Genomic DNA, 243793 nt, shown 5'->3' with positions numbered 1-243793 from the left:
TCATTTGGAGTTTTCTTGGGAAAGATATTGGAGTGGTTTGCCATTTTCTTCTACAGCTCATTTTATAGATGAAGAAACTGAGGCAAATAGGGTTAAGTGACTTGCCCAGAGTCACACAGCTAATAAGTGTCTGAGGCCAGATTTGAACTCATGAGGATGAGTCTTCTTGACTCTTGACCTGGCACTCTATCGACTATGCCCCCAATTCTCTAGCCTGTTAGTGTCCTTTTTGGATCCTGATTCTGTCACCTAGTGTGCCTTTCCCATAGTTCTTTAGGATAGTACTATCTATCTTATTCACAGCCCTCTGTAGTCATCAAAATCCCTGGAAGAACAATAAAATAAGAGATGCCTGGAATCCTAATTCTACCTGTTGTCACCAAGGATATTAATGACTACTTCTTAACTCTAATGACATTCATCCCACCTACTATACACACTAATACCCTCGAGTGTAACTGCTAAGCTCTTATTGACTCAGAAGATTGACTGCCTCTCTACCCTTCGCTCTACCACTCAATAAGCTTGGTAGCCTATGGACTCCAGAACTCTGTGATGATGCTGTTGATTAACAGGTCCATTAGATGGTTTCTGTGGTCTTTTATCTCATTGAGGGTAATCTGAATAGTTGGTAGTTATTGAGATGTCTTCTGTCCATTGCTTCTTGAAAACACTCCCCTCCTGTATTACAACATGCCAATTATAACACGGGATTTCTTCATGAAATGATCCTTGGATTCTTCAGGGACTAGAAAGTCCCTGAAGGTCATCTCCCATGCCTAGAATACACTCTCTCTTCACCTCTGCTTTGAAGCTCACTAGCTGCCTTCAGTGCTCAACTCATGAGCTACTAACTAAGGGAAGCCTTCCCTCCTTCCCATGGTTGCCATTCCTTGCTCCCTCTTCCTTAAACTATCATTATATACTTATCTCTTTATCCCCTAAATAGAATGTAAGCTCCTTGAGGACTGCGATGATTTTTTGTCTTGTCTCTACCCCTAGATCTTTACACAGTGCCTTACAAATAGTGTGTATTTAATAAATCTTCCAAATGTACCGGAAGCCTTCTTTTAGGTCTTGAAATATTTTGTGAACATCAGTGCCACACTCAGGTTCCTAAGAGAAGAAATTGTCTTGCTTTTGTTTTTCTATCCCTGGCTCCTAGCAACAATGCTTCACATACATAATAGGTACTTTATAAATGCTTACTGATTGACTGATTTGTCAGTTATTCCTTATTCTTGTTGTATATGACTAGTCTTTTTCTCTTATATGATCAATATTTTTCTACTATTCCCTTACAATGCATCTTCATTTCTAGCCAAACTGATGTCCTTATCATTTTCTGAATAAACCAAATATGGGGGGCAGCTGGGTGGCACAGTGAATAAAGCACCGGCCCTGGATTCAGTAGGACCTGAGTTCAAATCCAGCCTCAGACACTTGACACTAGTTGTGTGACCTTGGGCAAGTCACTTAACCCTCATTGCCAGACAATCAATCAATCAATCAATAAACAAATAAACAAACGAACGAATGAATGAATGAATGAATAAATAAATAAATAGCAATAACAATAACAACAAACCAAGGACCACACTGATTCACAAGTGAATTCTATCTGAGTAAACCATATGTGTTCCCATCTTTATGTCATAGACTGACTCAGAAGAATTCATATGCCCTAAACTGTAGTGCCCTACCCACCCCTAATGTGGTCTTCTTACACCATGGATATCAATGGAGCCCTTGCCAAGAGTGAACAATACAGCTTTATCTGCACAGGAATTCACTAACATCACATGATCAATGTATCTTCTTTTCCAATTATATATCTTTCTTATGTCCATAATGTCACCTATGCCATTTCTTGCAGATAGAGGGCAGCTAGGTGGTACAGTGGATAGAGTGCCAGGCCTGGAGTCAGGAAGACTCATCTTCCTGAATTCAAATCTGGCCTCATGACACTTACTAGCTGTATGACCCTGGGCAAGTCACTTAACCCTGTTTGCCTCAATTTCCTCATTGTAAAGTGAGCTAGAGAAGGAAATTACAATCAATAGCAGTATCTTGGCCAAGAAAACCCCAAAAGGGGTCATGAAAAAGTCAGACAACACTGAACTTAGGACCACATATGATCCTAAGTATGTTTCAGCATACTTAATATGCCCCTCCCCCACAACATATTTCTCTATTGCCTTTTGGTTTACTTGAAACCTTGATTCTTTAGCGATTAGGGTGTTCTAAGATTTGCATTGATAAAGCATCACTGGAGAGTATTTATGTTTGAAAGATGACTTTTGGTGCTTAGAATCATTGAAAGCACTTCCCAGTTTTCCAAATATGATCCAGGTGGCTCTTTTCCTCCTATTCAATTCTGGACCCAATGCATTGTCTATATGCAGAGCCTGTCACAGTTATCTATACTGCTGGGCTAACTCAATGGACTAGCCATTCAACTACATGACATAGTCAGACCATTCATGGTTTCCTGACTATATTATTCTTTTTTGAATAATCACTGATGCCTTTGAGGAGCTGGAATAATATATCTGATTCAATCAGCACAATTGCACTTGCTTAAAGCATCACTTGGAAAGAATTCCTCTTAGATTTAGACCTCACACATGACATTCTCCTTGACAGTGCAGAACATTGTTAGCAAATATACCTCTCCCTGCTTTCAGTCTTGCTTACTATTGATAATCAGTGTCATTAAACAGCCATTTCTGTGGTTGCATTAATAAAGAAATATTTTATGATCCTAAACAATGCATGAGATTCCTCATTGGAAAAGAGCCTTTGAGACTATTTTGCTTTAAGGTTTGCAAAATACTTTACAAATATCTCATTTTATCCTCACAACAACACTAAGAGGTATGTTATATCATTATCCCTGTTTTCCAGATGAGGAAACTAAGGCAGACAGAAATTTAAGGACTAAATGTCTGAGGCTGGATTTGACCTCAAGTAGGAAGACTCCAGGTCCAGTACTCTATCCATGATGGTTGGCACCTAGCTGTGCCAAACCCCAAATAAGGTCAGGAAGAGTCAGACAGGACAGAAAAATGACTGAAGGGCAACAAGATACAAGGACTATGAGGAATTTGGAAAAGCACGAGAAGACTTATGGACTGAGACAGAGTGAAGGAAGGAAGCAGAAACAGGAAAGCAATAGACACAATAACTGCAGAAATACAGACAAAACATTAAAATCGAGTCAAGTCTGTATAACTGTAATGATAAATATTGGCCAGTGTTAGAAGGTAAAGTTCTTGAGAGCAGGGATTATTTCATTCTTTCTTTGTACTGGCATGCCCAGAATTTAGCATACAACTCAACACATAGAAAGTACTTAATACAGTCAGTTTTGCTGTAATGGACATGTGTGTTTCCCCAAAAGCACTTCATTATGCAAAATCTGGTGATAAAAACCATAGGGCTTATGGGGAAAATAGGGTTAAAGGCAAAACACTCAAAAATGTTGTCATTGACAAAAAAATTTTAAAAAGAGATAGGTACCTAATAAAAATGGCAGCCAGTTCTATTTATGTTAAATTGTATCTAGAAAATGTGCTCCTTGAGGACATGAATCTGCTTCCCTTGAATTTTAAAGTACAGCACCGTATGGAACTACTCAAAGAATCCTGACTAGATATTCCAGTTTAACCAAGATATCTATTCCTCTGTGGCTGAGTATTCTCATTTGTATCACCTGCAAAATAGGGCCAAAGGTGATCATTTATCTGTTGACTCTGTGGTGGGGAAAGAGAGAGATGCCACTTTGACAAATAATAGCTAGGTATGTATTCTGGAAAGCTCATCTGGTCCTGCCTCTGAAACAAACTGGCTGAGGCAAATCACTGAATGTCTCAGTATACCTAGGCACGTTTCTAAGACTGTGAGTTTCAGAACAGGTGCTGATCTGTTTTGGCAAAGGGTTCTCATCAGGAGCTCCTTGTTAGGAATGAAATTACAGCTCAGTCTGATCAAGCAAACCCCCCCCCTTCCCCAAAAGTCTCATACAGTTAACTGTGCTCTGTTGTGAGGGGGACAGTATCAGCAGTGTGCCTGCTATGTCTGTTATTCATAGCTCCGATTTATTGATACATTTCCTGGAAGCCATAGAAAAGTGCTGGTAAACATTAGTCTTTCGTCCTTTCTTTAAGGGAGCAGTAACAGGAAGCACCACATGATATTAAACTTCTTCCAAGATATATAGATCTTTACGTATCCACTTTGGCAATGTTTGCCTTGCTTAAGAGGCCAATAAAGTTAATGAAACAGAAACTTTAAAAAAATTGAAATAGAAGTGGGATTGCATTTTGTAGTGCTTCAGCCCTCCTCCACCCCCACCCCCCTTACACACATGCTTTCAGCTAGACTTATAATATGGGAGAAGAGGGGAAGGAAGAAAGAGAAATCTATCTATCTATCAATCTCATGCATTGTTTAGGATCATAATATATATATATATGTGTGTGTGTGTGTGTATATGAATATCTGTGTATGTGTATATAAATGAATATATATATAATATATATGTGTGTATGTATATGAATATCTGTGTACGTGTATATAAATGTATATATGTGTGTGTATGTATATGAATATCTGTGTATGTGTGTATATATATATATGTATATATATATGTGTGTGAGTGTGTGTGTGTGTTACATATAAATACTCTGTGCCTTCTGTAAGAGGGAAGAAGGTGCCTAGTGGAAAAAGAGACAGTTTCATTATGGCCTTTACATTTACGACTAGCAGGATAATGAAGGAAGGTAATTCTGAAAGCTTTATTGCAGTTATAACATTTCCCTCAAGCACAGAGAAAGATAATAGTTAATGGATGATGTCCACAAGGATTTCTCCCCCTCCCTTGGCAGTCGTTGAAATCACTATCATTCTTCCTTTGCAACTTTGCTTTTTCAGAAGAATGGAGACAAGGAGCTATAAAGCAATGGGGACAGGGACTGGCTTCCACCGAGAGAAAGGGGATCCCTCTAGGGTGCTATCATCGCCATTGTAATATATAATGGTCATTACATTTTTATTTTGTTTTATGTAAAGATTTTCCTTTGAGGGGCTTAAGGCTATGAGGTAGGGATTATATAAAACCCAACTAGTATCAAATCACACTTAGGATACTGTTTACAACCTAGCAAGATTATGTCATGAAATTGAAAAAGAACAAATTCAATGCATATTTTTAAAAAATGACTAATTCATGCTTGATTCCATAGGGAGGGTTGAGGAGGGAGTGAGGAAGAAAATTTAGAACACAAAGTTTTAAAAAAAATCAATGTGAAGAAACGATGAGCAGGTGGATTTCAGAGAAACCTGGAAGGACTTACATGAATTGATGCTGAGTGAGATGAGCAGAACCAGGATAATATTGTACACAGTATCAACAACATTATGTGTTGATCAGCTGTGATAGACTTGACTCTTCTCAGCAACAGAATGGTCCGAGATAGTTTCAAAGGACTCATGATGGAAAATGGTCTCCAAATCCAGAAAAAAAAAAAAAAAAGAACTGTGGAATCTAGATGCAGATTATACCATACTATTTTTACTTTTTTTTGTTTTCCTTTTATGAGGTTTTCCCCTTTTGCTCTGATCCTTCTTTCACAGCATGACTAATGCAGAAATATGTTTAATGTGATTGTACATATACAACCTAAAAAAAGAAAGTTAAAAAAAAGAGTAAAGGATTCATGGATGAGATCATTTAAAACATGACTAATTCAAGTCACTTGGTCAATGCCATTATTTAGAATATACTAAAGAGAGAATTCTTTTGGCCACTGGCAATTTTTCCCCCTTAAAAGTCTGGCTTACCAAATCTGAAAAAATGAAAATTAATTGTAAAATGATTCACCAAGTGTTGCTCCATCAATAAACATTTATTAAGCACCTACTTTGCTAAGTCCTGGGGATACAAAAAGAGGCAAAGGACAGTTCCTACCCTCAATGAGCTCACAATCTAAGTGGCAAGATGGAGACAAGCTAACAAATACATACAGGATAAAAAGGAAATATTTTTTAAAAGGAGGTAGCTAGATGGCTCAGGGATTAAGCACTCAGCCTGGAAGACCTTAGTTTAAATCCATCCTCAGATACTTACCAATTGTGTGACCCTGGGCAAGTCACTTAACCTCTTTTTGCCCTAATCTTCTGGAGAAGGAAATGGCAAACCACTCCAATATCTTTGCCAAGAAAACCTCATGGAGAGTATGGTCCATGGGCTTATGAAGAGTTGGGTATGATTGAACAACAACCACCACAAATTTTTTTAAAATAAGCATTTTTATTTAAAGTTTTGGGTTCCAAATTCTATCCTGCTCTCCTTTCCTCCCCTCCCCCCCCCACCTGAGGTGGTAAGGAATCGGACTTAGGTTATATACATGTGCAATTATGTTACTGAGAATTGCTAAGTCATTCATAATCCTTCATCAAACAATTTTGTTACTACATATAATGTTCTCCTGGTTCTGTTCACTTTACATCAGTTCATGTAAGTTTTTCCAGGTTTTCCTGAAATCATCCTGCTTGTCATTTCTTATAGCAAAATAATATTCCATTATAATCATATACCACAGATTGTTTAGCCATTCCACAATTGATGGGCATTCATTCGATTTCCAATTCTTAGCCACCACAAAAAGAGTTGCTGTAAATATTTTTTCTGCATTAGTCATCTTGTGAAAGAAGAATCAGAACACAAGGCAAAAACCTCAAAAAAGAAAGAAAAAAAACCAGCCAAAAAGTAGAAACAGTATGGTTCAATCTGCATTCAAAACCCACAGTTCATTTTTCTGGATGTGGAGAACATTTTCTATCATGAGTTCTTTGTAATTGTCTTGGATCATTGCATTGCTGAGAAGAGCCAAGTATATCACAGTTGATCATCACACAATGTTGCTGTTACTATGTAGAATGTTCTGCTGGTTCTGCTCACTTCACCCAGCATCAGTCCACTCAAGTCTTTCCAGGTTTTTCTGAAATCTGCCTGCTTATCATTTCTTACAGCACAATAGTATTCCAATATATATTCATATGCCACAACTTGTTCAGCCATTCCCCAATTGATGGATATTCCCTCGATTTCCAATTCTTTGCCGCCACAAAGAGAGCTGCTACAAATATGTTTGTACATGTGGTTCCTTTTCTCTTTTCTACGATCTCTCTAGGATGCTGTAAATATTTTTGTACAAATAGATCCTTTCCCCTTTTTATGGATGTCTTTCGGGCATAAACCTAACAGTGTATTGCTGTATCAAAGGGCATGCACAGTTTGATAGCCCTTTGGGCATAGTTCCAAATTGCTCTCCAGAATGGTTGGCTCAGTTCATGATTCCACCAACAGTGGATGAGTGTCCCAGTTTTCCCACATCCCCTCCAACATCCAACATTTTCCATTTTTGTCGTATTAGCCATTCTGATATGTGTGAGGTTAAAACCATAAAATTTAAAAAGGAAAGCCACTAGAATTTGCAGTGGATTAGATTTTTGTTGGGATTTTAAGGAAGCCAGGAAAGCCAGTAGGCATAGATGAGAAGAAAGGTCATTCCAGGTATAGAAGACAGCCAGGGAACATGCCCAGAGCCAAGAGATGGATTATTTTGTTTATGGAATAGTCAGGAGGCCAGTGCCACTGAATTGAAAAGTACATGTCAGGGAATAAGATATAAGAAAACTGGAAAGGTAGTGTAAAGAATTAATTTTTATTTGAGCTTTTTAAGCCTTGATGAACACTGGCCTGGGGCTCAGCAAACTGCACGGTGCTCCACCCACTGGTTGTAGCCATTGCCGGGACTCCGACACCTTACATCATCACCACTCGCCAATGCCTACAGGGGCCTGGCAAAATTATAACAATTGGAAGCCTAGTGAGGGCAGTCATGTGACTGTCAGAGCGGCCATCCCATTGGCTGGGACTGTGTGGGGTGTTTCTAGGTTTGGGGGAGGAGAATTGGGCATTCTAGGTGGAAGCTGGAGAGAGACAGGCGTTCTGCTGCGTATTTTCAGCTGATTCCTGGGCGGTGGTATTTTTCAGGTATTATAATTTCCCTTTCCCCATTTTTATTTCCTTTCCCTTGATCCTACTGATCCTGTTTGTATTTTTTTTTAAGTTCGTTCTTGTTAAAATAAATCTTGTTCTGTTTTGAGGGAGCCTGCTGGTTTCCTTCCTTGCCCCAATATTGCGGTGAGCCGCTTAGCTAGCACTCCCCAATTAAAAATTGGTCCCCATAGTAGGAGAATGTCTTTGAATGCTAAACAAAGGATTTCTTATTTGATTTTAAAGGTGATAGGGAGTCACTGGAGTTTACTGGGCAATGAAATGAGAACTACACTTTAGGAAAATCACTTTGGTGGCTGAATGGATTGAGTGGGCAGAGACTCTTCTCACCTGAGGCATTTATTAATTGCTTACCATGTGCCAAGCACTTAGCTAAGTAAGGGGGATACACATGTAGCAAGTATCTCTCTAGATTTTTTATCCTACAGCCTGGGATGGTGACACCTCTTCAGAGTTCTAGGGGTACCCCCTTGGGCTTGGGGTATTTTTTCTTTAATGCCATTAGTTCTACCCTCCAAAAGTTTTGCTCCACCCTCTACTGACACCAAGGACTAGAACCCCAGTTCCATTTAACATTTTAACATCATTTCATTTTTATACTGTCCCCATTCTACCTTGGTCTTTGGGGAAAACAGGCTCAGGTTTAGCATAGTTTCTTTCTTTCTTTTTTTTAGTGAGGCAATTGGGCTTAAGTGACTTGCCCAGGGTCACACAGCTAGTAAGTGTTAAGTGTCTGAGGTCAGATTTGAACTCAGGTACTCCTGACTCCAGGGCCGGTGCTCTATCTACTGCGCCATCTAGCTGCCCCTTAGCATAGTTTCTACACAGCATTGGTCCCATCAAACTTATATCCAAATACAGCATTGCTTTTGGATACATCTTCATCACAGATTAGATAGGTATAGGATAAAGCATTTATTAAGGGCACTTATTATATGCAGCTACATGTAACCACAGTGGATTGAGCTCCTGGCCTGAAGTCAGGAAGAACTGAGTTTAAATCTGGCTTCAGACACTTAGGGGACCCTAAGCTGTGGGACCCTAGACAAGTCACAACCTCTGCCTTAATCCACTGGGGAAGGAAATGGTAAACCATTCCACTACCTTTGCTAAGAAAATCCCATGCACAGTATGGTCCATGGGGTCATGAAGAGTCAGACACAATTGAATAACAGCAACAACAATAATATGCTAAATAGTAGGAACTTAAATACCAGCCAAAAAAATATTTCCTACCCTAAGGGAGCTTCTGTCCTCTTCTCCTTGATACTCTCTTCCCTCTAGGATTTTGTGACACTACTCTCTCCTGGTTATTCTCCTACCTGTCTGACCACTTCTTCTCAATCTCCTTTGCTGGATCTTCATCCAGATTGTGCCAACTGACTTTGTTGATGTCCCCTGAAGTTCTTTGGTGGCCTTTCTTCTCTTCTTCCTCTGTACTATTTCATTTGATGATCCCATCAGATATCATGGATCCAATTATCATCTCTGTGCAGATGACACTCAGATCTGATTATCTAGCACTTAACTTTCTGTTGACATCTAGTTTCACATCTCTAACTGTCTTCTGTATAGCTTGAACTGGATGGTCTATACATATCTTAAACCCAAAATGTCTAAAACCAAACTCAGTGTCTTTCCCAAAAACCCTTCCCTATTTCTAACTTTCTTTTTACTGTCAAGGGTACCAGCATCCTCCTAGTCACCCAGGCTCACAACCTAGGTATCCTCCTTGACTCCTCACCCTTACCACCATTCTCATATCCAATCAGTTGTCAAATTCTGTGAGTTCTACCTTAATAAAATCTCTCAGATCATCTCTCTTCTCTCCTCTGACTTTGCTACCATCCTGGTGCATGTCCTCATTACCTCAAGCCTGTACAACTGAAATAGCCTGCTGGTTAGTCTCCCCACCCCAATCCATCCTCCATTCAACTCAACCATCAAACTGTCAGACCTAAAGCTTAGGTCTGACAATGTCACTCCCTTCCCCATTCAAAAAACTCCATGGACTTTCTATAAGCTCCAGAACCAAATATAAAACAACCCGTTTAGCTTTTCAAGCCCATTAAAACCTGGTTCCATCCTACCTCTCCAGCCTTCTTACACCTTACTACCCCTTTCCTCACATACTCTGTGATCCAGTGATTCAGGCTTCCTCACTGTTTCTCAGATAAGATGCTCCATCTCTTTCCTGACTATTTTCACTGTCTGTCCTCATGCCTGGAACTCTTTCCCCCATCCCAACCATTCATCCTAGCTTCCTTGTTTTCCTTCAAGTCTCAGCTAAACTTTCTGGAAGAAATCTTCCCCAGTCCTTCTTACCCTTACTGCTTTCACTCTGATACTATCTCCAATTTATCTTGTATATATCTTATTTGTAGTTATTTGTATATTTATTGTCTCTCTCATTAGGCTGTGAGCTCCTTGAGAGCAGGGACTACTTTTGCCTGGAAAGTGGAAGTGTGGAGCAAACATATTAAGGAAGGATTTGGAAAATTCTGGAGAGAAGTTGGGAGAGAAGTGAGCATGCGTGGCATGGACACTTCTTGGCCATAGCTCTACGTGGGATGAATTTCATAAGGAGTTGCCAGTCTCTAGGAATCCCAGATTATTTAGGAGCCTCATATATATAATTTTCTTGGAGCAGGTGATAAACTTGTGCCTCACAAAGTCACTCAGGATTGAGTAAGTATCTCTGATAATACGGTGTTTCCTCAACACGTGAGGACATGGAGACAGTGGTGTGATTTCAAGGGGAATGATGTGTAGTTTTCCATTCTTGATCTTCCCAGGATTCCCCTCAAACCCAATAATCCCCCCTACCCCACATCAAAGCTTGCTACTTATATGAAAAACATTTTATTTTGATTTATAATTCTTTTTTTTTTTTTTTCAGGGCAATGGGGGTTAAGTGACTTGCCCAGGGTCACACAGCTAGTAAGTGTCAAGTGTGTGAGGCCGGATTTGAACTCAGGTACTCCTGACTCCAGGACCAGTGCTTTATCCACTGTGCCACCTAGCCGCCCCCTGATTTATAATTCTTGAATGTGTAACTTCATGCACTTGAAGCTTGATGTACTCTCCTCAAATATCATAAAAGATGAGCTTTCCTCAGCAGACTGTTTTGCGTGGAAATGATCCCATCTTTCCAAGCAGGAACTCATCAGTTAGAGGAAAGGGCTGCAGGTGTGGAGACACTTTCCAAGGTGAGGAGGCTGCTGGCAAGGAGGTCTCAGGTACTAGCATCTCACAGTCACTCTTCATTCCTCAAGGCATTGATGCTGGGCTGGTTGTGAAATCCAGAAAACTTCTTGACCTCCTGATTGGAGGATGGATTGGAGTAAGGAGAGACTTGAGGCTGTTAGACCAATTAGAAGGTTATTGAAATAGTCCAGGCATGAAGTATTGCATACTTGCACCAATGTAATATCTGTGCGAATGGAGAAAGACTTACAGGGGAGATGCTATGAACACAGAATTGATAATACCTGACAATAGATTGTATATGTGGGTGTCTAATTTAAAGCAATTTGCTTGCCTTCTCAAGGAGAGAAGAAGGAAGGGAGAGGAGGGAGAGATTTGGAACTTAATTTAAAAAATAAATGTTAAAAATTGTTTTTACATATAATTGAGAAAACTTAAAAAAAAAAGATTGTATATGTGGGGCATGAATGAGAAATTGAGGGTGACATCATACTATTTTTTCCAATTTTTAAACATTTTTATTTAAAGTTTTGAGTCCCACAGTAGTAAATGACACTAGTAATGTAGTGTTTGATAAACCCAAAGACTTCAGCTTCTGGGATAGGAACTCAGTATTTGACAAAAACTGCTGGGAAAACTGGAAGACAGCATGGCAGAAATTAGGCATAGACCAACATCTTACACCTTATACTAAAATAAGGTCAAAATGGATACATGATTTAGACATGAGGTGATACCATAGGAAAATTAGGAGAGAAAGGAATAGTCTACCTTTCAGGTCTTTGGAAAGGAGAACAGTTTATGACCAAACAAGAGATAGAGAATATTATGAAATGCAAAATGGATGATTTTGATTACATTAAATTAAAAAGGTTTTGTACAAACAGAAGCAATGCATCCAAAATTAGAAGGGAGGCAGATAGCTGGGAAACAATTTTTATGGCCAGTACTTCTGATAAGGCCTCATTTCTAAAATATATAGGGAACTAAATCGAATTATAAGAATCCAAGTCATTCCCCAATTGAGAAATGGCCAAAGGATATGAACAGGCAGTTTTCTGATGAAGAAATCAAAGCTATCTATTCCCATATGAAAAAATGCTCTAAATCACTAATGATTAGAGAGATGCAAATTAAAACAACTCTGAGGTACCACCTGACAGCTATCAGATTGACTAAAATGACAAAAAAGGAAAATAATAAATGTTGGATAAGCTGTGGAAAAGTTGGAACACTAATGCATTGTTGGTGGAGCTGTGAACTGATCCAACCATTCTGGAGAGCAATTTGGAATCATGCCCAAAGGGCTATAAAGCTGTGCATACCCTTTGACCCAGCAATACCATTTTTGGGGTCTTTTTCCCAAAGAGATCATGGAAAAGGGAAAAGGACCCACATGTACAAAAATATTTATAGCTGCTCTTTATGTGGTGGCAAGGAATTGGAAGTTGAGGGGATGCCCATCAATTGGGGAATGGCTGGACAAGTTGTGGTATATGAATGTAATAGAATACTATTGTGCTATAAGAAACAATGAGCAGGAGGAGTTCAGAGAAACCTGGAGGTTCTTGCGTGGGCTGATGATGAGTGAGATGAGCAGAACCAGGAGAACATTGTACACAGTATCATCAACATTGTGTGTTGATCTGCTGTGATGGACTATATTCATCTCACCAATGCAATGGTACAGAAGAGTTCCAGGGGACTCATGATGGAAGAGGATCTCCAAATCCAGGAAAAAAAAAAAAAAGAACTGTGTAGTATGGATGCTGATTGAACCATGCTATTTCTTTTGTTTTTGGTGCTGTTGTTTTTCTATTTTGAGGTTTTTCCTCATTGCTCTGATTTTTCTCTTATAGCATGACTAATGCAGAAACATGTTTAATGTTATTATATATATGTGTGTATATATATATATATATATGTATATATCCTATATCAGATCACCTGCTGTCTAGGGGAGGGTGGAGGGAGGGAGAAAAATCTGAAATTGGGAAGCTTGTATAAACAAAAGTTGAGAACTATCTTTACATGTAACTGGAAAAAAATAAAATACTTTATTAAAAAAAAAAGTTTTGAGTTCCAAATTCTACCCTCTTCTCCCTTCTCCCCAAGATGGTAAGCAATCAGATATGAGTTATACAACATCATACTATTTTTATTATCCCCGATTTGATTGTAAGAATTGAAACCCTTTTATTTCCTTTTTGTTTGTTTGTTTGTTTGGGGGGGGGCAATAAGGGTTAAGTGACTTGCCCAAGGTCGCACAGCTAGTGTCAATTATCTGAGGCTGGATTTGAACTCAGGTCTTCCTGAATCCAGGGCCCGTGCTTTATTCCACTGTGCCACCTAGCTGCCCCCCTTTATTTCTTTAATAGCTACTGACAGCACAGGACAGAATGGTCATAGAAATTAGAGTTGGGGAGGATCTTGAAGATAATTTTTATCCAACTCAGTTTCTTTATTTTACAGGATGATTTACCCAAGGTCACACAGGTAGAAAATAATGAGGCCAGGATTTTAAACCGAGCCTTCTGCCTAAATCCAGGGCTCTTTTCCACTATACAGTGCCAAGCTTGGGTCTTTAACTGGGCTGGAGAGTTGAGAAGAGTATACCTAAGTACTAGGCTCTGAGGATAGGCAAAAATGTTGAAGAGAGGGGGAAGATAATAAAAGGGAAAGAAAAGTAGGGAGGACAATAAGTGGGAGGAGAAAAACAGTGGAAGGGAAAGATACACAGAAAGAAAAAAACATAGAGAAGGCACAGAATAATGGAAAGAAATGAGAATAATTTAAATTTTATATCACTTTAAGATATACAAAGTGCTTTCCCTCAAAACAACTTTGTGAGTTTGGTGGTGCAAGTATCATTACTTCCATTTTAAAGGCCAGGAAATTGAAGTTCTGATAGGTTAAGAGATTTGCCCAGAATCTCATTGGCAGTCAGTATGGGAGCCAGGTTTTGAGAATTAAACACAGAACTTTTGACTCTAAAATTAGTGTTCTTTTTCACTACATCATGCTGGCTTTTTTTTTTTTTGAGAGACAAACTGAGGGAGTTAAGGAAATGGACAGAGAGACAGAGACCGACAGACAGAAATCAAAAGGCCAAGACAAAAGCGCAGGTACAAAAAGACAGAGACAAAAATTTAATGAGATAGAGAAAGAAGCAAAAAGTGGGATGGAAAGAAAAGTCAAGGGGAGGAGAGAGAGAGAGATAGAAAAGGGAGGATGGAAATTGATCGAGGAGACTGAAACTACAACCCCCATAATCCCTTGCGGCTCCCCCCACCCCCGCACTCCATCGTGGTCTCCAAGGCAACCGGTCCTAAACAAGATGGCCGCCTCCGGGACTGTATCCCGGTGACACGTTTCTCCATCTCTGGGACTCTCCTTGGGGAGCCTTTCTCGCCAACCGAGTCATGTCGTCCCCCGAGCTGAGATATAATCGCTCTTCGATGACTACCAATTTCCCTTTGGGGCAAAAGCTGCCAAGCGGCTTCTCCAGCGTCTCCTTCTTCCTCCAGCAGCTCTTCCACAATGATCCTTCGCTGCGTTTAGGCTTCGACGACGAGGACGAAGCCGAGGAGGAAGAGGACAACTTGGAGGCTGAGGAGGAATCATCCGAGTCTGAAGAGGAGATGCCCGTGGTGGAGGTGAGCGCTCTTCCTCCACAGCCCGTCCGGGCCGCTCCCCCGAAGCCCTGCCAAAGTCCCCGAAGTCCAGTCGGATGTGCCTCCTCGCTTGCCCTCTCCCCGTGCCCTCTCCGTACAGATGCGCCCCGTGGTCCCTCCCCCCCCCACTCTGTGGCCAGATGCGCCCCTCTGCACCTCCATCCGACATGTCCTCTCCGTTGCCACATACACCTCTCCCCAGCGTCACTCCTCTAGATGTCCCCTTCATAACCAAATGCACTCCTCTGGTTCCTCCCTCCCACCTTCCCTCTCTACGGACAGTTGTGTCCGCTCCTCCCCACATAACTTCTCGGAGTCAGATGTGCTCCCCTTCTGCTGTCCCCACCACCACCACAGCCCATCCAAGACCAGATGCGTCCCCACTCCTATGTAGGTATGATTCCCCCCCCCCTCCCGCCCCTATCAAATACGTCCCTCTGTTTCCCCTTCACCTCTCTAGAGCCAGAGGTACTCCCACATAATACTTCCTTGGCCAGATGTGCCCTTCTGCTCCACACCCCCCCACACCCCCGCCAGCTCCCCTTCCCATAGTGCCACCCCCTAGGGAACCTGAGTCTTAGGTCGCCTCTTCTGGTTTGTAGGGTTACTTCTGTGGCACCTGCCAACAGCAAGGCATTCTATGTTTCTCCATTCTCCTTATTCATGACTACTATTCTCTCCTGCCTTATTGCTTTCACCTAGGCCAACCAGAAGCAAAACTGGATGCCTTTGACATCCCTACTGCTCCACCCTTACCTTCCCCTTCAAATACTACCTGAACTCATAGTGGTTTGGCAGCTCTTTTTCTTGCTCTGTTATATATTAAAAAACAAAACACAACAAACCTCTGCTCTCTGGGAAAACCGGGATAGGGCCATTTACACTAGTGTAAATGACTGATAAGGCTTAAGGTATCACTCTTACATTTTAACTAATCCAGTGATGAGGTATTCTGTAGGTCTTTAAGGGAATTAATCACACTGCTGCTTACTGTAAGGCTGCTAAAAGCCAGGCCCTACTTTCCACATTCTTTCAATCCTCCGTTTTAAGCATCACCCATTTCCCATGCTTCTCCATTTCTCTTCCTAAATGTCAATCCCTTTTAAAATTGTCACCTTGTCTTTAGCTCTCTATCACAAAATTTTCACAGAATCTGGGGGGTTGTATCTGAACAGGTATTTCCCTACAATATTCCCAACCAGTGGTTCTTCATCTTATTTCCCCTACCCCCATTACTTCATTCCCTTTTCTTTAGTTTTCCCTCTCTGTACCCCTTTAACAAGTGCATTATTTCTTCTCTATCACAAACCCCCAAGAAATCTCATTCTCTTAATCCCGTCCCTACTCTCATGAAACTTTTTGTTGCCTTCCGCTTCATTACTTTTCTTTATTTTGCTTTTCTATTTCTTTCTCCATTCTCACTAACACCCCTGCTTTCATCATCCCCTTTTGCCATCACCTCATTTTACTCCCATTACCTAAACCTTAGTCACTCCCTTTACTGTTTTCAGCTCATTTGCACAGTTCCCTTTATGTCCATTTAAGGATAACCCCCCCCCCCAATTTTCTCTGTCTTCCTCCCTTTCTATTCGCCACTATGTATTTTAAGTCAGTACTATAGACTAGTAACTTTTTCCCATCTTTGTGATACCCACTGCTGTTCTTAAATGTGATATCTGCAAAACTGCCACATTGTTTTGCAGGTTTAAGGTGTTTGTGTGGTTTCCATCGGGGTCTGCCCCAGAGGAATTCACAATGAATCACCAGTTTACTTTATTATTCTTCTAATTAACATCTGCTTTTCCTCTATGGGGTTCATTAGAACCATTGTTAATCTGTCTTCTGCATGCTATTAACAAAACAGTAGAGTTTGACTTTCACTTGATAGTCATTTTTGAATCATTTGGTTTGTGTGTAGAGATTCTTTTTGCTATTCTGATTCTGATATAAAACTGACCAAGTTATAAATATTCTGTAATTTTTATTTTTATTTCGACTTTCTTCCAAAGCTGAAGGAGCAATACATTTACCTTTCGAAATAAAAAATTTTAAAGGAGAAGCCCTGTGGGCTTGTTGGTCAATTTCCCTCCAAACTTTAGCCTCATGATTGAGAGTAATGGGATGATGAAGGTGATGGTAATTCTGTAATAGTTCTATTCCTAGGGTCTAGAAAGCATTAGAATACTTTTTGGGTTTTATTAAGCATTTTCCTTTCTATTAACCATGGCACTTAACCCTCAGTGCCTACCACAGGTTACTCTCCATTTAGTAGAAACTTAATAAAGTTTTGCTAAATTGAATTGAATTTAATATTGTGTTGGATTAATTTATTTCTCCCATCCCTTCCCCAATCTTTGCTTCCTCATCCACTCATGGACTCAAAAACATATACATATAGATTGTACATCCTATAAGTTAGGTGGTATGGGTGGGGAATAATAAAAGCATGAAATTTTTAGGTCCTGATAGAAGATTCTTTGGTTAGTCTTTGTGGAAAAGGGAAATCTTGCAGGAGCATAAGCCTATGACTCCAGGACTGGAGCAAATAACTTGGTCAGCAGGGGATTACTAGGTTAAGTGGAAAAGATTTTTCTAGGTTTTAGTCAATAAGCTACAGAGAGGTAGTGGTTTTGGTCCCAGTGAATTGTAAGGGGTGTATACAATATAAGGTTCTGAAATCTTACTAGATACTACATTGCTACAGGTTAGGCTTAACTGGTCAACCACGGGACCCAGGGGTTAGGTAATAGCTGGCAAATGCTAGTCCATGACACTCTAGGGTCACTACACTGTTTTCTGATTGAAACATGTGCCAGTCTAATAATATTTTTGGAATTGAGCACAAAACATTTGATTCTAGAGGAAGAATCCAATGAAATGTGTACATTAGAACCTCTTCAGCAAAAACACCAGAGGATATATGTCCTTAGATGTAACTATACATTCATGTTTGAATTTTGTAAATTCTGTGACAATCAAGATAGTCATTTCATTGGTTTATAAGAACTACATATGTCATTTACACACCTTCAAGTAAGAGTGAAATGACAAAATGTCTTATGGGCTGATATGATTTTGGTACTAACTACTGGAAATATAACGTAGGTGCTAGGCATGACTGTCTGAATGCTGTTTCCTTTCATAATAAACTTTATTTTTCTGGCTTCCTTATTATTTTTCTTTTCAGAATGAGTTCGATGGAGTACTCAGAGAAGAAGCAGTGGCTGAAGCACTCTGTAAACTTGGGCCGCTCAGGTCCTGGTACTGAGCAAAGTCTACCTCAAACCTAGCATTACCAGTGAGTATAACAGAATGCCAGTGATTGTGAGTGTTTGTACATCTGGGACATGAAACGTATTGGTTTCTTAATTTTTCTCCAATGTTCATTGATTTGGGGATGACTAGGAACCATCCCAAATCCAAACCATTTCATATTGGTGGAAATTGATGTTAACAGCTACTCATATAGATGCCAAACTTCAGGGAATCCCTACCATGTTTGGATTACCAGGCCCCAAGATCCTTGACTAATTATTGCTCTCAACACTTCCGTCTTTTCATGATAAGTATTAATACAAGCCTAACACCTCTGGAGCACCCTTCTTCAGGGCAGGAAACTGAAAGAAGCCTCAGCTGATACAATTCAGTTAGGCGGTATTTGATATCATATTACTTGCTCCATACTGGTACCTGCTGTTTGTTGGTTTAGCAACATGGGGATCACTTAAACCAACAGTAACAGACCAGAGCAGTTTGACATAATTACAACTCAAAAATACTACCGTTCTACGTCCAAAATTCTCTCTGAATCCAAATTAAAGTAAGTGGTTTTGTATTGAGTTGATTTATTTCTATGTGTGTCAAGGTCAGCCACCCTTCCAAAGAAAATGTTTCAAAGATACAGGTTTTGTAAAGAATTTTTTTGTTATTCAGTAAATATTTGCCTTTAAATGTCATTCATTGAAGAGCAATAGCACAGAATTTGATCTATTCATATAAAATGATAAATGAAGAATAATCAGAGTACTTCAAGTGTTAGTTTTGTTTCAAATTATATTAATTGCTGGAAAAATATTTTATGTTTTTGTTTCAGAATGTTATAAAATGTTTTTTTTTTTAAAACACTTTAAAATGGAACAGTACGGCTTAGTAAGGAAAAAGCACTGGATTTAGTGAGCAATTTGAGTTCAAATCCTAGCTCTGCTAAGTGGGGTGGGATTACACCTGCAGTCCCTATTACTGGGGAGGCTGAGGTTGTTAGTTTCCTTGAGTCCAGAGTTTCAAGCCGCAGTGAGGCTAAAGTTGATTGGGTGTCTGTACTGTCTGGTGTCAATATATAAAATAACCCCCAGAATCAAGATGCCACCAGATGATGTAAGAAGGGGCTACTAACTGGGCCAGGTCAGGGAAAAAAAGGAAAAAGTTAAAGCCTTCTATGCCAATCCATCTTGGTATTGGTGACTGCATTTCCAGACTAGGAAGATAGGGTGACCAGTCTCAAAAAAAATCCCACTTCTGACTCTCTGCCTGCCCCAAGATTTCTCCGGGTTTCTGGGTCTTAGTCACCAACCTGAAAAATAAAGGAATTGAGGCATCTGATCTCTAAAGGTTCCTTATAGTCCTAAATCCCAGGATGCCTTTGGTTTTCTGAAGTGTATTTGTGCAAAGCATGCTGGAATGTTAACCGGTACACTATGACTGTTACCCAGTAGTTCTCATTGTGATATTTCTCCACCTTTGACCTCATTTTAGGAGACTAAGTACAAGCATTCAAAGGCAGATACACCCACAAGTCAATCTCACAGGTCGGGTCTTTTGATGACAGCATTATACCAAGACTTGCATATATTATAATTATTACTTTAAAATATTATTCAAAATGAATCAATCAATAACATGTAATGATCTGCTGTGTGCTTATAGCACTCGATATAGGTTGTGGGATGATAAAGAATTTTAGAAGCTATTATATTCTCACTTAACCCCCTTTCAATCAATATTCTACTTCTGTGTACAGTGCTCTATCTTAAATTAGTCTGGTAAAAAAACCCTAATCCATTCTATCTTATTTTAGCTAGATGAAACTTATTTTGCCACTAAATTTCTTTAGAGCACTACCTAACTTATTTTGTCTTAGTATTCTCTCTTTTCATGGCTGGCTTCTTTAATGGATCTCATTTTCAGCAGTTCTATCCTCATTTTTTTTTTTCTTTTTGGGGCAATGGGGGTTAAGTGAATTGCCCAAGGTCACACAGCTAGTAAGTGTCAAGTGTCTTGAGGCCGGATTTGAACTCAGGAACTCCTGAATCCAGGGCCCGGTTGCTTATATCCACTGCGCCCCACCTAGCCGCCCCTCTATCCTCTTTTAATAAATATTCTTTTTTAAAATAAATTTTTATCAATGTCTTTTTTAACATCAGCAAAATTTCTTCCTCCCCCCAGAGAGCCATCCCATATAAAACAATATTTTTCAAGGTCAAAAAAAAGAGAGAGAAATAAGCCAAACTGACCAACACATCACAAAAGTATTTGCCTACTATGTGCCAGTCACTATGCTAAGTGCTGGGGATACCAAAAAAAAAAAAAGCAAAAGACAGTCCCTGCCCTCAGAGAGCTTACAATACACTCACAGACCTCCCCATCTCTGCTAAGGAGTGGGGAGAGTTGAGTAGGGAGGTATCTTCTCAGCATTCTTATATTTGAGCATTCTGGTTAATGACCCCTAGCTGGTTTATTTCTCTGGCCACATCTGCCATCCTTTGAGGAACTCCCAGATTCCCATGTCTTTTCTGAGTAGTCTGTTCAAAGGAACTAAATTCTCCCCTTATCCCTCTTGGAATTAAGAAAGTTGTTGATCAGAGGGTCTTACAATGGGAAGACAGCTTTGAGTTTAGGTTCTCTCCTTTTTTAGATGAAGAAGCTGAGGCCCAGTGAGACCACCCAACATCACACGATGAGTTTGTGGCACAGATAGAGTCAGAACCCAAGTCTCCAGCCTGGGTCAGGGCTCTTTCTTCTACACCATACTCTCAAAGGGAAAGTAATGCCTGTGCCTTGCTAGCTTATAGAATAATAGTATGCATGAAAGTGTTTCAAAAGTTACACTATTAAATGTCATGCCTTGTTATTAAATGCTTCTATTTCACATGCCCATCCTACTATGTGCCTGGCAATATGCTAGTGCTGGGGATATAAGTAGTAAACATGAAGCATCCTCACCCCTCCTGAGCTTACATTCTAATGGGGAATTCAAACAAGCACATTAAAAAATATATATAAAGATAATATATATATATTACACAGGAGCAGCTAGGTGGTGCAGTAGATAAAGCACCAGCCCTGGATTCAGGAGGACCCGAGTTCAAATCTGGCTTCAGACACTTGACACTAGTTGTGTGACCCTGACCAAGTCACTTAACCTTCACTGCACCGCAAAAAAAAATATCTTATCTATATCTGTATATGTATACATATATACATACATATACATATGTATATATATATATATGCAGCATAGCATGATGGTAATAAAATACAATATAAACAAAGTAGTTATATACACAAGAGTTTAGGAGGGAACTAGTATTTGCAGGGGTAGGAGAGGGGGATCAGGAGAGACTTTTTATGGCAGAAAGAAGATGGTGCCTGAGTTGCATATTAAAGGAAGAGAAGGGCCTCTGAGGTCAAGAGTGAGTGCATTCTAGGCATGGGGACAGCCAGTGAACTCTGGGATACAGGAGGTGGAGTCTCATGAGCAGAAACAATGAAAACTAGATTAGGGTAGGGTGCGTAGGACTTTGTGTTTTTATAATTTTCAGTACCCTAATTTCTGGTTTCTTATTTATGATTATTCTGTCTTATTTCTTACATTTGTTTTATGTGAAGAATTGGCCTAATAGGCAAGTTGTTTTAGCAGTCTTTTTTTTTTTTTTTAGTGAGGCAATTGGGGTTAAGTGACTTGCCCAAGGTCACACAGCTAGTAAGTGTTAAGTGTCTGAGGCTGGATTTGAACTCAGTTACTCCTGACTCCAGGGCCGGTGCTCTATCCACTTGCGCCACCTAGCTGCCCCCTTAGCAGTCTTTACTAGAAAATAAGTGACTTCTTTGCCCACAACCCTTTCACCATTTTTATTCTAGTTAAATTAGCACTCATTTTCTTCACATGGTTATTTGAATGTTGCTTCTCTTCTTTTGAGGGTCTCTTATTAGTAGGATCTTGAATATACATTTTATTTCTTGTTAGAGTTTGGTGGCTAACTTTCAATATCCACCTGAAAGGCATGCCTGATTGCTTTGTGTCATCTCTTCTTCCCTTGTATTCTAAGGAGACTACCTTACTGAAATGATATTAAAGTCTTTTTTACTTTTTTCCCTCAGAACTCTGATTTAATAGATGTTTCCATTCTTTGTGGATATGTTCACCTAGAGAACTTGGAACTGTCACACAATAAAATTAATGGTATGTAACAATTATTTTAGTAAATTCCTGCCTAGGCCACTGAGCTACAGAACATTAAAATGGTCTGATGTGATATGTAGTAATACCATAAAAGTTCATTTGAGGGGGCAGCTAGGTGGCGAAGTGGATAAGGTACCAGCCCTGGATTCAGGAGGACCTGAGTTCAGATCTGACCTCAGACACTTGACACTTACTAGCTGTGTGACCCTGGGCAAGTCACTTAACCCCCATTGCCCCACAAAAACAAAAAACAAACAAAACAAAACAAAAGTTCATTTGAGTGATGGTATGAATCAATTTCCATATGATTTCTCTGCTCTCAAACCAAAGAAAAAATGCCCAAATCTACAAAAAGGATAATGCAATAATGCGTGGTATATTGTGATATTGCAGAATTGTGTTTATTCAATTATCAGATTCAGGTGAACTTTTTGAAGCATTAACTCCTTTTGTGAAGTTGATTATGCCCTAGGGTTTAAGTATTCTGTTTTCTTTTCCTACTTTTCTCTAATCTTCAATAAAGATTCTATGTTCCTTTATGTTTGCCTTTATTCTTAATGGGTCTCTATCTTAATTTGTTCTTTTTTCATAGCTCTATCTTCTCCTGGATGGCTGTGTCTAATCTTATTATTTGAATATTAGAAACTCAATTTTTTGTACATATGTTGTAAATTACTCCCTTCTTGTTCACTGTTATTTTTTCAACTCCATCTTGAACTTTTCTTTTTCTTTTGTCTTTCATGTATGTATGTTATATGTGTATATTTATAAAAAGCATATTGCGCTACTCTTTTCCATTTTATTAAAGTGATCTTTAAGTGCTTCTTCCTCCTCCCCTCTTCCTCCTCACCCTTTTTCTTTCTTCTTTTCCCCCCCTAACCTAAGCCCTTTCTTATTTTTTGTAAATTTGATGGGGTTTTTTTTTGGTGAGGCAATTGAGTTTAAGTGACTTGCTCAGGGGTCGCCAGCAGCTAGTAAGTATCAAGTGTCTGAGGCCAGATTTGAACTCAGGGTCCTCCTGAATCCAGGGGCCGGTGCTCTATCCACTGCACCACCTAGCTGCCCCTTTCTTATTTTTTAATAAACATTTTTTATTTAGAGTGTTGAGTTCCAAATTCTGTCCTTTTTTCCTCCCTCTCCTCCCTCCTTCCTGAGGTGGTAAGCAATCAAATGCAGGTTATACAAGTGCAATTATGTGAAACATTTTCATATTAGTCATTTTATATAAGAAGACTTGAATAAAAGAAAAAAAGAAAGAAAGTGAAAAATAGCATGCTTTAAGTCTGTGTTCAGTCAATATTAGTTCTTTCTCTGAAGGTGGATAGTATGCTTCATCATTAGGACCTTTGGGATTGTTTTGGATCATTGTATTGCTGAGAGTAGTTTAAGTCATTCACTGTTCTTCATCAAACAATATTGCTGTCACTGTGCTCAATGTTCTTCTGGTTCTGCTCACTTTACTATACATCAGTTCATATAAATCTTTCCAGGCCTTTCTGAAATCATCCTATTTGTCATTATTATAGCACAATAATATTCAGTTACCAATCATGTGCCACAGTTTGTTTAGCCATTCCCCAATTGGATGGCATCACTTTGATTTTAGCCACTACAAAAAAGAGTTGCTATAAATATTTTGTATAAATAGGTCTTTTTCTCTTTTTTGAGATGTCTTTGGGACATAAACATAGCAGTGAAATTGCTGGATTCAAAGGGTATGCACAGCTTTATAGCCCATTTGGGCATAGTTCCAAATTGGTTTTCAGAATGGTTGATCAGTTCACAATTCTACCAGAGTGGGTTAGTGTCCCAGATTTTCCCCATCCCCTCCAACTTCCACCATTTTCCTTTTTTGTCATATTAACCACTCTGATAGGTGTGAAGTGGCACCTCAGAGTTGTTTTAATTTACATTTCTCTGATCAAGGTGATTTAGAGCTTTTTTTTTTCGTGCGATTATAGATAGCTTTATTTTCTTTATCTGAAAACTGCCTGTTCATATCCTTTGACCAATTATCAATTGGGGAATGACTTAAGCCCCTACTTGACCTTGTTTGCTAACCCTGCTGTCCTGTACATTCTATACATTACTTGTCTTCCCCCAGGAGATAAAGCATTATTTTTTCTTTCATATATATATGGTTTGGGCTGGATGGACCCTGAAGTGTCCTTTCCACTCTCAAATTCTGCAGTTGTATGATCCGTCAATGCCACACCATTGATGACTACTTTTTAGCAGACTCTCTTCTTGGGTTGCCATCCACCAGCCTGGAAAGAGCTTCTGAGACGTTAGCAAGGCTAGTCTTTGGATGAAAGATGTACATCCCTTCCCTGGGCCATACCTGAAGTCCTTCTAGCTTTGTGAGATCATTAGAGGTTGCACTCTGATGATAGAACCTTCAAGGACTCCTTGAGGTACGGTATAGGACTTCAGCAGAGGACTTTCTCTCCAGTAGCTCTAAAATAGATACCATTCATCCCTATCTAGACCTATGATTTCATTGCAGTGAGGTAGTCTTGGAATAGAACTCAGTTCGTGGGATGCAAATCACAACTCTTCTGTAATGTATAATTTTATAGGATACTAGGTTAAATAGACTATACATGGTCAGGTCTTCTTGTTTGTGGGTGCTATCTACTAATAGCTTTTTCTTTATAAGGAACAACAACCTGATTCCCTCACTAACCATTTCTTACTTTGATGGTGGAAAACTTGGCTTCTTTCCTCCTTTTTTGGCATCTTCGTTTCCTCAGGTTCTTTGCCTGACTTGTAGTTGTTTTCCTAGAATTGAAACAAGCTCTTTTTTCCCCCCTTGATTAAGAATATCACTGACTGGGGCAGCTAGGTGGCACAGTGGATAGAGCACCCCACCCTGGAGTCAGGACTACCTGAGTTCAAATCCGGCCTCAGACACTTAATACTTACTAGCTGTGTGACCCTGGGCAAGTCACTTAACCCCAATATTGCCTCACCTAAAAAAAAAAAAAAAAAAAAAAAAAGAATATCACTGACTTCTTTTGGATTTTTCCTTAAGGTTTACTTTGCTTGAAACATTTTAATGTATTATAGATTACCTCACCTTTGTATGTTTTGTTCCACAATAACTTGTGAAGGAACTAACAAAATCTGGCATATAACCAATCCGCACTCTAAAAACCCCAAGGCCTTTCTAGCTAACTTGCAATTGTAAACTTCCATATATGTTGTCTTCCCCCATTAGAATGTTGAGAGTAGCGACTGCCTCATTTTTATATTTGTATCCCAGTGCCTAAGCACAATACCTTGCCACAATGAGTACTTAATAAACACTACATTTGTTCATTCATTCATTCATTTCATATTACTAAGGAATAGCAAAGGTGGACTTCAGGTATTATTTATAGTTCAGTCTACCATTTTGAAACAAAATACATAGCCATATAAGTCTTTAGATGGGCATATCTCATCTTCTTTAAAAGCATTGAAGGGAGTTTGATGACATATGCCCTATTATTAGAGAGTTAGGAGATCCCTTTACATTGGTGCTTAAGGTTTCGGTTTTAAAACCATGAAACAAAATAATGATAAATGTTTTTCAAGTAGTCATAGCTTCTTAAATTTTTATGTACAAAGAGGCAAGAAATATGTATTTGCCCTCAGTGAAGTAATAGAATAGATAGATTTAGAACTAGAAGGAACCTTAGGAAGTATGTAGTCCAATCTTTTCATTTTATAGATGGAGAAACAGTATTGTAGAAGTTTAGTAACTTGCCCATATCATAGAACCACCATAGAAGCATTCTCCTTTGCCAAATTTTCTACATCAGAACTGGTTTATATCATTTGGTCTGAGAACCATTGAGATTCATAGAACTTAGAACTTATAGCGATATAGTAATCATCAAAATCCTAAACCTTGAATTTTACAGTTTATAAAACTAAGAGAGATCAAGTGATTTGCCCATGGTTACTCCATGGTTATTCCATAGCCATGGAATGGTAGAACTGGGCCTAGAGACCAGATCTCCTTCTAAATGCTATCATAAATAATAATAAGTGCTTGTGGACTGACTGATTGACCATTGAACTTGTCCGTCTGAGAAAATTAGAGCATAAAATCATGCCTGGTTGAGGCAGGACCTAGGATACAGTTCATTTGACTTCCACTGTTTCTTTTCACTAAATCACGTTGCCATTGATGTTGAATCCATTTAAGTTTTGTGTTATATATAAAGATGAGAATGTTCTCATGAGCAACTTTTATACTTTTTACTTTATTTTAAAAATTAATGTGACTCTAGTGAATGAAAATTGTCTTTCTCCCTTTGGAATAAGGTACAAAATGCTGGCTTGCAACCAATATTAACAGTTTAGATAAATATTTGAACAAAATAGAAACTAAGGTAGAAATATAGAATTTATTAAGGTGACCCTTGTAAAAATTAATTAAGATTTAGGATTTAATGATTAATTCTCAGGTATTTGTTAACAAAATTTATTTCAAAATGCGAGAGGTAGATTAATTTCCATTCTTTCTATGGTTACCTAACTCAGTTGCTTAAAGTCTGGTTATTGATAAGTTATCCAAGAATGTTGCTCTATACATCTTCCTCTTCCTGCTCTTTCTTGAAGTATTTTCACTGCTTGTTAGCACTTCTGTGCATTATTAAATGTGTTTAGGAGAGAAAGTAAACCTAAAGCAATCCATTGCTATTTTTAGTTGTTCTGGTCAAAGGCTGGGTGACCAGAGAGGCTGAGTATTGGCTTGTATGAAATGTTGACGTTTTTAAACAATATATTTCGTTATTCATATTTTGGAGGGGCCAGAGCATCAGAGACGAAAGTCTGGTTGCTTACAATTAAATTATTTTAAAATATTTTAGTTGTAACGTATACCTGTTGTTCATTGCTTTTACCTAATTTTACTAATTTCATTGGGTCAGCTTATTCTGTGTTCTTTCTTCCCTTCCCTAGATTTGAGCTGCGTAGTTAGTTACATGCCTTATCCTCATAGAACTCAATGCTTCTCACAATGAGTTGACCTACATTCTTCGTTTTCAAGCCACCTAAGAATCTTAAGGTAGAATTTATAATTGTGCTAAATAAATGTATTAAATAACCTAGCAGATTTATATGGCAAACTAAACAGGTAAAACAATGCTGGAGAGACATGAGAAATTTACTTTGAGAGCTTCAGATTTTAGTGGAGAGCAAATGAAAGTTTTTTGGAGTGACTAATCACATTCAACCTTTACATATCTGTAAGTATGCAGCTAGGCGGCGCAGTGGCTAGAGCACTGGCCCTGGATTCAGGAGGACTTGAGTTCAAATCCATCCTCAGACACTTAACACTTACTAGCTATGTGACTCTGAGCCAAGTCACTTAACCCCAATTGCCTCAAAAGAAAAAAAAAAGAGTAAGTCAAGGTGGATAGTATGGCTATTTAAAATAAGTATGGCCTTTAAAATAAGAGAAAGCAGGATATTATGTATTTAATTTAAGAAATAAAGATAGAGGCTAGCCTGCTGACTGACAGTCTTTTTAGAAAAGTCTACTAAAAGATAACAGAGTGGTTTAAGGTACTCCCGGAAAGAAAAAGTTCCTCCTTTCCCTGAAATTCAGGAATTATTATTATATATATTTTAAACAGAGCAGAAGCAGAACAATTGCATATCAACATCAAGTTCTGCAAATTCGATTTAGCATAGAAAATTTCCCCATTGTTCCAAACTTACTCTCTTTATGTAAGTCAATTTTTAAAATTAGCATTGACTATTATTTTTACATAAATTTTCATATAAATTGATGTAAATAAATGAGATAATAGATGTAAAGTGATTTATAAAGTGTTATATAGGTATTAAATATTATAATTACATAAAATTTCAAATCTGTCCATAGCTCTAAGTGTACTTTTGCATCCCTAAAGCATAAAACTGTACTAGGCATTTTATAAAGCTACTCGATATACCAGAGATTGTATGATTAGCATTCTGTCACATGACTCCATTTCTTAATGAAAATGCTTCTATGCTTTTAAACTTTGTATGGTTAATCATTTATGTGAATTCATGTGTGTGTGGCGTGGATATAACCTGTTACTATTCCCGGAGATATATTTTATTTGTAAAACAAATTAAATCTAAGTTTTAGATCTAAAGTTCTCTAATAAGACTTGCAGAAAACATGGAAATCTATTTCCAATTCATCCTACTACAGCATTCATTCATTCATATTATAGTATCATGGCAGAATAGCGCTCTTATTGATTTCTTCCTTCTTACTTACTAATCACTCAGTTATTATCAGTCTTGTTATTTTTCCTTTTAAAATAATGTTTATTTTTTGTACAACGAAGGCATCAGAGTGCTATTCCCCTATGCCCATAAGGCACATTATGATCCATTATGGAACCATTAGGCACTCTGGGGAGGCCTCTCAGTAGTCACACGGATTAGGCAGTTTGCAGCCTCCGTTGTTCACACCATGGTCAGTTCTCCCAGACCCGGGCAGAGTTTTTTTTCATCCTAAAATATGTCCTTCAGCACTTGGGAAGCCACCTGAAACTCACATACCATTGGAGGTAGCCACTCTTCCCAAAAAACATTCGGTCCCTTTCCTACCACCACAAAGTCCCTAAATCTTAGGGAAATTATCAATATTAAAAACATGGGGCCCTACAGAATGGGTAGACCATTACCCATATAGTCTTCATATGGTGAATGAGGCTGGTGATTTTCCCCCGTAGTTCCACCTACCTGCTATACCTTCTTTTCTTCATATTTAACTTTTTCAGATGTTTATACATTTTCTACTCAACTATATGTTTCTTGAGATTAGAAACTGTATCTTACACTTCTTTGTACCCTGCAAAGTGCCTAGCATGGTGTCTTGCATGTACTTAGTAGGTACTCGGTAAATACTTGTTGATTTATATTTGATGAATTACTTTCTTCCGGCCCCTTTCTTTCTTGAGGATTCCAGCTAGGGCTCTAAAGCATATCAAAGTGCTTTAGTTTTTCCCTTTAAAAATTTCTGTACCAGATATTCTTGAGGATATAAACTTAGCCATGATCTTTGACTAAGGTATATCTAATACACATGCTAAATAAACACATAGAAAATAAAAGATAAAAGAATCAAAGATAGAAATTAGGGGTAAATAAAGTCTCTGAGCACTAGATAGTGTCTTCTAGTCATCATTCACCATTTAGTTGGGAATAAATACATAGTCTAGAAAAGACTTTTCTTGAAATGGTTATGAGGGGGGCAGCTAGGGGGCACAGTAGGTAAAGCACAGGTCCTGGATTCAGGAGGACCTGAGTTCAAATCCATCCTCAGACACTTAACATCTAATAGCTGTGTGACCCTGGGCAAGTCACTTCACCCTCTGTTGTCCTGAAGAAAGAAAGAAAGAAAGAAAGAAAGAAAGAAAGAAAGAAAGAAAGAAAGAAAGAAAGAAAGAAAGAAAGAAAGAAAGAAAGAGAAAGAAATAGTTATGAGAAAGGTCATAAAGTGGAAGAGTGGAAGGGATGTAGCTTAAGGAATGGATAAAGCCAGATTCTTCTCATCTTTAATATATGGGCAAGTTAATTAAGTCAGGGATAGAAAGGGAAAACGAAAAATATAATCAAGATATTCATATAAATTAAAAGAATAGAATTTAGGGACATGCAGAGAAAATTATGCTAAATAGGAACAGAATGAAAGAGAATCCTGAAGGATGAATTAAAAAAAAATTAATATGAATTTCAAATACTCAGGTGGCGAGTGGAGGGATTTGATTTGGTTGTGTGTATGTTTTAAGATTGCCTATATCATTGGTCAAAACTCCATAGAAATTACATGTTCCTTGGACTAGTCAAAAGATAAAAGGGACAAGGGGTCATTTAAGAGATGCTTACAAAGTTTTTAGTATTGAAGATGTATTCATGAATTAATAAAATTTATGTTTAATTTATCTTTTAACATTAATAACCACTAATAAAATTTCTATTTGTAATATCATTAAACCTAAATAAAATAATTCTTATCCATTCTTTATATAATCATATTTTTCTTATGCTCTGCTATTGTAAAAATATGAAAGGGGTAATCAACCTATGACAAATTGATCTTTTTTTTTTTTAGAAGGTGGATTTTTCATACAACAAAATCCCGGAAATGGATGATTTGCATGCATACACAGGGCTCAGTAAACTGATACTGGATAGTATCCTTTGGAATGGTTAAAGGGAATATTTTTTATAAGAGATTTATCAAAGTTGCTCATTTTTTACACATCTTGTGATATGTGCACATTTTTTGCTAAAGATATTGGCATAACATTTTAGCTTATTAAAACATTTAAAAATAAAATGTTGGAAAAAGTTATATTTTTAAAGAATAAAAGTTTTGAGTAGAGATTTATGAAAATAATATTATTAGGAAAGCTATGAATCATAGTTCTGATGTTTACTTATTTATTTTTGTTTCAGCTATAGGATTGGAAGCTGTGTTTTGAACTAATTGTGATACCATGGTTTCTAGAGTACAAATTCATCTATACACATGCTAGTTTTTAGTTAATCTTATATGTGAAAATATGGATTCAAACAATTCTATTGTGGTAGTACCTTTTGTCACCAAACTAGTATAGTCTCTAGTCACTACATGCTTAAACTAATAATGTGAAATCCTTTTAACTATGGTAAATTGTATAGAATGCTGGGCCCCGGAGTTCAAATCTGGCCTCAGACACTTACTAGCCCTGTGACCTTGGGCAAGTCACTTAACCTTGTTTCCCTCACTTTCCTCATTTGTAAAATGAGCTGAAGGCAACGGGAAAGCACTTCAGTATCTTTTCCAAGAAAACCTCAAATGGGGTCACAAAGAGTGAGACGTGACTGAAATGACTCAACAACAGCCTAATACTACTTCACACCCCTGTAATCAATCCTTTATATCACTATCAGGCTAGTTTTTCATATGCATAGGTCACTCCTTTGCTCAAATTCTTAAGTGGTTCCTAATTTCTCCCCAAGTTCAGCCTCCCTTACCCTTTACAATCTTGTGTGCCTTACCTTTCCAGCCTTATCCCACATTAGCCCTCTTCCTTCTTTCTAGTCTATACTCCAAGTAAACTGGATTACTTTATGTTTTGTATCTCTCTAATGAACTTATCATGCAATACTGTTATGGTAACCTATGTTTGCGACATGCTGTAATTTTTATGAAATCAAGGACTGTGTCTTATCTAAAATTTGTACCTGGTCTAGAGCCCAACAAATTAGTCTGCATATAGAAGGTATTTGTTAAATGTTTAATGAACTTGAGGCCAGCCTGGCAGGAATAGAAAAGATGTCTTTTTAAAAATATTTATTTTTTTAATATTCATTTTTAAAAATTTTGAGTTCCAAATTCTTTCCCTCCCTCCAGCCCTTCCCCCACCCATTGAGAAGGGTAAACAATATGATATCAATTATATATATTATATATATATATAAATGTCATACAAAACATATTTTACATGTAAAAAAAACAAGAAAAATTTTAAAAGTGAAAAAAGTATGTTTCAATTTACATTCAGAGTTCATTAGTTCTTTCTCTAAAAGGTGGATAGCAATTTCATCATGAGTCCTTCAGAATTGTCTCATTGTATTGATCAGAGTACGGAAGTCTTTCTCAGTTGATCATCATTACAATATTGCTGTTCTTATGTACAATGATCTCCTGGTTCTGATCACTTCACTTTGCCACAGTTATAAACCATCCCATTCATAATTTCTTTCTTTCTTTTCTTTTTTTTTTTTTTTTTGGCAGGGCAATGAGGGTTAAATGACTTGCCCAGGGTCACATAGCTAGTAAGTGTCAAGTGTCTGAGGCTGTATTTGAACTTAGGTCCTCCTGAATCCAGGGCTGGTGCTTTATCCACTGTGCCACCTAGCTGCCCCCCATTCATAATTTCTTATAGCACAGTGGTATTCCATCACATTTATATATAGCATAACTTGTTTGAACCTTCCCCAATTGATATATATCCCCTCAGTTCTTTGCCGTAAGAAAAGAGCTGCTACAAATATTTGTTGTACATATAAGTCCTTTTCCTTTTCCTTTGATCTTTTTGGGATAGAGATCTAGGAGTAATATTGCTGGATCAAAGGGTATGCACAGTTTTATAGCTCTTTGGGCTTAATTCTGAATTGTTTTTCCAGAATGGTTGGACCCATTCACGATAGTGTACCTGTTTAGGGAATGGAAAATTTCTGTTGTGGAGTAATGTGATGGAGCAGAATGTAGAATACCTTCCTTGCCAGGCTAAGAAGATAAGACCTCAAATGCTAAAAGGCACTGGAGTTTTGGGAGTAACTTAAGCTAAGTGGTGTTTTAGGGAGGTACAGATGGTGGTGAGGTATAGTGTGGATTAAAGGCAGGAAAGCAGTCAGGAGGATAACACTTCCAGTTAGAGGGCAGATGGAGAAAGAAGATGCAGCCAAGAAGACACAAGAGCTCTTAGAGAGGTAAGGGACTAATAAGGAAAGTACAAGGCCAGAAGATGGAATTTTAAAAAATCTTTAAAAAAAAAATAAACATTTTAATTTAAAATTTTGCATTCCAAATTCTATCCCTCCTTCCTTTCCCTTCCCTCTCCTCTCCCTGAGGCAATCAGATATAACTTATACATGTACAATTATACAAAAGATGAACATATTAGTCATTTTGTATAAGAAGACTCGAATAAAAGAAAAAGAAAGTGAAAAATATTATGCTTCGGTCTGTGTTCAGTCAACATCAGTTCCTTCTTTGGAGGTGGATAGTATGCTTTATCATTAGTCCTTTGGGATTGTCTTGTAGCATTGTATTGCTGAGATTAGCTAAGTTATTCACAGTTGTTCAACATATTGCTGTTACTGTGTACAACATTCTCCTGGTTCTATTCACTTCACTATGCATCAGTTCATGTAAGTCTTTCCTGGTTTTTCTGAAATCAGGATGGAAAATTTTAAGGCATGGAGCAGCTAGGTGGCGCAATGGATAAAGCACTGGCCCTGGATTCAGGAGGACCTGAGTTCAAATCCAGTCTCAGACACTTGACACTAGCTGTGTGACCCTGGGCAAGTCACTTAACCCTCATTGCCCCACCCAAAAAAAAAAAAAAGAAAAGAAAAGTTTAAGACATGGATAGTTAAAGGTGAAATGTGCTAAAGAGAGGTCAAGGACAAAGAGAAAACACAATTAAACTTCTAGTGAGCAAAGGAGAAGTTGGATTGTTCCTTAATGAAAGGTTGGCCTTTGGATGATCTATTATCATAAACCTTTTAATACTTCTTCAGAGGATACAAAAGCAGGGAAAATTCTTACTGTCCCATCAAGAAGACTGAGAAATTACCTTCTGTGCCAGTTATAACTAAACTAATCTAGGTGTAAACTGAACTAAGAGGTTCTGTAGGAAAGCACATAACATCCCTAAATAGATTATTAAATTAACCAAAGGAAAATCCATTACTAGAAGGCACCAATGTGGTATTGTGATTTTTTTCCCCTTCCCTTTCCCTTCTGATTAAACAAATCACATTCTAATGTAAATGTAGCTGAGTACTCAAAATCTGCATTCTACTAAATGCTAGTACTATTTATTCACTGTTTAAAATATACTTAGCATAGAATCCATCCACTCTCTGTTGTCTCTCACTTTATTTAAAAATTTAAAAATAGTAAATGGTTCCTATGATGGTGACTTAACATTGAGTTTCTTTTCTAAAAATATATGGCTTTAAAAAATATTTTCCTTAAATATAGCCCCTGGTGTATAGATAATGAAATAAAGGATATCAAAGGACTAGAAAATTGTATAAGTCTAAGTCATCTTAGCTTAGCAAACAACACAATCACTAAAATGGATGGCTTATGCAAGTTACCAATCAAAATACTCTGTCTGGTGAGTCTAACAAAATTCTTGTTCTTCCTAAAAATATTAAAATATTTTCAAAATTAGCGCATAAATATTGATTTCTTAGGATTAAAAAAATTTGTTAATATCTTAATTGGTTCACAAAATGGGAAAACATTAATGTTTCATTTTGCTCTTTTAAATAATGTGCCCTTTTGCATAGGTGGTATCTCTTTTGCATATTGTTATATGGCAAATAAAGATTAGCTGGTTTGATATCTGAATATTTTAAATTAATTTTTTAAAACATGTTGGGCATTTCTGTATTGGAAAAACGGCATTTACAATGGAAGGTTATTCATAATAACTTCCAAAATATTTTAAAGAATTGAATAATGTATAGACACAAGTAATGCTTACAAAATAAATATTAGAATTTAGAAGAAGCAATGAAAAAACTATTAAGATTTTTAATCCATAATTTTCTATGTATTTCAGGTAACTGGCACATTTTATATTTTATTCTCCCAGTGTAGAATCAGTAAGAAGTTATGAGAGGGAATTATTAAACTTAATCAGTAATATTTCTTTTTTGGTAAATAAAGTGACATGTAGTGAGAAATTTCATATTATCATAGATTTCATGAGGTATAAAATAATTTCGGTCACCTCCTTCATTTTACAGATGTGGCTGAGAGAGGGTAAGTGTTTTGGCCCAACATAAATAAAAATTCATTTATGGGGAAAAAAATCTGCAAGATTATATCCACTCAATACACAGATAGTGTTTCTGAAAGAAATTCTACAATTATTTGGGGAATGGTGGTATAGTTTGTGGATTATTCAAGTCCCTGATTTCTCCTCATTCCTATTGCTTGCCTTTGTTTTCACTATTCTTTACTACAGCAACCACAGGAAGGGCAGCAAGGTAGTACATTTCAAGCTAGCTATATTTACTTTCTGTTCATATCTTAGGTGAATATTTTGGTGAGGAAGGAGATTAATTGAAATTGGTCTTTTAAGTGATATTTTGTATTCTTTGAATGTTTTTAATTTTGTGGAATTTTATGTTCTTACCCTCTTTAATATAGAGAATTTAATGTTGACTTTACTCTTCTTTCGAAGAGTTTAAAGTGCATTTTTAAAATTCACCATACTATACAATGAGGAAGGCTGATGCAAGGTACTGGAATAAAATTATAGATGGTGCAATTGAAGCAGAAAGAGAGAGACAGAGAGACAGAGACAGAGACAGGACAGAGACTGACAGACCGAAAACACACGGAGACACAGAGAGAGTAATTTGCCTGAAGCTACATAGTAAGTTGATTAAAGGGATCAAGATCCAATTCACCTGACTTTAGGTGGTATATCCTGTCTGCTCCACCATGTTAATGAATTCACCTAGTTAAGTGATAAATAGAACTGATATATCTAGAAAGACAATAATTTGGAGTGCTATTGGTAGCATTTACAATGGTTTTTTTTATTACTTGGGGGATCATAGCCTTGCTACAGGGGCACATATGCTTGCAATGCCCATTAACTTCAAGTGGCATGATTCTAGGATGATATATGGGAGTACTAAAGGGGATAAGAATTACATCCATTATTAAGAATAATACTCATGGCACTATCTTATTTACAGTGTGTTTCAATACACTAAATATCCATAGTGACAATTTTTAAAAAATACCCTTTAGAAAAAGCGATATATCCATTCTATCTTTTCTCAAGAAGAAATGAGGTGAATTGCCCTTCATACCACAAAGATGAGTTTGTGAAAAACATGGAGTATAGTATCTTTCAGTTTCTTTTAATCATTTGAGAATAAATTTTCTTTTCTGTTTTTTCATTGTCATACCGAAATGAAATTACACACATATTCTAGACTTTATGTTTGCTTAATTTCCTTACCAATTTAAACACAACCAATTACTTCATCTTAACCCCATTAAAAAGGATTTTATTTTTATGATTAATAGGAAGGATAAAGAAAAACATTCATTATCAAAAGCAATTATTAATTCTCTGGCACCAGCTTTCACTGTAAACTGAAATATAAATTTATCTCAAGAAATGACCAACGAATTCCAAACTTTAAAATTCAGTTTCCCTGAAGTAAAACCTGTTTTTCTTATTCAGATAATAGAGTTTATGTGTATTTCTGGCTTCATTACTTTTAGGAAATGGTTTATCTCTTTTGAGTTTATGTCTTGATGTATTGTTTCTTAAAAATTTCTTCTTATAACTAGTAGAAACCAAGTAGGAAGTGCAGGAGAGATGGAGCATTTTCTTATTTGTTCTGTGACTTTCGACTGTCCAATTATATGCATAGCCCAGGTACCATCTTTAATTGGTTCCACTATGCTAGGTGAAAAGAGATCATAAGTTCAGTTAACTAAAATTAATGCAGACCCTTTGATTTGCAGTAGCATTATAACAGAGTTTGTGACATTATCCCAGGGTTTGGTAATACTATAATAATGGCCTTGTTGTGAAATTATGCTAGTTGGGGATTTGTTTTGTAGTATGTGCCTGCAAACCTCTGTATGCCTCAATCTCACTATTTGTAAAATCCTTAACAGAGCTATTGTAATTATAAATTCATTGGAAGGAAGCTTGGCATAATAGGTTTAATGTTGCCTTAACTTGGGGGGCAGCTAGGTGGCACAGTGGATAGAGCACTGGCCCTGGAGTCAGGAGTACCTGAGTTCAAATCGAGCCTCAACACTTAACACTTACTAGCTGTGTGACCCTGGGCAAGTCACTTAACCCCAATTGCCTTACTAAAAAAAAACAACAAAACAAACAAAAACAAACAAACAAACAAAAAATGTTGCCTTAACTTTAAGTTTGAATTCTGCCTCTGATACTTACTAGTCAGCTGTATGACCCTGGGCAAGACACTTAACCTCTCTCAGCCTCAGTTTCCTTGTCTATAAAATGGAAATGATAATAATAGGACATACCTTACAGGGTTGTTATAAGGATCTATTGAAATAACTTATATAAAGGACCTTGTAAATCTTAAAGTGCCAAATGAATATTCGTTAGCCTTTATTATGAATTATTTAAACATCTAAAGCATTTTAAACCTCACTGGAAAAAGTAGCTGCAAAATTGTTAAATTGCATGGTTTTTTACTATAGGGATGTCAATTTTTGAATTTTATTTATATGAATATTTGTGGTAAATATGCATATTAAATATGTTCAATTTTGTTCTTCCTCCATGGTTTACCTTTTATCTCTATTCCTGTTACACCTTTTACTTTGTCCAAGTTCTTAAGCTCTGAGGAGTGATAAATTTGGTTTTAACTATGTAAAAGGAATGTAGGTTATATTTTTAAAATGTCTTCTTCTTGACTTAAAAATAAATAATGAGTTCTGCTTAATGAAGAGAACTCTTAGGGACTTTATACCTTCAAAGTGGCATTTTTTTTGTTTCCAAGATTTAAAAGATCAGCAATTTTAGAACTTTTTTTTTCTTTTGCTATACTCTATTAAAATAAAGCCTTATGAGAAATAGTAGGCAAATTTTGCTATGATAGACTAATTAAAAATGTATAAGTCAGGTAAAGTGTTAGAGATGCTTGGGCAGGTCAGCACCATAATGTTTACTTCTTGAGTTTTCAAGTGTTTATTAAAAGGATAGAAAAATGTTAAATAATTATACACAAAATGACATTAATGGCAATGATGCTGAGATGACAGTTTTAGTTTACCAATTTAAACTGAAAATATAATTTTTTAGTGGGAGTCATAGAACTCAAAGTTAACTCAAGAAGCAATAGAGATAATTGCATTGGCAACCACCTCTCTTCCTGGGGAGTGTGGTAAAACTATTATAAAATCCAAGGTATTGCTATTATTATTGTGATTATGTGTGCAGAGAAAAGTGAGGATTAGTCAAGAGGGCGAAATTTGCCTTGTATGCTTTCTTTTCTATCTTCATTGTCAGAAAGTATATTTATACATGAGTAACTGAGCTTCTAATAAAAGGAAATTCTTATTTTTGAGCAAGTTGCTAAGAATAGGGAAATTGTGTAAAGTTGCTGACATTCAAGAGAGTAAGGAATTGCATCAAATTTATATTTCTAATGATGAGCTTAGAATGATGCTGCCATTTATTTAATCTTTCAGCTTTGCAGTACTAGAATTTTACTTTTCCAATCAATTAAAGAAAGGAATGACATTCATTTTTCCTTAATGGGAATGAAGATGGCATATATTGGAGCTTACACCCAATTGGGTTGATTCATCCATTTTTTTTCCCCAACACATTGAGTAGATAGAACCATTATGACCAGCTTATGGAGAGATATGGGCAAGAATCACCTCAGATGGTATATTTTTGATCTATATCATTGAAGGAAACTCCCAAAATTGATGAGATCCATTTGAGTATTGAGTATTTGATTATTTATTTATTCATTCAATTTATGAAAGAATGAAGAAGCCAAGGAAGAGAATGCTTTGCTACTTCTTACCAGATTTTGAACAGTTTTAAAAATGAAAAAAAGAGTCACTTAGGAGCAATAATAATATTCGTTGTTAATAGCTTGCAACAAAATTAAAAGTATGTTTGGTTTATTTTAGAGCAATAACCAGATTGAGGAAATAACTTGTTTGGAAAACCTGAAAGTACTACAGAACCTGGACTTATCTGGTAATAAAATCAGTAGCTTACAAGGCCTAGAAAATCATGACCTTCTGGAATTGATCAACCTAGAGGATAATAAGGTAACATTATATTTAATACAATTCTTGTTTTCAGCTTTTTTCTTAAGATGATTGTGAGCTCACTGATGATCATTAGCTCCTTGAGGGCAAGGATTTTCTTTTACCTTCCTTTGTATCCTTAGTGTCTAGCCCAGTGCCTGTGCTTAATAAATGTTTATTGACTGCCTGCCTGACTTCTCACAATATTCTTTTAAAAAATTATTTATAGGGGCAGCTAGGTGGCGCAGTGGATAGAGCACCGGCCTGGGATTCAGGAGTACCTGAGTTCAAACACTTACTAGCTGTGTGACCCTGAGCAAGTCACTTAACCCCAATTGCCCTGCAAAAAAAATAAATAAATAAAATAATTATTTTTCCAATTCCATGTAAAGGTATTTTTTTGAGTTCCAGTTTTTCTCTCACCTTCCCTTCCCTTTCCCCTCCCAAGGCCAGCAAGCAATTTGATATAGGTTATACATTACAATTATGTTAAAGATACTTCCACACTAGTCATGTTGTAAGAGAAGAATCAGAACAAAAGGGAAAAAACCACAAGGATAAACCAGAATAACAAAAAAGCAACAACAAAAGTGAAAATAGTATGCTTCAGTGTGCATTCAGACTACATAGACCTTTTTCTGAATGTGGAGAGCATTTTCCACCATAAGTCTTTTGGCATTGTCTTGGATCTTTGGCATTGATGAGGACCCTTAAGTCTATCACAGTTGATCATCACATAATATTGTTGATACTGTGTATGATGTTTCTCTTGGTTCTGCTCATTTCACTCATCATCAATTCATGTAAGTCTTTCCAGTTTCTCTGAACTCCGCTGTGCTCATCGTTTCTTACAGCACAATAGTATTCCATGACATCACATACCACAACTTGTTCAGCCGTTGCCCAATGGATGGGCATCCCCTCCATTTCCAGTTGTTTGCTAACACAGAAAGAGTGCTATAAATATTTTTGTACGTGTGTGGGTCCTTTTCCCCTTTTTTATGATCTCTTTGGGATACAGACCCCCACAATATTCTTCATAATAGTTTCTCAAAAGTTGTCAATGACATCACATTTTTCTCTTAAGACTGCGTCCAGAATTTTTGATCCAGTTGTTTAGAGATCTGCTGCCTCCACATTTTGGTAGAAGGATAAGTGTATTGCAGGTGGTAGTTCTGAGATGTTGACTCTAGGAAAATAAGGGTGTCCTCTATAACTTCAAAGGAAGCTGTCATCGATAGTATTTAAAAGGAAGAATGCAGAGTCTGAAAAGTGAAGTGTTTCAGTTTGTTTTAAATACAATAGCACAGAGCAGCTAGGTGGCACAGTGGATAAAACAATGGCCCTAGATTCAGGAGGACCTGAGTTCAAATCTGGCCTCAGACACTTGACACTTACTAGCTGTGTGACCTTGGGCAAGTCACTTAACCCTCATTGCCCTGCAAAAAAACAAAGCAAACAAAAAAACTAAAACTAAATACAATAGCACACACTTCTAGATTGATTCAAAGAAGATGGAAAGATAACATACTCCAAGTTTTCACAAGCTTGTCTTTGAGGTATGAAAGGGCCAATCCCTTTTCTTGAGAAAAGATAGAATGGATGTACTGCTTTTCCTAAAGGACACTTAAGAAAAAATTGTCAATATGGTAAATGTACTCAGAATGTAGGTTGAGACTTTTTTTTTGGATATGGCTAATGTAGGAATTGTTTTGCTTAACTCTACATATCTGTAACAGTTTTTGTTTTTCTTGTTTTCTAAATTGGGGGGGAGCTATGTGGGAGGGAAAGAATGCAGACTTGTAAATTGAATACATTTTCATTTAAAAATTTAATGCAATAGGACGTTCTAACTCTGCATAATGAAAAACTAATTACATTTATTCAAATCCCTACATCACACTTAATTCCCATTACTTCACAAAAGACACAAATTGTTTTCTGCTTTTAATGACACTTTATTTTTAATAAAACATGTTTCAAAGCAAAATTTATTAAGTTGGTAGACTTGGCTGACTCATTCTGTAGTATGGCTTAAAAATAATTTTGTTCATGTTGGGGACTCTGCCACATTTTGGGAAAGGTTTTTTTCTTTTTCTTTCTTTTTTTTTTTTTGGCAGGGCAATGAGGATTAAGTGACTTGCCCAGGGTCACACAGCTAGTAAGTGTCAAGTGTTTGAGGCCGAATTTGAACTCAGGTCCTCCTGAATCCAGGGCCGGTGTTTTTATCCACTGCACCACCTAGCTGCCCCCTAAGGTTTTTTTTATTCTTGAGAGAAGCTCGAGGCTTCCTCCCCATGTAAGTTAAGGACTTGGTTGGTCTTGGTAGAGAGCGTAAGGGCTGTGTAGAGCCAGATGCAGTGGTAGGTAAACATTTCCCCATTCAGGAATGATATTGCCCCCTCACTTCTTTTTTTTTTTTTTTTTTTGCCTGGGGCAGTGAGGGTTAAGTGACTTGCCCAAAGTCACACAGCTAAGTCAAGTGTCTGAAACCTTATTTGAACTCGGGTCCTCCTGATTCCAGGGCCTGTCCTTTATCCACCTAGCTGCCCCTGCCCCTCACTTCTAATCTATGACTCTTTGTTATTCAGGGATTTAGAGGAAGCCAAAGTTTCAGTGGTGGAAAAAGAACATTTTCTATCTTAGATGAAACTATAGAGACTAAAAACTTTTTTATTTGCACATTGACCTGAATTGTTGCTTCCAAAAGAAAGGAATTCTTAGCCACAGTCCAGTTTGAAAGCTTTATGTTCTTTAGGCAGTAATACTCCCTACCTGCATTTAGAGACTTCTTAGAAAGCTGTCCTTGTCCACTCTTCAAAGGGCGATGGATAAGAACACAGCTTGTTTTTACCTTGCATCAGAATAAATTTTCAAATCAAGTTTGCTATTCAGGAATTGAAAGGAAAAGAATCACTGTTAAACAGATGCAGGTATTGATGATTTTCAGAGATGTCATCATGACCTCTTTGAAAACTAATGTTGGGGGGCAGCTAGGTGACGCAGTGGATAGAGCACCGGCCCTGGATTCAGGAGTACCTGAGTTCAAATCCGGCCTTAGACACTTAACACTTACTAGCTGTGTGACCCTGGGCAAGTCACTTAACCCCCATTGCCTCGCAAAAAAACCAACCAACCAAACAAACAAACAAAACTAATGTTATCTTTTTCCTCCCCCTTATCTTTATTGCAGAGGTGCAAGACTGTGGTTTTGGAATGCTGGGTAGAATGTCAAACTTTTCCCAATACATTTGTTAATTTTGTGGAATAGCATTCTTCTGTTATTCTTTGTTAAAAAGGATGGCTTTCTGGAAAGGAGAGGAAGAGGAGTACACTGGGAAATGTGGGTTACAAAGAAACAAAAGATAGCAATAAAATTTATTTTTTTAAAAAAATCAAAGAGTAACAATACCAGTAGAGTCCCTTTGTTAACAGCTGGATCTGGGATGTGTTGTCTCCTGTCCTTGGGACAGCACTTCTGGATTTAAAGGGCCCCCTCTGATCTGTAACCAAGTTCTTTCACTCTCAATATCCTCTGGCAGGACTGCTTTATTTAGATGGACAGGGAAACCAGAGGAAGTCCATTCCAAATGAACCAGTATCTCAGAGCCTGGACCTCCACGTCCAGCCTGGTCGCTCTCATGGATCCTCAGCACCGTGGCTGGGAACACATATTTGTTAATGAATTCCAAATATCCCACGGACCTTTTTCTTACTTTCATTGTCGGTTCACAGGTGTTCCTTCAGGAATTAGATTCCATCTTCCCACAAGCAAGGGAGTATCCAGCCCAAGGTCTAATTTTATGTTTTAGTGATCCATAGTCCATCACCACCAGATAAATAGCGCAGGTGAGCTGGTGAACCACTTTGCCTCACACACTTCCAGGTTAACGTCTGGGTGGTTTTCTTGCTAGATCAAACTTCCTTCACATATAATAATACCTCCCATACTTGGATGCAACTTACTCTTGCTTAAAGTCCCATTGGACACTCCTTGCCAGCTCTGACCTTGAACACTGGGACAATGATATGTATGTGATCAGTGATAGCCTCCTGATCTGGAAGCTCAAAGAAGCAGATCTACCTTACTAACACTGTTGAGCTGGTCTCCCATTTTCCACACTGTCTGGCCACTAGATTGATTGTCCCGCCTCAAACGCTGATCAGAAATATGACCCCATTCTACAGTAGATTTATCCTTAGGGTTGTAGGTTTTTCTTTTCTTTTCTTTTCTTTTTTTTTTTTTAGTGAGGCAATTGGGGTTAAGTGACTTGCCCAGGGTCACTGTAAGTGTTAGTAAGTGTTAAGTGTCTGAGGCCGGATTTGAACTCAGGTAGTCCTGACTCCAGGGTGGGTGCTCTATCCACTGTGCCATCTAGCTGCCCCTAGGGTTGTAGGTTTTATGAGAGGGAAGGAAAGATTAGACCTAGGAACTGAGAGATTATTTGGTCTAACCCTCTGACTTCCTAGATGAGGTAACTGAAGCCCCAAAAAGATCAGCACTTTGTTCAAAATCTTATAAGTAATAAATAGAAGACCTAGAATTTGAACCAAGGTCCTTTGACTCCAAATGTAGTCTTCTCTCCCCTGTACCACACTGTTGCTTTCAGGCTTGTACTCCTATATCCAACCTACATTTATTTGGTATTTCAAGATTTATCAAGATTTTTATCTGGTATTCCGTGCTGACCTCCTGAAATCCTTCTCAATAACCTCTCTTTTTTCCATATCATCACTTTTCTTTCTATAGTGACTGATCAAGGACAGGAAGAATTCTTCAGTTCGAGGTGACATATGGAAAATTTGTTATCTAGGCCGTTAGGTAGTGCAGTGGTTAGAAGTAAAGACCTGGAGCGAGGAAGCTCTGAGTTCAAATTCTGCCCCAGATACTTATTAGGTGTGTGACCCTGGGCAAGTGACTTAATTTTTGTCTGCCTCAGTTTCCTCATCTGTAAAATGGAGATAATAGTAGTAACTACCACCCAGGTCTGTTATGGGGATCAAATGAGATAATATTTGTAAAGCATTTTGCAAACCTCAAAACACTATGTAAATGCTAGCTGTCGTTATTATTTTCTGATAAAATGGGTAGTGTATGTTTTGAAAGAATGAGGTAGGGAGTCTGTAGAACAAGTTTATTCTTCTATAAAAGTCCATCATAGCTGTCTTGAAACATCAAGGCCTTAAAGAAAGGTGAGAATACTCAACTGGGAGGAGGGATGACAATATGAGTTAGTACTCAAATTTTTGTTTAGTCCCCTCCATCTCCAGGTCTCTGATATCCTAATGGATACAATCAACACTTGGTAAGTATAGGCCTGCTTATAAAACAGTGCAGAAAATAAATGACCTCTGTCCTTGGTTTAGGATGGAATGCCACTCTCTAACTCTAACTCTGACTTTTTGAATTCTGGACAATGCTATCCTGCTTCCTTGTAATATGGCCGACCTCTTTGGATTTGACCTCTGGTTTGTCTGTGGCATCTGCCTGAGCTACATTTTTATGGTGGTCCATTCTCCATCCTTATTTTTCCTGGCTAACCCTGTCCGATCACAGTTCATACTCAGCCATGTCGCTAATTTTGACTGTTTTAGTCATCTTTTTTTCTCCTGATTCTTTCCTTCCAGCCAAACTTAGCCTTAATGTTTTTGTTTTATGATTGTAACCTTCCTTGTTTTGGGAGAGCTTTGGGGACTTCAGATGAGTATCAAATGTCTTTACTAGCTGCATGCATGGTGATTACTAAATGCTTGTTGATGGATTAATTAGCAGCTTTCTTTCACCATTTGGTTTTTTGTCTCAGCCAGTCAGTTGAACTGTCATGTAAGGAAAAGGAAATGGTCTTATTTTGCCTTTCCAAAATTGTTAGCTCTCTCCCTTCTTTCTCCTCATTATCTCAGTTCTCTTGGAAGAACTCAACATTATGGGTACCTGAGGAAATGTCATATACTCCTAGGCATTTTCCACAAATCCCTTTAGGGACCTGCCCTCTTTTCCTTGGCCCATTACACATCAGTGATCTGACCCCCAATTGGCATATGATCTTTTTCCTTTTGCGTATGTATAATTAACCAGTAGCTTTTATATAATCCTCTTTTTAGGCATGGAAATCCCTCTTTTGGGCAGCTTTTAAAATGTCCTTCCATTTTGTACCTATATGGTCTTTTTGCTCTTTTTGCCTAACTAGTGTTTAGGCAGACCCACTGCCTCCTACTGTGATCTTAAGGTACAACTCTTGCAAAAATGGTGTTTCCAGTTAATCAGTGAACCTGACCCATCCATATAGACTTTAAGATTAAGTTGCTATAAACAGGCTTTCTCAGAAAACTCAGCAAATACTTCTCATTTATCTATTATCTTTGTTTACCAGGTTGTCCTTTGTTTTGTTTTTGTTTTGTTTTGTTTTTGTTTTTGCTGGGCAATTGGGGTTAAGTGACTTGCCCAGGGTCACACAGCTAGTAAGTGTCAAGTGTCTGAGGCCAGATTTGAACTCAGGTCCTCCTGACTCTAGGGCCAGTGCTCTATCCACTGTGCCACCTAGCTGCCCCTTGTTTTTTTGGGTTTTGTTTGTTTGTTTGTTTTTGCAGGTTGTCCTTTGAAGATCTCTCAATCCCTTGTACCCATTGAGCCTTAAGATCTCATTCCCTCTCCAGCTCTGTGTCTTAAGAGGCCATCATCACCCAATGCTAACAGCCAGTTTCCTTGCCAGCAAGCTTCTAAATATTAACCTATTTTCTTTTTTCTATTTGAAAAATTCATCATCTTCCTCCTTAGTGATAAACATCTTACATCTACTTGCAACTCTTAAAATTTACTTATTAAGCTTCGGGTGATTAATCACTGGTAATCTTTACAGTTTGACTTTTGACCCAAACATTCTCTGTTAAAAAGCACCATGTCGGGGCAGCTAGATGGAGCAGTGGATAGAGCACCGGCCCTGTAGTCAGGAGTACCTGAGTTCAAATCTGGCCTCAAATACTTAACACTTACTAGCTGTGTGACCCTGGGCAAGTCACTTAACCCCAATTGCCTCACTAAAGAAAAAAAAATAAAAGCACCATGTCCCTTTCCATAGATCACAGTGTTTTTAAAACAAGGTTTATAGAGTCATATAGGGTGATTTATGCACGGTAATCATATTTTACAGCAAGATTCTAAAGCACAGTAAATGGAATCCTGACATCATGGAATTTTAGAATTATAAGTGATCTTAGTGGTCATCTAATTGACCTTTCTTTAACAGATGAAGGAACTAAGGCTAAAAGTGAAATGATTTGCCTGAGATCACATAGATAATTAGTGGCAGAAGCTGGACCAGAATTCTGTTCTTTCCTTCTCACATATAGTAGGATGAAAGGGGTCAGGTCAGGGAAAGCCTATACTTGGAGTCAGAGAAGTGGAATTTGGAGCTTGGATCTACTGCTTGTCAATTGTGCACATTTGGGTCTCAGTTTCCGGATCTGTAAAACAAACCTGACAGTGTTCAAAAGCCCTTCTAGATCTGAATCTGTGACCTGTGATACGGATGACCTGAACAGTAATGGACTGCGTAGAAACAGAAACTCTACAGCAGAGCCCCAAGAAACAAAAGATTTTCTTTGTGTTGGAGCATTGCTGGAGAGGTATCTATTAGCTGGTATATCCTTTACATTTTTATATAAAGAGTCGATTCTAAAGGCCTGGGAGCTTTCCTCAGAAGTTGACATTTCCCTTCTCTTAACTTCGTGTGCTGACCAAAAACTGCTGAGCTTCTTAGAATTTTTATTAAGAATTCTAGATACCCTAGTAAAAAAAAAAAAAAGCAGTAATTTCCAGATACTGCAGCCTCTGCTAACAAGTCCCTCAGGGTATGTGGCTCTTTTTTTTTTTTTTTAATTACAATAAAAAACTCTTTATTCAAATTGACTTGCTCGGAATGAGAGACAACAGTCCATTTTCCGTGTTTGGGCTCAGGAAGCCTGAACGTTATGAATCTCATGTTCTTACCCAGTAGAATGCTACAATATAAAAAAAAGAAGGGGAGTTTAACCCTTTTCTTATAGACTGGCCAAATGGAAGTCCAAGTGGTACTTCTTCCTTCCAACTCAGTGAGATACATAGTGAAGTATAACATATCTGAACACGTTCCACCCCTTTAGGGGGTTTAGAAATATTTTGGATTTGGGTTATTTTGCTGCTGGTAAGCAGCAGAGATTTTGTCTCGGCAGCATTGTGATGCAGTTTTCCTTTATGGCACTATCGGAGAGCGCCTGTCACATTTGGAAAAGTGCCTGTGGGAAAAATAAGAAAAAAAGGAAAGGCAGTTATGGGCTTTGGGGAAGCCTCACTAACCATACGTAAAAGAAAAATCATAGCAGTGTTAATTACAGGCAATGGAAATGAAATCTCTTTGTACTCAGTTGCTGAAAGAGTATGTATGGATGGAGAGAACTGATGACACCTGTTGACTAAGCAGCCTTTCTTCACTACACCTGAATTTTTGTATGAGAAGCATTTTCTAGTAACATAACATTTCTGTTGTCTCCTGAGATCTTAAAAAAGAATGTGAAAGATTTGGCTAGGAGACTCTGCATATTATCAAAATTATGTAATCTTTGATTTTGATTTTTAAAATGCTCTCTTGGTAACACACACGCACACACACAAACATATCTATAACTATCTGATAGAGTTGTGTTGTGGGTGAGTAAATTGCAACTAACATAGAGTGTCATGGCCCAAGAAGCCCTAAATTGTTCACTCTCTTTGATTTCAGACTTAAAATAAACATGAATAAGGTGCAGACTATCAGAACCATAATGGGCCATTCATTGCACAAAAGAAGTAAAAAGCAAGTGTACTTCTGGGTGAGAGTTCCCATTTTGTAGAAGCTAATGCATCTTTTCCAGTCCTGCAGAGCTCAAAGAAACAACAAAATAATCTTTGTAGCAGGCTGAATTGGAAAGACCCCAGTGACTCCTTCAGTTTTTTTTTTGTTTCTGTTATTTAATTTTGTGTTAATATTGTGTTTCTGTGATTAAACAGATTGCAGAGTTGAGTGAAATAAAACACATTGAAAATCTGCCACTTCTCCGGGTGCTCAATCTTTTAAAAAACCCTCTTCAGGTAAGACACAACAGATACTGGAAAGAAATGAAATGGACTTTCATTGAATTGATTATCTCTAAGCAGAACTTTTGGTAAAGAGTATAGAGGACCATAAATTTTTATCACCTCATCTCAAGAATATTTAGGAAGATTAAGTGAAAATCACTCTCAAACTACTTGCTATTAAAATCAGAAGTACTCTGTATTCAATTATCTTTTTCTTGTCATGTTGTTTTTCAGTTATTTGTCAGTTGTTTTTTAGTCATTTCAGATTCTTTGTGATCCCATTTGGGGTTTTCTCATCAGAGATACTGGAATAGTTTTCCTTTTCTTTCTCCAGCTCATTTTACAGATGAGGAAACTGAGGCAAACAGGGTTAAGTGACTTGCCTAGGGTGACACAGCTGGTGAGGCTGGATTTGAACTCACAAAGATGAGTCTTCCTGATTCCAGGCCTGGCACTCTATCCACTGTGCCTCCTCACTGCCCCTCTTTTTTTCTTAGTCTAGATAATTTCATCCCCCCAAAATCTTTGCTGACTAACAAGCTTAAGGTCATACAACTTCCACTGAAAGCAGAGCCCAGACTGAATATTGAACTTGACTGATTTGTGGTCATTTGTCACTCGCTCTGAGTGACGTTAAAGATTTACTAGAAAAGCTATTGATGTTGTAGATTAATGTTTCTTTGGATTGACCAAGACACCAGTGGTCTAGACAGAAAATATTGTGTAATAACAGGAAGAAAAACCTATGAAAATAGGCCTCTGCGCTGGTTTTCTGGGAAAGAGCATTTTATCTGCCATGAAATTACTATAAAATAAATCATGTATTTCCCCCCATTCCCTCATCCTTTTTTCTCAGTCACTTAATGTTTGCCCAGTTGCTCAGCTTCTTACTTCTGTGAATCTATTTATTCACCCATTTTCTGACTCCCCTACCTAGCTGTAGTCTCATTTATTCTTTACCAATGTTTCATAAAATGTCTATGTTTTTTCTACAAATATCTCTTTAAAAAGGAAAGAGAACCCCAAATCATTGGCATAATCCCCCTTACATGAGGATAGTGTCAGCTACTATGCTTTTCCTATGGGAGAGATATTAACAGGGTTTGAGGCTTAAGTTTCACTAAGAACTTAATACGCACTCCTGTAAATCTTACCATACATTCCCTCAGACAGCCACTTGTGCAGACACCCACATACACATAGTAACCCTCTCTTTATTAAGTTTACACCCACACATTAACATTCTGAGATGGGTATTTTCACATGCCAATTTAAATAGTCAGTTGCCCAAACAATTGGGTTTCTCCCATCATGCCCCAGTACAGAGACATGCTCCTTCACCAGCTTGTATATATCAGTCGTGTGTAGCTAAGGGAGAGCCCAGAAGGTACTTGATTCAGTGGGGTAGAAGACAGAGGGGAGAGTGGATTGATAACATGAGTGAGTGACTTTAGGTGGGTGGAGGAAAGGTTGGAGGATCAGAAAGGATCCTGGAGGATCCTAGGGTTTGTTTATATGGGAAAGTAACTGAGAACTCTGCCTGATCTTGACAGGAGAAATCTGACTATTGGCTCTTTGTCCTTTACACGTTACCTCGGCTAACGGAATTAGATCGGAAGAAGATTAAAGTGGAAGAAAAGGTACTGTCCTTAAGGTCTGATATAATTCATAGAATTTCAGAATTTGAGTATGGGGAGGGAGCTCAGCAGCCATAGAATACCTATTCATGCATGAGAGGGATCCTGGCCATAACATGCCTGACATGGAGTTATTCAGCCTCTGCGTAAAGACCTCTAAGAAGGGGCAGCTAGGTGGCTCAGCGGATAGAGCACTGGCCCTGGAGTCAGGAGGACCTGAGTTCAAATCTGGCTTCAGACACTTTACACTTACTAGCTGTGTGACCCTGGGCAAGTCACTTAACCTCAATTGCCTCACAAAAAAAAAAAAAAAGACCTCTAAAAGGGGAGAACCCAGCCTCTTAATGCAGCCCATACCATTTTAAGACAGCTTTAGTTCTTAGGAAATTCCACCCTTCATCCCTCCCCTGTCCCATTTTATATTTGTGAAGTTGATTTTTGGTGCCTAAGTGCAAGAATTTACATTTATTCCAATTGAATTTCATCTTATTAGATTCAGCCTAATGATCCAGCCTTTTAAGATCCTTTTGCATTCTATCATTCCCTGTGTTAACAATCCCTCCTGGTTTTATGTCATTTGTAGGTATGATTTGTATGCCATTTATGTCTTTATCTGAATCACTGATATAAATGTTAAACAAAGCAAGGCCAAGTACAAATCCCAGGATTTGTCTCCTTTTTGTGCCTTTTTTTTTTTTCTTCTCACTCTTTTATCTTGGTCCTCTACTTGTTTGTGACACTTTCGTGGTCTCCTTTTCAAGTTCACCTTCTTCCTCTTGCCCTCTAGGTGTGGAGGTTCCCTCAAGGCCCTAGTCTTGGCTCTCTTCTCATTCGTCTCTCTTCTCTCATAGTGAGCTCATTTACTCCCATAGTTTTCATTTTTAGCCTCTATATTTTTAGCTCCCTAATCTCTCTGTCTTCCCAAAGCTCCAAGGTCACATTTTAAATACCTACTGAACATCACCATCTGAATTTCCTTCCTCAGCCTCCACTTCAATGTATCCCAAAGTTGGCTTATTTTTCCCGAAAAAAACTGTCCACACTTTCAAATTCTCAGTTTGGCTCTACCATCTTCTCAGTCACCAGCACTAAGAGCTATGGACTCATCTTTGACTTTTCCATCCTGTCCAATCCAACAAGGATTTTAAAATTTCCTAACATATATGCAAGATACTATGCCAGATGCTGGTGATGTAAAGACAAAATGAAAAACGTCCTTTGCCTTCAAGAAGCTTGCCTTTTCTTCAAGGGATACAACATACAAATGGATAAGTTTCTCCATGATAATATGAGGAGAGAGAAAGCACTAACAACTGTGAAGATAAGGAAGATGGTGCATGAGATGAATCTGGAAGGAGGAGACGGAGGTGAGGGGAGAAAGCATTCCAGGCACCAGGGGTAGCCCGTCCAAAGTCATGGAGGGAGAAGTGGAAATGTTGGGTTTGGAGAACCAGGAGGCCATCTTGTCTGGAACACAGAGTGTGTGAAGGGGGGCAAGATGAAATATTCAACAAGCATCTACTAAGTACCTCCTATGTGCCAGACGTTATGCTATGAGCTAGGGACGCATGCACAGAGAGTGAGACCCTCTCTGCCTTTGAGGAGCATGTGTTCCAATCTTGGAAAAGTGGTGGAGCCAGATTATCAAGGCCAAGTTGAGGCATTTTTATTTTAACATGGAGGGATACACACCTAAACAAATTAAGCAGACACAGACAACCCTCTCTTTCTTGCTACTAATGGTCTAAGCCAGACAATTATGGTAATGTACTCAGACTGTAGGTTGAGATTTTTTACTGGACATGGCTAATGTAGGAATTGTTTTGCTTAACTCTAAATATCTGTAACAATTTTTGTTTTTCTTGTTTTCTAAGTTTAAAATTTTAAAAAAATCATTAAGCAATTGAACAAAATTAAATGATTTTGCCTTAAACCAGGGGTCTATCACTTTACTGCTTCACTACCAAGAATGACAGAACATCAAGAAATCAAAAGATTTTAGGGTTGTAACTAGAATCTAGTCATCCTAGAATCCCTTTAATCTTTAGCTCCCTATAATTCTCTCTTTTTTGGGGGGGGGGGGCGGACAATGAGGGCTAAGTGATTTGCCCAGGGTCACACAGCCAGTAAGTGTTAAGTGTCTGAGGCCGGATTTGAATTCAGGTCCTCCTGAATTCAGGGCTGGTGATTTATCCACTGTGCCACCTAGCTTCCCTCCCCCTGTAAGTCTTTATTTGTGAAACATTGCTCCTAGTCAATCCCCATAGTCCCATTCCTCTATTTTTGCTTCAGGAGCTATTGAGTGTTGGGGGAGAAAGTCACAAATTCAAACTGATTCTACCTAATATTTCACTGATATTTTTGGCACATAATGTTAGCTGGATTCTTGCTGTACCCCACAGTCCTTCAACTCTACCTTTATTGATGATCTATTTCATTCCTTACTCTCATCCTATATTTTTCTTTATCTCCTCTATATCCCCTTCCTTCCAAATTATAGGAGATCACCTACCTTCTTATTTCAGAGAATACTGAGGCCATCTGATGTGAGCTCCCTTTTCTTTATTATCTCCTCTCCTCCATTTCTCATAACTCCCTGACATCATTACCTTTCCTTCCTTTTGGTCACATAAGAAGAGGTATACCTGCTCCCTACTAAGACCAATATCTTTGTTTTGCTAATCCTATTCCCTCTTGTCTCCTCCAATACTTTGCTCCAGATCCAGAAACATCTTCAGCAAAAACTTCTCTTTTTCATTTTTCTTCAGTGTTCCCCTTCATACTTACTTACAAACATGTAGATTACTCTAGTCCTAAAAAAAGCCTTTCTTTGACCCTTGTAATCCATCATCTCCCATCCTATCTCTCTACTGTTAATCTCCTAGAAAACTTTTCTATACTCAGTGTTTCCATTCTCTCACTCCCTTCTCCTCTTCTCTTGTGATACGGCACCCACCTTCACCACTCTACTGGAACTTCTCTACCATAAGTCAGTGACCTCCTAATTGACAAATCCAGTGGCCTTTTATAAAGCTCTCATCTTCTCTGATCTCTCTGCAGCTTCATCACTGTTGACCATGCCTTTTTACTTAACATTCTTCTTCTTTGCTTTGAGAGACACCACAGTTTTCCTCTCACAGTAAATACTCTTATGAGGGTTCATCCTTAGCCTTCTTCTTGCTCTAGATTGGCATTCTCATTTTCTCCCTGTGACCTCTATGCAGGTGATTTTCGAATCTACATTTCTAGTTCTAGGCCCCATCTCCAACAGCTTTAGAGGACCCCCTTCCTAGGTGTCCTAGTGAAACTTCACACTCAACATGTCCCAAACTGAACTTGTTATAAAATCATGGAATTATTTTTCATTCTTTCTCTTGCCTCTCATATGAGATCAGTTATCAAGTCCTATAAGTCCCACTTTTGCAATATCTTATGCACCCTGCCCCCTTCTTTGTTTTCACTGCCATCTCCTTAGTGCAGACTCTTGCAAGTCCCAATTGCTCTTCCCACCTCTAGTGAATTCACTTTTTTTTTTTGGTGGGGCAATGAGGGTTAAGTGACTTGCCCAGGGTCACACAGCTAGTAAATGTCAAGTGTTTGAGGCCAGATTTGAACTCAGATCCTCCTGAATCTAGGGCTGGTGCTTTATCTACTGTGCCACCTAGCCATCCCCCCAATTAGTTTTGGTGTATTTTATAGCCATAATAGACTGTAGGGTAGGACTTATTTTTTAATCTAAGATCTATGTCTTTGCCACAAATTATCAGATAAATTGTAATATCCCTCCCGACTCTAACATTGTGATTACTATTTTAAAAGGGCTATTTTGAACTTTTTAAAATAATATTTTGCATGTTGAGTAATAAAAAGGCAGTTTAAAGGGAACATTATCAAAAGCCTCTATTACTCTTCCTTCCTATGGCTGGATTAAAAAACCAGTCTATATTGATAGTTAGAACTATGAATTTAACCTGTTTCCTCCTTTTGTGATAAAGATTGGATTTTTAAGTCGATCACATATAATAATGACTTTAGAGCTTTGTTTACTTCATCCTCTCCCCAACCACAAGTTGTAAATGAGTAAATAAAGAACAACTCAATTTCCACTTATTTTCTATTCATTTATCTCAGGTGTTTGTTCGCTTATTCTCAGGAGTTGAATTGGGTGAGCAGTCTTTAATAAGCTAAACATGAGAATTGTGACTTTGAATTAAGAAACAACTTTCTCCTCTTTATATAGAGTTTTGCTCTGGGTAATATCTGCTTTTCTTCCCCTACCCCCTTCCATTTTTACTTCTAATTCTGGAAACAGGTTGAAGCACTGAATAAGTATAACCCTCCCCCTGAAGTAGTCGCTGCTCAAGATCACTTGACCCACATTGTATACAGCATGATGCAGCCTCAGAGGATCTTTGACAGGTAGGTGCATTTAGCCATGGTCCCCACTTGGGCCCATGGGTGGTGCTTGAGCTCGGCAAAGCAGCCCGAATTATTTTTTGGTAACTGCCTTGCAGGATGTTGTTCTCCGTGGTAATGTCACTTTTCCTGCATGAGAGAATGGTCCAGTCTTTGTTCATTTGTACAAGACTCTGTTCTGTTCCCTAATCTCCTGTCTTTTGTAGTTGAAAAGGATGATGCTCTACTTTTCCAATGGCTATCATCCTGGGCATCCTCAGGCCTTCAAAGTGGCTTCTAATTTTGGAAACAGAGCTTGTGTGTGGCTATTGCTATGAAGTAGTCAAGTGGACTGTACTGGGCAGGGTAACAACTTGTGGCCTTGGCCTCATTGGGAGAATTGAGTTAGTTGATAATACCATTGAGAATTGTTCATTAACGTTTGAGTAAACACCTAAATACCCCTGTCAAAAATTTTTAAACTAGTAAAGATCTTCGGGATAGCCCTCTGGTAGCAATAATAACTCGCATTTTTATATTCTTTAGGCTTACTTAGCCTAAGGGAAAAGCTAACATTTTTATTACACACAGCTTAGAAATGAGCTTAGAAATCCAACTTAGTTGAATTGAAAAATGAATTTGGTCTGCCACCTCTAAGCTTTGAGACAGGTTTGTAATAGTTTCTCTACTTCTTTATAAACAGTCTGTTGGGGCAAATGGCCACTTGTGCCACAAGTTTAGGATGAAGAAATTCTATCAGTATCCAAAGGAATTTTTTTTTATCCAAAGGAATTTTTTAAAATACTTGTAAAACCTCTGGGAGTAAATGGTTCTAAAATTTCTGATCTTCATATAGAATTTTCTCCATTATTTTGCATTCTTGGGAACCTAGGAAGAGTAAAATGTTTTTGTTTTAAACTAAGGACATAATTTTCTTACAATTTGGTAACCCAAGCATTGAATATTTTTAAAATGTTTATTATATTCCTTTATGCAAAGTATTTTATTACTTATTTGAGTATTTCTGGAAAAGTATGTTTGACTTAACATTTCTAGTTTCATTATTTGGAGGGTTTCCCCCATTAAGGTATACTAGTTATCTCATGCTTCTGGGTATATTCATATAAAATATGTCTAAAACAAAATTGGGCTGCATCAGTTGGATAATCAAGTGACTGATCATTTCTATCTACCCTTGGACAAAGACTGATGTTATTTTGTAACAGAAATGGCTGTTTTGCCTTCAGGTTTGGCATGGATAGAAAATAGGAACATCACCAAATGGTCAGCAATGGGTAAAGGGTAGAAAAATCATCTGGTCTTTGATTACTACACCTCTAGGTCATAGCTAGCTTTCCTTTTGTTTCAATCCCTTTGAATATTTCCTGTTCTAAAAGTCGTGCCCATTTATATCTGTTAGTGAAAGAGTATCTTTCAAGCAAGCCTTTTAATTTTCTTTGGAACTAATATATTTTCAAATAGATGAACATATGGTTTAGTACTTAAGGTAACAACCAATTTTGTTAATTACATTTCTCAGCATGCCAGTGTTCAATTAGGAAAGCACACATTATATCCATTAACAAAAATCTATCTAATTCTTTTTTATTCTCTGATTGATGAATTTAATGTTTATAAACTTTCGTTTTCTGGTAGTTTATCATGTTAAATCAAAGTTAGTAATTAATTTTAATTTATTAAACTTTACTTTCATACCAGCAAAATGCAAATAAAACACTTGGTAGGTCATTATTGGAAAGAAAAGGTGCAGGTCATTGGGGATTCCATTTAGAAGCCAGTGAGGGACAGCATGCACAGTGGGTAGAGAGATGGCCGTGGAGCCTGGAAGACTTGAAGTCAAGCCCCACTTGAGATACATAGAGGCTCTAGACAGCTCTCTAAGATTATAAGGTACAGAGGAGATCCCGACTTGCATTGTTGCAGGGTCTAGTCCCAAGCTATATCACTAAAGTCCCCAAATAAACTAACGTTCAACATTTTCTTTAAAACAACAACATACATTTGGATTTCTACTTTATGAGTATCTTTGATCTGAACATTATATATGGTGATCCTTTAGTTTTTTGAAAGGATCACTGTAGTTAATACATTTTTTTGTTTGTAAAAATAATCATCACAGAGGCAGCTGGTAGCACAATGAATGGAGTGCTGTGCCTGGGGTCAGGAAGATTTGAGTTCAAATCTAGTCTCAGACACTTAATTAGTTGTACGAATCTAGGCAAGTCACTTAATCTCTGCTTACCTCAGTTTCCTCAACTGTAAAATGGGGATAATGATAATCTCTACTTTGCAAGAATGTTGTGAGGATCAAATAAAATATTATTTGTAAAAAGTGCCTGGCACATAGTAGGTGTTTTGAAGTGCTTTTTCTCTCCCCATCCCTATTTTACTAGTAATTGTAGTATTAAGCCTTGCAAAAGGAGTTAATACGGTTTCCACCTAGATATCATATAACTGAGCATAAATGTGTTTGGTTTTGTGTTGCTACAGCACCTTGCCTAGCCTCGATGCTCCTTATCCCATGTTGGTATTAGTTGGTCCACAAGCCGGGGGGAAACGTGAACTTGCTCACCGACTCTGCAGGCAGTTCAGTACTTTCTTCAGATATGGGTAAGTCTGTTCATCGACTTGTGAGACTAGGAAGACTTGACAACTGTTGAGTCTGTCTCTTGTTTTAAAGAAGCTGTGACATTTTGCAGAATATATTCTGTTTTCAGAAGTAGTAATTATATAAGTGGTCAATAACTATTAATTGGCGGTTATAATAAGGGAAGACACTGAAGCCTTGGTCCTGATGAGTAAATTGTTAATATTATGAGTTGGATGCAGGTTGGGTGATCCTTACATAAATTATCTTGGAATGGCTGGGTATCTAATCACCACTCTTTTTGTTTTTTAACTTTTTTTTTTTAGTGAGGCAGTTGGGGTTAAGTGACTTGCCCAGGGTCACACAGCTAGTAAGTGTTAAGTGACGAAGGCCGGATTTGAACTCAGGTACTCCTGAGTCCAGGGCCAGTGCTCTATCCACTGCGCCATCTAGCTGCCCCTAATCACCACTCTTGTACATCCCACGTGGAAGCAGGGATGATTGTCAAATTGTCGTCAATATGAGAAGCACCCAACAAACAGCAAGAAGCCAAATATTTCCCTCCACAATAAACCTCACAGTCACCCCTCACAGTCATCCGTTCCATGTTGTTTGGTGACATGCAGCTGTTAAGTAGCAGGCTCTCTGTAGAGTTTTCTTTACACAGCGACAGAGCATTTCTTGGCAGCAACTTTTTAGATGCATGACTTAATTCAGAGCCAGCCCAGAATAATTCTCCAGAGTCTGAAAACGCTTCTCTTTTTCATGCAACATAGTGTTTGAAAGCAGCCTCATCCTGTTACAACACAGTATGTCAGTATTAATCACAATGTTGTGATTTTCAGGTTTGCTCTACTGGATAAACTCGCACTAGTGACAGCCCTCTATTAGTCTCTGCTCTTCACATACACGGAACAGCATGTCTCTTTCTGTCCTTGATCTTCACTTGTGTCTTTTCTCTGAGTGGTGGGTTTCATAAGGAAGGAAAAAGAAAGGATGGTGGGCTTTTTTTTTCTCCCTCACATCAATGTTGTGATTTTCTGAAGCTGATACTTTGCCTGATGACAGAACGAAATAAAAGCTGAGGAAAATTACAGGAAGCCAGAGCCAACCTGAATGTCCTCCAAGTGATGACATGCTCTCTTCAAAGGCTATGAGAGTAAGACATCAGACTGGGATTGTGGTTCATGTTCCTTTGAAATATTCCCTTTATTTGCATGGATGAGAAAAGGATTGATTTTAGACTAGCAGTCTATAGCAACAAATTGGAAATGTGACTCAACAAAAGATAAGCAGAGAAAAGCAAAATGCAAGTGGTTTTCTAATTCTATTTTTCAGTCTTTTTTTTCCTTAAACTAATCATGTCCAGACAATGAAAATAGTATTTTGAATAGACCCATTTTATGTAGACTTTTAAAATTATATTTCTCACTTCACCTCATGACACAAATACTGTGAAATATACTGATGAGGAAAATATTTCAGATAGCCAGAAGCAACTAATAAATTAACTAAGATATTCTAATAAATTAGATTAGAATGTGAGAATAAAACCCTTACTGGGATCCCCACACCAGTTTAAAAGAATGTTTGGCATCATCCCAGAGAGAAAATGGCAAAGATGTCCAATTTTCAGGGTTTATTCTGCCTTTATGATCCTATACTCCAAATACAAGAACTTTCCAGTGAAGGGCAATAACTAGATGTGAACCAGACACCAACCAGAAACTTCTCCTTTCTTGAGGAACCCCTCCTTTCTTTTGGCCCTTGGGCTTACCGTCCTGGGCCTAATAAGATACCATCCAATATTCATTCATTCATCCATAGAACTGTTAGTGATCGCCTGCCTGTGTGGGCCATTGTGCTGGCTGCTAAGGCTATGACAATAAACAAGACAGCTTCTCCACTTACAGTGTCCAGTCTCCTGAGAGGAGTGAAGACATGATGATGTTCCCCCTCCACTTTCGGTAGGGCATGCAATGGCAGAGAAAGCATCATGTTATGGAAAAAAGGACAGAGCCAGGTTCAAGTTCTAGGCCTGACCTTTACCACAAAGAACCACTTTATCACCCCAAGCTTCTCTTTCCCCATCCATTCCCCACTCAACTGTCAAAGTGATGTTGCTAAAGAACAGGTCGGCCACATCCCTGCCTCCCCTGCCCCAACCCTCTAAACCTCAGTGGCTCCCTAGGACCTCTGTTTAGATGGTCAAGTCCTTCCCAACTTGGCCCCTCCCTTCCTTCCTTCCCAGTCTTCCCAGTTCTGTTCTTTGCATACTCTACAATCCATCACTCCTTCACACACGGCACTCCAACTTCCCGACGCCATATGTCTGCCTCCCGGCTTCCTTGACAATCCAGCTCAACCCCATCTTCTTTAGGAGGCTTTTCCTCATTTCCCCATAATCTCACTGCCTTCCCTCTGAGATGATCTTTTATAGACATTGTATATATCCTGTGTTACAGTCATTTGTATTCTGTCTTCCCCAGTAGAATGTTGGCTCCATGAGGGCAAAGACCCTATTTTTACCTTTCTCTATATCCTGGTGCTTAACATAGTACCTGACACATAGTAAATGCTTAATTAGTGATTGTTAACTGTCTGCCTGCTTGACTAAAATCACAGATGAGCAACTTGTTAATTAACACCTGGCAGCTCAGTGGCACAGTGGAAAAAGTACCAGCTCTGAAATCAGAAAGACCTGAGTTCGAATTCAACCTCAGACATTTGCTATCCCTGTGACCCTGGGCAAGTCATTTAACTCTGTTTGACTCAGTTTCCTCATCTGTAAAAATGATCTGGAGAAGAAAATGGCAAACTACTCCAGTACTGCCGCCACGAAATCCCAAATGGGGCCATGACGGGTTAGACATGACTAAACAACAACAAACTTGGTGGCATAAGTAGCTTTGGGGTCAGTATAACCTGAGTTCAAATCCTGTCTCAGATACTTACTAGCTATGTGACCTGAGCAAGCCACTTAACCTCACCCATCCTCAGTTTCTTCATCTGTGAAAGGGAGATTAATAATAGCACCTAATTCATAGGGTTGTTGGAAGGATGGAATGAGAGTGCTTTGTAAACCATAAAGAGGTATATAAATACTAGCTATTCATATTTGCTTTTCAGTACAAATGAAATCCCAGTTTAATTTTGTATAACCTAATAGTTTACCATTTAAAAAATGCTTAACTTCTTACCTCTATTCAAAGCACAGCATTAATTTTAATGACCTGCTGTCTTAATTGGTTTGTCTCTGGTGATGTTCTGCAACAGCAGAATTCTCTGCTGCCATCATTTTCACAGCACTGAAGAGTTTTTACCCTCGAGTGCAAAAATCCCTTAATATTTGACACCCCACTTACATTTTGTTCTAGGCCCTCTCATGGCAGTCACTGAAAGTATTTAAAGTAATCACTTCCCAAATATATAGACCAGGAACAAAAGCCTATCTTCTCTGCCAGTGGAATGTTTGGGAAATAGCCAGTTCTTTGTAAAAACTAAATATGATTTGATTAATCAGCTAAACATCTTTAGTCCCTGTAACCTCACCAAGGTTTCAAAGTCCCTTACCATCCTCTTCTATCCCGTCTGGACACCCATAAGTTTGTTAGCATCCTTTAGATATGATAGAATGCTTCCTCTCACCTTTGGATAAGACTAGTGTTGTAGCAGTCCGAATTTAACATTTGTCTTTGTTTCTCTATCTGCCAAATGAAACTAATAGAATTGGACCCATTTCATAGAAATTTACTATGGGGGGCAGCTAGATGGCGCAGTGGATAGAGCACCGGCCCTGGATTCAGGAGGACCTGAGTTCAAATCTGGCCTCAGACACTTAACACTTACTAGCTGTGTGACCCTGGGCAAGTCACTTAACCCCAATTGCTTCACCAAAAAAAAAAAAAAAAAGAAATTTACTGTGACTTGACAAATTACTGAATAAAGAACATGAGAAAAACTGTGTAATATGTTATATTTCTCTTTAGAGGGAAAATATATGTATTAAAACTCATTTTAAAAAAATTCCATGGGGGACAGCTAGGTGGTGCAGTGGATAAAGCATTGGCCCTGGACTCAGGAGGAGTGAGTTCAAATTTGGCCTCAGACACTTGACACTTACTGGGCAAGTCACTTAACCCTCATTACCTTCCCCCCCCCCCCAAAAAAAAACCCAAATCCAACAACAAATTTTTAAAAAATCATCTGTGTAAATGTTTGGTACCACGACTTAAAGTTTTGGCAACATTTCAGTGTTTTCTCTATTGTACATTTATTTTCTTAGGTGTTTACATTTAGGTTTACCCAGAAGCATCTAGGTGGTGTAGTGGATAGAGAGCTGGGCCTGGAGTCAAGAAGACATGAGTTAAAATCCAGCCTCAGCAACTTATAAGCTGTATGACCTGGTCAAGTCACTTAGGCTCTACTTGTCTCAGTGTCCTCATTTATAAAATAAGAGTGATTAATAATAGCACTTGCTTTCCAGGGTTGTTGTGAGGATCAAATGAGATAATATTTGTGAAGCACTTAGCAGTGCCTGGCACGCAAAAGACACTTAATAAATGCTTGTTTCTGTCCTATCTAGGACAGCCTGTTATATAATGTTTATACAAATGACAACTGGGAAAAGCTTCAGATATTTACCAATGGGATTGGGTCCTGTCCTTTTTCATGAACCAAGAGTAGAGTTCATAAGGTGTCATGTCAGTAAATGCAGGTGTTATCAATTATGACTGTGCTAATGAGACCATTGTTTTCTTTGCCTGGGTACAAGCTATAAATCATAATAAAATCAATGAACATTTCCCAAGCAGGTTCTTGGCTATGCAAGGCGCTGCTAATTCAAATTATGTTTTCTCTGTAAGAAATTCTATAAAATTTCCTGTCCCATAAGTTCTTCTGGCAGTGTGGAAGGGTCACAGTAGAGCAGGTCAAGAATGTGATTCCTGCTCCACTGATTCAGATGCCCCTATTGACCTGGGAAAGAATTAGCACCTAGAACAATGCCTGACACACAGCATTGTAGATGGTTAGTAAATTCTTGTCAACTGATTGACTGAGGTCCTTTTCGTAAGGTCTATTAGTGTCTTCACATAGCAAAACTAATTTCAAGGTATTGTGACAAGCTCTATTTAGAATTTCCTTGCTGTCCTGGGTTTATAATCCAACTGTAATATTAAATATTAAAATATTAAATATTAAAAACAATTTCTATAGTCTCTTGATTACCTGCACTAATGGAGGGGAACAGCATGGTTAATAATGGAAAATATTTGGATTTGGAATGTATTTTGTAGGTTGTTTTTCCACCTAGATTTGCCTTTTAAATTGTCTTTTTTGTGTAGCATGATATCAGAATTAGTTGGTGATCCCCAGAGCACACAGCAACAAAAGAAGCAGTAGAATAGGGGGTAGCTAGGTGGCACAATGGATAAAGCACGGGCCCTGGATTCAGGAGGACCTGAGTTCAAATTCGACCTCAGACACTTGACACTTACTAGCTGTGTGACCCTGGGCAAGTCACTTAACTCTCACTGCCCTGCAAAAACAAAACAAAACAAAACAAAAAAGAAGCAGTAAAGTAGAAGGAGAAGACTATCAATTGAGTCATGAGATCTGAATTCTAGGCCTGGGTTTGACACTGACTAGTTATGGGGCAAGTTATATTTAAGTTTCATCATAGAGAAGATAGGAATGCTTTGTGCCTTGTCTCCTTGAGAAGTTTGGAATGAGGATTCAAGAAGAGTGTATTTGAAATGTTTTGAAAAAGCGTAAGGCACTATTCAATTAATATTAGTGGAGCAGCTAGGTGGCGCAGTAGATAAAGCACCAGCCCTGGATCCAGGAGGACCTGAGTTCAAATCTGGATTCAAACACTTGACACTTACTAGCTGTGTGGCCCTGGGGAAGACACTTAACCCTCACTGCCCGGCAAAAATACAAAACAAAACAAAAACAAAAACAAAACCCAAATAAATGAATATTAGTGTTGTTAACAACCGGTAGCAAGAGGTCATTTATGGGACAAGAGAAAGATAAAGAACCATCCAAGGAAACCAAGTAGGCACAGTGAGAGAGGTAGGAGGGGAACCACGTGAGCCCTATGTCAAGGATGCCAACAAAGGAGAATCAAGGAGAAAGAGGAGCTGAGGGGTGAGGGTGGGGGGACAGGGTTGTCAACAGTGCCAAATACTGGAGACATGAAAAGAGGCTGGGGGCGGGAGTGAAAAAAGCCTTGTCTTTTGTGACAAAGATGTCATTAGGACCTTGGAGGAAAAGCTTTGGTGGCATAGCTGGGCCTGGTAGGAGGATTGGGAACAGGTGGGTAGTGAGGAAATGGAAGCAGTGTATATAAATGGTTCTTTCTAGAAGTTGGGCATTAAAATGAATGTAATGCACAGGACAAGTAGCTGGAGAAAAGTAGCAAGGTCAGGGGCAAGTTTTTGCAGGAAGGGGAGATGCTTCTTGTATGAGCTTTTTCCTTATCTAATATGAAGGAATTTGACTAAATGACCTTCCAGCTCAAAAATCTTGTGGTCCTAAAAACTAAGCATAGCCCCAGAGAACTGGGGTCCGAAAAATGTCAGCTGACTGAGAAGTGTACAGAATATAAGCATTATAACCTTCTAAGGTAGATAAAGTACATGTAGCTTGCCCAAGATTCCAAAATCTTTAAGCAAGGGCTGCACGTATCATAAATGTATAGAGAAGATTCCTATTTATGGTGGAGGTTGGATAAAATAACCTCTAAGGTCCCTCTGTGAGGAAGGCCTCTCATGTCTTGTGATTTTATGATTCTGTAGTGTTGGCCCTTAAGGTATGATGATAACAAGAACCAAGAGTAATCTGCTTATATAGAATTACAGAGAGTTGAAATCTTAATCATTAAAAAAAAATGAAAACTTTGATTTTCCAAAAAAAAAAAATGCTGTGAACCATTTGTTTTTCATCACATTTTAATTTAATGGAAACAAGTTGAATTATTTATTTTATATCTTTCAGTGCCTGCCATACCACAAGACTTCCCTACTTTGGGGAAGGGGACCGAGTTGATTATCATTTCATTTCTCAGGAAGTTTTTGACGAAATGCTATGCTTGGTAAGAATGTTGGATATTTCAAGAGCAAAGTAATCTTGTTTGTACTGCTGTCTTGCAATGATGAATGTATTATTATTATTTGTATGTTTCTTGTGTTTTAGGAAAATTGATTCTTAATACATTAAGAAAATATTCCTATAGTTTCTCTGCAGGTGATATACCTGATACTAGTTGGGCTTTATGCCTTCAATGTATATAAATTCTACCAGACATAATTTAGTACTTATGGATTAATGCACAAGGCTTTGGTTATATGTTCAGAGACGGGGGTCTTTACATTCTGTATTAACAGTCCCTTCTAAATCTCCCAGGCCTATGGAAGCTTTTAGACAGAAGTCAGTCGGCTTTATCTGTACACTCATATCCTCACATTTCCAGAAATGCAGGTCTTAGTAAGATAGCTTAAATGTTGAGGAGTTGACCTATGGGGAGAGAAGCCCTTAGATGGACACATTTAAAATATATTTGACTCTTTGTGTGACCTAAATTCCCAACCAGGTGAAAGCCGTCCCTCATAAAACTGCTTCAGGTAGACTCAGTGAAATCTCGCTCACATAAGATGTCCTCTCTATGTTAGCAATTCTCTCATTCCAGCCATCAATGACTACACACAATACACTTTTCTCTGAGAGCATGACTTTGTATCCATGTGTATACACTCTTTTTTTTTTGGTAACCTACAACATTATTATTAATATTCATGCAATATTGCATGATCAAAACTATACTTACAATTAATTACTATAAGTCAATCTAATTTGCTTCAAATATGTATTTATAGTAAATATAGATTGCCACAAATACATTTGTCATATAAACATATCTAAATATAGATTATAGAAATATATAGCTTCTACAGATGCTCTTTGCTTTCACACTCCTCCAAAGTAACTATGCTGTCTTGAAGTTGTCCCAAGAGCAAGGATAAAGGAATCGTGTGTCTCAGAAAAGGTGACTATGAGACTAGAAGAAACCATTCCCCACCTTGCACTGCACTTTTTAAAAAAAAATCACTTACCTTTTTTTCTACCAAACACTATTCTTGAGTCACAACTGGAGTGTGTAGCCATGGGAAACAAGGCCATGTTCCATACAACTCTGAAGCTGCAAAGACAATTGCTATTATTGAGGTGATTTTATCTAATGATCCACTGAATGTTGCCTTCAAGTGAGCCACAAGATAGAGAAATGTGTGCTCATGCAGGGTCTTTGCCAGCCTCATGGAGATGTCCCACACAGATTCCAAAAGGAAAAAGGGTTCTCTATGTCATGAAGTTCTTCAGATTCATGGATGACATTTTCATAATTATGTTGATCCTCAGAACACACTACAGATTTTCTTCAGTTGAATTAATAATAATTCAGGAAAGATCAGTTTAACCACTCACACTGTTAAAAAACAAAGTGGGGGGCAGCTAGGTGGTGCAGTGGATAGAGCACCAGCCCTGGATTCAGGAGGACCTGAGTTCAAATCCAGCTTCAGACACTTAGCAATTTACTAGCTGTGTGGGCAAGTCACTTAACCCCAATTGCCTCACCAAAAAAACAAGAAAAACCAAAGTGGGATTAAAAAAATCATATTACCTAGTTTTTGGACTATAAATTGACAGATATCTGAATAGGTTAGTAAACACACACTTATGTGTATATGTATTCTTGTGGTTCAGTCATTTCAGTCATGTCCAATTCTTTGGGACCTCATTTAGAGTTTTCTTGGCAAAGATACTAGAGTAGTTTGCCATTTCTTTTTCCAGCTCATTTTACAGATGAGGAAACTGAGGCAAAAATAGGGTTACGTGATTTGCCCAGGGTCACACAGCTTGTAAGTGTCTGAGACTGGATCTGAACTCAGGTCTTCCTGACTGCAAGACCAGTGCTCTATCCACTGTGTCACCTAGCTGCCCCCACAAAGATGCCCTCTGTATTTACACACACATGTACACATACATGCACATGCATATTTGTATATATGTATATGCACATAGGTATATGTCTATATAGGACATCCCAAGAGTCTTGGTGAATTTATAAGCTTGAATAGCATATACATATGTATACATGTATTTGTACATACACATATATATGTATGTATACATACCATATATACATGTATCTATATGATATGTATATATATCTTTATCTATATCCTAGACAAGTGCCAAAAATAAACAGTGAGCAAGACATACTCATGGTGGTTAGGGTTAGATTACATTAAGGAAATTGTACAGTGCTTTCAGTTATTTTGAGCCGCTTGCCGCTGTACTTAAACAGCCATATCCTCCCAATGATATTGTGAATGATGGAACATCATGCTCTTGGAAGAGTAAAAATTACAAGTGATACAAAGGGCAATGATCTACATTGTAGATATAAATGGGCCGTAAGGTATTAACAAACAATAACTTGTGTGTAAGAAGTGGCATGGAAGACATCATCAGGGACCGGAAACAGCAGCAGGCCAATCATCGGGTAAGAATGAGAGACAATAGGGAGAGCATCTCTGGATGCTATCCTGCTGCCTTTAAGCTATGAGAAGAAGCAGATAATGATTTCCAGGTCAGTGGGTGGATCTTCCATGGAAGATTTCTAGAAAGTCATGGAGAAGAATGAGGCAGGGTGTGGAGATAATCAGTGCTAATGGGCAGAGCATCCACACTCTATCAGATCTATCAGATTCATACAAGTATCCATGAAGATTTACGTTTAACATAAAAAAACCCTCAGTGGTGTAGGTGTGGCATGAAGGATATGGGGCTAGACAGCAATACACATGCTAAACACCCAGAGATTTTAGTAGCCCATAAGCACAACGTGAGTCACCTGTGCAACATGGCAGCTGAAAAGACTCACAGCCCAATTTTGCTTTAGAGAGCGCTTCACTTCTACTTCTTCCCATCAGGTAAAGGCAAACTCTCTAAGTTGCTTCCCTGACTAATATAATTTCATGATGTCAGTAACATATAATGACTCAACTCCACTATAATATCAAGATGCTCTTCTGTATTATTGTCTGGTATTAAAGAATGTCATTGGAGGGCCAGTCACTTGGCAAGAGCGAGAGATAACTGTTAAACAGCTTGTGTGCTCTCTCGGTATTCTCACAATGTCAGAAGAAAGTGAGAAAGGACATTGGCACATTTGGTGAACCCGCTGTGGCGAGCTCCCGAGAGGACAGAGACAAGAGTTAAACAGTATGGGCAGGCGTGGGTGGGTTGAGCTTGCATCTCTGGAGGGAACATTCACACAGATGATATCACAGATCTCTCTGAATATTTGACCGTCTTTTGTCCTAGGCAGAATACTTCTGAACATTGTAGTCAGTTCTGGGCACCATATCAATAGACATTCTAGTGAATTCAGAGAAAGGTAACCAAAATAGTCAAGGCTCATAAAGCTGGACCAGAGGAGGATGAGTTGAAAAAAAAAATTAAGAATATTTGTCCAAAGAGAGAAAGATGAGAGGGATATAAATGCTATCCTTAAGTATTTGCTTTTTTTATGGAAGAAATGAAAATATTTTTTTCTTTTTAAAAATAGTATTTTTTTCCCAATTACATGTAAAAACAACTTTAAACATTCATTTAAAAAATTGGGTTTTGAATTTTCTCCCTTTCTTCCTCCTCTCTCCCCCTCCCTAAAAAGTTAAGAATTTTAAATAGGTTATATATGTGCAATTACATAAAACATATTTCCATATTAGTCATGTTGTGAAAGAAGAAACAGATCAAAAGGAAAAAACCATGAAGAAGATAAAGAAAGTAAAAATAGTATCCTTTGGTATGCATTCAGACTTCATCATTTCTATCCTTAAGTATTTGAAGGACTTACTTATAAAAAGTAATTTAGACATGTTTTGCTTTATTCCAAAGACCCAAAACAGGACTCGTGAATGAAATTGCAGAGAAGCATATTTTAACTTTATATAAAGAGATATATAGATACAGATATGGATTTTTTAAAAACCTTATTAACTCTTGCTGGGAAGGTTGGAAAGTGTGGATTCATGCTTAAAATAAATGACATTTAAGATTACTATGGTTCGATGATATGGGTTTTTAAAAGCCCTATTGTTTTTAGTTCAACAGAATTGTTAATTTCTGAAATGCTTATGGGGTCTGATAATCAGAAATTAGAGGTACCAGGGCATTGAGTTTATATTAGAATTCTTCATAGAAAAAAGTTCCACCCCCAAAATAACTTATTTTTTTAATTTCAGGGAAAATTTATCTTGACATATCAATATAACAAACATAATTATGGATTAAGTAGGGATACTGTAGAAGGCATTGCAAGAGATGGCCTGGCAAGCTGTGTTCACTTGGAAATTGAGGTAAGGACTTTTCTTCCTTTGTTGGGTTTTTTTTTTTTTCAAATTCAATTAAGCAACAAATACTTATTGATTACCCCCTCATCAGGCCATCATGGAAGCTATAAGAAAGTATAAAATATAATCTCTTCTCTCAAGGAGTGTGTATTCTAGTGAAATAACAATATGCCAATATAATAACAATTTAACAATCCCAGAGTTGTCTTTCCCCAATATGAATGTTTCCCTGACAGCTTCTTTCCTTTTCTTTATGTCTACTACGTGTTTTCTTTTTTTATTTGTTTCATTTTGTTTGGGGAAAGCTCATTCCTATTCCCTCACATCAAATAAAGGCACACATCACATCACATTTCCATGACCAATGTAATTTCACAACAATATTCTTGGTATAAACAAACCCCGTTTTACTATCCAGACACCTGACCGCAATGTCATTTGGCTTACGGACTTCTGATGCATTTTCTGAGCCACGATCTGAGCTAGTACCTGAGCCCCAGTGGCTTCAAATCCTAATGGAATTAACTGTTCCCTATTTTGTCTAATTTCATGTTTTATTGGGATCCATGAACGTTGGGAGGGTTTAGGGATGTCTGTCTGTGACTTGACTGTATACAGGGACTTCTCTTTAATAGCAGGATATTTTGCAAACTGCTTCTGGTATAAATCTTTAAGCATCTGGGTGGTTTGTTTTGTTGTTGGGTTTTTTTTTTTTTTAGTATTTTATTTTATCTTTTTCCTTGGCATAAAATATAATTTTTGAACATGTTTTTGAACTAGAGAATTTTATAACTAGAAGGGACTTTTGAATTCATCTAGAAGCAGTCCAGTTTTGTAAATAGTAGAGCAGATGAATAAAAATCCATAGTTGTATGGGCCAAATGAATTTAAAAAAATTTTTAAAATATGGATTTTTGGCCGTAATGCAGAAGCACTAAAAATGGTTTAGTCAACTTGAATAGTATAACATGTGGGTTTAGGAATAATGAAACTCACTGAATAATTTTGATCAAGTGAGTAAAAATACCGTTAAATTTAACAGACTGAACTATTCTTTTAATTTAGCATATTATGACTTTTATTGACAAGTACAAATATTCAAATATATAAACAAGAAGAAAAAAGAAAAGAACACAATATGACAGAATAACGTGATAGCACATATAACTATAACCTTCTGTTATTTACAAATTGTTTAAAACAAACACCAAAAAAATGCATATACTAACTTTAACTGAGAGATAATTAGATCCCCATTTGTTTTCATGATCCCTTCTGAAATTCTTTCCCATACTTCTATCTGAATTTTGTTTTGGTTATTGCTGAGTTTATTTATATAATTATAGTTAGAGGGTATCTTTTTCTTTTAGTTATGCTTTCTTCACCCATCACTCTATCACTCAATAAGAATATAGAACCATAGTGATCAAGCTGAAAATCAGATTAAAAGCTGTTGAGTCCAACCCCCCTCATCTTACAGCTAAGGAAACTGAGTCAGCCCAGAGAACTTAAATGACTGGTCCAGGCTCAAATACCTATTACCTGACATGGGATTTGAACCCAGATCTTCCTGATTTTATGTCCAGTGCCTTTTTAAAAATAGTCTTCATAATCCTTTTAATGATGTGATGATATTCAAATACATCCATATATTATAATTTCCTCAGTCATTCCCCAATTGTTTCACACAGAACTTGTTTTCAAATGTTTTTATTATTATAAATAATGCTCCTAGGAATATTTTTGTATATACATATCTTTTTTCCTCTGTCTACAACCATAGTAATTCCATGATAATGGTTTTGAATTTGTCATTTCAGTGTAGATCTTGGATATCCAGAGATGCTTTTTACAAGTTTTCCCTAGTTTGTTTCTTTTGTATTCCAAATGTGTAGATAGATGGATAGATAGATAGATAGATAGATAGATAGATAGATAGATAGATAGATAGATAGATAGATAGATATAGAGCTATCTACACACACACACACACACACACACACACACACACATAATTAAATTCACCTATTTGGACCCTTGTCTTTTCTAACAAGACATGAATGGCTAAGAATTTTTCACCCAACCATAGTTGAGAAATCAATGACCTTCCATTATCCTCCACCTTTTTACAATTATACAGCTATATATATTTTGAATTTATTGAGCTGTATGATGTGACTATGAAGGTACTACTTGACTGCCTCACGGGTGTGTGGTAGTGATCTTGGGTTATCAAAGGTTTTGCCAGTCCTACCAAGCTAGAAATGTTTTGATTACAGGGACAGTAGTAATCTGTGTTTGGAGTGTAAGCACTGACCAGCCTCATTTTAGAGAGGCTCATCATCAGATTTGCCAGGGTGATAAATGTCACATCAGTACTAAAAAAAACCCAAAAAACATTTCAGTAATCTCTAGTTGAAGGAACTGATAAAGTCATGGATCCTTGACGTGTTAAAGTAATAATGATATGAGTTGGTGGTCATTTATGTTTTGCCAAAATATTAGCCAATTTCCCCAACAGTTTTTGTTGATTAATTTCTTCCTCAGTTACAGTATTTTATGAGTTTATCAAATAATATTCTACTATGTGTTTGGTTATATATCTTCATTATCTAATCTACTCTACTGAATCTTTTCCCTAATTTTTTTATATCTTACCAGTTTTTTTTAAATTAATAAAGTATTTTATTTTTTTCCCATTACATGTAAAGATAGTTCTCAACTTTTGTTTATACAGGCTTTCCAATTTCAGATTTTTCTCCCTCCCTCCCCTCCCTTCCCCCTCCCTTAGACAGCAGGTAATCTGATATAGGTTTTATATATATATACATAATAACATTAATCCTATTTCTGCATTAGTCATGTTATAAGAGAAGAATCAGAGCAATGATGAAAAACCTCAAAATAGAAAAAAAACAACAGCACCAAAAACAAAAGAAATAGTATGGTTCATTCAGCATCTATACTCCGCAGTTCTTTTTTTTTTTTTTTCCTGGATTTGGAGATCCTCTTCTATCATGAGTTCCCTGGAACTCTTCTGTACCATTGCATTGGTGAGAAGAATATAGTCCATCACAGTAGATCAACACTCAATGTTGATGATACTGTGTACAATGTTCTTCTGGTTCTGCTCTATCTTACCAGTTTTAATAATGCTATAGAGTATAATCTGAGTTCTGGCAGTACAAGTCCCCCTTACCCCTTAATTTGCCATTTCCCCCCTCTTTAATATTTATTGCTTCTGCCACCCTTTACCCTTCCCCCCTCCCCCTGAAATCCTGCCCAGGATTAAAAATAACATGTGGGAAACCAAGATTAATTTTAATATTTTATTGGCCCATATCATTGGCTCACAGCTTTGGGAACAAGCTCACAATGTACAGTATAATAAATCTTCCCTGCCTCCCAACACTGCTACCAGAAAGAAAGGACTTCATATTCATCAAGGCATGTTCCTCTCCCCACCCCCTGACATTCACAAGCACCATTACTCCTCTCAACATGCCATTCAAACAAGAGTCCAGGATACCTCAAGACTGTTGTTGTTTATCTCTATTATAATGCCTGGCATATATTGACAGAGTTCTGCGCATTCCCAGTGCAAGCTTTGGAGAGCAAGTTCAGTCATCCTGACAATGATTTAACTGTATGTCTGTGTGTGGAGCACGCTCAGGTTGTCTTGTCTGGTTCACCATTGTTTGATAGGTCCCAGGAGGGACCACTCATTTCATGCTGGTAATATAAAATGAAATAAAAACTATTTTAATGTACTATCTGAAGACAGTTCCAGTAGTTATCTCAGGTGAATTGTCTATCATTGTCTTCAATTTCATTTATTTTCCCTTTCATCTCAAAGGGTGTGAGAAGTTTGAAACATTCCTACTTTGAGCCTCGATATATCCTGCTAGTGCCAATGAACAAAGAAAAATATGAGGGGAGTTTGCGGAGAATGGGCCTCTTCAGTCGTTCAGAGATTGAATTTTCTGTCTCAAGAGTTGATTATTATGTTGAAATAAATCAAGATTATCCAGGTTACTTTGATGCATTAATCAATACAGGTAAGTAACTTTCATGGAAAAAGTTGTAACTTTTATTTTGGAATTGAGAAGCTACTGAGTTAAAAGTTTTATGTCAGGAAAATCCTTAGACAAAACCATAAATATTCCTTGTTACGTTGAATAATAGTGAAGCAATCTAGCCCTGTTAACATTTAGTGACTAGTTTCTATACTCCTCACTTACTGTGAGTTCCATATGTCTCTGTGCCTTACAATCCTAGATTGTAAAATGGGGGTGGGGGGGAGTAGGTGATACTATTCACTTCGTATCACCATTGAGATGCTTTGAGATCAACAAATTCAGATTAGTACATGGGAAAGTGTGAAACCTGCAGAAAAGTCTTGTTCTGCTGCCTCATTCTGGCATGAACTTGTCCCTGGACTCTCAAAGATTATACCCAAACAAGTGTAATTTCTGGCTGTTTCTAACAAGCAAGAAAAAGCTTTAAATACAGTTCTGACAACAAGACTATGAACTAAGACAACAGTCCATGCACTGGTCTCGCTAAGTATGGAGAAATACATTACCAATTAGGTGACCACAAGGTGATGAATTTGGGGGCCATATCCATGAAGCAGATTTAATCTATGAAGTGATGCTCTTTTGTCCTTATAATGAACACTCTCATTGCCCTGGGGAGAAAAAAAAGGAGACCAGAAGACATTGTTCTAGTTAACTGAAAGGACAGACTACAGATTCTCCTCATGGAGGCAGTTTGGTGTCTTCACACTCAACAGCATTAAGAATCATTTCATAGGACTTTTGGTTATCCTATAGTATTTGTGATTCACACACACACACACACACACACACACACACACACACACAAATCCAGCCCTGAAAATAACTGCATCTTTCCCACCAACATTTGTTGCAGAGGATGAAATAGCAAAGCAAATCTTTGAAGACCTTCACAGGGTCCCACAAACAAGTCCACATGTATCTTGAGTGATGAAAAAATATTTTGCATAATATTGTTAGGAATGAAGAAGTGAAAGAGGTCAAAGACACAGATCTATTGAAATATTAAAGTGTGTGCAAAAATACATCACTTTAAAGCCTTTCACTTATATATAATGAATGCTTCTTTTAAGAAGAGAGGGCCCTAAATATGGTGAAACACCGAACAACATTACAAAAAATGAAGCTAATCTTATCCTAAAAGTTAGGAAATGACTGATTACTGACTTGCAAGTCATTTTAGAATTGTCTGTGTAAAGTCAGATCATCAAATGATTAGTACGAAGGTCAAAAGGTCAATTTCGTAAAGAATAAAAACGAGAAGATTCTGCACATAAGTAAAATAGTTCTATTTGGCTTGCTTTGAATCTCTACTGAATCTTAAAAATAAAAGTAGAGGGAAGTAGGGCGGGAAGATGGCTCAGTAGATAGAGTGCAGGGCCTGAAGTCGGGATTTGAACACAACTTTTCCTAACTCCAAACAGAGAGACATGACAGCTAAGAGCATCATCAGTTTGGAATACAAGCCAATTTGAAAAATACAGAGGAGAAAGCCAGAATGCTAACAGAATCTCCATACCAAAAAAAAAAAAAATAGAGAACCAAACAAATATGGGGGAAAAAATTGGCTTCACATTAGATCAAACTAAATCAGATCATCCTGTTAAGGTTTTATAGATGAAATTGAAAGGAGGACTATAGCTTAATATGAAATGGAACATTTTTTCCATAATTTCTATAGAAATAAATTCTCTTCATTGATGACAATGGAACTACCTCCCTTCCTTAAAATGGAAGTGGAAATAACAGTCAAGAGAATGAAATCAGGAAGAGTGCCTCTGCTTGACTATGTGTGTATATTATGCATAGGAAATCCATGCTAAAGATGACACAGTTTTAAAGACTCTACAGAAATGATTTTTAAGATCCATCAGGGAGGAAAAAAACTCCTCTTTTGAGTTTTTCAAACTCAAGAATAGAAATTCTCAGGAATTGCAATGTCAAAGAAGTTGCAATAGAATAGAAGAAATTACAAATAGCAAAAATAGTCAACCAAGAAGAAATCAGTCACCTATATGCTTTATTTCTATAAAAATCTTCATGTTCTATTCATGCATTGAGTTTATCCTTAATGAGAAATATGAGAAAGGAACAGCAGATCTTGATAGACCATTCTCTAAAGCAGTCTGTGTCTTCACAATTGTGCCATTGACTAAGAGTTATAGAGAATAAACTCCCACTGTTTATTGTTTGTTGATGTTAAGAAAGTGACATAATAGAGCAAAATGCAGCCATAAAGGCTGGTTTCCTCTAAGATGTGTCCTATACAGATATTTACATTATATGTGATTCATTGGGGGCAGCTAGGTGGCGCAGTGGATAAAGCACCAGCCCTGGATTCAGGAGGACCTGAGTTCAAATCCAGCCTCAGACACTTGACCATGGGGGCCATGGCCCCCAAATTCATCATCCCACTGCCAACCTGGAACTTTAGGAACTTAGACTAATCCTCAGATAATAATAGATTTTCCTCACAAAAAGTAGACTATTAACTAATATTAATCATTACTTAGTAATAGCTCAGATGGAGACTTGGTAGGAGAATAGACTGAAATTTGTGAAATATATTCATGTTACTTATCCATTACCATTAATAATTGAGAATTTGCTGTTTTTATATGCCTTTTGCCTTAAAAAATGTTTTCTCTTTTACCGGTAGATGATATGAACCTTGCATACCAGAAACTGTGTAAGCTCATTAGAGAATACCTTGGTTTGTCTGACCAACTTGACAAGACTATACCTGGCATTGCAGGTACTATTAATATCATCTAAAAACTGTGTTACTTAGGTGGCAATACTAATTTCTTTTCAAACAAATGTAAATTCATCGTATCTATTTGGTTCTCTAAGAAAAGTATCTTGGTCAAAGGCAGTTTCTGTAATTTCAGGACTGTAACATGGAAGCTGCATGACCCCCATGACCCCGGGAAGTTTACTTAACTTCTGGAAAGTTAGTTGCCCTTCCCAGTTTCTAGACTGCTTCTTGGGTTGTGGTCATGTTTTCCCAACTTCTTTGCTATTTGAGTCATCAATTCTGAGGAAATTTGACTTTAACTCTGGTCTACCTCACTGTTATAATGGAACTCTAGTGAAACTCACTAAGGATTATGCTGAGGGGCAGCTAGGTGGCTCAGTGGATAGAGCACCAGCCCAGGATTCAGGAGGACCTGAGTTCAAATCCAGCCTCAGACACCTGACACTTACTAGCTGTGTGACCCTGGGCAAGTCACTTAACCCTCATTGCCTGGTCAAGAAAAAAAAAAGCATTATGCTGAAAAATGCAACAGAAGGTAGGTGGATCGTTGCCCAATCAGGTAAGCCCTTTCTTTAGAAGTGACCTTCAAAGGGAATCAGCTTTCTTGGCCATATAGGTATTTCCCTGCATGACATCTTTGCATTTCTCAGTAATCTGGTCATATCTACTTCCCTTTCTATCACCCCCTTCTTCTTGATCTGCCACATCTGACCTGTCTAAAAACACAGGCAATTTCAGGGGTTAGTGGAAAGTAGCCTTCACATGTTACTTAATAAAATTATTTGCAAAATATTATCAGGGACTATTAAGATTCTTTAAAATATTTATACTTAATGTGGTGTGGGAGAAAGAGGACTGGATCAGGAGTCAGAAGATATGGGTTCACATTTCAATTTCCCCACTAAGGGAGTAAATCATTTCACATCTATGGGCATCAGTTTCCCTATTCGTAAAATGAAGGATAATCTTTAAATCCCTTACATTTCTAAAATCGTGTGGTCCTATGATTCTTGTGTTGACTTTCACTAAACCTTCTAAATTTGTATAACTGCTTAGCTTGTTAAGGATTAATTGGTCAGGTGGCTCTGATCTATTTGAAAATTGTGTAAAGAGTGACAGAGAAAAAGTTGGAGTTAGAGGCATGAGGTACCCCAGGCCAGCTGTTTTCTTCTTATTTCTCCTTAGGTGTAAATACTAAGTAGCCCTTATGGTTCAGAGAACCTCATAAAGGAGACACCCTTTCAACTGGTATTTTTGTATCTTTCAGTTAACAAAGGGTAAAGGGCCCCTGCCTATGTTTTTTGCTTGGAGGCCCAGAATGTCAACCCTATGCCACTGTCATGCACTGAAAATGAAGACAAAGTTAACCTAATGGACAAATTATAGCTGTGTGACCTATTGTCACTCCCTTAACCTCCCTGGCCCCCAGATTCCTCTTCTTAAAAAGAAAAAGTGATTGGACAAGATGATCATTAAGACCCAATTTCCTTCTCTGTAAAATGAAGTTAATTATACTTGTACTACCTACCTCACAGGGGTGTTGTGAGAATCAATTGAGATAATTGCATGTAAAATACTTTGTAAACTGTAAGGCATTATAAATGTCAGCAATAATTATTTAATATCAGTAACTTACGATGAAGAATGAATCTAATTCCTGTTTTTTGTTGTTGTCTTTTTAAAATCAGTGGTAGTAGTTAGAACGTTTCTGAGGTTTTTTTAAACCATGTAAGTCAACCTGATCTAAGTGGAGAAAGCTCAGATTTTGGTCAAATACCATTGGTCATGGATAAAATGATAATTGAAAATAGAGTAGAATGACAAACTTTCAGATCTTCTGAAGAATTACATCATTTAAAAACAGATTTTTCTTTCTTTTTCTGCTCAACTGGTCCAGGAAATCCTTGAACCAACCAAAGTTTCCATAGCACAAAGGCCTAAAAATATGTGTTATGAAAATAACTAAAGTAAGCTAAATATGTGCTTCCTGATGCTGCATATACTAATTTTAATGTATTCAGAACCCTTTCATCATCTCTATATATTTCCATATTTCTTCTTACCTGGCCTGGCAGAATCCATGGTTCCCAATGAGCCTTTGAACAACTTGACTTGGATCCTCAATATGAGGATAATATACTTCTAAATAAAATTATCAATGTGAGAATTCAAAACCAACCAAAAAGTTGATTTGCTGTTGCTATTTTATTACAAACTAGTAAGCCAGAGAATGGAGATGGGACAGCTGAAGGCTTTGAACGAGGTCAGAAAGTGGCACATCATGAATTGCATGTTCTTAGTGTATAGCTTGAGCTCTTTGGGCCACAATAGAAGAATGAGTCTGAAGACTCATCTCATTGAGGCATGTTAAGTGCTATAAATAATGAATACTTAGCTCAGGAGATAAATGATGTTCAGACTGAAAACCCTTTCCTCTACTAAAGTACAGAGGTCCCCCTTAGACCTACCCTTCTTAGCCATTATCCATCCACATTTGGCCAATTCTCCTTTGACCAAGAACTTGCTGCTACCATACCTCCTCTTGTCTTCCTCTCTCCTATCTCATACATCAGGAGCAAGTTTTCCCTGCCTTCCAAGGCAACAATTAGCTCATCTGATAAATTCATTGGACTGATGTGCTTAGGGGAGAAGGCTAATTAATGGCAGCTCCTCAAGGCTTTCCTAGCCTAGGTCACACATGTGCATGATAGCAAGGGCCTTCAGAAGATAATAAACAATGATTATTTGGTCTTTCTATTGTGTTGTATTGTACTGATTTTGTATTCATTAAATAAACAAATAAAATATATAAAGCAATACAGATGAGGTTGGTGTAAAATCTCTGACATCAATTGAAGAAATGTATTATTATATAATATAATGTGACTTCTTGAAATGATATACTCTTAGAATTTTGGGGGGGAGGTCTAGACCTGTGATTTAAATGGTGTCGAGAACTCCCAATGTGGAATCTCCCTCAAACAATGTAGATGATTATTTTGCCTTTAACATATAGTTTTAAGTAATTGCTTAGAAACAATATTCTTAAGAATATTACAAAAAGAATTTCTCTCTTAAAAAATTGTCAACTCACCAATGAGATGATTTCCAGGGTTTATTTTTTTTAATCTCTAATTTCTTTAATCTTTTTTTTAATCTCTAAGACATTATGCTAGGAAGCTAATGAGACATTATCTACAATTTAAGGGGGTACCCAGTTTATCTTAATGCATAATAAAGGATCAGATCAGGTGGACTTAGGGGTTCTTCTTAGGCCCATAGTGGTCTGAGAATTTAAGAACTCAGAGAAATGTCAGAGACCCTCTAGTCTAATCTCTGCCTGAATATCAGTCATATTTATAATACCCCAAATATCTAGCCACTGATGACAGATTTCTAGACTGCAAACCCACTCCCCCAAAGCAGCCAATTCCACTTGTGGGCAGCTTTTGTTAGAAAGTTTATCTTTCAATTAAGCCAAAATCTGCCCTGGAGCAATTTCCTACCCCTCCCCAATTACATCTAGTTTTACCCTCTGGTCCAAATCAAAGTAAATTTAATCCCATTTATGTATTAAGATATTTGAAGACAATTATCTTGTCTCCCAATCCTCCCCTCCCCAACTACTTATCTACAGTTCTTTCAATTGATCCTGGTATGGTGTAGTCTCCAGTCCCCTAACTATCCTGGCTAGCTTCTTCTGAATTCTCCTTAGCTTATCAATGTACTTTCTAAAATGTAGCATCCAGAAGGGAATACATTAACGCAGAGATGGTGTGCCCAAATGACAGTACAGTTGGATTGTTGTTTCACTCACTATAGATGCTACAACTTTCTTAATGCAGTTGAAGAGAACATTGGGGCTTTCATATCGTTTTAATTTATAGCTGACTCATATTGAGTTGGCAGTTTCTGCACACAAACTGTTGTCTAACTTGCTGCTTCTATTGTTTACTTGAAAAATTGATTTTAGGAACCCAAGCATAGAAACGTATCTTTATTGCATCTTATTTCGTTAAATTTGGCCCATTTTTCTAGCCTGTTGAGATATTTTCGGAGCCTGACGATATTTTTCATTGTGTTAGCCTGTCTCTCAGCTTTATGTCATCTACAAAATTGCTATGCTGGCCATTGATGGCTGAATCTAAACCACTGGCAAAAATGTTAGTAAATACAGTGCCAAGGGCAGATCCCTGAGTCTCTCCACTATAGTGAAAGCTCTCTTCAAGTCAAATTTGACCCGTTAATGGCTACATGTTTCCTTCCTTCCTCTCTCCTTCCCTCTTCCCTTCTTTCTTTCCTTCCTCCTTTCTGTTCTTCCTTTCTCTTCCTTTGTTCCTTCCTTCCTCGCTTCCTCCTTCTTTCCTTTCCTTCCTCTCTTCCAATCCTTCCTTCCTTGCTTCCTTCCTTCTTTCAGGCTACTTATGGGTGGGATCCTACTACTTATTGACATAGGAGCTTTGACCTGCACTGTTTCTGACTTGGGACAGTTCATACCTCCTTAAGCAATTTGGTGCCTCCCTCACTCCTAAGGATTCACTATTTTGATGCCAGATTTATTTAAGAACACCTGGTTGACTTAGCTTACTATAGCTCAAAAGATCCACCAGTCTAGTCTCTCGAGGAGTTGGGATTATAGGCCTGCACCACCACAACCAGGCAATGCCTATATTCTGTGAATGTAGTCATTCAAATAGTTCAAAATCCACATATTCTATTCTATATCTCTGTAAGTTCCCCAAAAGCATAGCACAAGAAACTTTGTCAAATTCTATCTACTTCATCACCTTGATCCACCAGTCTAGTTTCCAAGTAAGAAAGGAAATGAACTTAGCCTGACATCACTTGTTATTGATGAATCCATGCTGGCTTTTGGAGATCATTGCTTTCTTTTCTAAATGCTCCCTAGGCATTCCTGGAATACATCCTGGAATTTTGGCAGAAATCAAAATAAACTTCATTAGCTTAGAGTTTTAGACTCCACCTTCTTCTTTTTATTGAAAGTCAAGGGGCAGCTAGTTGGCTCAGTGGATAGAGCACCAGCCCTGGAGGCAGGAGGACCTGAGTTCAAATTTGACCCCAGACTCTTAACACTTATTAGCTGTGTGACCCTGAGCAAGTCACTTAATCCTCATTACCCCACAAAACAAACAAACAAAAACCACATTGAATATCAATAGGAGCACTGGAAGCTCTGTATCTGAGGTTGAAACATTTTGGGCTTGAACGCCTATGCTTTCTATTATAAGACTTCTTCTAAGTCACATATACATCCTATGGTACCTGCAAGTCAACAGATTAAGTGGTGACTTCTTCTCCCTCCTTTAAAGGTGGTGAAATCTCATCCTTTTATTATGATCCCTAGAAAAATGTTCTTAATCACTTCAGAAATTATAGACCACATTTTGGCATGTAAATAAGCATCTTCATTTTCCTACAGTCAATGTCAATTTTCTCAGTTAAAATTGATTTTTATACAATTTCTCAGAAGAGGGAGGTCTAGATTGTGAGTATTTTCAAGAAGTGAAGGCTGGCTCTGCCTAAGTTTCTAATTTTAGCTTGGTTCTATTTTTTGAAGACCCCAAGTATATTAGATGTAAGAATGGCTCTCTCTACTATTTGAATTTCTATAATTATGGTGCATTTCTATGACTTTGTTTTTAGCTAACTTCTGTTTATATTAAAGCAGGACCTCCCGCCAGCAATAAGACTCTCAATGGGATGCCACCATACCTAATTCCATCCCCAAGGCGTTTGGAAAAACTGGAAGCAGAAGGTGTTTTAACAGAGTTTCCCTTTGGGGTTCAGAATCAGGAAAAGGTTTCTGTGAACCAGGACTTAACTCCTTCCCAGAACCATCAGATGACTCAGGAGGGAGAAACCCATAGACTAAAAGTCCCTTCCAACAATCAAAATGCTTCACAACATTCCAGCCCAGATTTATCTCATATTCCCCAGCCAGCCCAAGACAAGGAAACTGATAACCATCCTAAGCCCACAGATCTCCAAGACTTACCCCCAAATCAGAAACATACTAATGGAGCAGGACTAGAAAACCCAGATATCAATTCTAACAGAAATAGTCCTGATAAGAAACCATTAGTCCATACAGAAGGCTCCTCTGAAAGCCAGGTCATGCCAATCCAGGATGAAGCAAAAAACGGTGGCCTATCTGCCACCAATGAGTCTCACCAAGAGATTTCACAACGCTCAGACACACCTCCATCTCACAGCCCTCATAAAGACCAGGATGAGGAATCTGGTGAGGCCAAAGTTCCTTCTGCTCATCCTGAGCCTCCACAGAAATCTGACCCATCTCCCTCCAGCTCTCAGACCACTCAGAATAAGGAAGTCAAGGAAGATGAGCTTTCTTCCAACTCTAAACTTCCAAAAGAGCCTGAACCAAATCTACCACCCAGCACACAAACTGTCCAAAATGAGGAACTGAGTGAAGCAGTACTCCCTCATGCCAATCCTTCCCACTCTGACTCAACACAGAACCTTGGCTCATCTCCCAAAGAGCCTCAGATGCCTTCAGAGGAAGAAACCCCAAAACCAGAAGTCATTCGAGTGGATACTCCTTACCCTGAAGATCCACCAAGAAGTCAAAAACAGACTCAAGAAAAGGATGCCCCAATCTCATTGCTCCCTCCAAACAGGTGGGCTCCTACCAGGCTGCCACAACCCCGAATGCTAGCTCCTCTCCAAAGCAGGAGGCCATCTCCCAGGTTGGAAGCTCCCAGCAAATCCCATTCACCAAACAGGGAATCTGCCTTAGAACAAATGGTAGACCAAAACATAACTCCTTCTCCCAGGCCCCAGCCATCCCAGGAAGGAGAAATCAAACTTCCTCCCATTAGTCCTCTCAATTCCAATCCTCCACAGAACACGCATTTAACTCCCTCTGATAATTCCCTGAAAACTCAAGAAGAGAAAGACAGTGAAATAAAGCTCCCTCTCATCAGTCCTCCCCAACCTGAACCACAATTGCACCACAGTTCCAGTTTGACCCAAGAAGAAGAGGCTCATCAAATTAAACTCCCTCACCTCCCTACTCCCTTCTCAGAAGTCCAGCAGAATCAAGGTCTAGATCAGCCTCAAGCCCACAGACAGAAAAAAGAAAAGAAAACTCAACAAAGAGAGTTGACCTCCAACAGGAAGATTACAGACAAGGTGCCAAATCAGGAGTCAGTTCAGGTGAGAGCCAAAAAACCCTCTTCTCTCAAAAGAGAGACAGCTAAAGGGCCAGCACAGATTAAAAAGACAAGTTTGGAATCAGGAGCCCATAATAAGCAGAATCCTACAAAACTACCAGAACCTACCAACCCAAGCCCACCTGAAGGCTCCAAAGTGAATCAGGATGGAGAAACCCCTCCATCAGAACTTCCTGAACCATCCCAAGCTGAACCACTTATAGGAAATGACAATCAGCCACAGGAAGATAGAACTCAAAAAGTTCATTCAAGCAAAAAGGTTCCTGCTAAGCTCGCCAAAAATGAGCTGATTCCAAAGGTAAGAGTGCCTAAAAAGGCGGCCATCCCCAAAGACAGGGAATCTTGAAAGCTTTTCCCACAATGTCAGTGAGGTTCCAATGATCAACCACCAATCAGCTCAGGAGGGACAAGTCCATAAAAACAGATTCCTCTAGAGCAAAAAATTTTTCATCAGCACAGGAGGACAGTTTAGTTACAGAGGAAAAAACAATGAAAAGAAGGCAGATTTATACAAAGGGGAACTCTGAGACGAAAGAGACCTTGTCAGAACCCCCAAAGAATGAGCCCTTGCCCCCAACTAAGCAATCAGCCAAAGAAGCACAAGCTAATAAAAGGGGGACCAGCCAGAACAAGGAGAGCTCCACAACATTATCTCATAAATACAGTGCATCTTCTGCTAATCAACAAACCAAAGAGAAAAGAACTCCAAAAAAATGGGATGACCCAGAGCCAAGAAACTTCTGCAGGTTCATCACAGGATGAGAGCACTATTCCTCACTAAACCAGCCATCAGCCCAAGTAGAGAGACCCCAAAAAGGAGGGCTTTATGTTAGGAGCACTCAACACCAAGATATAACTCAACCCTGTAGCTTCCAGATAATTAAAGAAGAGGCACCTCCCAGACCAGGGGTGCCACAGAGTGAAAAGATGTGGGCAGGGTCAATGCAGAACTATAAACTCATTCTTTTCTGTAGGCATGAAACAGTATAGTTGGAGGGACGCTAAGGATCCAAGCCTCCCTAGACATCAGGATGCTACAATAATGCTTACTTCATCACCCTAGGCTTCAGTTTTCCTCATCCATAAAATTGAAGGGTTGGGGGGACAGCTAGGTGGCACAGTGGATAGAGCACCGGCCCTGGAGTCAGGAGGACCTGAGTTCAAATCCAGCCTCAGACACTTAACACTTACTAGCCGTGTGACCCTGGGCAAGTCACTTCACCCCAATTGCCTCACCAAAAATACAAACAAACAAAACAAAATTGAAGGTTTGGGTTCAATAGCCTCTGTGAAGTCTCTCTCCAGCTCTGGATCTGTGATCCCATCACAGATTTATCATGGCTGATCATCTTATGGTAGAAAAACAACTGCAACAGATGAGCTCAGTTATACTAATCTGGTCTGCCATGCTTCACAACAAACAGGACTAATCTGGGAGTCACTGAAAGCAGACACGAGCAGGAAGAACTTCTATTAGCTCCCTGAAATACTTCCTTCTGTTCATAAGGGGGAAATGATTATGGAAATCCTCTTCTGAATTTGGATCAGAGACCTGTCTCAGGCAACAATTGGGGGACCCTTCTATGATTGAAGTTGTCAGAGAGTCAGAAAGGTCCCAAGGCTGAATGGTCCTTCCCCAAGAACCATTATATCTTTAAATGAAAGAAACTGGAATTAAGCTGAAATGTGTAGACCACAAGTTAAGCAAACATTTTTTGAGGGTTTTTTTTTTCTTTTACTTATGTTCCAAGGGTATTGTATGATCAAACACCTCACTATTATGCCTCCCTTCTCACTTTAGTTAGAGATCTGAGGTAGATTAGGTCATGTCTACATGATGCCAAAAAAAGTATCAACACATATACCAGCCAATTTGACGAGGAAAACATCAATCAAACCGGTTGTTAAATTTATTCAGCAAATATTTGTTGAACACAGGACATGGTAACATGCTAGGAGATATTTGGTATCATGCAGATAAAGATCACTGGGTGGTTGAGTGAATTTTGCCCTTGGCAGCTGGTTGTGCTGGTATGCCAACATAGTCTTTTAGTCAATTAGAAGCTGCCAAGTTCATATATGTCACTTGTGAGAGAGTGAGTTCAAGGGAGAATATTTTCTTTTAAAAGTCCCTTGTCTAAGGTGTACCATATTAGTCAGTTGGTCAGTCAACAAGCATTTGTTAAGTGCTAACTTCGTGCCAGGCACTGTACCAAACAATGAGAATGCAAGCTGAAAAAAACCAAAACTTCTTGACTGACTATAGTAATGTATGCATAAATAAAATCTTTAGCTTGGTGATGCTACTGATAGGCTGTACACCATGCCCTGAAAGACTTTCTAGAATTGCCCAAGTTTATGTAGCAGATAATGTTACTGACAATTTGCATGTAAATCAAACCATTTTAAATATACTAGAAGATTTTACTATTAAAAATATTTCCTGCTGTGAGTCATTTTGTGATGCAAATAAGTACTCTATTTTATCTCTTCCATCTTTGAAAAAAGCAGTCCTTTTTATACCTCCCTAATCGATTTGCTGTTTCAAATACCATAGCAGCTATTCCAAACCTTTTCATCCCTTCCTCAACAGGATGATACCTCCTCCCCCAACTCTCTCTTCTGATCTTGCTGAGACGAAAAATGAGGCTATTCACCTAGCGCTCCCTCTTCTCTCCTCCTTATATCACATCACTCTGATGTCTTCTTGCACTAGCTCACCCGCGTCTGTCTCATATGAGTACATGTCCCTTCTCCTTGCCAAGGCAAACCCTTCTACGTGCACTCTTGATTCCGTTCCATCCTCTTCCAGCAAACTGCTTCCTCTATCATAACTGCACTCTTCAATGTCTGCCCATCACTGGCTGATTTGTTGCTGCCTACAAACACCCATGTCTCTGTCTCTGTCTCTGTCTGTCTGTCTCTCAATCTCTCTCTCTCTCTCATTTGATTCATCCATTCCCAATAGCTCTTTCGCTCTTATCCCATATCTCTCCTCCCTTTTGTGCCTAAACTCCTTGAGAAGGCCATGTACAATCGATGCCTCCACTTCCTGTCCCCTCATTCTTTCCACTCTCCACAATCTGGCTTCTGACATCATTCAACCAAAACTGCTCTCTCCACAGTTACTAACCTCTTAATTGCTTTTAAAGTCCTTCACAATCTGACTCCTTCCTACCTTTCCAATCATCTTACAGTTACTCCCCTCGAATCACTCTACAATCCAGTGATACTGACTTTATTGATATTCCTCCCACATGACACACACTTCACTTCTCTGTGTCTTTGCATCATCTACCTCTCCATGCACAAAATACTCTCCTTTCTCACCTCCACCGGCTTCACTGGCTTCCTTCAAGAATCAGTTCAAATCCCACTTTCTGCAGGAGTTCCTTCCTGTTCCCAACTACTACTAGGTGCTTCCTTTCTGAAATAACTTTCCATTTTATATACAAATACACACACATATACACACATATGTATATGTATGCACATATATCTTTTATATATATCTAGTTAGGTACGTGTGGTCTCTCCCACCAAAATAAGCTCTTTGAGCATAGGGTCAATGTTTTTGCCTTTCTTTGTACTTCCAATGCTAATAAGTGCTTAATAAATGCTTGTTAACTGACAGATTTGATCAAAGGTATAAAATAATGAGACTGACATTTTAAAACAAATTTACATATCCAAATATCAGAACTTATGTATCAAAATGACTGGTCCCTTTCAAAACAGTGACCTTAAGAATCTACACATTTACTGTAACCATTCAAGTCATTTCTTGAAAGCATTTTTGGAACTATGGTTTTGAAATTGCCTTCAGAACCATTGCTTATGAACTACAAAAGAAAACCAATATTATTCCTTTATAGTCACACCTTGTTTTTGATTAAAAACCAAACCAAACCTGATCGCTCACTTCATTTGTTCAAACTTGGCTCCAAATGACTTTGTTTCCCAAAATTAAATCTTTTTGCTACTGGTCCCATTCAAAACTCCAATCTTATTTAAGGCCCTCATAGCCTTGTTGCTTCTCTGATACTGAAAGGTACTGCAAGGTAACTATAAATTGCCCACAAAGGTCCACTACAAATTTGTTGTCCTATCTTAACTCTGCCCTCATTTCTGCCCACCAATCCCTTTACTCTTACCTGATTAGCTCTCCTAATCCCCTTAACATCTATATCCCAGAACTTATGTTCTCAAACCAGCTACACCATTCCTTTCCCTTTCATTCTCAGGAGAGGAACTTGATTCAGACATTTTTTAATTTAAATTTTATTTTTTAAATTATCAAGCATTTATTTTTTCTTCCTCTCATCTCTCACCTTTGGAAAGAAAAACAGAATTTTTAAAAATGATAGCAATTATTAACAAGCAAAATGAATTCCCATACTGGCTGGGGCTATTGTTGTTCATCCTTCATTTTTGAAGAGGATCAATGACCTCATGGGGTAATGTCTTGACACATACATGAGTTGGCTTTAAGTGAGACAGAGTTGCACAAAGTACTCAGCCTCATTCTCTCTTCCTGAGTCATTGAAGTCCAGTGGCAGGACAAAAGTCAAGACAACTGTCAGTGGCCCAGGATGCAATGGATAACCTTGGTGACTTTGGTGTCTAACCAAGTTCTAAGAGCTCCACAGCACTGACTTCAGCTGCTTTCATGGCCATTGGACCAAATTGTTCTCATCTGCCCATTCCACCAGGGAAAATCTTCACATGCTTAGGATAAAGATCACCTTAACTCCCTGACAGGTTTGAGACCTGTGAGTTACTGATGAAATGGTTTACCAGGCTATGGCCACTGTTCATGCTACAGCTTCTTGGAGCCACAGGTGAGAATTTGGTGAAGGTGAACACCAAAGGTGGATGAGCAGCCCTGAAAAGAGTTCAGCAAGTCTTCACACCAGAGGTACTAGTCCTCCTAGACACCCAGTACACCCCGCTGGCCATGTCTAAAGTCTTCATCTCATTTTATAACTATATTAATGCATCACCTCTTTTTGAGGAGATCAGTAGCATTCTTCATCATTGGTCCTCTGGAATCATGATTGATCATTCATTGTATCAATAAGAGTTCTTCAGCCTTTCAAAATTGTTTATTTTTATAATGTCGTTGCATATTGTTCCCCTAGTTCTGCCCACATTACCCTGAATTAATCTATACAAGTCTTCTCAGGTTTCTCTGAAACTATCCCATTTTTCATTTCTTACAACAAGAGTATTCCATTACATTCATATATCATAATTTGTTCAGTCCATTCCCCAACTGATGGCACCCCTTAGTTTCCGGTTCTTTGCCCCCACAAAAAGAACTATAAATATTTTTGTACTTATAAGACTTTTTTTCTCAGAGTCATGGCTAGGTCAAGGGTATGTATATTTTAGTTACATTTGGGGCATAGCTTCAAAGTGCTTTTCAATATGGTTGTACCAATTCACAGTTCTATCATCAGCAGTGCATCAGTGTGCCTATTTTCCCACAGCCCCTTCAACATTTGTCATTTTCCTTTTTGGTCAACTTTGCCAATCTGTTGGGTATGAGATGAAATTCTATAGTTGCTTTATTTTATATTTTTCTAATTATTACTTATTTGGAACAATTTTTCTTATGGCCATAGATAGTTTGAGTTTTTCCCTTGAGAACTTCCTGTTTGTATCCTTTGACCATTTATCATTTGGGAAATCAGTGAGTCAATAAATATTTTTTAAGTGGTTAGTATGTGCCAGGTGGGGTAGCTAGGTGGCACAGTGGATGGAGCACTAGGCCTGAAGTCAGGAAGACTCATTTTCATAAGTTCAAATCTGATCTCACACTTACTAGTTGTGTGACCCTGGGCAAATCACTTAATGCTGTTTGCCTCAGTTCCCCATCTGTAAAATGAGCTAGAGAAGGAAATGACAACCAACTCCAATATCTTTGCCAAGAAAACTCCAGAAAGGGTCATGAAAAGTTAGACTTGACTGGAGACAACTAAACAACACCAATAGCAATATGCCAGGCACTGTGCAAAGCACTGGGAATACAACTAAAGACAAAAGACAGTCTCTGCTCTCAAGGAGTTCACAGTCTAATGGGGAGACAACATGTAAACAACTATGTACAGTCAAGCTCTATACCAGATAATTTGGAGATAACAGAGGAAAGGCACTAGCAGTAAGGGGAAAATGAGGAAAGCTTCTAGTGGAATATGGGATTTTACCTGGGACTTAAAGGAAGAAGCCAGGGAAGCTAGGAGAAGATGAAAAGGGAGAGAATTCCATGCATGGAAGATAGCCTGTGAAAAATGAGCAGGGAGTTGGGGTGAGGGAGAGGGTGGTGTACAGATCATTAAGGGCTTTGAATGCCCAACAGAGGATTTTATATTTGATCCTGAAGATGATAGGGAACCACTAGAATTTATTGAATTGGGAGGCCATAGTCAGACATGCACTTTAAGATCACTGACAGCTGAATGGAGGATGGAATATAATTGGGAAATATTTGAGGCTACCCATTAGGCAGGTGATGATGTGAGATTGGAAGTCAGGGGAGAGATAGGGTTGGATCTGGAGATTTGGAAGTCATCAACATAGAGATGATCATTGAATATATAGGAGCTGATGCGTTCACCAAGGGAGAAATGTAAAGGGAAAATTTAGAACATAGATGGTGATAGGTAGCCTAAGAAGTGGTCAGAAAGTAGGAGGCAAATTGGGTATCACAAAAACAGTAAAGGGGGGGGCGGGGAGGGAGGGGCAGGATCTTTGCAACAAATTTCTCTAATAAAAGTATCATTTGCAAGCTATATAAGGGATCTATTCAAAGTTATAAAAATAAAAACCTGCTAGTTGCTTTTTTCCCTTTTGTGGTTAGACTCCTGGAGAAGACCATTTACTGTTGATGTCTCCACTTTCTTTCCTCTCAATCTCTTAACTCTCAACAGGATGGATTCCAACCTCAATGAATCCTTTAAGGTAGATGGTATTGTCATCCCCATTTTATATTTTAGGAAACTGAGACAAACATATTAAGTGACTTGCCTAGGGTCACACAGCTAGTGTCTGAGGCTGTATTTGAACTCAGGCCTTCCTGACTTCAAGCCCAGGACTCTGTGCCACTTAGGGCTGGGGAAGGCTTCTTGTAAAAGATAGGATTTCAGTTGGGATTTAAAGAATGCTAGGAAAGCCAGTAGGAAGGGTTAAGGAGGGAGAGCATTCCAGGCATGGGGGACAGCCAGAGAAAATGCCATGCAGAGAGAGATGGTGGATTGTGTTCCCACAACTGCCAGAAGGACAGTGTCACTCGATTGAAGAATATGTGTTAGAAAGTCTTAGCCACATGGTCACATTCCAGCAGCACAGCCCTTGGATAGTTACCACACTCAATGGGATTTAATACAATGGAGATAATTTGTAAAATGGGGGCAATTTTAGCACCTACCTCTCAGGATTGTTGTGAGGGTAAAATGAGCAATTTGCAAGCCTTAAAACATGCTATAAATGCTAGTTACATTTTTATTTATTATTATTATTTTATTATATTTTATTATAATGGCCATCATCATCATCATTGTTATTACCTAGTCTTACAAGGGAGCACTGGTACTACAGATAAATCATTTACATGATCCCTTTGTATATAGTGAAGAGACTAGTTCTGTTCTTTAAATAGGAAACATCTACTTGTCATTTATGTATATAGGACAGAAGTAAAAAGGAAAAAAAATTATTTTCTTCCAGGTTCTCACAAAGTACTTGCTTTGCTGCCAAGGATGTTTTAAGATTGATGCTTCCCTAGTAGACATACTTCCCTTGATGCCTACTGTCTCTGTGACCTTGGGCAAGTCACTAACCTCTATGGGTCTCCATTATGAAGAAGTTGGAATAGGTGGCCTTTAAAATGCCTTCTAGCTCTAAGTCTACAGTCCTTTGATTTAGAGTCAGAAGTGAAACTGCCATCTGGTTCACTCCTCCCCAGCCCCAATTATACGACTGAGGAAACTGAGACCCAGAGAGATTAAGTGATTTCTCAAGGTCACAAAGGAAGTAGGTAATCAGGAGCCCTTTTCATTTCCTTCTAGGTTACCTGTTATTTCTAAGATCCCTTTTTATAGCATATGAGGTTTAGTCAATAGCTGATAAATGGTGAGTTTGTGTGAGAATTGGGCATCCCTTACCAATTGATCATCCAGGACCCAGCTATTTTAATCCTTAGCATAGGATTGTGGTGGTAGCTCTTCATGAATATCTGTAGCTGTGTTACCATATGGGAAGTCCTGAGAAACTCTTCATGTGTTCAAAGGATGCAGGGCCAAACACTATAGTAACCTAAGGGAGCCATAGCTATAAGAGATGGATCTCTTTCCAGGATGATTGCCCCTCTGAGATACTCCTAAAAATATTTAGTCTTAGGTTTTGGCAGAGATGATTCTCTCTCTCTCTCTCTCTCTCTCTCTCTCTCTCTCTCTCTCTCTCTCTCTTCCTTCCTTCCTTTTTTTTTTTTTTGCAAGACAATGAGGGTTAAGTGACTTCCCTAGGGTCACACAACTAGTAAGTGTCAAGTGTCAGAAGCTGGATTTGAACTCAGGTCCTTCTGAATCGAGGGCTGGTGCTTTATCCACTGTGCCACCTAGCTGCACTCCAGAGATGACTCTATGAGCATTCACTGTATTATTCTCAGAGATAAACCAGAGTTTCTTTATGTAATTTCTCTATGTACTTTAAAAAAATTGTTTATTTTAAACATGCTTTTCTTTTAAAATTTTGAGCTCCTAATTCTTTTCCTCCCTCTCACCCCTCCCCAACTCACTGAAAAGGCAAGAAATATATCCATTATACATGGGAAATCATGCAAAACGTATTTCCATATTAGCCATATTTTTTTTTAAAAGCAAGAAAAGTAAGGGTGAGAAAATTATACTTAAATTTACACTCAGAGTCCATCTCTATGAAGGTGGATAGCATTTTTTCATCATGAGTATTTTGAAACTGTCTTGTATCATTATATTGATCAGAGTAGCCAAGTCTTTTACACTTGAATCATCATTATAAATTGCTGTTACTGTGCAGTGATGTCCCAGTTCTTCTCCTTTTACTTTGTATCCATTCATACGAGTCTTACCACGTCTTTCTGAAACCACCCCCTCATCATTTCCCATAGCATAATAGTACTCCATCACACTAATATGCCTCAACTTGTTCAGCCATTCCCCAGTTGATGAAAATCCCCTTGATTTCCAATTCTTTGCCACCTCAGAAAAAGCTGCTATAAATATTTTTGTATATATAGGTCCTTTCCTTTTTTCTTTGATCTCTTTGGGATACAGAACTAATAGTGGTATTGCCAGGTCAAAGAGTATGCAGTTTTATAGCCAAATTATTCTCCAAAATGGTTTAACCGGTTCACAACTCCACCAAGAGGGCATTAGTGTTCCTATTTAGGAATGGTAATTTTCTGTTGCGAAGTAATGGGATGGGAGCAGGTTGTAGAGTACCTTCACGGTCAGGCTAAGAAGCTGGGACCTTAAATATTGAAAAGCTATAAACATGTCTCACCCTAACCTTTTGTTGGCTCTGTCCATCTAAAATTTTATTTTTAGTGTTATCTTAAAGCTGTTTGGAGGGTAATGTTGAGAGAGTTCAGCTGGGTTGCCTCTAATTCACCATCTTGGCTCTGCCCCAATATACTGGGTTTTAAAAACTTGAATCATGGGGCAGCTAGGTGGTGCAGTGGATAGAGCACTGGCCCTGGATTCAGGAGGACCTGAGTTCAAATCCAGCCTTAGACACTTAACACTTACTAGCTGTGTGACCTTGGGCAAGTCACTTAACCCCAATTGCCTCACCAAAAAAAAACCCCCAACAACAATTTGAATCATGTAATGTTGTTATTATTTTTTTTACTAATACAATAAGATATTCTGTACTCATATGGCATGATCAAATGTTCCAATCTTATCAGAAAATCAGTGAGTTATATCTAGCTGATTGATCAATTGTCTCAACAATATTTTTTTGTTTGGATTCTTTAAAATTTCACTTGTTTCTACCTTCAGTGAATACTTTTGAATCTATTATTTCTTTTAAGTATTTTGTGTTTCATTTTCATTAAAATACCAATGGGAAATAATTCAAAATATTTTTCTTAATTTGACTCAAAGGTCAGTTTATAACAACATATATGGATGGTAGTTATAGCCTTTCTGCTATTACTCATTACAGTAGCATGGAGGAGAGAATAAGTTGATCAAGATTCAATCCTGATAAGAATGAACTTTTAATTCATTTCAACCAACATTTACCCCACTACTGCTTTCTCTAGACTTACCACTAATCTCTGGATTGCTGAATCCAATGGCCTTTTCTCAGGCCTCATTCTATTTAACCTCTCTAGCTTTTGATGCTGTCAAACTGTCACCCACACCCCTCTCCTGGATCCCTCTTTTCCTTGACTTCTATGATCCTGCTTTATCTTGGTTCTCCCCCTTCCTACCTAACCATTTTTAGCCTCCTTTCCTGGATCATACTCTTCCTCCCACCAAGTATGGATTTACCCCACGAGTCTATCCTGGACTCTCTTCTTTCCTGGATTTCCTTCTTTCCAGTTTCCTTGGTGGTCTCATCAGTTCCCAAAGGTTCAATTCGCATTTCCAAGCAGATGACTTCTGGTTCTATATATGTAGCTACCATTTGGCTTTTATATCCCTGGTGCCTAGCACAATGCCTTATACAATAGGAGGCAGTTATAAATGTTTACTAATTGAAGATTCCTGCTATGTGCTATAAGGCTCTGTGCTAGGTGTCAGAGATGAAAAGATAGATGACAGAGACCCTGCTCCCAAGAATCCTATGATGTAACATGTACGCATAACTTTAATATCAGGGAGAGTACGATAAGTATAAAGAAGAAGGTCCAAGTAAAGATGTGTGGGAAATTTAAGGTTGGAGAATCACTAGAAAAATGAGAGGATGAGGTGGGAGAAGATTCAAGAAATGTCACTTGAATTGGGATTTGCAGAGGGACTTCAAAAGACAGAGATGGCAGATGACAGAGAAGTTCACTGTGGACAAAGGCATGGAGAGAAGAAAGGGCAAGTCCAGATCAGGACCATAGAACAATCCTGTTTATTTGAACCATAAGCTACACAAAGGGAATTTATTTGAGATGAGTCTAGAAGTATAGGTTGGAGCCAGCCTAGGAAGGACCTGAAATGCTAGAATCAGGAATCTGTCCATTGTTTACTTGTCGGGGTCTCGGGCCAATGCCCTAACAATGGGGGTTAAGGATCCGAGACGGTTAATCATTGATACATCAGCACCACATTATGTGTGATAAACTGTGTGCACTTTATTATCCAGGATAGCTCAGTATTTATAGCAGAAAACCACAAAGTTAATCAAATAAAAACTCTGCAAGAATAATTCTAAGAGAATAGGAATAATTTTTCAATCTTTCAGCCTTGACCTGGCAGAACCTGTTTGTACAGCTGAGTCTTCGGACTCCTGGGAGGCCAGCTAAGCATTGTCTCAGGAATTCAGGCCTTGACCACAAAGTTTCCTAGGAGACTTGCTGCCTCAGTGACCACGGCCCAAGCCTGGGGAGGGAGAACTCAATCAGAGGGGCGAAAGAGAGCCTTCTGGGTTCGCCACATTTAATAGGCAGTGGGGAGCCACCTAAGACTTTTGACATGATCAGAATGGTATATTAGGAATATTGTTTGAGAAGGATGGATTGGAGAGAGGATTGCCTAGAGGCAGGAAGACCAGTTAGGATCAATCCATACTTTGTTGCATCTCAGCCTCAGAGATTGCACTGAGTGCATAATCATCTGCAAAAGTTGTACACCAACTCTCTACTTTAGTCTTAGCTTGTAGCCTTTTCAAGTTAAATAATTTACCATCATTGTGGTAGCTGACCTTGATACCATTTTCTTCCTCATCGAAGGCATCTGAAAACATCACAGAAAACATCATGCTAAAAAGCATGAGAGCAAGCACACAGCTCTGCTTCACTCCATTGTGACCAGGGAAGTGCAAGAACATTGTCCATTATCCAAAACCTAGTCAAGAGTGCCATCATAAAACTGCTGTACAATACTGATGAACTTCTCCTAGCAACCAAATTTTGCCATGATTTTCCACAAGCCCTCATGACTGACAGTGTCAAAGGCTTTCATTACATCAACATATGTTGTGTACAGATCTCTGTTCTGCTCTTGGCATTTCTCCTGGAGTTGTCAAGCAGCAAATACTAAATTGACCATTACTTGGCCTTTCTGAAGCCAAGCTGGCTCTCGGATAGGTGACCATCTTCCAGGTCATCAGCCTATTAAGGAGGACTCTGGCAAGAATCTTGCCATCAATGACTAGGAGAAAGTGACTGCCACAGGGCAACCCATTTCCCTTTCCTTTATAGAGATGGACAATAAAGGCATCCTTGAACTTCTGGGAGATAAGTTCCTTTTGCTATATAACCCAGAAATTTTCTGTTAGCTTTTGTTTGAGCAGTGGACCCCTTGCCTTGTAAATCTTAGCTGGCATAGAATCACAACCATGTGCTTTGCCACATGAGAGGCATTCAAAACCTCTTCTTCAATGAGAAATTTGGCTAAAGAGGGATTGATTTCAGCCTGAGCTATACAGTCAATGGCTTTAGCATTGATTTATGATGGTGTGTTGAGAACACTATGGAAGTCTTCAGCCCATCTCTCTAGGATCATGTATCTTTATCACTAATCAGTGTGGTTTCATCAGCACTGAGTAGTTGAAATGTATCATAGATCTTTGGTCCATAAATAAGCTTCAGGGGATCTTAAAAAGCACTTTGGATCATTATTATCAGCATTAAACTGAATTTCATCTGCCTTCTTACTGAGCCACAAATCCTGAATCTCTCTAAGTTTCACTTTACTTTTGATGGAGTTAAATACTTCCTTCTTAGAGATGGATGAACTATCCTGCTGGTAAACCCTGAAGAGTTCTTGTTTTTCATCGAGCAGCTTCTGAATTTCCCCATCATTTTTATCAAACCTATTTTGATATTTGTGCATGTTCTGGCCCAGATGAGTAAATGCAGTGCTGTACACCAAATCTCTGAAACCTGCTCACTCTTTTTTCTGCTCCACTGTTGCCTTTCCTCTCAACCCCTTTCCTATTTTATTTGTTTCTCTTCCTTTGAAATTAACTGCCCTTCAAAATTCAAAGTGTCAATTAGTTAATGAAAGCAAAAATAATCAATTCTATTATATAATTGAAATGTTATGTTTTGTATATTTTAAGTCATTTAAGTCTAACAAATGAATAACTTTAAGAGGAGAAATTTCTGGACATAGTGTTCTAGTGAGAGAGAGAGCTGATGGAAAGGGGGTCTTTTGGCTCCTCTGAAACCCCAGTGCATAGCCCTGTGTGTATGTAATGCATATTTACACATTTCATCATGTTTCCTGTCATGGAATGCATCTGTTATGAGAGTTAATCTTCTGAATATGATACTCAAAGATGTAGAATTATTATTTGAAAATAGTTTTTGAAGTGTCTTTATTTTTGCCATATAATGTGATTACAACTATCTAGATCAAAGCTTCTTAAACTGTGGGTTGAGACCCTATATGAGGGCACATAACTGAATGTGAGAGTTCAGAAAAATTTGACAACAGTTAAAGGTTATGTATTGTAGGGACCAATTTTTAGTTGGGGAGTGCTAGCTAAACGGCTTGCTGCAATATTGGGGCAAGGAAGGAGACCAGCAGCCTCCCTCAAAACAGAGCAGGATTTATTTAACAAGAATGAACTTTAAAACACACACACACACACAAACAGTATCAGTAGGATCAAGGGAAAGGAAATAAAATGGGGAAACAGGAAATTATACAACCTGAATAACACCACCACCCAGGAATCAGCTGAGAACACACAGCAGCATCCTGTCACCTTCCAGCTTCCAGCTAGAATGGCGAATCTCTTCCCTTCTTCCCAGCAGACCCCAGACAGCCCCCAGCCAATTGGCTGGCCACTCTGACAGTCACATGACTGCCCTCACATTATCATTTTACCAGGCCCACGTAGGCATCAGCGAATGGTGATAACCAGAGGCCATTTAATTCTAGCCAAAAGATGAGGTCATAAAAACCTCAAATAACAATTAATTCTTTACAGTATACCTATTTTATATAACTATATACCAGGGGATGTGTAAAAATTTCTTGGTCACAAGAAAAGGGGTCACAAGTGGAAAAAGTTTAAGAAGCCCTGATCGAGATTATATTGTATATGTATACATGTATACAAATACACATATTAATCTGTATGTATATCTATGTGTGTATACTTTCATGTGTATTTGTAAATGCTTACATACACTTTGTATCACTGCAGTAGATCAATGTGATTGCTGTGTGAACTGGTTATTTTACTGGTTCTAGTAATTTTAAACTTAGAATTACAAGATGAAAAACACCCATGATGGCTGCTCCTGTCCATGGAAGAACTGCTGCCTATAATCCTTTTCCGGTGATTAGCCCTCAGTGAGTTAGGAGTAACACTTGATAAATTTCATTTTTTCTTTCTCACTCCCTAATAGCAAGCAAGTTCTCTAAACTTTCTGTTTAAAAAAATGATTGGAGATTTGGTATTTTTGCATTTTAGTCTCATAGAGTTAAGCTTTTTTTCATTGTTATCCACACATATGTTTTTGAAATTTTTATTTTATTATTAACACCAAAAGTATATACAAAGTAAAATGGGAAACGATGATTAAGCCAAATCCGTGAATTTCTAGTGTGTATAGCTTCCTTTTCTTAAAAGGATACAATTGGGGGGCAGCTAGGTGGCACAGTGGATAAAGCACCACCCTGGATTCAGGAGGACCTGAGTTCAAATCTGGCCTCAGACACTTGACACTTACTAGCTGTGTGACCTTAGGAAAGTCACTTAACCTTCATTGCCTCGCAAAAAAAAAAAGGATATAATAAATTCAACATGTTACTTTCAAAGCCATCCTGCTGTATATGTTTCCCTCTGCATTTCCTTTGATTCTCCTCTGTACATTTTCTTTTAAACACTTCAGTGACTCTTCTTGGGGGAGGGAGGGTAGCATTATTACTAGTCTGCCTCTCTCCCCAAATCCCCCTTCATTTGAATAAAAGAGAAACAAAACTTTTGTAATGGTAACTTATAATCACACAAAACTAATCTACACACTGGCCATGTCTGAAAATGTGTCTCATTTTGCATGTTTAATCCATCACTATTGTTTCAGGAGTTGGGTAGCTTGCTACATCATTGATCCCACAAATTGTGGTAGGTCATTGCATTGATTGGAGTTCTTAAATCTTATGAAATTGTTTCCTTTACATTGTTGTAGTTATTGCATAAATTGTTTGTACTCTGTATCAGTTTGCATAAGGTTTCTTTGAAACTGTCCTAGCTCAGGGGCAGCAAGGTGGCGCAGTGGACAAAGCACTGGCCTTGGATTCAGGAGTACCTGAGTTCAAATCCGGCCTCAGACACTTGATACTTACTAGCTGTGTGACCCTGGGCAAATCACTTAACCCCCATTGCCCCGCAAAAAAAAAAAAAAAGAAAAAGAAAAGAAACTGTCCCAGCCCAAACCTCATTTGTTCATTGTGTGGATTTTGATGGATTTTGATGGCTCAGAGTGAGTGTAAATAGTGATTGTTTCTGTACTGGTCAGAAATTCTGAGGGTCTTTCCCTCCCTGATTTATTCTTTTATGAAAGTAAACTAGAACATCTTTTGCTTCAATTCTTGCCTAGCCTTTACTTACTGAATGGTACTTGCCTCAGATAACCTGACACCTGGGAAAGATCTTAGGTTAAAAAGGCCAAGGTCCTCCACTGCATCCAGAGCCATCACCAGTCATCTTGGCCTTTATCTTGCCACTGGACTCCCATGATTCTGGAGGACAGAGTGAGGCTGATGACTTTGAACAGCTCGGGCTCACTTAAATCCAAGTCAATTGCAAGTCAAAATATAGCCCTGATGTCATCGGTCCTCTTCAAGAATGAAAACTGAACAACATAAACAATCTCCAAAACTATCCCTTTTGTAATTTCTTATGGCTCGGTGATGTTCCATTAAACTCACAGACCACTTTTTGTTCAGCCATTCTTCCACTGATTGGTGTTCCCTTTTGTTTCTAGTTTGTTGCCACAACAAAACAAAAAGAGCTGTTATAAATAGTCTTGTCACCATGGGTCCTTTTCCTCTTTCATTGATCTCTTTGGACTATAAACATAGTAGTTACCCATGCATATCTCAGTCTTAGTATCTGATCCTCTCTGCATAACATCTATGTATGATGCATATTTTGTGCTATCCTTATATTTCTTTGATAACTCAAGTTTTCAAAGAAAAAAGGATTAATAAAAGCAAAGGGTCAAGTCAATAGGCAGGCACTATGCTAAGTGTTGGGAATACAAAGAAAGGCAAAAACAGTGTCTGTCCTCAGAGAACTCCCATTTCTTGCAAAAGGTAGAATTTTAGCTGAGACTGGAAGGAAGGAGGCTGAAACAAAGAGGGAGAGAAATCCAGGCATAGGAGACAGATGGTGAAAATGCACAGATTCAGGGGCAGCTAGATGGCTCACTGGATAAAGCATCAGCCCTGGATTCAGGAGGACCTGAGTTCAAAATCTGACCTCAGACACTTGACACTTAGTAGCTGTGTGACCCTGGGCAAGTCACTTAACCCTCATTGCCCCACCCCCCAAAAATGCACAGATTCAGGAAAAAGACTGTCTTGTGTGAAGAATGGTAAAGAGTCTAATTTTATTAGATCATAGAATACATGGAGGGAAGAAAATAAGAAGAGGTGAAAATTAGGAATGGGACAGTTTAAAAAGAAAAAAAACTCTCTGTTGTGACTGAAAAATGATTCTGTGACCACCTGGGTACCACTACCTGTAAAGGAAAACATATCAAATTTACCTTGTTTCAGAGCAGGTCATTAAAACATCAAACATAGATAGGATCCAGGTTTGATTTTTTAAAACCTTTCTCCAAGACTATCTTTAAATGATGAAAAATACCATATTGAAAAAATAACCGGGCAGTTTCATGTTTTGGGTCAGCTTAATGACTCAATTGTATTAGTTATATAATTGATACAATTAGCTATACCAAAACCTGGTTATTTAAAAGCCTATATATTGTGATGTTTAAAATATAAATATGTGGTTGCCTTAAATTAGAAACTTTAGCACCAGTCTCTGGGCATTAAGCATTTATTAAAGCATACCAGGTATTAGTAAAAAGAAAATATGTGGAGTTAAGAGATCTGTCTACTCTGCCTGCTCCTGCTGCCACAAGCCAGTTCCCGAATGAAAAGGTGGATACTCCGTACATTCTAGTGGAAGTTTCCTGTGGGACCAGAAGAGAGGCAGTCCCCACACACAGCTCCAAGTTAATTGGCTGGTCCATTGATGGACATGAATTACAGGCAGTTTATGAATAGATGTAACTTCTGGATGCCAGGCAGCTTCTGGAAGCTAGTCACATGCTTTCTTTTCAGGGGGGCATCAGCCTGGTTCTCACAATGTCTTCCTCAGCAGGGGGTGGCACCCTGATTCTCACAATATATAACCAGGGTCTCCTTTTAGATGTAGCTTCATTTATATCTATAAATATGCCCATCTTTACATAGCATGTGAATATAGAACTTCTGAGATTTTTTATTTCTTCTGTCCTACAATGCAATGAGATACTTGTTATATTTGGGGGACAAAAAATGGTATGAAAAAGAAATATGAAATGTTTTATCTTTTGTTTGTTGTATAATCTAAGCTTTTGTTTATTCTGTTAAAATGTGTAATACAAATATCATAGGAAAGAAAGACAAAACTTTTTTTCTTGTTATGCTAATACACTTGGCTTTGAAACAACCTGAACTTAAATATTTCAGCACTTTAGAATTCAATTGAATTGTGGTTTTCAGTACCCCCAGGGACTTCATTAATATTTGGCATTTGGCAATGATATTAATCCATGAAACAACTTTAAAATCTACTATGCGTCATTAAATCCACTTAATGCTTCATAATAGGTGTTTAAATAAGTTTAACTACCCCATATTTTCTAGAGAACTTGGTTCTTCTTATGAACTGCAAAGCAATTTATTTTTAAAATGTTGCCTCAAGGTTGATTTTAATTCAGACACTTTTACTGGAATTGTATCAGGAAGCTCCGTCACTGAACACTATTTGTTCAGTTTTTTGAAAGCTGGATCTTTTAGTTCATTGTGATACTGAGAAGCTGGGAAATGTTTTGAGAATTATATGGCACGCATACCAAAGGACATCTTTTAGTCAATACGGTCAACATTGTATTAATATTCTCAAAGCTGCTAATGGACCAAACATATAATTTTCACTGAAAATGTTTTAATCACTGGTGAACTATTAAAAGAGAAGTCGTTCTTTGACTCACACCAATCTCACTACTGTGTCATGTCACCGTAGCAGGGATTCGAATGGAGTGTGCCCCATGGAGCATACAAGGGATAGGTCTACATAGCTGTTCCATACAAGGGATACTGAGCTTCCCTTGGAAACTTCCAGGGACAAATGTGACTCAGTGCTGAAGGGTGATCCTTGGTCTTCCACTCCGGGGTGGCTGAAAGCAAACTTTTTGTGTTGTGGGGAGAGAAAGTGGTCAAACTGTATCAGGGAGGATTGGCCGCTGAAAGAGCCTCCCACTTTGTAGACTTTAAAGGGAGTGGATCTTCCATCTGACTCTCTTCCATCTTCTCTTCAGAATGAGTGTTGAGTAAGATTCCCTTTCTGAGTTTTCTGTGAGGGGCAGAGAGAGGAATGGGAGCCCTCTTACCCCAGCAGAAATGAGACCAAGTAACAGTGGACACGTGTGCCTGTTCCTGGATATTAGGCCTTTCCCTGAACATGAGTAACTGAACTTCAAACCTATGATGGGCATTTCCAGTCTTGGAGGTAACCATATAATTATCGAGTAGGAAGGGACCTCAGACGTCATCTACTCCAACCACCTCATTTCACAGAGAGGCTAATACTTCCCCAAGGTCATATGTAGGATTTGATCTCATGTCTTCTCACTCCGGGGTCAGTGTTTTTTCCACTGTACCACAGAAGTTAAGTGCTCCTAGGCACTTAATTGGTACTGGCTATACTTTGGGAATTGCCTCTAGTAACTGCCATTGTTCTTTTTTTTAAAGTAATAAATATTTTTATTTATGGTTTTGAGTTTCAATTTTTATACCTCCTTCTCTCCTTCCCCTCCCCCTTCCCTGAGGTGGTAAGCAATCAAATAAATATAAGTTGTAACGATTGGAATAACGCCACCTGCTGGATACTAACTGTAGAAGAGTTCTGCCCATGAAGCGAAGGTCTTTGAGGGCAAGACCAGGAGTCTTTTCTTTGGCGTCACTTCCTGACGCGGGCTAGTGGGAGGAGGAAGGAAGAGACTGGCACTCAGTCTCACGCTCTTTCCTTTGGACTCTGGTGGAGAGCGGAGCTAGAAATGTGCTCTCCCTTTAATAGATAGAAATCTCGGCCTTTCTCTCTCTCTTTACCAAATTCTTATTCTCCTTAATAAATGCTTAAAAGTCTAACTCTTGCTGAAGCTTATAATTTATTGGCGACCACTCATTAGATATTTTAGACAGACTAGCTAGAATTTTAGCCCTTAACAAAGTTATACATGTGCAATCATGTAAAACATTACCATATTGGTTATTTTGTACAAGAAAACTTGAGTAAAAAAAAAATGAAAATAAAAAATAGCATGCTTCAGCCTGTGTTCCATCAATATCAGTTCTTTCTTTGGAAGTGGATAGTATGCTTCATCATGAGTCCTTTGGGGTTGTCTTGGATCATGTGTTATTGAGAATAGTTGTCATTTATAGTTCTTCCTCATACAATATTGCTGTCTCTGTGCACAATGTTCTCTTGGTTCTGCTCACTTCACTATATCAGTTCATACAAGTCTTTCCAGGCCTTTCTGAAATCATCCTGCTTGTCATTTCTTATAGCACAATAATATTCCATCACCATCATATACCACAGTTTGTTCATCCATGATGGGCATTCCTTTGATTTCCAATTCTTATCTGCCACAAAAAGAGCTTCTATAAATATATTGTACAAATAGGTCTTTTTCTCTTTTTGGGGATGTCTTTGGGATATAAGCCTAGCCGTGGTATTGCTGGATCAAAGGGTATGCACACTTCTGTAGCCCTCAGGGCATAGTTCCATATTGCTCTCCAGAATGGCTGGATTGGTTCACAACTCCAACAACAGTGGATTAGCATCCCAGCTTTCCCACATCTCCTCCAACATCCAGTATTTTCCATTTTTGTTATATTTAACTGCCGTAGTTCTTTTTTTTTGGGGGGGGGGGTGCCATAGTTCTTAAAGATGACCACCAGCATGCTAGGTCTGACTTGCCAGAAGACATAGTCATAGAGGAAACCATCTAAATAGTACAGAACTAAAGTGAAAGTTAACTCACTGCTGATTGAGCAGTTCCACAACCTGCCTCATGTTTTGATGTTTTAAATATCAGCCTCCAGGGAGGTTATAACTGCAGTCATATAATGCTGCTGCTGCCTCTTTAAAGTCTTTGTCAGGGCAGCTAGGTGGCACAGTGGATAGAGCAGTGGCCCTGGATTCAGGAGGACCTGAGTTCAAATCTGGCCTCAGACACTTGACCCTTACTAGCTATGTGACCCTGGGTGAGTCACTTAACCCTCATTGCCCTGCCCCAAAAAAACTATTTTAAAAAATAATAAAAAATAAAGTCTTTGTCACTGGGCACATACAATTCTTTTGTCTTAAACAATTATCTTGTGTAGAGAAAATAGCTAGGGGCAGCTAGATGGTGCAGTGGATAGAGCACTGGCTCTGGATTCAGGAGGACCAGAGTTCAAATCTGGCCTCAGATACTTAACAATTACTAGCTGTGAGACCCTAGGCAAGTCACTTAACCCCAATTGCCCCACCAAAAAAAAAAAAAAAGGAAAAAAAATAGGTATCCCATACCTGATTTGTTGCTGCACCCTAAAGGGTCTGCTGAGTCATTCTATCTGACTTGAAGTTAAAAGTTCCTAGATGAGTTTCCTCCCCTGTAAGAATGTTAGCTCTTTGAACTGTCTTGATTTTCTATTTCTGTTCTCCAGTGCTTCCCATCATACTTTACACATAGCAAACATTCAATTAATGCTTTTTGTTCATTTTTTGGGGGGGGGTCTATATTGTACACGAAGTGCCATTCTAGTTCCTTTAGGGAGGAGCCTGAACATGAGCCAAACCTAAGCTTCAAGTGGTTCCCACTGGGGCTTGTGATCAAGGGGTTACATTGCCGGTTTTGTAGGGGAGCATTGGGGGAAGCTTGAATTCTCTTTAGACAACGTGGTTTCCCTCAGGACTGAACCTAATCTGAGTATGAGGGATCAGATTTGACAGGGTCCTCCCTGCCACTGAAAGAGGGAGAGGACAAGCATCTCAGCCTCCCTGGGCCAAGCAGCAGCCACACTTTGCTTGCATCATCCTCATTGTTTACATTATAATGGAGATGGTTGATGACAGAAAGCCAGCAAAAGAAACATTGGAACAAAACTATATTTTATGTAGGTTTTGGCTCAAATAGGATCTATTAAGTACAAAGGGTTTCCTTTCCTATGTTCTCATGATTATTCTAGAAGTTTTGATGTGCTCTTATATTGGTCTTCATGAATATTCATAATGTAGAAGAGCTACCCATCTGATTCAAACAGTTTAAAGGTATTTAAATTGCCCCTCAGCAGTTTGATAATAATGATAATTTAAATTCTGGATACTCCAGATCTCTGGGGACCCCAGCCTTAGAGAGGAAATTAGCATATTGTTCAATAAATTTGTTTAACAATAACTCATCCTTCCTTTTTACTTTAGATATTATTCTTAACATTGTGCATATTACTTTCATTTTCAGTTTTCCAAAGGAAGCATTTTTTTTCCAAAAGAGAAATAGTAATGACTGTTTTTTTTTTTCAATTAGATCAAGAGGGTTTCTATTTCAGCTAATATTTTGGAATATTTTAATTCAATTTATATATATATAATTCAATTTATATATATATATTTTTTAAATTCAATTATATATATATATATATTTAGTGAGTGCCTCTGTTTAGCCAGAACTGTATTATGCTTTGAAGAAAATATATTATTAATTTTATCCTTTCCCTACCAGATACTAACAAGGAGATGCTTGACAGTAGATCACCAGAAAATGAAGAATATTTTTGGCACCTTTCTTCGAATGCTCTTTTCAGTGAATTTCTGGACTCCACAGACAGAAATTATGTTATTAGCTTATCAGCCAAACTTTCAGCAGAAGAAATACCAGCGGTAAGAGTAGCAAAGATGGGGTAAAGGTGAAATTGAACATTGTAATATGTTATATTAAAAAGAGATGTAATGCTCTGAAAAGGTAACAGATTTCCCTAAAGGCTGTCCTTGTCCATGCGAGCTGAGGGCATGTCCCTTCCTTTTCTCTTTTGGTACCCAATTAGATTTGTAGGCTGTTAGAGAGAAAAAGGACCTTACAGATGACTTTATTCACTCTCATTTCATAGATGAGGAAACTGAGGTAGTAACTTGCCTAAGGTTGCAAAGCTAGTTAGTGGTGGAGCCAAGATACAAACCAAGGTCAGCTACTTCTAATCCAGGGATTGTTCATCTGTATCAAATCAGATCCCTCAATAGTACAGGGTCTAGGAAAAGGCTGTGTAGACTTAAATCTTATCACACTTGATATTATGTATGCCATGTTATCAGAGCATATATATAATGTATGACATGTATGTCATATGTATATAATATGATTATGACATGGCAGATATACCATATGTGGTATATATGATTGCTAGAACATTATACATTATGTGTATACTATGTCATTATATGTATGGTATTTTGGGCCTTCGGGGCAAATTAACACATCACTTATTATCCTGGATCAGGTAATTTGGCAATAGATCCAGAATGTATTCATCAAGGATTTTTTAGAAGTTACAATAAGATAAATGCTGTCAAAATAGTGTTCTGAGAAAAGTTACTTTTTTATTTAGTGAAAATTTACTATACTCTCCCAGTGCAGTGTATGGTTTTGCTATGTAGTGGGGGGGGGGGGGAGGACGGAGGAGGGGGTGGGAGAGAGAAGCATTGACCTAGATGTTAGGAAACATGAGTCCTAGCTCCACAATTAAGTAGCTCTGTGACTTTGGCCAGCTCATTTAACTTGAACTTCAGTTTCCCCATCTCTAAAATAGGATAATAATAGTTGTATTACTTCACAGGGTAGTTGGGAGAACCAGATACAATCTTGTATGTAAAGCAGTTCATTAAACATTATTAAATAGAGTCGCAGAATCTCAAAGTTGTAAGGAACCCTAGAGACTTATTAAGTTCAACTCATCTAATGACAAGAATCCATTCTATAAAATCCCTGAGAGGTGACCATCAACCATTTCTGGAATATTTCCAGTAAAGGGGAAACTCCCCATCTCCCAAGTCAGCTCATTTCACTGTTGGATAGCTCTGAGAGTTATTACTTTTTCTTCCTTCTATCAAGCCTACATTTATTTCTTTGCAATTTCCACCCCTGGTTCTACCCTCTGCCTCCAGAAGAATACCTCTAATCCCTCTTCATAATTTCAGCTCCTCAATTACCCATTTTCATGGGGCATGATCTTGAGAACATTTACCATCCTCATTGCCTTATTTTAGATGCTTTCCTACTGGTTATTATCCTTCTTAAAACGGGGTACCCCAAATGAACATAATACTATAAGTGTGATTTGACCAGGGCAAAGTACAGTGGAACTGTCATCTGTGCCCCTGGTTCTGGCACTATGCCTCTCTTGATGCTAGTTCTTGGTTACCATTTCACACTGTTGACCAACATGGAACTTTCAGTCCATTAAAACCCACAAAATTTTTTAGATGAACTTGTTTCCCTATTTTATACATATAATGTTGATTTTTTTTTTCATTTTGAATCCAAGTGTAAGGATTTACTTTTTGATTCAAATAATGTAAGTTATTATCATGGTAATAATCTATGAATTTGAAAAGAAAATTGCCCGAGGTTCTGACCTATTTCATGTGGTCATAAATTGGTTAGCCAATATGAGTTAGTATTAAATGCCAGCCTTGACTGAGAGTTAAAATTATAGGGTGTTCACTTTCCTTCTTCAAATGCATTTTTGGTAATTATTGTAGAATGCTCCTCCACTAATATCCTGCCCTAATACCTCATCATGGAATAAAGGTGACACTCACAGGCTAGACCAGGGAATCCCAAGTTCTAGCAGACAGGCTCTACCAATCAGGCTGGAAAACCTTTGGTGCTGGGCCAGGCACAATCTAAATGAATGACTGTCATCCATGATCAGAAGACTAACAATGAAGTAATGAAAAAAAAAATGGGTCACATCCACAAAGACAATCTGTTAAAGATAAAGGAGACTTGTTTGCCTCATTGGTGAAAGAGAGTACCCACTCTGATGAAACCATGATCTTTGGAAGTTTGTTGTATTGTAGAATGCCAGGGGCTTATAAAAGGCTAAATTTGGCTGGTGTATGAGAGCATGGTGTCACAAGAGCCTGTGATGACAGTTTCTACAGACTGTTTAGTCTTCACTAAACACCCCCTTCCTCTGTGTTCACTGGTTCTGAGAGTCATAGCACTCTACACTCATATTTGAAGTCTTGCCAACTTGTATAGAGCCTGTCAGGGTTTGCATTTTTCACTGGTATGTTTGAAGATTTCTCAGTCTCACCCATTCTAGGCTGAAGCATTAGATTTTTAGTGTAGCATTATCTGTTCCTTCAAACCAACTAAAGACAACTCTTCTTCAATGCATAAAGCATTGGTATCTGGTTAATTTCTGGGGGGAGAATGGAGCCCTGATCCTGCTCCCCTCCTAACATTGTCACATAGGAGAAATCAGATTAATATAAACATTAAGGGCAGCCTTGAATGGGAAAGGCTGTCACATCCTATAGGGTATTTATGTGGAAGGGCTAAAGGCTGTTCTAAGGTTTTCCTCGATATAGGGTAGAAGTAGAACATCAAAGAACATGGTTGAGTTCTGCATTCATGTGCCCACGTTCCCCTCCCCTTTCCTCCCTCTCCCCCGTTTCCTGAATGCACTTTTCCATATCATGAAGGTATTAGATGTTACCATTTGCAAAAACGAAGATATTCACTGCACACAGATTTCATGTGCTTTCAAGAGGCAACTCCAGAGAGTGGTCTCTTCTGTTCCTTGACATGCCTATGAACAACTACTAGCTGGCAGCCAGCAAGTGAGCATCACTATCTTGTCGACTTCTGGGAAGACTTGGACTTGACATGTGATGGAAATGGAGAGTTTCCCATGTACCAGCACAATCTTTCTCCGGATTCATGTAAGGGGGTCCAGTAATAACCTCTCTTAGAAAACATTTGAGGACAGCCAAAATTCAAGTATATGGTGACACAATCTTGGGCCAGGAGAATAAGTAGTCTTGATGAACACCTTTGAGCCACTGGCACAGAACTAAACAATGAAAGGGCAATACTAAGTGCAGACATCACAGTACAAATTCTTTTGTTAGTTGCCACTGCAATCAAAAATGTCAGTTTGTAACATTGGGGTGTACCACAACTGACCTCCATGTTGACAGTTCACCACTCTCAAAGCTACCTGTATCTCCAAAGGGGGCAACTCTATAATGTGCCCAAGCAAGTAATGGCTCCAGAGCTCAATTCCCTGTAGCTTTGGCATCTTGCTAAGACCATTGGTGGGAGGAGGGAACAAGGGGTCTGCACCCTAACTTTGGTCCCCAAGACTCTTTGGCCCTTATCTTGGTCTTTGGGTCTATCTCTAACCACACCCCTGATGGTAGCCCAATGGTCCTTGCTGAAGTCAGGGCCATGGCTCATAGTGTGAAAGACTGCTTATTAAGCAATGAAACTAAATCTTACAACCTAATTCTCTGATTCTGTGAAGGGGTTTTGTTGTTGTTGCATTTGGTGGGGGTGTAAAATATGATCTGTATATGGTAGCACTATAACCTAGGGCACTGGGCTATGACTGGGGGAAAGGATGTGATAGACATGAACCCATGGATTTGTTTAGTAAAAATTAAAGAAAATGTAGTATTAGTAGAGTCTCCTTCCATCTGCTGAAGTTATCCTGAAAGAATATCCTGTATGACCCACACCTGCCAGGGGGACATCCTGGACTTTGCTGTTGCCTTATTTTCTCCTTGCCTTGTTTGTTCTTTTTAAACTCACAGATTCAATAGTGTTATAAAACTGCAGGTCTTCATGGGGGCATTTTCACATTTCATAGCTTGTCCCTAAAGAGAGAGAGATTTTTATTCATCTAAGATCTGAGAGGTGGTATGCAGATGGTGCTACAAAACAACAGAGCTAACATCCTTTGTTAGGAGCTGCCCAAGAACAGCTTTTAAAAAGACCAGAGAGGAAATACTGATGTTCTAGCGATGCTCTGAATTACAACTTTTCTGACATAACTGGTGGCACATATTTTGGGCACAGATTGTGGGTTCTAACAAATCACTGATGCTACTTCTATTGAAAACCAGCGTTTTAAATGGTGTAGGAAGATAAGCACTTGACTGTTTTTGTTACACTTTGATTGCCTGAAAGTTTTCCTTCCAACAGGGACAGAAATGGATTTAAATAAATGATAAAAAAAAAAGACCCAACACTTTGGTAATTGTTTTTAGAGACAAAGAGCAAAGTCAGTTAATGTACCTCGTCACATGCTGTTCTCCTTTCCTGAGGTACCTTTCTCCTAAAAGGAGTATGTTTCCTTTTCAAATGATCCTTTTTCAAATCATTTCCCTCCCTCCCTTCCTTCCTTCACAATTGCTCCAAACTCACCTCCTCAATGCCTTTCTAGATCGAGGTTAAATCCTATCATACCACCACCATCTTTTGTTCTTTGCATTTCCATTATTAGTTAATACCTAAGTTTTCCCTGACCCCGCCTCTCCTTCCTCTCCAATTCCTCTCAACCAAAAATAATATTTCCTTCCTCAAATGTGTTTTTAGTACCATCTGGATATAGCAAATGTCCATATCGCATTCTACATTGTATCATACTTATGCATGAATTCACCTAATCCCCTACTGGATTGTACATTTGGGGAGGATTGAGACTTTGTTCCTTTTCATATTTTCTATCCCCAGTTCTTCACACATACTCCACACTTGTAAATGCTTTTGGAATGGAATTGAGACAATTTTTCCCTGGGACTTATGGGAATCATTTAATATATTATAATCATATCTCGTATACTATATTTATTTAATACCTACTACAGGCAGAATATTGCACTGAAGGACATTTAAAGGAAGTTCTCAGGGAGCTTACAATATAACAAGGGAAGTGACATGTACTGATAACAATAAATTATAAATGGGAATAGAACATAAGTGCATTAGAGAAGGCTACAATGCAAATTCCCAGGAGGAAGAGATAAGTCTTTACTAAGGAGATTAGGGAAGGCTTCAAAAAGAGAGTAGCATTTGAGGAGGATTTGGGAGGATGGGTAGAATTTCAACATGAGAAAATGAGGTTTAGGCCATTATGGACAAAGGAAACTTTGGGAGGAGCATGCCTGTTGTTGTGAGTATATATTTCTCATTTTGATCCACCTCCTCTATTATATATTCCTTGGCACATCTTGGCGCAAAGATCCATATTATGAACTTTGAGGACTTCTCTTATTACTTTATTTTTCCTTCCCATTCTTTTCTCATTATTCTTGTTCCTCCTCTGATGGCCTGCTCTCCCTCCACTCATTCACTTTATGTCTATAAGATGTTCTTTTAGGAGCACCAGGAAGAACTCCATGCTTGCCCAGTAGTGGTTCTTTCATGTTCCATAGCTCTTTGAATGAAGTAGACCCCAAGGTGAAATGTCATTCATCATCCAGTAGAGGATGGATGGGGTTTGTTAGAGGAGGGGGGAGGAGATGATGGCTTTCTTGGACCTGTTAGAATGGACCCCAGAGGTCATCTAGTACAACATGTACTTGAAGAAGGATTTCCTTTATAGTATCCCCAGCAATTGCTCATTCCACTCTTTTTGGAAAGCTTCCAGAGAGTCAGTGTAGCATAGTAGATAGGGTGCTAGACCTGAAGTCTGAAAGATCTGGGTTCAAATCCTGAATCTTATAATTACTACCTGCATGGCCATGGGCAACAAATTTAACTCCTCAATGCATCACCTTTTTGCATCTGTAAAATAAGAGGGTCAGACTTAACAGCCTCCATGGTCCTTTGAACTGATGATGACTGTGTCAGGATCAAATGATCAAATGATATCATGTAAATAAATTGTTTCTATTATTTTTATTCTTTAAAATCCCTGATGTCTGCCTTTAGTTGTTTTGGGGGGTGGGGGTGGGGGGATGCCTTTAGTTTTTAAAATTATTTTTCATTTAACAAAATTTATTTCTTTTCTCTTTGACCTCACCTCTCCCAGTTGAAAAAGAAAAAGAAAGAAAGAAAGAAAGAAAGAAAGAAAGAAAGAAAGAAAGAAAGAAAGAAAGAAAGAAAGAAAGAAAGAAAGAAAGAAAGAAAGAAAGAAGGAAGGAAGGAAGGAAGGAAGGAAGGAAGGAAGGAAGGAAGGAAGGAAGGAAGGAAGGAAGGAAGGAAGGAAGGAAGGAAGGAAGAGCAAAGCAAAGAAAATCCTTGAAATAAATAGGCAAAATTAAACAAAACAAATTCTCCCATTTGCCATGTTCAAAAAATATGTTTCAGGCTGTACCCTAGGTCCATCACCTCTGTCAAATGGGTAGCATTTTTTCATCATGGTATCCTCTGGATTTGTGGCTGGTCACGTGTGGTTCAAAGTTCTTAAGTCTTTCAAAGTTGGTTTATCTTTAAGCTGTTGCTGTTAGTATGTAAATTGTTCACCTTGTTCTTCTCACTTAACTCTTTATCAGTTTCATACACATCTTCCCAGGTGGGTTTCTCAGAAATCAATCCTCTTCATCAATTCTTATAGCAAAATAATAGTTTCCTACATTCATACACCATAGTGTGTTTAGCTTTTCCCCAGTGATGAGTTTTCAGTTCCTTGATCCCACAAAAAGAATTGCTATAAATATTCTTGTACATCTGGATATTTTTCTTCTTTCTTTGAGTTGTTTGGGGTATAGTCCTAGTAGAGGTATTACTGGGTCAAAGGGTATATATGAGCTCTTTTTAATATGAATATAATTGGTGACCATATTTCTTGCCTAGGAAATAGTTTCTATGCAGAAACGGCGTGAGGCAGCTCGGCAGGCCCTAATGGGAAAGGTTCCCGCAGATTACACTATCCTGTTTCAAAGGTAAAGTATAATATTATATCAAGTCAGTTTTCAACCCATATATTTTTATAATTTTTTAAAAATTTCCAGTGTTCATATGTACCATTCATATCCTAAATTATCAATGAAAATGAGAAATTCCCCTAGAAAACATTATATTGTCAAATTGGGCCAATCTTAATATAACTATATTTATTTTTCAATTTCTCACTATTCTGTAATAAATATAATAAATACACTTTTATAGAAGAATGATAGAGAAAGATATAATAGATTGCAATTAAATATTGATTTGGTATATGGACCTCTGTAAAGGCAGCAAAATATAGTGGGTAGTATATGGTCCTTGCAGTCAAGAAGACCTGGGCTCAAATCCATGCTCAGATATATTCCAGCTATATGACCCTGGATGAATCATTTCACTTCTCTGTGTTTCAGTTTCCTCATTTGTAAAAAACAGCATAATGGTACAGTGGCTAGAGCACTAGCCCTGGAGTCAGGAGGGCCTGAGTTCAAATGTGGCCTCAGATACTTAATACCATGTGACCCTGGGCAAGTCACTTAACCCTGATTACCTAAACAAAACAAAAAAACCAACCCATGGGATTGTAGTTGATGATCTTTTGAAGTATCTTCCAGTTTTAAGCCTATGACCTCAGGTTATTTTGAAACATACAATAAAAGATTTACCTGAATAGTTAGTATTTGAATACATATATCCCATACTCCCAACTTTTGTCATGAAGGTTAGTTTAATCTTAACAAGCTCTATTATTCCTTAAATTATAGAGGAGAGTCTTTTTCAGGTAAGGGGAAAACCAACTTCCCACATATATTCTTCTTTATTCTCTGTTCCAACCTGGTTTTCCAGAATTGGAAAATCACTGAATTAGATTTAGTTGCCTATACAGTTCAATCAAGTATATTACTTCTAGTCACACTTCTGAAAGGCAAATATACAAGTAATACAGCTATAAGTTAGGGACAGACACTCCTTCTAAGCTTGAATGCTTCTGTGAGCTATGTATGCTACAAGGACGGACTCTTCGGTCATGTTCCCACACAGACTTCTGGCTGTCTCTTTGTATAGAGTAGGATGGCAAAGGGAACCTTTTGTCATTTCTCCTTAGATTTCTTGATCATTATTTCATTTGGTGTTTTTGTTTTTCATTCTTGCTGAAGTAGTTATGAGAAAACTAAGTTTTACTTCTGCTTACCACATGACCTTGAGAAAAATTGTAGCATCTGTCCAATGCTGCTGCATATGTAATAAGAAATAGAGTGAGTGATATAATAGAGTAAATTTGTGGTGGGAAAAGCAGGTGAATTGGACATGTAGTTAGAATAAAGAATACCAGATGCACAGTTCAATTACTATTCAGGTAATAATTATGGCTGACATATCTATTAGGCAGCTAGGTGGTGCAATAATTAAGAGCACTGAACTTGAAGTAAGGAAGAGTTGAGTTCAAATCCTACTTCGGGGGCAGCCAGCCCTGGATTCAGGAGGATCTGAGTTCAAATCTAGTCTCAGATATTTGACACTTACTAGCGGTGTGACCCTGAGCAAGTCACTTAACCCTCATTGCCTTGACAAAAAAAAAAAAAAAGACAAATCCTACTTCAAACACTACCTGTGTAACCTTGGGCAGGTCACCTGTCAGCCTCAGTTTCCTCATTTGTAAAATGGGACTAGTAATAGCCTCTAACTCCCAGAGCTGCACAGTGCCTAACATACAGTAGGCACCTTATAAATGCTAGCTGTGAATATCATTCCCTCCTTGGCATCATGTCTACAGCTTGAGTAGCTGCTACTCAATGAACAGTGACTATATGGGGCAAATAGACTCACTCTGAGTATTAACAACTGAGAGAGCAATTGGTAGGCATTGCTTCATCCTCCTCTAATCCCTTTTATTTTTAGGAGAAATATTTGCTTTTACTCTTCTGGTGTCCAGACACTTCAGGTTTCAAGTCTGTTCTGCATAATTGTAACCTGTTCTGCCCTGCTCTGACTTTTGACATCAAAACGCTGCTAAATTCCTATGCCCGCTGTTTCAACCTATTGAAAGGAAAGTATTCGTTTGACTATCTAGTTCATTTTCTGTCTCCCCTTTTGCTTTAGAGTGGCATGGACTTTCTGATACCCACGGCTTTTAGAACCAGCTCTAAAATGCTTTTTCAGCCTTGCTTACTTATTCTCCGTCTAATGGAAAAAAATAGAAAGGGAAGAAAAAAATTCCACTGTGATTCCCTGAGTTAGTATCAAACCCCTTGGTAATCTCCTTGAATCAAGAAAAGGTTTCCTTGGCAACCACAATTCTATTCAAGTCTCTCACCTATACAGAATCACAGAATGCTACGTCTTCTCTCTATATCAATGCTGATAGGTTTTTTTTTTTCCTTTTTTTTTTGTCTGATGAATTGTTCAGCTTCTATAAATTTTTTTAAACCTGGCTTTCGGCTAGAGGTTTCATAACAAGGCCAAACTCTTTTTCTTCATGAACATTTTAAAATCCATTTAATACAACAGAACTATTTAAAGAGAGATGCGGTTATTTCCTCATGTGGTATCAATGATTAATAAGAATAGATTGTAGCAGGGGAACAGATGAAAATGTACAAGCGAGGGAAGAAATATTAATTTTCCTTGCAATTCAAAATAAGCAGAAGCAGCAAAGTAGATTATATAGTTATAGGATTAGAGCTATATCCACAATACCCGTGGATCTAAGATTGTCCCTTTAACCTCAGGCCTTGAAGAAGGAAATGTCTTGCCTGAAATGTACACTCTCCTCGCCTCTGCAAATTCACACAATCCCTCGCTTTCTTTCAAAGCTCAGCTCAAGCATTATTCCTCATTCAGGAGGCCGGTCATGATCACCCTACCCCAAGTTGCTGCCAGCACCTTCTGTCCAGAGACACACACATGTGTGTGTGCACACAAGTGTGTGTGTAGAGAGATGTGTATGTATGTATATACATATGTGCATATACACATACATGTATACATGTATAAACATGCGAAATATATACCCATATGATATTACACATATCAGGACAGAAGGCACCAGCAACTTAGGGTAGGATATGTATTTATACACACACACAAATATATGTATATATATATGCATACACATATATGTACCTGTGTGTATATTTATTGTAATGCATATAAGCACGCGTGTGTATATGCTTATCTGTGTTCATTTTCTTTCACCCCAAAAGAATATATAAACTCCTTGAGCCAAGGACAATTTCATTTTTGTCTTTCTGTCCCTAGCACTTAGCATGGTCTGGCACATAGTAGGCATTAATAAATTCTTGTTGAATGTTTGAATGAATACATGGTATAGCAGAATGTATATACTAGGCTGGGACTCAGGAGACAGTGACATACTCCTGACTTTGCCATCAATTTGCTGTGTGGCCTTTGGTAACTTTATCACTCTGGGACTCAGTTTCTTCCATAAAATAGGGAGATAACACTTAGGTCCCTTCCAGTTTTAACATCCTATATCTTGGGGGGCCTAGGTGGCGAAGTGGATAGAGCACCGGCCCTGGAGTCAGGAGGACCTGAGTTCAAATCCGGCCTCAGACACTTAACACTTACTAGTGGTGTGACCCTGGGCAAGTCACTTAACCCCAATTGCCTCACTAAAACAAACAAACAAACAACATCCTATATCTTATAATATTCTAATGTAAAGGAATACCCCTTTCAGATTTTGAAAGGTTTGCTGATTGCAAGGGACAAAAGACAAAGATAAAAGTGAGACTTGCATATTTGAAAGGGAAAAAAAGCCACCCAAAAAGCAGCCCCCAGAGACTAGGCACTTCCTCAGTGCAAAGGCGACCACAGTGTACCATTTCTTAGCATCTAATCTGCATCCAACCAGGAGGCAAACTCTGGAATTGCAAGCTGGGGAACAATGAACCCCAGGAAAATTCTCAGATTATTGGACAAAGGACATTGCTTAGCTGGCAGAAATAAGGGCTTGGTGAATCTCCATGAGTTAGAGGACATGGCTGTGACTAAAAAGGTCCCTGCTTTGGACCAGGAAGGTTGGTCTAAGAAAGCCCCCAGAGGTGGTGGAAGGAAGGCTTTTTCCTAACCTGTATTGTCACCTGTTTCCTAGAAGAGTCAGTTGATGGAAGAGAGGCTATGAAGTTATACCTCTGTCTCTGTCTCTGTCTCTGTCTCTCTCTGAAACGGTGTGCATTAGTGGGAGAGTGTGCCCCAAGCTTATGGATAGTTTATATTATAGTTATTTTTGTTTTGTCTTTTGTTTAATTGATGTTTTAAAAGTTAATGAAAGAATTTGTTGTTATATGTGTATACAGATATAAATATATAATTATAATTATAATATAATTATGAAATTATAATTTATAATATTAATATATAATAGCTCTCTTGGAGTATGGAAAGGGAAGGAGGAGGAAATATAAGTGATTAAAAAAACCTGAAAGACCAATAAAAAGCTAGTGGAGTCAGCTGTAGGTGATTTACAGAAGGCATTTACAGAAGGCATACCAGCTGGGGCTCAGGAACTAGAGTATAAAGTAATAGGAGAGGAGCCACCCCACAGGTTTATCCCTAGAACCTTGAGAGAGTTAGTTGTAGCAGTTACTGCTCCTCTAAGGAACCTCCAGTCCACCAGTATGGCTGCCAGTTGGGTGAGTGAATTAACTAACAGAGGGTAAGGGGAACCTGCTACATTAATATTCAACTGAAAATAGAATTTAAAAAAATATTTGGAAAAGCGACTGCATCGAGGTAACTTTAAGCTCACAGAAATTTACCTTAACTTTCAGTTTCTTTTCTTTTTGACTTGGCTCTCACCTTTTATGTCCCCATAATTTAGTCAAGCAACAGGTCACCGCACTGTTGTATGTATTCACGTGGTGATAAAACAGATTGGGCAAAACTGGTCCCATTACATAATCATGCTTCACTGGGCTGATTTGGGGGAATTAATCAGATAGAATGCTTTAATTCTGGCACTGTTAGCCAAAAGGTCATTGAATAATTGCTGAAGACCAGAGAGCTCGATGTACCTCCCTGTTTTGGTCATGCACTCAGTGTAGAGCAGTAGAGGTAAGTGCTGGCCACCATTCTCTGAGGTACCCAAAGTAGAAGGGTCTTACTTACTGCCTTGACAGTCTTACCAACAAACGCAGTGATAAGAGCACTGGACTTGGAATCAAAAGGTCAAATATAGAACCTAAGTTTGACATCTACTAGCTATGTGACTACAGACAATTCGGTTAACCTTTCTATATGCCTTTTTTTTCCATCTATAAATAGGAATAGTAATATACCTACTATCTTACCTCTCAAGGTTGTTGAGAAGGAAATACTTTGTGAACCTTAAAATACCATATTTGAATGACTCTCTTTTTTGTGATGAACAATTGAAGGAACTGGATGTGTTTTGTCTGAATAAGAGAAGGAAGAGAGGAAGGAGGGAAATTGGGAAGATGGGAAGAAGGGGGAAAGGAAGAAAGAAGGAAGAAGAGAAAAAAGAAAGAATAAATGAAAAAGCATTTAGCAAGTGCTCACTATGTGCCAAACACTGTACTAAGTGATGGAAATACAAATAGAAAAATAAGACAATCCTTGCTCTCAAGGAACTCATACTCTTAACTGAAGGATATAATAGATGAACTTTTTTTTTCCTGCATTGCTACAGCAAGCAGAAATAAGAAGCTGTAAAGAGATTTCAATTTACTATAAAGAAGGATTTTCTATTTATTAGAACTAATTATGGAAAGGCCCAGGTGGCTAGGTGGTGCCGTGGAGAGAGGGCTAGTCCAGGAGTCAGGAAGACTCATCTTCCAGAGCTCAATCTGGCCTTAGACACTAAATAACTGCATGACCCTGGGCAAGTAGCCTTGTTTGCTTGTTTCCTTATCTGTAAAATGAGCTGGAGAAAGAAATGGCAAGCTACTCTACTATCTTTGCCAAGAAAACCCAGATGGGGTCATGAAGAGTCAGACGTGACTAAAAAGAACGACTGGACAACAACAATGGGAAGGCCATTTAACGGAGTAGGTCAGTTCTTATTTCTCCAGAAACAGAATGACTACCTGTCAGGGAAGTTGTAGAAGGGGTTTCTGCAGAGACAAGAAGCTAAATGATGTCATAGCCTCATAACATCTTAGTTTTAGAGTCTAAAGGGACTTGGAGTTCATCTAGTCCAATGACACCAAGACTCAACACGTGGAAGTAACCCAAGATCATACAACTAATAACTGACAGAACCAGGATTTCAGTCCAGGTCATCTGACTCCAAAACCAGTGCTCTTTTAATGATGCCATGCTGATGATCTCTAATGCGCCTAATGTGGGTGGGGGTGGGATGGAGTGGGATGTGTGTTTGGAAAGACATTCCTACTAGTTATCAGAGTAGTTCTTGAACCCCCCAGGTATGTTTTACAATTGCATAAAGCAGACACAAGGGTACCAATGACTCTTAAACATGAAACATTTATTAAATGAGAAGGTAATGACAATGATATTATAACATATAGTCAATAGAAGACAAAATCAAGAATAACAAAAATATAACCATCCACCCGTAAACCTGGGTGACACTTTTCTGTCCATACACAAATTGTTTATGGGAGAGCGTAGGTACACGCAGAAATCTAGCAATGAGGAATGGGATTAAGGCAACTCATTTGCCTAGGGCAAGGCACAACTGTCCTACAAGTCCTTTTTAGGGAACAGTCTGTACTACTCATCCCCCGCTCCACTTCTGAGCTATTCCAATCTCCAGCTGCACGAAGTCACTTCTCAGCCACTCTGGGGTTCCTCAAGTATTGTTAAGCTCAAAGTACTTTCCTTAAGTCCGAAATCTGCCAACTGAATCCTGTCTTTTCTCTATGGACCGACCCGTAAGGGGGTTTCCCCTTTTCAAGAGGACAGTAAATGATAATGAAGACAAAACCCTGAGGGATTTCCCCTCTCTTGGTGACTGTAGTGCTATGAGCAATGTAGCCCCTCCCTGGCCTGCTCTCTTTTCTCCATTCATTTCTTAGCAAAACTGTTCATCAAGTATAGCTTCTGGTAAAGCAGATGCAAAGTCTTTCATTCCCCACATTTTCTTCCTCAAGTTATAGAGCACCCAGCAGGCAAGCCCCTGAGAACTATTCTCTCCCCCCCCCCCAGGGTGCCAGTGGGCAGTAAACTTCACACAGGAAGATTTCGCTTTCTTCCAATCAGTTTCTAGCCGGTACAGAGCCCTCCTCCCAGCCCCCAGTACCTGCTTGACTTTATTCAGCTCCATCAGTGGGCGCTGTCCAAAGCAGCTCTTCTTAGCTTCTGATTCTTCATTCTTCTTTCAAACAACATGGGGTGTGATGTTTAAAATCTAACTGTTGTGACTAAAATCTAATGTGTGGTCGCCTTAAATTGGAAGCTTATAGCACCAGTCTTTGGGCATTAAGCATTTATTAAAGTATATGAGAAGTTAGCAAAAGAGAGAGGAAGAACACGTGAAATTCAGAAAGAAAAAGCCTAGCTACCCTGGCTCTGTAGCTGGCACTACCACGACCTCCAACCGAAAGAAAATCCCCCGTTCTTCTTGAGTGGAAGCTCCCTGTGGGACCGCCACAGGGGCGGTCCCCACACACAGCTCCAAGCTAATTGGCTGGTAGCATTGATTGACATGACTTACAGGCAGTTCTATGAATAGAAGTAACTTCTGGACACTAGTCAACTGCTTTCTCCTCAGGGTGGCCCTGCCCTGGTTCTCACAATGTCTTTCTCAGTAGGGGGGTGGCACCCTGATTCTCACAGGGGGTAGGGGCTGGGGTGGGGGGAGTGTCTCTGCCATCAGTTTCTCTCTTCGGGCTTCTGTTTCGACTGCGCTTCTCATCTCCTGCAGCTTCTAATGCTTCAAATTGGGGTTTCCTCATGAGTACTGACCCTTCTCTAACTCAGGCTGGAAAAAAAAAAAGAACAAAATCCATGGTTCAATCAGGCATAACACAAACAAATTATATATAATTTTCTCATTATCCCCAAACAGTTTTATGATTTAGTTTCTCAGCTATATCCCTCACTGAAAAGAGCAATACGTGAGCTGATGGACAACAGTATGCCAAAGCAGTCCTGCCTCCCCTCCATTGTATGGTAGTTATGTCTTTGAGCTGCTTTCAAATAGGTCCTCTTGGTACATTTATCTGAGGGACAGTTTTCTCAGCTCCTCAGAAGGGTCTCGAGCTACTTTTCTAAAATGCATGTCCTTTTTCTGCCCCCTTTCAGCAACTAAAATGGCCATAAGTGAAAGGGGGCAGCACTTTACATGGGAGTAATCTGAGTTGGCTGAAATGAAAAGGCCATGAGAGAAGAGGGAAGCCATGGAAGGTGACCTAAAGTAGATGAAGTACCTGGAGATAAAGACCTGATGAAAGAATATGGAATGCTGTAGAGGGAAGCCTAGCATTTTGGGCAATCTTGGGGGAGTGCTAATTGGGAGAAAGGAGTAGATGATGGTGTATCATGCAAGGAAAATAAAAATCAATGGTAGATGAAAGGTTACTATAGTCTAAGGAGAAATGTAATTTTCATGTTCTGCTACCACTAACTCATCAAAGGAATCCTCAAAGACTGTCAGTCAGATTGGCATCTGCTGATCTCACTGCTGGTGTTATGATATATAAAGAAAGTGCGTTTTTTGGACTAGCAAGCGAGAGTCCTTAAGATAAGTGAGTGGTTCTCTTCCTTTGAATTTAAAGATGAAAGTCTAGGCTTTAAATTGCATCCAATATTTATAACTAGGGTGGAAGATGGATTTGAAATATTTGTATTTTTCTTTTCTTTATACTATTTTGACTAAAAGAAGTCCTGGGAAATCTTGAAGGGCAAAAATGGTGGTCGCTATTCTGGAGGTATGAAAACGAGGGAAAGACTTTAACCAACATATATGCTGCCTTCATTAGCTGCTCAAACAACACAATGGTCTGAGGAAGGATAAAGAAAGCAATTTACCTTAAGTTTGAAGCATATGAATGCATGGATAAATGAACAAAAGAATGCAATGAATGAAAATGCATTTAATCAAGTACTTGCTATGTGCAAAGCACTGAAGGTAGAAGTAGAAAAGCAAGACTATTGTTTGTTGTTCAGTTGTTTCAGTCGTGTCTGACTCTTCATGACCCCATTTGGGTTTTCTTGGCAAAGATACTGGAGTGGTTTGCCATTCCCTTCCCCAGCTCATTTTACAGATGAGGAAACTGAGGCAAAGAGGGTTAAGTAACTTGCCCAGAATCACACAGCTAGTAAGTGTCTGAGGCCAGTGCTCTATCCATTGTGCCACCTAGCTGCTCTACTTTTTGGGGTGCTCAAATTCTACTAGCAGAAGAAAACACACATAGAAAACTTTAGTTATTCAGTCAGATGGAAAGGACCACCAGGCCTTAGGATGCACTAGCAAAGCAGACAGCAGTGCATCTTCTTTAGTGTTATTTCTATTGATAAAACCATATTCAGTTCTCATGTTGAACCATTTGATGGTGCCAAGGACTTTGGTGAAGAGAACTTCTTTTTCAGGTGTTCAGTAGTTGGATTTGCTTTAGGTGAGGGGTGTGTGTGTGTGTGTGTGTGTGTGTGTGTTTGGAGTGGAGGGTGGAGATGATGCTTTTAACAAGTTTCACATCATAAAAGCCACCACAATACCTTTGGGTATTAGGGAATAAATTCAACATGAAATCTATGTTTTTGCAAGCACAGAGAGCCATCTAATTTGCCTGCACTTCCTATGTTTTTATGTATAAGGTATTCATGGACTTATCCGACTTATGAATGTTTTATGTGCTTTTTTCCATGACTTCTCAGAGAGTGAGAAGCATTCCTCAAGCCCACTCTGCTCTTGTTGCTGGTTAATGCCAAGAACAACCAACTGGGAATCAAAAGAATTGCTTTCTGGTGACAGCTCTGTGATTGTGTTGTTTGAGCAGATTTTTAAAATGAATTTGACCACAGACTTGAGGGCATGTTTGAGGACCTATGACACAAACTAATTGGCTTAATAGAATTTGTCCCTGGATCACTGTAATGGGGGAAATGGGGTACGGGTTGGGTTAGGGGTTGGGGTTCTTAGGAATTCCTCTTTAAAGAATTATACCCTCTTGCACACAAAAGTAGTTAGAATAAGGTGGTAGTTTATTTAGGGGCAAGGGAAGGGAAGGGGGGGAAGGGAAACCATGAAAGAAATCCTTGGACTTCTCAAGGGGAGATAGGCACAAAGCTAGTGGCTCAGAGGTACCAATTTCCTTGAGCAGGAGACTGGAAGTTACTTTTATAGAGGACTGATGGGGGTGGACCATCTGCCTGTGGAAAGTTTCTTTAGTGAGGGATGACCATCCCCCACTGGCAGTAACTGGAGGAATTGGGTGAGGGGTGACTACAGATCTCTCTTCAGGACACAAAGGCCACAGCCACACCCAAATTTATCTCCCCAGGGTAAGGGAGACCAGAATGAAGGGTGGGAATCCGAAGCTAGCTCAGTCCAATTTGGTTCTGCTTATCTCTTTAGGCAAGTGCTGTCCTCTGGTTTAGCCTCAAGGACAAGATTCCTCAGTGTGCCCCAGAGAAATCCTGGGGTGCTCTGCACCCCATGACAATCACATATAGAAAATAGTTATGCAGAAGAGAGTTGAATGTAATAAGAATTCAGAGATGGTTTGAAGACCAGAAAAGAGAATCAATCATTCTTCTAAAATTAAAAAAAAAATTGTGATTAAGAACTACTTATCTAACATCTTCCAGGACTACTAATTTATAAATTAAGGGAATTTTCATTACTTGAGAAAATTGCATAGTCATAGCTCTCTGAAAATATCTACATTGTGGGGGCAGCTGGGTGGCACAGTGGATAATGCACTAGCCCTGGATTTAGGAGGACCTGACTTCAAATCCAGCCTCAGACATTTGACACTCACTAGCTGTGTGACCCTGGACAAGTCACTTAACCCTCATTGTCCTGCACCAAAAAAAAAATCTACATTAAGTACCATTTTTGTACTATTAGATTTTAGGCCAGTTGGACTATCACTTTTCCTATTCATTTAGGAGTTAACCCAATGGACCTTGTACATGTTGCCTATTTCATTATTATTATTGTTGTTGTTATTATTATTGATAATAATCCTATCAAATAGCAAAAATGCTGCTAGTCTTGCCTTGGTATTCAAGCCCTTCTCCAACCTTGTTTGTCTCTACCTTCCCAGCCTTATTTTGCACTATTTCCTTTTATGAACACTGTGTCTCTGCCAAACTGGATTACAAATTACTCCCTTGAGTGGACACTCTGTATTCTGACTCTTTCCATTGAAGCACACCATTCCCATACCTGGAATGCTGCCACCTCTTTACTACCTCTCAGAAACTTTATATTGTTTTGAAAGGTCAGTGTGGTGCTACTTCCTATGTAAAGCCTCCCCTGATTCCTCTGTTAGTGTTCTGACCTTCTTCAGTTTTCCTAGTACTGTACAACTTGCCCTGTGTGACTCTGAGCAAGTCATTTGCCCTCTGCCCCCCTCAGTTTGTTCATTTGTAAAACGGGGAAAATAGCTACCACCTCCCAGAGGTTGCTGTGAAAATAAAATGAGATATTTGTTAAAGCATCTCACAAACCTTAAAGCACTATAGAAATGCTACTTGTTTTTGTTATCTCTATTTATGTTGTACCTCCACTTCCCCTATCACCAGTATAGGCTTGAGGACAGGGAGTGCTTTGTTTTTGTTTTTCCATTGCACAGCACAGTGTTTTGGGAGCAGTTAGGTGGCAAAGTGGACCTGGAGTCGGGAGGACTTGAGTTCAAATCTCACCTCAGACACTAGCTGTGTGACCCTGGGCAAGTCACTTAACCCCAACTGCCTTAAAACATTCAGAACCATCTCCAGTCATCCTGATATATATGTTGCCACTGGGCCCCGATGGCTTGTGGAGGAGAGAGTGAAGTTGGTGACCTTGCACAGCCCTCCCTCACTTAAATCCAATTTGCTGCAAGTCATGACATCATTCCAATGTCATGGTTCTCTTCAAGAATGAAAGACAAATAACAGTGCCTCAGATTCAGTAGGTGCTTAATAAGGGTTAGACAAAAGACATTATCTAGGGGGTAGCTAGGTGTCACAGTGGGTAAAACACTGGCCCTGGATTCAGGAGCACCTGAGTTCAAATCTGGCCTCAAACACTTGACACTTACTAGCTATGTAACCCTGGGCAATTCACTTAACCCTCACTGCCCCACAAAATAATCAAAAAACCAAAAACAAACATTATCTGTGTTTAGTGAATATTCAAAGAATCACTATAAAGTACATACTGATCTGTGTTAACCTGGAAATTAAGGAAACAATCAATATAGGAGAAAATAAGATCTTTATTTGGGGCAGAGGAACTATATATAGCTCGTGGTATCACAAAGCTCAGAAACTAGGAATACCAAGATGGGAACAGAGAACAGGGTTTTTATGGGGTAACAGAACAGAGTGACGTACAACTACTTAATGTAAATGAACCTTTAACAAAAGAAACGATAGAACAGCTCCTAAGTATAGACCTACTAACTCTGAATAGAAACTACTTAATGTAGGTGGACCCTTTTTACATAATAACATAAAGTCCGGGGAGTAAGGTGGGGAAACATTGGGAGGAAATAAGTTGCTTGGGGGGAGGGTCCATAAATCCATAAAGAATCTGGAAATGACAGTCAGCCCCAAGCAATTCATTTGTCTGGTGAAGAGGGGACTGGGTGGGGAATCAGTTCTCAGTAAATCTTGTAGTTATCTTTTGGAAGCAAAAGTTTAACAGATGAGAAAGATTTGCTTAGTGTTGGAAACTTGCTTAATCAACTAATTGTTGTATGTATAAAGACACTAGTCCAAGATGAACTCTAAAGGACATTTTCACAAGTGAGTGCACAGCACTATACTTGAAAGTTTTTCTTATTGTTTTCTTGGGTATATAATAGTGTTTCTTTTTGCATGTGCTTCATTTTATTGTGACCTTTAATCTTTTCTTATCCTTTTAATCTTTTTTTTTTTTTTTAGATTTAACATGAATCAAAATTTAGAGTTCTGGCAAATTAGAATTTTTCTAATTTCTCTGCTTACTCTTTCAGGGGTCCAGTACCAACCCCATTATCAGCCATCGCTCATCTAGACCGAACCTCACCTACGAGGCTATGGGCTAAAAATAAGTTTACTGATGACTTCAGCCTTACTCCTCCGCCATGCTTTTCTGAAGGAGTCAGGTGAGCATAAATCTTTTCTTGAAAGAAATAAGATGCTTCTGCATGCTATTAATAATGATTATACTTTTGACTATTTGGAGATGTAACATGATTAAGTCATATGAGAGGCAGCCTGGCATACTAAGAAGAGAACTTTTTTGGAGTCAAAAGACATGAATACATTCAATGTTTGTATTTTTCCTTTGCCTACCCTTTTATTTATGTTATTCACATGTGTGTACAATGAAGAGAACCAGAAAAATCCATGTCTTCAAGTGTCTATAAACAAATGTACTAAGTATGTGTAACAAACAGGGTGAACTAGATGGAAATCCTAAAGCAAGGGAGTATATTTGACTTCCTCATTATCACTGAAACTTGGTGGGATATGGGACTTGTGACTAATTTGGCTGGAGGAGCTATATTTTATTTAACAGGAACAGAATAAAAGGGAGGGAGGGAAATAGTGTTATATGTTAAGAATATGTGCTTATAAAAGGAAACCTAGTAACCTGATAGGAAAAACCCATTGGGGAACATTTAGGTTAGAGTTGAATGGATGTGGAAGAAGTAGACCGCTTGTACAGAAGGAGAAATCCATGAAGAGTTAGGGTAACAAGTCTGGTAAGGAAACAGGATATCACAGTGATGTAGGCTTAACTGTCCAGACATCTATTTGCTGGAGTGTTTTCTCTGCCAAAAGCAGGACAGCTGATATATTTATGACTTAACTCAATGATGTTTTCATCCTTTGCAAAATGGAAGAACTGACTAGGAAAACTACTACCCTAGAGTGGATTCAGACAAGCAGGAAGGAATTGGCAGAAACAACAGGAACCTTGGGAGAAGTAGTTTGTAGCATATATTTTCTCTCTCTCTCAGTAGATTTCCAAGTGTTCAGAGGAAGGAAAGGTAGGGCATCAATGGCTTATTATTTTGCAGGGGAAGTCATTCAGAAAGGAATAAGAAGCTCTCAAGAATGAATTTTAGAAGACATAAGTAGAAATTATTAAGAAGAAGAAGAAAAAAAGAAGCTGCCTAAAGAGAACAGTATTCATACACAGGAAATTAATTGATGAATTCAGATGTCTAAAAGACATAGCTAAATGATACTGCTAGGTCTCTATTCCTGCCCCCCCCCCAAATTTTTTTAAAGAATAAGGACTTGTGTGTACAACACTATAGCAGCTCTTTTTTTTTTTTTTTGTGGTGGCAAATAATTAGAAATTGAGAGGATACCCATCAAGTGGGGAGTGGCTGAACAATTTGTAGTATATGATTGTGATGGAATAATATTGTGCTATTACAAAATGACCACTTGGATGCTTTTAGAAAAGCCTGGGAAGACTTACATGAACTGATAAAAATGAAGTGAGCAGAACCAGGAGAATATTGTACACAATAACAATGTTGTAAGGATGACCAACTATGAATGACTTAGCTATTCTCAGCAATACAATGACCCAAGACAATTCCAAAGGACTTATGATGAAAAATGCTTATCCACCTACAGAGAAAAGAAAAATGTAGCTTGAATGCAGTTGAAGTATGTATTTTTTTTCTTTTTCTTGTTTTTTCTTATTTTTGGTCTGTGCTTTTTCATTCATAACATGGCTAAAACAGAACTGTTTTACGTGACTGCACATATATAACATATATCAAAATGCTTGCCTTCTCAAGGAGGATAGAAGAATGTGTAACTCAAAATTTTAAAAAGTAAATTAAAAAATAATTTTTACATGTAATTGGCAAAAACAAAACATTTTTTAAAAATTAAATAAAAAAAATAAAAGACATGAATAAAACAGAAGCAAAAACAAGTCCTGGAGGATGGATACACAAGCATATCACTGTCTTATAAGAATTGTGAGGGGCAGCTAGGTGGCGCAGTGGATGGAGCACCAGCCTTGGATTCTGGAGGACCTGAGTTCAAATCTGGCCTCAGACACTTCACACTTACTAGCTGTGTGACCCTGGCAAGTCACGTAACCCCAGTTGCCTCATGAAAAAAAAAAAGAAAAGAAAAGAAAAAAAAGAATTGTGTGAGGAATGCTAAAGCCCAGAATGATCCAGGGTTGGTAATGGACAAGGACAATAAAAAGGGGTTCTCTTTAACCATGTTGAGGCAAAAAGAAGATGAAAAAAAGGTTAGGACCAATGTTTGACATGGATAGGATGATGATGGATGACTATAAGAAAGCTAAACTGGCTTGGAATTTGGGGTCAGAGGACTTGGGTTTGAATTCTGGTTCTACCACTTATTGCTAATGTGATCATCAATCGGTCATGTAACCTCTTAGAGCCTCAGTTCTTATCTATAAAATGAAAAGGTTGGATTAGATGACCTCTTCCAGCTCTAAATATATCTTACTATAGTAATTCTAGTGAATCTTTATTTTACTTGTGTTTCATCTTCCAAAAAAAAATTTTTTTTTTGTACTGGGAAGGAGTAAACAAAACTGGTTAGCAATTCTGGAAACCCAAGATAAAGGAGAAGATGGTCAGGCAAAAACAAGCTGCCCTTACTGAGTTCAAGTCATAGAATCACAAACTCTTCTTAGGTTATGGTGGGGAAACAAAGGCTGGATCTGGAGGTCAGAGGACCAGAGTTTAAGTCTTGGCCTCCCAGGTAAAGGGATTAACCATCCCTGGGCCCAAATTAACTGATCCAGAAAATTGAGGTAGTTGAACTGGTTGACTTTCAGCTCTAGATATAAATCCCAAAAGGACCTCAGAGATCATTCAACCCAGTGTCTTCATTTTACAGATGAAGAAATTGAGGCCTATAGCAATTTAAAGCTTTGACCAAAGCTCATAAAGCTAGTAAAAAGCAGAGCCAGGCCAGGGTTCGAATCCCATTTTCTGACTCCAAATCTTGGTGCTCTTTAGTGCATGAAGCTGAATCTCACCAGGCCTAGATAAACTACCCCCTAGAGGCAGCTGTGATTACTGAACCACAGTTGAAGGATCCTGATAAATGGGGAAATTGCCAAAGGACTGGAGAAAGGCAAGTGTCCCAATCTTCCAAAAGGTGTAGCGGAGAAAGGCCATAAACCATAGGCTGGTGAATTTGCTGTCCATTTCTGGGAAAATATCTTATTTTATTTCTTACATTATTAAAGGGACAGTTCATGAGCTCTTAGAAAGAGAAGCCATGAGTAATAAAAGCCAACATAGCTTGTTCAAAACCAAAGCATGCCAAGCTTAACCCCATATCCTTATAGTGTAACTAGACAGGCAGATCAGGGAAATGGTGTAGACTGTTATCTGCTTAGACCATCAAAACATTTGACAAAATCTATCACACCATGCTTGTGGATAACTTGGAAAGAGATGGGAATAAGTACACATAGGTAAATTCAGGGCTGGTTGAATGACTAGAAAAGGCAATGATGGAGGTCAGCTAGGTGGCACAGTGGGTAAAGCACTGGCCCTGGATTCAGGAGAACCTGAGTTCAAATCTGGCCTCGGACACTTGCCATTTACTAGCTGTGTGACTCTGGGCAAGTCACTTAAGCCTCATTGCCCCGCAAAAAACCCCAAACCAAACCAAAACAAAAAAGCAAGAACAAAAACAAACAAAAGCAATGGTACATTGCAAAGGGTAGTGGATTTGGAATCAAAAGATCTGGTTGAAATGGCACCTTTGTGACTACAAACTTATATGACCTTGGGCAAGTTAGAGGCCTTAGTTTCCTCATTTATAAAATAAGGAGGTGGCACTAGCTAGCAAGTAACGTCTCCTCTAGCTTTCTACTTATGATACTATGGCTTAAAGAGTAATGTCAACTTGGCAAAAAAGAGGGTGACTTGGATATTCTTCCCTGGCTTTGTAAAGTTCAACATCTTTATTAATAACTTGGACTAAGGCAGTTAGGTGGCACAATGGATAAAGCACTGGCCCTGGATTCAGGAGGACCTGAGTTCAAATCCAGCCTCAGGCACTTGACACTTACTAGCTGTGTGACCCTGGGCAAGTCACTTAACCATTGCCCCGCAAAAAAAAAAAAATTATTATTATTATTATTATTATAACTTGGATTAAGCCACAGATGGCATATTTGTCAGATTTGTATATAATATGAAGTTGGAAGGATATTAAATGCTTGGATTAGATAGTCCAAATGCAAAAAGTTCCTAATGGGAAGGAAGGCAGCAAGCATCTATTAAGCATTTACTTTGTGCCAGGCACTGTGCTAAGCAAATATTTTTCCATCTTATCCTCATGACAGCCCTGCTAGGTAGATGTTATTGTTATCCCCATTTTGTAGTCAAGGAAATTAAAACATTTAAGTGACTTGCCTAAGTCATACAATTAGCAAGTGTCAGATGCTGAATTTGAGCTCTTATCAGTGCTTTTAATCTGAATTAAAGAGGAATGAAGTTACTAGGAATAAACAAAGTTCTATACTTGGGATCTAAAAATTGACTAGTGAACAATTCATTTAAAAATATATTTTTTAAAAAATTATTTTTGTTTCGTTAAATATTTTCAATCATATACCACAAATTGTTCAGTCATTCCTCACTTGATGGGCATCCTCCTCAATTTCTAATTCTTTGCCACTGCAAAAAAAAAAAAAAAAAGAGCTGCTGTAAATATTTTTGTACAAATAAGTCCTTTTCCCCTTTTCTTTGATCTCTTTGAGATGCAGACTTAGTAATGGTATCACAGGCACAAAGGGTGTGTACAGTTTTATAGTCCTTTGGGTATAGTTCCAAATTGTTTTCCAGAATGATTGCACTAATTCATAACCCCACCAACAGTTCATTACTGTCCCAATTTTTTTACATCCCCTCCAGCATTTATTTTCCTTTCTGTCATGTTAACCTACTGATAGGTGTGAGGTGGTATCTCAGAGTTGTTTTAATTTGCATTTCTCTAATCAGTAGTGACTTAGAATATTTTTTCATGTGACTTTGATAGTTTTGATTTCTTCTGAAAACTGCCTGTTCATATCCTTCAATGATTTATCAACTGGGGAATGGCTCTTATTTTTGTAATAGCTCGGTTCCCTACATATCTGAGAAATGAGACATTTATCAAAGAAACTTGCTGCAAAACTTCCCCCAGTTCCATTTTTGGCTGCATTAGTTTTGTCTATGCAAAAGCTTTTTAATTTCATGTAATCAAAATTATCTATATTACTTCCCATAATTCCCTCTATTTCTTGTTTGGTTATAAATTTTTCCCATCTCCCCTAACTTATGATATCATTCTTATGCCAAAATAATTTATCCATTTTGATGTGAGGTGTTGGTTTATGCCTAGTTTCTGCCAAACTATTTTCCAGATTTTCCCAGAAATTTTTGTCAGTTGCTGAGTTCTTACCCCAAAAGTTGGACCTTTAGGTTTATCAAACATTAGATTACTGTGGTCATTTACTACTGTGTATTGTGTACCTAATCTGTTCTGCCAATCTACAACTTGTTTCTTAGATAATGCCAGATTGTTTTGATGCTTACCACTTTGTAAGGTAGTTTGAAATCTATAACTGCTGGTCTGCCTTCCTTAAAATTTTTTCACTGATTTCCTTGATATTCTTGACCTATTGTTCTTCCAGATGAATTGTTACTATTTTTTTTCTAGCTCTATAAAAGGATTATTTGGTAGTTTGATTGGTCTGGTACTGAATAAATAAATTAACTTTGGTAGAATTATTGTTTTTATTCTATAGCCTTGGCCTACCTATGAGCAACTAATATTTCTCCAGTTGTTTAGATGTGTCTTTATTTGTGTGAAAAGGGTTTTGTTTTATAATCCCTGGGTTTGTCTTGGCAAGTAGACTCCCAAGTATTTTATATAGTCTGCAGTTATTTTGAATGGAATTTCTCTTTGTCTCTTGCTTCTGGGTTTTGTTGGTAGTATAGAGAAATTCTGTTGATTTATGTGGTTTTGTTTTATATCCTGCAATCTTACTGAAGTTGTTAATTATTTCAGCCAGCCTTTTGGTTGATTCTTTAGGGTTCTCTAAGTATACCATCATGTCATCTGCAAAGAGTTTTCTTTCTTCATTGCCTATTTTTGTTCCTTCAACTTCTTTTTCTTGTCTTTTTGCTATAGCTAGCATTTCTATATTGAATAATGGTGGTGACAATGGACATCTTTGCTTCATTCTTGATCTTACTGGGAAGGGTTTAAGTTTATCCCTGTTACAAATAATGCTTGTTCTTGGTTTTAGATACATACTATTTATCATCTTAATACTCCATTGATTCCTCTGCTTTCTAGAGTTTTTAATAGAAGTAGGTATTTTGTCAAAGGCTTTTTCTGCATCTGTTAATATAATCATATGGCTTTTGTTGTTATTGTTATCGATACAGTCAATTAGGCTGATAGTTTTCCTAATATTGGTCCAGCCCTTGCATAAATCCCACCTGGTCATAGTGTATGATCTTCATGATATATTGTTATAATATCCTTGCTAGTATTTTATTTAAAAATTTTGCATAGATATTCATTAAGAAAATTGGTCTACAGTTTTCTTTCTCTGTTTTTACTTTTCCTAGTTGATATAGCAAAAACATTTTTGTCATAAAAAGAATTTTGTAAGATTCCTTTATCTATTTTTTCAAATAGTTTAGGATTAATTTTTCCTTAAATGTTTAGTATAATTCACTTGTGAAGTGATCTGATCCTGCAGATTTTTTTGAGGGAGTTCATTGATGGATTGTTCAATTTTTTTTTTCTGATATGGGGTTATTTAAGCATTCTATTTTCTGTTTATCTAGGCAGTTTATATTTTTATAAATATTCACCAATTTCACTTGAATAATCAATTTTATTGGCATATATTGGACAGAATAACTTCTAATAATTGCTTTAACTTCATGTTCTTCAATGGGTACACTCACTCTTTTCATTTTTGATACCAGTAATTTGATTTTCTTCTTTCTTTTAAAATTTTTTTATTAAATCAGCCAGTTTTACCTATTTTTTTCCATAAAAGCAGCTCTTAGCTTTATTTATCCAATTTTCAAACTTAAAATTTTATTAATCTCTCCCTTGATTTTTAGGTTTTCCATTTTGGTATTTAATTGAGGATTGCTATTAGGGTTTTTAGTTGACTCCAAGCTCAATTTGAGTCAACAATGTGACTGAACAACCAATAAATAAATGAATGAATGTGAATGAATGAATAAATAAGTGTTAGCCTTACTATATGAAGAGAGACATCCAGAAAGGGGAAGATAATAGTTCTCCAGGTCTGCTATACTCTATGTTCAATTCTGGGAACCACATTTTAGAAATCACAAAGACATAGATCAACTATGAAGCATGTCAAAAAGACAATGGCCATTATGGTGAGAGAACTTCAAATGTATAGCCAGAAAAAGAAAAGATTTAGAGGGAACATCATTTTTATCTGCATATATTTGAAAGACCATAATGGAGAAAAGAGATTGGACTTGTTTTGCTTTGTTCTAAAGTTGCAGGACCAGGAATAATGGGTAAAGATTGGAGCGAGGGAGATTTAATTTTAATGTAAAAAAAAAAAAATCTTCCCAGCAATTAGAGCCATCTAAAAATGGGGCAGGATGCCTCAAGAGGTAGTGTATTGCTCCACATTGGAAGTCTTCATTCAGAGTTTGGACAACCATTTATTGAAAATGGCATAAAATTAATTCTTGTTCGGGTACACATTGAATTAGAAGGTCTCTGAGGTGCCATACTTCTCTTACATTCTGAGATGGATGTCTTAAGGCCCTGCTAACTTACTTTGTGACTCTAGTCAGTTCATCTCTGGGCCTTCTTTCTCTTTTATGTAAAGTGAGTTGTGTGAAAGTCTCTTCCAGTTCTAATATCCTATGTAGGAAACTTTACTACCTGTAGAGTGAGTGTGTGTGTATATATATATATGTGTGTGTGTGTGTGTGTGTGTGTACACACACACACACACACAAATAGATATTCATAATATATCTTTGTATGTATTCGTATTCTATTTATGTAAAATAGGCATGTACATGTTGTAGACACTGCACATATATTTAGATATACATATGGATTTAATGATGCATTAGTATGTTAGCTTTAGGTTTAAAAATAAAAGGAAAAACATTTAACAAAAATAAGGAGCCCATCTGATGCAAAAAAGGGAAGAAAAGAATGATTTTAGAAATTGACAATGGCCATTCGCTTCTAAGTTATAAGCTTCCAATTTTGACAAAGAATTGAATCCCAGAAATTCCTATATCCCATTAAAACAACAGGCCAAAGTAGTAGGGAACAAGGCTGTGGTTGCCAATCCTGCACTGCCCCCTGGAGGTTAGATGAGTGACCTACACCTTCTCTGCTCTGGGCATGTCAGAAGTATCCATTTTTAATTGTTTGAAGAGACCAAAACACGAAAACTGAAATTCATTCTGCATTAGTAAACCAAACAGATAACCTAAAAGTTAGAAATAAGAATCATTTCTGCCACTGCTTAAAATTAATTTTGCCGAACATGTTTTTAAAATGCTAAACTTAAGGGATGTTTTACATGTAAAGTGTGTCTCTGAATATAATGCGCTTTATTTCACATCTTGTTCTTGTGACACTTTAGTTTTGCCTTTCACAAATCTGACGATGAAAAAGGTCTGTCCCCTTTAAATTCTAAAAACTCTGCACATTTACTAGACAAGGTAGAACCTGCCACGGTAATTAGTTAATTAGCATGCTGTAACAATGTTGAAACTGTAGGCCCCTGTGGATTTGTTAGTGATCTGTATTTGTACTGCAGTGGAGTAAACTGAAGGGAATAGAGTGAGAGAGTGAGAGAATAAGAATACATAATAGGTTGCATTGGGAGTCTCCATCCTCTGTCCCAACTGGTAAAGAAGTAAGGCATATAACTCGAGTAACTATGGAGCTGTGATGAGTTGTAAAGGTCTGACCCTGTACATGTGGCAATAAATGTGCCTTTCCACTCCACCGCATTTTTGTGTTGGACTTTTATAGCATTTTCATTTAACATTGTCAGTAATATAGTGAGAAAATAACTATAGGGAGGGAAAAAAATAGCTTGTTAATGTGATCCATTTTCTGTGCTTCAGACCATGGCCCATCTTTTTATAAAAACGAAGGACCAAAACATCTATTTCAAAGATCCAGTGGAAATGTTCTTCTCACTTGCCCATTGTTCTGCCTTCAGTATACCAAATTTATAAAACATCACTTCAGAGATGTGACCATGAAATCTGTGAATTTTTATGTGTGGTCGAATAAGAAAGTTCATCTTTGATGAACAATTTCATGCTTCAAAACATATAGAATGAAAGACTGTGTAAAGCTGAAATATAATTGACATCATCCCTGGGGGAGGAATGGTCGTTGACTAAGCAAGAGTAAGTGTCTTCATGGAGTTGGAGTTTCAGCCTAGAAGGGCGTTCAAAGTCTAGTCTAGTGAAGCGCTTTTCGACCAATTTGTGTACTCCTGTGGTGGGTGGTGACATCTCTAATCTAAACCTTTGAGGCTAGACAATGGAGCCTTCAATAGCTGGGTATGATAGATTACTTGCATTGCAGTTTCTAGATATTCCACTAGTTATGAAGCAAATTTCCCTGCTTTGGGAAGTGGGTTGTTAGTCCCACAGTCTAGGTTATTCATTGATTTCAAGTGTTCATACTGATGAGTACTTACTTGAAAATTTGTAACCATTTCCTTAAGGAGAAGCACATGTTCAGTCCTGGTAATATCAGTTTAAAAATCACTCGTATTCTTCTCCCACTCCTATGAGGAAAATCTGAACTCGAGGGAGTGAATAATGTTTTATGGAGATGTAGAAGTGTATAGAGTTTTAACAAGTCACTGATGCCCATATGTATCTGCTCTGCTCTCCAGATAAAAAACCCTACTCCTTTTTGTGCTCCCCACCCCAATACATCTTCTGGGCTAGGGAGGGCAGTACCCATACCTTCAAGGAGAGATGTATTCCTGGAATCCCAAGTTGGAACTAGAAATTAATTTTCTCTTAGAAACAATGTTGTAAATGTTCGTTCATTATAACCTAGGGTCCATGAACTTTTATTTAAAAATATTTTGATAACCATATTTCATTAAAATTGATTTCCTTTTGTCATCCTATATTTTTATGTATTTAAAATCATTATTCTGAGAAGGGACCCATACACCTTAACCATATTGAAAAAGGGGCCCATATATTAAAAAAGGTTTAAAAAACCCTCTATTTATGACATTTGTCTCTGGGAAAATATATTACAAATTTTCCATCTTTCATTAAAACTTTATTTCATATTATTGTACTATAAGAAGTGACAAGTAGGATGATTTCAGACAGGCCTGGAAAGATGTGTATGAACTGATGTATAGTGAAGTGAGCAGAACCATAGTGCACAGAGACAGCAATATTGTTTAATGTAGAACTGTGAATGACTTACCTATTCTCAGAAATACGATGATCTAAGACAATCCCAAAGGACTAATAACGAAACATACTATCCACCTCCAAAGAAAGAACTGATATTGATTGAACACAGACTGAAGCATGCTATTTTTCACTCTTTCATTTTTTACTTTGATTCAAGTTTTCTTATACTAAATGGCTAATATGGTAAAGTTCTACATAATTGCACACATGTAACCCACATCTGATTGCTTATCACCTCAGGGAGCGGAGCAGGGAGGGATAAAATTTGGAACTCAAAACTATAAATAAAAATGTTTATTATTTTTAAAAATATTGAAACTTCCATCCTCAAGAAAAAACACATACCTCTATTCCATCTCCATAGTTGATATCTCCTATCTGCCTTGGAAGCTGCTCGTTAACATTTCTTCATCAGTTGTTGGGGCAATTATGTACTTGCCATAGCTGCTGCTTCTGGTAGAGGAAGGAAGTATTTACTTTGAGATCCCCATGTCAAGAACTTGTGCTAGTGTAGTTTGAAAGGAGCTTTCTTGGAAGCCTACCAATTCATTTTCTTATCAGGAGATGAAACACTTCTGTAGATATAACCCCAGGCCATAGGTTTCTCTTTCAAGTTTGATTTTTAACTGAATTCTAGCACTGGTCAGTCTCATACTTTAGTGATGCAATAGCTGGCTCTGAAAGTCTATTCTATATAGATCCAGACTTCTATTAGAGCCAGATACTTGTGACCTTGGGCAAGTCACTTAACCCTGTTTGCTTCAGTTTCCTCATCTGTAAAATGAGATGGAAAAGGAAAGGGCAAACCCCTCCAGTATCTTTGCCAAGACAACCCCAAATGGGGTTATGAAGAGTTGAACACAACTGAAAAATGACATGAACAACATCACGCTGGGTATTCCCCAGCCCTTGGTGATGCATAAAACTAGGGAAGCACTAATGATACCTGGGTCTGGACACATTACCACAAATATATTACTAATAAATTTTAATAATAATAATCGATATTTACATAAGGGTGGGGCCTTGAATCTGGAAGAGCTGAGTTCCGATCCAACCTCAGACACTTCCTAGCCATGTGACCATGGATAAGTCACTTTTCCTCCATTTGCTTCAGTTTCCTCATCTGTAAAATGGCAATGACGATGATAAACCTACCTGCTAGGGTTGTTGTGAAAATCAAATGAACAGTAATTGTAAAGCATTTAGCACAATGCTTGGTACACAGTATTACTCCATAGATGTTAGCTATTGTTGCCGCTGTTGACAAGAAAACTAAGATTTAGAGAGGTGAAATGATTTACTGGTTGTCATATCTCCCCTGATTCTGAGCCCATATTCTTTGTACAACTTCAAGCTGATCCTTTGTTCTCTGTGCTTCAGAAGAAATGGCAAGGCTATGAATGATGCTTTATTATCATGAAACTAGTTTCATAAGGTGGTTAGCATCTATTTATGATTTAACAACTCTCATGAAGTACAAAGACTCAAACTAGACCTCAAGGCTGAGCTAGTGTTCCATATCATAGATTTTGAAGGGGAAGAGACTTTAGAAGGCATCTGAGTGGGGTAGCTAGGTGGTGCAGCAGAGAAAGTACTGGCTCTGGAGTCAGGAAGACCTGAGTTCCAATCCAGCCTCAGACACTTGACACTTACGAGCTATGTGACCCTGGACAAGTCACCTCACCAAAAAAATTAAGTAATGGGTTTTTTTAAAGTGTCTGAGCCTCCAACCCCACCAATTGCACCACCACCACTACCATTTTACTGATAAGATAATAGTCCCAGAGAAGTTATAGAACTCATCCACCCTCACTTGAATACTGAGGGACTTATAACAGGATTAAGGCCTGGGTCCTCTGCCCCTTAATCCAATGTTCTTTTTACTTTACCAACCTGCCTCTCAAAGTGAAATATTGACTGTCCAGTGGGAGATGGTTAAATGTGTTAGTGTCACTGTGAAATGAAATCTTGTTTCTCTTAGTAAAGTTGTATTATCTCCTACATAAAGCTCTCTTATAGCTTCCCATTATTCTATCCAGTATTAAACCCCAAAGCTTCACCAGGAGGCTCCTGGGATACCATATTCTCTCATTTCCCTCTCCATACCAAAGCTTCTAAACTGTGGGTTGCAATTCCATATGGAGTCACGTAACTGAATGTGGGGGTTGTGAAAAATTTGGCAACAGTAAAAGGTTATGTATACCTATTTTATATATTTATATGCCCAGAGTCACAAAAATTTCTTAGGTAAAAAGGGGTCATGAGTAGAAAAATTTTAAGAAGCTCTGATCTAGGCAAGTCTCTCTGAACGTAAGTTTGCAGAGAAAGTACTGACCTGCATTGATAGAATTATCATCTTCAACTGGAAGTTCCTTATACCAATGAAATCTCAAGTCTAGTCCCTATTCCTTATATATGGAAATATTGCTTTTCCACAATAAGAATGTGGTCATTTCTCTTTGGCCATTTCAGTGTTGTCTCTGTATAGCCAAAGATGAACATATGGCATGTAATAGGTGTTTAATAAGTGCTTATCGAATGAATAAATTAATTCAATATAAGGGCGTTAATTTTTCTTTTTCTTTTTTCAGTTACAGAGAATCATTTATCATGTCTAAGGCTCCTACATTATCATTGGCTCATTTTCCTAAAGAGGCATCTTATATAACTATAGACTCTCAAAGTCCTATAAAATCGGACATATCAAAAGGTTATCTTGCAGACATATCAAAAGGTTATCTTGCAGTAGAAACAACAAAAGGTATGAATTACATCTCACAATTATTTTTCCTTCAGTCTTTTAAAATTCATAAGTATGTTTTATTTCAGAAAGCCAAAAGGATAAAAAATAAGGGGCCTAATTGTGCTGATAATGATTAAGTCAGTAAGTTAATAGACATTTATTAAGCATCTACTGTGTGCTAGGCACTATGGTAAGTGATAGAATAAATAATCAAAGAATACTTACTTATTTTGGAGGTATTATTTGATAGGCCTATGTTCAGCAAAGACTCGAGACCAAGTAGATCAATCTTCCCAAGGCATAGCTCAGCTTGTGTCACTACATGATGCAATGTCTCCTGTGGCTCTCCATTGTTGAGGAAATAAAACCCAAACATTTTAGCCTGGCATTCAAGGCCTTCCACCACTTAGCTACAGCCCACCTTTCCAACATTATCCTTTATTCCCCTTCATGTATACTACCCTCCAGTCCATCTGGGTATGTCACCATCCCTGGCTTCCATGTTTCTGATACCCTCTTGTATCTTGTCCTACCCATCCTTTCATACCTTTCTCAAATATCATCTCTTCCTTGAAGACCTCCCTGATCCCATTGGTCAAATAGTGGTCTGTCCTTCATCCGATCTCATAATCCTTTGTGCTCTAATGATTACTTATGTTTATATAGTGCCTTTATAGTTAAAAAGCATTTTACATGCATTTTTATTTGACATCCTTATGTTCAGATCTATATTATATTTATTTTTATATATCTTTTCACTCTTATTAGATTTTAAGTTCCTTGAGAAAAGATGCTATCTTATCTTTGTATTTTCCCCAGAATATAGTCTGGTGTAGTTCAATACATAAAAAGCATTGGACAACTATTTGTTAAAAAACTGAATAAGTGCTCCCACATTAGTTGTCTTTCTGTTATTCATCATGGCATGGAAGTAATCTTGAGTCCTTGAAGTCCGTGCCCTTGGAATGCAAGCTTGAGAAGTTTTCAAACTTGTCCTTTTACAACATTTTTTGTTTTTGTTTTTGTTTGGTTTTTTGGTGAGGCAATTGGGGTTAAGTGACTTGCCCAGGGTCACACAGCTAGTAAATGTTAAGTGTCTGAGGTTGGATTTGAACTCAGGTCCTCCTGAATCCAGGGCCAGTGCTCTATCCACCGCGCCACCTAGCAGCCCCAAGCTCGAGAAGTTTTAACCATTCTGGAAAAGCTTAGAGTACAGACCTGGTAAGACACACCATGTTTCCTCTCTGAAAACCAGCCTAGCTCAATATTTTGGCAGAGGAAATTCTAAATAGAAAAAAAAAAGTGGCAGAGGAATGAAAAAGAAGGAAGAAGGTACTAAGAATCACACAGGCTTTAGACCATCTTGAGACATTAACGACAGTACAATGACTGAGTTGATACTCTGCTGTAAGGTCTCAATCGTGTTGCTATTGGAATTCTCAGTATGAAGGAAATAAAAAGAAAAAATGGAATAAACACTCCTTGAGGGAAGAAAATTTTTTGTCTTTCTATGCCTGAAATCTAGCACACTGGCTTGAACATAGTGGGTACAAACAAGCATTTATTGAATTGAGTAGAATTGAATCAAGAAGTCATGGATAAATGGAAAGATGGGTCACAAGTTCTCCTTGTAGTGGCAAATAAGACTTCCTTGAGTTGGTTTTATCATGTATACTCAAAGGCAACCAGAAGCATCCTATCATGGGACAAACTGGGTCACTTTGCCTTGCAGTACTCATGATGGGCATAAATGAAAGGATTGCCATGAAAATGATTACAGTTTAAGCGTCAGCATCCATCTGTTTTTGGAGGAACCAGAGGTAGCTAAATTCCGTGAAGAACTTTACAAAATCCTCTCAAACAATTCAACATACACATTGATAATCAGAAACTCTAATACAAAGATGGACATGGGATGGATGACATTTAGGATTAAGAAATGGAAGAAGCCAAAGACTTACATTCAGAATTCGGGTCAGATTGCTACTGATAACACTCCCAGTATTGCCCAAACCAGATTAAAATGTAATTTAGAAATATTTTACAAAATATTTAACAAAATACAAGAGAACATAGTTAATATGTGACTTCCTAAATGAATATGTGGCCTGCAGAGATCTTTATTTAGTGGCCCCATTTCTACTTGAGTTCGATACCATTGTTGTGGACTACTGAATGCTTTCTTCAAGAAGATAGAAGGCCATTGAGCACTGAAGAACATTAGAAAAAATTAAATTATTATCTTTTTTTTTTTTGAGGGTAGGAAGGTCTGAGCCTATGATTTGGCTAACTTACTGTTGTGGAATGAAAGTACTTGGCAACCCTTTCCAGGGTGCAAAGAATAGCAATTACAGTTGGTGTTTGTATAGTCCTTTAAGATTCACAAAGCATTTATCTATATTGTCTCATTAAATGTCCTAACCACTGTGGGATCCAGGTACTGAAGATATTATCTCCATTTTAAGGATATGGAAAATGATGTTCAGAGAAGTTTTGTTACTTACTGATTATCACACAGATAAGTATTAGAGGAAGGATGCAATTCAACAAATATTCATTAAACTTCTACTATGTTCAAGGAATGATGCAAAGTGTTGGGAGTGGAAAACCCTAAATGACAGTCCCTGACCACAAGGACTTGATATTTGAATGGTGGTAGCACCAGCTACTAAAGGGACAAGTAAAGACTTTATACAGAAGGTGCCTGAGCTGAGTCTTGAAGGAAGATGAAGATTCTGAGAGGCAGGGATAAGGAAGTAGGGTAATCTAGGCACTAAGAAGTACAATCCAGGCAGGATGATGTGAGAATATACAAAGGCAGGAGATGCGCCATCGAGTGCAAGAACAGTATCGTCCACGGGCTTCAATTCTCTAAGCTAAACATCATCTGTCCCTCTAACTATGTGCTGATCTTCTAACAATCTTAGTTGCCTCATTTGGACACGCTCTCCATATCCTGTCAATGTCCTGAAAATGTAATTCTTGGTGAAAAACATAATACTCCAATTGTAGTCTGACCAATCCAGTAAGACTGTTGTTCTATTTGGTCCAAACACTATGACTCTCAAGACAGATTGAAATTGAATTAGCTTTTGCAGCTGCCATATTGCCCTGAGATTGAGATTGAATTTGTAGTTCAATAAAAAGCCTACATTGACTGTTAGGAAGCCGTTTCCCTCCATCTCATATTGGGGAACTTTATTATCTGAAATACATAACTTTACCTTTACCCTCATTAAATTTAATTTTATTAGATTTGGTCCATTATTTTAATGTTTTAAAATCTCTTGGGACCAGAAGTTGTCTCATCCAGCATTTTAGCTCCTCTTCCCAATTTGATGTCACTTGCAAATCTGACAAGTGACATATGCTTTCATCCATGCCATTGATAAAAATGTTGAGAAACACAGGACCAAAGACAGATCTGTTGATTGAGTAATTCATTCTAAGTGTCTAAGCTGTCATTAATTCATCAATTACTGATCTCTTTGGATCCAACCATTCAACCCATGCTGAATCCATTGTAATATAGCTTATTTAACTCTACTTGTAACTCTACACCATTTTGTTTGTAAGGATAGTATGAGATATTTTGTCAAAGCTGTTCCTGAAATACAGGTATATTGTGTACACATCATTCCTCTGATTTATCAAAATTTATACATATTCAGTGTAAGTAATCTAGTTAATTGGTCAAAAAAAGGAAGAAAGAAAAGAGAGGGTTGGTCTGCATTCTCTGATCTCTCTCTCTCTCTCTCTCTCTCTCTCTCTCTCTCTCTCTCTCTCTCTGCCACTTTTCTTAGTATTCTAGGATGTTGTCCATCTCAGCCTAGTGGCTTTTACTCATCAGTATATCACTGGGGCAGCTAGGTGGAGCAGTGGATAAAGCACCAGCCCTGGATTCAGGAGGACCTGAGTTCAAATCCAGCCTCAGACACTTGACACTTATTAGCTATGCGACCTTGAGCAAGTCACTTAACCCTCATTGCCCTGCAAAAAAATAAAATTAAAAATTAAAAAAATCAGTATATCACTGATAACAACTGTCACCATTTTTCCCAAATAGTTCAGGTTTCTACTCCTTGTTGACCACTTTTGTTCTTTCTTTCCCAGTCCAAAGTTCACTTTGGTGAGAACATAAGATAAAAACAGATAGTTCTGCTTTCTTGAAGCCATTCATTGTCCCCATTCACCTTGATCCATGTTTCTTTCCCCTCCTAGATCTTCATCTCACCTCCAACATCTTACTTGCTTTTTTTGGAGCCCTTTTTCCTAGTATCTTGAGCATTTATCACCAACCTCCTGATAATATCCTTATAGGACTATGCCACTTTCATATTCAAGTCTTGTTACCTACCTTTGCTTCCATTGTTTTAAAATTTTGAGTTGGTCAATGAGCTCCAATTAGTCACTTTAAATAATTTCCCCCTTTTTCTTCTCCATTAATTTTTTTTTTGATCCTTCAGAATTTTACTCTAGAGAGATTCCCACTCCAGCTACCTGTTCACATCCTCATTCTGATTTTCTCTTCTAAATCCCTTTCCTTAAATTTAGGTGACAGTCATGAGGACACCACCCATGTGCCAGGACTTTGCAGTCCATAGCAATGCTTTCTGGGTATCCCTTGGTGGGATCATTTGCCTGCACGTGAATTACAAGATGAATAGGTGGTGGTATTTGCCATACTCACCCCAGGGACACTGCGGACATCTTTCTTTATTTCTGTCAAGTTTACAAAGAATGTCAGCATTTACAATGTCAGCTCTAGCAGTCACAAATCACTGCTTGTTTCATCATTTGCTAACTTTTACTGAGAGCACTCATGGATCGCCATCAACAACCCTTAAAGGCCAAGAAGCTACATCCTCTTGGAAGGCTTCAGTCCTGCCCTCTCAGGAAGAGCCTTGTTCTTGTTACTGTGACTTAGCTTTGAATGCCCTGTAAGTGATCCTTCCTTTGCTTCATTTTATTATACTCTCCTACCCTCTGGTCTTCTAACACAGCTTATGCTTCTCCTTTTCCTTCTGAAACTTTTTTTTCTTTTCTCCCTAAAATACTTCCTTTTTTTTTTTTTTTTAAAGACTTAATTCTTCCATTATAACTTGAAGAGTAGAGACAGGTGAAGAATGCTCTCTTCTTTACATAAGTAGCTGGGGGGGGTGACATATTGCATAGAGCACTGGGCCTGGAGTCAGGAAGACCCAAGTTCAAATCCAGCCACAGACACTTCCTAGCTGTGTGACCGTGAGCAAGTCACTTAACCCCAGTTTCCTCAACTGTAAACTGAAGATGATGAGGATGATACCACCTACTTCTCAGGATGATTGTGAGGATGAAATAACATATTTCTAAAGCACTTAGCATAGTTCCTGGCACATGCCATTTCTTTCCCCCCTTACACATTCCTGGTTACTTTCTGGTAGTTTACAGGAACTTCCTGAGGGGTCACTAGATGATGTCCCTTGCCCACCATATTTGCTAGAAGTAGGTTCTTCAGTCTTTTATCATTTTTTGCTGACAGTCCTTATGGCTAAATATGGGGGCAAACTGCCACATCTGACCTTTTCTCACAGTATCTTCATCACTTGCCTTTGATTAGCAATTTGTACTTTTTGGCCACACCCTTATGGAAGAAAGTTACTCTGGTCTGTTCCCTGGGCCAGGGTCTAAAGCAAGAATTCAATTACCAGCAAGGTGCTATCACAACCAGCCTAGATATTCTTCTTTTCCCAGTGAAACTCTAGTACTTCTTTAAAGGCTCCCCTGCTTTCAGCTTCTCACCTGAGATACTCTTAATTCCTTCAGAACTCACACCTTCATGAACAGACCTAGGAACAAGAAGGTAAAGGTACAGTGAAGCAGGTTCCAGATTGACATTAGGAGAAGCCTCCTTGCAGTTATAGCTTCCAGAAGTGGAAATGGGAGGTTGCCCTGGGAGTTGATACATTCACTCTCCTGGAGAGTTCCAGGTAGAGGCTTGGATGAGCATCACCTTGCCAAGGATGTTACAAAGAGGATTCTTGTCCAGGTATAGGTGGGACTAGAATGGCCTGGAGGGCTGCTTCCTCCTCTAAGATCCTGTGGTCTTCCCCCGGCCTGTACAAAATGTCCCTGGTCATTATATCACTGGGCTAGTGCTTTTCCAAGCAAAGGTTTCAAGGTATGTTTCTGGATGAGTTTTTAGAGGGAGGGAGAGAGGTGTTGAAGGAAAGAAAAGGGATTTGGGCATTGACATGCTCCACTGGATGCCACTAGGATACAGAACCAATGGTTGTGAAGAATTGGAGCTTACCAACTCCTTTCTGAAGGAGAGTGACCCGTTAGCCTATCTCTGAGCTAATGCCTGAATATCGTGTGGAATGATCCATCCCTATGTGTGATGACTTCTGCATGTGTTCATTGCTATTTCCCTCAGTTTTTATTTATGCTTTGAAAAAATCTAGAATTCCTTCCAACTCGGAAAACCCTCATTTCCCTCATCCTATGTACTGATGGGGGTTAAATATATGTTTGTTTTTTCATTTTACAGAACAGTTAACTAAATCTTCATTTGAATCACCCGATAAAAAGCTCAGAGTAAGATCCTCTGCATACCAACCCACCATCCAGCCCGGTTCCAACACCAAAGTTGTCCTCCCTCCTATACCACAATGCCGAAAATAGGCCAGTGCCTAACGTCTGCCTTCAAGAGGAAAAAAACCTTGATTTGCTCATGCTCAAGCTCTCCGTCTAACCTGGCTACTGATTCTAACTTTATCTTCCCCAAGCAGATGCCTACAAAAGAATGCTCCATGTGCCTTTAGTACTCTCAATCAGTCTCTTTATAACTCTCTGAATAGCTTCTGTCTTTTCAAAAGAAAAATGTGATTTATTTTTAGCTTCAAAAAAATGACATTTCAGTTTTCAACATAGCTATAAATGATTTTCCCAGCTGTTTCTTGCTTTGAAATGTCACAGAGAGCAGAAATCTCCGAAGATCCATGTGATGATATGTTCATAGTGATTTAAAAATATTTTTAGGACCAAACTTGGGACCAGCCTTAAAGTTTTCCACGAGCCCTTTTGTAATATTGGTAGATATTCTATAATGAATTATTATGGTATTTAGATTAGGAAAGGATTGGGGAATTATACATTATTTGTGGCTAACAGGCATGAACTATTTCTTGCAAAGGGAAAACACCTTTGCATAAGAAGTCTACATTTAAAATTATTAATGCAAATTTCTTCAATCTGGTTTTTATTTTAAGTTTTATCCATTGTTCCCTTGAATCCCTTCAACAACATTAGGAAATAAAGAAAATGATGTTACTCTCTTCTGTTTCAAGTTAGGTGCCTCTTGTCATTAGCTAAATATTGTGGTCTAGTAGAAATGGTTTTCCGACCCATGTTAATATTCATGGCTGTTAGAAGCAGGGCAAAACGTTATCTTTACAGAAAAATCTAAGTCATTACCGAGAGATTCTGTTGGCTTTTGTTTTTCTGTATATCTTAAAAACAACTTTTACAAGTCACAACCACTTGTTCCTTTCCTGTTCTTGATTGGAGACCATTTAGCAGTTAGTTTCACTTTTCACTTGGATTTGCAACTCAATGGCATGGATCCTTCTGAGCCTTGTAAAACAGATTATGCTGTCAGTAGCACATAAATTTTCATAACATTTTAACTTTCCCCCACTTTGATTAAATTTTGAGTCCAGACCAAACTTCTCAAAAGGATCCATTATTTTAACTTAGCTCATCGTTATTAAATCAAATTATTAGTAATGGCTAGAGAAAGCATGGTATAATAGATACAGCGCTGGCCTTCAGCCAGGAAGACCTATGTTCAAGTTCAATTTAGGAAGCAGACTAGCTCTGTGATCCTGGACTGGCAAATCATTTGCTCTGTGTCCCAGGCAGTGCATTAAAAGTTGCAGAATTCTTGGTAATAGCTTCAGTTGCCAATCTGAAGTAGTAGAGAAAATTTCCCTCTCTTAACAAAACCATAGGACCATCCCCATAGGTCCAAATTACACTAATGCTAGCTTAATTTAATATGTCATGCTTGGTTACATTTTCCTATTGATGCAAGAGGTGCCAAATATGAAAGAATTTCAAGAATTCAGCTTCTGGATGCTTGCTTCAATTAAAATAAAATTGGCTTATATGACATTCTATCAATTGAAAATCTATTAAGCCGCATTTCCCATATTTCACCAACAATAAAAAAACGGATGTTCATGATGATGTCCCCAAGGCACAGTAAGCTTCTGAACGACTTTTACAAAGCAGATTTGGGCTGAATATAAAGAAAACACTTCCTAGCAATTATAGCTGTCTCAAAATGGAATGATTTACCTTGTAAAGTAGTGTTGTGGTTTGTCCTTTGTTCTTGAAGAGGACCATGACATTGGTGATGTAATGACTTGCACTGAATTGGATTTAAGTGCAAGGTCACCAACCTCACTCTTTCCTCTAGGGCCATCTGGGTCCAGTGGCAAGATATACATCAGAACAACTGGAGATGGCCCCAAAGCAGTGACCTCCCTTTCACAGGAGGTTTTCAAGTTAGGGCTGAATGACCACTTATAGGAGACATTATAGATGGGTAGAGGTTAGACTTTTAATTTCCCACAATTCTGTATTTCTTAATAATCAAAAAGAAATGACAACATTGTGTTCGATATAGTTTCATTATTAAATGGATCTTCTGGTATCCTACTTCTTTGAAAATTAAGCATGTGGTAATTCACCAAACCATATTTAACAAACATTCATTAAGTACTTACTTTGTATGAGGCACTATGCTATGTAGTAGGCATACAAAGATGTGATACAGACCTTGCCCTCAGGAAACTTCCAACATATGAAGGGAAGGATGTACACAATAACTGTGAGAGAAGGGGAAAGGACATAAGTGCAATGGAACAATCTAAGAACTTGGAGAGATTGAAGGATCACCTTCATTTGGGGATTTCATGAAGAAGATAGTTGTAGAAACTTGAAGGGGGGGGAGGGGGAGACTCTAATGGACTAAAATGAGAACAAAATCTGTTCCAGGTTCTGATGATGGCAAATAGAGAGATGAGAGAAGGTTTCATGAGAATGGGGGAAAGAGAGGAGTCTAGAGGAAGAAGGCAAAGGAGAAATGTGCTGGAGAAGGAAATGGCAAACTGCTCCAGGACTTTGGCCAAGAAAGCCCCAAACAGGGTCATGAAGAGTTAGAAATGACTGAACAACTACTATAACCAGTAGGGGTCATTGTAGAGCAAACTTGGCTGGCTGGCTGGCTCTCCTTTTCTTCCTCCCACCTCCCTTCTAGAAAAAGGAGGAGTTGTGCCCAGACCACACCCCTACCTTCTTTCCCACTGGGCTAGTACAGGGAATAATATTCCCATTGGTCCCTGCCCTCTCCATCTTCCCAGTTGAGTTTTCGTGGTTCCCTGGGGCTCGCATATTTGAAATGACTCAGCCTTGGCTGGGCTTGCATTTTTTAGCCAAATTGGCAAATTGGCTCAAATCCAGGCCGTCTCTTTCCTTTGATATTTTAAAGAAAGCTTATTAATGCAGGTTATCAATGAAATCATAACAGCCTCCAGAATGAATTCTCCATCAGGACAGTATATGTACATGGGGGCAGCAATGGCCTGAGATCAGGAAGATCTGAGTTCAAATGTGGCCTCAGACCTATTCTAGCCACATGACCCTGGGCTAGTAACCTAACTGTTTGCCTCAGTTTCTTGTTCTATCAAATGAGGTAGAGAAGGAAATGGCAAACCAATCTGGTATCTCTGCCAAGAGAACCCAAAATGGGGTCATGAAGAGTGACACGAGGGGCAGCTAGGTGGTGCAGTGGATAAAGCACTGCTCCTAAATTGCTCCTAAATTCAGGACCTGAGTTCAAATCCGGCCTCAGACACTTGATACTTATTAGCTGTGTGACCCTGGGCAAGTCACTTAACCCCAATTGCCTTGCCCTAAAAAAAGTGACATGACTAAACAACATACATACATGTATACATATATAAAGACATGCATACATATATATTGTTGTTGAGGCATTCCTGTTGTGTCCCACTCTCTGTGTTTCAAGGGGGTAGGGTGGGAATCTCGGCAAAGACACTGGAGTAGTTTGCCATTTCCTTCTTTCTTTGTTGTTTTGTTTTGGGGGGGGAGGGGGGCAATGGGGTTAAGTGACTTACCCAGGGTCACTAGACACTAGCTAGTATCTAAAGCTGAAAATTTGACCTTAGGAAGATGTCTTCCTGACTCAAAGCCCAATGCTCTATCCTCTTCTAGATCTAGATTCTTCTCTTTCTCTGTGTGTGTATATGAGCATGTGTATATGCACGAATATATATATGTGTGTGTGCATACATATGTATATATAGGTGGATATATGCATGTATGCACACACACCCCTGTTGCACCTGTCAGTGTACGCAGACATAGAGAAATTGGAGAGGTATTCTCAAACTTTCCAAACTCTTTCTCTGGGGCCATTATTCAATAAGCTCTGTGTGACTTCTTTTATTCCACTGGGAGGTTGCCCCAGCTTAGCCTGAAAGTCCTTAGTCCCAGCACACACACTCCAAGAGGTCCTCAGGGACATAATCGCCTTGGCCACGACATGTTTTTTTTCTTCTTTGTTGCAGCTCAGCTCCCAGCTTGTCTCCTCTCTTTCTACATTTCGTCAATCCCTACTTCAAAAGGTCCCACTACAGTGGAAAACCCCAGCCTCCAGTTTAGGGTCCATGATATATTCCTAGTCTCTTGCTGGGTCAGGAAGACTTTGAATGCCAAAATCCCCAGCTAGCTGTGCACACTTCCTCTTCCACTTGCAGGAGTTAGCTTCTCTCCAAGGCACTGTTGCACTGCCTACTGTGCACATGGTGCTCCCATCCCCAACTCTCCCCTCAAATTTCCTGTTCCCACCAGACACCTTGTTTTCATCCTTATAGCACAGAGCAAAGACTAAACCCAGTAGCAAAGAATTGGAAATTGAGGGGATGCCCATCGATTGGGGAATGGCTAAACAAGTTGTGGTGTATGAATATAATGAAATACTAATGTGCTGTAAGAAATGATAAGCAGATAGATTTCAGAATATGGAAAGACTTACATGAATTGATGCTGAATGAAATGAACAGAACCAAGAGAACATTGTACACAGTATCAACACTGTGTGATGATCAACTGTGATAGACTTAACTCTTCTCAGCAACACAATGATCCAAGACAATGCCAAAAGACATGGTGGAAAATGCTATCCACACTCAGAAAAAGAACTATGGAGTCTGAATGCAGACTGAAGCATACTATTTTCACTTTTATTTTGTTCTTGTTTATTCTTTCTTGCATTCTTTTCCTTTTGTTCTGATTAATGTGAAAATATGTTTAACATGATAGCTAAGTATAACCTATCTACAATTGCTTACTGGCCTTGGGAGAGGGGAGAGAAGGGAGGGTGGGAGAAAAATTTGGAACTCAAAAAATATCTTTACATATAATTGAGAAAAATAAAAATAAACAAAAAGACCAAACCTGGATGCAACCTTGAGAGGCTCATCACTTTCTGACAGCTCATTTGATTTGCCCAAACCTTTTTCCTGTTTGATCATTTGCTCACAACAATGAACTGAAGCAGTTTTGTGTGTGTGTGTGTGTGTGTGTGTGTGTGTGTGTGAGAGAGAGAGAGAGAGAGAGAGAGAGAGAGAGAGAGAGAGAGAGAGAGAGAGAGTTTATTAGCAGAGATACAGTATAAAAAGAAAACACAAACAATTCTTTTCCTTTCCTTCTATGTGGTAGAAGGAGGCTAGAAGTATTCCCCAACATCACCATCCTTTTTTCCCCTCTGGTAAGAGGGGGAGGGGGGCAGCTAGGTGGTTCGGTGGAGAATGCTGGGTTTGATATCAAGAAAACTCATTTTCCTGAGTTCAAATCTGGCCTCAGACACTTACTAGCTATGGGCAAGTCACAACTCCATTTGCCTCAGTTTCCTCATCTCTAAAATGAGCTGGAGAAGGAGATGGCAAACTATTATCTTCACCAAGAAAACCCCAAATGGGGTCGTGGAGAGTTGGACACAACTGAAACAACAACCACAATACTGATCTACAATGGTGAACTTCATCACAATTATGAAATCCAAAGTCTAGATGACTTCCCCACTCCAAATATGATAACATTTATATGAGACTTTGCATCTCTTCTGATGTTTGCAACACTGTTGTCAATCATCAATGAGACAGGTCCTTAAGACTGCTGGGCATCCCACAGATCTGTAACCTTTCCAATATGGTACCACTGGTAACAACCAACTTCAGGCATTCCATCTGCTCTAACACCAAGTCTTTTCACACATTTCCCCCATTCTCTACTTGGGAAGATGCCCTTTTGAAACCAAATGTAGTTTTTTTCACTTTTCAATTTCATCTTAGAAGATTTGGACAATCATTCTTATTCTTTAAGAATTGGGGGAACATTCTGATTCTATCATCCAGTGTTAATTGACCCTCCCAGTTCTATGTCATGTACACATTTCATAAGTATGTGATCTATTAATTTGTCATCTAAGGTAATGATAAAAATGATGAATAGGTCAGAGTCAAGGACAGACTTTTCTAACATTCTTTATTAATCATCCTTGGTGGCAACTGCCCTTGCTTCCTTCTGTTAGAATAATATCCAACATTTATATAAGGCTTTAAAATTTACAAAGCCCTTTATATGTGTTATTTCATTCTCACAAAAATCCTGTGAGGCAGGTGCTATCATAAACTGAAGCTGAAAGAGATTAGGGGACTTGCCCAAGGTGGAATAGCTAAGTAAGTATCTGAGGCAGGATTTGAATGCAACTCTTCCTAAGTCTAAGTCCAGTACTCTCTCCACAATGCCACTTAGTTGTCTTTAGAAATGTGGCCCAGTGAATAGAGCACAGGACCTGGAGGTAGGAAGACCTAAGGTCAAATTCAGCCTCAGATATTTCCTAGTTGTAGAACCTTGGGCAAGTGCTTTGCCTCAGTTTTCTCTTGTGTGAAATGTATCTACCTCTCAGGGTTGTTGTGAGGATCAAATGAAATAATTATTGTAAAGTGTTTAGCACAGTGACTGGCACATAGTAGGTACTGTTTAAATGTTACTAGTTATTACTATTAAAATCTGAGTTGTTTCATGGCTTCCCTGTGTAACCCACATCAGTCTTTTTAGAGAGCTCAACTTTTACAATCCCTGTCAGAGTGTTTCATGATGGTGGCATGATCTGATCAGGATTTAATTCTTGAGAGCATCTCATGCTTCTTGAGTAATTATTTCTAAATTTCTCTTTTGTAAAATGAAGGGGTTGGACTAAATGATTGCTAAACCAGAAACATAATTAGGACTGGGTGATTGGGGCTTTAGAGTTCTAGAATACTGTTTTCTTTTTTGTTGTTGTTGTTCGCTTAATAGTATTTTATTTTTTCCCAATTACATGTAAAGATACTTTTCAATATTCATTTTGTAAGATTTTGAGTTCCAAATTTTTCTGTCTCCCTTCCCTCCCCAAGATGGCAAGCAATCTGATATAGGTTATACATGTACAATCATGTTAAACATATTTCCAGGGGGGCAGATAGGTAGCACAGAGGATAAAGCACCAACCCTGGATTCAGGAGGACCTGAGTTCAAATCCAGCCTCAGACACTTGACACTAGCTGTGTGACCCTGGATAAGTCACTTAACCCTCATTGCACCGTAAAAAAAAAAAATCCACATTAATCATGTAGTGAAAGAAAATCAGTACAAAAGGAGAAAACCACTAGAAAGAAAAAACAAAAAAGAAACAAAGTGAAAATAGTATGCTTCAGTCTGCATTCAGACTCCATACTTATTTTTCTTCTTCTTCTTCTTCTTCTTTTTTTTTTGGTGAGGCATTTGGGGTTAAGTGACTTGCCCAGGGTCACACAGCTAGTAAGTGTTAAGTGTCTGAGTCTGGATTTGAACTCAGGTCCTCCTGACTCCAGGCCCAGTGCTCTATCCACTGCACCACCTAGCTGCCCCTCCACAGTTCTTTTTTTGGATGTGAATAGCATTTTCCATCATGAGTCTTTTGGAATTGCCTTAGATCATTGCATTGCTGAGGACTAACTCTGTCGCAGTTGATCATCACACAATGTTGCTGTTACTGTGTATAATGTTCTCTTGGTTCTGCTCACTTCACTCAGCATTAGTTCATGTAAGTCTTTCCAGGTTTTTCTGAAATCTGCCTGCTCATCATTTCTTACAGCCCAATAGTATTTCATTACATTCACATACCACAACTTGTTCAGCCATTCCCCAACTGATGGGCATCCCCTCAATTTCCAATTCTTTGCCACCACTGTACATGTGGGTCCTTTTCCCTTTTGTATGATCTCTTTAAGATACAGACCTAGTATTGCTGGGTCAAACAGCATGCACAGTTTTATAGCCATTTGGACATAATAGAACGTTGAATTTTCAAGGGTATAGCATTTAAAATCGTGACTTTTAAATTTTTTTTGTTTATTCACTTATTTATTTTAAGTAATGAACATTTTTAGTTATAATTTTGGGTTCCAATTTTTATCCCTCTCTCCCCTTTCCCCTCTCTTAGGCGGTAAAATCATGATTTTTAAAAGGTTAGTCACTTTAAAAAAAACAACCTTTTTACATTCATATGTTGCTAATACAAACATTCCTTCATTAATGAAGAAACTGAGCTTTTAGGGACTAGCTAGCAAGAATTTGGCTGTCTTCAAGATGGCACAGGGAAAGGAAGCAGCAAAGCCCAGTTCTCTCTCAAGTACTCTGGCAAGGATAAAACAAGGAACACTAGACGTAGAAATGATCGAAAAATCCAAAGAGCAACTATAGAAAGCAGATTTTGCCAGTCCAGGTCCAGACAAAGAGACAGTCAGAAATCTGTGGGCACAAAGAAAATAGTAGGGGATACAAAGGCAAAATGGGAAACAATCTCTGTCTTTAAGCTTACATACTACTTCCTACATCCTATTAGACTGAAGTGAAAGTCAAATGTGACCATGTATATAAAGTGCTTGGTAACCCATAAGTCACTATGTAAATGCCCGAAATAAACAAGGAAGTACCAGAGGCATCAGGGAGAAATCCAACATCGCATTAAATTATTTAGATCCTTCCCCATGGAAAAAATATTTACAGAGAAACAAAGAAGAAACTTTTCCAGCTCCATCAAGAAAATGATGCTCTTAACAGTGGAGAACATGGCAATTGTCAGCCGCTTCCACATTTAATCACCCACAAATGCCATTTGCTGCTTTCTTTACTCGACTAAGAATATTATCTCTTTAAATAATTAACAGGACTTTGCATCTGGGTTAATGGAGTAGGAGAAAGCCCTTAAGGGAGTTTATCTTAATAATATATCCCTTGTATCCAGGAGGGAGAGAGGAGCTATACAGCCCAGGGTAGGCAAGAAGTAGGGAAAGTTAGAGTTATTTAAAGGCAAATTGCTGTAAACAGTTGGAAAGTAGTGATCACAAATTTAAGGGAGAGGGAGTCAATTACTATTCTTGGCAGTCCAAAAGTTCCCTTCCTTGATAAACATTTGTGTTATTACACTTTGGTTGCTGACAGGTTGTAATTGGACATTGACACTGATTGAAGGGGGGAAAAAGAGGTGACTTTTAAAGAGAATTAATTAGCCTAATGAAGAAGGTAACAAAATTCAAATTTTAGGCTCTGGCAGCTGCTGAAGCAAATTGTCAGTGTTTGAATCTCTCTCTTCTCCTCACTTATTTTTTTCCTTTTGATGACTTTTCTCCTCTTCTGTTTAAAGCAATTAAAATGTGTCACCCACCCCTTCCCCACACCTAAAAAGGGGGAGGGTGTTTAAAAAAAATTCACAGCTTTTGCACTAGAAAACTGATTACTGTTGCTTCTGGTAATTATAAGTGTAGGCTTTGCACCTATTTATACATAAGCTAAGTGTTTAAGAATTGGGGCAGCTAGGTGGTGAAGTGTATAGAGCACTGAGCTTGGAATCAGGAAGACTCATCTTCATAGTTCAAATCCAGCCTCAGACACTTACTAGCTGTGTGACCCTGGGCAAGTCACTTAACCCTATTTGCCTCAGTTCCTCATCTGTAAAATGAACTGGAGAAGGAAGTAAATGGTAAACCACTCCGCTGTCTTTGCCAAGAAAACCTCATGGGGGTGTCATGAAGAGTTAGACATGACTGAACAACAAGCTAAGAAGAATGCCATGGAGAGCTTGGCCTGGCTACATTTCCATGTACCATGTCAAGTGTTCACATAGAAGTTTTTCTTCAAAAGATTTTGGCTGGGGCAGCTAGGTGGTGCAGAGGATAGAGAACTGGCCCTGGAGTCAGGAGTACCTGAGTTCAAATCCGCGCTCAGACACTTAACACTTACTAGCTGTGTGACCCTGGGCAAGTCACTTAACCCCAATTGCCTCACTAAAAAACAAAACAAAACAAAACAAACAAACAAAAAAAACAACAAAAGATTTTGGCCAATCCAATAAACAATTATTAAGTGCCTACTATGTGTCAGTCACTTTTAATCAAAACACAGTTCCTGCCCTCAAGAAGCTTACAGTCTACTGGGGAAGACCACACAAAATGAGGCAGGAAAGTGGGGCAGGGAGACATCCAGGGGGTACTCAGCACAGGGGCATCTTGTTCCATGGAGTTGAAACCAGGGAGAAAAACAGACATAGACTGGAGGAAGTAAAGAAAGTCCAGTTTCTGCCCTTTATTTTTATTTATTTTTTTTTGCGGGGCAATGGGGGTTGTGACTTGCCCAGGGTCACACAGCTAGTAAGTGTCAAGCGTCTGAGGCCGGATTTGAACTCGGGTCCTCCTAAATCCAGGGCTGGTGCTTTATCCACTGTGCCACCTAGCTGCCCCCTCTGCCCTTTATAAAAGAAGGCATTGGGAGGATTTTGGCATGCCACCCTCTAGCCCTCCAATCAGAGGGGAGAGGAGGCTGAGGGAGGTGATGAGTTTAACCTTGGCAGGGGCATCTTGATCCCTAGAACTGAAACCAAGCAGGGCAGCAGATGCAGAATGGGAGTGGCCACTTGAGGTTGTTTTTTGAGGGGTTTGGGGGGGCACTGCAGCAACTCTAGAAGACTGAAAGCTAAAGTATGGAGGGGTTGTTATATGCACTAGTGGAGGGTCTACCCAAAGGGATGAAATTCACCAATCACTGAAGTAAATGCAAACACCACAGGTTCCTGATAAACTGATTGGCAGCACACTGACATAAGTCTCACCCCAAAGACTTGGCAATAGTCCTATTGCCAAGTCATTCTATTTTTTTCTCTTTCTTTCTTTCTTTCTTTCTTTCTTTCTTTCTTTCTTTCTTTCTTTCTTTCTTTCTTTCTTTCTTTCTTTCTTTCTTTCTTTCTTTCTTTCTTTCTTTCTTTCTTTCTTTCTTTCTTTCTTTCTTTCTTTCTTTCTTTCTTTCTTGTGAGGCAATTGGGGTTAAGTAACTTGCCCAGGGTCACACAGCCAGTAAGTGTTAAGTGTCTGAGGCCGGATTTGAACTCAGGTCTTTCTGACTCCAGGGCCGGTGCTCTATCCACTGTGCCATCTAGCTGCCCCCTTGCCAAGTCATTTTATCCCTAGCTTCTTACCTTTGAAACTTGAAGGCTTTTCTGGTCTTCTGAAGCTCACTTTTAAGATGTAGATGGGGGGGGGCAGCTAGGTGATACAGTGGATAAAGCATTGGCTCCTGGATTCAGGAGGACCTGAGTTCAAATCTGGCCTCAAACACTTGAAAAGTACTAGCTGTGTAACCTTGGGCAAGTCACTTAACCCTCATTGCCCCCCCCCAAAAGATGCAGATGTCCCTAGAGATTGGGGTGGTATGCCACACTTTAAACTCTTTATTGGCTGACCCCTTAGCAAAGCCCAATTTCTTAAAGCTATGATCTGCCAGTTTTCCAGATGTGAGGGATTTTAGTGGTTTACAAGGTTAACATAACTTGAATGGGTTTGGGCTACATTGAGAGAAGCAGAGTGAGGAGGGGACAATCCTGCTGTATTCTCCTATCCTTTTTTGGCTACATCTGGAGGACTGGGTTCAGCAGTGGAGAAAGGGGTGCCACATCTCTGAACAAACATTGAAACCTGGAGCCTATCCAGAAGCCTTGGATCATGATGAAGGAACTACAAATTTTTCCCTATGAGGATTAATGGGAGGAACTAGAAATAACTTAACTTGGAGACTTAAAGATGTGTATGATGGCTGGTGAAAGTATGTGAAGGGATGATTCAACAGGCAGCATGGTATAGAGGCCCATGCTTGGAGTTGGGAGGACTGGGGTTCTGGTATGTCAGAGTTGATTGTTAGCTATTCAGTATGAGCATTTGCTTGGCAACCTGCCACGAATCAGGTTTTGATTTATTGCCTTGTTGAGGAGAAAATGTTAATAATGCAGATTAAACTCAAAAGGGTGATCTTGGGAACATCTTTCCCCTTCCCCTGCCAAGAGCCAGTTGTTAAACATTTACTAGCACATCTGTCAAGGTTCAATCTCACTTCAGACATTTTGTAGGTGCACAACACTGGACAAATCCCTTTAAGTTTTTTTCCAAGCTCAAAATCTTTGTCTTGGGGAAAGGGGATTTATATTTGTGTTGTTTGGCCCCAGAGGACAGAACTAAGAACAGAGTGGAAATTGTAGAGGCAGCTCACACTCATAAGACTCATTCATTAGAAACATTGAAGGACTTGCATGGACTGATGCTGAGTGGAATGGGCAGAGCTCAGAGAACATTGTGCACAGTACCAACAACATTGTGTTTTGATCAACTGTGATGGACTTGACTCTTCTCAGCAAGGGGACTCATGATATAAAATGCTCTCCAAATCCAGAAAAAAGAACTGTGGAATGTGGATGCAGATTGGACCATACTATTTCTACTTTTTTTGTTTTTCTTTTTTGAGGTTTTTTCCCTTTTGTTCTGATTCTTCTTTCACAGCATGGCTGATGCAGAAATATGTTTAATGTGATTGTACATATATAACGTATATTAGATTGCTTGCTGTCTTGGGGAAGGGTGAGGGAGGGAGAAAATTTTGGAACTAGAAATCTTATAAAAACAAATGTTGAAAACTATCTCCACATGTAGTTAGAAAATAATAAAATACTTTTATGATTTAAAAAACAGACTCACTAAGTTAAAAAAATTCCTAATGTTAGAGCTAAGAGATGCTTCTGGTAAGAGTAAGAGGCACTTAATAAATGTTAACAAAAGCATGAAATAGTGACATTTAGTGCTGGTCTAGCACACCACGACATGTTGTGTCCAAACTTTAAGGATAACTTGAATCCCAAACTCATTTGTGGCCCCACAAATCAACCCGGAGCTTAGCAGATGACACAAAACTGGATGGCTAACACTAGCAGAATCAGGATCTAGAATAGATCTCAACTGGTTAGAAAGATGGGCTAAAACAAATACAAATGGAATTCAGTCTTTGAACTTTTAAAATAAAAAATATAAAATTATTTTGCATTTAAAAAATTAGTTCCATAAGTAGAAGATTGGGGTTGGGGGTGTGGGGGGACAGAAACAAATGTGAGAAAAATATTTGAATATCTGAATCCTCCAAGAATTCATGGTTTTGTTGATGTCAGTATTCACTCCATCCACACAGTCTGTGATCCTTCCAGACCTTATCAGAGCATTTGGAGACCATCTTTATGTTGAGGAAGGAGGCAGCAAAATAAAATTCATCATTCTGTGGTCAAACGAGTTTTTCCAAATGTAGCTTAGCTGCTCTTCAGTCCATTAATAGGGCATATCTGAAGCCTTTCCAACTTGGTTGGACCCACCAAAGCTTGGGCTTTGTCAACATAACCATGTGAAAATTCAGGGTCTCTTCTATGCCACATAGGTAGGGGAGCAGGCTTTTGACAAGGAAAAGGGGGTGGGTATAGTGTGCATTAATGGAAATGGTGTGGAGGTGGTATCCTTTTGCATTCTTCTCTGATCAGGCTAACATCTGGGGTATTGTGTTCAGCTCTGGACATCATACTGTATGTAGGAAGGACATTAAAAAGCTTCGGAGCATTCAGGGATGGATGACACATGAGAATTGGCTGAATGCTTTGGAGTTGTCTTCAAGTATCAGAAGGGCTGAGATAGTGAAAGAAGGATTAGACTAAATTTGTTTAGCTCCTAGTGAACTTGACTAGAGGAAGGCATATTTTGGCCGGTCTAAAGAAGAGAGATTCAATCACAACTATCCAAAAGTATGATGGCTGCCTTAGGTCGGTCATGAATTTGTGATTTTCGGAGTCTTTAAGTAGAAGCCAAATGACCACTGTCAGAAATACTACTACAAAGAGGTTTCCTGTTCCTTTAGGGGTTGAACTAAATGAATTCTTAGATCTCTTCTGATTCTGAGATTCTGTTAACAATATGCTAAATTGATCAAATGTGGATTAAGAAACAATAAGGTGACTAATGTGGAAATATGTTTAACATGATTGAAATGTATAACTTATATCAGATTGCTTGCTGGCTTTGGGAGGGGGCAGGGAAGGGAGAAAAATTTGGAACTCAAAAAATATCTTTTACATGTCATTGGAAAACAAATTTTAAAAAATCAAATCAAATTAAATAATAAAAAAAAATAATGCTTACTAGCTGGGTGATCCTGGGCAAGTCACTTAACCCTCATTGCCCCCCCACCCAAAGAATCAAAATAATTCAAATGTAAAAATGGTGCAATGGTAGGTTTTTAAGTCTTTTTACATCATAATCCTAGTTACATAACAAGTTTGAAGTTAAAACTTAGTATGCTTCATTGGAAAGAACACTGGACATAGAAAACATAACCTGATGTGTTCATTCTGCTACTGACTGCAGCAGCTATGGATCTGATGATGAACAAATCATATAACATTTCAATTTCTTCAGAGAGAATTCTGGTGCTACTTACCTCCTCTGAATTTTAAAAGCATCCTAGGGGGCAGCTAGGTGGCACAGTGGATAAAGCACTGGCCCTGGATTCAGGAGGACCTGAGTTCAAATCTGGCCTCAGACACTTGACACTTACTAGCTTTGTGACCATGGGCAAGTCACTTAACCCTCATTGCCCCGCCCCCCCCCAAAAAAAAAAAGAAAAAAGAAAGAAAGGATCTTTGCTCTGTTCATTGCCTTCTATCACAAATCTCCTATTGCTTTTAGTGGTCAGAGAAATTCGAAGTTTAAACTTGTTTTTGAAAAACATATCAATATGAGCAGGCAGATTTCAGAGAAAACTGGAAGGACTTGCATGAACTGATGATGAGTGAGATGAGCAGAACCAGAACATTGTACACAGTATCAACAGCATTATGTGTTGATCAACTGTGATAGACTTGATTCTTCTCAGCAATACAATGGTCCAAGATAGTTTCAAAGGACTCATGATGGAAAATGCTCTCCAAATCCAGGAAAAAAACCAACTGTTGAATTTGGTTGCAGATTGAACCATACTATTTCCATTGTTTTTGTTGTTGTTTTTCTTTTTTGAGGTTTTTCCTTTTTGCTCTGATTCTTCTCTCATAACGTGACTAATGCAGAAATATGTTTAATGTGATTGTACATATGTAACCTATATCAGATTGCTTGCTGTCTTGGGGAGGGGGGGAGGAGAAAAATACTAGAAATCTTATAAAAACAAATGTTGAAAACAATCTCTAAATGTAACTGGAAAATAATTAAATATTTTTATGAAAAAGACAACAACATACCAATACATTTAAACACATCAAATGCTTCCCAAACAAAGCCCCCGAGTAAGTTGTCTTCAAAAAAGTTCACAGAAAAGAGGGATGTCTAACTTTTAATGGATGGTAATGACATTGACCATTGATCTTAACTAGTGTCGTTGCCTGGCCCAGTGGTTACCACTGCTGTGTCCTGCCATGTGCCAAGTTATTTACAACATACGGAGTATAGTGAAGTTTGATGAGACAATCTGCTAAAAGCTCTCAGAACTGAACTATAATTTCTCCTCCTCAAGGGTCATTTTTACTTTTTGCTCTGCAATTTCCAACCCTGAATGTAACACTCCTCGGTGGTTGGCAAATCCCATCACTACCAAGATACTATGCTTCCAAAGACTGCTGAATCTCCAGAGGCAGCCCCAAACTGCACCTGTTAGTAATTACAAACTCAGGACTGTTTGAGTATGTCATACCCTTTCCTTCTGACAAAGTTACTCTGTGATTTTAGAGATGAATTTTAATTATGCTACATTAAGTGCCAAATCGCTCATCTGCTTTTTCTTTTAATTTGCTGTATTTGTGGCTGGTGCACCTGACAGAGCATACTGGCTGAGGTTAACCTTAGAGAGAACTGCCTTCTCATCAGATTTACCTGAAAGCAACAGGTGGCAGATTAAGATAGTCTCAAGGGTCTGGCTTTGCAGAGATGATACCAAGGTCGCTAAAGTTTCAGTGATGATTATAGTGAGCCAAGAAAACCTTCAAAAGGTCAGACTGATCCTTTAAACATTCTGGGGCATAAATAAATAGCCTTGAGTAGTGCTCAGTGATTGATCCAGCTGGTAAGCATTACAAAGAGGTTGCTTACAAATGTTTGTAGTAAAAAATTAATAGCCCACCCCCACTCTTGACACCCCCTCCCCCCCCCCGTGAAAAATTTTAAAGTTGTATACAGATTCTTGAAAAGCAATAATAAACACCTGTAAGTTTTTCCCATAAAAACAATGGCTACACAATTCAAAGATGTTACGTGTCTGCTGAGTTGTTCCAGAAGGTAAGAACTTGAGTTACATAGTGACATTTGGCAAAATGTTTTTATTCACAAAATATCCCTTCACCCTTAATCCACTTTTCAAAACGTTGGTAAGACTGAGTTGATGTTTCATGGTAGAGTTCACAAAATGACTATACACTCTGGCTGCTATTATCTGACTTCTGAACAGACCTCAGACTGCCCCAAACTCAACTTCTTCCACCTATCTCCACCTCCCACTATTGTTCAGTCGTGTTCAACTCTTAGTGACCCCAATTGGGGTTTTCTTGGCAGAGATAATGGAGTGGTTTGCCATTTCCTTCTCCGGCTCATTTTACAGATGAGAAACTGAGACTAATTGGGTTAAGTGACATGTGCAGGGTCACACAGCTAATAAGTGTCTGAAGCCAGATTTGTTCACAGGGAGAGAAGTCTGTCTTGACTTCAGGCCCAGCACTCCACGCACCATGGCGCCTCCCACAGATTGTCCATAAATGTCCTTTCCAGCCTGCTCCTCTTGGTTCAGGAATGAAGAGGACCACACATAAAAGGGCTGTTCTATCACTATTTACTAAAACTTCTTTGCACCTTTTAACAACCATCATTCCTTTTCTTTGGTTTGTAGGGGTCACCCATTGTCCCTTGAATTCAGTATTGGTCAGGTAAGATTAGTCCAAATTGGTCTTCGGTGCTGAAGGCCTCATGCTTTGTTGGCAGCTGACAGGTATTGTCATTGTACCTATGATGTTCCTTGGCAGAGTGCCTCATTTTACCAACAATTTGGGTGATGAAAGTTTAAAAAACTCAAAACACATTTCTGGAGAAATGATAGAAAGCCAAGCACTTCAGTGTGCTCTGTAAGCGCAGAATGCTCAAGCAGTTACTTTATTCTTCCTCCACTCTCCCTTGGAAGTAACAGGGACACTCTCTTTGGATTACAGATGGAACCATGACTAGAACCTCAATTTCTACTAGGGTCTTGAAGGTTGCCTTTGTAGGACACTCAAGTGGCTTGGTGGGGGTAGGTGAGAGAATGAGGTGAAATGGACAAATGAATGAACTGCTCATTAAAAGAATATCTATTTGGAGTAGAATTTAAATGAACAGCTCTCAGAAAATGGCAAACAGCTTGATGTTATATAAAATGTAGGTTAGATTCTTCATTTCCATTTTTGAAATTTCAAAGGAAATCGTGTAAACCATTAAGAAGTAAAAGCATAAAGTGAATAGCAACGTAACAACTGAGGATGGTTTTTTGCTCAGCAGTCTCAGGAATCAACCGCTTCATACAAACCAAGTGGAATAGACCATGGGTATGTGACATTAGAAAGGCAATTTCCTTAAATGACATTAATGAAGCTTCAGTGCTGCTCTGATGGACATCCAAGTTATCAGAACAGCAAAAAGCCTGGTAGCTGACAGATTCAGTGATAGCGAACCTCAGTTCTATATTAATGAGTATCTTGCTATTCCCCTCCTCCTATTGGCTTTCCATCTCTTTTGCCTATTGGAAGATCAGCAAATGTGGGAATGGGATGGGAAAGTCAAGAACATGGATATGACTGATGTTCTGGGCATTAAGAGCCATTAGAACAGCTCTGGAAAACCATGGCAAGATGCCAGTCTTGGCAAAGAGAATGCACAACTTCTCTACCATACTGGCCTGTGATGTCATGTGAAGAAACTGCCAAATGAATGTTAATGTACTAATTACAAAGCTAACTGTGGCACAGTGGATAAAGCACCAGCCTTGGATTCAGGAGGACCTGAGTTCAAATCTGGCCTAGACACTTGACACTTACCAGCTGTGTGACCCTGGGCAAGTCACTTAACCCTCATTGCCCTGAAAACAAAAACAAAAACAAAAACAAAAAAACCCAAAACTAACTGTGCTGGCAAAGAAAATGAATATCAAGACCCTTAGTTCTAGCTTGTTATTCTGCCAATGTAATCACCAAATGTGGGAAAATGCTGAATGTATCATACATATACATAATACCCTCACATCTACACATAGATACATATCATCCCTAACATCTGTCAAGTCAGGAGATTCAGTTTAGATTTCCACTAAAATGTCTGTTCTCAGTCTAATGATGGGTTACCATTAAGGAGCAATTATCTTCTTTAGGATTTAAAAAAAATATGCTTGAATTTATTTCAAATAAATGAAAAAAATCTAAATTCAGAATCTTGACTTCAGATCTTTCTTATATGATTCTAAAAATGTGCATATGCACATCTGGTCAAGTTTTAACTAGAGTTCTTTAACAAATCAAATTGCTCTTCCGTGAATATACAATATTAATAGATACATATTGGTCTAGGGCCAGTTCATTGGTTCAGAAGTTAAACCTGAACTAATGAATTCTGTCTCTGATCCTGGTGCCCAGTGGACATTGTTGGGGAGATAGAAGTAGGTAATTAAATATGGAGTGGTTAGGTAGGAATAGGGGAACCACTGCTTCACAAACTGAAAACAGTATTGGAGAACTTCTAAGTAGTTCTGGAAGGGAAGGGAAGAGAGCTTACAGTTGTGCTCATCCCCAATTTTGGACCCAATGACAGAATACATCCACATGTATACAGTGACACTTTTCTTCTTATTAACTCTTCCCATGTATATTCTCACTCAATATATATATCCATACATCCCTGATCTCCACTTTCACTGATATGGTTACATCCAACTCAAATGTAATACATAGGTACACAAAGATAGAACATCCAATGAAAACACACACATACACAAACTCAATGAATAGTTGGGTCAACTGTTGATAGATTATGTGCATTATTAGGTGAAAAGGACACATGAACAAATCAGTAGCAGAAAAGTGGAAGTTGGTCGTGGCAGAGGGAGACCAGGCCCGCAGGTAGAGAAAAGAAATATTGTAGATGGGTAAGAGAGCAGAGACAATTTTGAAGTGACCAAAGGATGCTACTGGAGTCCTAAAAAATAAAAAACAAAAACAAAACTATAAGGGATTTGTCATGCAAAATCCTGGAAAGATCAGTTTAATTCTTAATTTTCAGTACTGATCAAATTGAAGCATTGTAGCATTATTTAAAAAAATTATTGGGTAAAATGAAGGAAAACACACACACACACACACACACATACATGCAACCTTTCAGATCAGTGCTACTTGTTATTGATCTTTGCTCTAGCTTCAGAGTTTTAAACGCTTTTTGGAACCGAAGTCCTTCTTGTAAACAGCAATCCCCTACATCTGAAGCACAACTGAGGTCAAGACAATATTACATGAAGAAAAAGAACAACCCTGGTTCCAGTGGGTGGAGTAGTCACTCACTAAATATTTGCTGAACTGAATTCATTAAATTAAATTGAACTGATGTTTGCCATACTAGTTCCTGGGCCTTTCTAATAAAGGTTAAAAATAACCAAGAGTGGGTTACAAAACCAGAGAGGATAAGTGAGTAATAAAACGGTATGAGAGGATATTAGAACTGCTTGCTTGATCGATTTCTTACTCTAAATGACCAAAGAGCAGGAATCTAATGTGCTAGCTCTCTTATTCTGCTGCTTAGGCAGTTTGTTTCACTGTCTTCCTAAGTTCCAGTCTATCTACTATACATATGTAGCATCCTTATCATCATAAATAGATGTTGTAAGCAGATTGGAGGAAACACAAAAAGCATCAAAAATGGAATCTAATGCCCATCACTAGGATTTAATTCCTTTTAAAAAGAAATATACCTTATGCCTGTCTAAAGGAGGCTTGATACAAGCCCTTCTTTTTTTGGTGGGGCAACAAGGGTTAAGTGACTTGTCCAGGGTTACAAAGCTAGTAAGTGTCAAGTTTCTGAGGTCGGATTTCAACTCAGGTCCTCCTGAATCCAGGGCTGGTGCTTTATGCAAGCCCCGCCCCCCTTTTTAAACCTTCATAAGCCTAAAAGCACCCTCCGGGTGGGAAAAGAATCAGTGGAGGTCCTATTAAAGAGGCTTAACAATTGTTTTTTGTTTCTAGTTTTCCTTTAAGTGAAAGTTTGGTAATAAATAGCATGTTCCCTTCACATTATAGATAGTGCTTTTCAAACTCTTTGAGCTGGATTCATATCCAATTTTGTGTCCTTTGGAATCAAACGCTATTGGCATTTGGTATTAATACTAGCATATTAATTTCAACACCAGAGATTTAGATGAGCAAACAAATATCTTCACTTTACATGAAAGTGAGACGGGTCAAATGTCTTCCTGAAAGTGACCATGAAGTTTCTGAGCACAAAAAACACACACTATTGTTACTAGGCTCCATTTTATACACACAGGACAGCACAGCTAACCTATACTCTGGGAAAAAGTTTAGAAAACTCACTTTTTGTTGTTTCAGTTCCGTCCAAACTCTGTGACCCCATTTGGGTTGGCTTTTTTTTTTTTGGCAAAATACTGGAGTGGTTTGCCATTTCCTTCTCCAGCTTGTTTTACAGATGAGGAAACTGAGGCATACAGGGTTAAGTGACTTGCGCACGGTCATGCAGCTCATAAGTATCTGAGGCTGAATTTGAATTCTGGTCCTCCTGACTCCAGGGCTGGTGCTCTATCCACTGTGCCACCTAGTGGCCCAGAAATTCACACTGGCTTTTTTATGAAAAGGAACATTCCACTCTGCATGGGTAATAGAGAGTTTGTTTTTCTACAAGTGAAAAGAAGAAAGGCAAGGGAAGCAGTGTCCTGCCTTGTCCTCTATTAAAGGGCCTCAGGGCCTTGGCCCCTGCTTGGAATGTTTTCTGTCCTTCCTCCCCTCTGCTCTCTTCAAGGCTCACCTCAGCCCCTCCCTCCATCCCTGCCTGACCCACCTGGTGGTCAGCGTGCTCTACCTAGGAAGGTTTTCTTGAGCTGTGAGTGCCAGGATTGTTCGTTCCCTGAGGGCAGGGATTGCTCTTCCTTTTTGTATCTCCTGAGCCTAGTGTAGCTCTTTGCACAGAGAAGGCCCTTCCAAAATGTCTGAATTGAATAGCACTGTTTGAGGGGACACTTTTAGCCGGAAAATGCGACCTGTGCTGAGAAAGATTTAAGGAATACTGGCTTCTGTAAATCTCCTATTTCACCTCCAAAGAAACCAAATCATTTATCAAACCGCAAATGATATTCTATTAATTTTCTTTTCTTTTCTTTTTTTTTTTAGTGAGGCAATTGGGGTTAAGTGACTTGCCCAGAGTCACACAGCTAGTAAGTGTGTGTTAAGTGTCTGAGGCCGGATTTGAACTCAGGTACTCCTGAATCCAAGGCCAGTGCTCTATCCACTGGGCCACCTAGCTGCCCCTCTATTGATTTTCAGAAGGAAACTACTTACGAAATGATCCAAAGAGTCAAATACCATCTTTAATTGTCTAACAAGAGACAACTGATACAGATACATCATAAAATGAACAGAATAGCATTTGCCATGTTCAGCTGATAGTTTGTGATAAAATTTTGGTTTTAATACAATCATGATTTGACCTGATGTAACTTGATGTAGCCTGACAGGCTTTGATTTTCATGTACTTCACCAAAGTTCCTGGGCAGAGCTGAAAGTCCCTGGGCCCGAAGGTCTTCTGACACCTCCTTATAACAGACTCAATACCAATGTCCTGGTCCCAAGGGACTGACCTCAGCTTGCAGGTTCTTGTCAGGGCCAGCCAGCATGAAGCAAGCTTGTTCAGGGTTGCCCTGAAGATGCCATTTCAGCCTTCACCAGACTTATTCAGTCCATGACCTTTCCACAAAGGCTAATAGTGGACTGTGGTAGGTCCAGATACAACTGTGCTTATAATTGGACTGTTTCAGGGCCACTGTAATCAGGATATCCAGTGAATGTGTCATAATCATTTTGCATCTGGACGGATGGAGGAGACAATAAGAACAAATGAAACCAGGTGCTACCACCTGACCTGCCCCAGTTTCACGGAGGCCACCAGCCCCATGTTACCATTCCTCAGTTAATTAACCACCTGACTGTTTTGTTGATTATGTCAGGTGGCTCTGAGTGGTTCAAGGTTGCTGGTGATAGAGTGGGTGGGATTGGGACTACTGGCTGCTGTGAAAAGGGTATTCCTGGCTGAGAACCACTGGTCCAAAATTAGGTCCTTCACATCCTTGGAATTTAATAAATACATATCTTTAACACTTTAATAAAAATACAAATGGATACTCTGCTCAAGAGATCAGAACTACTCCTTTTCTACTTCAGAGTTGGGGGATAGATGCTCGGTCCAGCAGCTGCAAATATCAGTCAGCACAGACATCAGGAATACTAAAGTTCCCCTCTACAGGGGGACTCCCTGATATGTATTTGGGTCTATGCTGGGGTGTGTAAGCTTTAAAGAAAGTGGGATGGTAGCCAGACTCTCACTGCATCACCACCCTCCTAAATCCAGGAGAGTCTATGTCAGATGAAGCTCAGTCCTTCTTGTCCTCTTTCTGGGGCTGCCTCCTGGGTAATCCTAGACTGTTCCAGACCTCGGTGTACATCAAGGTCCCAACAAAGACAAACATGGTGCCCAGCCAATGCCAGAGGGTGAAAGGGTTCTGGAAATAGAGGATGGAGAAGATGAGGCTGACAAATTTGCGTAGCGTCACAACAAGCGTCACTGTGAGGGAGGCACATTCTGTGGTGAGGATGAACACACCCCGGATGCACACATACCTGAAGAGCACAAGTTAAGGGAGTTTTTCACAGTCTGTGACTGAGGTCAGGTGAGTTGTGCCGCTGGCACACTCCTTTGTTGTAAGGTGACGCGAAGTTAATGGATTTAAGGACTACTAGCACCGGGCCTTTTCAGTGGATTATCCTGCAGAATTCCCACCATTCCAACTAGGAATTGTGCCTAAAGACTTGGCTATTACCCTGAACCTTTCTACGCAATCTTAGCAATTTAACCCAAACCCAAAAGAACCTTCAGTTTCATCCTGGGCTTCCTCTTTAGGGTTCATGACATCATCATTTGACCTCAATGCCCCAGTACTACAAAGAAATGAGCTTGATTTCTACAAAGCAAACAAGAAAACTGGCCTCACTGCTTTGTCACAATATCCACATTTAAAATTGCTTACAATTTATTCAAATAATTTTGAAAGTCTTTCTCAGGGTTTGAGAGCAGCCTTTAAGGGGTTGGGATATTCAACCCAGGATTTCAAACGGCCAATCACCATGTATATCTAAATCCTTAAATCACTGCATCATCTTTCTATATACATAGCTTTTTCCCTTAAACATGTTTCTCTTCTTATCAGTTGTCACACCACCTATTTTTGCTCACTGTGTGTGTGTCTCCACAATTAATGTCTGTTCTATCATCTTTTGACAAACATTGCAATATCATCTCTTAGCAAGGAGATTTCAGGAAGGGCCATTTTTCTCCTTGTTCCCTGCAGAAAAGGTATCAAGATAATAAATTGATGCTGTGTCCCGGCGTTCTGAGAATAAAAGGGTGTGGGCACTTACTTCCACCCTGTCAGACTGAGGTAGGGGTGGCAGAAGCACAACAAAGACTAAAAGGATACTGAGTGAAGACGTTCATGAGGAGGTAGAACCACATGATAGGCATTGTCACCCCGATGACTGGAACCTGATACAATTCTAGAAGGATTACAAGAGAAAAAAGACATTCATGAACTTAGAGCAGTTTTGACCAAAAGAATACAGATTGAATGGGAGGTGAACATGACCTTTTTCCCAAAGGTGTCTCATCAGAGGTTATGACAGAAGGAGGCCTGGTAGTAAGAACTTTGCTCTCTTACTTCACAAACTGCTTCAATTCGTGTCACTCCTAAGAAACTGTCAAATTCATTCTTCCAATCAAATCAGACATAATAAATACTATTTCAATAAACTCTTATTTTTACCTGAAAAGAGCCTGGGTGCTGGGCTCACTACTCTATAAATGAAAACAAAGACACACTGAGGGTATAAATGATATGTGGTCAACCAGGGTCATGACATTAATGCAAAGGCCTCTGGAAGACCTTAGTTCTCGTCTGTGCTAAGCTACCTCCTGCTGTTTATCTTACAAAGCAGAACCTGCATCAGGAGATTTGGATGCAGGGCTGATAATGGAAGATGGGTATAGGTGTTGCAGCTTGTGAGGCTGGAAATGAGGGACTCATTACAATTCTGCATGGGAGAATGGGCAAAGGGCTGGTTTATGTGACACTAGGGGGCCTGGAAATTGGCCTGAACATAGAGTGAGGGAATAGGGAAGAAGAGACAGTGGTTGCAAAGAGGGAGCATTTCAGATGGGCACCTGAAGACAAAGAGCAAGAGGAGCTGAGTAGGAAGAAGGCAGACGGAAGTAGGAAGGCTGGGGATCCTGGGACCGACTGATGTCTCCCTTGCTGTGTGGTCATCTAGGAGCAGGAGGAGCACATGCATGTTGGCAGGTGCGGTGGCCTCCTTAGTCCCATCCCTCCCTTCCCCACAAACACACCTGGTAGATACCAGAAGTAGAGACGAGTGAAAAAAGCTGTAAGAATAACTTTTGTCTAATAGAACACCTAAGAATCATGGAAAGCTGAACTTGCCATCACATTTTAGATTCAAAAGATGTGTACCCAGGGAGACTAGGGGCAGTGAGAGTGAGGTGTGGGCACCCTAGCAGTTTCCCTTTCCCCTGTTGCTCTGGATGGTTTGGTGGGGAGAATGAAGAGCCTGGGCAGCCACTTCAGCTCCACGGCCATTTCTATTTCTACTATGCTCAACAGTTTCAAACAAGACAGATTCTGGTGCCATCATCGGTAATTCCCAGGACATGCCTTCCTTTCCTATCACAATGAGTTCAGGGCCTGCTTCCCAGCCTCTCTCCTGCACTCAGATTAGGGAACTTTAATATAGATGCTGACACTCTCTCCAATAACCTAACTTTCCAGTTCCTCAATCTATTCAACTTCCATGAGAGACTCCACCATTCCACCTGGCTACACACAGTCATACCTGCCATCACCTTGAAGGGTTCTAGCTCCTTTCTCACGAATGCCAGTTCCTTGATCTAATACCAGACTTCTACCATTCCATCTTTTCTTCAGCTTTGTAATACTTAACCCATTGTTCCTCTTCACCATGCCCTCCAATCCTACCATCCCTCAGTTCCTTCCCTGTACTCTGCACTCTCCCACCTCTCCCCTCAGCTCCTTAGGAAACCAGTTCAACTCTACACTCTCTTGTATGCCTCAAGTCCCTGTCCTCTTTGGCCTACAAGTGATCAGCCTTGGGACTGCACAGGGCAGCCGAAGCTCCCGAGATCACGTTTGTATATGATCCTGCTTCTAGAGCCCTAGCCACACACGCTTTGCCCATGACGCTTGGATCAGGAGACTGTTACTAATTTGTTTTATAAAGGATAAAAATTACATACAGGGTAAGCCAAAAGTCATAATGTTTTAATAACTTTTTGAAAATTATTTTTTCTTTATTATTCACCATTTACAAGATTTGATTTTTCACACATAATGTAAATTCATTCCCTATATAGACTGTATATGATGCTATGGTATTGTAAATTAAAAACAGCTTGTATAAGTGAAGTAGAATTTATCTTTCTCGTCATTATAATTTAATATTTTGCTTCATCATATCCAAGATACCCACCATTATTAATAAAAAACTATACAGATGTTGAGATGTATACACATTTGCTTGCACCATTAAAAAATGGGTTAGGAGTAAAACCTAGACCCTGCCTCAGAAAATGCCAGTTATCACTTTATTGTATTAATTTTATTGTATTGTATTGAAAAATATTTTAATTCCAAACTCACCAGATTTATTAAAAAGAAGTGCATGATCATAGATATCAGAAGCCAGGAAGATGAAGCCAGGGAGTGGCAGGGCATGCTATGGGAAGAAACAGAAATAGAGAGCAATGAAAATGCAATGCATAAGACAATTACCAAAATGTGTCTATGAATGCCAAAAATATTATGTGAGCTTTTGTTTATGCAAGACCAGTCTAGACGTAACAGAATTCCGTTAAAGAAAGCAATGACTAATTAATAAGTTTATTAAATGACTAATATCTACATGACACTCCTAGGCACTTTACACCATCTAAATGACACGGTCCTTGATCATAAAAAAAATAGATGTCACAGACAAGAAAAGCATCATTAAAATGGGGGAAAGGGATTTGCAGAATTAGGGACTGCATCTGTGATGTTACTGGCACAGGGAACTATGGGGTGAAAAAAGTCCCTCTAGCGATATAGGGTGGCAGCTTCTATGCCACTTACAACCCTAGAGAGTCATCAAGAGTCCACAGTTACACAGCCAGTACGTGTCAGAGGCAGGACTTGAATTCGGGACTTCTTGGCTTTGTAGACAGCTCTGTTGCTTCAAATGAGAGCTCACATACATGTGTATATATACACATGTACATATATACAAACACAGATACACACGTGTGTGTGTGTGTGTGTGTACATAAAATATAATCACACACTTCCCCTGTGGTCACCATACTGGTTTTACATTTTTGTAAATGTATGTACGAGACTGACCATGGACTCTAAAATTAGAGAGACTGACGAGAGGCAGGTTGCAGGAAGGAGGCAAGAGAAGCGACAAGGACAAACATGGGGTAGGGAAGGGTGAGAGGGAGGGAGAATGGTGAAGAAAAAAGGAACCACAAAGGCAGAAATGAAAATCCTCCTCCAACACCTCTCTCCAGCTGGTTGTCTACGACTTCAGGCTGGGGAGCTAATGTCAGGGGGCCCTCTGCCAAGAGACAGCCCATGCCTTGGAAAGGAGAGGCAGCGCCCTCAAGCTTGGAGGTGGGAGGAAACGTAGGGCAGCAGGGGGCTCCAGCCAAACGAAGCCTCCCAAGTCCTAGATCCATTACGTTGCCCAATCCAAAGTGCCTCTTGCCCAACTTGCCCTCCTTTCTCTGTTCCCTTAAAGTCTGCTCTTAACATCCATTTTAACATGATTTCACCTGCATCGAAAAGGTAGCTTTGGAGGAAAAGGTTGATCCACAGATTATGTGGCTGTGGCACTTAGCAGTGTGCTGTGGTAGGTCTTGGCTCAGTGCCTGCTAAGTGCTTACTAAATGTTTATTGACTGACTGACTGACTGGCTGAGGTCAGCAGGGATTCTAACCAATACCAACATGATGCCCTGGCAGTTTAAGTAGACTTCCTTACCTGGTGACATAGATTTTACCCTGTTAGTAACAGATTCCATTCTGTGGGGTTAACCAACTGATCTGATATCCATAAGTTCTCCAGAAAGGAAGTTATAATTTCATTTGAGGTATAAATGTGTCCCCTCATGAGAGGCACTACTCTGTCATTTAAATCTCTCCCAACAAGTTCTGCAGTTGCTTACATTATAAAACAAAGCCTCCTTGGAGTGTTTCCCAAATTCCTTATAAAGTGTCTCTTGGAAAATGCCCATCCTTGCTGACATCAGAAGGGCAAAGGTCAGTGCACCAATCCCTGGAAAACAAACAGAGTGCTAATAACTTGGAGTTTTTGCTTTTTCTTCTTTTAGTTTTCAGAGTCACGAGTAGTAGACATTTAGCCTTAGCCTAATAAAAGCATGAACATAACAGTCCCTATAGAATAAAGAATCTGTAATATCTTAGTTGAAAATAAAAGCAGACTTATGTTAGAGGTTAAAATAAATCACATTCCAAATAAGAAGACAGTCTAAGCGGGGGATGGGGAGTCAGGCATGCCTAAACTCAAATCCCACCTGTAACATTTCCTCAGTCATCTTGCACAGTCACTGCAATTGTCTGTGTCACTTCAATTTTGCCTCCCAGCCCTGACTTGAAACAAGGAAACAGATTTACTTCCTAGGGACACTGGGAAGAGCAACTAGCTTAAGATGTATAAATTCATGTGAAAGAGGAGAGTGCCATGCTAGACGATGCATTTTTTAACATTCTGTCTGTAAGTAAATAGATTCAGAAGTAAGAATGTTTTTTTTTTTTAAAGGTGAATTTTCAGAGCATGATGCAGGTAGAGTATCTTCCAATCCTAGCTTTAAGCCCCGCCTTCAATCTGGCCAGCCCCAACAGAATCCTGCTTCCCACTTCAAAAGCTGTAGCTGACTTTCAGTCCCTTCCTCATAAAATGAGGGATCAAAAGGCAAAGGTGACGTATTAAAGAATTCTTCAGTTATCTGTACAGGATCCACTGGTGTCCAAATTGCCATGGAAGTTCATAATACCATTATAATCTATAACTATATGGGTTCCATTGGCCCAGAATCAGAGTATTCCTGATTAATTCATCTGTGAAATTATTTAGAACTTTATTAAAGTATTTGTCTTCTCTTCATTGGTTGGCTTTATATGCTAACAATAACTATATGATTGTCTTTGTCCTATTTCTAATAGGAAGTAACTGCCCCTGAGAAAAAGAAATCGAAGGTTTCTAAAAGTCTACCTCCTCTTCAGCTACAAGCATATCTAATTACATTGCTTTTTTATGTTAATATAGCCTCCTCTTTTTGAAATGTTTTATTAGAAATGAGACCAATACAATCAAATTTGCTCATAACCATTTATATTAAAATCAAGTATTTCTTTTTTTTTTTGATTTAGTAGTTTTTTTAAATGTCATAAATGGTCTAGATGGAACCAGTGAACTCTGACATCATCACAATTCCATGGCAAGATTTTTGTGTTCAGTCTTGCACGTTGTTTCTCAAACTAAGAATTTTAGGTAGTTCTCATCTGATTGTCCTTCTTGGTATGCTATAATGAACAAAAACATCTTTTATCCTATATTCATTTTAGTCCCAATGTTGTTCCTCTATATGTGTATAAATAATCAAGGCTTCCTTGAGGCTTTCTATCTTTTTTAATGTAATAAACATTTTCATTTATTGTTTTGGGTTCCAATTTTTATCCCTCCTTCCTTCCCTCCCCTCCCCGCTCCCTGAGATGGCAAGCAATCGGATATGGGTTATACATGTATGTAAAATCAATGATTTCAATGCATGTGGTTTCATAATACTTTTCCCAATAATTCCTTTAGGATTCCTTGTCCTTTCAGCCTCATTCACTTTTCCTCACATGACTATGGTTAGTGTGTATGCCATTCTTTTAGTTTTGCTTTTCTTGTTTAAGTCTTTCCCAATTTCTTTGTATTCCTCATATTCTATCGTATTAATGGTACCATAATTTAACTATGACCCTGGTGTTGGACATTTAGCTTGCAAAGTGCTGATATAGTCTCCTCTTTAGACCAAAAAAAGGGTGTGTTGGGGGAATAATGGATTTCTCCTACAGACTTTGACTCCTTAAGACTATGGCCCACATTAAATTTACTCAATCTTTTTCAATAGATAGTGGCCATTTAGACATCCATCTTTATCTTGTGAGATTATCATTAGAAAAGCATGTTAAAATTATAAATAAGATAAACTGAATAAACCTGTTGCAGAGCGTATCTGATGCAAAACCACTGCTTCAAGCTGAAGAATTATTCTGGAGAAATGCTGAATGTGCTTAATTTTAATTGCTAAATGTGGAAACTAGGAAATGATAGATAATAGCAATAATGCTTAGCACTAACACAGCATCTTTCAACTGAACAACACAGGAGCCTTCCCATAAACATTACCTCATTTATCTTTCTAAGAACTCAGAGAAGTGGGAGGATAAAGTGCTATTCTTAGAGGCAGAGAAGGAAAGGCACAATAGTTTTATTCTCTGCACTCAGCCAGACAGAAGGGGAAATGGGACTCAATAACCATTTAACTGCTCTGTACATTGGCATGGAGTACATGGAAAACTTGGGAGAGGTGCGAATCTGGAGAGCATGGAAGAAGGTTTAAATTCCCTGTTTTGCTTGGCCTAAGAGAAAAGAATGAAAATTCTATGAATCAATGAAAGTGTTTGTAAAACATTCAGTCAAGTGCTTAGCACAGTGCACCTGGCACACGGTAGGCCCTAGATAAATGCTATCTGTTGTTGCTGCTGCTGCTGCTGCTGCAACGACAGTGAAACTTTTCCTTCTTCCTTAGACTTTTTTGTTACTTAGATGTTAATGATCAGAAATAGGATATACTGCTCCCAGGTGCTTGCCCCTCTTTCCTGGAATAATTTGTTTAGCAAAAGCTATCTGTCTAGAGGCTTATCCCCAAGGAGAAAACAATGGCAAACGAAATTGCAGAGGCAAAAATTAGTTTTAGTACTGACCTAGTAGCCACCATGCAAATGCCTGGAATCCATCATTCTCACTCAAGCTGGACTGGGATGCCTGGGAGGCAAAAGAAAAAGAGACACAGGGATTAAAAAAACCTATGGCCACTGTTTTCAGAGGTAGAAGGAATATTTCTAAGTCAGACACCTCCAGTTCACTCATCTTCGAACAGGTGGTGTAGTTTTCTGTTAAACAAACACTTGGAAGAATGTTATTACTATATCTCTGGTAGCTCTGCCGCAATCCATAATATTTAGAATAAGTTTTGGGAAGACGCTTTGGTCTGGGCCTATATTTCATTAGGGGACAGAACTCCCACTATGGAAACTTCATCCACCAATGCATATTGGCAACTTGAGACTACCTAGTAGTCTAATTGCCCAGGACACCAAGAGACTAAGGAGCTTGCTTGTGGCCATCCAAGTCATATATATTAGAAGCAGTACTTGAACCCAGGGTTCTTGACTCCAAGACTGCACATCTATCCATTACACCAAAGGAAAAAAGGTCTTGTGAACAGATACTTACCACTTGTTTGGCAGACATAAAAGTACAGATAAAAATCCCCATAGACACCAGAGCAATGGAAGTATATTTGGATACACTGTACCTGCACAAAGAATGAAAGTACTTTAAGGTTTCAAATATTAATTTCCAATGGGTATTTCTAGTCTGACATTACAGAAGGCACAAGTAACAAAAAGGAAGGAATCAGTGTCTAGTGCATTCCACATAAACATATTAAGTAATGAACGCATGGATGCATTTCTAAAACATGCATGCCTGTGCAGTGAGGTGTCCCAGCTGGTAGTTTACTCTAAAGTCTACTCTGGTCTAAAGTTTCCTAAAGCATCTTAGCAAATCTTAATTTGGGTCTACTGCTCCTTCTGTCTCTAAGAAGCACAGTACAATACTGATGTCAGCAGGAAATACACTAGGTCTGAGGGGAAAAAAAGAGTGTCAGACCTCCAGGGCCAATTTTGACTCTCAGAAAATAGTTTGCTTTTTCATTCTGCGATAATTGGAAAGAGTAAACAAACAAAGCCATCTCTGAGCAAGTCCCCTTTAAAATCCTGGCATATTAGGATGAAAAACTGTACCTACTGGACTAAACAATGATGATAGTAGAGATATTTAACAATGACTGAAATAATACTAAGTACCTTTTTTTTTTTCTTTTTTTTAGTGAGGCAATTGGGGTTAAGTGACTTGCCTAGGGTCACACAGCTAGTAAGTGTAAAGTGTATGAGGCCGGATTTGAATTCGGGTCCTCCTGAATCCAGGGCCGGTGCTCTATCCACTGCACCACCTAGCTGCCCCGAATACTAAGTACCTTAATGTGCTAACTGAGATTATAAGAAAATGAAGTTGGAAAAAGGAGAAATCTATGCTAGAGGAGATATACTCTTGAAAGTGATAAGGGGCAATTTTATGAGATATTTTCAGAAAGAGAAAGAGGCCAAAAGTTTGTTTTTTTTTAATGGGATGAGGGAATTGAGTGATATCAATAATTTCTTATTCACATGCCAACTTTCACATCTATAAAAACAACAAGCATCCATGTATCAGTGCTTTCCCTGATAAAACTGTGATAAAGAGGCAGGATTTTGCAAATCATATCCTCATATCATATCTTTATATCATAAAACTTCATTAAAAAGCTCAGAGAATATAAGATCCTAAAGTATTTCATACTTTTAGATTTCAAAACAGCATCTTAGTCTGTAAGACTGAACAATCTTCGGGCAGCTAGGTGGCGCAGTGGATAAAGCACTGACCTTGGATTCAGGAGGACCTGAGTTCAAATCCAGCCTCAGACACTTGACACTTACTAGCTGTGTGACCCTGGGCAAGTCACTTAACCCTCATTGCCCTGCCCCCCCCCAAATGATTGAACAATCTTCTCAAGTCAGATTGTTCAATCAATCAAAAACTCAAGTTCAATAACTGCAAAGACTAGTTACTTCTATACAGAAAGGAATCCATTTGATGGCCACAAATCTTATCTATGATCCTGGCCAACTAACTACCTGACAAACATGAGCTCTTGATTACAAGGGGAAACTAAGGGAGAAGGTGTAGATGACTCAGAATGAGTTCAATGAATTTACTGGAAAAGTAATTCAAAATGTATATATTGTTAATTCTGTTCAGTGATATCACCTGTAGATATGGAAAGGATATGCTACATACCTTTTCTTCAAAATGATAATGCCTAGAATCATATTGGCAATTAGAGAACCCTATAAAGAGAACAGTGACAAAGTCAGTACACTGAAGACAAAAGGCAGCAACACGCAATTACAAGTGTAAAGAAAATGGCTAGAAAGACCAATATTAGGATGAATAGTTAATGAGGCTCAACTATTGGAAATATCAAAACCACTGAAGGTCATGATGGCATTACTAAAGATGTTAATGAAAAGGACAAGTAATAATCATTTGTAAAAGAGTATAGGGAGAACACAAATAAACGAAATTCAAAGGCCTCATCTGAACAAAGAGTTCACCTTTCTTTTCCATCAAACTTTTAATAAAAGCTAGCAGTACATGTAGAATTTAATAGCATTCAAATATCAATGAAAGAAAGGCACACAAGTCTTTATGTAAAATTTCTGATAAAAGTTTGATAGCCAAGACCTATAAACAGTTAATAGATATGTATGATCAAAAGTCATTCTTCAATGGATAAATGGTCAAAGGATATGAACAAATAGTTTTTTAAAAGAATTGTAAACTATTAATAGCCATGAAAGAATCACTAGTAATTAAGAAATGCAAATGAAAGCAACTCCAAGGTTTCACCTCACATACTCCAAATTGACAAAGATGACAAAAGATAGGAATAGTCAATGTTGGGGGTGGGGGCTTATGGGCAGATAGCCTCACTAAGACCTTGTTGGTGGAGATGTGAATCAGCATAACCACATAGGAAAACAATTTGGAATTATGCAAATAACTAAAATGTCCATACTCTTTGATCCAGAGATTCTACTACTAGGTTGATGTCTCACAGAGGCCACTGATAAGAAGAAAGTCCCCATATACACCAAAACATTTATAGCAGTGCTTTCTGTGATAACAAAGAATTAGAAACAAAGTAGATGCCAATGAGCTGAGGAATAGTCAAACAAATTGTGACATGTGAATACAACAGAATATTGTTGTACTACTAAAAATGACAACTATGAATACAAAGCATGGAAGGAGCCGTTGAATTGATACAGAGTAAAGTAAGCAGGGCCAAAAAACAATATACACAATGACTACAACAAAGTAAATGAAAAGAAACACAAGCACATGTGTGCGCACACACTCTCTCTCCCTCCCTCCCTCCCTCTCTCTCTCTCTCACACACACACACACACACACACACACAAACACAATGAAAAATGACTAAAGCAAGATAACAAAGAAAGAGCATGGCTCCAAAGAAGAGATATGAGAAGACATACCTACCTCACCCCTTTGCAGAGGTGAGAGTCGATGAATGTGGTACATTACATCTATATTCAGATCATTTATTACATTTCCCCCCACCCCCTGTCTTTTTTCTTTAAAAAAACATTATTTGTTTATATGAAATGGTTCTCTGGGAGGGAAAGAGGGGATGATACTGGAGAAAGTTATGGTGCTACAAAAAACCCACCAATAAAAATATACTTTAAAAAGAAAGAAAGAAAGGCACAAAAGTGTCTCTTCTCTGGGAAACTATAAGCAATCAAAAAGTTTTCACTGGAGTGTCTACTATATGCCTAGCATTTGAAAGGTTATATGAATTACAAAAATAGGAACAAATAGCTAGAAAGTACCTTTGAAAATAGCATATTCTACTCGAGGAGGGGGGCAGCTAGGTGGCACAGTGGATAAAGCACCGGCCCTGGATTCAGGAGGACCCGAGTTCAAATCCAGCCTCAGATACTTGACACTTACTAGCTGTGTGACCCTAGGGAAGTCACTTAACCCTCACTGTCCCGAAAAAAAAAACCAAAAAGAATTCGAGGCAATGCAAAAGTTTGCCTATGCTTCCCAGTCTGAATGTGTATCCTCTGTCAGCCCTCACTAACCATATCAAATGCTTTCATAGCTCTTCTCTGAACCCTCTGTTCTTGTTGATATCCATACCACATAGAGACATTCCATATACAGAGAGAGAAAAGAAAGGTGGGACTGCTATGGAAATAATGCTGCTCTTGTATACAATTTGCTTTTAATTACCTCAAATCAGATTTTAAAACTTCTGAACTTAATAAAAAAAAAGAAGTTAAGTTAGGACTGGAAGAACATTAACATCAAGTTTTCATATGAAATCAGTTATAAATTAAGATAAAAAACTTTTCTATTTTCCTAAATATAATTTTATTTTACTTGATTAAACACAAACATTTAACTCAACAGAACACTGAGAGAAAAAAGAAATAAGGGCTGGATGTTGATGGGGATGTGGGAAAACTGGGATTCTAATCCACTGTTGGTGGAGTTGTGAATTGATCCAACTATTCTGGGGAGCCCAGAGGGCTATCAAACTGTGCATACCCTTTGATCCAGCAATACCACTGCTAGATTTATATCCCAAATATATCCCCCAAAAGAGAAAAAGACCTATTTGTATGAAAATATTTATAGCAGTTCTTTCTATGGTGGCTAAGAATTAGAAATCAAAAGAATATCCATCAATTGGGGAATGGCTAAACAAGTTGTGGTATATGACGGTGATGGAATATTATTGTGCTATAAGAAATGACAAACAGGGTGATTTCAGACAGGCCTGGAAAGACTTATATGAACTGATGGATAGTTAAGTAAGCAGAACCAGGAGAACATTGTGCACAATGACAGCAATATTGTTTGATGAAGAACTGTGAATGACAACTATTCTCAGGAATATAAGAATCCAAGATAATCTCAAAGGACTGAAGATGAAGCATACTGTCCACCTCCAAAGAAAGAAATTATATTGATTGAACACAGACTGAAGCATGCTATTTTTCACTTTCTTTCATTTCTTCCCTTTTATTCAAGTTTTCTTATACAAAATGACTAATTTGGCAATGTTTTACATAACTGCACATTCATAACCTACATCTGATCACTTACTTCCCTCTGAGGGAAGAAGGGATAAAATTTGTAACTCAAACTTTAAATAAAAATGTTTATTATTATTTTATTTTATTTTATTTTAGTGAGGCAATTGGGGTTAAGTGACTTGCCTAGGGTCACACAGCTAGTAAGTGTTAAGTGTCTGAGGCTGGATTTGAACTCAGGTATTCCTGACTCCAGGGCCGGTGCTCTATCCACTGCGCCACCTAGCTGCCCCTATTATTTCTTTTTTAAAAGGAAAGAAATAAAGACAAAGTAAAAAGCTACATTTCTTTCCCTTTGCCTTTCTACTAGATCAGCCCCCTTTTCACATACTGAGATCGACTTATCACAAGATAAATTCCTTACTTTTGCTATATCATGTCTATAAAGTTATGTTTTTAACAAGAGTAAACCCATTCAGTGATGCAGGCAGCACTTACTGATCTAAATATCATATGCAGGGGCATGGCAATGTTGAGATTTAGGGCATAATTATTCACCACACTGACAGTGAAGAACATGGTCACCATGATGGCATAATACCTGCAACAGAAGTATAAGAGCACATCACACAGAATCTACTATTTTTAAAACATCCATTTTAGAAGATAATATTTCTATTTCTGGAAAGATCGAGAGTAATGGATTTATTTTACATACGTGTATAAAAGTCATTACTATTATCATCATCAGCTATTTTTTTGGTTCTGCCAAGAGAACTCATCAGCTTCCCCCACCCCCACTTCCCCCATCTTTCCCCTCTTCCAAATTTTCTTATTATTGTCAAGGGTACCACTATCCTTCCATTCATTCAGACTTACGACCTAGGTGTCACCCTCAACTCCACACTCTCACTCAGTATGTGTACAAGTTTTGTCGTTTTTGTATCTGATTCCCTTCTCCCTTCTCCCTACTCATACAGTTGTCACCCTGGGGTATGCACTCCTCACTTCATTCTTGGACTACTGCAAAAGCCTTCTGACTGGTATCCCTTCTTTAAATTTCTCCCCACTCCAGTCCTTCCTCCATTCAGCTACCAAAGTGATTTTCCTAAAGCACAGGTCTGAACATGAGACCCCTCTAGCCCCTCTCTTTGGGTGACATTCCAATGCCTATAAGATCAAATAGAAAGTCTTCTGTTTGGTATTGAAATCCCTTCATACCCATCTTCCTGTCACCTCCAAAATAAAAAATAAAAGCCTGGTTTTCATTCAGATCCACCTTGCTCTGTGATTTAATGACACTGGTCTCCTTGAAGTTCCACGGACAAAAGACTCCTTGTGCTACTCAGAGGTTCGTCACTGGCTGTCCAATACCCTGGAATGCTCTTTCTCACTTCTGCCTCCTGGCTTCTTTCAAGGCTATTAGAATCCCATCTTCTATAGGAAGTCTTCTCCAGTCTCTCTTAATTCTAGGGCTCTGTTTACAGTTGTTTGCACATGGTCTTTGCCACTCACTAGATTGTGAGTTCCTTGAGGGCAGGGACTGTTTTTTGCCTTTCTTTGGATTCCTAGCACATAGCAGGCACTTAATAAATGTCTGACTGACTGACCGGCTTTTTCCTATCTGTCCTGTAGACTTCTCTCCTCCAAATGATTCAATGATACTGGTCTAACTATTACTGTTCCTTGCACACAACACTCTCTGACTGTTCTCTATGCTAGTATGGTCTCCCCTCCTCAACTCTGCCTATTAGCTTCCTTCAAGATTCGGTTTAAATCCCACCTTTTGTAAAGGGCTTTTCCCAGTCTCCTTCCCCCCACTAGTGCTTTTTCCTTTGAGACTGCCTTCCATTCACACTGCGTAGATTTGCTATGTACAGTTTTCAGGTTTTTTGTATTTTGTGCCCCCCATTAGAATGTGAGCTCCTGGGGCAGCTAGGTGGCACAGTGGATAAAGCACTGGCCCTGGATTCAGGTGGACCTGAGTTCAAATCCGGCCTCAGACACTTGACACTTACTAGCTGTGTGATCCCAGACAAGTCACTTAACCCTCATTGTGTCCCGTCCCCTCCCCCCAATTTAAAAAAAAAAAGAAAGAAAGAAAGAAAAAAAGAATGTGAGCTCCTTGAGGGTATGGAATCAATTTTTGCTTTTTTTTATATCCCTGGCACTCAGCACAGGGCCACAGGAAGACCTGAGTTCAAATGTGGCCTCAGACACTTACCAGTTCTGTGACCCCAGCCAAATCACTTAACTGCTGTCTGACTCAGTTTCATCAACTGTAAAATAAAAGCACCTCCCTCACACGACTACTGTGAGAATCGAATATATTGCTATTTATAAAACATTTAGCATAGAACTTGGCAGAGTAGGTACTTTATGAATGTTTGTTCCCTTTTCTTCCTTTGTTGACTATCTTTTACCAATTTTAACTCCTTTATCACATGATTACAGAGTTGGAGTGTTAATAGCAGCAAGTACAATAATGCAAAGGGTGACATTCATTAACATTTCCAAATGCTTTTTTCTTCATAGCAGTCAAACCCCAAATCTCCCCTTGCTAGTGGTAACCTGGCAACCATGAATTTAAAGCTCCAACTTTATACTGAAAGTCATGATACATTTAGACTTTAGACGCCTCAGAATGCTTTCATATAACTCTACAAACAATGAAGATGCATTCCAATGCCATATCTCTTAGTCAGAAATTTTAGAAACAGGTGGAAAAAGCCCTGGGAATAGAAACCTCCTAGAATATCAGCTATATGGGATTATGGTAAATAAAAGCACTGAATGCTAAAAAAAACCAGCAAATGAGTCAGAAAATAGAACATTTTTCTTTCTTTTTTCTTTTTTTTGGGGGCAGTGAGGGTTAAGTGACTTGTGCCCAGGGTCACACAGCTAGTGTCAAGTGTCTGAGGCCGAATTTGAACTCAGGTCCTCCCGAATCTAGGGCCAGTGCTTTATCCACTCCACTGTGCTACCTAGCTGCCCCCTGAGAAAATATAACATTTTTAACAGGGCTTTCTGCATGAGGACCCTATGAGGTAGGTATAGCATTCCATTTTACAAATGAGAAAACCCAGACCATCGAGGATAAGGGACTGCTCAGTGGCTCCCCAGCTACAAGGGCAGATGCTGGGATTCCAACCACTGTTTTCTGACACCAAATCCGAGGCCCATTCCTTGGCAGGGTTGAGGAAGATGTGACCATTTCTGAAAAGGCAATGCCATTCTAACCTTAGTCACAAATTGGCAGTGGAAAGGGGGGAAAAAGGGAATTACAAGAAATTATAAGACCTAACTCCTCTCTCTCAAGTAAAAAAAGATAAATACAGTATTAGTAACTTAAGCTCAAAAAGGATTCTTTGTGAAAATTTCTATGAAATACCAACCAAACTAAACTTTAACTTTCAAACTTGGATGTGATAGCATTAAAAACCTCTCTCTATATATGATGCAACATGACATATCGTGACATATCATGATGTGACGTGATATAATATTTATGTTTGGACTAGTCACTGTTCTGAAATTAAACAAGTTTCAACTTAATTTTGCTATCCATTTTTTCCAAAATAAAGCCAAATAAATTTTTCTACTTTTAATTTCTGCTTTTCTTCCTTTTTAATAGAGAAGTAAAGAAAAAATCCAGTCTACCAAACTCCATCTGAGTACAGGCAGACTAGACTATTTAGCTGACCCTATACTAATTATTCATAACATATTTTATATTTACACATATCACTTGCTGTCTTCATCACAATTTCTTTTAAGTTGGTGCTATGCCAGTTAGAAGGCCCACTGAATGACAGTCTACCCCAACACTCTGTTTGGGGTCCTCTTCTCTGTAATCTATGTACTGTCTCACTTGGTGATCTCCTTAGTCTCTCCGTGGGTTCAGTTATAATCTCTCTGTATATGATTCCCAGATCTATGTATCTAGCCCTAGTCTCTCTTCTGAGCTCCAGTCTGATATTACCAACTTCCTACTAGACAGTTGGAATGAAATGATCCAAAGAAATCTCAAACTCAACATGTCCAAAAGTAAACTCATTATCTTTCCCTCCAAACCTTCCCTTCTTTTTAACTTGCTTATTAGTATTGAGGGTACCACCATTCCTCTAGTGACCCCAGTTCCAAATCTTGGTGTTATCCTCAGCTCCTCCCTCTCACTCCCTCATATCCAATTGACTGCCAAATCTTGTCGTTTTTACCTTCCTAACATTTCTCATCTATCACCTACTCTCCACTCACACAACTACTGCCCTCATTCCGGACTCAGCACATTTCACACGGACCATTGCAACAGCTTTCTAATTGGTCTCTGTGCCCCAAGTTTCTTCCCACTGCAACCCCAAAGTGATTTTCCTAAAGTGTCTGTCACTAATCAAACTCTGGTGACTCTCTTTACCTGCAGGATCAAATTTAAAAGTTCTTTACTACCTGGACCCTTCTTACCTTTTCCTTTCTTCTTATATATTATTTCCCTCTCTACACTCTGTGACCTGGCTATACTAGTCTACTTGCTGTTTCTTGAAGGCAACATTCCACATCAGTCGCCATGTGTGGGCCGAATCCTTCCTATCTAGAACACTCTGCCTCCTCACTTATGGCTGTTAAAAATCTGGGTTTCCATTAAGACACGGATAAAATGACCCCTTGTAAGGATGGCTCTCCAGGTCCTCCTCCTTGCCAGCTTCTTGAGCCTTCGCCACTAAGGTCACTTTCTATCTGTATGTTATTTACATGTATCTGTTGAGCATGTTTTCTCTCCCATTAGAATGTAAGCTTCTTGGAGGGACAGTTATGTAGCTTAGCCCAAGGCTGGCTGAATGATGACTGAGGGGGAAAGCAGGAAGAGGGCTGGACTTGAAGTTAAGAGAGACTTGAACAAAACTGGTCCAAAGGCACTTTGGCCACTTACCAAGGGAAAGCCATTTGTCTCCTCCTAGCTTTAGTTTCCGCATATATAAAATACAGATGATAATATCTGTACCAACTACAAGGTTGCTATGATGCCCAAACAACATAATGTATCTGCTGCTTTTCCCACCTTAAAGTGCTGTAAAAACGTTAGAGATTATTAAGTATTTTGTCCAGAGTTTCAAAACTCTCGAAGTTCAGCAAAACAGACAATTTCACAGCTGTCTTTGCCACAGATGTTAAGGAAGTCTCAGACGTTTCTGCATTTAAATACATGTTTTATAAAAGTAAGAAAATTTTAACTTCCATACCTTATTGGAATAGCAGGCCTCTTCCTTCCCAAGTTAGCTTCAAAGATAAAGCCTTCCATGGCTATAAATAAAAACTGTGCAAATGTCACGATGTTCCCACATCCTGGATGCCTCCTGAACAGTGGGTAGGAGTGAGAGGGGGGAAAAATAAGTGAATTGAGAACAAGGTCATTTATATGACACAACATAGCTTGATGATTCTAGGCTACAGAGAATAAATTTCAATAGCATACAATAACAATAACATGTCTTTATCTGTGTTTTCATACGCCTATTGTCCATAACTCAGAGAAAAAAGCCTCTATGCAGTCTCTTTCCTAACAAAATGCATCAGATTGATGAGCTGGGCATCAATCTGTAAGTTCAGCCTAATAAAACTGGCTACATGTCATCATTGGGATTCTCATATAATCAGAATGTTTTCATTTGGTACCCCCACTTATATGGGAAGACAAAGGATATGGAATAAAATCTGATGAGATCTACAATCCTTTTATATCTGGCCTAATTCAGAACTTGAGGTTATTACAGAAAACAGAAATTCTCCCAGAGATATGGGGGCAAAGTAGGTGATCTTCCACAGGAAGAGCTAGGAAGCATTTCCCATGATGAAAAATCCCCCTGCACCACTGCTTAAAGGGAGGCCTCAAGAATTTCTGTTGCCTATGTTGCTTGGGCCTCAGAGAACCTTTACTCTACTAGAGTTCAGTGGGCCACCGGGAGTTTACAGTGAAGACAAGTGGATAGTGTCTGGAACTTCCTCAAGCTATAAGGTATTTAAAAAAAATTTTTTTTCATGTTAAAATTAGCTACAAAGCGGGGCAGCTAGGTGGCGCAGTGGATAGAGCACCGGCCCTGGATTCAGGAGTACCTGAGTTCAAATCCGGCCTCAGACACTTAACACTTACTAGTTGTGTGACCCTGGGCAAGTCACTTAACCCCAATTGCCTCACTAAAAAAAAAAATTAGCTACAAAGTATTTTAAACATTTCTATTCTTCCCCAACCCCTTCAACATTCTATATTTCCATGATGAACATCTCAACTCAAAACCTCCAGTGGTTTCCTCTACCCCCACTCTTTAAGCTAAGAATCTTACCGCAGATTTTATTGAAAAAATTAAAGCCATTCACCGTGAACTCCTTCTTCTATCTCAGTCACATGCCTCCTGCCACTCTTTGCACCTTCACCTGTCTCACGTGATGAAGTGGCCTTACTCCTTACAAAAGCTAAACCCTCTCCTTGTTCAAGCCATTCTATTCCATCCCATCTCCTCCAACAGAGCCTCGCCCCCCCCCCCCACTCTGTCATCCCCACTCTTTGACTTACTTTCAATCTCTCCCTCTCTACTGGCTCCTTCCCTGCTGTCCACAAACATGCCTGTATCTCCCCATCCTTGATCCTTCCATTCTTTCTAACCATTGTCCTCTATTTCTTCTGCCTTTTGCAGCTAAACTTAAAAAGGCCATCTGGGTCAGGCATCTCTACTTTCTCTCTTCTCATTCTTCTTAGCCATTTATAGTCTGGCTTCTAACCCTACCATTCCATTGAGACTGCTCTTTCCAATGGTACCAAATGATCTCTTAGTTGCCAAATCCAATGGCTTTTTCTCTATCCTTATTTCCCTTGATCTTTCCACAGCCCCTGACACTGTTGATCACTGTCTTCACTATTCTCTTCTCTTTATGTTTTTGGTACACCACTCTCCTAGTTCTCCTCCTATCAACCTGACCATATTCCTTCTGTCTCTTGCCGAATCTTCCTCCAGATCACACCCTCTAACCATAGGTACCTCAGGGTTCTGAGGTGGCAGTTCCCTCTATACTACTTCTCACTCCCATGGATACAATTACCATCTCTATGCTGATGATTCTCAAATCTACTTTTCTTGCTCCAATCTTTCTGGTAACCTACAATCCTGCATCACCAAGTGCCTTTCAGATATCTGAAGTGAATGTCCAGTAGATATCTTAAACTCAACATGCCTCAAACAGAATCTTTCCCCAATAGCCTCCCCTCCCTCCTACTTTCCCTATTACTATAGAGGGCAAAGCTATCCTCCCAGCCCCTCAGGCTCACAACCTAGGAGTGATACCGGATTATATCATCAAGGTCTGTCAATCTGACTTTTGCAACATCTCTCACATACTCTTCCTTCTCTCCTGATACTGCTGCCACTCTAGAACAGGCCCTCATCACCTCAGCCTGCTACTGGGTCTGTGGCCAAGGTTTTCCCCCACTCCAATCCATTTTCCAATCCAGTTACTAAAGTGATTTTCCTAAAGCTCAGGTCCAATCATGTCACTGTATCCTACTCATAAACTCCAGTGACTTCCTATTGTATAATTCACACACTCAAATTAAAAGGTACTTGGGCCATGAAGGGGAAGGAGACTTTCCAGAGGATTTTGGTCATTTTAATACTTTTTTTTGGTTGTTTTTGTTTTGTTGGGCAATGAGGGTTAAGTGACTTGCCCAGGGTCACACAGCTAGTAAGTGTCAAGTGTCTGAGGCCAGGTCCTCCTGAATCCAAGGCCAATGCTTCATCCACTGTACCACCTAGCTGCCCCCAGGATTTTGGTCATTTAAAAAAATACATTAAGGGGAATACATACACACACATACACACACACACACACACGCACACATACACACAGATAAGGGGGAAAAAAGAACCAATTAAGAATTTTAGTCAGTCAATGATTCTAAGAATATCTCAAAAAAGAAATGTGGCAATCATTCGAGAATCTGAAAGATGGGTTAAGATGTTTGCAGCACAGGGGCAGCTAGGTGGTACAGTAGATAAAACACCAGCCCTGGATTCAGAAGGACCTGAGTTCAAATCTGGCCTTAGACACTTGACACTTACTAGCTGTGTGACTCTGGGCAAGTCACTTAACCCTCATTGCCCTGCAAAAATTAAAAAAAAAACAAAAGAAGACATGTTTGCAGCATGGATAGAGATATACTTTGCTTTAAGCAAATATGACAAATGAAGACTAGGATTGAAAAATGAGGTTTATGCAAAAGATAAATCAAAATGATTCTTGGCTTGACAAAAGAATATTTTATTTTATAAAACAATTTACCTAAGATTATTTTATGTATCAAGTTTCCTGAGTACATTTAATATATGATTCAGCTTACACAAATTCTCTTTATGGGATTTACATAGAAGGCATTATGGTTTGGGTTGGAGCCTGAATTAGATGACTTCTGAGGTCCCTTTCAAAGATGATACAATCCTAACACACTTTATCCTAAAATAAGACATACCTGTACCTGGAATTGTTCATTTCTTTGAAAAAAAATTTTTAACAAGTTTTTAGATCTGTTGTTTTTATATAACCTACATTTCTCACTATGATCCCTCCTCTATCCCCTCTCAGAGAGCAATCCTTTATAATAAGAGAAAGAAAAAAGTCACACAAAACTAAGCAATATATTTTTTAAAAGGGTCTGGTATTATGTAGCATTCTACCCTCATGGTCCCCCACCTCTGCAAAAAGGATGCTGTATCTTCTTACATCTCTTCTTTGGGGCCAAATCTGGATATTAAAATTTCACAAGCATTGTTCTGTCATTGTTCTACCTTGAACATTGTCGTAGTCACTGTGTATGTTGTTTTCCTGGTTCTATTTACTTTGTTTTTTGTCAGTTCATGTGAGTCTTTCTGTGCTTCTCAGTAGTTATTTATCATAGCTTATTGTACTGTGATATTCCATTACATTAATGTACCACAATGTATTTAACCAATTCTCAATCAACAGGCATCTATTTTGTTTCCAGTTCTTTGCTAGTACAAAAAAGGGCTGCTATAAATACTTTGGTGAATATGGGGCCTTTCTTTGTGTCACTGACCTCCTTGGGGTATATGCCAGTAATAGAATCTCTGAGAAAAAAAGGGGATAGACATTTTAGTTACTTTCTTTGCATAAGAACTATGAATTCCAAAGGGCTTAAGGTGATTTATGGATTTAAACCTTTACAATGGTAACCTAACTTTCTTTCCCTTACACTCCAATATTTTCCTGGATAGTGGTCCTCAGTAAGAACTACTAACAAAATAACAATTTTTAAAGTTCATTTTAAGAAATTCCCAAACAAATCTACATTGATTAGTTTTGACAGAAAGGCACCCCAAGTAGACATGAAAAACTGGAAGTTCAAACACAAGAAAATGAGGACTTGGTTAGAACTCCAACTGTTATAATAGTTTTGAGGCGAAGATTTCAGAAAGCAAATCGTGGTTCTCATATTTTTTATTTTAGATTGATAAAGGGTCCTTATCTGATTCACCCGCAATGTCCTTGGTTCTAAGTTACCCAGAAGAGGGAATTAAAATCCCTAAGTATAATCATATCCATTTCCTGGTTAGTAGTGAAACAGAAACATGTTAGAGCTGGAGGGATCTTTAGAGATCATTTACCACTGGGTTCTTAACCTTTTTGGGTGTGTCACAGGCTCTTTTTGACAATCTGGTGAAGGCTATTGATCTTTTCAGAACGTATTTAAATGCAGAAGATACATAGATTACAAAGGAAACCAATCATATTGAACTAAAGATGACTTTTCCTGTCCAGATTCGTAGGCTCCTTGAAATCTATCAATTAACTCTTTTTTTCCCCAAACATTGACAGACTTTATTGGGAGGGAAGTCCCCCCTTGAACCCCACTTTTTAAATTTAAAAAGTGCACAGAAAAGATGGGATTTAGAAACCTTTGTACAATATATCTACATCCTGGACCCTGCAGGCAGGTGATAACTGGAAGAAGGCAGGCGGGGCTTCCTGGGAACAGGTGCTGTGATTGGGGAAATAAAATGGTACAGTATGTGGGTGGGGTCCCCTCAGGGCCAGGCCTGGGGCTTAGACTTTGAGGGGAGGGGCAGGGCAGGGAAAGGAAGGGTCAGTTGAGACATTGCTTGGCTCCACAGTTGCAGGGCAGCTTGTAGCTGGCATCCCAAGTCGTAGGTGAGCTCCTCCCCCCTTATCCATTAACTCTTTGGGGGGGTCCATGGACCTCAGGTTAAGAGTATCATTCATTTTCTATCATTACTCCCTAGGGCAGCTGTAAAGCCTACTCTAGTATAATGGTAACTGGTATGAACTCATCTAACTTTCTGGCTATCTATACCGAACATGTTCTTCAAAGTCCACCTCCAAGGGGCAGCTAGGTGGCACAGTGGATAAAGCACTGGCCCTGGATTTAGGAGGACCTGAGTTCGAATCTGACCTCAGACACTTGACACTTACTAGCTGTGTGACCCTGGGCAAGTCACTTAATCCTCATTATCCAGCAAAAAAACAACAAAAAAAGCCTATATTCAAATGTTACCTCCTCTGTGATCCCTAACCCTAAGCCAGAAATGACCTCTCTCCTCTAAGAGTTTCTGTATTTATCTGTACTATGCAACTATCATATAATCAATGAGTTCTTGTTTTCTCATCGTTTAATATGTATATGACTTGTCTCACTAATTAGATTGGGGAATCCTTACAGAAGTTAGTTATGTTTTACACCTTCTACATGCATCAAACAAGTTTTATAACTTCTTTGATTACTTCCCCCTGGTCTCCCAACATTAGTGCATTAAGTACTTAGGCATATGGTGGATACTCAAATAAGTGTTGAGTAATATGACCCAAAGGTTTCACTTATTTTATATAAAGGAAATAACTAAAGAAATGGTAAAGGGGAAAAACTGATCAACAACTTTAGTCAATGATTCTATAAACATTTCTTTTTGAAATATTTGTAGAAATGCTTTATGGTTTACCATACTATAGTGAGAATCTGGATCCTTGGACAAAGTGTATAGTGATTGGAGGACAATATCAGCAACACAAGGCTGTGCTAGACATCATGGCATACAAAAGGAATATCGGACTAATAATTGGGTTGGGAATAACAGATCTGTTGACACAAATCCTCAGAATGGTCTATCCACCAGTTTGCTCTGAGATGAAAGAACTATGGCAAAGTCCATGTATGTTAGGGTTTTGTTTTTTTTTTTAAGGGGGCGTGGAGTTTGGCCTCAACTTGTGATTTCATGGTATACAGTACTACTTGTCAGGAAACTCCCTCTAGGAATACAAGTTGTTTTTGCTTTACTACTTAAAGAGTCTTCATGTCCTTTCTTTTTTGGTGACTTAGACTGAGTCTTTGGGGGCTCTGAAGCAGCCTCTATCCACCATATCATGCTGCCTCTCAAAACTTAGATAACAAAAGAAAAAAGAAAAACCTCTTTAAAAAGCCTTAAAAAGAAAAAAGCCTCTTTATAAAAAGTGGTCAAAATAATGAAAGAATAAACAGGCCAGGAAGTAGCAGTGAGGTGTAGAGTATTACAGCTCTCACGCTGGGGGACATGAGATAAGGTATAGCCAGTACTAACAGTGATCTTAGATGCCGAGTCTTTTGTGGAATTTGCTTAGAGATATCAAATCTTGGAGAAAATAATTGCCAGACCTTTAATACTCTGCAGTTTAACTGATGCTTTTCATAAGTTGTAGAAGCTTAAAAAAATTGTCACCTGGTAACTAACTTGTTTAATAGGCTTCTCCAGACTTATCTGGGCTGATCCTCACAATAAGCATGCAATTATTAGGTTTCTAAATGAAGAGTTTTTAGCTTGTCCATTTCTCTCGTTAAGAATAGAAGCCACTGAAGTGTAAGCCCTTTGGATGTTTTTCAACAGAAATGGAGCTTCAAGGGACTTGAGAGATTAATATCCTTATTTTACAAATGAGAAAAGTTCCAAAGAGGTCAAATGACTTATCCTAGCCAGAATGAGATCTCAAGTTTCTTGGCAACCAGTCTAAGGCTCTTACCACAACAAATGGTTCCCACTTATAGAAAATCAATATTTTAAAAATCCAGAATTACAAAGAGATAAAATTTCAGTTTGCTTATTCACTTTAATTTAATTTTTTTTTTTTTTTAGTGAGGCAATTGGGGTTAAGTGACTTGCCCAGGGTCACACAGCTAGTAAGTGTTAAGTGTCTGAGGTCGGATTTGAACTCAGGTACTCCTGAATCCAGGGCCAGCGCTTCACCACTGCGCCATCTAGCTGCCCCTGCTTATTCACTTTATACAAGGTGTCAGCATGAGAGAAAACAGGTGCAATGGATAGGATGCCTCCCTGGACAAATCACTTAATCTCTCAGGGCTGCCAGGAAACTTTCAAAAATCTTAAATGGCAAATCAGGTATAATGGGTATGGACAAATGTCCAACAAACAGCCTGAAACACAGCCAGAACAAGATCAAAATGTAAATATTTAACAAAATAAATGGCTGGTTGGTTCTTGTTCTTTATTCTCGATTAGGACCAAAATGACTTTACTATGTTGGGGACAGGGGACAGTGTGTCCAACTGTGGCTGATCAGACCAATATGAGTTCGGAAAGCTCTACAACACAGGGAGGGAACTAAAAGTCCTTTGGAGCTCTTGCCATTCTACTTTTTTTTTTTCCTTTGCAAACAAAATAAATAGGAATACAATAAAATGTTAATCTTTGCTTTTCTAAGTCAATATTCTGCCTGCAGGAATCCTAACGTGACCTCCTTTCTATTTGAATTTGAGGCCCCAGTCCTACAACCATATGCTGAAGAAGTGGCTGTGCAGGGGCATGGACCACATGTCCAAATCACCCATCATTCTGAGAATCTGTCCATAGGCTTCACTGCCACAAGGGTTCCCTGCACCTTCCCCCCACCCCCCAAGTATTCTTGGATTGGATGATCTGTACCTACAAGAGAAAGAACACTGGATTTGGAGTCAAAGGTAAAGGACTAGACCTGTGGCTTCTTTGAGATAGGAACATCCTGCATATGGAAATTGCCTCAAACAAAGCAGATCAACACCCCTACAATTTAAGTCTTAGAGACTTTCCTAGAGCAGGACTTCTTAAAACTTTTTCCACCCGAGACTCCTTTTTTTGCCCCAGAAGTCTTTATGCGACCTGGGGTATATAGGTATATAAAATAAGTATACGTAAGCTTCTACTTTTGCCAAATTTTTCATGTCCCCCACATTCAGTTACTCAACCCTATATGGGATCCCAACCCAGTTTTACAAAGCAGGCTCTTATCCATTCTCTCAGGCTTCCTCTCCAAGTCAAAGAAACTGTATTCAAATCCCTGCTCTAACACCCCCACCTGGTGTCATTCCATTCTCAGACTGGCCTCCACACACTCTATGACCCAACTACACTGGCCTACTTGCTCTTCCTCCAACTCCAATCTCCCACCTCCATGTCTTTGCACCGGCTAGCCTCATCACTACAGTATTCTCCCTCATCTCCACTTCAAGATTCAGCTCAAGTTCCACTTTCTGCAGGTGGCCTTTCCTTCCCTGGGAGATTACTTTATAGTTATTTGCACGCGGCCTCTCCCATTAAAACACACACTCTAAGGCAGGGCTGCCTTTTTCTGAATGCCAAGTACTTAGGACAGCGCCAGGCACTGTCACATAGGAAAGCTCGTAATAAATGCTTAACGACTGACTTATCATGTATGACCTGGAGCAGGGTCTCAGTTTCCACGTCTGGTAAAATGAAGGCTAGCTGGCCTGAGGTCCCTTCCAGCTTTAAGAAGGCAAAGCTATGGTCTTGAGGGTTTCTCCCCCTCTATGTTGGTCAAGCTAGGCAGTGGAGTGGGTTCAGAGTGACCTTTGGCCTCAGTGGCCCTGGGCGGGTCACTTAATGTCTCCCGCCTTCAGCTTCGTCCTCAGTATCACGGTAATAGCATCTATCTCCCCGGGGAAACCAGCGGGACTTTGCAGACCTGGGAGTCCAATAAAAATGCCGAGGGCGGTGGAGACGATGGGGAGGATGGCCTCAAGGGAATGACGTGGGTACATAGATGACAGTGCAAAGCCTCCTACACCCACTGCCTCCCTTAGCCTCAATGGCTAAAACCAATAGTCCTCTCCTTCCCCCCTTCCAGGCGCAACCTGCTCCTTCCCCCCTCTCCCCTCCCATGGTCCAACTTGGTCCAACTTCTTTCCCTCTCCGGGATCCCCTCTGCCTCTTGCTCCCCCGGTTTCTCTTCCTTCCCTCCCGGGACCTTTTCCCCTCTGGTCCCCTCGCTCCGTCCCCTGCCCCCTCCAAGCCCGGCCCGGGCCGCCCCAGACTAACGGACGGCGTGGGGCGCGCGCCTTCTCCCCGGGGTGTTGGGGGCGGGGTGCTGCGCGTGCCCGGGCCGCGCCCATCTGGCTCCGGTGAGGTCACCCACCTGGCCAGGAGCTCCAAGAAGATCACGTTACTGCAACAGCCGGCGAACACCAGGCCGACAGCGCAGGCCGGGTGCATGGTGGCTCTGGGGTGGAATTAGGGGTGGGGGGAGCAGGGTGGTTAAGCCGCTGTCCGTAAGCGCTGGGCTACTCCGTCCACCTCATCCAAAAACATCGCCTCCCGGGGCTCCGGGGGGCTCCGGAGGCAGCGCCTGCTTCCAACTCCTCCGGAGGAGCTGTAGTTTCCAGACTACCCTGTCCCCATTCAAAAGGGGGGCTCGCCAATAGGGGCGGGACTACAGCTCCCAGAATGCCGAGCGCACTCACGCGGCAGTCCACGCGGAAATAGCCCGCTGGAGAGACTGCCCGTCCGTGATCCTCCGCGAGAGCTGTGCTTGCTGGAAATTGAAGTCCTTTTGCCGACTGCCGGAGCTTTTCTGGCGGCTCCCTGATTGGCCCCGCTGTTCAAAGCCTATAGAGCCCAGCTTCTGAAACTGCGGGTGGTTATCCCATATGGGGTCCGTAACTGAATGTGGGGGTCGTGAAAAATTTAGCAAATAGGTTATGTATACCTATTTTATATACTTATGTACCCGGGGTCAAGTAAAAATTTCTCAGGCGAAAAGGGGTCGGGAGAGGAAAAAGTTTAAGTAGCCCTGACCTAGAGAAATCAGCCCCAAAGGCTTTCCTTTTGAAGGAGCTCGTGTAGCAACCCGGATCTCAAGCCAACAAGCATTTATTAGGCGCCGACTGTGTTCCAAGCACTCTCCCCACGGCCCTGACCTAAGCTCAGAGTCAAACTAGCAGTTTTTCCAGGTATTTAATAATAGCTCCCATTCATTCTTGTTTAAAAATAGTCCTATGCCTCATTTCTGAAATATATAGGGAACTAAATCAAATACATGAGAGTGCAAGTCATCCCCCAATTGAGAAATAGTCAAAGGATATATATGAACAGGCAGTTTTCAGATGAAATCAAAGCTGACTATTGCCATGTGAAAAAATGCTCTAAATCACTATTGATTAGAGAAATGCAAATGAAAACAGCTCTGAGGTACCACCTCACACCTATCAGATTGGCTAATATGACAAAAAAGGAAAATAATAAATGTTGGAGAAGCTGTGGAGAAATTGGAACACTAATGCATTGTTGGTGGAGCTGTGAACTGATCCAACCATTCTGGAGAGCAATTTGGAATTACGCCCAGAGGGCTATAGGGCTATGCCTATCCTTTGACCCAGTAATACCACTACTAGGTCTGTATCTCAAAGAGGTCATAAACAAGGGAGAAAGACCCGCATGTACAAAAATATTTATAGCAGCTCTCTTTGTGGTGGCAAAGAATTGGAAATCAAGGGGATGCCCATTAATTGGGGAATGGCTGAACAAGTTGTGGTATAAATGTCATGGAATACTATTGTGCTGTAAAAATGATGAGCAGGCAGATTTCAGAAAAACCTGGAAAGACTTAAGTGGACTGATGCGGAATGAAGTGAGTAGAACCAGCAGAACATTGTACACAGTAAAAACAACTTTGTGTAATGATCAGCTGTGATAGACTTAGCTCTTCTCAGCAATACAATGATCCAAGACGATACCAAAGGACTCATGATAGAAAATGCTCTCCACATCCAGAAAAAAAGAACTGTGGAATCAGGATGCAAATTGAACCATACTGTTTCTATTATTTTGGGGTTTTTTGAGTTTTTTCCCTTTTGTTCTGATTTTTCATTTACAACATAACTAATGCAGAAAGTATGTTTAATGTCATTGTACATATATAACCTATATCAGATTGCTTTCTGCCTTGGGGAGCGGGGAGGGAAGGGAGGGAGGGAGAAAAATTTTGAACTAAAAATCTTATTAAAAAATGTTGAAAGCTATCTTTACATGTAACTGGAAAATAATAAAATACTTTTATGATTTAAAAAAAATCTAGAAAAAATAAAAACTATTAAGACAACCCTGAGGAGGTGGAGGGGGGGAGTGATGAGTAAATTAAAATATCATTCAAAATAAGCAAACTAAAAAAAAAAAAAGGTTAACACAACCATTACTCAATCAACAAGCATTTGGGGCAGCTAGGTGGCCTAGTGGATAAAGCTCTGGCCTTGGAGTCAGGAGGACCTGAGTTCAAATCCAGATCAGACACTTGACACTTACTAGCTATGTGACCCTGGGCAAGTCACTTAACCCTCATTGCCCAGCAAAAAAAAAAAAAAAGGTTAACAAAATAAGCAAACTAAAATTTGGAAAAGAATGTTTCCTGCCAAAGGTCACACAACTAATAAGTGTCAAGGCTAGAATTAAAACTCAGTTCTTATGACTCCAAATATGGCCCACTTTCCATTACACAATGAAGAGAGAGGATTGCTGGTAAGTCTCTTGTTGGAGAAGATTTATGTCTTGTTTCTTTCAAGCTACATAGAAACCCATAAGAGTTTTTGAGAAAAGACAGGACAGCTTTCAAGTCTATCCTGTAAACAAAAAGTTGGCAATAAGATTGAATGATATTTGTAGTGTGGTTTTAGTCATTTCTATAGAAAAACTTAGCTAAATTGTGTGGCAAATGCTTTCAGACATCTGTTATCTTCAATTGTAAAACAAAATGGTTGGATTAGATATCTTTTGTTTTGTTTTTTTTTTTTGCAGGGCAATGAGGGTTAAGTGACTTGCCCAGGGTCACACAGCTAGTAAGTGTCAAGTGTCTGAGGTAGGATTTGAACTCAGGTCCTCCTGACTCCAGGGCCAGTGCTTTACCACTGCGCCATCTAGCTGCCCCCAGATTAGATATCTTTTAAGGCCCCTTCCAGCTCTAAATCTATGATCCTTTCCTCTTTATATTCAGAAAGTCCTTTGGAGTAGTGGGAAAAAGCTCTGGAGTCAGAAGCCTTGAATCCTAGGGCCACAACTGACTCAGTGTAATGGGAATGACCCAATTCATGTGATTGTTTTAAGGATAAAATGAGGAAGAGAAAGAGAATTTGGATCTCAAAATTATTTTGAGAGGCTGCTAGGTGGTGCAGTGGATAGAGCACCGACCCTGGATTCATGAGGACCTGAGTTCAAATATGACCTCAGACACTTGACACTTACTAGCTGTATGACTCTGGGCAAGTCACTTAACCCTTATTCCTCAACAAAAAACAAAACAAACAAGCAAATCACTTAACCCTCATTGCCCTACAAAAATAAAAAAAAAATAAAGACCCATTTTAGGGGCAGTTAGGTGGCACAGTGGATAAAGCACCGGCCTTAGATCAAGAGGCCCTGAGTTCAAATTCGACCTCAGACACTTGACACTTACTAGCTGTGTGACAGTGGGCAAGTCACTTAACCCTCATTGCCCTGCCAAAAAATCCCCTAAAAACCAAAAAAAAAAAAAGGATAAGATGAATTCAACTTCTAAACCTTAAAGCACTATGTACTTATGTACTGTCATTATGTTGAGTATTTTATAATAAGAAAAAAAACCCTTCTTTTATATTCATTGTGTATATTGGCAGTATAATTGGATTCAGTGGTTTGGGCATTCCACAGGGGATTCCTAATTCCCCAATTCCACCCCACACAACCCAAGAATCCTCAAGCACCTCGGCCTGCTAGGGGTTCTATGGCTGCAGCCTTAGGGAGATTTTGAATTTGAATTTAAAGTCCTTTTACTGTCACTGCAGGAGCTTCTAGTCAGGTGAGTGACCAGATGGGTGAAGCAGGGACAAATGAGGGAGAGGAAATTCTGAGAGGCTGGTAAACTTCCTGCCAGATAGACCTTAATCAGTTGGTCAGGACACTTCTCTCCTGGACAATGCTGAAAATACTCTGCTTAATTCTTGCTCAATTCCTTCCCACCCCCACCCCCCATTTTCCTAGTCTATCATTACATTCCCTCAGGATAGATTAAGTAGATTACATTTTATTTGTATTAATTTGAGACTAGCATCTTCCAGAAGAAATTTTAGTAGATAGACCTTTATCTCACCTGTAACTAATTTATCTATCCTCTAGTAGTTATGCATTAAAAATGGTCGAGTTCATTTTAGGATGGTTCTCCTTAGCTTCTTTTTGAAATGGTAACATTATCTGACCTTGTTTGCTCTCAGAATTTGGGGTCTTATTTGAGACTTGCTGAGCACCACATACTTGATGTGGGATGGATTTAAGGTCAAATTGATTGTGAGTCATCCCAAAAGAATGACAAGACTCAGTGACTCAGTTTCCCAAGTTTTACTGCAATACTGTCAGTGAACACAGGGAGAGAATCAGACAAATAGAAAGGTATTTCTCAAATAAGGAAAGAAAAGAGTTGTATTTATAGTATGGATAAATTGATTATCAGTCTCATTATAATAATCTCCGCCTTAAGGAGGTACAGGGGAGGTTTTATCCTAATTTGGAGTTCCTGAGGGTTTGAACCAACTCCCAAGGCAGGTACCTTTTTCCATGGAGGTGTGTTTTGGGGGTTTACAGGTCATAAGGTCAATCTGGGGACAAATTTGACCTTTTCTGCGCATGTCACCTTTTCATTCCCATGCCTAATTTCAAAATATTTTCATTTATCAGTTAGAATTTCTATACCCTGTCTGTGTATCATTGTTATAGTTAAGTTCTCTATCACATGCCTCTATGTTCTTGTTTGGGACAAAATTGCCTCAGTTTACCCAAATAACTCGAGGAGACCACCAAATCAAGCAGAGGCGGATTTATTACATTCTCATGAGAACAGGCGACCCCATCCAAGAGATGAGTGTGCTGATGGGCTCATAAATTGGGTTTTTATGGAAGTTTTGAGGGGGGGGTCCCTCATTGCCCTGACCCCCCCAACAAAGAAAAGAATACGAACAGAGGCACTTGTTGAATACTACCAGTAGTAAACTCTGATACATTTTTTTTTCATTTATTTTTTTTTGCAGGGCAATGAGGGTTAAGTGACTTGCCCAGGGTCACACAGCTAGTAAATGCCAAGTGTCTGAAGCTAGATTTGAACTCAGGTCCTCCTGAATCCAGGGCCAGTGCTTTATCCACTGCGCCACCTAACTACCCCCAACTCAGATACATTTTTAAAAGTGTTCCTTGTTAGTTAAATCTGCATGACTTGGTGTTTGGGAGAAATTGCAAATTTGGCCTTCCATGTGGATACTGTACAGAGATGTATGCCACTTTGAGCTCAAAGACTTTTCTCTATGGTATTGGGGAGGCAACTGAAAAGTCAGTAACTATGCCTGCCAAGGACCCCAGAGAATTATTTTGTATTGAGGACCGGGGTAATGTTCAAAATGTACCGTGGCCAATTTGCTGAGGTTGGAAAATTTGTTAAATACGGAGGAAAGTGTAATGGAGCTGGTGAACCTATCCAGTGGCTCTGGAACTTGCATGATGATGTATAGAAGGAAGGGCCCTGCTCTTTTATTTGGAGCTTGCCTGAGCATGTAACTGGTTCCAGTCAACCAATGGATGGTAAATAGAAGGAGTGCTGACTGGTTGCTGAGCTGGGATTGAGTGTATATTCAAAAAGGCACTAAAAGGACACAAAAAGTTCTCTTTCTTGACTGTTGTGCCTGAAAAAGGAGGCAGTAACTTTAGTGTGCCACTGAGTGGGGAAAGGGTCTTATGTTTTCTCTTACTCACAGGAAGAGAGGAAGAAGGGAAGGAAACGAATATTTATTAAGTGCCCACTCTGCCAGAACTTCACAAATATTATCTTATTTAATCCTCAAAACAACCTTGTGAGATAGCTGCTATTATTATCCCCATATTACAACTGGGAAAACCAAAGCAGATAGCGTTTAAGTGACTTGCTTAGCATCACCCAGTAAGAATCCGAGGCTGGATTTGAATCCAGGTCTTTTTGATTCTGAGCCCAAGGGCCTATCCACTTCAATTGCTTCTGAGCCCCCTCTCCCCAAGCTGTCATGAAACTGAGAGAACAAGGCCTTGCCATTGTTTCTGTCACTGTGGTTTCCTTCTTTTCTCTCTTTAGGTAAAAGTGTTGAAAATGGCTATGTTTTTGTGAGCTTCAAAAGATCAGGAGAGCCTGTTATCACGAGCCCATGCTTCTATTGGCCAGTAGTCACATGGTGACAAGCAAAGTCCTAAGTGACCAGTGTGACCTACTGTAAATCAGACAGCTGTAGCAATTCAGCCATTCAACAGATTAATTTTTGATATGCTTGCTAATTAAAAAATAAAGTTCAAATTAAAAATAGAATGATGGGCTGAGCCTAATAGAATAAAATAATAGGTTTAAATATGAAGGTGATATTTTTTAACCCAAGCATAGAATTTGATCATTACAAGGTGAGAGATTCATGGTTAGACGACAGTTAGTCTGAGAAGGGATGTGAAAGTGTTAGTGGACTGGAAGTTCATTATAAGTCAACAGTGTAATTAATATGGCAGGCAAGAAAGTTAATGCTTTTCTTTGCTACACTGAAAAAAATGTCTAGAAGGAGGAAGGTGGCAGTTCTGCCATGCCCTGCCTGGTCAGAACATAATCTGGAGGACTATGTTCAGTTCAGGGAATCACATTCTAGAAAGGACAAGAGAAGCTGGAGTGTGTGCAGATAAGAGTAACCAAAATGGTGAGAGGACTGGAAGATAACCCCTAGGAGGGATTAATTTAAAGGACCAAGGATGCTCAGCTTGGAAGACATGATAGCTGTCTTCAGATGGTGAGAAAAGACTCCTGGTCTTGCCCTCAAAGACCTTCCCTTCATGGGCAGAACTCTTCTACAGTAAGTATCCAGCAGGTGGCGTTATTCCAATCGTTACAGCTGTCATGAGAATGGTGATTAAACTTGTTCCTTTTTGTCCTTAAAGGGCAAGACTGATAGCAATGGGTAGAAGTAGAGAGGCAGGTTTATGAATGATGATGATGGCTAGTATTTATGTAGAGCTTTCATTTGATACTCACAAAACTCTGGGAGGCAGGTGCTATAATTTCCCCTATTTTACAGATAGAAAAACTGAGGCAGACAGGTTGAAGGACTTGCCCAAGGTCACATAATGTCTGAAACCACATTTGCACTCAGGTCTTCTTGACTTTAGGTCTAGAGTTCTATCCACTATGCCCCCCCTAGCTGCTTCATAAAGGAACATTTCCTCACAATTTGAGCTATCCAAAAGTGGAATAGAGTGTTTTGAGAGGCAGAGCGTTCACCCTCAATAGAAATCTTGAAGAGCTGGGATGATCCCTTCTGGGGATATTTTTAAAAGTCGGTTATGAGTTGGATATAATGACTTCAGAAATTTCTTCTACTTCTTAGATTCTGTGATTTCAGTTTTTGGATAGTGCACAATTTGTATACACAGATAGGTTGCATTTGGGCCCCTTAATGATTGAGAAAGCATTTCCTAAGCCACTCCAAGCACTGTGCTAAATTCTGGGGACATAATACACATATCAAAGATAGTTCTTGTATTTAAGCAGCTTACATTCCAATAGGAGGAGACAGCCTTTGAAAGGAGACAGTTTCCAGGAAAGAGTCTTTGGTCCAGAAATTTATTGGGGCCTTAGCAGGCTTGAGTGATATAACCATTTTAGCAGCAATGGCAGAATTAATTTGATCATGGTTCTAGAGCTGTTGTTTGTGCCAGAGTTTGTGCTCATCAGCAAGTCATGTTATGAGAAAATGGTGGAGGAGTAGAGTGTGAAATGAAGCATAGTCAGGACTTGCCTGAAATTGTGGGCCAGGTGGCACAGTTACCAATGAAGTCAGTGGGGCTCTCACGAAGCTGTCCAGAGATGAAAGTGTTAAAACCTCCACAGCATGGTATCTGAAGGGGTTCAAGGCAGTGGTAAGAAGATGGTTGGGGAGAAAGCACTAATGCCATAGCTGCCCTAATTGAAATGAATTTTCTTTCCAATGGACCATTTCTCTAATTTTTCAAAGTCAGTTTGAATGAATGCTTTTTTGCTGTGTTATTTCTGCATATAGTTTCTAGCTATCCAGCCCAAAGTTATCACCCCCAAAGCTACCATGCCTTCTCTCAAATCCATTGTCCAAGATATTGATTAAAATATTAAGGAATAATAAGCCCTATGAGATAGCAGAAGATATATCCCTTACAGTTGACAGCTCTAAAGATTAGTTACCTAATTTGTTTTAACTGCTTTCCATAGCTATAAAATGTGAATGATTTTTCTCCTTCTAATTCTATTACACAAATGTAGAGTTACAAAGCACTTTGAACTGTGCACAAGAAAGGAAATATATAAATAAATTCTAGGCATTATTATAAAGCTATATATATATATGTTTATTTCACAAGTAAGATACAAATAACATCTCAGAAAATTTTTAAATTTAATTTCTTTAAGGAAAAGACAAATTTCTTCTCTGCTCCTCAATTTTCCCCGGGAGTCTTGATTGGGAAAAACTCTATTTTAGCACTACTAATCTTTAGCCTATATGCTTTCATTATGGCCTCTTTATGGGCAAAAGAGGATGTGAGAGTTGAATGTTGAAAGTGGGGGGGGGTTATGTCTAGTTAGTTATAAATGTAAGTTCATTTGTGCTTTTTTGTTATTTAAAGTTCATAATACATTAATTATTTTTTAAAAGCTATTGAACTGAAAACAAGGGGGCAAATTTAAACACTTAATTTTGGACATTCTAAGTGTGTTTAACCATTTGGAGATTGGTTTTTTTCCCTGTTCCTTATAGATAAACCCTTGCTTGAGGTGGTAAATCCAAATACTAAATAAGGATACTCCTATTGAATTTTTTTTTTAATTTTAAAAAATGGTGTCAACTGGATACTCTTGAAAACAGGGCCATACATCTATAGCACTTTCACTGTGTTCTTGATTTTCTTGTGTAACATAATACTTAAAGCAAAAGATTGATTCTTTGAAGGTTCAGTTCCCTTCCCATGCTCCCTCACCACTTTTTTCCCCAACTAGGATATTGTTAATATATACAAAGATACTACTGACCCCTTGATGCATATTTTTTTTACTATTTTTCCTTTTGGTAATCAGTGTATAGTGATTCAGCCATACTTTCACCAGCTTTTCCCTTGTGACCAATGGCATGTATTCGTGAGACAGTTGACCAATTACAACATAGTTTAGAGTCTATGAGATATAATATAGTCTATAGTCCATGAGATAGAATCAAACTATTTGGCCTATGGAAAAATTGACACCAGACCATTCTGGTTAGCCACCCTTGGGCCAGGAAGCCAGGAGCAGCGTTGGGCAGGGATGGCTGTCACAAGGGAGGGCTAGATTGGCCTTTTAGTTCTTTAGATCCAGGGCAACAACTCAAAACCTCTGCTACTATTTTTCACTTTTCTGAAGTCTATGGAAGAACTCTTTTGAGATTAGATAGTACCTACTTCTGATAGACAACCTACACCCATTAGCATGAACAAGAATTAATATATTAATTAATTCTTATAATTATTTAATTATTAATACATTAATACAGAGCTATGTATGGACTTGGAGTCTGGAAAATGTGAGTTCTAAACTTGTCTCAAACACTAGCTCTTCGATATCAGGCAAGTCACTTAACCTCTTTATAAGTTAGGGTTAATAATAGCACCTACTTCTCAGGGTGATTGTTAGGATAAAGAGATAATACGAGTAGTATTTTGAGTCAACTAGGTGGCTCAGTGTAATTTGGAGTCAGGGAGACCTGCATTTAAATCCTGCCTCTGATACTAGCTAGATGACTCTGAGCAGGCCATTTAATGTCTCTGTCTTGTTTTTCTCATTTGTTTTGTTGTTGTTGTTGTTTTCGTGGGGCAAGGAGGGTTAAGTGACTTGCCCAAGGTCACACAGCTAGTAAGTGTCGTGTCTGAGGTCAAATTTGAACTCAGGACCTCCTGAATCCAGGGCCAGTGCTTTATCCACTGTGCCACCTAGCTGCCCCCTTGGTTTTCTCATTTGTAAAAGGAAGGAGTTGGTCTTGATGGCTTCTAAGGTCCCCTTCTAGCTCTAAATCTATGACACTGTGAATTGAGAACATCAAAATCCTTGTCAAACAATTTATCTCAGGGGAGAAATCTGAAAGCTTGGTTTAACAATGCAGTGGGTGGAGGACTGGTCCTCTACTAACCCTGGGGACAATTATGAGTCAATGAATAGGGAGAATGAATGGTATGGTATGGTGGAAAGAGCCCTAGCTGAGAGGACCTGGGTTCAAATCTCACCTGTGGCATTTACTTTGGACAATGCATTTACTTTCCTTGGGCCTCAGTTTCCTCATTGGTAAAATGAGAGAATAGAAATAGATGGTCTCTAAAGTCCCTTGCAACTCTACATTCTATGTCTATCCATGTTTTTCATTGAAAACAAGGACTATCTTACCAATTACTTTATGGTTTAATACTTTGTAACGCTTCCATTTTCTTTGTTATTTTGAAATTGTGTATGTTTCCTAATGTCTATTAATAATAAGAACCTAAAGAAAAATAAGAATTTTTAAAGAGACAGTAGTATAGGGTAAGAGTTGGAAACCTGTGATTTCATTTATAGGCATTTTGAGTGAGAAGGACCCAGGAGAGAAGAACATTTTACAGATGAAGAAACTGAGACAGAGAGAGCCATTAAGTGTATTGTCCCAAGTCACATAGCTACCAAGTATCTAAGGCAGGATTTAAAGTCAGGTTTTCTTGAGTTCATGATCAGTGTTACATCTTCTGCTCCATCTCATCCTCTTCAAGGTGGTAGTAGTGGTATAAGTGATAGTGGTGTTAATAATGGAAGGAAGAAAATGGAAGCACAGGGAGACAGCCTGGAACCATGTAGTACCTCTTTGCAAAGACATAATGAATACAGGCAGCCAGGGATTTGCTGGAAGGTATGGATGATGGGAGACCACACTTCCTCTCTGTCACGACTGCTGTTTGTGCCTCACCTGTGCTTTATGACTGTCCCCTGGTTATGTCTCTCCTCCAACTTAAATTAATTTGCCCTAGGTTTAAAAAAAAAACCCTCTTAATTATAGCTTTGATTCAGAGTTTAACATCTGGAAGAATTCCCTTCTAACTGAGGCACCACACCATCCAAGAATACTACTGTAAGGGAATAGCAGTCCTTGATGCTGCTACCACCTGTTCCAGAAAAACATTTTTTCTGAAATTTCTTGGTTCCAAGAATGGGTAACAAGACATTCCCAAGGAAGTGCCAGAGTTAATTAATGGGCCAGAGACATAATTGCTATTTGGGGGGTCCAGTGGAATGGTAATGCTAAATTTTAGTTAAGGGCAAACTCAGGGGTGAACAGGGAAACAGATCTGAATCCAGCAATTTATTTCCCTACCTGTACCTCAAGCTTACCCACTTACCACTGCTGCTGTGAATGGGAAATTGCAGAAATGCATCTCCATGTTTCCATTCCTTATTCCACATTTGTGTGGGTCCTCTGGGCCAAAAGAGAACACAAAAGTCACATGATTAAAATTTTTTGTGTGTGGGGCAATGAGGGTTAAGTGACTTGCCCAGGGTCACACAGCTAGTAAGTGTCAAGTGTCTGAGGTCAGATTTGAATTCAGGTCCTCCTGAATCCAGGGCCAGTGCTTTATCTACTGCACCACCTAGCTGCTTCCACATGATTTTTTTTTAAAGTGAGGCAATTGGGGTTAAGTGACTTGCCCAGGGTCACATAGCTAGTAAGTGTTAAGTGTCTGAGACTGGATTTGAACTCAGGTACTCCTGACTCCAGGGCCGGTGCTCTATCCACTGTGCCACCTAGCTGCCCCTCCCACATGATTTTTTTTTAATTAATAAAGTATTTTATTTTTTTTCCGTTACATGTAAAGATAGTTCTCAACTTTTGTTTATACAAGCTTTACAATTTCAGATTTTTCTCCCTCCCTCCCCTCCCTCCCCCCTCCCTTAGACAGCAGGTAATCTGATATAGGTTATATATATATATATATATACACATAATAACATTAAACATATTTCTGCATTAGTCATGTTATAAGAGAAAAAATCAGAGCAATGATGAAAAACCTCAAAATAGAAAAAAACAACAGCACCAAAAACAAAAGAAATAGTATGGTTCATTCAGCATCTATACTCCACAGTTCTTTTTTTTTTTCCTTGGATTTGGAGATCCTCTTCCATCACAAGTTCCCTGGAACTCTTCTGTGCCATTGCATTGGTGAGAAGGATATAGTCCATTACAGTAGATCAACACTCAATGTTGATGATACTGTTTACAATGTTCTTCTGGTTCTGCTCATCTCACTCATCATCAGCTCACATAAGACCCTCCAGGTTTCTCTGAACTCCTTCTGCTCATCATTTCTTACAGCACAATAGTATTCCATTGTATTCATATACCACAACTTGTCCAGCCATTCCCCAATTGACGGGCACCCCCTCAACTTCCAATTCCTTGCCACCACGTAAAGAGCAGCTATAAATATTTTTGTACACCCACGTGATTTTTTAATGTGCTAAAGGGATTTGCTTTTCTAGAAGTCCCACGTGGCACCTTTGGCTTCCATGTAGACTTCCATATGTTCAAATTGAAGTTACGATATGGCCAACATATTATTTCATTTTTAATGAGTTTTTTAGACACAACGAGAAGTAGCATGGTATAGTGGTTCTCAAGCTGTCCTTAAAACCAAAAAGACCGGGGGCAACTAGGTGACACATTGGGTAAACCCTGGGCAAGTCACTTAACCCTCATTGTCCTGCAAAACAAAACAAAACAAACCTCAAAACCCCCCAAGAAGACCTGGGTTCAAGTCCTCTCTTTGACACATACTGGCTGGGAAGTGTGACCCTGGGAAAGTCACTTTACTTCTCAGTGCTCTATGAACTCTCTAAGATAATCAATTACAGACAAGATTCCCACCCGTATTGGTAGAATGCATTTTCTCACCAGGAATTCCATATACCAAGGAAATCAGAGGTCTTCTCCACATTCTTTCAGACACAGCTGGGTAAATACAGCCCTCTACTTGAGGGACTCTCCATCCTGATGCAGTGACTTTGCTTTTCATCAGGCATGTCTCTCAGCTCAGCCTATGGTTATTTTGTGATTAGTATTGAGATAATAATTTCAAGGTCACCCAATACCATCCATTAGAGTGGAGATAGGCTATTGTAACAATTCCTTTATTTTGTATCTGCCTAAGTTACTGGACCCATAAATGTAGTAATTCATCAGCAGATACATCTTCTATCCCCAAAATGAATCAAGACGGTCCCAGTGTAGTTATTGGAGTTTCATGGGAGTCTTTAAGACAATATTAATAGGATGAAAGGGTATTGTGCTTCATGAATGAATATCATTATTCAAATTACCCTAATAGATGTCTAAGATAAAGGAAATGTTTTATTTTGAGTTCATTAAGCACTAGAGGGTCTATTTCCCCTTGGCTGCAGACTCATTATGCCTGTTAATGTTAATGGGAGTTAAGTGAGAACATTACATCCAGAGGAAGAAATGATCCCTCAAGTATTTGTAGCTTCTCCCCTCTGAAATGCTGATCAAAGTAAGGTTATGAACTTGTACTCTCTTGTTGCCAAGGGCTTAGTTCGAACTGAGTTTATTCTTTAAACCCCACCTACCCTGACCCCTACCCAGTTTTCCCTTAATAGAAGTTCACAGAAGTCTTGAAGCAATGGTTTTCTGTTTGACCAGAATCAACCATTATTATTTGCATTTAAGCAAATATTTCTTAATTGCCAACTATGTTCCAAGTATTATGCTTTTAGCACTGTGGGGAAAATGAAAGAAGAACACGAAGGTTCTTTCTTCAAGGAGCTCATTATATAGTTAGGGAAACTGGAGAAACACACATGAAACTATTGCCAATCCTACACATATCTTAGTCAAGAGTTATGATGCTGGGGCAGCTAGGTGGCACAGTGGATAGAGCACTGGCCCTGGAGTCAGGAGGACCTGAGTTCAAATTCGGCCTCAGACACTTGACACTTACTAGCTGTGTGACCCTGGGCAAGTCACTTAACCCCAATTGCCTCACCAAAAAAAAAAAACAGTTATGATGCTTTCCTTGTCATAATCTTCTTTTACTTCTGGGACTCCATTTGTAAAACGAGTGTGTGATTGTATATTTCAGGGGGTTACTATAAAAATTAGTGAAATGATGATAATGTTTATAGAAGGTCAACCTTTCTTCACCTTTATATTTTAGTGGGATTTCCTTTTCCAGATTGCAGAAGTCAGACCAAATATGTGATAAAGTAGATAGACCCTGGATTTGGAGGCAGGACAAGCAGTTCAAATTGCATGTGAGATATTTACTGCCATGTGATATGAAGAACATAATTTATCTTTTCTGAGCCTCAGTTTCACTATCTGTAAAATAAAGTAGTTAGCAGCCCCCTAACTCTCAATATGGTTCTACTTAATAGTTAGAAAAATTACTGTTGGAAATAATTATTCTATCATAACCCTGTCTTAAATTACATATAGCACATTTTTCACCATGGTGTCATAGACAAGAGATAAATATATTCTCCGTTCTATAAAAATAATCTTTATTTAATCTATTCAAGTGACTTCTGATCATTCTAGGATTTTTGTGACGGAACATTAAGGAAGAACAGCTGTGTTTGGGAAGCTGTAAGGGCCCATAGCTGCCAGCAGTGCCCTGGGCTTGTTTAAGGGGAGCAGGAGGAACCACTGGTTCCATCATTAGAGAAGATGTAGATATTGACATCCTACTGGGTATGGATTCTGTGAGTTTGTTTAGGAGAGGGAAGAGTGTGTCAGGAAGGTTGAATTGGTAAAGACAGAACAGTGTGAAAATTAGGGGGAGAGAAAATGGCCATAAGTTTGAAGTGCTGGCAATTTGTGTGGGTGGGTCTAGAGTAAGAGATAGAAGCCTGTATGATGGAGATAGTGTGAGAGACTATCCAGGATCTTGGATCTTGGAGCCCTGCTAATGACTGTATAGGAAGGGAATATTGGGGCAAGTGTGGTGGTTGATATGCCAGTGACATTGAACTTTGAAGAAAGAGAAATAGCCTGAAGAACATTGGGTCTCAGGGCCTTCTTCATGCAGTGAATCCAGAGCCAGAGAGCAATGATGAGAAGGCTCTGATCAGACTGGGGATACCTGTCTGGCAAATTCCTGAGTCTGCTGTACTCTTTGAATCATGGGAAAAGAGAGCCCTAGAGGAACAAGTGAACTTGGGATTATGGGTGTGAGATCAGTGGGAATACCATTACTGTATATCCAAATATATATACATATATATACACATACATATAGTAGGCCTCCACCAGTCATGGACAACCATGGATCAGTGCCTTGAAGAGCCACAGGCCACAGTGTGGCTGTGCAGTCCGATACGGGAGCCGCCACAGCTCCTGAGTGACTTATAACCAGTAACTGCCGCATCTTGTGTTGTATCTACCCCATGAGGATTAGCTGGAGTGTCCTCTCCAGGGCACTGGCCTGGGCGGATCAATATGGAAAACAGGCTGTTGCCCATGCAGCAGGTTTTCCCTCTCCGCAACATTGGTGGATCCAAAGGAGAGGCAGAGCCAATACAGTTTGGCACCAGTGCTGCTGCAGGAGTTGCTATAAGGATATGATGTCCAACATCCCACCGCCTAAGGGACTCTGACTCCTGATTTTTCCTCAGGGTTAACTCCCGGAGCCTTTCCCATATATGGGTATAGCCGCAAGGCAGTGGAGGACACATACATATATATATATATACATATATATACACACATATATATATATATACATATATATACATATACATATATACATATACACACATATATATATATATATATATTGCAGGGCAATGAGGGTTAAGTGACTTGCCCAGGGTCACACAGCTAGTAAGTGTCAAGTGTCTGAAACCAGATTTGAACTCAGGTCCTCCTGAATCCAGGGCCAGTGCTTTAACCACTGGTACCACCTAGCTGCCCCCCTACCATTACTGTCAATGAATGTGTATGAGTGGGTCCAGGTTAGCCTGGCATAGAACATACTTGTACATAGTTTCTTTCTTCTTAGAATTTATTGTTTAGTCTTGAGTAGTTTTTGTTGATGCTGTTATTTTAGGATTGTTGGTTTAGCATTTGCTTGTGTAAAGCATGGGGCAGGCCCTGGGGGAAGTCTAAGTGACTTAGTTAACTTAGAACAATATACAACTCGACAGGTCAATACCCTAAGAATGATAGAATTCAGAACTGGAAGAAACCTTAGAAATCATCTAGTCATATTCTTTGATTTTACAGATGAGGAAACCAGAGCCTAAGGAGTGGAAATGATTTGCCTGAAATCACACATTGTAAGTAGATGGGGTGGGTTTTTTTCTTCTTAAAAAGATTTTTATTGATATCTATGGTTTTTTATATCTTCTAGATTTCTTCTACATCCCTCCTTCACTCCTCTCCCAGAGAGCCATTCTGTATAACAAAGAATTTGAGCTGGGGTTTTAACCCAAATTACAGGAAGTTCAGCTCTCTTATTTTATAGAGGGCGAAACTGAGGCACAGAGAGGTTAAGAGACTTGTCCAAGGTCACACAAGTAGTACATGTCAGTGGCAGTATTTTAACCCAGGTTCTCTGACTTCAGAACCACTGTTTTTCTTCTTCACTGTAACCCACTGGCCCTCTCTTGACTCCAAATCAAGGACTCTTCACTATATCACAATGTGCTTGAAATACTGCACTGAGCACTGAACACCTAATTACCAGCAAAGTATAGACAAATGGGAGCAGAGTTGCAGGACGAGCCACAAAAATGATGAAGGAGAACTCACTGATTTATGAAGAAAGATTAAAAGAGCTGAATAAGTACAGCTGGACTAAATGATGACTAAGGGAGAGCTTTGGGACTGTCTGCTAATATCTGGAGGATGTAAATAGTCAGCAGGATAAGAATTATTTAGCTTAGTCCCAGGAAATATAGCAGAGGGTAATGAAAAGAAATCTATAATACTAATGTACTATAATTTTATACCTATGTCACATTCCTACCCAAGAACCCTCAAAAATATTTTATGACTGTGCATTAACCACACACTGTCTGGTTGTATATAGTCATACTTCAAATTGGCTTATGATTTAGCTAAAGCCTTAAAAAAAAAATCCTTAGAGAATATGTATTAGACCCTGGTGCATGTCCTTAGTTTTATATTGGTAGATTTCCATTTATGTTTAAGAATAGGTAGAGAATACTTGATATAATTAAAACTATAATCAAGAGTACTTGATATAAATTAAACTATTTCCAAAATCTTAGGTTAACCTTATTAGGGAATCCCATGTCATAGAACAAGATAATAATAGCTCCTATTCATATAAAGTTTGCCTCCCACCCTTTCCTCATAAGAACTCCTCCCCTCTCTAGCACCCATGTATAGTGAAAGATTTATTTTCTTGTCTTTGCAGTTGAGGGAGTTGAGGCTTAAAGAAATGAAGGGATCTGACCAAGATGGTACAAATTAGAAGCTGTAGACTTTAGGCTTTGGACAAGTCACTTAACCCTCTTTGTCTCAGTTCCTCATCAGTAAAATGAGCTGGAGAAGGAAATGACAAACCAAAAACTATAGAGAGTCAGACATGACAAAACAACAAGTAACAAGGACAGAAATAACCACTTATCATATCCTTGTGATATGGGGTTGGTACATATCCAGGAATTAAGGGACTCAAAATTTAAACTGGCCAACCAGCTATCAGGATGGACACACCTAAGAAGTAAGGGAGATAAGCCCATTAGGCATGACTGCTGCCTGATCTGAGCTAAGGGACAGAGATAACTCCAGAAGTCAGGACCACCACCCCTCACTCAAGCTTTTCCCACCCCCAAAGGGAACTTTCCATAGTTAGGTGGTACCCCATTGGTCCCCCCACCATGTGTCCTCTATAAAGGCTTTGGCCTCCCTCCCAATTGAGGAGAAATGAGCCTCAGAAAATCATGTGGTCTCTAAACCATTTTCTCCCCTCAAGGGAAATCTTTGACTTCCCTCTTCGTCCCTTTTTCTAAACACCCAAATAAAAGACTATTTTATTCTAATTGGATTGTGTTCCAAGAAGTGTAATTCTTTTTTTTTTTTTTTAAGTGAGGCAATTGGGGTTAAGTGACTTGCCCAGGGTCACACAGCTAGTAAGTGTTAAGTGTCTGAGGTCGGATTTGAACTCAGGTACTCCTGATTCCACGGCCGGTGCTCTAATCCACTGCGCCACCTAGCTGCCCCAAGAGGTGTAATTCTTTAAAGAGGAATACCTAAGGATCCCCCCAGGCCCTCTTATTTCCAAATGGGCAAAAGAAATTTGGCCAAAGATAATCTTGTTCCTACTCTCCTTTATTGTACTTTACTGTATCTCTGATGAGGTAGAATTTTAAACAGAAAATCATCCACCTAAACATTCTTCCTTTGATCAAAGCCTGGCAGGTCATGGGTGGTTTCTTTATTTATTTTTAATAGTTTTTTTTTTCTTTTTGGAGCAGATTGCAGGAGACTTTGAACAAGGGTCTCACAAGTGAGTTGATTTTTAGATAAACAGACATGCAAATTGCTGAGTTGAGTGAAGAGTACTTGCCTGGTTGTAAGTCATTGTATTAGGTCTAAAAATATCTTTCAAAATCATAAAAGAAAGGGCCCTTAAACTGTTAGAAAGTTTGTCCTTTTACTGAACTGAAATCAGTTTCCATAGTAGTCACAAAAACCTTTCTACTTTTCCCCTAAAGCTTTTCCCTGAAAGAAAAAAAAAAGTGTCAGTAGTGTTGCTTTTATATGTACCCAAAGTTGACAAACACCATTTCATAAGTCTTGTCTTTCCCCTGTTAGAATATAAGCTTTTTGAGAGCAGAGACTGTTTTGCTTTTCTGTTTGTATTCCCAGCCCGTGGCACAGGGCTTTGTGCAGAGTAAGCCCTTAGCAGATGCTTTATTCATTCATTCATATCAGGAATATTCACTGCCCTAGTAGCCATGAAACATTCCAAGACCCCGGAGATGGCTTTCAGCATGTTGTGTGGATCCCTGATGCAGGATTTATGGGGGGAAATGGACAAGAGTCACAAAAGAGAAGTTCTATATGCATTGAAGTCTCTACCATTGAAGTGAGCAACCACACTGATGCAATCCCAGTCCAATAAAGTATTGGAGTATGTAAGTGCAATAAGGTCTCCTGTTACATTGACAAGATGGATATATCCCCAGACCACATCATCAAACTCAAGCTGAGATAATGGAGTAGACTTACAGGGAGGGAGGTGGCAGCTGAGTGAGTTGAGTTAGAGGGCCCGTCTAGAATAGACTGGGTATAGCCAGTAGAGGAGCTTGGATGGGGGCAGAAACCGACCTGCCCTACAGTTGGCCAACTTCTAAATTAGTAGCAACATGACCTATTCAGCAGTGGCTTTGGAGACAGACCTGGCATAGAGACTTCTGATGAATTGTTGGTCTCTAATCTGAATTTTGGAGTATTAGGTATGGATATTGAAAAACTATTTGTTGAATTTGGAACTTTCAAAAAAGACAACTATACATTATGAGTTGTCTGGCCAGGGCTTAGGGAAAACAGATGTACACTTTGAATGAAAAGCAGATGCTTTAAAAGCTATCAGATAGTATAATGGCATTCCTAATAAATATCCAGTTTGTTACACCACAGATTGATACACAATGAAGGCCTATACAGAATATAAAGAGATGACTAGAAATTGTGGTATTAGGTGTGGTGGTAACACATGGAGAGTCAGTCAGGAGGCAATTGAGGACAAGGCAGGGAAACTGGAAGAAATTTGAAACAATAGTTTTGGGCAGAAGAACTAGATGCGTATTTATATCTCTTCTTATCTGTATATCTATCTATCTATCTGTCTATCTCTATCTCTATGTCTATCTATATTTATCTCTATCTCTATCTCTATTTCTATATCTATCTATGCTTATAATGCCAGGATGGATACCAGGCAAACTAGCCAACATATTTCTTAAATGAAACAGGATCCAGGTATCTCATTCTTTACTATTCTCATTGGAGGGCCAAGTAGACACTGTGGTTCGGCTATCAATGATGGATTTGTTTCTTTTTTGTTTCAAAACTGAATTTGAAACTCATGTAATGGATTGGTTTTATTATTATTATTATTATTATTCTGAAGACCTATACATTTTACTTGCCACTGATATAGAGAAAGTAGCCTTTTCATCTTTGCCATAATCAAATAGAAAGAAGGTATTTTTAAAAATGGAGGGGAGAGGCAGGCAAAAATGTCCTACTGTGATGCTTCCCTATGGAGAGCTTGGAGGTGGCCTTGAGAGAGGAGAATTTGTAATCTATGCCAATGGTGATGTTTTGGCTAGTGAGCAAATTGGATTTAAGTGAGGCAAAGTTGCACAAAGTTGTCAGCCTCATTCTTTCTTCCGGGGTCATCGAAGTCCAGTAAGGTTAGGATGACTTAGCAATGGCCTGGGATTCAGTGGATAATCTTGGTGTCTTCCACCAAGCTCTAAGTGCTCCGCAGCATCTGTTTCAGCTGCCTTCATGGCCATTGGAACAAATTGTTCTCATCTGCCCGTTCTGTTGGGGGAAGACATCCCCTTAACTCACCAGTGGGTTTGAAGCCTGTTGGTTCCCTTCAGTCTGGTTTGGACTGTCTGCTAAGAAGGTTTAGCCACATGTGGGTGCTGCATGTGCTGTAGCTTCTTGAAGCCACATGTGAGAATTGCGTGAAAGTTGAACACCAAAGGTCAATGAGTAGCCCTGAAAAGGGCTCAGCAGCCCTCATACCCAAGGTGCTGGTTCTCTCTGAGCACCCCATACATCCCATTCACATAGTGCTGCAATGGAATATCTATTGAGCCCATACTTATCCCTCAGGGCCAGTTGACAAGGAAAACCTGGTACAACCTTGTGGGAGAGCATAAGGTTCCAGTTTTCAATGAACATATTTTTAGGCACCTTTTAGGGACATCAGGACCTCCATTAAAATTCTCTGAAGCCTCAACTTTGTGTGAAGGCTCTGTTAGCTAAGCACAGGTCCCATAAACTAGAAAGGCTTCAAGTACAGGTTTTGCTATAGAATTTTCATCTTTTGAAAACAAATTAGCTTCTCCACTTTGCATTTGCTACCCAGAATAAGCTCCTCACTTCTAAACTTATCATCGTGTGGCTTAGTCAAGCCTTAACTGACACCACCTCCCATTGCCTCCTCTCCTCTCTGATAGTTGTTGTTTAGCCAAGATTAGGCTTGTCCCATTCTTCTTGACCAAACTGGTTTACCATTTCCTTCTTCAGCTCATTTTACAGATGTGGAAACTGAGGCAAACAGGGTTAAGTGACTTGCCCAGGGTCACACATCTTGTAAGTATCTGGGGCCAGATTTAAACTCTGGTTTTCCTGACTCTAGGCCTAGTGCTGTATACACTGAACCACTTAGCTGCCTTCCTCTGATTAGAGGGCAGGTATTCTGCCAAACTCTTCCTAATGCCTTCCTTTATAGAGGGCAGAAACTGAATTTAACTCACTCTACTTTCTATCTGCTACTCTACCTCTTTTCAGCTCCACAGGACAAAATGCCCCCATGCCCAACACCCCCTAGTGTCATTCCCTACTCCTTTCCTGCCTTCTTTTGTGTGTTGTTTCCTCCTTTAGATTGTAAGCTCCTTGAGGGTAAGGAGTATCTTTCTTTTTAATTAATCCTATTCCTAGGCTTTAGCATAGTACCTGGCACACAGTAAGCAATCAACAGAAGTTTATTGAGTTGGATTTGCTAAGTCCAGAGAGCCTTTTCACCAGTTTGGCAGCAGGAGGATGAATTTTTCTAACCATAGGAATTCTCAGAGATTATCTGTCTCCTAGGAGACAGAAGAGTTGAGATCTGTGTGGGTGGAGGGAGTACCCACACTGCCAAAATTACACATTTCTCTGAGTATTAAAATATGCGTAGGATGTTTCTGTTTAATGTCCTGATGTGCACTTTGTGGCTTAGTCATATGTGGCTTATCTGCGTGTGTGCTTGTGGGCTCAGGGTTGAGGGTCAGCGTGGAGCCAGGCTTTCTACTTTCTGTTGCAGCCTTCTTCAGTCTTATGTGATTAAACAGCAGGTATGAGTGCCAAGTGGGCAGCTAGGTGGTACATGGTACAATGGATAGCGTGCCAGGCCTGGAATCAGGAAGAATCATTTCCTTGAATTCAAATCTGGCCTCAGACATTTGCTAGCTTTGTGACACTGGGCAAGTCACTGTTTACCTGTTTCCTCATCTGAGCTGGAGAAGGAAATGGCAAACCACTCCAGCATCTTTGCCAAGAAAACCTCAAATGGGTTCACTGAGAGTTAGACATGACTGAACAACAACAAACAACATAGGGGAAACAATTTGTTGAAAACTAAAGGGGGAGGGGCCACAGCTAGGTAGTGCAGTAGATAGAACTGGCCCTGAAGTCAGGAGGACCTGAGTTCAAATTCGGCCTCAGACACTTACTAGTTGTGTGACCCTGGTCAAGTCACTTAACTCCTAATTGCCTCAATTTCTCAATTTCTTTAAAATGGAAATATCCTGGAGAAGGAAATGGCCAATCACTCCAGTATCTTTATTGAGAAAATCCCACATCCAGAGTTGGACACAATTGAACAACAACAAAATGAAATTCTATTTGTAAGGGGCTAAAATTCTAGCTATGCTATCTAAAATCTAATGAGTGGTCGTCAATAAATTATAAGCTTTAGCAAGAGTATTTAAGTATTTATTAAAGAGCATTAGGATCAGAGAGAAAGGTAAAAAATCTAACTATTTCTAAAAGACCCCATCATCTGACCCACCATAGTGAAGTCAGGAACCAAAAGAAGAAGAACCCCTCCACCAGCATCCACTTCCTACTTTGCGTCCTCCTCCCAGAAATGGGAGGCTCCCCAAATTGATTGGCTGGTAGCTTTGATAGACAATACCCATGAGCAAATGTCACTTCCTGACGCCAAGGAACTGACCACATAGCTTGCCCTCAGATGCCTTCTCCTCATGGCGGAGCTTTCCTACAGTAGCTCTCCAGCAGGTGGCATTATTCCAATCGTTACATATTATACCAGAGGAATTGGGGTACACTAGAAAGGGTAAGAGACTTGGTGTCAGGAGACTTTGGTTTGATTGTGAACTCTGATATCTGTTTATGAACATGCAACTAGAAAATCAATGGAGGCAGCTATGTGGAGCAGTGGATAAATCACCAGCCCTGGATTCAGGAGAACCTGAGTTCAAATCCAGCCTCAGACACTTGACACTTACTAACTGTGACCCTGGGCAAGTCACTTAATCCTCATTGCCCCACAAAAAAACCCAAACCAAACCAAACCAAAACAACAACAAAAAAAGAAAATCAATGAACATTTCTGAACCTCAGTTTCCTAATCTATAAAATGACAGTTATAATGCTTGTATTACTGTGTGTCAGAAACTATAAAAGTCCTGAGTATAAAAATATAAGAAAGCAAAAGAGCCCCTGATCTTATGGTGCTTGCATTCTTTTTTTTTTTTTTTAATTTTAGGCAATGGGGGTTAAGTGACTTGCCCAGGGTCACACAGCTAGTAAGTGTCAAGTGTCTGAGGCCGGATCTGAACTCAGGTACTCCTGAATCCAGGGCCGGTGCTTTAACCACTGCGCCCTCTAGCTGCCCCAGGTGCTTGCATTCTAATAGAAGGGGCAAGGGAAAGAAGACAAAAAAAATCAAGAAGAGATGGAAATTAGGTGGGAGAAGTGCTGGTGAAGGTTTGCAAGGTTCCAGGAAAGACAAGGAAAAAGCTCACCTTTAGTCCAGGTTTCCTGTCAGGAGAGAATGGGAATATTTGCTATAGTAGAGCATCCTTTGCTGGTGGCTTTATAGCGTTTGTTGTCAGGAAAGTGCTCTGTAAATTTAAGTTATTATCAGGCTACTTAATAAGACTTGGTAACTGCTTTGATATAGAATCATCATCATAATAATAACCAGCATTTATGTAGCACTTTAAGATTTGTAAAATACCTAGATATCCTATCTCATTTGAGCCTTACAACAATCCTGGGAGGTAGGTACTATTATTATCCCCATTTACAGATGGGGAAACTGAGGCTGAAAGAGGACAAGAGACTTGCCTAGGGTCACAGCTAATGGTGTCTGAGGCTAGACTTGAACTCAGGTCTTTCTGACTCCAAGTCCATCACTCTAGCCACTATACTATCTCTTCTGTAGCCCTATAGACTGTATCAAAGGATGATAAATTTATTTTTATTTATTTATGTATTTATGTGGTGGGGCAATGAGGGTTAAGTGACTTGCCCAGGGTCATACAGCTAGTCCAGTGTCTGAGGCCAGATTTGAACTCAGGTCCTCCTGAATCCAGGGCCGGTGCTTTATCCACTGCACCACCTAGCTGCCCCTCAAAAGATGATAGATTTAGAGCTAGATGAGACCTCAGAGATCACCTTGTCCAGTCCCTTACTTTACATGTGATGAAATTGAGGTACAGAGAAATTAAGTGACTTTCCCAAGATCACACAGGTAGTACGTAGAAGAGCCTGGATTCAAATTCATGCTCTCTTAATAAAAGGTCATATTTGTATAGCACTTAGCAGCACAGTGGCTGGAAATATAGCAGGCACTGTGTAAATGCCACGTTATTATTATTGATTATTATTATTACTATTATTACTCCAGATCTAGTGCTCTGTCTGGGTCATGGTCTTTAGATTAGCTTCTCATTCAAAAAAATTTTTTTGACTTGACTCTAGAAGATATGGAGTAGCATACATGCAGAACAATCTTTTTTTTGCGGGGGGGGGGGGTTTGGCACTTGAGGTTAAATGACTTGCTCAGCTTCACACAGCTAATAAATATCTGAGGTTGGATTTGAACTTGGGTCCTCCCGACTCCAGGGCTTGTGCTTGATCCACTGTGCCACCTAGCTTCTCCCTTGCAGAACAGTTTTTCCCAGCATCACCTCCTTCTGTGGCTCTCACTTCCAGGCATTTTCTCTGGCTGTCTCTCATGCCTGTAATGCTGTTCCTCCTCTGTTCTGACTACTGACCTCCCTGGATTCCTTAAGTTCCAGCTGAAGTCCCACCTTCTATGGGAAGCCTTCCCTAACCCCTCTTAATTCAAATGCTTTCCCTCTGCTAATTCTTTCTGATGTATCATATATATATTTTGCATATATTTGTTTGCACGTTCTCTCCTCCACTAGATTGTCAGCTCCTTGAGGGCAGGAACTATCTTGGCCTCTTTTTGTATCCTCAGCACTTAGCACAGTGGTAGTAGGTGCTTAATAAATGTTGATTGGTCGATTGATCACAGTTCCCTTTGCCTCCAGCAGTGAGGTGGCCTTCCCATCACAGACTATGCATTTGTTACAAATAGAAAGTGAAGGGACAGCTAGGTGGAACAGTGGATAGAGCACTGGCCCTGGAGTCAGTTCAAATCTGGCCTCAGACACTTGACGCTTACTAGCTGTGTGACCCTGGGCAAGTCACTTAACCCCAATTGCCTTACCAAAAAAAAAAAAAAAGAAAGAAAGTGAATCATTACTAGTCCAGACTGAAACCATGGCATCCTCTTTGACTAAAACAAGCCAGAGGGGATACTGAAAAGTACACCATTTCAAAATACTTCTGGTAGGCCCTCAGTGCTATTAATCTATCTGACCTACGGCCTGGTAGGAAGACCAACTAAGGCAAAACAGCAAGATTTGGTCCTGGAGAGCTCCCTACCTGCAGAGCAAAGTGTGCATTCATGAGAGGTTGAAAAGACATGACCCATTTGCTTGGCAGGACATTGTGATCCTGGTATCTTGTTAATCTGGGATCAAAAATGTTAAGTGGCAGGTAGTTAGTTGCTCATGGTTAATTCAATTTAATAAACATTTATTCAGGGTCTGTAGTGTGCAGGACACTATGCCACTATGGACAATGGAAAGATAAAAGAAAAATCCTCTAAGATTATGGTGTACTAGGCAGAGTGGGTGGGTAAGTTATGGAATGTATCATACACAGGGATCAGTAAATATGAGATCATTTGAAAAGGGAGAAAGTCCTCACAACCAGGGAGATCAGGAAAGGATTCCCCCAGGAGGCACCTGAATTCAGCCTTGGAGAAAGTCAGGGATTATATAAAGCAGAGATGAAGAAAGAAACTTCCAAGCTTCCATGGGGGATGACTGGAGAGGTAGGAGATGGAAAGTCAATTTTGCAGAACCACAAATAGACCGTTTTGCCTTAAATACATAACAAAGAGGAGCAGTATGAAATAAATGTGGAAAGGTAAGCAAGATCCAGACTGGTAAAGGTTTCAAATGCCAAGCTAAGGAGCTGATATTTCATTCTAGAAGCAGTCAGGAACTATTGAAGTTTCTTGAGCAGGGAAATAACAAGGTCAGTCTTTACCAGCTGAGTGGAAGATTTTTATGGTTGTGGTTTGTCCTTCATTTTCTTTTCTTTTCTTTTCTTTCTTTTTTTTTTTTTTTTGGTAAGGCAATTGGGGTTAAGTGACTTGCCCAGGGTCACACAGCTAGTAAGTGTCAAGTGTCTGAGGCTGGTTTTGAACTCAGGTCCTCCTGAATCCAGAGCCAATGCTCTATCTACTGAACCACCTAGCTGCCTCTTGTCCTTCATTTTCAAAGAGGATCAGTGGCATCACAATGTGATGGGTGATGTCTTGACTTTTGAGAGGATTGGATTTAAGTGAGGCAGAGTTGTGAAAAGTTGTCAGCCTCACTCTCTCTGCCATAGAGAACTCACTCCAAGCAGCTAGGTGGTGGAACAGATAGAGCACTGGCCCTGGAGTTAGGAAGACCTGAGTTCAAATTTGGTCTCAGACACTTACCAACAGTGACCCTGGGAAAGTTTCTTAACTGTTTGTCTCAGTTTCCTCATCTGTAAAATGAGCTGGAGAAGGAAATAGCAAATCATTCCTGTATTTTTGCCAAGGAAACCCCAAAGGGTGTTTGATGAGGAGTATGAGAGTATGACACAACCCAATAATAAGCAACTCTCTAAAACTATAGGTTGCAGAGAAGGCACTGACCTACATTAGTAGAGGGGACTTTCTTCATGAGGGAATTCCTATCCCAAAGAAATCACAGGGTTAGCTTCTATGCCCTACTCTTGTATAGAGATCATAGTTGATACCACGGGATCTGATGAGATAACCTCGAGAGAGTTGCCATGATCATGCTGTATCATTTTTCTGGGAGTAGGAAAAGGCAGTGGACCTGAGAAATGGAGTTGAAGTTAGTTAGCCTTGCCTTCACTGCTTTTTCCAAATGTGTTGGGGTCTCTTCTGTACCCTTTTGTTATCCAGTTTAGCTCTTTCAACATGGGCCTTGTACAAGAAGAGTACCCAAAGACTGGGCATTTCTGCAAAGATTTCCAAACTCCTCTTCATATTATCTAAACCCAAGTTCCCTGTTGCCATTGGAGACATGGTGGCTGTTAAGTGAAGGTTCCAATTATATTGAGTAGTAATCAACAGACCATCTTACATTTTTACTTTAGACTTTCCAAAGAACTTTTGTTATGGATGTCAGTAACATCTCTTTTAACAAAGAGAATGAATTCCAGTGACATATTTCTTTGTCAAAAACTTCATAAGCAGAGGTAGTAATATAGGGATATGGTCCAGAATGCTAAATAAGGCATCTTATGATAAAATCATTAAATCACCAACTAACAGCAAATATGCCCCCAAATATAAAATGTATATTTAGGAGTTAGGGAAGAGGAGCACAGGATGGAATCTAGCTTAAGGTTAGGTACAGAAGAGTGGAAGGAGTGGGAAAACCAGGAGATCTGTGCTAATTTAAGGTCTTGGAAGAAACTAGTGCCAAAAGTCTGTGAGAATATTACTCTCCATGGCCCCCTGCTGAGAAAGCATTTGCCCTTTCTGAGGTCGAATTGGCGTCCCAGAAGTTGCCTCACAATTCATGGATCGACTTTAAGTCATGTCAATCAATGGATTTGATTGCTACCAGCCAATTAGCTTGGAGCTATGTGTGGGGACCACCCCTCTTCTGGTTACACAGGGAGCTTCTGGTAGAACTGAGTGAAACTCTTTCTCTTTGGGTATGGGATCTGCTAGGTGGAGGTAATTTTCTCTCTCTCCCTCTCTCTGTCTCTCTCTGTCTTAGATTTGAGCTAGGTTTTTCCATTCTTTGAGAGACACATGTTCTCTCTTTACTAACTTCTAATATACTTTAATAAATGCTTAATGCTTAAACTGTTGCTGAAACTCCTAATTATAAGTAAATCCTAGCTAGTTTCCCCCCACACTGGGGGGCAGGTAAGGTGATTTAGTTTTACTCATCGAAAGTCCCAGAAGTTTTGAGTACTAAGCCTGTAGCACTCTCAACTGGGTGGCTTTTTCCTTCCCAGAGTATCAAGGTGCTGTCTGGAAGGAGATGAATAAGAAAAAAAGGCTAAAGAATAACATTCTTAGTGGTAGAAGGGACCAGTGTAGAGTAGGAAGCATTTATTAATGCTTGTTGATTGATAGAATGAACTATCTTAATCCTTTCATTTTACAGATGAGGAAACTGAGGCTCAGCAAGGTTAAGTGATTTGCCCAAAGTCATGTGCATGGCATTATGTGTTGGCACTGGAAACCAGGTCCTCCTCCTTTGATATCCCAATCATCACCCTAAAAAAATATTTTTCTTTAGAGTGAGCAGAGTAGGTGTAGTGTTATTTTAGGGGTTCAAGGTCTTATTTGGTTTGTGATCACATAGAAAAGAGAGGAGTCTTGGAATTCACTAAAGAGAAATCATTCTAACCTACTAGAATTTCTTTCTTTTTTCTTTTTTGATAGAGTTACTAGACAAGGATATAGGGGGAATAACATAAAGTGTCATGATATCAATAAAACATTTGATCAAGTCTCTCATGAGATCCTTTTGTCAAGCTAGAAAAATGTATGCTGGGTAAGAGTACAGTTAGGTGAATTTATAGCTTGAACAACATAGTTGTAGGTTAAACAACCATATCAAAAGTTTTTTGGAAAATAAAGTTTTATTGATATCTTTTATTTTTTCACATCACCCCAACTTCCCCATTTCTCTCTTTCTCTTCCCAGAGAGCCATCTCATAAGACAAATAGTATTTTTAAAATAAAAAGTATTTTATTATTTTCCAGTTACATGTAGAGATAGTTTTCAACATTTGTTTTTATAAGATTTCCAATTTCAAATTTTTCTCCCTCCCTCCCCCCCCCCAGATAGCAGGTAATCTGATATAGGTTTTTTATATATATATACACATATATATATACATATATATATAATAGCATTAAAGATAAGACAAATAGTATTTTAAGACAAAAAGGAAAAAATCAACATAACTAATCAATATGTACATAAAAAAAATCTAAAAATATGTGCAATGTACAACACTTGTGGACCTCCCACTTCTGCAAAGGGGTAAGGTGAGAGTGTCTTCTCATAGCTTTTCTTCCAAGCCATGCTTGTTCTTTATAATTTTGCAACATTTACTTTTAATTTTTTTCTTGTGATTGATCTTTCCATTTATATTGTTGTAGTTATTATGAATATGCTTTCTTGGCTCTTCTTAATTCACTCTGCATTTGTTCACATAGATCTTTTCAGTGCTTTTCTGTATTCATACCATTCATCATTTTTTTACAGCATAATATTCCATTACTATTTCTGTACCACAGCTTGTTTAGCCATTCCCCAGTTGAGGGGCATCTCCCTTGTTTCTGATTCTTAATTACTTTTAAAAAATTGCTGCTATAAATACTTTAGTGTATAGGACTGTTTTTCCTTACCATTAGTCAAAAAATATTTATTAGGTACCTATTATGTGCCAGTGACCTCTTTGGGGTATAAGCCTATTAATGGAATATTCAAAAGAATTTTGATCCATGCCAGTCTGGATGGAGGTCATTGGTTGGTATCATTTCACAGGGGTCTGTACTTGGCCCTCTTCTGTTCAACAATTTTATTAGTAAAAATTTGGATGGAATAGGAAGAAGTTTATCAGATTTTCACATGACATATAGCTGGCAAAGTCAGTATACCAAGTGACTTAATCAAGATGCAAAATCATCTCAGCAGACTGGAATGATGACCTGAAACCATATGATGAAATGTAATGACAATTCATGTACAGGCATACCTCAGATATATTGTGGAATCTGTTCCAGACCAGTGTAATACAGCAAATATCACAATAAAGCAAGTCACGTGAATTTTTTGGTTTCCCAGTATACATAAAAGTTATGTTTGCACTATGCTGTGTCCTATTAAGTTTGTATTATGTCTAAAAAATGTACATACCTTCATTTTCAAATACTTTATTGCTAAAAAAGAAATTGCTAACCATCATCCAAGCCTTCAGTGAGTCATAATCTTTTTTGCTGGTGGAGGGTCTTGCCTCCAGTTTGATGACTTCTAACTGATCAAGGTGGAGGTTGTTGAAGGTAGGGGTGGCTGTGGGGACTTCTTAAAATAAGACAATGAAGTTTGCTTCATCACATGACCCTTTCACTCAAATATTTAGAGGCCATTGTAGTGTTATTACTTGGCCCAATTTTCTTTCTTTCTGTCTTTCTTTCCTTTTTTGTGGGGCAGTGAGGGTTAAGTGACTTGCCTAGGGTCACACAGCTAGTAAGTGTCAAGTGACTGAGGCCAGATTTGAATTCAGGTCCTCCTGAATCCAGGGCTGGTGCTTTATCCACTGTGCCACTTAGATGCCCCACCAATTTTCAATATTATTGTATCTCAGGGAATAGGGAGGCCTGAAGAGAGGAAGAGAGACAGGGAACAGCTGGTTGGTGGGGCAGTCAGAAAACACACAACATTTATGGATTAAGTTTTCCATCTTATCTGGGCATAGTTTGTGGCACCCCAAAACAATCACAAGAGTAACATCAATGATCATTCATCACAGATCACCACAACATATGTAATAATAATGAAAAAATTTTAAATATTGGGAGAATCACCAAATTGTGACAGAGACACCATGTGAACACATGTTGGGAAAATGGTGCTGATAAACTTGCTAGACACAGGGTTGTCTCAAACCTTCAATATGTAGAAAATACAATGCCAACAAAACTCAGTAAAGTGAAGCAGTTTAATAAAATGAGTCTTAAGTTTAGGTTTAAAACAATCAGCTAAGTATAGGATTGGGTGGAGGGAGGTCTGGCTTGACAGCATTTAATTCAAAGCATATTTGAGAGTATATGGTTGACCATAAGTTCATTGTGGGATAATAATATGATGCAGGTGATAAAGGGGCTGTGAGGAAAATGACTCCAACAATAATTTTCTAGAACTCAGTGGTGGTGATGTGTCAAAGGCTCATTTATTGTTATTTTTGCAAGAATGGACCACCCAGTGAGCAGCTGGTAGCTGACAAAAAATGGAGGCTCGCAGGCCCCTTTTATCCCCTAGTCCCTAATGTGCCAATGGACCCTCCCCTTTTTCATCATTGGTCCAATTATGCAAGGGTTACAATCTACTCACCAAAAACTAGCTAATTGGAATGCAGTATTTCTTAGCCAATGGACGAGGCGATACAGGGACAATTCTTCAATTCCTCCCTTATATGGACACAGCTCAGGAGCAGACCTAATTGGGACTAGCTCAGGGTTTCCCTGAACCATGTGATTTTGTTTGTGGGGGCTGGGGGGGGAGAAGGAGGCCTTTTTCCTCAAACAGGTCTGGAGAAGTGCAATTTGAATGGTGACTATTATATTCTTATTGAAAGGAGACCAATCCCCATTTCCTCACAGGAGCTATTTCAGACCCACACTAAATTTACAAAAAACAGTTGCCCATGGTCATTGAGAGAGTTAATGGAGTCACTGAACTCTGCAGTGGTCAGATCACATCTAGAAAACTGACTCCAGTTATCGGTATCCCCTGACAAAATTGAGGATGACCAGAAACAGATAGCTAGTATTGTAGAGACAATACAGAAAGCCCTGGACTAGAAGTTGGGAGACCCAGGTTTTGGTGCTGGCTCTTTTTCTTAATAGCTGTGTTAAAATAAATTAATAATAAAATTTAAAAGATAACAACAACAAAAGGAAAGGTATGTGTTTGGAGCTAGAAGATCTTGTCTTGAATTTCACCTTTATTGCTATGTAGATCTTAATTAAGTCACTTCACTTTTATTTTGTGTCTGATGACATTCAACCACTCCAATCCCTGTAGATATGGCTTTTACTTCCTGGCCGATTACTGGCAAAAATGTATAGGGTAACATAGCTTCTTCCATGTAGTAGAGTCTCTGGAGTCCCCATCCCCAGACTGGGGCATAGCTATAAACAGTCTATCTTCTTGCTGGCATTGTTAGCGTTTCTGATAGTATTCTAGTAAAGTCTGATGACTTTCATTTCAGTTATCCTATTCACAGTACAACATTAGAATGACTTTAGGCACTCTGTGTATGTTAATCTGTTAACCTGCACACTGCCCATCCCAGAGGCCCCTTCAGGATCAGAACCATACAGAAGAAACTTATCCTGTTTGCAGAGCAGAAGGCTGTTGCTAGAAGTCTGCAGTGTGACACTGTTTACAACAGGTTCCTTTTAATATCATATCTTTGCCAATTTAGCACATCGGTAAAATGAGATATTTAAGAATTAAGATTAGAATACAGAACATCTTTGTCTCATCTAACTAACAATATATCTAAGGAAAACTCCTTAGGGTTCAGAATACTGAAAAACAACAACCCCTCCTTCTCCTTCTAATCCTACTCCTTCTACTCCCCCCCCACCTCCTCCTCTTCTCCTCCTAATCTCCCTCCTCCTTCTCCTTCTTCTGCTCCTATGCCTACTACTATTCCTACTCCTCTTCCTCCTCTTCCTCCTCCTTCCAAGACTCCTACTTCTTACTATTCTTTCTACTTCTATTGCTACTATTGCTTATTTCCTAGGTTGTAGAGACTTGCCAAAAGATGAGAGAAACGGAAGAAACTCCAAGATCCAAGCATCTCAGAACTGCAAGGTTTCTCAGAGGCCATCTGAGGAGTCCAACCCACAGAATAATACTAATGATGGCAACAATACTAGCTAGCATTAAATAGTGCTTTACGGTTTGCAGAGTATTTTAGTAACATTACCTCATTTCATTCTCACAACAGTTCTGGGAGGTAGGTAGTTATTATCTGTTTTACAGATGAGGAATCTAATTTATTCAAATTAAGACTCAAGAGTTCTCGATTCCTCTGAATTTCTTCCCCAAAAGATTAAGATTTTATCAGCAATTACCAGGCATCACATGCACGATAGGACTAATATCCACCAGCATTTCCTAGCAACCTGGATTAGGCATACCCTTCCTTTTCCCCTCCTGGAATAGGTATTAATTTTCCCTAAAAACATGAGACAGAGGTGAAGAACGATCAGGGTCACACAGCTAATAAGTGTCTGAAATCAGATTTGAACTAGGTCTTCCTAACTCCAAGTTGTGAGAAAATAATTATTAATAATTGATTTCTTGGGGGACCTAGGATCAGTCCTTTCTTCCCCTACCCCCCTCCAGAAAGTCTAGTTCTCCCAGAGAAACTTCATCAAATCCCATCTGGGACAAACCCAAGGGAACAAAAAGAATGGAGATAGATTCTTTTGTCTAGATTGGACTGTCTAGAAGAACTGATGGCATTAAACCACACCTAGATAATGGGCTTTGCCTTGAGCAATTTGATTGAGGTTTTTTTTTTATGCTTTTCCCTGATGTCATCTTTACAATTCATTTTAATGTAGACCACCTTCAAGCCAAGTCAACCAATAGAGTTGAATGATGCTAACCAGTTAGATTTGATCAATGTATAATAGCTGGTCTCTATCAAGAGGATTAAAAAAAGCCTTTGGAAAATGCAGTGAAAAGTCTTCTGGGTCTCTTTCTTGATTCTCTGAGGACATGTGGTCTCTGTCTCTCTTATTTTCTCTCTTGGGTCTCGCTGGGAGACCACATGGGCCTCCTGGGGGCTTTTCTCCTGCTTGCACTAACTGCCATTCTAAAGCTCTCTCCTTGCTTTCTCTACCACATGGCTTGAGACCACAAGAAGTTAGGGAGACACATGGTCAATTATTTACTGGTATAATATTGATAAATTAATAATATGCTTACTCAAGACTGGTGTCTGTAGTAATAATTTTATTTTTATTTTTTGGTTTTTGGTAAATGACTTGCCCAAGGTCACACAGCTAGTAAGTGTCAAGTGTCTGAGGCTGGATTTGAACTCAGGTCCTCCTGACTCCAGGGCCAGTGCTCTATCCACTGCACCACCTAGCTGCCCTCTTTAGTAATATATATTTTTTTTTTAGTGAGGCAATTGGGGTTAAGTGACTTGCCCAGGGTCACACAGCTAGTAAGTGTTAAGTGTCTGAGGCCAGATTTGAACTCAGGTACTCCTGACTCCAGGGCCAGTGCTCTATCCACTGTGCCACCTAGCTGCCCCCTTTAGTAATAATTTTAAACAACACAAAGTCCAGTGCTCTAACCATTGTTCTACCTGGCTGCTCTCCCCTCTAACACAAATCTGTCAAATAGTTATTGAATCTGCTTGAAGAATTCTAGAAGAGAACTTCCTATCTCCAAACAGCCCATTTCACTTTTGGACAGCCCTAATTGTTGGGTTTTCTCCTTACCTCAAAACTAAAATTGCCTCCTTGTAGTTTCTACTCCTTATTTCCGGTTCTGCTCTCTGGAGGCAAGCCAAATGAGTCTTGCATTGAAATAGTGATTTAGATGCAGTAAGTAAAATCATGAAAATCTGTATATCAGAGCCAACTCCTCCTTACCTCTAATTCCAGATGACTGGGATTTCTGTTACTGGTGATGGGAACAATATGATTCTCGACTGGTCCTTGTCTCATTATTTGATAGAGCTTCCAGGTTGGACATGTTACTTAAAGGCTGTAATTTTTTATTGCCTTTCATCTGGTTGGGATCCCTAAAGGCAATATGTCTGGCTGAGACTGGAATATCCTTTCCAGGGAAGTAGTCTAGTGATTATGCTAAAATTTCAAAAGGTTTGCTTTACAGGTTTGTTTGTTGCCAGGGAACTAAAAATTAGCCACTATTTCATTCGATTATAGCATAAGATGGGGAAGTTCTTGCACCAGGGAGCTGCTGCTGAATGTTGAGAAAACCCCAGAGATTCCATCTTGCCTTGCCTGAGAAACTGCATAGACTATAGAGCTGGGAAGAGCTATGGAAAACAGCAGAAAGGGAGAGAGATTAAGAAAAGGAATTCCCTTCCTCCCCTCCCCTAGCTTCAACTGCCAAGTGAAGATAGGCCTTGTGGGTGTAGGGGTGGGGCCTGCCATAGGAAAACTCATATTCAGGACTTAATGACACATCTCTTTGGAACTGAGGATGCTTATTAGGATAATTCGTGGATATTGGAAGTGTCAAAGTCTAGAACCATTTTGGGGTCTACCACTGGGTGTCCCACACTTTGGACCTAAACACTTATGGTCTAATTTACTCAAATTAATTCTTGAGTCTTCAATCTTTCTGAATTTCTTCCTCAAAAGATTAAGCCATTTTATCATTAATTATAAGGCATCCCATGTGTGATAGGACTAATATCAACTGTTATGGAGGAAATTAGGTGGGAGTGGGGGTAAGGGTCCTTAGGAATTCCTTTTTAGGGGGCAGCTAGGTGGCACAGTGGATAAGCATCAGCCCTGGGTTCAGGAGGACCTGAGTTCAAATTCAGCCTCAGACACTTGACACTAGCTGTGTGACCCTGGGCAAGTCACTTAACCCTCATTGCACCGCCCCCCCCCCCCCCCCCCCCCCCCCGCCAAATTCCTCTTTAAAGAATTATACCCTCTTGCACACAAAGCCAATTAGAATAAAATAATATTTTATTTAGGTGCTAGGGAAAGGAAACCAAGAGAGAAGTCCTTGGACTTCTCATGGGCATGGCTCTCTGAGATACCTATCTCAGATAGGCAGATACTTTTATAGAGGACTGATGGTGGTCCTCTGATGACTGATGGTGTGATCATTTGACTGTGGAAAGTTCCCTTATTGGGTGGTGGGTTGGAAGCACTATGGTGAGGGGTGGTTGTTCTGTCCCCTTTTGCCACTTTTGCAGCAGCCACACCTAATAGGGTTATCTCAAGGGGTGGGGTTATCTCAGCCCAGAACAGGTTCTGCTTATCTCTTTAGATGTGTCAGTCCTTTAGTTTCTCAAGGAGAAGGTTCCTTGATTTCCCCCAGAAAACTTCTAAGGTACCTGGGCCCTTAACATCTACCATAATTTCCCTACAACATGGGTTAGGCTCACTGTTCTTCCCTCCTGAAATAGGTATTAGTTTTCCCTAAAAAGGAGAGACTCCAGACCTAATTGTCTCATTTCCTGATACAGCTGCATGATCACCTAACAGTTAAAAAAGATCCACCTGTACTCAGTAGAAGCCTCTTCAAATTGGTTGATTTCTGAAGACTACATGAGTTACCATGTCCTACCCTGTTGACCTGTCATGTTTGGAAATGACATCCATATAAACCCAGAGAAGCTAAATACAACTGTATCTTTGTTGTGTATCCTTACTGTGGTAAAGCAAAGTAAGCCCTGCTTTGTTAACTGTTCAATGGCTTGCAAGTGTCAACATGAAGCCTGAACTAAGAGATTGCAAGTGTTAGAGCCATCTCCAACAACACAGTAGTGAACAGCAGAATAAAATCAAGAATATATATCAATAGCAAATGCTCCCAATACCCATGGCCCAAACCAAACCACCAAATTTCCAGGGAAGGAAAATTGAGAGTCCACCCTGACGCCTTTGATCCATTGGAGCAGGACAGAGTAGGTGAATAATTTGACCCTTGGATACTCACCAAGGATACTATATCTTGATGGCACTTGCAATGGTGGAGGGAGTCAGTGCTGTTTGCTTCAATAATTGTGGAGTGGCCAGGAATCTGCTGCCACTACTCCAGGCAGATGGGGTGAGGTCTGCTCAGAAAGGTCAGAAAACTTTGTCATTAAGTTGAAAATATTTCCTCAACAGCCAGGGGGACAATGGTGATGTCTAGACATTGTTGCTATCTCAGTTATCCAAAGTCTGAAACCAAAAAGGAAAGGTAAAATCCTAAATGTTCCAGTGTCATAGGATATGATATAGCATAGGAAGAGATTCCCAATCATGTGTAGCTATTTTGTTTGTCTTCCTCATCTTTCTTTTTTGTCAATGTTCTTTTTAAGACTCTCAGAACATTCTCTGCTGGGTGCTTCTGTATATTTTCTTCAGATAGATCTCTATGATTTCAAAGACTTGGGATCATGGAGTGTGAGGAAATGGGGATTGGTCTCCTCTCAAGAATATAATAGTCACCATTCAAATGACACTCCTCTGGACCTGTTTTGAGGAAAAAGGTCTCTTACTTCTCCACACCCCTGCCCCCAACGCGTCCGCAGGCCACCCCCCCCCCATGATTCAGAGAAACCCTAAGCTGGTTGAAATTAAGTCTGCTCCAGAGCTGTGTCCATACAAGGGAGGAATGGAAGAATTGTCCCTGTATCACCTCCCCCATTGACTAAGAAATACTGCATTCCAATTAGCTAGTTTTTGGTGAGTAGATTGTAACCCTTGAGTAATTGAAATCATGTGAAAAAGGGGAGGGTCCATTTTGAGTTAGGGATGAGAGGAAATAAAAACTGGCCTGTGAGCCTCCATTTTTTGTCACCCACCGGCTGCACACTGGGTGACCCATTCTTGCAAGAATGACAATAAATGAGCCTTTGACACATCACCAACACTGAGTTCCAGAAATTATTGGAGTGATATTTCTCACATGGAGGAAAAAATAAATTCCTTAGTCTAGCCCATTTTTACAAGGGAAGGCAATAAACCCAGATGTAATATAGTGGAAAGAGTCCTGCCTCTGGAATCAGAGATCTGGGTTCAAATCCCATCTCTTGATTATTGCTGTTGTTTAGTTATTTTATAGTCATGTCCAACTTTTTGTGAGCCTATTTGGGATTTTTTTTGGCAAAGATACTGGAGTGGTTTCCCATTTTCTTCTCCAGCACATTTTACAGATGAAGAAACTGAGATAAACAGGATTAAGTGATGTGAGAAACAGCATTTAAAAATTTCTGGGACTCAGGGTTGGAGAAGTATCAAAGGTCTTTATTGACATTCTTTCTAGAATGGGCCCATTCCCTAGTGGAATGGCGCCAAGCATGGGACTTGGGAGCCCTTTTATAATGTGGCTGGCCCCTCCCTTCTTCCCCAGTTACAGTCTGTGTGCCAAACACTGGTGCCCCAAACTAGCCAATATGCAGCATAGCCAATGGGGGAGGCGACACAGGGCAGCCCTCTAAACTCCTCCCCCACATGACCAGCCTAGGGTCTCCCTCATTATGTGATTCTGTTTGCTGGGGAGGGGGAGGAGAGATAGCCCCTTCTTAGACTGGGAGGAACCCAACCCCTGTTTGTGGATATTAGCATTTTAATGATTACATTCTCCCAGTTGAATCTGAATTCACCTCCCCAGATATTCATTGTTCCCCAAACAACTTCAATCAGCCTTTTTTTTTTTTTTTTTGGCGGGGAGGGACTTTTCCCACAAGTGACTTGTGCAGGGTGACACTGCTAGTAAGTGTCTGAGGCCAGATTTGAATCAAAGATGAGTCTTTCTGATTCATTCCTGATAATTGCTACCTCTGTCAATTTGACCAAGTCAAAGTTTGACTTTGAGGAGATTGGATTAAGGGTTTCAATTTCTTCTTCTGTAAAAATGAAGATGATGGGATAGAGGGCCTCAGTTTCCTCTTTTTTTTTTGTTGTTATTTTTTTTAATTTTTAGTGAGGCAATTGGGGTTAAGTGACTTGCCCAGGGTCACACAGCTAGTAAGTGTTAAGTGTCTGAGGCCAGATTTGAACCCAGGTACTCCTCACTTCAGGGCCACCTAGCTGCCCCCTCAGTTTCCTCTTAAAGGCAGTATATAGGGGATAGAATGCTGGGCCCTGAGTTAGGAAGTCCTAAATTAAAATATGACGGTAGGTGTGTGACCCTGAGCAAGTTTCCTCAATGTAAACTTGGGGCATTAATAGTTTTGGGGGGAGACTTGCGACCTGGATCAGGGGGCTAGCTCACCCAAAGAACTGGAGTCTCATCACGAATCTTGTAAAATAAAAAGATTTATTAGGAGAGGACTATATGGCGGGGGAACAGATCACCTTGGTGACTGTCCGGCTGGAGTAAGAGAAGACTGGTCTTTTGTATTTTTACCAGACAAAAGGGAGGGAAGGGCATTACAAAGAACTGGGAGGGAATTACAGAGCAAGAAGAAACACAAAATAAACTGGTGTCTTTGATAACAGGGTATCAGTAGAGTATGCAGCATCCATCCAGATCTTTCAGACCTTATCATTGTCCATCAGCATACTGGGGCCATGCCCTACCACACCTCATTCCTGAGATGGGTGAAAGTTGTTTTCCCCTTGGCCTAGGGGGTTTGAATCTTGGATTTCTTGGGGTCCCACTACAATAGTACCTACCTCTCAGGGTTGTTGTGAGTCTCAAGTGAGATAATATTTGTAAAAGCACTTAGCATAGTGCCTGGCACACAGTAGGTACTATATAAATGCTTATTCTCTTTCCTTTCCCCTTCCTCTACTATATAATGACCATTTTGTACTACATTGCCTTTGTGATCCCATTCAATTTGACAGCTATGCAAGTGAAATAACTTGTCCAAGACCATTTGCCAATTGTGAGAAATCCCGTTTAAAAATTTCTGGGACTCTGTTGGAGAAGTATCAAAGGTCTTTATACATTCCCACACAAATGGGCCAGCTCCCTAATGGAAATGGTGGCGAGCCTGGTACTCCTTGGGAGCCCCTTTATCTCAATCTGACTGGCCCCTCCCTTCTTCCTCACAATTTTTGAGCCAAGACACTGGTGCCAAACGCTAGCCAAGTGGAATGCAGTATATAGTCAAAGGGGCAGCCCTCTAAACTCCTCTCCCATGTCCTGATTGCTGGAGAGTGGGGGAGGAAAGGAGCCATTAGTATGTACCCTTTTCCCAGCTGAAATTCACCTCCCAGACATTAATTGTTCTCCAGACAACTTCAATCAGTTTTTGAGGGGGGCCCATATTTTCCTCACACCAATGCATCATATTTCAAGGGTCTATGTTTTATTTTCTTCCTCCTTTTAATATAATTTTCTTCTGTAATATTACAAATGGCATGGTGATGAGTTGGTCTCAATTAGCTAGGTGATATTATGCAACCAGGAGTATATGATCTCTAAAACACTTCCAAATGTAAAAGTCTTGTGATTCTACTCTTAATACTCTTGTGAACTGAAATGGCTTGGTTTGTGGAAGCAGTGACAAGCAACTGAGGGGAGCCATCTGTTGGTACTTTTGCTACATAGCAACTAGCTCATATATAGGAGATACTTTATAAATTTATACATTGTTTAATGAAAGAAAGAAGAGGGAAAAAGAAAGGAAGGAAGGATGGGTAAAGAAAGAAGGAAGAAGAGAAAGAAGGAAGGGAAATGGAAGAAAGTGAGTGTGAGAAAATGCGGAGTTGTCTCCTCTCAATGTGGATATAACAGTCAGTCATACTCCTCCTGACCTGTTTGTAGGACAAAGGTCTCAGATCCCCTCCTCCCCGTCAGGTTTACAAAATCACATGGTTCAAGGAGCCCTGGTCTCAATAAGGTCCACTCTTGAGTTATGCCCATACAAGGAAGAGGGGTGGGAATACTGCGTTCTGATTAGCTAGTTTTTGCCCATAGATCGTAACCCTCGAGTAATTGGACCAGTGATGAAAAAGGGTAGGGTCCATTTGCGTTAGGAACTAGGGTATAAAACAGGGCCTGCGAGCCTCCTTTCAGGGCACCCACTAGCTGCACACTAGGGTTCTTCCTTCTCATGAGAATGAAATAAAGAGCCTTTGTCACATCCCTATTGAGTTCCTGAGAATTATTGAGAAGAGGATGGTTTTTCTCCCTCACAGTGAGGTAGGGAGAGAGGGAGGAAGGAAGGAAAGAATGGTATCTGCTCAAAGGTGTTGGTTTCTTGTTATAGTATCTGTGCCATGGCTTCTTCAGCAGTCTTTTTTTCCCCCAGCAGTCTTTTTTTTTCCCCCCAGCAGTATTTCTAATCATGGCTATTAGGTACTTGGTGGTACTATCCTATTGATCTTTGGTTCATTGAGAAATTGAATGTATTTTATGAGAAATATTCCATGGAAGTAGCTGGTGAGTCAATGGATAGAGCACTGAGCCTGGAATCACAAAGAATTGAGTTCAAATTCATCCTCAGACACTTCCTAGCTATGTAACCCTAGGCAAGTCACTTAACTTCTGACAAAATGGGTCCACTGGAGAAGGAAATGTCAAACCACTCCAGTATCTTTGCCAAGAAAACCCTAAATAGAATTACAAAGGTTTGGTCACAACTGAAACAACTGAACAATAATAAAAATGAGAAGTAAACATAATTGTCAAATATTCAGGTTGGCAAGTGTTTCAGATGTATCATGCTGCTTTTTGCAGACATCCATGGTTTCCATTTCCTTCTTGTTGATCTGTTTGGGGGCCAATAGAACATAAGCTTTTAAGATCTAGGACAGTTCTTTATCTTGTCTTTGAATTGCTGGCACCCACACAACCTAGTACATGGTAAATGTTTAACAAATATTTGGTAAAGATGAGAAATTCAGAAAAGCATCCCTGAGTCTTTCATAACATGTGAGTCTCCAATGTAAGGTTTAGATACTTATTATTAATAAACATAGAGTCTGAGATACGGTCTGACTAAAGGTGTCACAAGAGAAACTCAGTAGAAAATGTAAGACACTCAAAATGCAAGTGACAATTATTATATGGCCTTAGGAATGAATTCATTATTTTCCATTCAGTTGCCATGGGAGGCCAGCATACATTTGACCATTTCATTTGATTGGGAGTGACCTACTTGACCAAGAGGACACAAGAATAGATTAACCATGACAGCATTTGTCAAGGGTAATGCCTGCACAGCATGCAATGATAGAAGACTCAAAGTACACCTTCCATTGCCTGGGATGTAGGTACCTTAGGACAAGAGTATAGGTCTTTCTCAGCTATTAACAATCTTGAAAATTAACATTCTTTTCTTGGAGTACCCAACTCTAAAGTCAGATTGGTATTCTCAAGCCATTTTTATCAATAGGGATGTACTTCATTTATTTTTTGAAATTAAATTGAAAAATTTGGGGAGTTATAATTTCAATTCTCAACTGCCTCCCTCTCTCCCTCCTTTACTACCCCACACTGGAGAAAGCCACTTTTTAACACAGATGGCTACATAAAGCTATATCTATCTGTGTGAAACTACATGTGTACATTTTTATAAATTGATGTTTAGACATATGTGTAAAATATATGTAAGTACATACACATATATGTAAAAACATACTATGCATACTTCCAATTATCAGCTCCTTCTTTGGAAGTGGATCGCATCTTCCTTCATAGGTCCTTTGTCATTGGTTTGAATAGTCATAATATCCCGAATAGCTTAGTCATTCACATTTACTCTTTGAACCATATATCCAACATTCTCTTAGTTTTGCTCATTTCACTCTTCATTATTTCATGCAAGTCTTTCCATGTTTTTCTAAAATCAATCTGATCATCATTTCTCACAGTGTAGTAATATTCCATCACAATCCACAACTTGTTTAGACCTTCCCCAATTGATGGGCGTCCCCTCAGTTTCCAGTTTTTTTTTGCTACCACAAAGAGAGCTGTTATAAATATTTTAGACCATATAGGTTCTTATCCTTTTTCCCTTATCATCTTGGGAAAGAGAACTAATAGTGGTATTTCTAGGTCAAAGGCTATATAGTTTTATAACTCTTTGGGGATAATTCCAGATTGCTCTGCAAAATGGTTGGATCCGTTTACAATTCCACCAATACTGTATTAAAGTCCCAACTTTGAGGGCAGCTAGGTGGCGCAGGGGATAGAATACTGGCCCTGGAGTCAGGAGGACCTGAGTTCAAATCCGGCCTCAGACACTTGACACTTACTAGCTGTGTGACTCTGGGCAAGTCATTTAACCCCAATTGCCTCACCAAAAAAAAAAAAAAAGTCCCAATTTTTCCACATCTCCTCAACATTTATCATTTTTATCCTTTTTCATTTTAGGCAATCTGATAGGCATGAGCTATCTCCAAGATGTTTTAATTTGCAGTTATCTAATCAATAATAATTTAGAGTATTTTTATAGGACCATATAAAGCTTTGATTTATTCATCCAAAAACTACCTGTTAATATCCATTGACCATTTTCAATTGGGGGATAACTCATATTCTTATAAATTTGACAAAGTTCTCTATATATTTGAGATGAGACCTTTATCTGAGAAACTATCTATAAATCTCTCACCCCCCCCCCAATTTTCTACTTTCTTTCTAATCTTGGCTAAATTGATTTTATTTGTTAAAAAAACTATTAAATTTAATGTAATAGGGGCAGCTAGGTGGCACAGTGGATAAAGCACTGGCCCTGGATTTAGGAGTACCTGAGTTCAAATCCAGCCTCAGACACTTGACACAAACTAGCTGTGTGACCCTGGGCAAGTCACTTAACCCCCATTGCACCGCAAAAAAAAAAAATTAATGTAATAAAAATTATCCATTTTATACATCATAATACTCTCTATCTCTTGTTTGTTCATAAGTACTCCTATCCATAAGTCTGAGAGGTAATATGTTCCACGTTCTTCTAATTTACTTATGATATCTCCCTTTATATCTAAGTCATGTTTCTATTTTAACCTTATCTTGGTAAATGGTGTAGGATATTGGCCAATACTAGTTTCTGCCAAACTGCTTTCCAGTTTTCCCAACAATTTTTACCAAATAGTGAATCCCCAAAGCCTAAATCTTTACATTTGTCAAACATAAAATTACTAGAGTTATTTATGGCTGCAAATTGTATGTCTACTCTATTCCACTGAGCCACCTTTATATTTCTTAGCCAATATCAGATAGTTTTGATAATTGCCACCTTATAATAGTTTAAGTTGTGGCAGTGCTGGATCCCCTTCCTTTACATTTTTTTTATTACTTCCTTTGATGTTTTTGACCTTTTGTTCTTCCAAATGAATTTTGCTATTTTTTTCTAGCTCAATAAAATAATTTTTTTGGTAATTTAATTGGGATGCCATTGAATAAGTAGATTAGTTTAGGTAGAATTGTCATTTTTTATTAAATTGGCTTGGTCCACCCATGAACAATGAATATTTCTCCAATTATTTAAATCTTGACTTTATTTGTATAAAAATGTTTTATAATTATCTTCATGTAGTTCCTGGATTTGTCTTGGCAGTTATATTCCCAGGTAGTTTATGCTGTGTATGGCTACTTTAAATGAGGTGTCTATCTCCTCTTGCAAGACTTTGTTGGTTATATACAGAAATGCTAATGGTTTATATGGGTTTATTTTATATCCTGCTACTTTTCTAAAATTATTAATTGTTTCAACTAGCTTTTTAGTTGAATCTCTAGGATTTTCCAAGTATAACATTATATCATCTGCAAAAAAATAATTATTTTTATTACCTAATTGCCCATTCTGATTCCTTCAATTTTTTTTCTTCTCTTAACTAGCTTTTCTAATACAATACTGAATAATATTGGTGATAATGGGCATTTTTATTTCACTCCTGATCTTATTGGGACGGCTTCTAGCTTATCCCTGTTACAAATTATATTTGCTAATAGTTTTAGGTAGATGCTTCTTATCATTTGAAAGAAAAATCCATTCTTAGCTATGCTTTCAAGTGTTTTTTAAAAAAAAACACTTGACTGTTTTATTTTGTCAAAAACTTTTTCTGAATTTATTGATATAATAGTATGTTTTTTGTTACTTTTGTATAAGATATGATCAAACATATTAATAGTTTTCCTTCTGTTAACATAAATCATCCCTGCATTCCTGGGATAAGTTCCATTTGGTCACAATGTATAATCTTTGTGATATATTGTTGTAGACTCCTAACTAGTTTTTTATTTAGGATTTTTGCATCCATATTCATTAGTGAAACTGGTTTATAATTTTCTTTTTCTGTTTTTTCTCTCTCTAGTTTAGGTATCAGCCCCACATTTGTTTCATAAAAGGAGTTTGGTAGGACTCCTTCTTTGCCTATTATACCAAATATTTTATCTAATATTGGAATTAGTTGATCTTTAGATGTTTGGTAGAATTCACTTGCAAATCCATCTGGTTTTGATGTTTTCCTCTTAGGGAGCTCATTTATGGTATGTTCAATTTCTTTCTTGGCAGAAAAACATGAAATAAGTCAAGGAGTTCAGAGTTCATTCATTTAGAGTACAAGGCAACCCTGCCTAGGTGATTTTCTCTTCTATCTGATAATTTCATTTTCTCATACCAAACCACACATATGAACTGGGAGTGTTCAACTTGAAGTAATATGTGGACAGGAATTTCAGTGCCAGTAAAAAAAAAAAAAACCTTCTCCAAAATCATTAATAGAACTTATGGTAGGTACCAGCTGCAGACCTTCATAATTAATTGAGGATGATAAAGTAACCCTCCCCTCCTTTTCTTTCTTCTTAATCAAAGTTTATTTTTCTGTCCCCTCATCTAACACTGCAGAGTTCATTAATTTGATGAAGAAGGCAGTATGCATGTACTTAGACAATATGCTTTTGAAGGGGAAGAATTAGGCTCATTTACCTGGATTCCACATTTTATGTGATTACAATATACATATTTGCATTTTTTCCTGTTCCCACTTATCCCAGGAACTGAAGCATAGAATTTCAGTTAAAGGTGAATGACAAAGCTTGAATGAATAATTCTCAATCTGGTTTGTCATTTATGACTGCCTTGTATCCCACTTGAGACCATTCAAAATTGAGAACCATATTGGTTAGGTCCTTAGAAAGGGGATTTGCAACAAAATCTGGTTTGACCTGTAGCTCAGATATCATGTTAAATTTGTCCATTTCCAACACTCCTGGCCCTAAAGTAGGGTCCTCTGTTCAGTAAATCAGTTATTTCATACATCAGAAATAACAGGACATTGCACATTTTAAATCTGTGGATGTACAGTTCTGAGGTATATATTTGGAAAGTGGTATTTCATAAGGGTTTATGTTTAGGTCCAGTTTCTGGGAAGATGACAGATTTGTCCATGGGAGCAGATTGTCAACTCATCTCTAACCAATAGCATTAGGACTTAATGTTAGATTTTAAAATTGCTTAGACCAGGAGTCTAAGCATGTGGCCCACTAAATATATGGCCCACTCCCAAACTAGATTAAAATGTAATTGGGAAATATTTAACAAAATAAAATTTAAAAAATAGAAAATAGATAATGTTAATATGGTTTTCTAAGCTAATATACAGTCTGTAGTGATCCTTACGTATGGCTTAGTGGCCACCATTTCTTTCTTTTTTTTTTTTTTTAGTGAGGCAATTGAGGTTAAGTGACTTGCCCAGGGTCACACAGCTAGTAAGTGTTAAGTGTCTGAGGCTGGATTTGAACTCAGGTCCTCCTGACTCCAGGGCCGGTGCTCTATCCACTGTGCCACCTAGCTGCCCATGGCCACCATTTCTATTTGAGTTTGATACCACTTCCTTGATACCACTCTAAATCATCAGAAGTTAGGAAATCCTTCTTTCTTCTGTCTACTACCCATCAATAAACAGACATTTATTAAATACTTACTATGTGCCAGGCACTGTGCTAGGCATTAACAAAAAGATGAAACCATCTCTATCCTCAACGAGCTTACGTTCTAATGGAAAAGATAAGCACATATATCAAAGTGAGTAGAAGAGCACTAATAGTTGGGAGGAATCGGGAAAAGTAACATGTAGAAAGTAGTGTTTTAGTTGAACGGAATTCTAAGAGATAGAGGTGAAGTGAGAGTGTAAACCAGGCATGGAGGAAAGGAACTGAGACAGGAAAAAGAATGTTGTGTGTACAAAACAGAAAGAAGGCCATAATGTTAAATGAATCAAATAGGAAAGGTTTTCCTAGTGACTCCCCCAAATTCCTGTATACAATGAACAGGTACAGTCTTATTGTTTTGGGGGTTTTTTTGGTTTGTTTGTTTGTTTTAGTGAGGCAATTGGGGCTAAGTGACTTGCCCAGGGTCACACAGCTAGTAAGTGTTAAGTGTCTGAAGCCGGATTTGAACTCAGGTCCTCCTGACTCCAGGGCTGGTGCTCTATCCACTGCGCCACCTAGCTGACCCTACAGTCTTATTGTTATCTGGTCACCAAGAATGTTCTCATCCAGTTGCCAGATGAAACTGGGAGCTCCATTGGGCATGGAGCAGGGGTGGGGGTGGGTGGGTGAGGGGGGCAAGGGAAGAACAGCCATGGATATATCCTGATCCCAATCACTAGGGAAGTAAGAATGAATGTCACTATCTGTTATCTGTAGAATGAAAGGCTTGAGATGGCTCTGAAGTTCCTTTCAGTTCTAGATCTATGATCTTATAATCCACCAGCAAGATTTCTGGAGAAGGAGGATATACCTGAGCCTCAGATGACATGATCTTTAAAACACAAAAGAAGGATGAAGGGGAGCCATGATCCTGCAAGAAGCATCCTCATCAGATGGCTGGGTTAGAAATTAGCCCAGTCTCTCATCATTCCTCCAGGTTCTCTGTAGACAGTTTGCCTGGGCTCTGTCCCATATGACAAAGCTACTCCTCAAGAAGGATGAAAGTCAGTGACTTTATTGGGAGAAAAATGGGAGTGGGATCTCTGGCAGGCATATCTGATCTGTTCTTGTGCCTTTGCACTAATTGTCCACCATGGTTGGAATGCTTGCCTCCCCAGTGCCACGTCTTCATTGTTGTTGTTGAGTCATGTTTTTAGTCATATCTGACTCTTCATGACCCCATTTGGGGTTTTCTTGGCAGAAATACTGGAGTCATTTGCCATTTCCTTCTCTAGCTCATTTTACAGATGAAGAAGCTGAGGCAAACAGGATTAAGTGACTTGTCCAAGGTAACACAGCTAGTATGTTTCTGAGGCTTGATTTGAACTCAGGAGGATGAGTCTTTCTGATTTCAGGCCCAGTACTCATTCTGTTTCCTTCAAAACTCAGCTCAAGTGCTGCCTTTTACATGAAGCCTTTCCTGAATCCCTTCCTCTGCAGTATCTTCCCTGCCAAAATGGCCTCTTATTTATATACACCTTGTATATACTTATATATGTACATGTTGTCTCCCTGGTAGACTATAAGCTCCTTGAGGGCAGGAATATTTCATATTTGTCTTTGTATCTCCAGTACCTAGTGTAGTCCCTGGTACTTACCAGACTATTAATAAATACTTGTTGATTGATTGCGACCTATGAAGTTGCAGGCAGGGAAACAACAACTGGTGACACTGGAAGTTTTCAGAAGGTAAGATGTGAGACACAGAAGGCTTTAGAAAAGGGGCATGTGGGGTCAATGGGCAGTAGAACAGGGTCTGTATAGAAGAGAAACAAAAATGTTTAGAGTCAGAAAACCAGGGATTTTTTGTTTTGTTTTAATTTTATTACCACACACTAATTCACCTAATGACTCCTGAGCTAATGATTTCTTGACCTATTTTCTTCTTTGTGTATGCTGAGAAAACATGCCCTTCCTCACTTCAAAGTACTATTGTGAGTACTGCCAAAATCTCATATATAACATGCTTAGAGCTCCTTGGTAATTAGTTGAACATAAATAAGAGTTGTAGCTATATTTTACAAAGAGGAGCTTTAGGGTATTTCCCAAAATAATCTCTCTCTCTCTCTCTCTCTCTCTCTCTCTCTCTCTCTCATCTTTCTATCTGTTTATCACCTGTCTTTCTATATCTATCTTTATCTCTCTATCTGATGTTTTGATGTAGGGTGGCTGTGACCTTGGGTTTTTGAAGGCTATGCCAATGAACAGCGCTTTCTGGTAGATCCTACCAAGTTGGAAAGGATAGAAGTATAGGCCTGCCAATGGGTTCTTCCTGTATTCCAAGGATCAGCCTAGCTAAATTCAGAGAAGTTCATCACCAGAAGGCTGACCATTAGGTGGTGATTTTATTCTTGGCCAAGGCAACTCATGAAATTATCTATTAAGGTATGAAAGGCTTTTAATCTAATTTCTAAGCTAACTTAAATCTAATTTCTTTCATACTGCTATCCAATTCTCTCAGCAGTTTTTGTGTTTGTTGCTTAAAATAAAATAAAAATGAATAACTTTGAGGACTTTTATAAAGGATGAAGAATGAAATGAGTAGAAACAAGAGACCAATTTTTAAAATAACACTGTAAAAGCAAAGAACTCTAAAAACCTTAAGAATAATGATCAATGTATGGAATATAAATACAATTACCATTCAAAATTCGAGAGGATTGGTGGTAAAATATTGCTATCCATGACAGAGGTGATGGATTTGGGGTGCAGAATTACATGCATGCATGTATGTATGTATGCATGTGTATAAATAGATGTATATTTAGTGTTATACATATATGTGTGTATATATTATGCATAATATTA

At 39.0% G+C, this 243793-nt stretch overlaps 2 protein-coding genes and 1 pseudogene across 2 annotated transcripts; 2 read left to right on the top strand and 1 right to left on the bottom strand.

The window, feature by feature from the left end:
* The first annotated feature begins 14641 nt into the window (after positions 1 to 14641).
* LRGUK (leucine rich repeats and guanylate kinase domain containing) lies at positions 14642 to 145208 on the top strand. Its single transcript, XM_043967863.1, is given in 23 exon segments — positions 14642 to 14949; positions 18155 to 18208; positions 18210 to 18240; positions 22322 to 22426; positions 27380 to 27411; positions 27413 to 27448; positions 27450 to 27485; positions 30537 to 30618; positions 34199 to 34323; positions 38877 to 39020; positions 48025 to 48105; positions 49647 to 49733; positions 54043 to 54149; positions 56637 to 56756; positions 63736 to 63832; positions 68049 to 68162; positions 72013 to 72214; positions 74895 to 74990; positions 104415 to 104572; positions 111498 to 111586; positions 124706 to 124837; positions 137785 to 137954; positions 144466 to 145208. Coding segments are annotated over 23 exon segments (2466 nt in total). The 5' UTR covers positions 14642 to 14715; the 3' UTR covers positions 144600 to 145208.
* A 20803-nt stretch (positions 145209 to 166011) lies between these two features.
* SLC35B4 (solute carrier family 35 member B4) lies at positions 166012 to 194631 on the bottom strand. Its single transcript, XM_043969129.1, has 10 exons — positions 194336 to 194631; positions 185101 to 185214; positions 180362 to 180464; positions 177033 to 177082; positions 175368 to 175449; positions 174836 to 174896; positions 172009 to 172118; positions 170445 to 170520; positions 168195 to 168270; positions 166012 to 167337 (listed from the first exon to the last, which is right to left on the bottom strand). Exons 1-10 carry the CDS (start codon positions 194410 to 194412, stop codon positions 167091 to 167093), a joined length of 996 nt encoding a protein of 331 aa, XP_043825064.1. The 5' UTR covers positions 194413 to 194631; the 3' UTR covers positions 166012 to 167090.
* A 4967-nt stretch (positions 194632 to 199598) lies between these two features.
* Positions 199599 to 214246, top strand: LOC122728799 (annotated as a pseudogene).
* The last annotated feature ends 29547 nt before the right edge of the window (positions 214247 to 243793 follow it).

Source organism: Dromiciops gliroides, chromosome 5 (genome assembly GCF_019393635.1).
Source record: "Dromiciops gliroides isolate mDroGli1 chromosome 5, mDroGli1.pri, whole genome shotgun sequence".
NCBI lineage: Eukaryota > Metazoa > Chordata > Mammalia > Microbiotheria > Microbiotheriidae > Dromiciops > Dromiciops gliroides.
Note: the sequence above shows the minus strand (reverse complement) of the source record. Positions and strands in the feature narration are given on the sequence as shown.

Excerpts from the sequence above, each read along its gene's own strand:
- SLC35B4 (XM_043969129.1), bottom strand. The coding sequence starts at position 194,412 with ATGCACCCGGCCTGCGCTGTCGGCCTGGTGTTCGCCGGCTGTTGCAGT. Across the intron at positions 177,083-180,361 it reads TGCATATGATATTTAGATCA|GGTTCTCTAATTGCCAATAT; the intron begins GTAAGTGCTGCC and ends TTCTCTTTATAG. Across the intron at positions 168,271-170,444 it reads ACTTCTTTTTAATAAATCTG|AATTGTATCAGGTTCCAGTC; the intron begins GTGAGTTTGGAA and ends TAATCCTTCTAG.